General features: G+C 36.8%; 2 protein-coding genes across 9 annotated transcripts; one reads left to right on the top strand and one right to left on the bottom strand.

Moving 5' to 3' along the window:
- The first annotated feature begins 19,059 nt into the window (after positions 1-19,059).
- On the top strand, positions 19,060-78,132 carry SAMD3 (sterile alpha motif domain containing 3). Of its 2 annotated transcripts, none has more exons than XM_020987040.2 (10): positions 19,060-19,456; positions 20,194-20,386; positions 24,066-24,179; positions 42,069-42,254; positions 42,810-42,894; positions 49,763-49,930; positions 67,724-67,924; positions 73,250-73,421; positions 73,674-73,756; positions 74,823-78,132. In XM_020987040.2, exons 1-10 carry the CDS (start codon positions 19,378-19,380, stop codon positions 75,105-75,107), a joined length of 1,566 nt encoding a protein of 521 aa, XP_020842699.1. In that variant the 5' UTR covers positions 19,060-19,377; the 3' UTR covers positions 75,108-78,132. The 2 variants fall into 2 exon arrangements, with proteins under 2 accessions (XP_020842699.1, XP_020842701.1); XM_020987042.2 differs by having other exon boundaries at positions 24,069-24,179.
- Positions 78,133-79,175: 1,043 nt separating this feature from the next.
- On the bottom strand, positions 79,176-242,004 carry L3MBTL3 (L3MBTL histone methyl-lysine binding protein 3). 7 transcript variants are annotated; one of them, XM_020987037.2, is made up of 24 exons: positions 241,901-242,004; positions 220,795-220,865; positions 219,701-219,812; positions 210,704-210,815; positions 209,114-209,273; positions 207,077-207,209; positions 200,622-200,672; positions 193,857-193,941; positions 192,363-192,454; positions 187,628-187,732; positions 185,776-185,911; positions 177,518-177,609; positions 172,413-172,564; positions 162,057-162,133; positions 150,199-150,284; positions 146,732-146,842; positions 139,808-139,922; positions 136,322-136,424; positions 127,049-127,198; positions 125,745-125,903; positions 100,714-100,799; positions 89,688-89,857; positions 89,378-89,440; positions 79,176-81,095 (listed from the first exon to the last, which is right to left on the bottom strand). In XM_020987037.2, the coding sequence occupies exons 3-24, from the start codon at positions 219,800-219,802 to the stop codon at positions 80,952-80,954; spliced, it is 2,484 nt and encodes an 827-aa protein (XP_020842696.1). In that variant the 5' UTR covers positions 219,803-219,812; positions 220,795-220,865; positions 241,901-242,004; the 3' UTR covers positions 79,176-80,951. The 7 variants fall into 7 exon arrangements, with proteins under 7 accessions (XP_020842696.1, XP_020842691.1, XP_020842692.1 ...); XM_020987032.2 differs by having other exon boundaries at positions 207,077-207,212; positions 241,901-242,003; XM_020987033.2 differs by lacking the exon at positions 241,901-242,004 and adding an exon at positions 239,965-240,065 and having other exon boundaries at positions 207,077-207,212.
- Between the last annotated feature and the right edge of the window lie 46,354 nt (positions 242,005-288,358).

Below are 288,358 nucleotides of genomic sequence, written 5' to 3' on the forward strand. Positions count from 1 at the left end.
GAAACAATTCAAGTATGGTGGAAACACAATCAGGATAACACAAGATTTAGCAGCTTCTACATTAAGGGACTGGAGGGCATGGAATATAATATTCCAGAGGTCAAAGGAGATAGGCTTACAACCAAGAATCACCTACCCAGCAAAACTGAGTATAATCCTTGAGGGGGGAAAATGGTCATTCAGTGAAATAGGGGACTTTCAAGCATTCTTGATGAAAAGACCAGAGCTGAATAAAAAATTTGACTTTCAAGTACAAGACTCAAGTGGAACATGAAGAGGTAAACAGGAAAGAGAAATCATAAGAGACTTATTAAGATTGAACTGTTTATATTCCTGCATGGAAAGATGATATTTATAACTCATGAGACCTTTGTCAGTATTAGGGTAGTGGGAGGGGAAAAATTATATGTATGTATGTATGGATAGATAGATAGATAGATAGATAGATAGATAGATAGATAGATAGATAGATAGATAGGGGGCACAGGGTGAGTTGAAGATAAAGGGGTGATATCTGGAGAAAAAAATTAAGGGGTGTGAGAGAGGATTATACTAGGAGAAGGAGAAATGGAGAGGTAGAATGGTTACATTATCTTGCACAAAACAGACAAGAAAAGGCTCTTACAGTGGTGGGGAAACAGGGGAAGGTGAGAGGAAATGAGGGAATCTTATTCTCATAGGGTTTGGCCTAAGGAGGGAATAACATACACACTCCATTGGGTATGGAAATCTGTCTTACCCTACAGGAAAATAAGGGAGGAAGGGGACAAGAGAGCAGGGGGATGATAGAGAGAAGGGCAGATTGCAAAAGGGTTAATCAGAAGGAAGTACTTCTGAGGAGGGACAGGGTCAAAAGAAAGAATAGAATAAATGGGGGGGCAGGATAGGATTAAGTGAAATAGAGTTAGTTTTTCACAACATGTCTACTGTGGAAGTGTTTTGTGTAACTGCACATGTATGGCCTGTATTGACTTGCTTGCCTTTTCAATGAGGGTGGGTGGGGTGGGAGGAAGGGAGAAAATTTGGAACCCAAAGTTTTAAAAACACATGTTTTAAAAAAATGTTTCCACATGCGACTGGGAAATAAGAAATACAGGAAATGAGGTACAGAAATCTATCCTGCCCTACAGGAAAATAGAAGGGGAAGGGGATACGAGAAGGGCGGGGAGAGAGAGAAGGGAGGGCAGATTAGGGGAAGGAGTATTCAGAATGCATGCCATCTTGGGGTGGGGGAAGGGCAAGATGGGGTGAAAATATGGAATTCAAATCTTGTGGTAAAAATAAATAAATTTATATACCAAAAAACCCCCAAAACAAAACAAAAGAACATCATTCTAAGAAGGGATCCATGGGCTTCACTAGACTGACAAAGGGATCTTGGACAGAAATTGTCCAAGGATTCATCAATAGATACTGCTGCCAAACATACTTATCAATACTTATGATGTATCATATACTCCAAGCATAGACCCTCAGTATCCAATAACTAGTGGGCCCTTAGCAACATTTTCGGCAACCTTACGTGGGTCTTTGTAACATAGGCAGGATGGGCACAGTGGAATTTTACAGAAGGCAAAAAGGAAAGGAAAAGATTTACACATGAAGGAACAGAGACCAGAAGGGGAAGCTCTAGATCGGATTAAATAATAAACTAGTCAATAAACACCACGTTTACAGCTGGAATTTGCAAACTAACCAGTTAATCACCTGAGCTAAAGTTTGATGTCTCTGCTTAATTCTGCAGTCTTTAACTAGTTATGGCTTGTTCATCTTAACTTGGTAGTGATAAGAAAGTTAAGTAAAAAATTCTCTTGTCATTGGGTCATGATGCACACAGACAGAAAGGTTACAAATGCTGCTCAAGAGCATGCGTAAAGCACTATTGTGCAATGAGCTTGGAAAGGGAGGTGAGAGTCAAGTTGTCAAGGAGTTTAAATGGCAGAGGAATTTGTATTTGATCCTAAAGATAGCCACTGGAGGTCATGGATCAAGGAAGTTACATTTATCAGTCAGACAAGTACTTTAGCAATATCATAGACCCACATAACCAGGGCTAGAAAAGACTTTAAGGGTCATCTAGCATCTACTCCAACTCCTTCATTTATAGTTGAGGAAAATAAAGCCTAGAGATGTTAATTGACTTGCCCTAGATCACGAAAGTAGTAAAAAGCAGAATCAGGATTAGAGCTGAGGCCCCTGACTCTAGATTCAATGTTCTTTACTTGTAGGTTTTGTTTTGGGTTTTGTTTTTTTTTTTTAAACTTTGGTGACTTGTCCAGAGTCACACAGGTAGTGAGTGTTATGTGTCTGAGGCTGGATTTGAACTGAGGTCCTCCTGACTCCAGGGCTGGTGTTCTATCCACTATACCACCTAGCTACCCCTATAATGTTCTTTATATTTTACCCTATGGGACTGGTTCCAACTTTCTAGCTTCAGTTCTAGTGGTATCTTCTTATTTAAAGAATAAAATATAATAAATATAAAATTATACAAAATATACAAAATATAAATTTCATTGTTTGGCTTTTAAAGTATTTCACAGTCTGACCCATTTCCAGCCTCATTATATATGACTACTCTTCCCATACAGCCATACTGACCTTCTTCCTGTTTCTATCACACAGCTCTATCTCCTGTGGACTGGCTGTCTCTGGCCCCTGATACAAACTCCCTCCACCTCTCCTCCTTGTCCAGTCTTCTGTGTCCTTCAAGAATTAGTTCAAGGTGGCACAGTGGATGGAGCACCTACCCTGGAGTCAGGAGGACCTGAGTTTAAATCTAGTCTCAGACACATGATACTTACTGTGTGACCCTAGGCAAGTCACTTAATAGAAAATAGTCTGTGCTTACTCAGCATTTTTGAGGCCCATAGGATCACAATTTTAGAGCTATAAGGGACTTTGGAGGCCATCTAATCCAACCCCCTCATTTTAAAGATGAGAAAAATGAGGTCCAGGGAGGTTGTACCTTGTCCAAGGCCATAAGAAATGCCATTTGAAGCAGAGCCAAGGATCTTTTGCCTCCCTTATCTCCTCCCTTCTCAAAATTCCCTGAAACAATTTGCCTGAATCAAAGTTCTGTTAGTCCTTATTACATTCTACCTTCTAGCACTCTTATTGGTTCATCCATCCAGTTAGTCAATAGGCATTAATTAAGTGACTACGATGTGCCAGGAACTATCCAAAGTGCTGGAGGTTCTAAGACAAAAGGTAGTCCCTGCTTTCAAGGGGATCAGAGTCTAATAAGGGAGACCACGTGTAAACAAATGTGTATAAATAACTGGAGATAATAAACAGAGGAAAGGCCTCTTGTAGAAGGTGGGATTTTAGCTGGGACTTAAAAGAATGTAGGGAAGCCATGAAGGGGAGTTGGAGTATCTTATTTGAGAAATTGCAAAGATGCCAATGTCACTGAATCTCAGAGTACATGGGAAGGGAGTGAGGAAGAAATGGATTGGAGGGGTGGAGGTAGTTCTCATTCCCAAAAAGAAGATAAAGGCACTTATCATCTGCTTGGGGCGTCAAATAAAATAATTTTTTTCTGATAAGCAGCAAGAACCAACACCTTAGAAAATGAAAGAAAAGAGCGAGACAGTACCATAGTACAGTGACAAATATGCCAGATTTGGAGTAGGAGGGCTTCAGCCCAATACCAGCTCCAGCACTTATAACCATTATGAATTTGAACAATCTCTGGGGCTCAGTTTCCTCATCCACAAAAAAGATATTTAGATTAGATGACAAAGAAGTCCTTTTGCACCTCTAGATTTATGGTCCCATTATAATCAGGCCACCTATTATAGGTAAAAATATTTGGGAGGTGGAGAATAGGGGAGATTTGAGAGAGGATTGGAATGATTTGTTTCCTTTCAGGGCTTTAGCTCTGAAAGTAGGTAATCTGAGGCAGCATGCTTTCATATATAGTGTGGTAGACTTGGAATCAGGAAGGCTCAAATCCTGTCTTGGGTACTTAATAGCTGTGTGCCCGGGTAAATCATTTAATTCCCTGAATTTCAGTTTACTTACCTATAAATTAGGAATAATTTGCACTTACCTCATAGGATTGTTGAGCAGATCAAATAAAATTATGTTTGTAAATCTTTTCAAACCTTAAAATACTGTATAAATGTAAACTATCATTATAGAGAAATTTACAGTACCAATTAAGAGCTCATCAAACTTATTTCATGAGGACTGTGTCTAATGAGGGGATGGGACTACTGGGAAGCTCTTTTCTCCATCTGCAGTCTCCCTGCTCTTGTAGGGGGTGTTTGGTTCCAAAGAAAAGATCTGAAGATGGCAGGAGCCCCTTGTCCAAAGATGTTAGCTGCAAAGCTGGCCCTACCCATGAATGCCCACAGATACTTATTGTGCTTAATTTTTTAACATCCCCCCTCCAGTTTCCCCCTACTTCTTTCTCCTATCTCCTACTTTAGATTCTTACCACTCCTTTCCTTGGATTCAGGGATCCAAGGCACAAGTAATAGAAATGAAATGAGGCTAAAGGTATAGGTAGGATTTTATTTTGCATTAATATAGTGACTATTCTTTGCTAATTTTAATGTTTGTATATACAAAGTTTATACCTTTAATAGTCATTTTCTTAGGCATTCTCCAGGGAACCCATTCAGTGGAAACAAATCTGTTTCCCCCCTACCCAAGAATTTAATTAGTTACCATTTAAGAATGGTATACTTTAAGATACATTACAGGCAGGTCATTTCTTCTCTTAAACTTTATGACTGCCTCACAAATCAATGAAGTGTATTAATAGTGGATTTATCAAGACGGTTGTCTTTATTAAACAAAAGAAAAGTGATTAAGATATTGCAGAATTTTTCCCTAAGAGGAATTTCTAATGTCTCTGTTAGGCAGCAACGTGGCACAGTAGATGGAGCCCTGGGCCTGTGGTCAGGAAGACCTGAGTTCGAATTTGACCTCAGACAACTAATACTTGACTAACTTTAGTCAAGTCCTCAACTTCTATCTGTGTGTTTACTCACCTGTAAGGTGGTCATAATAATAATAGCATCTACCTCTCTGGGTTGTGAGGATAACATAAGACTATATTTTTATAGATTGTATTAGATGTTGAACCCCTTGGGAGCAGAGAGTGTCTTTTGCATTTCTTTATATCCCCAGCATTTAGCATAGTACCTGGCACAAAGTAGGCATTTAATAAATGCTTAATGACTGCCAATTATAAAGCATTATGCAAACCTTAAAGTACTTATATACTTAAAATACTATATAAATGCTGGCTATTGTTATTATATCTATCATTTCACTCTGTTCTCCTCCCACTATTCTTTATGTACTTTACCTTTTAAATCAGTGGTGTCAATTTCAAAAAAAAAGAAAGAAAGAAAGAAGAAAGAAAGAAAGAAAGAAAGAAAGAAAGAAAGAAAGAAAGAAAGAAAGAAAGAAGCAGGGCCACAGAACTATATATAAGGATCCCTGTGGGTACACGTTAATTTATAAAACCATGCATTAACATAATCTATGTTTAATGGTGTTTTTTATTTATTTTGTTAAATATTTCCCCATTCTGTTTTCATCTGGTTCTGGCCCCATAAGGGAGTGTTCTAGGCTACCTGCAGCCCAGCCTGCCAGCCCACTGGCACTTCTGTTTTCAACGATTCTCCTTGAATCCTTTTTTTTTTCAAATTTACCAATTCCAACATTTGAAAACTGAGTGTGGTAGAGAAGCCTCTGCCAGGCAACCAGGTTTCATTCCCCTGCATTCATGACCTTGCCAGCTGCTCTTCGTTATCACCTTCTCTAAGCTAACCTTCCTTGGAATTCACTCAGAAAAACTGGGATTCCCTGCTGAAATGAGGACACCAAGCAGCCGAAGTTCCTAGGCCTTTCCCTGGTTACCACAGCCCCATTTTTTTTTGGCCTACCTTGTCCCATTTTCTTGGTTTCTAGCAAGCTCTTGGTCACTGGCCCTTTGGTTCTCTGCCTCCATTGCTCTTTACCCCTATTATCTTTTTTGCTACAATAAAAGCAGACAACCCTGCCACATTTTTTAAAGTGACCAAAGACACAGAACAATTTTTTTTTTAGCTAGGCAATGGGATTAAGTGACTTGCCCAGAGTCACACGGGTAGTAAATGCCAAGTGTCTGGTCTGAGGCTGGATTTGAACTCAGGTCCTCCTGAATCCAGGGCCAGTACTCTATCTACTGCGCCACCTAGCTGCCCCTGATTGAGCAATATTTTTTAAAAATTATTTAAACCATAATCTACACCCCCTACTTCATGTTCAAATATGCAAATATTAGACTAAGTAAATATGAAGGTGGTCAAAAAACAGTTTAGAAATTTTATTATTTTTTATTACTGAAAGGTAGTATTGAATAGCAGATAGAAGGCAAGTCTCAGAGTCAGAAGAAGACCTGGATTCGTGGACACATACTACCTGGGTGACCTTGGGCAAATCACGTAACATCTGTGAGCCTCAGTTTCCACATCTCTATCATAAGAAGGTTGGACTAGATTACCTGTGAGGACTTGTCTAGCTCTAAATCTGTGATATTGATCCTTTTATCCATTATTCTTTTCTTCCATCCTGGTATTTTTATTCAAACTTGGTGACAAATTTATTCCAACTTAGTAACAGTCTGAGGAAAAAGCTAAGACTGGGATGATGAGCTGGGGGTTGCACTAAAAGGCAAAAAAAAAGTGTCACGGTCTTCTAACAGATTAACTTAAGGATCTAACTTTAAAGAAACAGCATAATTATAAGATTTTGAAGGCTCGGGCTCTTATTACCATTCAGAGCTAAAAAATTAGTCATACTCTCTGGAACCCATCACAAAATAAACTCAGAATTTGAGGTACGTTTTGGGAATGATATTAAGCAGATTTCCATGCTGAAATAAATTATGTGAAAAGCTTGTGTTTTCAGTTTCAAGATACATAGTCAGGAAAATGAAATGTCAGTTTCCTCATCTGTAAAATGGGGATGATAATAATAGACTTAGTCCATAAAGTTGTGATATTCAAAACCTTAAAAGCACTCTATACTCCTTTGTCACCTTTCCACCTGCCTTGCTGGACTCTACCCTGCCCCTCTTCCCCTCCCCCCCCCATACACCATGCCCTAGCAAACTTAACCATTTCATGCCTGGAACTTCTAACTTGGAGCCCTGGTGAGTGCTTTATATGGTCTTCTACATCTAAGCAGCCTCCAGACATGCTTGACTCTGCTCCTTCTTGCCTGCTATCTTGAATATCCCTTTTGCTCTCTGTTTCTATGACCTCCAGTTATGGAACCAAAATCTAATGCAATCAATATTGTCATTGCTGTTTGAAAGGATGGTTCCACTCCCACTAGAGTTTTGCCCACCTGCGTGCTTCCCAAGGGCCTTGAGTTTGACACCTGTAAATTTTAGTCCAATCTCATAATTTTTTGAAAATTGAGGGACATAATTGTGCATATTTTGTGCATACAGAAAGAGCCAGGTTTTATAAGAAGAAGCAGGCATCCAATTTTTTGATTCTATGATTTCAATGGAAGAGAATTCATTTTGGGAGAAAAAGTAAAAAGAACATTGCTGGAGGCTCATTAAATCATAAATAGTTTAGTATGAAATAAAATTGTACACCTGGACCGAGTCACCTAGCAATGAAACTCTGCCTCTCAGGGGTCCATATAGTTTTCCTGACTAATGGTACCAGGTTGGGTATATCCTCCTCAAGAGGAAAGCACTTGGGGGTCAGTAGTAAAATCTTCGCATGGACCTACATAGTTCATATGACCCACCAGACTATTATGGGCAAGACATTAACTGGCTGCTTGATGTTCTTCCTCACTTACAATTCCTACTTTGAACTAGGAATTTCTCCACTGGGTGCTATTCACTTGGTATAAGTTATTTGATCAGGCAGTTTCCAGAGGGCCTCATGGATGCACAAGCCTCCTTCCAGAGAATTAATTTTGACTGCGTATTCCCTCTCTTCTCTACCCATGGTACCCGGGGTATCTGGGTAACTGGGGCTTTCCAAAGTTGAACTCTCTCTGTGCCTCTTTTAAAGTTCAAGTATAATTCAAGTGTGTGAATTGCCTTTAAATCAATCATCAGTAATAATTAACATAGTTTCAAGGCAGCAAGTATCCAGGGAAAAAAAAAAGGCAAAGAATTCACACCGTATCCAGGAGATAAAACCAATACCAGAGCAAAGTCCTCAACAGTGAGAGCAAGAAGACTTTACACCTCATCATGGAGTTGGTTTTATCAATGGAATTTCACACTTTATCAAGCAGATGATTGTCAAGGCCAAAATAAAGTCCTAATCAGTGAAGTAATAAGTACTTTACATCTCAATGAGAGAGACTTCTGCAATACTAGAACAAAGGGTCAAATCAGTAGGAGGAGGAAGACCTAGGTCAATGACTAGATATGCCCACTCCCAGTAAACATTAATAATAAATATTATAGGAGAAAGGATAGAGCCCTGTGGACCACAGTTCTTCATAGACAGGAGTAACCAGGGCAGGTTTCCTGGAACCTATGGGATTTGATTTCAGTTACTGTGTAAAATTTGAAGGAGGAGAAAACATGCTGGAGGGAATGATGCACACAGTGAATCACCACCAATGTGGAGAACTGAAAGTATGTTAATTAATGCCTGATTTTTGGGGAGGAGAAGAAGGGAGACATAAGGAAGTCTATGATCAATAGGAAAAGGTAGTCACTGGGGAGCAAAAAAGAGAAGACAAGATTTGAGAAGGAAGGTAAGTGCCAATTCAGATATTTGGTAGATGTTGATGAAAAGATGAAAAAAGTATGTTTCCTTATAGTACTGTAATGGAAAGGAAGTGTAGTATGGTGGAAAGTTCATGGGCTCTGGAGTTGGTGAGTCAGGATTCAAAACCTGTCTGATATTTACTAAAACCTGTGTGAACTTGGCCAAATAATTTTACCTTTCTGGAGCTCAATTTCATCTGCAAAATTAGACAGTTGAACTATATGGCTTCTGAAGTTCCTCCCAGTTCTAGAACTTTAATCCTAGAATGCATGTCTAGACATTTGGTAAAAGGAAAAAATAGATTATAAGACTTAGCACTGGAAGAGACCTTAATGAATATCCAGTTTTATACCCTCATTTTAAAGATGAGGAAACAGACCTTGGGTAAGTAGTAAGAGGTAGAATTGAGAGTAGAACCAAAGTCTTTTGACTGAAAATTCTGTGTTCTTTTACCTACATTGAAGCTTAACTGTATTTCCCATTTCATTTGATCTTCTAGAATAAGGTGTCAAAACTTGTTCTGAATTATATTGGCAAATCAATCAGACTTCACAGTGTCATAGATGCAGAGATGGAAGGAATCTCAGAGATATAGAAGGGGAAATTGAAACCCAAGAAGGTTAAGTGACTTACCCTGGGTCATATAGGTGGCAAACATCTGAGATGGCATTTGAATTTGGGTCCTCTGGCTCCAAAATCAGTGTTCTTTCAGTGGAAAAATTATGCCAGAGGGAATGACGTACACAATTAATCACCAACAACATGGAGAACTTGAAGTATATTAATTAATGCCTGATTTTGAGGAGAGGAGAAAAAGGTAGACATAGTAGGGAGATCTATGGTCAATAAAGGAAAAGATAATAACTGGGGATAACTAGTAATAACTCAATCCACTCATCCAGGCTTTATCACTACCCAATTAACTCTACAGTTATCTGAGGAGATACATTTAATATTAAATTATACTCTCAAAGCTATGCAGTTTGATGCATCACAAAGACTCAAGTTCCAGTTCAATTTCAGACACTTACTAACTGTATACCCCTAGGCAAGTCACTTAATTTCTTTCTGCCTTAATTTCATCATCTATAAAATGGGGACTATAAGAATACCTACCTCCCAGGGTTGTTGTGAAGACTAAATGAGGTAACATTTGTAAAGAGCTTTGAAATCCTTAAAGTGCTATAATTTATATAGCCATAAGAATAATATATATACGTACATATACACACGTAAATAATAGAAATTAGCTGTTATTATTGTTGTTGTTATTATTAATTTCTACCACAGTAACCCTGTTAGGGTTACATACCATATTTTACCCAGACAATACATTTTTCTAATAGCATTTTTTCACTGGAACCAATCACTTGAGTAAGCAATGTTTTTTCCCCCAAGGCATAATGGAATACTAATCCAGTTGAGGGATAGGGCTGTCCCTAAGAATCTTTTGGGGATGCTTTTTTTTGCCACTGTAAATTGCAATAACGAATGATGTTAACAAAAGTAGCATCATTAAAAATAAAATTAAAATTAGTTATTTCACAGAATCATAGAATTTTGAAAGTTAAAATGAGCTTCAGGGGTTACCTAGTCCAATCCAGACCTATTTCTAGAATCACGAGATGTAGTCAGAAATACTTAAAGACTCAAGTCTTTTTTCTTCAATTTTTAAACATTTTTATTTAAAGTTTTGTGGTGGATTTTTTGTTTGTTTTTTTTTGGTTAGGCAATGGGGTTAAGTGACTCATTTGTCTGAGACTGGATTTGAGCTCAGGTCCTCCTGAACCCAGGGCTGGTGCCCTATCCACTGTGCCACCTAGCTGCCCCTATTTAAAGTTTTAAGTTCCAAATTCTATCCCTTCCTCAACCACAACTTGTCCAGCCATTTCCCAACTGATGGGCATCCCCTCAGTTTCTAATTCTTCACCAGCACAAGAAGAGCTTCTGTAAATATTTTTATATAAATAGGTCCTCCCCCCTCCTTTTTTATCTCTTTGGATACAGAGCTAATAGTGGTATTGCTGAGTCAAAGGGTATGCACAGTTTTATAGCCCTTTGGGCATGGTTCCAAATTGCTCTCTACAATGGTTGGATCAGTTCTCCACCTCCCTTCCAACACTTATCATTTTCCTTTACTGTCATAATAGCTACTCTGATAGGTATGAGGTAGTACTTCAGAGATGTTTTAATTTGCATTTATCTGATCAATAGTGATTTAGAACATTTCTTCTTATGACTATAGATAGCTTTGATTTCTTTGTCTGAAAACTGCCTTTTCATATCCTTTGATCATTTATCAATTGGGGAATCACTTGCATTTTTATAAATTTGACTCTGTTTTCTATGTATTTGAGAAATGAGGCCTTTATCAGAGATACCCATTGCAAAATTTTCCCCCAGTTTTTTGTTTTCCTTATCATTTTGGTTGCAGTGGTTTTGTTTATGCAAAACTTTTTAATTTTATATAATTGAAATTATCTATTTTACATTTTGTGATAGTCTCTATCTCTTGTTTCATCCTAAATTCTACCCTTACCTATGTATCTGACAGATAAACTATTCCATGCTCTTTTAATTTGCTTATGGTATCACCCTTTATGTATAAATCATGTACCCATTTTGACCTTATCTTGAGAAACAGTGTGAGATGTTGGTCTATACCTAGATTCTGCCATATTGTTTTCCAGTTTTCCCAGAAGTTTTTGTCAAATGATGAGTTTTTGTTTGAAAAGCTTGGATCTTTGCATTTGTCCTATACTACTATAATATAATTTGTACCTAATCTATTCCACTGATCCACCACCATATAGTTTATAATATAGTATAGTTTATAATATAGTTTACTTTATAACATAATTTGAGATCTGGTATGGCTAAACCACCTTCTTTCAAATTTTTTTTTCAGTAATTCCTTTGATTTCCTTGAGCTTTTGTTCTTCCAGATGAATTCTATTATTTTGTGTAGCTCTACAAAATAGTTTTTATTAGTTTGATTGGTATGGCACTAAATAAATAGATTAATTTAGGTAGAATTGTCATTTTTATTATATTGGCTTGGCCTACTCATGAGCAATTAATATTTTTTCCAATTGTTTAGATCTTAACTTTATTTGTGTGAATAGTGATTTACAGTTGTGTTTATATAGTTCCTGGGTTTGTCTTGGCAGGTAGACTTCCAAATATTTTACATTGTCTAAAGTTATTTTAAATGGAATTTCTCTTTCCATCTCTTGTTGCTGGACTTTGCTGATAACATATAGAAACACTAATGATTTATATGGGTTTATTTTGTATCTTGCAACTGCTAAAGCTGTTAATTATTTCAAGTAATTTTTTAGTTGACTCTTTAGGATTTTCTAAGAATAATATCATATCATCTGCAAAGAATGATAGTTCTGTATCCTCATTGCCTATTCTAATTCCCTTAATTTCTTTTTCTTCTTTGATTGCTATAGCTAACTTTTCTAATACAATATTAAATAATAGAGGTGAAAATGGGCATCCTTGTTTCACCACTGATTATATTGGGAAGACTTCTAGCTTACCCCCATGGTTTTAAATAAATGGTTTTAAATAGATGCTACTTATCATTTTAAGGAAGACTCCATTTATTCCTATGCTCTCTAGTGTTCTTAATACTAAAGGGTGCTAAATTTTGCCAAAGACTTTTTCTACATCTATTGAGATAATCACATTATTTCTGTTAGTTTTGTTACTGATATGGCCAATTATGCTGATAGTTTTCCTAATATTGAACCAGCCCTGCGTTCCTGGTATAAATCCCACCTGGTCATAGTGTATGATCCTTGTGATTTATTGCTATAGTCTCTTTTCTAGCATTTTGTTTAAAATTTTTGCATCAGTATTTATTAGGAAAATTCATCTACTATTTTCTTTCTCTGTTTTGGCTCTTCCTGTTTTGGGTATTAGCACCATATCTTTGTTGTAAAGGAAACTTGATAAGATTCCTTCTTCATTTATTTTTCTAAATAGTTTCTATAGTATTGGGATCAATTGCTTTTTTAAAGTTTGGTAGAATTCGCTTATGAACCCATCTGGTCCTGGGGATTTTTTCTTAGGAAGTTCATTGATGGCTTGTTCAATTTATTTTTCTAAGACTGGGTTATTTAAATATTTTGTTTCTCTGCTAATCTGAGTAATTTATATTTTTTGCAGATATTCACCTATGCCATTTAGATTATCAAATTTATTGGTATATAATTGGGGAAAATAGCTCCTAAAAATTGTCTTAATTTCCTCCTCATTGTCGGTGAATTCTTCCCTTTCATTTTTGATACTCATAATTTGGTTTTCTTCTTTCCTTTGTTTTAAAATAAAATGAAACAATGGTTTATTTATTTTATTCATTTTTCGTAAAACCAGTTTCTAGATTTATTAATTAGTTCAATGGTTTTCTTACTTTCAATTTTATTAATCTGTCCTTTGTTTTTCAGGATTTCCCAACTGTATTTGATTGGGGGTTTTTAATTTGTTCTTTTCCTTGTTTTTTTTTTAATTCCATGCTCAATTCATTGATCTGCTTTTTCTCTATTTTATTGATATAAACAATTAGAGATATAAAAATTCCCCTAAGTATTGCTTTGACTGCATCCCATAAATTTGGTATGTTGTCGCATTTTTGTCATTTTCTTTAATGAGATTATAGATTATTTCTATGATTTCTTCTTTGACCCACTTTTTTTTTTAGGATTAGCTTATTTAATTTTCAATTAATTGTTCATCTCTCTTTCCATTGTCTATTATTGAATGTAATTTTTATTACGTTATGATCTGAAAAGGATGCATTTACTGTTTCTGCTTTTTGGCATTTGGTTGTGAGGTTTTCATATCCTAATACATGGTCAACTTTTTACATAGGTGTCATGTACCACTGAGAAAAAAAGATGATATATTATTTTCTATTCCCATTCAATTTTCTCTAAAGATCTATCATATCTAACTTTTCTAGAATTTTATTCACCTCCTTAACTTCTTTTTTTTTTTGTTAGATTTATCTAGTTCTGAAAGGGGAAAGTTAAAGTCATCCACTAGTATAGTTTTATTATCTCTTTCCACCTGCAACTTATTGAACTTCTTCAAAAATTTAAATGCTATACATATATTTGGTGCATATATTTTTAGTGTTGATATGACTACATTGTCTATGGCATCTTTCAGCAAGATACAGTTTCCTTCTTTATCTCTTTTAATTAGGTCTGTCTTTGCTTTCGCTTTGTCCGAGATGATGATTGCTACCCCTGCTTTCTTTGCTTCAGCTAAAGCATAATTGATTCTGCTCCAGCCCTTTACCTTTACCCTGTGTGTATCTCTCTGCTTTAAATGTGTTTTTTGTAAACAAAATATTGTAGGATTCTGCTTTTCAGTCCATTCTGCTATCTGCTTCCATTTTATGGGTTAGTTCATTCCATTCACATTTATAATTATGATGACTGTGTATTTCCCTGCATGGTATTTTTCACTTGTTTATTCCCCTCTCTCTCTTACCACAACCTTTGCCTTCCTTACTAGTGTTTTACTTCTGATCGCCACCTTCCTCAATATACCCTCCCTTTTATCAGTGCCCCTCCACCTTTTATCATCACCTTTTTACTTCCTTATAGAATAAGACAGATTTCTATACCCAACTGAGTGTGTATGTTACTCTCTCTTTGAGCCAATTTTGATGACAGTAAAGTTTAAGCTTTGCCTTCCAACCCCCATCTTCTCCTCTTTTATCATAGTTCTTTCATGCCTCCTTTAAGTAGGATAATTTTACCCCATTCAATCTCCCCCACCTCCTTCTTCCAGTGCAATTTTCTTTCTCATCCATTTATTTTGCTTTTTGGGGTATCATCTCATCAAAGTTAACTTATGTCCATACTCTCTATCTACATATACCTTTTCTAATTGCTCTTATAGTAATAAAGTTAAGAGTTACAAATATTACTTTGCCATATAGCAATGTAAGCAGTTTGACCTTATTGAATTTATTATGATTTTTTTTCTTTCTTGTTTCTTTTTCACCTTTTTATGGCTCCCTTGAGTCTTGTATTTGGAGGTCAAAATTTTTATTCAGCTCTGGTCTTTTAACTAGAAATGCTTGAAACTTATCTATTTCATTAAATGCCCATTTTTTCCTTGAAAAAATATATTCAGTTTTGCTGGGTAGGTGATTCTTGATTGTAATCCTAACTCCTTTGCCTTCTGATATATCATATTCCAAGCCCTGTGGTTCTTTAATGTGGAAGCTGCCAAATCCTCTGTAATCCTGACTGTAGCTCCATGATATTTGAATTCTTTCTTTTTGGCTGCTTGCAATACTTTCTTCTTGATCTGTGAACTCTGGAATTTGACTGTGACAGTCCTGGGAGTTTTCATTTGGGGATCTCTTTCAGGCAGAGATTGGTGGATTCTTTTGATTTCTATTTTGCCTTCTTGTTCTAATATGTCTGGGCAGTTTTGTTTGAAAATTTCTTGAAAGATGTTGTCCAGACTTTTTTTTTTTTATCATGGCTTTCAGGTAGTCCAATAATTCTTATATTATCTTTCCTGGATTTATTTTCTAGGTTAGTTGTTTTTCCAAAGAGAAATTTCACATTTTCTTCTCTTTTTTAATTTTATTTTTTAAATTTTATTTTATTGTATCTTGATGTCTTACAGAGTAATTAGTTTCCACTTGCCCAACTCTAATTTTTAAGGATTTTTTTTCTTTAGTGAACTTTTATACTTCCTTTTTCATTTGACCATTTCTATTTTTTAGGGAGTTATTTCCCTGGATAAATTTTTTAATATATTTCCTCATGCTATTGACCCTCTTTTTTCTTGATTCTTTTGCATTGTTCTCATTTATTTTCCCAATTTTTCTTCTATTTCTCTAATTTGCTTTTTAAATCCTTTTTTAAGGTCTTTTAGGAATTCTTTTTGGGCCTGGGACCACATCACATTTTTCTTTGAGGCTTCACATGTAGCCATTTTGACACTACTGTCCTCTTCTAAATTTATGCCTTGATCCTCCATATCACCAAGTAAACTTTCTATAGTCAAGCTCTTTTTTTGTTTTTTGCTCATTTTTTCCTGCTTTTTTTTTTGGTGACTTGGTGTTTTTGTGTGAGAGCTGGGCTCTGGTCCTGCATTGTCCCAAGCTTTTTGTTCTGGGGCTGTGTGGGTCTTCAGCTATATTTGTAGCCTGTATGGTTTTAACTGGGGTGAGGTTGTTCTAATATTTGGTATAGGTTTCCTATATCAAACTATAAGTTAGCCAATTAGCACTTGCAACCAGCTATGGTTACTCCCAGTGGCCAGAAAATTTACTATGTAGTCGTTTTGTTTGCCTTATTTCACTTTAAAGCCTTCAGAAATGAAATTGCTTTTTTTTTCTTACAATCTTCAAACCTTAGCTAAATATCTTTAGAACTCCTGAGAATTGTTGAGCACTTTCATTCCTACTTGTGAAGTTACCTAGTACAGTTAACTTCTAACATTTTCTAGGGGTATGGCTGGTTGGTTGGTTACTTTTGTTATAGTTTTTCTTAAAATCTGGGATTTAGTAAAGGGAGTTTTGTTCTGTATTTGTAAGACTAATTCTATGATCTTATCCATTTATTTATTGTTTTGCTAGGCCCTTGTAATTTCTCCCCAAAACAACTGACTACATTTTCCTAAAGATTTTAGACAAGAAAGTGGCTATTGACAGCTATGTGACAAAGCTATAGATAAAGGATTTTCAAATGTTCATTTTATTTACTTTTATATTCAACTTTCCAACCTTCCCTTTAAATCTTAAAAACTTTAAGCAGGATTGTAAGGAAAGTATCTTCTGCTTTGCATACCTTTTTATCTTAGGGGTTTGGAGGATTTTTTTTTTAGTTCTACTCTTCACAAGGAAGCAAGAAGTGTGACAGGAAGGTGTGATTTTTAATTTACACCAGAGCTCTCAGCAAATAATGACTTTTCACACCCTGTTATTGCTGCTTAGCCTAGGGGAGGAGTTGGGGGCTACTGTTGTCATATCAAATTAAATCCACTGTTGTCATGCAGAAGGACATTCTTTTTCATTTAACCCTTATGTTAAAAATTTTCAAACTTCATGTAGGTGAATACTTTATGAGGATGAGGCTTATTATTACTTTGAAATGTACATGATTTCTAGGAAATGGTTTTTGGAGACCTGGCTTTTCATTTTGTCAAGCATGAAAAACATGTTTCCCCCCCTTCTTATCCTCACAATGACCAGACAAGTAGGAAATAGTAGCATATTTAGACAATAGCAGAAAACATGTTTGTATTTATTTTTCAGAACTTCTGGGCAAAAGGAGTTTGAGAAAATTAAATTAAAGAATGTGTTTGCTGTTCCCTAATGTTTCCCCTGCTGGTTAGCCAGAAGGCAATTTCTTCCAAGTTTCCAGGAAGGAGTTACTTGAAGATTGGACTGTCAAAACTTGGTGACTTAGAATGCCAGTTGAAATTTTCTAATTAAAAAAATACTCAAGGAATATGCTAAAGACTGAAGCTTGGAATATTTTCATTATTTCCCCATTGCATTTTTAAAAAACTTGATCTGTAATTTATCTGCTTCCTAGGGCAAAGATTACCTTCACAAATACAGATCAACAACTCATCTCTGATTTCTTAGTCTTAGAAGGCTGTGCTATTAGGTTAAGGGACCTAACCGTAATCGTATAGCTAGCAAGTGTCCACGATAGTACTTGAACCCAGGTCTTCTTGACTCTGGAAGTCAACATGTGAAGTGACTTGCCAATGGTCATACAGCAGGCCTTTTTGTATATGTCAACAGCAGGACTTCCTGATCCCAAGATTGGCCTATTCAATAGATTCAGCTGTGTCTCCTCTCTTCTATTAAATGCTTGATTCCATGGCATATTAAGGTCAGTTGAAGGAAATGGTGATATTTAGCCTGGGGAAGAGAGTACTGTGGAATAGATGGCTATTTTCAAACAGTTGAAACATTGCTGTGAGGAAAAGGGATTAAGTTTATTGTGATTGGTCCAAGAGAAGAGAACCAGGAGCAAGTTACAAAGAGTCAGTTTAGGCTTGATGTCAGAAAAAATCTCCTAACAGAGGTTTCCAGAGCAGATGGAGTTGTAGGGATGGAGTTAGGGAGGAGGGTAGTGGGGTTTTCCTCACTGGATATCTTTGAGCAGAGACTGAATGATCATTTGTTAGGTAAGTTGTGATGAGGATATATGGGGGATTAGAAGTTGAACTATATTACCCTAAAATCCCTTCAAACTTAAAATTCTGTGACTTTGAAATCAATCATAAAACTATAGTCTGAACTGCCTTTGGGAAATGAGAACTAGAATTAAAACTAAAGCTAATGGATTCACATAACAATTTTAAAGCAGATGCAAGAGAATTGTGGCAAGTAGAAAAGCTTTCTAAGTAAACATCTTAGAACTCTTTCTACCCATTTTTTTTCATGGAAGTATCTCATATTGAAAAAAATCAGACATGGGTGATGTGTTGATTTGCTCTGTTTAAATATATGTGTGTTGTATCTCTCTATGTGTATATACATACATGTGTGTATGTGTAGTGCTTTGGAAGCACTTTAGTTTGTTTGATTTAGTGGTTAGTAATAGCTATTCAAAAAAAAGCATCAATAAAACATCTAATTCCCAGAATAAATATTTTAAAGAACAGAAGGGGACATAAAATTTTGTTACCACTTTAATAAATTTATGAATCTTTTTTCTTTTCAAAAAACAAACTATACAGGTCTACATTTCTGTATATTATCATCTCTCTTGTTCTACTTTGTATATTGAAATGTTTGTATTTATTGATATTGTTAAGGTCACAATCAAAAGAATTAAAAAATAAAAAACTGCAACCCAGGTAATTTTGCCTGGAATGATATTGCTTGTCCCTGCTGGTTTTGTGTCTGAGAATATGCGTTAAATTCTGACGGGGCAGGAGTAATAGAAGAAAGCAAAAATATTCCAAGATCTCCCCCTGTAAACTTTCTATGGGTTTGCATTGTCACAGTCACTCTTCTCCTTCCGTCTCACTGAGTAATCAGGAGCAGGGACTAAATCTCCACGCTAGCTGTAAGACAGCAAAGGGTTAACTATTCTTGGTTTACAATAAACATCTCTGGCAGACTTTTATCTTATCCTTTCTAAGTTCTCCCCCCTCCCCAACTCCCCCCCTCTGTAAATGTCAACCACTTCCTGATGAGCCTGGTAGTGGTGAATTTCACACCTTTCTTTTCTTTGTGAAGAAACCTGGGTGTTAATGGTAAGGAATTGGGTACCATTGTATGTCTGAGGCTGTCTGTTAGAAGAGCTGAGGGATGCCAGTGGGGGGAAAAGTAAGAAGAGGTGAAGAAGATACTGAAGAAATTAGAACTGGAGAGAGGTTAAGAAATTAGCGATTTGTTTTCTATGAGCCTATCTTTTTATTATCTTATTAGTCTATGAGTATGTCTTTTAATACAGTTTTCTAAAATATAAATCTAAAAGGAGCTTAATATTTAGAGGGGCAGGACCAGCTAAACATAAGAGGAATTTGAGTTTGGAGACCTGGGCGTTTGAAAAAAATCAACCAAGCCAAGAACCTCCTTCCTGTGTTCTACAGGTGCACTTCTAATACAGCCATGGAAACTTGGTCAGTTGATCAGGTCTGCAGTTGGTTGGTGCAGAAAAATTTAGGAGAACTAGTTCACAGGTTTCGAGGTGAGTTGTGTATATGTATGCTTGCATGTCTATACTGACTAATTTAGACTTTCTGCTCTCCAGGCTATTTTCATTTTGACTTAATTGTCTTACTTTTTTGAATGTAACTGCAAGAAAAGTTCAATTTCTCTGATGAATAGAACTTAGTTTGAATCTGACACATTAATACCAGTGAGATATGGGGTATTTCAGAAAAATCCAAATCAAAAATTAGATTTCTAACCATTCTTAAAGATTGATATCTGCTTGGGGGGAATTTTGTGTCACTTAAATTTTTTTTTTTTTTAAGAATGCAGGACCAATGATTTCAGCGTTATAGTGTTGAGGGTGTGGGAGTACCACTTGCCAGTTTGGGAGCTAGCAGATTGCCTCGGTAATTTGCCAGGAGTGGGCTTTTTTTCTCCACTCACAAATGTCTATTAGTGGAGAAATTCAGGCATCTGCAGTTTTTAAAATGGGGAAGTAACAATTCTTACAGTGACCCTCTGGTCTGACATTCTTCTGGGGGAAGGAAATAGGTTTGGGATTAGACAAGGTTAAAGTTTCCCAAATGAAATTAAAAATGCAATTTTCATATAATTGTCCATCAAGGACATTTCAGATGATCTCATGATTGCTTTGTCTCTTGGAATCGCACAGGCAATGGCTTTGCCTTTTGAGTATGCTTCGGTTCTATATGCTTGATTTTGTATTGTACTGTCATGTAAAAGAGCGAAGTGATTTTCTCTTTTCCCCAGAGGAAGAAGTGAGTGGGGCTGCTCTGCTCGCACTGAATGATCGGATGGTTCAGCAGCTGGTAAAGAAGATTGGACATCAGGCAGTTCTGATGGACCTAATTAAAAAATATAAGCAAAAAAATGAAGAACTGACACAACCTTCTGAAAATTCCAGAGTGATAATCCCATCAAAGCAAGCAGAAGCAGTCCATCAGTAAGTGTGATGCCGAAAAGATTCTTGTTTGGGATGCAGGATATTCTGCAATGGCCCTTGAACAGCCACAGGAAAGCTTTCTAGTGGGCTTCCTTCAGTTAGCAGACCACAAACATCTTCAGTCATACTGGGAGTATTTTTGTAACATACTTTGCAGACGGTAATTTCTCAAAGATTATTTAAGAATAGTGAAGATACTCTATATTACTTGCCTAGTGTTCACTACCAGCTTCCATTGAAACACTGAAACTAATGGTTGCAAGAGTGATAAATACAGGTAAATTCCTGCTAAGAGTAATTTCTCCCTAACAATTGAAGCATGTGCAACAGGAGTTGTAGTACCCTCAGAGAGCTCATGATTTAAAAGTGGTTGTTTATGAGGGGCAGCTAGCTGGCGCAGTGGATAGAGCACTGGCCCTGAAGTCAGGAGTGTACCTGAGTTCAAATACAGCCTCAGACCAAATACTTCACACTTACTTAGCTGTGTGACCCTGGGCAAGTCACTTAACCCCAATTGCCTTAAAAAAAAAAGGTGGTTGTTTACGTCAGGCTCTTTATTGGTCTTCTTTACTCAGGGTACCCAAACTTTTTGCCTGGGACTCCATCTCCTATCTAACTCAGGTTCTCCCCTAGAGGTCTCCACTTTGTAATTTGTGAAAGCACAGCTGTAACTGAGGGGTTTTAAAAACTGTTTTCTTTAGAACCCTAAGATACCATGGCAGCATTCCAGGGAAATTCTAGGGAGAACTACATGGTGGCAGCTCAATGATTTTGGTCTTTTGTTTATTTGCTTCTATGTATGTTTGGAGTATAAAATTGTACAGTGAAATAAGAGTTTTTGCCTGCAAGATTCACCTTAAAAAAGATATTCCCTGATGATAGGTTCAGGCGTATAAGTTTGCTTGGAGTCTTACATAACTGTGACATTCAGAAAATGTTTGCTCATTTGGAAAGGGTGAAAAAAAATACTTCTGGTATACTTCTAGTTTCCTTTTTTTAGAGCTCCTACAGGCTTAATGGAATCTATTTTATACTGGGTGCTCTGATTTTCAGTGTGTTTATACTTCTGCCTTTGCTTTTCCCCCCACAATGCAATCTAGGTTGGTACCTGCTTGAGTTTGGGCTAATCAATTAAATGTGAACTGTGGAGAGTGATTCCTTTCCAGATCGTTGATAGATAATCCTATGTTTCCAACCTCTATCCCTTTCTAAAAATTTGCTTCTAGAGAAGAGGTTTTTAACTTGGGGTCATGGATAGATAGATTTCAAGGGGTCTAGAAACTTCTGAAGAAAAAATTACATCTTTGTTGTTTGCTAACCTTTGGTTTCCTTTGTAATCTTATATATTTTATTTTATCCATTTTTCAATGCATAATTTTAGGAAGGGATTCATAGGCTTTACAAGAGAGACACACGTTAAAAAATGTTAAGAACTATTCTAGAGTATTCAAAATGTCCTCTTGAAGAAAAAGTGAATAAGCAAAGAGACCTGGGTTTAAATCCTGTCTCTGAAACCTACTAACTGTGTGACATTGGGAAAGCCATGTAACCTCTAAATATTCTAGGCAACTCCTAAGACTATAAGTTGCCAAGAAGTTACTGACGAAACTTGAAAATGGCTCCTCATCTGAAAGTTCCCTATACTTACCAAATCACATCTATCCCCAAATCTATCCCGGTCAGTCTGTAGCTCAGAAAGTTGTAAATGAAGCATGTTGACACTGAGCATGGATAGGAGTAGTGGAGGTAGACCACTATCAGTCTCTCATTGCACTTCTGCCCCCTCCCTGTTGCACCCTACTTTTCCTGCCCCCCCATTCCCTGCTCAGTGCTGGCATTCTCCATTTGTGTGAGATTTTTTTCCCTTAGGCACAATGTAGGTGACAGTGAGGCAGCTTTGTTCTTACTGCAAGTCACTTAAGAATGCTCCACAGTTGGTGAGTTGGGCTCCATTTAGGCTGAGCTACTTAATATCTTTGTGTCTTTGGGCAAGTTACTTCCACTTTCTAAGCCTTGTTTTCATTCTGATAAATGAGGGGAGTTAAACTAGATGAGTTCTAAGGTCCCTTCAAGCTCTAAATCCTGTAACTCCAGTGACTTGATCACTTAATCTCAGTGACCTAGTTTCTGCATCCATGAATGTCAAAAACACAAAGGACTTCCATTTATTTCACATATACATTGTAACTTCATAGGAATATCAGTCAATGAGCATTTATTTAATACCTGTGGTTTGTTTGGTCATTTCAATCATGTTCCACTCTTCATGAGAGGAATAACCCCATTTTGGGATTTTCTTGGCAAAGATTCAGGAGTGGTTTGCCATTTCCTTCTCCAGCTCATTTTACAGATAAGAAACTGAGGCAGACTTATTTGGGGTCACACAACTAGTAAGTGTGAGGTGAGATTTAAAGTCAGGCAGATTGTCTTCCTGATTCCAAGCCCAGTACTCTGTCCACTGAGTCACCTAGCTGCCCCCTATTCAGTGCCTACCATGACAGATGTACTTGTTCCACTATTTTAAAAGATGTCGGATTGACTACCCCCTCCAGTGATACAGAGTATCCCTCCAAGTCTTAGTGGAACATTTTATGAATTAAAAAAAATTCCAACTGGTAGCCAATTAGGGACACAAACACAAAGAATCTCAGGGAAGTCCATATAATTCTTTAAGAACCCCATTCCTGAGATATTTCCTCGTTAAATATGAGTCTATGTTATGGTGTGGACTGGATTTGTAACTGTAGGGGAACTATCACAGCAAGGAAATTCCATTCACCAATACAGAGCTAGTTGCAAATTATAGTCTTGTTTCAAGCAATGGGAGGTTAAGTGTGGTGCCTAAGGTCACTCAACTAGTATGTGTCACAGGGAAGACTTGTACCCAGATTTTGCTCTCTCTAAACCCAATTCTCTAGTCTTTGAAAAACCTAGTTAAATTAGTCAATCCCATGCCTACCCAAGAATTCAAATACAATCAACTGGTAAAGGAGTTAAATGTTCCATGAATCAGTAATGACGCATAGGAAGGAACTATAAACAACCTAGAGATGAGAGCTTAACAGGCAAACACCCCTATTAGGTAAACAGATAGGGTAAATGTTGAGTCATACTAAACAATATTTCTCCTTTCTATGCAGATGACAAATGCACAGCTTTATAAGGAGCATAGATTGCTTTTTGTAAAGCAGCCATTTATAATTATAAGATTGCTCTTTGTTAAAAGAGTGTTAGGGGCATACTGAATACTCTGCCTGGGATTAGAATTTTAAAGAGCTAACCAAAGCCACCATTTTCTTTTTAAGGGAAGTCCCTAAACTTTGTACCGGCGCTTATACAGTGCCTGTTACATATTAGGCACTTCATAGATATTAATTGATTGATTGATTGTTCATCTATTGAATATGAAGAACTTGTTGGGTTCTAGTTGCATATATATTATAGAAACAGCTGTGGTAACTTTTTTTTTTTAAATTCTGTTGGGTAAGATAGAGCATGGTATAGGATAAAGACAATCATGGCCATCTCTGGGTAGACAGCCAAGCCACAATAATAAGAAGTCAGCAGATAAAGTCCCACTTCAGTGGTCTGGGATGAAACTGGTTCTTCAATAGATATTTGCTAATCTGTTAAAGGAATTATTTATGTTATTCTATCCATGAATATATCTCTTTCTTAGCAGCATTGATAAGGACTTCTATAATTCCATCAGCAACGCCCAGCTGGAGACATCTTTTCATCCAAATGAAAACTTTGATGTTGGACTAATTGACCAAAGGGTTCTGAAACAAAGGTGGGTCAGTAGGATATTTTCTGAATTTGCTAATTGGATTTAAAAATGAGTAATTGCTATTTCATTCAAAGATTTTCCATGTTTGAAAAATGGGGGAATCCCATAAATGTTTAGCATTTTAGTAAACCTCCCTTGAATTCTTTCTCCGGAAAAGGAGTTACAATCAAATGTATTTGAAACTAGTATTTGACTGAGAGAATATTTGGTTGGAGGATTTCATTGCCCAACTTTATTCTTCTGCATGTCAGCTGTGGTTTCCCAAGCCAAGTGAAGTGGGGAGTAAAGGCAATTGTCAAGGCCATTAAGAAACAAATTATCCACTCATGAGAATGATCTGTATTGTGAGGATTAACTGAGTACACAGATTCTGTACTCTTTACCTGTGGAGCAGACAAGTGTTATTGAGACTTTTCGACTTTCTGGATATGAGAGAGGTACTTGTTCCAGTATTTCAAAAGATCTTTGATTGACTACTCCCTCCAGTGATGCAGAGCATCTCTCAAATTTTAGTAGACAGTTTTTGTGAATTACCAAAAAAATTCCAACTGGCAGCCAATATTTAATGATCAGCCTCTGAATTTAGCTAGCCTGAGCCCTGGATAACAGACATATAATACAGTGCTGGGCCTATATGCAAAGCTTCTCCAGTATGGCAGCACCTACCTGAGAGCATGTTCCACTGATATAGTCATCAAGAGCCCACAGGTGCTCCAATGACCAGCGAGTCGTTGGAAGAGGGCTAAAATGGAGGAAAAACTTGGTATATTTTATTCTTTTTTTTTGTTTTGTGCTTTGATATATATGTTGTACCATTTCAACCCTCAAGACAGGTTGAGAGAGAAAATCAATAGGACCACCAATCCAAGCACTAGTAACACTGAGAAAAACTAAGATACTAAAGATGACAATTATATATCAGTTAAGGGTGTAGGCCTTGGAATGGTACTCAGAGCTGCGCTCTCTTAGGTCACTGACATTTAAGATCTATACTAGCTACATCACTATTGGCCTCAAGTGTCCCAAGGACATGAATACAGCCTTTCAGTTTGAAATTTATAATACAATAATTTCCCCATGGAAACAGGCTCTAGAGGAGGCAGACCAGCATAAAATGGAGTCATGCAAGGTAGGTTGACCAGTTGATAGATAGTGCCATTTGAGTTATTGTATCCAGGAAGACTAGGTAGAGCTCTAGATCAGCAGCCAGGCTAGTAGGCATGCAGGAAAGGCTACTTATGATACCCAGAGTCTCTGGGAAAGCACTTACTTAGAGAAGTATCCTTTGCATCCTGACTTACGCCTTTTGTTCAGTGGATCCTGCCTCCTGGCAGAATTATATGTTTTAAGGGACCTGGGTCAGGGAACAGATAGAGTATATCTAAGGAGGAAGAATCCTTCTTGTCTAGTTAGAAGGTTTTGTGCTATCATTATTTTAGGAGAGGGCTGTGTCCCCTGTGTAGATTTGGGGTTTGGTCAAAGTGTCTATTTTCCTTAGAGATATGATGGAATTGTCCCCCAGATGAAAATAGTAGTGAGTTTATTAGATCAGCCCCACAGAATCGCAGGCTGTAATTCAACTTGTACATGAAAGGATTCTCCACTATAATATATGTGGGGTTGTCCATTCCATGCTTAAAGTCTTCCTAGGAAGTGGAGGTCACTACCACTCAATAAACTTTAAACTCTTTTTGGTAGAAGGTTGTTTTTTTCCCCTGATATCAAGCCTAAATTTTTTTCTTTTTTTTTTTTTGGCCACTTCCATCTATTATTTCTGATTCCACCCTCTGGGACCAAACAGAATCTGTCCAAAAGAAAGACTTTCAAATACTTGAAGACATTTATCATGTTTCCCCTGAGTCTTCTTCTCCAGGCTAAACATGCCCAGTTCCTTAAAGGGATACTCATGTAACCAGGACTCAGAACCCTTCACATCCTGCCTGCTCTCCTTTGGACATTATCAGTGTCCTTAAATCATGGCACCCAGAATTGAACACGGTATTCCAGGTGAGGTCCAATAAGGGCAAAGTCAAATGGAACTGTTTCCTGATGGCTCAAGATTATATTAGGGTTTTATTTTGTTGTTGTTGTTGTTCTTTTTTGTTTTTGTTTTGTTGGGGGGTTTTTTGTTTGTTTTTTGGCAGCCACTTCATATTGATGATTCATTGAATTTGTAGGCCACTACTTATGGTTAACCTTACCTTTCCCATCTTATATTTTATACCCAATCCCAATTGGAGTTTGTTAGATTCAGCCCAGTGCATTAGTCTGTCAGCATCCATTTGGATCTTAACTGTCATCCAATGTATTAAGCACCTCCTCTCAGCTTTATGTCATCCACAAATCTGATAAGTAAGTATTTATCCAAGTCAGTGATTAAAATGTTAAACAGCACAGGGCCAAAAGCAGATCCCTATTGTTTTTTCACTGGAGACTTCCTGCCATGTTGAAATTGGATTATTAGCAATGACTCTTTGAGTCTAGTCACACAATCTTAGATAATTTAGTTCTGAATCTAAGTTTATTATCATTCATACCAGTAGTGTCAAACTCAAATAGGAATAGGGACCACTAAATTAACATTAGGATCCTAGCAATCTGCATATTGACTTAGAAAACCATATATTAATGTTATCTATATTTCATTATATTTTTTGTTAAATACTTCCCAAATACATTTTAATCTGGTTTGGGCTGCACTTAGGCATATTATGGGCCATATGTTTGATATCTCTGATTTAGACCATATTTATCATCTCTACAAGAATAGTATATGATACTTTATCAACAATGTTGCTAATATATAGTCAAATTATATCCATAGCATTCCCCCCTCAGTTACTAGTTCAGTTATTCAGTTTAAAAAAAAAAAAGGAAATAAGGTTAGTATGGAATGACCTGTTTTTGATGAAGCTGTGCTGGCTCTTTGAAATCACCACTTACCAGACTTCCAGGTCATATTACCAACAAATTACACACACACACACACACACACACACACACACACACACACACACACACACACATTGGTCAGTCATTTTTCAGTCGTGTCTGACTTTTTCTTGACAAGATACTGGAGTGGTTTCCCAGGTTTGTACTGTGGAATCCACTCATCAATTTTTTTTTCTGTTATTGCAGCCTCTGTCAGCACAACCTGATCCTGTGCTAACCCCACTATTCTGTGGCAGCAAACAGCAGAATTCAATTCTGATCACCCTCCCAAACTCACCCATACTCCTGTGCAAAAGAGGCATGGATAGAGGAAAGCAGAAGCTTTCTCTGACTGGGGCAATAGCATGCCCAGAGAATTAGAATACCAGAGAACTAGAGCAGAGATAACTGGGGAAGGGACAAGTAAGTGTGTGTGGATCAGAGCTGCACCAGACTTGAAAGAAAAGGGACTGGAATCCAGCTGTGCACAGTTCTTTCTCTCCCTTCAGTGTCTTTTGGGGCAGAGAGTGAGATCAGCGAAAATGGAAGGGTGCTGAGATAACTTTGAAGTCTAGCTCTGGGAGATGAACTCTGTCATCAAAGGGGGGAGAAGTCAGAAAGTGAGCAATAAGGGAATATAAGAGGGAAAAAAGACTGAAATTAGCAAAGATCTCATGATGGAAAAAAAAACAGTAAAAAGCATTGAGTATAGACAAATTGAAAACAGAAGTGAAGTGGCCACTAGTACAGCTAAACAAGATCAAACAAGTCCAATCTCCAAATAAATATTTCAAGATAAAATAAATTAAATCAACATCTGAACAGACAAAACACCTTGTAGATTTCCAGAGATGATTCCCAATGATTCAAAAGAAAAATAAGAATTGTGAAAGTAGAATATATGACCTGCACAGCAGAAATAGTTGGCAAAATAGAAAAACTTGAATCCACAACAGAAAATCTCTCCAAAGAATTGAAAGAGAGAAAAAATTGATTGAGAATAAAAATACACAGAAGTGAAATAGTCCTGGTGAAAGTGAAGCAAATATCCCTATATACACCAAAATATTTATAGCAGCACTTTTGTGATAGCAAAGAAATGGAAACAAAGTAGATTGGAAAATGGCTAAGCATAGTATGGTACATAAATGTAATGGGATATTACTGTGCTGTAAGAAATGATGCATGTGGGGAAAACATAAACATGGAAGGAACTGATGCAGAGTAAATTAGGTGAATCTAAGAAACAACATAAAAGATAGGTACAACAATGTAAATGAAAAGAACAACTACGTACAAAGGAAATCAAAAGTGAATGTAACAAAATTATGAAGATTATGCATGAGTCTAATGAAGAGATATGAGAAGACAGCCCCAAACTACCTCTTTGTGGAGGTGGGAGGCCCAGAGATGTTACACATTGCACATGTTATTAGACTTTTTCCCAATGTATTCATTAGTTGTGGATTCCACCACCTTTTTCTTTTTTTATGTTTTTAGAAAATACTATTTGTTATATTGAGATGGCTTTCTGGGATGCAAAGAGGTATGGATACTGAAGATAATGATAATATAAAAAATAAGAGATCAATAAAGAATTTATTTTTTTTTAAAAAGGAAGAGAGGCAAACAGCAATAATATTAAAAAAGAACATCTCTTCATAAGCAAAAAACATATTGATCTTGAAAACAAAATGTATAGAGAAACTTAAGAATCATTGGTCTCCCAGAAGAACACTAAAAGTCAAAGAAGTTGAACATGATAATTAAGAGAATAATACGAGAAATGGCCCAGAACTTCTGAACACAGAAAATAGAGTGCTGTTGTAAGGATCCACAGATTGCAAGGCAAACTCCAAGACCAACCAAATTTAACAAAATTTAGTAATTCCAATGACAAAACACAAATTTTGCAAGTGACCAGGAAGAAGATCTTCAAGTAAAAAGGAAAGGAAATTTGAATAACACAAAACTATTTTGCACTCACCAGAAATTGCCACTTCCCTTTCCCTTTCACCAAAAATCTTTTAATGATCTTTTCTAGAATTTCCCCAAGAATTGAAGTCAAGATCACTGGCCTATCATTTACAGATTCTATTCTTACCTTTTTTTCCTTGAAAATTTGCCCTTCTTCCATCTTGAGGGATCTCTCCCCTTTTCCATGACCTTTTAAATAGCACTGACAGTAGCTCAAATTACACACAGCCAGTTCTTTCAGGACCCTAGGATGTAGCTTATCTGAGCCAGGTGATTTGAATTATGATATAAAATTTCCTCAAAGGCAACTAGGTTCTCTCTTAAAATCTCCTTATGTGTCTTGGGTATTCAGTTCCTTGATCTAGTTTCCTCACAGAGGCCATATAGATTTGGAAGCATACAAGGATATTTGGGGAGGGTTTTTTTTGGCAGGAGATGAAAAAAAGGTTTAAGGACTTTAGGTGATTAAAAAGAGGAAGGGAACCATATGAAACTGTGTTACTTCTTTCCACTTCTAGTACAGACTTGGGTACGACCCTAGCCAGTCCTATTCTAAAAAAAATAATGCTGGTACTAATTCACATGGGATGAATTTCCCCAATAATGTGGATTGGTTTTTTTTGCATGTTAGTGTTACGGCACATTACTGATATTAAAAGTGCTAAGAACAGTAATCAATGAATAGCTTCAGAGGCCAAAAATAGCCATTCCTATAGATCTCTATAGATGTATAGTGAGCTTCCATTAAAGCTGTAGAATTAGTGAAAGGACGATTTCAAAATAGAAATGAGAAATGAGAGCTCTCTGGGAATGGCTTGACATTCATCAGTAATTCAATTTAATTCAATAGGTTTAATTCAATTATTAATTGATTAGATGCCTACTGTGTGCCAGAAACTATACCAGGCACTGGGGATACAGAGATAAAAATAAAACAGGACCTGACCTCTAGGAGCTTAGATTCTAGTTCTTTACAACTTTGAGGATCAGTTTTCCTTTTCATCCTTACCCAATGAAAGCTTTTAAATTCTCCTTCACTCTGATCTCAGGGAGTAGGAATAGTGGGGGAGGGAATAAGTATATTCTTCTCCCCCGAGGGCAACACATAACTGTTCTGGAAGATAAGTAGCCTCGTCACCCTTTGCTTACTAACTAGTAGATATTAAAACTTAAAATATTCAGTACGACATATGATTTCCTCAGTGTGGTCACTGCCTCTGCCAATTTAGATTACAAAACCCCTGTGGCTTCCCATTCTGTGCAACTCTTAGCTAGATATTGCCATAAATCCTTCCTCCAGTATCTACCAGTCTATTTCTTCGTGTTCTTTGTATATATTAGAGATAACAGTGTAGCACTGGTGCATCATTGACATTGGCCTCCTTGTTGTTCCGTGCACAAGATAATCTATCTCTGGAGTCCAGACGTAGTCAGTCACTGCCTGGAATGCTCTCCCCTTTGATCTCTGTCTCTTGGCTTCTCTGCATTCCTTCTAGTGCCATCTAACATCCTATCTCCTATGAGAGAAGCCTTTCCTGAGCCTCTTTAATTCTTGTGCCTTGCCTCTAATGATTATCTCTAGTTATTCGGTACATATTTTGTTTGCACATGATGGTTTTCATGTTAGTTCTCCCATTATACTGTAAATGTCTCGAGGGCAGGGACCATCTTTTGCCTTTCTTTGTATCCCCATAAATGCTTGTTGCATGCTGAGGGTCATGAGAGAGCATCTTGAGTTGGAATCCTAATCTAACAAGTAAGTTTTATCTTCAAGGGCAACTCAAGTGAGAGATATCAAGGAGCAAGCAGAGGTAGAACACTACCAAGTCCAAATCAGCATCGTTTGTCTATGGCACAGGATAAGGAATTTGGGGACAACATGCTGGGAAGATCTGAGCAGGAACATTAACCAATTTTCCAGGCTAGTTAGTATCAAACAACCATGAGAGGTCTAACAGAGTTTGTAAAGTGGAAACAGCATAAGAAAGACTTGCTTACCAAAAGGCTGTTTGAAGCCATGTATTTTTCAAGTCTTTCTCACCTAAATAGGACTGATTAGACCCAGCTAGCACTGACACTATGTCGCTGGGTGATACCTTGAATTTGTATTTAATGGGGACATGTTGCATTTGTTTAAGTTGATGACTAACTGGGCCCTTTCCATTAGGAAGCAGTTGATCTTCTATGTCAGTAGTTTTCTGGAAATTACTTGGGAAAAGTAGATTGTAATTAGTGCTAGCCATAGCATCTGTTCCAGACAAAGCTCATTCCTTTATATGATATTCAATTATGGCTCCTTTCTGTTTTTTTGGTGCCCAGTTAGAGGGCATGAATTTAAATAAACTTGTAGATGCTTCTTTTTTCTTAAAAAAAGAAGACTCATTATAAACTTTTTTTTGGGGGGGGGTTAGGCAATGGGGTTAAGTGACTTGCCCAGGGTCTCACACAGCTAGTGTTATGTGTCTGAGGCAGGATTTGAACTCAGGTTCTCCTGAATCCAGGGCCAATGCTATATCCGCTGTGCCATCTAGCTGCCGCCCCATATAAACTTTATTAAATGACAAAAAAAAAACCCAATTGAACTTTTATCATAACTTTACATTAGAATGAACTTTAACACATCATTACTTGTCAGGCAGTCCTTTTGCCTCAACTTCTATTATTTGTCCATTTGTTCCCTTTCTTTTTGCCTTTTATATAATTACAATTAGTATATATTTAGTTCATCTGGTGCTGATTCCCCCCTCCCCCCAACACATTCGATCTGTCTAGATTTCTTTATATTCCTCATGCTTATCCATCTTAATTGTATTATACTATTTCATTACTTGGGTAGAGGCTCCTTAAAGAATAGAGAGAAGATTATGTATTAGGAAAGTCTTTTAAAAGAAACTAGTGAAGATGACTTCAACCCCAACTTCACCGTATTTTTAAATGAATACACGTATTTTCTTTCCACAGTGAGGCATAACTGCATATTAGCTTTGACTCAGCAAATGCTTACTATAATATTTTATGGTAAATGATGGGGTAGTGAGGGGTGACTCGAGAGTCAGGAAATCCTAGCTCTGATACATACTAGTTGTATGATATTAGTGCATGTTTTCTCCTCTATTTGATTAGGAGTAGCTACATGGCACAGTGGACATAGTGCTGGGTGGGGAGTCAGCAAGACCTGAGTTCAAATCCAGCCTCAGACACTTACTAGCTCTGTGACTCTGAATAAGTCACTTAACTTCGTTGCCTCTGTTTCCTCACCTGTAAAATGAGCTGGAGAAGAAAATGGCAAACCACTCCAGTATCTTTGTCAAGAAAACCCCAAATGGGGTCACAAAGTCAGATACAACTGAAAAAGTGATGGAACAACAACAAACAGCAACATTATGAGCTACTTGAGATTAGAGATTCTTTTTGCCCTTTTTTGTAAAAGCAGTGCTTAATACAATGCCTGTAATACAGAAAGTGCTTTAAAAAAGGAGCTTGTTGACTTGACTGGAGTGGAAATGAGGAAAACCATTTATTTTTTGCTTGAATTTCACTTTTAGACATATTAGCTGTCTAGAAGACACTTACAAAAGTCACCATGGACTAGCCCATCCAAGTCCTGAGTGGTGGTGGAAAAGAAGGGAGCTACATCTGGTCTTACTGTAAGATCACGTCTCAGGAAAGACCATCTGCCTCCCAGCAAAGGCCAAATCTCAGCAATATTAAACTGAGAACATATCCAATAAAAACAGTTGGAAATATGAGGGATGGGGAGGAGAATACAGGAAAATGTAGCTTGGGCACTGCATTCCTTTAAAGAGCTATGAGAAGTCTAGGCATTTTCATTCTTTCTCTTGGTTCCCAGGAGATTAGAGACCTTCCCTACAGAACTAGGGGTATATCCAAACAAACATCATGGGGGCATTAAAGGGCCTAGGTTCTCAGTAAGTGTGTCGAAGTACAAACAATCTCCCCCTGAAAGGCCCCTTAACCAATCCTTGGGCTTCTTTTCTGTTGAGGATCTGATATTTATTCATTTTCAAATGCCAGGACAGTCATCAATGGTCTGTTTCCCTCAGCTCTGGTTGAACTAGCTCTTCAGAGACTCTTTCAACTCTTCTAAATTTTTCTTTTGCAACTATATATAATAAACAGAGTATGAGCTTACCCCATTATCTGTGCTTAATCAAAGTAACAACTCTCAGGTTGTTTTTCTCCATAATACTCTTGACTTATTTGGGCACACATGTTATAATATACATAGAATATAGATGGATTGACATGATCACATTTGCATCATTTCCTGGCATATGCCAAAGGCAAGAATTATTAAAGTATTTGGGTAAGGAACAGTGTGTCATAATGGAAAGAGTAGTAGGCTGGGAATAAGGAGACATTGTTCTACCACTAAGAAGCCATGACCCTAACCAAGTGATTTAACCTCTCTGGACCAGAATTCTCTAATCTGCCTAATCTTCTAAAGTAAGGAGGCAGCAAAAGATTTACTTCTATCTCTAACAATCTATGGGTTTTTAAAGATTTAGTGGTAGCTCGGTGGTACAGTGGATACAGTAATGGACCTGATGTCAGGGAGACTTCAGTTTGAATCTGCCTTAGATACTAGCTGTGGGCAAGTCACATAACCTGTTTGACTTAGTTTCTTCATGTATAAAATGGTGATGCCAATAATAGCACCTACCTCCCAGGATTGTTGCAAGGATAAAATGAGATAATATTTGTAAAGTATTTTGCAAACCTTAAAGTGCTGTATAAATGCAAGCTATTATTATTTTTACAGAGGTTGAGTTAATACAACTTCTGGTAAAAAGCTTGTTCACGTAAATTGATGGGTGGTTAAGTATAGTCTATCCTTGGAATTCTATACGTATCATTAAATGTTAATTGAATTGAACACACAATGAACAGAATGGGAAATAAAAGAGTCCTGTGGGACTTTTCAGGGTGAACCATCCTTTGATTGCTATCTATTTCTGTTAATTATCATACCTCAGTAGCATCAAGGTTCATAGTATGCTGATGGATTTAATAGTAACACTGAGGCATACCCCAAATTTTTCAATTTCTATCCTGAAAGCGTGGCCACATGGGGCAAAAGGAAATTAAAGAAGTCCAGATGCAAGTAAAATTGCTCTGTAATTTCCCGTATCAATTGAAATTTCTAAAAAGAGAATATCCAATTGGGATCAGTCTAGATAACAGAGTTAATCAATACAACATTAAAAGTAGATGGCCTAATGCTAAGCCTAAGCAAGAACACATCCACTTTACAGCATCTCTAACAAGTTGTCATCTAATCTCCACTTGACTTCTAGAGAGGGAGAAACTCCCACCTCCCAAGGTAATCCATTCCGTTTTGGTAAAGCTCTAATTGTTAAGAAATGTTTCTTTACATCAAGTAAAAATTTGGACAACTTGGCTGTGCGTGGCCCCTAATTCTGAAGCCTTGGACATTAGCTCAAAATGGTAGTCTTAGCTATTCTGAGAGGTGGCATGGCCTACAGCATGGGTCTTAGGGTCTATAAACTTGTTTTTTAAAACATTTTGATAATTGCATTTCAATATAATTGGTTTCATTTGTAATCCTATGTATTTTATTGTATTGGCTTAAAATCATTACTCTGAGGAGTCCATAGACTCCACCAGACTATGAAAGGGCCCTATGAAAACTCACAAAAAGGTTAAGAACCCTGGTCTAGTACAGAGTGCTGACCTCCAAGTCAGGAAGAATTGACATAGATAGGGTCTAATCCTGGGTGACCTTGAGGAAGATGCTTAACCTCTCACTGACCCAGATAACTTCCTGAGACTATAAGTTGCAGAACACTGCTGATTTGCATTTATCAAAGTAGTTTTCTCATTAGGAGTTTTCTAAACCAACAAAATTACAGATTGATCTCCCTTCAAAAATACAGTTTTATGAGTTCTTTTTTATTTTAAAGAAGAGGTACCACCTAGCCACATAGATGACTGTTTTGGGCTGCATTCCTTTGGGCAAGTGTAACCTAAATAAATACTTATTTTCAGCTGAGATTGTCATTAAAGTTTTGACTGAAGCTTCAGTATTATGTATTATTTAGACATACTGAATTCACTCAATCCCTGAACAAATGACTAGTCAATGACGAGTCAGGTCACTTGAATTCTTCATACTGAGAGATCATTTGGTTGGGGACCAATAATGGTATATAATCAACACTTTCTTTCTCCATTCCCCATCCCCCCTCTTAGATTTTCTCACTTATTAGATGTAAGACTGATCCATTTATAGAATCTGAATCCTGAGAAGAAAGGTGTTCAAAAGTGAATGTCCATTGCCTATTCACAATATGGAGAAAGGAGGTCGTATAGCACCAGCTTGACCTGATCTTATAGGATCAATCCATATATAAACACATTATCTTATGGCTGTAAGGAAAAGTTATCATATAGTCAGGGTACCCCTACTTAAAAGATGATAAAATCACTGAAATCTACATATAATAAAGCACTTGAAGCACAAGATGTATTTTGGACCCCAGTATGACCTACAAGGAAAGTGACAATATAGTTAGAAAACAGCCTATTGTCCATCACAGGCTTTTGAAACTTGCCATTAGAGAGGCAGATAAAAACAAAAACCAAACTGAATTTTCTTAGCTCAAGCTTACCCAAACTATGAAAGAATAGCATTTTACCCCTTTTCAATGTTAGGACAGACAATTTATTACCATTTAATTTCCTATATAAGGAGGTGGGAAAGAGGGAAATAGAGGAACTCTGTGTATGTGTGTGTGTGTGTGTGTGTGTGTGTGTGTGTGTGTGTGTGTGTGTAATTGTTACCTTTGTAATCTCAGGGTTCCAAATCCTAAAACTAAAGACCAAGATTCTAGTTGGATATCTAGATTTATGCCCAGGCTAAGGATGATGGGTAGTTAGGGAAATTATTATTGATGTTTTGTTTTCTATATTGCATTGAGCTCTAGAGAAAGTTCATCAGCGCTTATCCTACTGTGTATTTACATCTCCTACTTGCAAAGGCATCAGGGGATTTAAATGAGTTCTATTTGTAATCATTCAGTACTTTACCTATTTGCTGTCCACATGTCCCTCCTTTCTCTTCTTCTCTTGAACAGAGTCATATGTGCCCCTACACATGCATTTCATTGACTTAAGCCTCTGTGAGTCTTATAAAGTGACAGATATGGGGGCCAAAGTAGTAAATAGCACCAAAAAAGCCTGAGATCTCAAAGCATTTGTATTATGCGTCAAAGTGAAATGTACCAACAGCTGGATAAAAAAAAAAGAGCATCTTCCCTAAACACCATTCAAGTCATGCAAGACATAGCTATGTATCTTATTTGAAGACTGTCACTTACCTGGTCCACAACTAGCCTGTCCCTTCAATCTGAACTATCTGAGAATCTCCTGAATTGTACATCTTCTCTTTTCTGGTCACTCAAGTACAAAAATATTGGCACAGGAAGACAAAGACAGTCTTTCCTGAATAATATACATGGCTATATGCTAAACATTCTTGCCCAGCTTGTAATTCTGAAGAATTAGTTCATATCTCAGGAGCCTCTATTTTTCTGCCTCAGGGTTAGATAATGACCAGAAATTATAACCATGTTCCAAGCAACCCAGGCAGCCTTTTGATCTCACTCACTAGATGTAAAACTAATCCATTGGTAGCTGTTTTTAAATACATTTCTTCATGTTCTTGTACCTTCCTCCATGCCTTCCTTTTTTCTTGATCTCTTAAACCTCTAGATATTTCCATACTATTTGTTTTTATGGTTATTCAAGTGGTACATGGTATTCCATTCTCAATGGTTCTAAATACCTGATCCCTGAGTTCTAGGAGTATAAAGGAGTATGTAATTAAGAGTACAATTATGAAGTGGAAGGGCCAAGCCTGGTGAAGTTGTGAGTTTCTTTAATGTGGCTATTCTTTTTTTTAAAGGATTCTTTTTTTTGTTTTGTTTTGTTTTTCATCTTTTTTTAATTAATTAATTTATTTTTAGTTTTCAACATTCACTTCCATAAGATTTTGAGTTCTAAATTTTCTCCCCATCTCTCCCCTCATCCCACCCCAAGAAGGCATGTAAATTGATATAGGTTCAACACATACATTCATATTTATTCTGTTTTCACAATAGTCATGTTGTAGAGAAGAATTAGAACCAATGGGAGAAACCACAAGAAAGAAGAAACATACACACACACACACACACACACACACACACACACACACACACAGAGAATAAATAATATGCTTTGATCTGCATTTAGACTCCACAGTTCTTTTTGTGGATGTGGACAGCATTTTCCATCATGAGTCTTTTGAGGTTGTCTTAGATCCTTGCATCGCTAAGAAGAGATAAGTCTATCAAAGTTAGTCATCACATAACGTGGTTGTTACTGTATATAATGTTCTACAGGTCCTACTCACTTCACTCAGCATCAGTTCATTTAAGTCTTTCCAAGTTTTTCTGGTCTACCTGCTCATCATTTCTTATAGCATAATGTGGCTATTCTGCGTGGCAGGTCATGAACATTTTACTCAGTCCCTGTGTAGTGCCTGTCACTTTTCACTGGCCTCTTTTTAGCTCTGGACCTAGTCTGAGCACTGCTTTCAAAGTGAAGAGCAGACATGGAAATAAGAACAGCAAAGGGAACTCCACCCTGGTCCCCCATTCTCTTTTCTAGAGAACCACTTTGTCATACAAAAGTGAGGACAGTAATACAAGCCCCTTCCCCTTTGTAGAAAACTGTCCATAGCAAGGACACTCTTGGAAAATGTGTTTACATGATGCAGAAAGTCAGGGCAAGAGAGAAGAGTTATGAGCTGATTTGTTCTTTCAAACAGTGCTTATTAAGTACCTACATATGAGAACACTGTTCTAGGTGCTGGGGAAGGTATAAAGCTTTTTTTGAGACACAGTACCTGCCCTCATGTAACTCACAGTCCAGAAGAGACAAACAGGTAATTGGAAAACAATATGTAGTATAATGTAACATTAATATTAGTATAATATAACATAACAAAGCATAGCATAACGCAACATAACAAAGATAACTGCACTAAGGAGATAACAGAGCAATGTGCTATGTGAAACTCCAAAAGTTTGGATGTGTTCACTTTGGCAGTATTTGAAACCTGTCTGTAACATTGTAAAGTCACAGCATGGTGACATTGTAACTAGCTGAAATGCTAAAGTTATATCTGTTGGCTGATGGTACTCATTGTTGAGTAACATCAAGAACCTCAACGCCTCTGTTCAGTTATTACCCTATTTTTATATGCTCATTACACAAATTACAATACCCAATGTCTGAAGTTGCTTCAGTTGGGGATGTCTTGATCTGATTTAGGCCACAAATACAAGGTCCAATTAAAAAGTGAACTTTCCTTTAAAGAAACTCTTAGATTGGATACGTAGCCTATCGTCCACATTGGCCATTGAATCTTGTACTGTGGTTTATGTATACTTTCATGCATTTTCTCTCGTTTTAAAGATGGTATTGCTTTGGTTATGGCTTTCTGGAAATAAAGACAGTATTAATATAGTACAGATCATTTCTTTATTTTTCTTCATGCTTGAATGTTACTTAAATGTCTCCACATCATCTTAAGTTTTCATCATATTAAGCACGGATGTAAAAATAGTCAAAATGGATTTAGTCAATACATGAGTATTTAGTGAATGTGTTTTGAGTATTCACCACTGTTCTAAGCCTTAGAGATCATCTCATTCACCTCCCTAATTTCACAGATGGAGAAACATAGTCTTTTTTAAAAAATCACATTATCTATATTGGAGGCATGAAATGGAGGAATAGGGCCTGGGGAGGATCCATGTGGGGATGGAACGGACCATTTTAGTAAAAGAGGTCAACCAGAATAATAACAGCATGACACCTTGGCAGGAGGTGGAGGTGGTCAATGATGACGTTCAGGCAAATGCTCTTCACCTATGGACATGGCCACAGAAAACTTTGCAAGCGTAAACAACAGCAGATGTTTTGTAGTCGTCTATGTCCTGCTGAATAGATGCCACAAATTGTTTTAGCAGGATAGCTGTAATTGTGTTTTACTTGGCCCTGAGAGATACTTTTAATGCCACATTTTGTTCTATTGCACTGACTGTTCTTTGTAACCAACAGATCTTATATTCTCTGTGCCTTTCAGTTAGTTTTGCGTCACTGGCTATAGAATATTGGTTGCAAAGACTTGTCTTTTCCTTTTTTCATCAAGAATACCCTTTGCTGGGGGTGGGAGGAGAGAAGGGAAGGGCAGCCAGGTGATGCAGTGGATAGAGTATAGAGTCTTGGGCCTGGAGTCAGGAAGGCATCTCATTGAATTCAAATCTGGCCTCAGACACTTACTAGCTGGGTGACCCTGGGCAAGTCACTTAACTCTGTTGGCCTCAAGAAATAGTTAACCACTCTGGTATCTTTGCCAAAAAAAAAACACAAAAAAAACCCTCAAATGGGGTTACACAAAGTCAGAAAACACTGGAAATGACTGAACAACAACAACCCCTTTTTTGCATGTAGATAAGTCCCATACTTTACAGAGATTAGAGTAGGTATGGTAGTTTTTTATGTCTTTGATTGTCTTTTTAGCATCTCTCCCTTTTTTAATATCTTGAGAATCAATGACTTAGTGCCTTCAAAACTGTGTCACCTCTAGCAAGTATATCATCTATGTGCTATTTGAGCTCTCTCTCTCTCTCTTTCTCTCTCTCCTTCCCTCCCTCCCTCCTTCCCCTACCTCCCTCCTATGTTTTCTTCATTCCTTCCTCTTCTAGAGCAATAGGAAAACATAACCTAGCACCCATTCCCAAAGAGCATAAACTTTCAGTTAGTACCATGGTACCAGAGTAGCTGAAGAAAACCAGATCATCTAAGACTCATACCTCAAAAAATAAGGGATGAGGGGAACATTTTAGCCACTGGGCATCTGGACCCACAGCTAAACCAAGACTGCTGAGCTTCTCCAGCATAGAATCTGGGTCTCCGCTCAGATCTTTCCCAACCCTTTCACATTCCATAACCTGGAGATCTCCTATTTATGTATTATGGCATCTCATGACCAAGCTGGGATTCTTGAGTTCTTAGACAACACCACCAAAGCCTTGAACTCCCCTCACTTGGACGCTATGTGCTGGCTTCCTTTTATTCTTTTTTAATATTTTATTCATGCTTTTTTTACATTGTTGTCACTTCACAATACTTCCTCCTCCAATAGATCCTTCCTTATCCTTAAAGTACAGTTAAGCAAAACAAACAGAAATATTGACCATGTCTGTTGTTATATGCCTCATTCCTCACCTGTAGTATAATACCTCTCTATGACAGAAGGAATGTATGTTTCATCATCTGGAGTCAAGATTAATCATTAAATTGATCTGAGTTTGCCACCATTAGTGTTGTTTTTATTTACATTAGTGTGGTTATTAAGTACATTTTTATTTTGGTTCTGCTTCCCCCTTTCTATATCAGCTTATATGTCTTCACAAGTTTCTCTGAATTCCTTATTTTTGTCTTTTTATAGTACAGTAATATTCCATTACATTATGTACCATAATTTGTTCAGATATGTCCCAATTGATGGCAACTTGCTTTATTTCTAGTTTTTGTTACCACAAAAAATGCTGCTATAAATATTTCTGTGTATATGGGAACTTTTCTGGTATCTATAACTTCCTTCGGCAATATGCTGGATAGCAATATTATTGGAACACACTGTATGTACAAGTTCCTTTAAAATGTGGGTCATGCCTCTTTGAATGATGCAGGGCAGAGAGGTGGAGATGACCTCAAAATAGATGTGTTTTCATTTTGCCCATTGGCAAACTCAATAATGGATATGACTAGTCCTATTATTTAGTCTGACTATAAACCTTTATTTATTATTAATCTTTTTTTTAATTTATTTTTACGTTAGGCAGTAAAAATACCATCTGCATGTTGTATATGAGTGTTTAAAGTTATGGCTGCCAGCATCTGCTGCCAAAGTAGGATTTATTTTTAATTCTTGATGAGTCACTTGTCTTGTGTAACATTAGATTGAATTTGTGTTAGTTGGCATAGCCTGGAATCTACTCTGCCCCCAGAACATCATTAAGTCATTTTTGCTGCCTTTCAAAGCTTTGTAATTGTACACAAAGGGAAAATGCAATTCCTCCGATCTGCACAGTGGGGCTACTATTTGAATAATATTTATGGACAGTTCACATATCCGCAGTGTAGTTCTAGGTGTTGGACAGAAATGCTGGTACTACCCTTCGTAATCCCTCCCTTGGCATCATTGATATGGGAAATGAGATAAGGACATCTTGTTGAAAGTGGGGAAGAGAGAGCAAATGAGCAGTCATCATGCAAGATCCTGGGGTGGGGGAAGGGAGGGGATTATGTTGCTTGTTGTTATTGTCTTGCTTTTATTTGAGTTATTTTTCGTCTCCAAGCGACTCTCAGCAGCTTCCTGTTCACCTGGTTCTCCTTTCCCCTTAAGTGACCCAAAAAATGCTCTCTAAATCCCAGGCCCAATTCCTATTATTCATCTGCTCCCTCCCTAGTTAGAGTCCTCCCCTCTGTTTGGAGAACTCTGTCTCATTGGGAACCCTTGGCCCGTGGTCTCTGTTCCTCCAGAATTTTGCTCCAGATGAGGGCCTAACAAAGATCTACATCATATTGGTGTCCCTTGACAGAGAGATTTGGGGAAAAGGATGAGAATGAAAGACATAGGATGAATAGAAGAACCCAGAAACAGGAAAGAATTGTGCCAGCATAGCCAGCCCTGTTATGTATGCAAAGATGAATAGAATATCACACCCACCCAAGTGACTTCCTAATCAGAAAACTCCAGAAAGCAATTGACATCATTGTTGCTTAGAGCAAAGATAAGGAATGAATGAGATTTATAATGAGAAATGAAAATACCTATTGTAGCTTATCAATTTTTGTTTTGTTTTTATTTGGTTTGGTTGACAGAAAAAATGTGAAACATCTTCTAGCAAGGAACAAGGCACTACAGTGGACAAAATCTTATATTTTACCGGACTTCCCATATGATGTCAAATGCATGTTAACTGAGCAAAAATGTCCAGATCACAGCATGAGGATAAGGATCATTGAGTTTTTACAAGCAGACATGACAAAGTATCTCGAAGGATCATTGTAAGTATGAATTTTCTGCATATATTGCTTTAGGGGAGCATCTGTTCACAATATAGGCTCTAAATCATACAGACTTGGCTCTTTTCAGTATTTAAATGATGAATTGCTGAAGTATTCAACAATGCCTATTATTCAAATGTCTATTCCCATTTGTTCCTAATAGGACTATAAGTAGAGAGATTTGAGGAAACATAATCACAATCCATCTGCTATTATGCAAATCCCAATTTTGCTAAAAGGAGAGAATACAAGCTTATTTTTGTTAAAGACCTCTGCAGAAAAGGTTCTTACTCAGGTTGGCCTAGATCAAAAGTGTCAAAATTGGGGAACACCCAGGCAGAACCAGATTAAAATGTAATTGGGAATTCTTTAACAAAATAAATAAAAATACAATATAACATAGGTAATGTTAATTTGTGTTGTTCTAAGTCAATATGTGGCTATAGGTGTCCGGTTCTATTTGAGTTTGACACTACTGGTTTAGCTGACCTTCGAGTTCCTTTCTAACTCAGAGATTCTTTGAAATCATTTCTCTTTGTCTTCTTGTTTGAACAGGTACCCAACTACCCAACAGTACAATGATGTTGTCAATGCCCTGCTTCAGGCATACCCATTCCTTGATGAAGATGGCAGTGGTTTTGTAAGTATCCTCAGTGATATAAATCTTCTTAACCTAACTTGTTGTTATTCTTCAGTCATTTTTCAGTTGTATCGGACTCTTTGTGGCCCCATTTGGAGTTTTCATGGCAAAGATACTGGAGTGGTTTGCCACTTCCTTCTCCAGCTCATTTTATAGATGAAGGAACTGAGGCAAACAGCATTAAGTGATTTGTCCAAGGTCACACACCTAGTAAATGTCTCAGGTCACATTTGAACACAAGTCCTCCTGACTCCAGGCCTGGCACTCTATCCATTGCACCACCTAGCTACACCTAACCTTACTTAACTTTAAGTAATTCTGTGCTTATGCATAAGATATGCATAACAGTCCTGCCTCAGATACTGGCTGGGCGATGCTAGACAAGTCATTTGACTTCCCAGTTGCTTTAAGCAGCTCTCTAAGAGAAGGTGCCAACCTACATTGACAGAAGGAGTTTCCTCCTCCAGAATTTCCTATACCAATGAAATTACAGATCTGGTTCTCTCTACCTATGTTCTAGAATAGTGGGGATTAGTAGAGAAATAGTAGAGAAATTGGGAGATAAATGTAGAAAAAGAAAGCTCTCCTCCCTACTTAAAAAAATACTACTATTTTGCATCATTTTCATCATTGTCTTTATCAGGTTTTCTGGTCTCTTTATCTTTTTCCTTGCCTTCTAATTGGCCCCTAGTGAAAATGTTTCCCTTAGATAGATAGGTGGCATAGAATGGAGTGCTATACTTGGAGTGAAGAAGAACTGCATTCAAATCCAGCCTCAGACAATCACAAACTATGTGACCATGGCTAAGTCACTTACCCTCTCCCAGCCTCAGTTTCCTCATCGGTACAATGGGGATAATAATAGCATCTATCACAGGGGGTCGTTGTGAAGGCCAAATGAAGTAACAAATCTTAGAGTGCTATATAAATACTAGCTATTGTAATTCCCTTTCTTCCCACACCTCTGAGCTCTGAAGATTGGTTTGTATACTCCTTTAAAAAAAAAAAGAGGCAGGAAGCCTGAGGACCTAGAAAGTTCTACACTAATCATTGTTTATGGCCTAGTTCAGATTCCTAGATCCAGAAGCCTAGTGTCCCAATGATCATTGTTTGTAAGCGTGACCAAAATGGCCTGTGATGAGGAAAGAACAAGGAACTTGGAATCAACCGATCTGGCCCCGTTTCTTAGTCCAGTGACATTTAAAAAAATTTTTTTCGATTAACACTAGAAGAAGCAATGGCATCGACTGACATAACAGTGTTATTAAATTTTTTGCTTAAAAATCAAAATTTTCCTTCTATTTCTATTTTCTTTGTCTTATGTATTTCAAAAAAAAAAACCATTGCATCACTTGACACAGGTTTTTCCCTCAAGATATTCTTAAATTCTGGTCCTTCTTTAACAAGCATGTGTTTTCTCTCACTCTCATCTCCTTAAAACAAATGTAGTAAAGCAAAACAAATTACCTCATTAGCCATGTCCAAAACTACGTGTTTCATTTTACATTTGAAGTCCATCGCTGCTCCATTAGAAGGTGACAATGTACTTCATCATTGGTCTTCCAGAATCGTGGCTGGTCATGGCACTGAGCAAAATTATCAAGTCTTTCAAAGTCATTTGTCTTCACAATGTTGCTGTTATTGCATAAATTGATCTCCTCGCTTCACTCGACATAAGTTCACACAAGTCCTCCCTCATTTCTTCTGAAACTGTCTCATCATTTCTTATGGCCCAATAAATAGGTCATTGATTTTAAGCAAATCACTTTCCTGGGCCTCAATTAAATATGCATAAAGTGGGAATAATGAGACTTAGGATCATAGGATCAGATTTGAAAGGGACCATCAAGGCCATCTCACCCAAACCCCTTTATTTTATGGATGAGGAAACTAAGGCCAGAGAGTTTGAATGATTTGCCTAAGGTCACACCAGTAGGAAGTGGCAGAGATGAGATTTAAACCCTGGCCTCTGACCCGAAATCCATTGTACCCTCTCAGTTATTCCTTCCACCTTGGGGATGCAGAGTTCTTTCCATCTCAGGAACCTAAACATCCTTGTTCTGAAGTGACAGATATTATTTGCATAGCTCTTTAAGGCTCAACTTTTGCTTGGTTTAATGAATATCAAAGTTAGACTTCATCTAAAAACAATGTTATTGTTCAGTTGTATCTGACTTTTCATGATCCCAATGTGGGTTTTCTTGGCAAAGATACACGAGTGGTTTGCCATTTGCATCTCTAACTCATTTTACAGATGAGGAAACTGAGCAAAAAGGGGTTTAGTGACTTGCCCACAGTCACATAGCTAGAAGGTGTCTGAGCCTGGATTTGAACACAGGTCTTCCTGACTCCAGCCCTTGTGCTCTACCCACTGCACTGCCTAGCTGCCAGTTAAAAAGCATAACTGATGGCTATTTATCGTGGAACACCTTTCGCCCATTTGTGCCTTCAAAAAGCTTTGCTGGTGAAGAGATGAACAAAATTGTTTAATAAACGGTAGTTCAAATGTGGGCATGAATGTTGCAAGTTGAAACATGAACAAGTAGATAGTTGCCAAAAATCGCTCTGTAAATGAGTCCAAATTTCTATCATTTTTCTTATGCTGAGAATGGAGTCAGTGGAAATGTTCTGAGAATAGGAAGAATGTGAAAACTTTTCTGAATGTTTAGTGGCATGGATCGTTTCGATGCGCTTAGAAAACACATGGAAAAGTTCCATGGGAGATCTTCATATACCTTTTCTAGTAGAATGGTATAGAGATGAAGAAGTCATGAATCACTAGCAGTATAGCTCCTAGTTAGTCATTTGCCCACCAGTGGCATCATCTTTTCACTAGCTGTGTCCTAGATCTGGAATGCTTTTTCCCTCATCTCTGCCTCCTGGTTTCCCTCAAGACTCAGTTCAGATTCTATTTTCTGCAAGAGGCCTTTCCCCATCTGTACCCAATACCCTGTTCCCAATACATGCCCTTTTGCAAGTGCCTTCTTTCCCTCTAGGATTACCTTTCATCCACTCTCAGCATATCTCATATAAACTATTTACTATGAGTTGTTAGAGTGTGAGCTCCTTGAGGAAAAAGACTGTGTTTTTTGTGTTCTTTTTCAGCACTTAGCACAATGCTTGGCACATAGAAAGTGTGCTCATTAGTGCTTGTTGACTCTCTGGGCATGTGGCACTTCTTTAGGATTTCAGAAGATCTCTAATCTAATCAGTGGAGAGCTAGGACAAATCACAACTTCCTTTATACCTTAGTGGACAGTGTTTGTGAATTGCTGCAGTCAGAAACAGCTATCACCCTGTTGATTTTCCTTTTACTGATGGACTTCTTTGTCCTTGCTTAGGGATACAAGCATGTGGTTGGTCTCCAGGCCCATACTCAAAGATTTTCCAGCTTGATAGGAATTGCTGGAGCTTGTGATTGGCTGAACCTAGAACCACCTCTATGATAAAGAATCATAGGATCATAGATTTAGAGCAAGAGAGCACCTTAAAAGGTAACACAATGGATAGACCACTGGTTCTAGAGTCAGGAAGACCTAATATTAAATTCAGCCTCAGACATTTACTAGCAGTGTGACTATAGGCAAGTCACTTAACCTCTGTTTGCCTTAGTTTCCTCACCTGTAAAATGGGGATAATAATAGTACTTACCTTGTAGGGTTGTTGTAAGGATCAAATTACAAAATTGTATGGCATTTAGCACAGTGTCTGGCACATAGTGTCATAGAAATGTTAGCTATTTTGTTATTTTCATTACTATTATGTCATCTAGACCTGTAATTTTACAGATGAGGAAAAGGAGACATAGAAGTTAAATGAGCTAGCCAAGGTCACACAGCTAATAAGGGTCTGAAGCAGAATTTGAACGTGGTTTCTTCCTGGCTTCATGTCTAGCACCCTATCTGCTATATCATACTGCATTTAATGAAGGTAGGCATCCAGTCAACAAGTATTTATTAAGCAATTAATTAATTAAGCAATTACTTTGTATCCCTGAGTGCTGTGCTGGAGATATAAAGATAAAAAACAGTCCCTGACCTTAAAGAGTTTACATTATAAGGGGCATTTAGCAAATACCTGTTGACAAATTCTTTATGCCAATCAATCAATAAACATTTATTAAGTGCTTACTATAAGCTAGGTATTGTGTTAAGCATTGGGGATATAGAGAAAGGCAAAAGACAGTTCCAGCTCTTAAGGAGCACACAGTCCAACAGGGGAAAAATGAGCAAACAACTATATACAAACAAGCTATTTACAAGATAAATTGAAAATAATCAAGGGAGGGAAAGCACTATCATTAAGGGGTATTGACCACTCCTTTTCTGTCTCCTCTGCTGGATCGTTCTCCAGATCATGCTCTCTAACTATAGGGTTCTGTCCTGGGTCCTTTTCTCTTCTCCCCCTGTGCTACTTCACTTGATGATCTCATCAGCTACCATGGATTTAATTACTGTCTCTGTGCTAGTGATTCTCAAATCTATCCCTCCTGGCCCAATCTCTCTATTGACCTCTGATCTCTCATCTCCAACTGCTTTTCAGCCATCTTGAATTGGAGGTCCAATAGACATCTTAACCTCAAATGTCCAAACCAGAACTCATTATCATTACCCCTAAATCCTCCCCTCCCCTACTTTCCCTATTACTACAGAGGGCAATGCCATGCTCCCAGTGCCTCAGGCTCACAACTTAGCAGTCATCCTATATTTCTCACTATCTCTCCCCCCTCCACCTCATATCTAAGCTCACCCATCCACATCCAATGTATTGCCAAGGCCTGTTGATTTCACTTTTGCAACATCTCTTGAATCCACCCCATTTTGTCTTCTGATACTGCCACCATTACAGTTGGACTATCACAATAATCTGTGGTGACTCATACCAATTTTGTCCTTTTTCTGCTCTGACTAAAAAATTAACATATTGAAAAAGGCAGGTTGAGAAACATAAGTAATTCCGAAGTGTTCTTTAGAGTTAATTTCCTCTACAGTTGCTTGATAGGATACTTCCCATTAAACTTAAACTGTTTGGAAATATTTCAATGTTCTAACATAAGGCTAAAGACTTCATTAAAAAATACTATATATAATATTTTATATTACATATGTATATATAATATTTTATGTTATAAGAGCAAACATCTTATAATAATTTAGTATGGAGAGTTTTTTTAGGGGGGAGCACTGAAATTGGACCTCTTTAATCCAGTGCTTCCATATTGGAGATTGAATTAGATGACTTCTTAGATCCCTTCTGGTTTAAAATCTTTGATATGTAATATAGCTATGAAGGGAGCTATTTCACAAGCATGAAGGAAGTGCTCAGACATCTCTACTATAATAGCCAGGAATCAACAACTTAATTAGACCTAAAGGTAAATTCATCTAGATCTGTTCATAAGATATCATGGTAATATTTTGTTTCTAAAGGGAAACAGAATTGGTAGCAAAAACTGTGTTAATTGGACTTAAGCAATGTGACCAGGAGCAGCTTGTTCTATTCTAAACCAGGGGTGGGGAAACCTGCAACCTCAAGGCCACAGTTGTCCTTCTAAGTCCTTGGGTGTGGCGTTTTGACTTAATCCAAGTTTTACAGAACAAATCCTTTTATTAAGGGGGTTTGTTCTTTGAAATTTGTATTCAGCGGAAGGGCTGAACTTGAGGACCTAGAGGGCTACATGTAGCTTTGAGGCCTCAGGTTCCCTACCCCTGTCTAAACCATAATCAGTGTAGCTTGTCTATACCCTACACCCCACACCTTGCAATAAGAGAAATACAAAATCTCAGTTGGAAAAGATTTCAGGGGACATCTAGTTCAACATATATCTGAACAGGAATCTCTTCTACAATATCCCCAGCTGGTTAGCTTTTTCTTGAAGACATCTAGAGAAAGGAAATCCACCATTTTTCAATTAGACTCATTTTGCTCTTCTAAAAGGGGATCTCCTCCACATATTTTTGTAACCTGATCCTATCTGCATCTTTCACTTAGATATCCTAGTTCTTCCCTCTGGCCCTTTGGACAACCAAATCTAATCAATTTTTTTTAATGACAGCCCTTTATATAGTTGGGTGTGTGTGTGTGTGTATGTGTGTGTGTGTGTCTGTGTATGTGTGTAAAATGCTCCCCATTCCTCACCCACATACATACACATATAGACTTAGAGCAGTTATTCCCAATTCTTTCAGCTGATCCTTATGTAGCATAGTCTCTAATATTGTTATCATCTTTGTGGTTCTCTGAAATTCTCCAGAGTGTCAGTGTCCTTCCAAAAATGTGATGCCTGGAATTATATACTCAACATCCCACATGTGGCTTAATCAATCTACAGTATAGCAGGATTCTCCTGTGGAAGGTAGGACATTAGGAGGAAGCTGGAAGATTGGAATTCATAATGAAATCATATGCCTATGTTAGCACAGTTACCAAAACAAAACAAAGAAATTATAACCTGAGTTCCAGACCTTTGGTTTAGTTCACTGGACCACATATACTTCCTCTTCTTCTTTAAGAGGATAGCAGACTGAAATCTCCAGTGTGATCAGAAACCATTGGAATCCATTGCAGGTCTGCTCACCCATTTCCCCAGACATGAAGTCTCACCATCACCATGCTGATAACTGTATTAGCCAAAAAGATTTCCAAATGATGACAGAAAAATGTTTTTTGAGAATTGTTCAGTCCCCCATCTAGAGGACTTGTAGCCAAAGACCAGTATCACTTCTTTCCTAAAACTCAGCAAATGAATGTAGTGTGAAAATGTCTCCAAAGCCAGAACTGACAGTGGAGTGAGATCTCCTGGTTTATGGAGGGTTATCTAAAGCCTCATGGTGAGTGATCAAAGTCTATCTGTTGTTACTTTTTGCAGTTTCTGTGGAAACGAGCACTCAAAGACCGCTTCAAATATGTTCGGAGACCCATAGAAGATGATGAGCAGGTGATGAGGAATAAGTGTAAATTTGGCCACAGAAAAGGACAGACAAGGAAATCTCTCACAGAAATCAGGCATGAAGAAATTCAGATTGTCCAGATCAAAGTAAGTTTGACCATCCTGGCATTTTGCTCAAGGTGAAACAGCTGGCATTAATTTGTTTCCAATGTATTTGAAAGTTGTATGACCCCCCTGAAAATACAAGGAGTGGCTAAAAAATTAATGTACCTAATCTTTGTAAGTAACTTGTCAGTTGGTCTTGAAGGTAATCTCAAACATTACAAAATTACTTTGAGCCAAGGCAGCATTGTTTGAATATATGTATGGCCTCTGAAGGTGCAGGCATTAAAGGATGACTTTTGACATAGGCCTGGTGAGGCAGCATGGCCCCATGTTAAAAAAAAGTATTGGACTATCAATCCAGAGACACGGGTTCTAGTCCTAGATCATAGATAGACAGAAAGACAGACAGACAGATAGATAGATAGATAGATAGATAGATAGATAGATAGATAGATAGATAGATAGATAGATAATAAATCATTTATGAAGCACTTAAGGTGCTGCCAGACACTATGCTATACCGGGAATACAAACAAGAAAGATAGTTTCTGCCCTTAAGGAGTTTATATTCTAATGGAGGAAGACAATACATAAAAGGAGTGCTGGAAAGAGGCAGCAGATAGAGTACTGGTCTAGAGTCAGGAAAACTTGAATTCAAATCCAGCCTTAGACACTTATTAGTTGTGTAACCTTAACAAGTAACTTAACCTCTGTCTCCCTCAGTTTTCTCAAATATAAAATGGCAACGGTAATCATAGCACATATCTCCCAGAGTTGCTATGAGGATCAAATGAGACAATATTTATGAAACATTTATCATAGTTCCTGGCAGATAGTAGGCACTTAATAAATATTTGTTTCCCTTCCTTCCTCCTTTCTTTCTTTTCTTTTCTTTCTTTCTTTTTTTCTTTCTTTCTTTCTTTCTTCTTTCTTTCTTTCTTTCTTTCTTTCTTTCTTTCTTTCTTTCTTTCTTTCTTTCTTTCTTTCTTTCTCTCTCTCTCTCTCTCTCTCTCTCTCTCTCTCTCTCTCTCTCTCTCTCTTTCTTCTTTCTTTTTTCTTCCTTCCTTCCTTCCTTCCGTCTTTCTTGGAAAGTGAGAGGAGGTATGGGGGAAGGAGGGAACACAAGTAAGGTCATGGTGAAGAAACTGCTAGGAAAAATCAGTTTCTCTGCCTGTGAAAGGGAAATAGTAATACCTGTACTACCTGTCTCACAGGAGTGTTGGGAAAGGGAAAAACAAACCTATTTGCAAACCTTTAAGTTTTATACACATGTCAGTTACTGTCACACCCCCACAAATTTCATCCCAATCTTAATACAGCATCAAACTTCAAATCCCAGCTTAGCCTCAAAATTGCTTGTCCTTAAAGAAAACTTGTTTGATTTGTAAATTCTTTCAATAATGGAACAGAAATCTGCTGTTACTCCTAGACTGAATGTTCCTAAGAGGTAGATATTACATCTACATGTTCTATACAGGGCTCAATCCAGTGTCATGACTAACACAGCATTTTGGTAAAAAATGTATATTTAATGCATATTTAAATTCAAATAGCACATTTGATATTTAAGATGAGTTGGAGTTGCATTTGTCTTTGACCAAAGATATGTAATCAATGGAAAGTGCTCTGGATTTAAAGATGGAAAATTTCCAGGCATTTTTAAACCAACTGGGGAAAAATGGAAATTCTGGGGGAAAGAATTAAATATGTGCAGCTGAGCTTTATAAACACCTGTTATTTTGTTAGTTTGGGAACATAAGGGTATTATAGGCAATTTGGTTCAACCATAAAATCATAATGTGTTCTATATTAAATTTAGAAGTGAAGTTTATCTAGGCAAAAAGCACAAATTTATGATATGAATTTACTTTTAAACAGCTTAAACTTTTGTTGAAGATGCTGAAAAGAAATCTAGCATCTTAATGCTTGCTAGTTTATGAGAAACAGATGAACACAAGTCAGTCAAGCAATAAATGTTTACTAAGTGCCTACTATGTGTCAGCCAGAATTTATCTGCATTATAGTAAAACAAAGACAATTGTTTTCTGGACTTCATACCTTCCATATTTATATTGCAGGACCTTGAGTCCAGACAAACAAATTTAAATCTTGGCTTCAATATTTCCTGGCTGTGTGAGCCTCCCCACCCCCACTTTAAAATGATTCAGGATGGTGACATTTTGGAAAAGAAGCTAGAGAGAAGAAAAGGAGAAAGAAATTTATTCCAACTACTACTCATAATAATAATGATAGTCGCTAGCATACAGTTTATATATTATTATGATGATGATGATAGAATAGCTAATATTTATATAGCACTTTAAATTTTGCAAAGCACTTTACAAATATTATCTCATTTTATTCCGACAATAATCTTGGAAAGTAGGTGCTTTTATTATCCTCATTTTACAGAAGAGGGAAATGAGGCAGAGATTAAATGACTTGCCCAGGTTCACAATGTTAGGAAGTAACTGAGACCAGGTACAAGCTCAGATTTGGCTCTTAAGTATTCTATGGTTCTTTTAATTCTGTCTTTTCAGCTAGATTGCAAGCTCCTTGAGGTCAGGGACTAGGATTTTAACTCCTATGCTCTCCACGGTTCCTGGGATCTAAGAGGCATACTGCCATAAACTCATGCCTTTGTAAGTCTCAGCAGAACCTGTGCTAACTTTAATTATGTGCTTAGCCTATCAGAGTCTACAAGAATTTCAGCTCGATCCTTTTACAACTACACACATTAGAAACAGAAAAATGAAGAGTGGCTCAAGAATACTCCTCTTTGGAGTAATAGAGTCATGGAACCTTAGAGCTAAAAGAGACCTTAAAAATCACCTTTTCATTTTATGCATAGAGCAGCTAGGTGGCGCAATGGATAGAGCACCAGAGAAGAATCAGAAGTCCTGAGTGCAGGCCTCAGACACTTACTAGCTGTGTGACTCTTGGCAAGTCATTTAACCCTGTTTGCCTCAGTTTTCTCATCTGTAAAATAAGCTGGAGAAGGAAACGGCAAACCACTCTAGTATCTTTGCCAAGAAAACCCCAAATGAAGTCACAGAATCGGACACAACTGAAAAAGGACTGGACAAAGTTTTATAGATAAGGAAGTTGAGACCCAAAGATGCAAATAACTTCGTGAAGATCACACATCTTGGGGCAGCTAGGTGGCGCAGTGGCGAGAGCACCGGCCCTGAAGTCAGGAGGACCTGAGTTCAAATCTGGCCTCAGACCAAACACTTGACACTTACTAGCTATGTGACCCTGGGCAAGTCACTTAACCCCAATTGCCTTAAAAAAACCACACACACAGCTTGTAAAGAAGCCCTTCAGTTCAGGTACTGATATAAATATCACATTAACTTGAAGATTGCTTTTCAAAATAACTTGAAAAAATGCAAGGGTGAACCTTTCAGTGCCTTGATTCTGCTTCCAAGACTCATTCTGGCAGGAAAAAAAAATGCTAGACATGGAGGGAGAGAAAGAAAACAGTCCTACAACAGTAGGCATGAGGAGTGAAAGGTGAAGAAAAATTAAAAAGAAACAGATGGTAAAGAAATAGCTTTTAAAATACACACATGGTGTTTATGTTAGCAGGTCTCAATGACAGCTTTGATTGACATGGGTGGGAATGATGAAATAATGGAAATAGAAAAGGTAGGTATTAAAGAAGGCATGAAAGGAGGGATTTTCATGGAGTAACATATGGAAAATAGGCCACTGGATGTTCACATTACAAGTGAATTATTCATCTTTTTTTGTGAAACTTTATCATTCCTTCATCAAGTACCCACTGAGATGGTTGAGTATTTTTCCAGGAAATTATCTTTTTAATCTCCATGTTTATATGTATGTTGACTACTTTGGCTATATAACAAATTATTTTATTGCTACATCAAAGTGTGAGCAACATTTTTAAAGGAATCATGAAATAATCCTGTTGTTTTGGGGAAATGTAGTGGCAGATTGTTGCTATTAGATAGGTAAGTACAGTTAAAACTTCCTATTGATTTAGAGTGATACATATAAACACAGCAGAGACCTTTAAAAGCAGAGGAATCAATCTGTGTAGATTTTTAAAGTATTGGTCATGATGAGATCATATGATTAAAGAATAGGCAATAAGTAAGCTTCCTATTCCACCTGATGCAGTGGATAGAACGCCGGCCCTGGAGTCAGGAGGACCTGAGTTCAAATCTGGCCTTAGACCAAACACTTGACACTTACTGGCTCGGCAAGTCACTTAATTCCAATTGCCTTAAAAAAAAAAGAAAAGAAAAGAAAAGAAAAGAGAAGAAAAGAGAAGAAAAGAGAAGAACATCAGGACCAGATTGATTTTCAAGTGAATTCCACCAAACATTTAAAGATCACCTAATTCCAGTTTCAAATTCTAATATTAAATAGATTATTTGGAATAATAAAACTGATTTTATGAAACAAATGTGGTGCTGATACCTAAACTAGGAAGAGCAAAAACAGAGAAAGAAAATTATAGACTCATTTCATTAAGGAATATGGATGCAAAAATTCTAAATAAAATACTAACTAGGAGACTACAACAATATATCACAAAGATTATACATGGTAATCAAGTGGGATTTATACCAGGAATTCAGGGATGGTTTAACATAAAGAAAACGACTAACATAATTGATTATATCAATAACAAAAATAATAAAAATCATATGATTGTATCAATAGATGCAGAAAAAGTTTTTGACCAAATCCAACACTCATTCCTATTAGAAACACTTGAAATCATAGGTCTAAATGGATTTTTCTTTAAAACAAGAAGCATCTACCTAAAACCATCAACCAGCATCATTTGTAATGGAGATACGCTAGAAGATCAGGAGTGAAACAAAGATGCCAATTATCACAAATATTATTCAATATTGTATTAGAAATGCTAGCAATAGCCATAAGATATTATGATGATACACCTGGAAAATCCTAGAGATTCAACTAAAAAGTTAGTTGAAATAATAATTTTAGCAAAGTAGAAGGATATAAAATAAACCTACATAAATCCTTGGCATTTTTATATATCACCAACAAAATCATCTAAGATATAGTTAAAGATACCCCATTTAAAATAGCTGTAGACTGTATAAAACACCTGGGAGAATATCTACCAAGACAAACCCAGGCTCTAGAGGAAAGAGTGAGGCTGATGATTTTACACAGTTCTCCTTCACTTTAATCCAATTCACTTGCAAGTTATAGCATCACCTTCCTGATGCCACAGTCCTCTTTGAGAATGAAGGACAAACAACAACTAATTGACAAAAGCATTTTTAAGATTAGGATTTTTTCCCAATATCCAAGGATGATATAATATTTGTTATAGTAATAAAACTAGTTGTGAGATAGCACAACTGAAGGAAAGTCTCTGAGTCAGCTTCCCCATCTGACATAACAAAGACTTAAATGGAATGGGGCTGGGAGAGAAAAGGTAAGACCATTATCCGCTTTAAAGTAAGATTATTAAACAGAAGGGAAATCAAAACATTAAAAACTTTGAATATTGATCCTCGATCACTAGTATTGGGAATAAATGTCCTTAATTTTGGACAAGTAGGTATTAAGTGCTTACTTTGTGCAAGGCACTGAACACCCATCACTGACCCTAGGACAAATACCGGAAGAAGCATGGTGCAATTCTTTTGAGCTGAAACTCTGGATTCTAAAGACCTGATTTCAAATTCTACCTCTACTTCTATTACTATTACTATCATTGTGACCTTGGGCTAATCAACTAATTTCCATAGACTTAAGCATCCACATCTATAAATTGAGGGGTCAGGACTAAGTAGTTGTTGAGAGCACTTCCTGCTCTATGTCTATGATCTTAAGACCTTAAGTATCTTAGAGATTCAGCTGTACCTTAAACATAGTTTACCGTATAATAAAACATTTTTTAAATTCCTGTTGTATACAGTATACTGTGCTAGGGAGGTATAAAATTCAGATAAGAATATTCTGTGATCTCTGGAAGTTTAAAACACTTTTAAACAAAGGCAGTTGTAATAGTATACTTTGTTTTGTGTTTTGATGTCTAAAAGGGAAGGTAATATTGGACCAGCAAATCATGAATGGCGTCACAGAGGTGGTAGCTTTTGAGGTGTGTTTTAAAAGATAGGTTGGAATTCAAAAGACAAAGGGTAGGGGGAAGGTATTCCAGGCATTAGGTATTTTGTACACAAAATCCTGGAAGGTATGTAAGAGTTAAGGGCCTATGGTAGCTCAGTTTGACTGGAGTACAGAATGCATGAAAGGAGTAATATAAGGTTAAGTCTGGAAAGGTAGAGTGATGTCATTTTTATTCCCTTGTAACCATAGCAAAAGCTAATAAAAACTCTTGCAAATTTTTTAAAGGCATAAGGAATCAAAATACAAAATGAGTCTCACATTTAGGATGGGTATTCCACATGGCAAATTTTACTTTGGATGGGGTATGAAGTAGATATAATAGGAAGTAATGTAAGTTCCTTCAGGGCACCATTTACTGTATTGGCAAATGTTTAATAAGTGGTTCTTTGAAAAAAAAATAGATATGACACACTTTTAAGCTTAATCTACATTATCAACATTTTCTCCATCACTTTCTTTAGTCTAGAAATCAACAAAACAATAAATCAAATCCCAATTTATAGTTTGTTCATTTTTGCTCACACTGTAAATGCTCACATTGAAAATTTACCCATGTCTTGATACAGCTGAGCTGGCTTCAGCATAATCCACAACAATATTTTATGCTTCCTTTTTACTAGCCCTTGCAACTAGCACCGAACACAATGTTAGGAAAATAGACCATCATTAAAATGCTTTCTGCTAGATTTGTTACCTCAACTAGCTAACCACCAAAGCTGCCCATCATTGATCTTGCAATTCAGGTGCCCCAGAATCTTTTTTGCTCTCCTACAGGTTTATATTTTGACCCCACTAACTCTGAAAACCAAGAAAACAATTGTGCCAGACTAATTTGTTTGGATTTGAAAAGGAAATAAAATTTTGATTCTCTGCAAGCAGCTGGTTTCAACACAGCCAAATGCTAAGAACGTTACTAGGTTCCCCTGGATTTCTGTTACAGTGTGTATTGCTTGTTTCTTATAGCACCCAAAGTGTAATGATTTATTTTGCAAATACCAATCATTTTTATGGCCTTTCACGCAGAAATATTTCCTGTGGTGTAAAATTGAGCAAGGCAGCAAGAGAAGAAAAAAAATCTTGACAGTTAATTGCATTCTGTGTGTAAAGCAATTACTCCCATCAGCAGGTGGTGAATTTACTAATACTGAAAAGCGTTAAAAGTCAGCTGTGGGTTTGGAAATAGCAGTGTAATTTGAATGGGGTACCCCACCTTGTGAAAGCATATATACTTTTTTTTTTCTGAAGAGGGGCTAAAACACCTGGCTTAACACTTTGCTCAGAAATTGTTAAAGGTTACAGAGGGAAAAAAAATCATTTCTGATCTCCATTTAGTGGAGGATGAAATGAGTATTGGAGTGAGAGAGGAAGTCCTGAATAATACTGTCTAACAAATTATTGGAGGACAAGTGAGAGGATAAATGGATATTACAACAGTTGGTAGCAATTGCCTTGGACATTATAAACCAGAAGTCCCAAAATGAACATGTCCAAAACTGAACTCGCTATCTTCCTCCCCCCTTCCAAATCTCCTCTTTTCCAAACTTCTTTTCTGTCAAAGACACCATCATCTTTCCAGTCTCCCAGATTCATAATCTCGGTACCATCCTTGACTCATCAGTCTCCATCACTCCACATATGTAATCAGTTGCCAGCTACCTTTATGGCATCTCTCATATATGACCCCTTTTCCCCAATTACCCAGATAACACCTGGTTCACTCACTCATCACCTTTTGCCTAGATTGCAACAACCTTCTAATGGATTTCCATACCTCACCTATCTCACCACTCAGGTAAACTTCATACGTAAACTCATTCAGATCATGAGATAGATAAAAATATCTGTAAAGTATATAGGAAGAGGAACAATTTTATATTTTAAATAATGTTATATTGAGCCATGTAATCTAGTGGGAAGAATTTTTGGATTTGGAGTTAGAAGTCTTGGATTTGAATCCTGGTTCTGCCACTTCCTGCATGACCTTGGATAAATCATTTCATTCCTCTGAGCCTTAGTTTCCTCATTTTTGAGGGTTTGGTCCAGATTATCTCTAATGACTTTCTCTTTGCTTTTATGCTTAGCAGTTTCCATTTTCTGTCACAATCCAGATTAGAAAGTATAGAAGAGAAGAAATGCCCACAGCCTCATAACTGTCCAAGCTATCATTTGAATGGCTCTGATCTACTTAAATCTAGTATTCTAGGAGCTCATCTCTTGGTTTTGGAGATGATAGGCAAATGATTGGCTTCTGACTCTGCCTTGCTCACGATTAATGTGGGAGCCAGGAGGTTCAATTATAAGCAGGAAGATGACATTTTCACATAAAAGTACAGAATCAGCATGGTGCTTATCTAGACTTTATTTCACAGGATTTCTTGGCTGTTTGGGACTCATTCCTTTTAATGTATGAGTATTTTTTAATTTTCCCCATGCCTACTCTGTATTTCATTTTTTTGCCTTCAATACCTTTTGTTGCTTTGGGTAGAAACAGCCTCTTACCTAGGTCATGTTTTTTTCCCTCTACTTTCAATTGTTTCTTTGTTATTTTTTCTTTCACTCTCTTCACTTGTTTAAGGTCTCAGCAAAAGGAATATTTTCCTGTTTCTGTACAGTTAAAACTCAGTCTGTCTTCATCCCTCACACTGGATTTATAGTCAGAGAACTTGGTTTGAATTCTGGCTTAGCCACTTACTAGCCATGGAATAAGTCTCTTCACCTCTCTTGGGCCTCAGTTTCCTCACATGTAAAATGAAGAGATTGGACTAGACAACTTTGAAGGTTCCAAATTTCAGTTCCAAATCTATTATCCTCTAGTTCTCCTCTCTCAACATGAGAATAAGATTTTTTTCCCTCATCTTAGCCTTTCTATAGCCATTTTTTGATAACTCTTCTTTAACTGCTCATCTTCCATCTCTAGCAACTCAGAGAAAAAAATCTTCTCTCTCATATTCAGCCACTCACATTCAGCTGAAAAATGTTTTCTTCCACTTTTTTTTCATAAAATCTCTGTCCATCTGATCAATTGATATGTCCTTAATAAAAAGACTTCTATATTCTAAGACAACTGAGACTATAATTTGAAGAGAAGGTATATTGCATTGGTAGAAAACATGATTTGGAAGCACAGTCCTGCTTTTCTTTGTCACACTAGTAAGAATTTTACTTTATTTATATTCTTCTCTCTGCACTTAAAAGCACACCCTCTTCACCCCCATCCCTGCCTCACTCATATTGTACATATAATAACCTCTTTTGGTAGTAATTTGTTCACTTAATCATTAAATATTTATGACGCTCGTACTCTGTCAAATACTGCTCCAAGAGCCAGAGATACAAAGACAAAAATGAAATAATCCAGATTAAAATATAATTGAGAAATATTAACAAAATAAATAAAAATACAGTAGAATATGGATAATGTTACAATCTATGTTGTCTTTAAAGTCGGTATTCATCCCACAGGGATCCTTATGTATGGTTTAGTGGTCCCTGTTTCCATTTGAGCTTGACACCACTGTCGTAGAGGGAATCTGTGTTCATGTAGATGGCCCTTGAAGTCCCTTCCAAGTCTGAAATTCTATGATAGCTACTTTAAGCTACTTTGGATAACACGAAATCATAAAGCTTACATTCTATCAGTGGTTATTTAAACTACAAATGATCTGCAAATCAAGAAAACAGCCAGGAAATGAGAAGTATCATACTGGAGAATGAGAATACTCATACTCACAGAATTCCATGAATCTCATTTTGCTACCTCTCCTCCCTTTAATAGCTAAACTCCTTGAGAAGGCCATCTACAATCAGTGCCTCCCTTTCCTTTCCTTTCACTCTCTTTTTAACTCTATATAAGCTGGCTTCTGACTTAAGTAAACTGAAACTGTTCTCTCCAAAGTTTCTAATGATCTCTTAATTTACTAATTCTAATGACCCTTTCTCCATCCTCATCCTTCTTTACCTCTTTGCAAACTTACAAACATATCACCACTTGACTTGAACTCTTAGTCTTTGCTCTTACAATTTCCCAATGCCTGGACTGCTCTCCCTTTCTATCTCTGCCTACTGAAATCCTGCTGTCTTTTAAGGCTCATTTCTCCATGTAGCTTCCCTGGTACTTCAGGTCAGAAATGATCTTTCTTTTTTGTGAATTCTCATAACCCATTGTTTATATATCCATTATGCATTTATCATGATCTAATTTGTAAGCTAGAGAGGTTAGGAATTTTCATCCTTTTTAATCTTTATAGAGTAGTGGTTGAATGGGGGATAATAATCAGGATCGTTCAGCCACTCCTAGTCATACCTCATATTTCAACACTCTACAACTGATTCATTACCTATATGAGTTTTTCAGTATAAATAGTCTTTTTCTGCTTTGGGAAGTTGTAACAAAACAATCTTTTAAAAATAAAAAAAAACTCTGGGCCCCCAGCCATAGAAAGTACTCTAACAAAACACCTGTATTAAACTCTCCCTCAATTGCCTCTTTCCAACTGAATTCTTGATAAGTATGCCCAGACTAGGAAATGCCTATGATTAACACTATTTATAAAGACAAAGTAAGCATTTAAAACAAAAAATGTTAAGTAGATTTTCCTTAAAACAAAGAAAGATACACAAGGAACTTTGGGGAGAAAGGTAATTATGGATTTATTACCCTGTCTTTTGTAGTCTGACAGAGTCCCAATGACATGGTGTCTGTCATAATATTTCTCATGCCTGATTGGCCTATACAGGCTCCATCCTGGTGTCTCATTGCTTTTGTCTGCACTTCCACTCTGCTAGCTCCACAGGGTTTCTTGTGATCTCCCATTTTCTAATTCTATGCATTGTTCCCTTTCTGCAGCTCTTTAGTATAGGCATGAGGATCCATGAGCCTACATTGATGAACTATCAGTGACTCCAAGGTGTAAAGTGTCAGCTATTTAAAGGCCACCAGGGGCATAGTTAGTTTTTTTTCCAATGGCTTCCTCTTCCTTGAGGAGACAGGCTGAGAGGGTACAGTAAGGGATACTAAATCAGTTGGCTAGGAACCAACTCTCTCACTTATATTTGTATCACCAAAAGCCCCTAGAACAGGATACACAGTAGGCCCTTAATCAAGTTTTATATAGGGAGGGAATGAAATAAGACATATTTGAGAGAGAAATTGGGAGGAAGTAGACTCTGTCTCACTAGAAGTCTTCCAGTAAAGGCCAGATAACCATATCCTGGGTATGTGGTAGAGAAGAGGTGTCAAACTCACAGTGCTACTGAGTGTAGCCTAAACCAGATTAAAATATAATTGAGAAATATTAACAAAATAAATAAAAATACAGTAGAATATGGATAATGTTACAATCTATGTTATCTTTAAAGTCGGTATTCATCCCACAGGGATCCTTATGTATGGTTTAGTGGTCCCTGTTTCTATTTGAGCTTGACACTACTGTCGTAGAGGGAATCTGTGTTCATGTAGATGGCACTTGAAGTCCCTTCCAAGTCTGAAATTCTGTAATAACTAGTTTAAGCTACTTTGGATAACATTTATTTGTCCCTGGACTAACCTCTGTCTTTAAGACCAAACATGGATACTGACTATTGTCTTCTACCTTGAGAGCTTTCCTGATTCCCCTATCTAGAAACAATCAGATGGATATGGTTTAATCTCAAGATGTTCCTTTTAATGATCATCTGCATGGGTCATACTGCCACTTGAAGCTTCTCCTGAGAACCTGGATATCTGAATTTGGTTCATGTCTAGCCAAAGGGCTCTCCATTCCTATGTAAGCATTAGGCTTCCATAGCATGGAATATGGAACTGTTTCATACAACACAGAATAACAAAAAAGATTGTTTTACCTGAGACTTACAGCATCAGCCTAATGTTGAAGAACACCAAAGAGAGGAAAGAACGTAAGAGGTCTAGGGAATTGATTTCTCCTGGCCTCCCCTTGATTCATATGGTCTATATGACTCATAGTACCAGTAAAGAGAATGGTCCAGATTTATGCCACTATATTGTGGCTCTGTGCCTTAGTGCTGGGGCAGCTAGCTGGTACAGTGGATAGAATGCAGGGCCTGGAGTCAGGAAGACTCATCTTCCTGAGTTCAAATCAGATCTCAGAAACTTATTAGCTGTGTGACCCAAGGCAAGTCACTTAACCCCATTTGCCTTAGTTTCCTCATTTGTAAAATGAGTTAGAGAAGGAAATGTCAAATCCCCCTAGGATATTTGCCAAGAAAACCCCAAGTGGGGTCACAAAGAGTTGGACATGACTGAAAACAACTGACCAACAATAACAACAAGCCTTGTTGCTTCTTGGCTCCATTGTCTCTTCTGATACGTGAGTAGTATTTCCCTGCCTCTCCAATATCTCTTCAACTTTCTGTGATCTGTCTCTTGGCTTTCTTTCTCCAGGTCTTTGTGGTTCATTATGTTTTGGGGGCCCACATGTGATTCAGTATTGCCTTAGGCTCTCAGTTTCATTGAAGCTTCTAAGTTCTATCTCTAACATGCTTTGTCATGGCCATTAGGTCCATCGTTATTCCTGCTACCATCTGCTTTCTTTTCCCTATGAAAGTGCTTACTGCTTTTCCAAGGAGATAGCAACGTCCAACATGTCTGCTGGCTTAATTAACACACTCTTGGCTCTTTTGTTTTAGGTCTATCCCACATCTTCACCTGGCAAGATTACAAAGGACCTTCTCAGGTGTCTTCTCAGGTTTCCTTGTATCACCTGGAAGTCATCATGCATTTATTATTTTTTTTTTTGGAGGCAGTGGGGGTTAAATCACTTTCCCAGCATCACACAGCTAGCTATTAAGTGTCTTGGACCAGATTTGAACTCAGGTCCTCCTGACTCCGGGGCTGGTGCTCTATCCACTGTGCCACCTAGCTGCCCCCCATGCATTTATTATTTATTATCACTTACCAAGAAGCATTTACTATGTGCAGGTAAATATGGGTAATGCAAAGAATAAGAAACACTGTCTCTACCCTCAAGATGCTGGCATTCTCCTGTGGGGAGGGAAAAATATGCAAGCAACTATGTACATAACAGATAGAAAGTGTCGATGGTGGGTAATCTCAAAGTCAAGGTACTAGATGAGGGGTTGTTAAAGGTCCCTTTCCATAGGTGAGATTTAAGTTGAATCTTGAATGAAGCTATGGGAACCAGGAGGCAGAGGTGAGGAGGGAGAGCATCTCAGGCATTGGGGGAAAATAATGAAGACGTCCAAAACTGGGAGATGGCGTGTCTTGTGTGAGGAACATCAGGGAGGCTAGACTGGAGACCACATGGACGGGAGCCAAGTAGAAGAAGCCTGAAAAGGTAGGAAGGAGGCAGGGCCTTTGAAAGCCAAGCAGAGGGTTTTATATTTGCTCCTGGAGGTCACAGGGAAGCATTGGAGTTTATTGTGTGGAGGATGAGAGGCGATGCGGTCAGACCTCATTTGGGCAGCTAAGTGAAGCGTGAACTGGACTGAAGAGACATTTGGAGTGAAAGAAACCAACCAGAAAGCTATGACAATCGCTCAGGCGTGACGCGATGAGAGTCTACAGCAAGGTGTTGGCTGTGTAAGTCAAGAGAGCATAGACAAGGACATACACAAGAGGTGTCGGGAAGGTAGGAGTGGCAAGTGCTTTGTCACAGATTGGATATGTAGAGTGAGCAGGAATGAGTAGTCAAGCATGAGGCCAAGGTTGGGAGCTTGAGTGACTGAGAGGATGGGGGTGCCCTGTAAGACGGCTTCTTGAACTTTTTCCACTCGTGACCCCTTTCCCTTTCTGCATTAGTTGATGTTGTGTGCAGCCTGAGGGCAGGCACGGTGCAAAATGCACATGATGTGTGTTCAGAACCAAAGCTGCAATGAAGTTTCACAATGCAACACAGGCAAATGCTGTCAGAAACACTTAAGATTCATTATGCTTTTGATTTTTAATTAATTTTTGGTCATTATGCATTCAGAAGCCTTTTACTGTTGCCAAAATTTTTGGGACCCCATATGGGGTCATGACCCATGGTTTAAGCCAGCAGTGTCAAACTCAAATAGAAACCAGGGCCACCAAACTGTACATGAGGATCCCTGTGGGTTCATGGTTACCTAGAATATTAACTATGTTTGGAAAACAATTAACTATTATCTATGTTTTGTTGTATTTTATTTTATTAAACATTTTCTAAATATATTTTAATCTGGTATGAGCTGCATGTAGCCCTGCAGGTGTTTGATGCCTCTGCCAAAGGGAAGACAGGAAGATAATGACTTCACTTTTGGACATGTTAAGTTTAAGATGTCTACAGGACATCTAATTAAAATGTCCAATAGCAGTCGGTGATGTGAAACTGAAGGTTAGGTGAGAGGTTAAGTCTGGATAAGGACAACTGAGAATCATCAGCATAAAGATAAGAGATGTGGGAGCTGATGAAATCACCAAGCAAGATCCTATAGTGGGTGTAAAGGGTCCAGGACAACAGAACTTTAAGACTAGTGGGCTCGACCTAGAGCAAGCCAACAAAGGACATTGACAATAGTCAGATGTGTAGAAGAAGAGAACCAGGAAAGAACAGTGTCACAAAAACCTAGAGAGGAGAGAGCATACAGCAGGGAATGTAAAAAAAAAAGTAATAATAATGTCAGAGATAACAGAGATCTCAAGAGGGATGGAGACCAAGAAAAGGCCATTAGATTTGGAAATGAAGAAATCATTGGTAACATTGGAAAAAGCAGTGTCTGTTGGATGATGGAGTCACAAGTAAGGCTGCAGAGGGCTTGGAAGAGTGAGAAGAAAGGAACTATTTATTGGACTTTAAAGGGTGAGCGGAAGGTAGAACTGCTTTAAAAGGAAAGAGATGGAATAAATAGCTAGTCTGCGTTTGAATCAAATTAGAGTTTTGTTTTGTTTTTTTCTTTAAGGACAAGGAAGACATGGACACGTTTGTACGTGATAGGAAGGCAGCCAGTACATAGGGAGAGCCTCAAAATCTGAGTGGGGGTGACAGAAGAAGCACTCTGTTAGAGTATATGGGATGGAAAGAAATCAATAGAGAAGACTTCGCCTTGACAAGAAGGGCCACTTTTTTGTGTGAGACAAGTGAAGAAGATGACATTGGAGAAGACCTATAAGTAATACAAAATAAGGAAGAGGGGAAAAAAGAGAACCTTTGCTAAATGGCCCAAATGTTCTGGTGAAATATGAAGCTAAGTCCTCAGTGCACATGACAGGAGGAGAGGTGCCATGGAAGGATGAAGGAGGGATGAAAAGGCTTAGAAGAGCCAATGTGGTGCCCGGGATAATGAATTGATTAGGGAGGTATGAAAGGATTGCCTTGCTGTGAGATATAAAAAGGGATTTGGAAGATATAAAAAGATTGCAATGAAGGCCCTGCTTCAACTGACATTGTCTAGCCCTAGCTCCTAGCAGAGATGGGGCACTGAATACCAATGACCTCTTCCCTGCCCTAAGGTGCTTTGTTACACGATCAACACCTCCCATTGAGTCTCTTGGGGCTAGAAGAAAAATGCCTACTTCTTATCATTTGCCTGACTCCCCTCATTCATTCAAGTGACTAGAAACTGCCATTACCCTGAAACTAATACACACTTTAAAAAAAAAAAAAAGCACTAAAAACACTGGAGTGTGAGGAACAAAGTTTGGGAGGCAAAACTTAGGTACCCATTACATTTGTAGGCCTAGTGTTTAGCATAGTTTCCTCTATGCATAATAAATCTTTGTTGAATAAGTTAATTATGTGAGAGAATGAATTGCACACATGATAGGGCAGGTCAATCAGTATATCTGGGTTTTCTTGTGTACCTAGCAAAAGCTATATTGCCAAACATCTACCAATATTTTTTAAATTCTTGCAGTAGGAACTTGCCATCATATTTAGACAGACATTTTAACCTGCTCTGTAGCTAACCAGAAGAGCCTGCTGATAACTTTATTAGGTAGATTGACTCCTTTTCTTCTCAATGTTAATCCAAAACTTGGTATATGAAACCTTCATTTTACACAGATAGAGAATAGGGGATTCCAGTTAATTTTTCAGTTTAACTGCTTGCTAACTAGAATGCTATTATTCTGTCTTCTGCAACCTTCCCCCAATTTATAATGAACATGATTGAATCTTTCTTTGATTCAGCATCTCAGAATGATAAGAGTAGTAATAATGTAAATTAATTCATCCAATATAACCATAAGTGGCTTTCCTCTGGATGAATGGATTGAACCTATGGAATAACTAAAATCTAAGACAAATCAGAAGAAACCTCTGTAGGTGACACGCACATGAACTCAGCCAACAGTATCTCAACAAAAGAAATGTTGAACAAAATTGCTAAATCACAAAGCTTTGTTTCTGGAAATGCTGCAGTATATGATGATGGCAATTCAGGGCACTGCCAACAGAAACTACAGAAGAATTTTTCTTAGGGTGCCATGATCCAGTAATCATCTTAAGTTATGCAAGGAAACATTAAAGACTATGTAAGACAGGTTATAAAAGCTTAGCATCTGTCATATACCAGGTCACTATCTTTCATAGTTTGACAGACAAAAACTCCTGGACAGCTAAACCTGTAAGTGGAATTAGAATCAGATCATTTAAAAGAATAACTGTTGTTGCCCATAATAGACTGGATATGACATTGACTTATAAAAACATGAGACCATATTTTTTAATAGATGCTGCCATCCCAAAGACTTATTATCTCCCAGCTATTTGGAAAGCTTCCAAAGTTCAGAAATCTGGCTGAGACAAAAATCATATGGGAACAAGTTACATAACATCCCTCTCATCTTGTCTACTGCTGGAGTTGTAGAGAGGATGCTTGCAGTGAGTCTATAGAAAATGAGCTTACATCCTAATATTTTATTCAACTATGTAAAATCAGGCATTTTATATATCAGTACAGTAGTCCATAGAACAGAATACAAAGGGATAAGATCAGGATAATGACATTCTAGGACAGTTTCTATTGAAACCCCGACAAAAAAAGATGAAAAGAGTGAAATAACAATAACTCACACTTATATGGGATATTTAGATTTGTTTCTGATAATAGCTCTGAGGTAGGTTGTATGAGTATCAATATCCCCATTTTCCAGATGAGGAAACTGAGGCTCAGGAAGTTAACTGAGGCAGAATTCAAACCCAGCTCTTGCTGATTCCAAGTCCAGAATTATTCACTATGCTTTAAATTCATCATTCTGAACATTCATTCTTATTGTATATTATGATATTATGAATGTAGAATGTATGCAATACAAAGTTGAACCTATCTACTCAGGAATTATTTTGAAAGGGAAAAACCATTGTGAAGTGTTTCCTTTTCTTTTCTCTTCTCACCTCTGTTTCTTTTGTCTTCTCTTTTTATCCTAATAGTTAAATGAAGAAGGGAAAAATTATGGGCTTTGGGAATATCTGGTTTAACTGCTAGTGAAGTGGTTTGGGAGATGCAATAACTCTTTGTGCTTGTACAATACAGATTAGCACAGTCATGGGGCCTAATTAGCCAGGTTGTTTGCAGTCTAATAGATTCTGTTTATTAGCACCCTACCTCAAAAGCCAAAGTAAAACTGTTAACAGTAATGCTTAACTAATTATTGCATTATTAAGTGTATGCAGGAACAGATTGTAAATGCTATTTTTTAAAGTCTCAAACTGCCTTTGGAAACTCAGATGATTTGTAAATATTTTGCAGGAAGAAGATGTTTATTTAGATTCTGAGGCAGATGAACATATTAACTGGTTCCATCAAGAATATGTCAAAGCCGAAAAGAACTGGGTAGAAATTGACAACAGGATGAGCCAGACTTTGGAAATTCGAAGAAAGATGATTAACAACAAGACACCTTTGAAGGAAATTCTCAAAATGTTTCCTTTCTTGAAGTGTCCTTATCAGGTAGATTTTCTCACTCAAAATACTTTGTTATTATATTCTTAATAACGTTTCCTCGCCTCCACTCTGGGACCCTCCCGTTAGCCACTGGCTTGTTGTACAAAAACAGCGATGTCTGATTTACAAAACAGGTCATTCACTGGGACTATTTCAGAGGTCATGTTTTAGCATGGTCTGCAATAGTATAGAGCCTCCTAAAGCTGACTGTTGATCATCTAAAGCCATGATAGGGAAGCTGTGGCCTGATGTCCACATTTTACTGCCTGCTCAGTTTCATGGCTGATTCCCACGCCTGTAATTGGGGAGGTCAACAGACGCTTTATCTTAGAAACTCAAGAAGCAGAAGAGGTCTCAGAAGCCAACTACACCACTTCCCACCTAAATAACGAATCTTTTCAGCAACATCCCAAACAAATGGTCACCAAACCTTCACTTGAAGACCTCTAGTGACGAGAGGCTCACCGTGCTCCCAAGACAGCTCTAAGAGCTGCCGAAATCTCCCTATAAATTACCCCTTTATTCTTAGTCCTGTCCTTTGGGTCAAGCAGAATAATCCCAGTTACTTCTTGTATATGGCAATCCTTCAAATGGATTTCTCTTCAACCTCTTCTCATAGGAGGATTTGAATCTCCTCTTCACCCCAGTTAATTTCCTCTGGATATGCTCCAACTTTGTCAGTGTCACCTTCTAAACTGTGGTGCCCAGAACTGAACTAAAACATAATCTGACTAGGGTACAGTTAGTGAGACTTCACTCATTCTGGACCCTCTACTTTAGCTAGTTGAAGCCCACGAGTGAATAAACTCTTTTGACTGCCCCGCTGATCTTGCAATTATCAACCCCCTGGATCTTGTTCAGATTAACGATGTTATAGTTTCTCCTCCAAAGCCTCATTTTCCTCAATTATGATTTGATGAGATGGTTCCATTATACTTCCCCTAAACATTTTTTAAAATTAGTGGTCTCAGAGTATGCCAGGGTAATGAATACCACAGATGTCTGTTACAGATCTCTATTACGTGTATGAACATAAATTAAAAAGTCCAAGCATATGTCAGATATTCCTCCCAATGAATTTGCTGAGACATCCTTTAAATACATTATTTTCACTCAGTGTGATTTTAATAGTAAGAGATATTAAAAGAAATCATTAGTGTTGTGATAATAATCTGGTAATAAATTTGATTGACAAAGTTGTTAAGCAGCAGTAGGTGAAACCTCCCAAATTTCCAGTGGGTAGATTGGCATTATTTTCTGAAAATATCTTAAGACATGACTTACATGGAAGTATGTTTTACATGACTGCACATGGATAACCTATGTCAAATTGCTTGCCTTCTTAATGGGTGAGGATGGTAGGAAAGAAGGTAGAGAAATTGGAACTGAAAATTTGAAAAAAGAATATTAAAAATGTTTTACATGTAATTGGGAGAAAATAAAATATTAAATATGAAAAAAGAAAATATTTTAAGAGGCAAAAATACATTACTTTTTTGTCTTGTTTTTTAATATGAACTTTATGATTATTGCTGTTTTCCTCTAGATCTCTGTTTTTTGTCAAAATCTAGGAACCCTAAGCAATTAGGCTTAGGGTTAGGAATAAATGGCGGGCATTTAGAAAGAAATCATGTGCATTTAGGGTTAGGGTTAGAGTTAGAGTTAATTGATTGTTAAGACAGCAGGAAGAAGTTTCTACATAGTCTTCTCTGTTAAATCACTAAAGTAATCTTGCATGTAAGGGAAACATCTTAATGGAGGAGACCCTTAAAAGTGTATTTTGTTCTACTTAGTCAACTTTCTTTTTTTTTTAATTAACAAACCAATAATCTTGTATATTATACTCCTCAGTCAGTTATGTGACTGAAGATGTGGCCTGCCATAGAATATTTGGCTGCAGAAGCTTACTTCCCTTCTTATGTTTTCATCAATGATACATGCACATTGCTACAAAAATTTTACTGAGATAAGTAGACTTGTAGTTTGTCTTTCAGGTCACCTTTTTCAGTAGTAATTCTACCCATGATGTTTTCCCTATCCCCAAATATCTCCCTGTCTCTCAGTTATCTTAAGAAATAGCTTCTCAATTCACTCTCCCCACCCCCTCCCCATCCACTTTCACCATATGGGTTTCCTCTGGTCCAGATGCTTTTTTCATCTTTGTATTCATTAGTGCCATTTCTAATTCTTCATTTAGCACATTGGGGCTTGAGATTTTAAAGTTCAAATATGATGGTTCCACTGTCCTTGAATGAAGAAAATAGGCTGTTACAGAAATTCTGGCAGATATTTTATTTTTATTTGTTGTTATCTGGCTTCCAATTCCAGCTTTCATTTTTTTCTTATCTGGACCAGAATTACAGTGACTAAAGGCCCATTTTGGCGAATATTACCTCCTTTTCCAAATGGTCTATTGTGTCAGATATCAAAGGTTATGGATACCAGTTCCTGCTAGTAGTGGAACTCATGTATCCATAGTCATGGCAGAATTGAAATTCCCTATGTTTTCTCCCAACAAACAGCAATGAGGCTCCTGTGGGAAGTTGGAGAATCAGGAAAACCAAAAATGGTCCTCCCAGAGCTAGGCTGATCATACAACTGTATGGTCTCTGCCTGGCAATTTCTTTGCTCTTGCTGTGCTAAAAGTATTGCCACAGTACCATTCCTGGGGTAAGAGCTAGTGCTCAGAGTTTGACCCTAGGCTATGGCCAAATGCAGCATATATCTTTCTAGGTAACATTCAGTAGGGTTACGTAGCTCCTTCATGTCTCATATATGCCTAGGTAAGACAAAACCAGTCTCCTGATTTCCCAGCATTACTGAGAACAAGAAGGAGTATGTTATATTCAGACTGAGTACTTTGCACATTTTTCCGAAGAGACCTACTGGGGCAAGTTCCCGAGGCCATTGATCCATAGGTTTCCCAAAGTATGGGGTGCTGAAATGATCCAGGGGGCAGGATCTTTTTAAAATGATGCATATTTCAAAAAAAAAACCATTAAGGATTAAAGAAAGTAGATTGGGGGGGGTGGAGCTGAGTAATTTTTTTTAAAAAAGAGGGCAGTAGGCCAAGTAAGTTTGGGGACCTCTGATAGACTAACTTGGGTATTTAATGTTTTGACTATAACTCAAGTAGCTTGGAATATGGGGTACTTCCTTTCTCTGGACCAGAGCTGAGATGACAAACATTTATAAATGACCTCCAAGTCCATTGTAGCTGGGACCTACACTAAGGAGGAGGAATAAGAAAATAAGCATTTATTAAGCACCTACTATGTGCCCGGCACTATGCTAAGTGTTTTATAAATTTTATCTCATTTGAGCCTCATACCAACCCTGAGAGATAGGTGCCATTGTTGTCCCCATTTTATAGTTGAAGAAACTAAGGCAGACAGAAGTGACTTGCCCTAAGCCACACAGCTAGTGTCTGAAGCCACATTTGAACTTGACCTGACTTCAGCCACTTATTTGTCACTAGGGAGGAACCTAGCTGTTTGATCTTGAGGGTGAGGATTTATCCGTCTAGAGATGGGTAGGAGAAATTACATTTGCAGGACTACTGGCTATGGTGGCAAGCAGGCCTATATGTGGGTTTACTAAGTTCTGGCCTTGCAAAGAATGGGTCAGATTGCGGGAAGTAAACTAAAAAAATCCCTTTCTTTTGGCTTGTTATGCCCCTATCCAGATTTACTCTGGGAAAGCCTCTGAATATACTTTACATCTAATTTTTGACATACATGAGTTAAAGGAAACCCACATCCTGTACAAGTTTTCAAGTATCAAACACAAATATAAGGTACAAGGCAGCCTTTTTTTCTTCCCACCAAAAAGCGCAGGAGATGCGAAGGACTTACATAAACATTTGCAGAGACAATGCAGAAAATAAAAAATGCAGAAAATATAATGGAGCCATTGTTTTTTTATTTTTCTTGGGTGCCCATCCCCTGGCACAAAGTTAATGCTTAATAAAAACTTGTTTACTAACAGTAGTCCATAAAAAAAATCATTTCAATTTTCCTTCCAATCAAATAGGACTGACATTTTTTTCCTCCGCAAGGTCCTAAAGTCCACCAAACTCAGATTGCCCTTGAAAGGGGCCTGAACTTGAAGCTGCTAACTGGTCAACACCTCAACATTTCAATGAATCTCTTTTAAACCCCATAGAGATCTATAAATATACATCCAACATTATGGTACTGCCCTGAGAGTTGGAACTTCCCTTGAAGGTAAATACACTCGGGAGCAGACTCCTAGACAGGCAAGCCCTGTTCCTATTGAACCCACACTATCCAGATAACTCACTATATTAATGGGTTGCAGAGTCCAAATCCCTTGCACCTCATATCGTGCTCTTAAGCCCTTGTCATGCTCCTCTGAGCACTGAGAATCCTATGTTCAATCTTTTTCTCTTGACCAGAGGTGTTCTGCTGACATTTCCATTACCTTGAGAGGAAGCTAGTTCCCAGAACTCTTGAACTCAGGGTTATTTACAGTGTGAGGTTTGCACATCCCACAAAATCCCTCTTCTTTGGCTAAAATGTTAGATTCCAGGATTGAATTAACCAGGAAACCCCAGGCTTCTAACTAGGAGGCTAAGGATCACAAACAACATTGTTCAAGAACTCACCTCTTGGATTAAATAAGTGAAGAACTCTGTTCATATTCCTCTCCAGGAAATCTTAATACTCATCCACTTTCCCTATTTGAGTTGAGCTCAGTCTCCAGGTGACAGAAGTGGACTCAATATTTCCTAGGCTGCTATAGCTTCTAACCTCAATGGGTTTCTGACATATGGGTTGGGAGAATAACTGGAAAGTCTGCCACAAATTTGGCTACAATTGAAGGTAGGATTCAATATGAACATGTTGCCAAATGAACATGGGAAGGTTAGTAGGTGTCCATCCAAACAGGATGATATCATGTTTGAGTAGAGACAATCCTTTCAGAAATTTATCCATTAAAACAATTCCATGTTATATTCTGACTTAGGGTCTTGAAAGAGCTAGCATATTCCTTGGTCCATTGCCCCTCTCATGCCAGTGGATCTTGGATTTAAAAAGGGGTTAATTTAACTAGCCTGGCTCTTAGACAACATACAGTTTATCACCAGGTCCCCTGCTTGGTAAGATCTACCAGGGTTTGTGCCTTGCAGAAAAAGCTTTTGAGAACTCTGCATATTATGAAGTTATGGAGGAAGACTTTAGTGGAAACTGCTGAGATTTCAAATCAGTAGCTGAAAATTAATAAGATTCCAAAAATCAGCTTCTCAGTTTTGTATATTAGACCGGCTTTCCTTGTTATTAATATTACCTTGTCTTTCCCTTTTGTCAGCTATTCAGAGAATTCCAGCTGCTCACCAGAACTGACATTTATAAGAAAACACGACAGATTTTGGAGACCTATTCAGAAAACATACTGACCTCTTTTTCAGTGGTGGAAAATCCAATCACAGCTATGTTGCATGAGAGAATGAAGCAGTTTACAGATGAAGACATCCTAAAATGTTAGTAAAAACAGCCTGGGAGAGTATTAGTGACACAGCGTGCAGTACCAATCAGGCACAATTTAACCAATCAGGTTAAGTGGATTATGATGCATTTCATGAAAGAACTGAGTAGATGAAACTTTAAAGAATTGTTGCCTCTTTGCCCTCCCCCCCAAAAAAAAGACTTCAAGAAAATAAAACCCTAGAAATTTGAATGCAGAATGTCTATTTTGTTTTCATTTGGATTACAAATATGTTTGCTTTTGACAGATATGAAGATGACAGCCACATGTTTACTTCTACCAGATGTTTTTGGTGATGATCCCACCCTATTTGCTGTTGTGAATGAAGAGGTATGCAAATATGTCAACAAACATCAGTTATGCTAAAATAATGGCATATTTTCAGAGTAAAGTTTACTGACTGACTCTATTGTTATTTTAAAGACAAAACTTTATTTCACTCCATTTTGCAAAATCAGTTTCTTAGATGGAAATTGGACATTGAGAATGAGAGGATCTTAGATTTGGTTCTCAGCTGAAGCCTTGCTTAGGTCATTGTTTCAACAGATTCAAAGGCTCTTCAATTTAGAATTGGAAGAAACCTTAAGAGGCCACGGAATTCAACTCTTATTTTATAGATGAATAGAGAGATTAAGTGACTTGTCTCTGGTTTTGCAGCTAGTGTAAGGGGTGGGATTTGAACCCAGTCTAACTCAAAATGCAATGCCTTATCCACTACAGAATACTGCCTCTCCTTCCATATGCATGATCCTTAAAGACATTATTTGTCTATTACAATACTCCTCCTTTTTCCAACTAAAGGTCTGTGTGAGGCTGGATTTTCTTCATATGCTTCAACCAAAACAACATATTGCAGCAGATTTAATGCAGAAGCAAATAAGAGAATCCAGCTGTCTTCTAAGCCTGACATTAAAGACATTTGGAAAAAAACATGTAAAACAATGCCCCTCTTTTCACTATTTTTTTTGCTTTTAGAAAATAGTTATTTTTCATAAAGATATTTGTGTTAACATATAGTGAACCTACTATGTATGTTATTACACGTTACATAAGTGTTAATTTTTAATGAATTAATATTTTAAAATTTTACTAGTTTTAATTTCTAAGACACATATAATAGATAGATATAACCCATATAAACTAAGCCCTCTGGGATCCTCAAGGTTTTTTAAGAGTTTAAAAATTAATTTAAGGGTTCTGAAAACTAAAAAACTAAAAAAAGCTTGAGAATCATTGCTTGAAAGTGAAACAAGTAATTAAAACCACCTCTCATTCTAGGGAATTTATTTTGCCAAATTTAATAATGCTAAACTTGTTTCCTATAATAATCCAGTTCAGATTGCAATATGGCTTACTACCTTCACACAGTGATACTCACTTACTTTTTTTATTCTAGGTGCAAGTGTCAACACCAGTCTTAAAAGTTAAAAACCCTTTCAACATCAATGCTTGTGAATTTACTCTGTACCTTGAAAAAGAAAAACTGACCCAAGTGGATGACTGCACCATGGCCCTGGCTGTTCTCATAGCTGCATTTCATGTGTTTGGTGTGCAGTACCCAAGAAGGTTGTATCACACACTGAACTTTTTAGACACGCTGATCTTTGATATGAGCAGTCCACATTTTCCTTCTATTAGAGAAATGGGAAATAATGAAGAACTTCAACAGCCACTCATTTAATAACACCCAAAGTACTGTCTTAGGAATGCCTGTGAAACTTTCTTTTCAAAGTAGATCGATTTGTTGTGCAGGGGGCAGATACTAGAGTATTGTTGACTATGTATATTTATATTAGAGAAGTGTTCATGGTATCTGAGTTTTACGCCTCATTCATTTTTTCTTACAATTTAAAAGATTAAGGTAATTTTTTAATGACATTCCATACTTTAATGACTCTGGGATCTCATCTACAGACTGCAAACCACCTAATGCCTTCTCATTCTGTGCAGTTCTTGTCTGTATCATTCCACAGGGAACTGATCCAATGTGCTGGAGATTTCCCTTTAGGTTTTCCTTGCAGTGTATATTAGCACATCACTTAGACTGTCCCATCTTATCACTCCCTCTTGCTACATGACAAGCCTACCTCAGCATGACACAGTGGAAAGGGAGCTGGATTTAGAGGCAGAGGACCTGAGTTTGAATCCTGGTTTTTCTGCTTATTATCTGTGTGACCTTGGACAGCACTTGTCTGGGCCTCATTTCCCTGATCTCAAAGAAATATTATTATATTCAGGCTGAATTTTAACCAAGCTTGTTGTTAAAAGTTTGAATTATAAAAGAAAACTCCGATGTAAATGTGACTCACTGAGGTGGGTATTCTATCCAAAGATGCAGATTGCCACCCTCCACCTCTCACCTACATGACTGGTCATGCTGTATCACCCTCGCTTATCCATGCCTTCCTTCAGGTTCAATGCAGAGGGTTCAGGCATTGGCCTTTCTCTAAGTTCTCATATCATGAAGATGCTGATAGAACATGAAGACTACCTAAATATTATATCCCTCACCACGTGGCCATCGACAGTAGCAGGGAGTGGATCAGTGACTTCATCAATGGGAGCTCCCAGGCTCTCTACCAAAGCCAGCCAGCACTTCCTTTGTAACTTATAATCTTAGAGTTGCCTAAAGCCCTGAGATGCTTAATGTTCAGATTCACAAAGACACTATGTGTAAGAGATGGGACTTAGTCCTCCTGGTTCCAAGGCCAGCTCTCTTCTCTGACCAGTTGAGTCCCTGAAGACATTTCTACCTTAAATATCTTTTGTGTCAAGGTTTGCTGCCCTCTCTATTCTTTCACTCTGCGGCCATGCAAACTTATTTCACTCTCCTTACCATGGAATTTGATGCCTGTCTTAACAGGAAACACATAAGAGATCCTTGCCTGAGCTGTCGCTGTTAGCAAGATTACCACATTGTCTTGTATAAGCTATATGTCTACATTATACGTGTCATATCCCCATTACTATATTGTTAGCTCTCTGAGTGCAAGCACTATGTTGTTTCGTCTTAGTATCTCTATACCTTGCACGCATTAGGCGCTTAATAAATGTTTGTTGAACTGAGTTGCATTGAGGTCTCCTTGTTGGCATGTCTGTTGTTCACGTGGTATACTTGGATTCTGAATTGTTTCCTGGAAGCGTAACTCCTCTGCCTTGTGGTACTTTTTAGTTCTTGTGAAATTGAGAGCTCCTGTTTATCTGCCCGTTTCCTGACCCAGCATCCTGTCGTTCTACTGGACTTTTGATATTTATGTATGTCCTTAATTCTGCTCTGCCTAACTGGTTTCAACCTACTCTCTTGTCTTGATATACCTTAACTATGTGTCCCTACCTTATAGACTTTCTTCTCTCCCAATCCCACTTCCACATCGGCTACCAGTTTGATTTTTTCCTATGCCTATCCCTCCTCTCCTGCCCTGACTTCATCTGCTGTTCCTATACCCACAGCCTGATGTTGTCCATAGTCTAATGCATTTGTTTGGAATAATGGTTTCCTTCCTTTCTCCTCCATTTTGTTACTGCTTATAAGGAATTCTGAGATTATATTTGTTGGAGATGGGTGATGAGTGGGAGGTTATATACCAGGACTAATGTATTTTCACTGTTTTAAAAAAATGATATTTCACCAAGGAAAACAATTTCTGACATTTCCTCTTTATTACAAAAATGGTATTGTTAGTTACTACCTTGTAACTAACAAGAAGATGCAAAACTGTTTTGAAATGTGATTTACACATTTGAATGTGTCATAAACATCGTTTCCTGGATCACAGATCCCCTTTGGTAGTCTGGTGAAACCCATGGGTCCTTTCTTAATGTTCTTAAATGCATAAAATAAAATACAAAGGATACAAGAGAAACCAATTGCATTGAAATAATTATCAAATATTGAAAACAAGTTAACAGTCCCTTTAGATTAGATTTACAAACCCTTGAATTAGATTTTATTTACTAATTTAAAAAAATTCTTAGGCTGAAAAGATGAAATAAAATGTATGAAATTTGGAGGAAATAACAGATATTCAGGACTTCTTTCACTGGATTGTAGTGACAAATCTTGTATCATTATGATTGCTTTTAAACTCAAGGGACCCTGAGTTCTCAAAGGTTAAGCCAGCAGAGCACAAGCCCAGTCAGTGATGGACCATTCTGAGTCTGGAGATACCTATCACTAGGTTGATGAGTGATCACTGGTCAACTCTCAGTAGGAGTAATGAATTATTCAGCCATACCAACTCTCAAAAATCATCTACCAAGTCAAAGGAAGGCTGTAGCATACATCAATGTTGGGAGAGCCCATGGTAACAAAAATCACAGGTCCTTGCAATATAAGTATAAAACTGCTTTAAGCAATTAAGAGAATCATCAATTCTTTCTAAAAAAGGTCTTTGCCTAATAACTTAATCATGAGATATTTCAGATGAAAGTATCAGTCACTGATTCTTGTTGAGAAGATACATCTACTACAAATCACCCCTTAATTCAAGGGTTCTTAATAACTTTTCTTGTGTCAAAGCCCCTTTTAACAGGCTGGTGAATCCTACAGGTCCCTTCTCAGAATGATGTTTGCAAATGCATAAAATAAAATGCAGAGGATCATAAAGAAAACTGTCATGTTGAAATGAAGATGCAATCTTTTTTTTTTCATCCAAGATCACTGACCCTTTGTAATCTATTCATGGACCCCCACCCTGCACACCATCCCCAAGTTAAATCTTATTTGGTTATTCCAAGACAGAATATATACACTGTCTGCAATATATTATCATGACAGGCTACCCTTTGCTCCTAATACACTTTTTTATTGTCCCTCCATGACAATATCTTCACTTTCTCTTGTTTCACTCTCATCAGGACCCTACTATTCCAGATTTTATGTGTCCGCAGATCTATAAAAGCAGTTATTTGAGTATACAAATCTGAACATGTAAAAAACAAAAAAAACCTCACTGACATCTGTGCAGTGAAATGAATTGGATGCTGCAAACTCTTTCCACTGACCTTGTTTTACCTTTCCTGTCAAAGACATCCATGTATCTCAATCCTCTTCCCCCAGTTTACCTTGTTAACCAGTATGTAGACTTCCAGAGCAGGGGATTCTTCATGTTTGAGGCCAGGGCTCTAGGTAGCCCTTCATTCTTATGAGCTGGGGCCTAATGTCCCTATCCAAAGAGATGAAGGTGGAAACAGAGGGATGCTGAGTATATAACAACTGAAGGCCACAGCAAAGGAATGGAAATGCCAGCCAGCTTTTGTGGCTGAACTTGACTCATCTGGTTTCTCTCTGGTGCTTGGTGCTTCCTGTTAACGTTTCCTCTCTGAAAAAATGTGTCAAAGTAGATCCTGAAGGAAGTGAAGTCTCTCTGTTTCCTCTCCCCGTATTCCCCTTTCTTCAGACATCCCAAATCCTGCAGCACTGCTAAGGAGATGTATGGACTTAAAGTGCATGTGCTACCTTGATGAGTCAGATGAGTCACAAAACACCGATTAGAATAAATGAAACTTTGGAATAAGAAGCCGTTTCTGAAATGTCTTTAAGCCACAGAGAAAGCCCGCCAGGTGGATCAATTTCACTGCCTATGATTAGAGTAGAAGAGCACATCACTTAAGTATAGGCAGTGTGACAGACAACTGGGAGTGGTTTTAGATTTGTGACCCAGCCATCAGTCTTCCATCTCCACAGCATGTTCCTGCTCTTCTGCTGTGACAACCTCTCTTAAAAAGCATACAAATGTGAAAAGGCGTCTCCAATTCAGATTTTATTTCATGTCAGAAGATATAACAAGTGTAATTTGAATGTACAAATTCTGAACAAAATGTTTTAAAAAAAAGTCATTGATGCAAATTCATGCAAGGAAATGAATGGGGTACTGCAGGCTATTTCACTGACCCTGTTTTACCTTGTACTATAGCAGATGAAAAGGGCTGCTAAGAGACCCCCTCAGAAGTCTTCAAAGGAAGTACTATATTAGCAGCGCTGGAGATATCAAAGAAAATTTTATACTAGAAGATATGAGACCAACTAAAGAGAGAGGTAGAAGTTCCCCAGAGTTAAGACAGCATGCTACAAAGCTACTTGATATCTCAAACAAAAATGTACTTTGAACAATTTTTCATTCCAAGGAATTAGAAACTGCAGTGAAAAGCTGATGAAGCTGTTCATCCTCTTCCTGCGAAGTGCATCCTCATAAAATAAAACATTACACCAGCTCTCAGTTTATAGGTAGTTGAGTATTCTCACTTAAAGTGCATCTGTTCTGTACCATTATATATTGAGTGCAATGTCTTAACACCTGGCAAAGAGTTTTGTAGAAAAAAAACCAGTCCTTCCAAAAAGAAGGGCATTTTATACGTGTACCCAAATAACCGCTTTGGAAATTCATCTTCTTGATTCCTGAACACATCCAATGACTCCATGAGTATTTCTCCCATACCTTCCCTTTCTAGCAAAATCTCTTAGTACTCTCTCTCTCTCTCTCTCCTCAGCTGACCCTGAAGGAATCCTCCTGGGGCGGAGGACTGTTGAAAGAAGGGAGATATAGGTCTTTTTCAAAGGATAGCATATTTCTCCTAAGCACTAGGACCTTCATCTCCTTTAAGCACCACGGTTATATCAATGACTCAGAGAAGAGCTTAAGTCTCATGAAAATATTACAGATCCTTTTAAAAACTGTCCCAATACTACAACTTCATTTACTCTTTGATAACAGTTGACTCCTACAAACCCCTGGGGTACTAGAGTGGAGTATTAGATTGATGCCATTCAAATACATTAGGTAAAGTTTTATTTTTTTTTCAATTTCAGTCTTTTATATACTGGTCTTTTGGTAAATACAGTAAAGACGCTGGTGAAAAAGCAATTTGCTTAACATTTCATAAGTCGTGCAAAAGTAAAAACACTGATTTACTTAAAAAATTAATTTTTACAACTGTTCAGCCCCAATGAATTATTACAAGCAAGTAGGCAATTTAATGACTTGCAAAGTTATACTCAGCATAAATGTTGCAATTCAAAATATGGCACAAAATTAACAATAGTTATAACAGTCCCAACTGGCTAAACTCATAGCCAGATTTTGGCTAACTGGGTTTAAAGTTCATTTTATTTTGATTGTATAAAAAGAGGTTTCTGCAAATATTGAAAAAGAAACAGTGTACGTGAAAGATAATTCAACGATGTTTACAAAATGCAGAAAGTTCATAATTCCCCGTCCCTCCCAATCTTACTATACCATAAATAATCAACAATGGTGTTTTTTTCTGAAGCCTCAAAAAGGTTTACAAAGGTAAATTTAGCTCAATGAATAGAACTAAAAGATGATATCTGTTACAGTACCTTAATAAAAACCCAAGCACTTCTATAATAATTCATGTATATTGTCTCTCAATGAATATAAATAATCCGGCAGCACTGATTTTTGACTTTGAAGAATTCTTACTTAACAGCTACAACAGTCCTTGTGCTTTGAATAAGACATGAGCTTTAAAGCAGAAAAAGGATGAAATGTGGCTTTCACTGTCCTCAAAGTTCATTATGTGAGTTCTTCTCTGCAGCTTTGAACATCAGGATGGAGTTGAAGATTTTTAGAGCTGGTCCCAGCTTAATGCTCATAATTTTAACAATGTCTGTTTGAGTCATAAGCAGAAATGCTTCTCCATCAATTTGCTAAAAGAAAGTAAGAAAAAAATACCATCAACATGAATTAATCTAATACTGCCAGGTGGGAAATGTTAAGGAAGACACAGAATGAGAATATTTTAGACACAAAGGGACAACTCAGTGACCATCCAGTCTAACCTACACCCAAAAAAGATTCCCACTACAGTATACCAGATAATTAGTCAGCTTTTTCTTAAAGACTTTTATGAAGGGGAATCTACTATCTCCTGTGACAGTCTATTATATTTTAGGGAAGCTCTAGATGCTTTAAAAAAATAAAGTTTTTTCTTATATGGCACCAAAATTTGTCTCTTTGCAACCTCCAATCATTGCCTTTGGCTGTTACCTCTAGAACCAAACTGAACAAGTCTCACTCTCCTTCCTGTGACAGCCCTTCAAATACCTAAAGATAGCTATCATACTCCTTAGATTGTTCTCCAGAATCTAAAGATTCCTTGCTTTCAAACTTCCATCAGTCTTCCTCTAGAGCCAGGGTTCTCAACTTAGAGAACCCTGTTTGTTTTTAAGGGGGATGGGTGAGTTTGGTAGCTGCATTTTAATAAACGAATTTCCTTTGCAATCCTATGTATTTTATTCATTTAACAATAGTATTCTGAGGAGATTAATTGGTTTTGTCAAGTGATTTTCAAAGCAATCCACAAAGAGAAAAAAGCTAAAGAACCCTTGTTTAGACTAACAACTTATTTCTGATAAATGGACATTTTAGGTCCAAAACCAAATGCACAGGGTCCTATTTTGACAAGAGAATAAGAAGCACTCAAAGTAAAATCAAGAGGTCTAGATGCTTTGAGCATAATCCTAGTGAGAGATTGAGTCTGTTGTCTGAAGAACAACACAGCTACATATGCAGAAGGTCATTACCACTTAGGGATGAATTTTTTTGCCATGGCAACCCATGAAAGAAAGAAAAACAAAGAAATCAAAAAAGACATTGCTACAGACTACTGTGATTTCCTACAGAAGTTAAAATTATATAAAGGAATTGCCACAACAAGGAAGGTCATAGAGGCCAGGACCCACTTCAGTGAGAAAAAAAAAAGTGCTTTCCTTGCCAAGCAGAAAGACACTGCAGCCAAGGGCGACACAGGTTTAAAATATAAACTTATTTGCAAAAATTTTTACACAGGCATTTGGTTGGAAGATTACAAGGTGTACTATGCTACAAAATAAGAAGTTTGGAGGTAAAAGCAGGTCTAAAAAATACTTGGTGATCTGGAGTTAGAAGACTTTGGTTTCAATTTTGCTTCTTTTGCTTACCACCTACAGGTAAACTAAGTGGTACAGTGGATGGAGTCAGGAAAACCTAAGTTCAAATCCAGCCTCATATTTGACCTCAGACAAGTCACTTAACCTGTGTTTGCCTCAATTTCCTCAACTGTAAAATGGGGATGATAGTAATAGTACCAACTTTCTGGGACTTTTGTGAGATAATATTTTATAAAGTGCTTAGTACCATGTCTGGCACACAGAAAGTACTTAATAATATAATTAGATACTTATTAAATACCTAATTATTAAATTGTTAATTCAATAATATTTGTTAAATTGTTAAGTAGGCCTTAGTTTCCTCAACTGTAAAATGATAGGGCTGGATGATTTCTAAGGTCCCTCCTACCTCTAATCCCTATGAAACAGCCAATTTCAGATTTCTGAAAACAAAATATATTTCTTCACTGATTCATGATATAATAACAACACAGGTATATCCCATCTCATGTCACTGATTCTTAAAACACATGTCAGGAAAAACAACATTACAAGGAGAAAGTTGCAGTGTTAGATCACCTAATTAACATCCCTTGATGATGATATGGCTTGGGAGTTTAAACATTAAAGTGAGGTTTAGTTATAATGTGTCAATAACGTTATTGAAAAATGAAGTAATATTATTTTGTGCATACTCTAATTGAAAAGCAGTGAAACGTTCCATACCCTTTAGAAAGAAGTGAATTCCAGGCTACTTTTATTTAGTCTTTTTCAAAAACAGGGATGGTTGCACTGCCTCTGGAACAACAGTATGACTTAGGTTCAGATTTTACTTCTACCCACGGTGCATTGGGCAAATCACTTAACCTCCCTGGGGCTCAGTTTCTTCATCTGTAAAAAGAGGGGGCTGTACAAGATGGCCTTTGAGGTTCCTTCAAGCTCTAGATCTGTAACTTAATCTTGCTGGCATGCAACACTTTATCTATGCTTATCTTAACAAAGCTCCAAGCAACAAATCTGTGCATGGGCTGTGTCTGAAAAAGGGAACTCTTAAGACCTCTTTGCTAATAAGAAAGCATGCTGCCATCACACCCTAAAAGGGCTGATGGTCTTTTAGAGTTACACAGGCTTAGGAAATGAACTGATCTTAACTAAGGAAGATATTTGCTCTAGTTTCAGTTTTGAGTGCTTGATCAAATTATCTCATGAAATATCAGTCAGAAATCTAAGTTTATTAACACATTAACTGAACCAGGCCCAGAGTTCTCAGCTTAAATGCTCTGATAGAATTCCATAACAGCATTAAAGAAAGAATTCCATAACAGCATTAAAGAAACTGTCAACGTATATACAGGAATGAGCCTAAGAAATGATCAGCAACGACTAATTTGAGTCACTGTAATCCCTACCCCCTTGCAGTACTGCCAACAAGATAATGTTTACCTACGGAGACAAAAGTCCCAGAGACACTTAAACGGAAAATTATAAAAAGCCGCCTTCCAGGGAAGGAAATGCATTGAGAGGGTGGAAGTTAAAAGTGGGAAAGGCACGATGGCAAATATTTTCAGTAGGCTGCTACTTAGATGCATACACTAGAAGAACAAAAATAAAATCTGATGATCATGTACTGCTATGCATATTGAATTCAGACATAAAAAAATAAAAATTTTAAGTCTGAGAGCGCCAAAGCAGGGTTCTACTCTCATTTCTGTCACTAGCCAGCTGAGCTATTCTGTGTATGTCATTTCTCTGGGACTTGGTTACTTATCTATAAAATAAAAATCTAAACTAACTAACTATCTCTCTCTCTCTCTCTCTCTCTCTCTCTCTCTCTCTCTGTGTCTTCTATCTAACTATATAAAACTATATCCCTTGCATTGATAAGATTCCATGAAAGATTTAAAATAATAATTGCCATAAGGTTTATTTTTTTTATTTTAATGTATCATGGTTTATATCACCACAACCTACTAAAAACATTAAATTTGACTAGTGTTTCTTTGTCTTGAAATTCTCTTTGCAAAACTGCAGACCTAGAAGAAAAAGGAGGTAAGAGTCTTTTGAGAACTGGATTAAAAAAAAACAACCCTGAAAATTGCCTTTTCCCTTTTATGGTATGACCATTTTCTCTCTAGTAAAGGTTCTACATTTGCAACTCTGAAGGGATATTTTTATAGGTTTGAGGGATTCCTGGTGACATCTCTGGATTCATAAATTCAGAGACTGTTCTGTAATCTCCTTCTCTTAAAGTCAATAATAACATTGCTACCACAAGTCCTAAGTCTTCTAATAAGAGGTGGGTTGCCCTTTGGATAGAGCCATGAGTTCTTTTAAAACCACTCAGGTCCTACTGAGTGATACTTTACTGAATAATAAGGCTGGAAGAGACCAGAGTGCCAGCTAATAACCCTTCACTGCACTGGAAGTGGCTGTACACAAACAATTTCAGAGGGATAGATGACTTTTTTCCTTTTTTTCATCTTCAGGAGGTGCTTTCCTAGCCTCCACTGATAACACTCCAGTTCCATATCTTTTAGAAACAAAATTCATACAGTAGCTATTTACACCTGAAAACTATTAAGTTTTCTTTATAAGGCCAACTTACAAAGCATTTTCTAGGTTTTGCTAATACTTTCCTTCTAAATTTAGGACTTTGAATTGAACACATTATTCTTATACTGTTCATAGTAAACATTATAAATGTTTTTGAATTAAATTGAAATATTCATACGCTGCTAGGTGCTGAGATAGAAAAATAAGTCACAACCTGAAGAGCTCCCAAGATACTAAACAGATAAAACACGCATACAAGTAACCATAATATAAACTAGATTATACTTGATCAACAGGAGAGACAAAACAGAATTCTAGGAATCATAGTAGAATGAGATACAAGGAGAGAATGATCGCTTCTAGAAGTGTGTAGGGGGGCAGTTGAAGAGCTAAAGGGAAAGGTGGAAAAAAGAGGATTAGAGAAAGCTTAATGGGGGAGGTAAAAACTGACTTGGACCTAAGAGGAGGAAAATAATAATTTTAAAAAGCAGAGAAATGTGAGTAGCCACTTTTAGGCATAGGAAATGGTATGAGCAAATACAGAAAGACATGAAAGGTCAAGATGAGCCCTAGAAAGAGATAAAAGTTGAGTCTTACAGAAGTTTATGATGCATAATAGAGAGTAGTATAAAATGTCTGGAAGCGTAGTACAGTAGCTTGTTTGTGGAGGACCTTTAATGTCAGACTAAGGAATTTGTATTTTATTAAATGGAAAAGAGAAACTAGTGAAGGCTTTTGAGTAGGGAAATGGTATGATCAGAGCTATGCACTGAGAAGAATATTGGGCATCATTATGAAAGACAGACCGGAAAGGAAAGAAACTGGAAACATGGAGTCTAGGTCATTTAAATGGTATTGGAAAGGGAGGCACACAAACAAGGTATTTTTGGGGAAGAACCAAAAGGACTTGTCATTGCTTGGCTGTGGGGTTTGGTGAGGAACGAGTTAAAAATGAGTCCAAGGTTTTGAACCAGAGTGATATAAATAATGGCAGTGACATCAACAGAACGAATACTGTTAGGATGAGGGCAGGTGTTAAGTTCTATTTAAGGCATGCTAAAGTTGAGGTGTCACTGGGGCACTCCAGTGGTGATGTCCAGTAGGCATTAAAAACAAGAAATGAACTCGGAGAAGAGGTCAAAGAAGGAAATACAGATTTGGGAGTGATCTACATAGAGGTGATAAATGAATCCATGGGAATAGATGAAATTGACAAGAAAGAAAAAACACGGAGAGAAGAACAAGGACAGTGTTTTGTCCTTTGAGGAGAAAGAAGAAAGAAATAATTTAAGGAGATAATCACAAATGTTTATAGAGACAGAAGGAGAATTAGGAGAAAATCAATATTACAATATTATAATATACAATATTACAAAAGCCAAGGAAGATGAGAGTAAACAAGGAAGGGATGATTTACAGCAGTGGTATCAAACAGAAATGGGGGTCACTTTACTGTACTTAAGGATCCTTGCGGGCCACATACTGGGTTATAAAACCACAAATTAGCATTTTCTATGTTTATTGCATGTTTATTTATTTTGGTAACTATTTCCCAATTACATTTTAATCTGGTCCAAGTTCCACTCTGGAATGTTGTAGGCCCCATCTGCTACATGTTTGATACTTTTGGTCTACAGCATCAAATGCTGAAGAAAAACCAAGGAGAATGAAGATGGAGAAGAGATCATTGAATTTAGCAATCAGGAAAACATTAGTGACTTTGGGAGAGTTTTAGGGGAACATGAACCAAATTGTGAGGGTTTGAGGAATGAATGGATAGTGAAGGAGAAACAGTAAGTGAAGACTACTATTCCTAGAGCTTTGGCATGAATGGAAGTAGAAAGATATGATGACAAGCTAAAGGGATAGTTGAGTAAATAAAAATGTTTTGTATGTGTTTGTGCATCTGTATGCTTTATTTAAAGGCCTGGAACAGCCTTAGTAAGTTTGTTGTCATCAAGAGCCTAGAATCACAGAATTAGCCATAAAAGGGAACCTTAGAGACCACTGAGTTCACCTTATTTTACAAATAAAGAAACTGAGACACAGAGAAGTTTTTAAATGTCTTGTCCAGGGTCACACAACTAGTAAACATCAGAAGGAGGATTCCAACTCATTTCAACCTAACACAAGTCTAGCACTTTATCCAATATACCACCCAGCTCCCTAAGGGAAGGAACCAATAAAGAGTTAGAGACTACAAGATGCAAGGGAAGAAAGGGAGGAGGGAGTCAAGTGTACAGGTAGAAGAATTTGCTTTGACAAAGCAGGGAGCCACTTCCTCTACTGGGACTGGATAGGCGGAGAGAATATACAATGGCTAACCTAAATCTTCAGGAAAGTAGAAGGTGGTCTGCTGAGAATAGAGACTTAAAAAGAACATCCTAAGAAACCAATGAGAAATAAGTGAACAGACTGCCAAATGAGAACAGAGTTTAAAAGAGAGCAGAGATTAGAAAATAGATATATTTTTGTTATATGTCACAGAATAACAGGTAAAATTTACACAAGTTATAAACTAATTTGAGAGTGACCATTCATATAGTTAGATGTTTCTTCCTTTTACAAAACAATTCAGCCAAAAATTCTTTTAAAGAGGGGCTACCTCAGTGCACTTAATGATTTGTCTTAGAGATCATTTATTTATGTGACCAAGTCTGGAATGTGGAACATAAGCTCAAAGTGGTAGGAGCCATTTGCCATGAAATAAGCAGCGGAATATGAAGATAAACACATTTCTGAAATTAAAATGTAAGTCAGTAAGGAATTGTTTCAATTCACACACACACACACACACACACACACACATGTATATTTAGTACATAAAATAAATACACTGCCAAGAATTCTTAGCAGAACTATCCTCATTATCAAACCCCATTACACTGGGTTGGCTTATATGTGTATTCCTGCCCATGACTGAAGAAACCAAGGGCTTGGAAAGCCCTCCAAGGATTATCTTGTCAATTTCCTAGCCCTTATTTAAGACCTGATCTGTTTCTCATGGGTAATCTACTATTCAATTCCAAAAGGATGACAATCTAGTAACTTGCTCTAAAAGGTCTGAAGTGAAACTTAGGCTTTATCTTCCTCTGCCCATCTACTCCACTGTTTAGCAAAAATCCCTCATGCCTCAATCTAATAATATTTCCCCTAATGGAGATGGGGAACAACTCTGTTTATCATTATAATCTTCAATATACTTGCTGACCATTATGAAATCACTCTTAACAGGGATGAATTCAATATGTGGCTATATAAGGTTTTTTTGGACAAGATCTGTGATTTTACTGGCAGAGGGAAATTCCAATGGGGGAACTCCTTCAGTAAATAGATGGGAACCTGCTCAGAAACTTATAGATTAAAGAGCTGTAGGGCACTGAGAGGTTGAATGACTTGTTCCAGCAAGTATGTATCAGAAGTCGCACTTGAACCCAAGCCTTCCTAACTCCAAAGCCATTTCCTTCATCCTCTATGCTGTGTGGCCCTTCTGGGAGTGAGAATAACGTATATAAAACATCTTTCAAAAAGCACTGTGGTATCAAATGTTACTAAGAAACATAAGACTACTTCTCAGAAGACAATGAATTCTGAATAAATGTTATGATGACAGTGAATTTGATTTTAGTCATAATTTTAAAATACTATGAACAGAAAAGGGAGTTCTAAGAAAATTTATGAAAACAGGTTTTAGTTACAGTGAAAGGTATCAAATAGATTACCCTAGTATCACAATAACCTTAGAAGTTTTCTAATGTGGACGGAAGCAAATAGAATTACAATTATGAACTGACTAGAGTTAGGTATGATTAAGATGATCTGGGAGAAGGAAAAGAATGAAGAACTATAGTGTCCCGATCTATCTAAATATACAATTATGGGTAGTTCTGCTCAAAGGTTTCCTCTTTCCCCTTCTTTTACTTTTTTGGAAGTGACAGTTACTGTGTAGGGAAGGCCTGGGAGCCAGGAAGGGAATATATTCAGAAAAAAAAAGATGTAAAAAAAAAACCCCTCTCTCTCTCTCTCTGCATCTCTGCCTCTCTCTCCCTCTCTCTCTCTCTCTCCCCCTCCCTCCCTCCACACACACACACACACACACACACACACAATATATGCACCCATATATGTTTTATGTATATATAAATTTTAAACCACATATATACGTAGATATATACATTTTTAAACACATACACAAACAATACAACAACCCCTCAAACTTAAATTAACTCTTATATTTTGCCATATACTATACAAAGCCATTAAGGTTTTTATCATATACTTATTACTACACCACTAAGCTAATATAATAGGATTTAACAATCCTAATTTACTCTAAGAAATTTATGTAAGTTCATTAACTCCTACTCATTTAGGGAATTAAAATTAACTTAGCAATTTACAATCCTATTACCTAGATTACCATCCTCCTCTGTCCCCAACCACTTACCATAGCATTTCAGGATTCTAAATCCATTAAACCACCTGTTAGAATTGAGTAGAATACTTACCTCATCCTTAAACACCTTGCCATGTTCTTCACACCCAGGTAAGCTCTGTATAAATTCTGACACCTGCCCCCAAAAAAAAATCGCATCAAAATTTCAAGTTCACAACTAAGAATTTAAATGTTACTGACTCAAAATGTTTAATATGATGGTTCTTGTTACCTATTCCCAGGTCTCATTACTCCCCACTGAGGAAAAGTGATGGGCAAACTATGTTCTTCTTAGAGAAAAAACACAGAGCACCCATTCATTTCTCCTCTTTTCTCCCCTTTCTTTCCCTCCCCTCACAATCTCTAAAGAAATAAAAGTGTACCTCATCTGTGCTCCATTTGGAAACTTTACTGGCAGGAATACCAGCCACAGTTGGAAGAAGTTTGCTTTGTTGTTCCCAACGCAGGGGCAGACAAGGAATTGGTGACTTAAAGGAGAGAAAGACAGCTGACCGGCGCTGAGCCTGCTGTGAACTTGGCTCTGCACCTATACCTGGCCGGTAGACAAACACAAGATAAATTACTCAACTGAAATCAAGACAGACCCAGCAAGACATAAACAAGACAGACAGACAGACTCACTGACACACTCTCTCTTTCTCTCTTCTCCAGGACCAGATTGGAATTTAATGATTTCACTAGAATTCGATTCCAATTTGTTTCTGAAACACTTGGAGTATCTTATGTATAATACAGTCACTTTACTTCAATATAACTGAAATCAAATATCCCCAAATATTATTTTGCGATTATTTCTCATCCAGAATTTAATAAGAATTTTATTTGAAGCAAGCATTGTTGTGTTGCTCTTATTTCCTACCTTGTTGCTAGAAAAGTACATGTGAAAAAACTGAATGTATAGCCCTTTATTTTCAAAAATAAAGCTCCCAGAAGAAAGCTCTCACTTACTGTAATATAAAGAACACTAGCTTGGAGGTTCTTTCTAGTCCCAGCTCTTTCAGTTGTGTTACCTTGAGCAAATGATCTAACATTTATGGTTCTCAGTTTCCTCATCTGTACAATATGTCAGCTGTACTAAATGAACTCTGAGATCTTTTTCAGTTCTAGAACTCCTAAGATCTTTGATTTAAAGTAAAATGAACAGTGGGAAGAAAATGCACTTCAAAGGATGAAAAAAAGCCAAATGTCAATGTCAGCATATTTTCTATCTCCTCTAAATGATTCAGAGATCAAACACAGATAGACAAAGAACAATTTGGAAAATATTCCCAATATTCCTCTCAAGTTTTGCTAAGAGATGAGCATTTATTTGAAATGCAGCTTTTTTTTTAAAATGGGTTCACAAGTAGCACCAGGCATCTACAGACAAATATCCTAGGAACTCACCAGAATATGACAGTGCTCAACTCCTCTAAAAATGGGCATTCTGTTCTGCCTGCAACACAATAAACTTTTGACATTTCCTCTTTTCTGAAATATTTTCTGTCCACACTTGTACTGTTTGCTCCATCATTGCAGCTCAACTCCATTTTTACCTTTTCCTGTTAAGCGTTGTATTGGTCACACTTTGCCTGTATTCCTCCTACAGTAGTCCTTGGAACCAGAGCCACAAACAAAGACAGGACTAGCTCAAAGTTTTCAGAGTATGCCCTACATCTGTCTAATTGAGTATATCTTTCATTCACGCTACGGAAAGGAGAACTTATATACAACAAAATGCTCATCTTTAATTTACATAAACCAAATGATATCTTCTGACCATCCCCCCCGCCCTCGCCATTTTCATGCCTCTTTTCATTTTAAGAATATTTGGCCCTCTTGATAATTCATGGATGACACAAGACAACAGGCTACTTTTTTTGACTGATAATGATAGAGCAGAATTAATCTGATTGATAAGTCAGATTCAACACCTTTCCCATAAAAATGCACCCTAGAAACAAAAGCCAAGTGTTAAGTAAATTTCCATGGAACAGACAAAAAAAAACTGGCATCTGATTGTGGGAAACTTCATCTTGGATTATACAGGGAAAAAAATTACTCCATGTTTTGGTTTTAATATGTGGCAGAGACTACAGGATAAATTCAAATGGATTTTGGATTAAAGTATTAATGTAATGACAAGCATAAAGAAAAATCTGTGTATTTATCTGTAGAATAACATTGTCATTTATGCATGCTTGCAGCTCTGGGCACACCAGGCTTATATGCTCCTCCCCTCCCAAACTGCCTATTTGCATAGTATAATTTAATGAACTTTTCTGAGAGTCTGGGGGTTAAATTTCAGCAAAGGAAATAGGTTCAAATTGTTTTCATGCCTCAAACAGGACAATGTAAGTAAAGTGCTATATAAGTGAAAAAAAATACATATAAAAATAAATTGTTATTCTTACTCCCACTTGGCTTCATACTTCTTTACACACTTTTTCAGTATAGCAAGGGATATAGGAGAGCAAAGGCATGAATTCCAAGTGGATAACTCTGCAGAGCTGTCATTAGTGCTTAAAAATGTGTCAAATTGTATCTGTGGGGGACGAGGTTGGGTGGTAGGATCTAAAAGCCCTTTGTATGTTCTAGAAGTGTGTCAGGAAAACACATTTTCCATACAGCCCAGGAGAAGTTATTTTTAAAGCTCATTAAAAATGAGTGCTACCCTGAGGTGATTATTTAGTCAGGCAGCTATGACTATAGTTTTAAAAATTTTAAAAAAAATAACCCATTAGAGTCTTAACCCAGCCCCTAATTTGTTTTTCCCCTCATTTTTTTTTCTTATTTGATGTAAAAATACAGAAGAACAATTTTGTAGGCAAATGTCGATTAAAATATTCTATCTAAGCCCATGGGGAAAAACTGCAGTTGCTCTATAGTATAAATTTATCCTACTTTTTTGTAAACACAATTTGACAAACATTTTATTCATGGAACTTACTCAAACTGATTAACATAAAATACCAAGAGAACCCTCATAATGTATTTTAAAGCAAAAAAAAAATTCTATTTCCTGTTAGGAAAGGAAAAAAAAAAGGAAAACTGGAAAGAAAAATGAATGTCCTTTCTTATTTTTACGTATAAATTTATCTATTCAGATTAGGGTAAAACAATCAATCTTTTGGCCCCATTTCAAATATATTTATTTGTTAATATGGTGTTATTGGAGTATTTTGTATGTGATTTCTAATGTCCTCAAAAATCTCCTCCTTCTTCCCCCAATGTTTCTATGCATCAAACAAGGAAATGGTATGGGAGCCCCATGAGTCAAATACAATACACAGGAGATTGAACCTAGGTGTCAAATCTAGCCTATCTCTTAGGTATATATTCTAAAATAGTGCATTGCTGACTTCCTGTAGACCCCTGAGCATCCCAAATGCCACCTTGTGTACACAGGATAAGGATAAAGAACCCTATTTTTGGCAGCTCTGCTTCTGGGTTCCAAATTGCTCTATTTTACTATAAAACAGAATAGAAAGCAGAAAGGATAATGATATAGGATCAAATGAGGTAAATTTAGGTAGAACAAACTTAGAGAAGGACAGTGAGATAGTGGTTAGGTAAGTCCACAGATTAGTTTGACAACTGTTCTATGACCAACTCCAAAAAATCCCCTCTTTGAGCTGAGTCCTCAACTCCACAGTTCATAGATCTTGAATTGTGAGCAACCTTAGCAGTCATTTAATCCGCCTCCTTCATTTTACAGGTAAGGAAACTGAGGCCCTGAGAAGTAAAATGACTTGTCCAATATCAGTTTTACTAAGCATTGGGAACTGGGACTGAATCAATAATTTCACTGGTACAGAAAACTCTCAGTGAGGAAACTCCATCTAACAACGTAGGTTGGTGTATTTTGAAATTAAGTGACTTGCCTAGGGTTAATATGGCCACTACCAGTGGCTATCAGAGGCAGGACTTGAACCCAAGTCTTCCTGGCTTTTGAGCCCAACTCTCTATGCACTTCACCATGCTGCCTCTCTACTTATATACATTTGAAATTGCAAATTCTATCTGTTTCTTTAACTTTATTCATTTCAACTAATAAATATTTAAAGCTCCAACTCTGTACAAAGACCTCCCAAATGGAACTCTGATGCTATATCACAGTATGGAAGTGACCCTAGGTTCCTAAAAACTATCACAAGAGAAGAAGACAAGGTCTGGCATATAAATTCGACTAGGATCTAAAAAAGGAGAAATTCTTAAAGGACATATGATGCAATGCTTACAATCTGTACTACATCCCTGAGAGATGGATATTATATAAATACAAAGTTTTAGTAAAAGATAGTTTACTACTGGCCAGCTAGACTCCGACTTGGAATATCACAAGCATGGCTCATTGCTAAGTCAGTAGATCTTCAATCTATCCCTAAATACTGGCTGCTTCCCTGCTGCTTGCAAAATGTTCATGTCTTGCCTGTCCTTAAAAACTCTCGTGTGACCTAATTATCCCTGCTAGCTGTCATCCCATGTCTCTTCTCCCTTTTGTGACTTGTAGAAAGCCACCTACAATCAGCATTCCACTTCCTTTCTTCTTACTCTCTTCTAAAACTTCTTCAGTCTGGCTTTTAATTTCATCATTCAATTGAAACTGCTCTCCTGAAAGTTACCAAAGGCATCTTAATTACTGAGTCTAGTGGCCTTTCTTCAATCCTTATCCTTCATGACCTCTCTCTATAGCCTTTGACACCATCCCCATCACTTCTCCTGGTTATTTTCTCATCCAGGTTTTCATTGTGAGTCAGTCAACTAGCATTTATTAAGCGCTTACTATGTGCCAGTCACTGTGCTCAGCACTGGGAGATACAATGAAAAGCAATTGACAAAAATAGCACTCTCTTTGTTCTCTTCCTCCTCCCTTCCCTTTTGCCATGGAAGGCAACATCATCCTCCAGTCCCTCAGTTCACTAGGGAGTCCCAAGTTCCTCACAATCTAGCAATCATGCTGGACTCCTTCCTCACTATCACTCCTAATCCATACCCACTCTGTTGCCAAAGTCTAGTGCAAGCCCTCATCACCTCACACCCGGATTACTACAATAGCCTGCTGGTGGAATGGCTTGCCTTCAGTCTCTCCTCCACTCCAATCCATCCTTGATTCAGCCACTAAGGTGATTTTCCTAAAGTAGAGATGCAAATATGGCACTCCCTATTCAATAAACCCCAGTGGTTCCCTATTGCCTCTTGCAATACATACAAAATGCTCCATTTGATTTTCAAAGCCCTTCATAACCTAGCATCTCCAACCTTTCCAGTCTTCTCACACCACACTCCCCAAAATGTACTCTTCAATTCAGTAATATTAGTCTCCTGACTGTTTGATGAATAAAACACTCCACATCTTGGCTCTGGGCATTTCTTCTGGTTGTCCTATTTACTCCGTATGTAGTTCATTACTTCCTATTTATCCTGTATATAGCTTATTCTGTATAGATGTGTTTTCATGTTGTCTTCCTCATTAGATTATAAGCTCCTTTAAGACAGGAACTGTTTTATGTATCCTCAGTGCTTAGCACAGTACCTGGCACATAGTAGGAACTTAATAAATGTTTACTGATTGACTGATTCCTATCTGTCAAACTCTTTTTTTTTTGACAATGTATATGATATTTCATTATGTTATTCCCTATTTTCCATTTTTTTTAAATTGTCATCTTTTATTAAAAATTTTCATTAATTTATTTTGATTTATCAATAATCACTTACATATGCTTTTGAGTTTAAAATTTTTCTCCCCCTTCCTCCCCAAGGTGGCACACAATCTGATATAGGCTATACATTTACATTCCTATTGAACATATTTTCACATTAGTGAAAAGTAAAAATTAAAATCAATAGGAGGAACCATCAGAAAGAGGAAACAAAACTCAACAGAAGAGAAAAAAAATAGCGATTCAACTTTCACAGTTATGATTACTATCTGTGTCTTTTTCTCCATCCTTTTTTACCCCCGCTTATGCTTTTCTTTCTTCTTTCTACTTTCCCCCCCCACTAGTGTTTTGCTTTTGACCACCACCCCCTTCAGTCTCTACTCCCTTCTATTATCTTTTTCCCTTTTCTTCCCCTTTGCCCTTACTGCTTCTTCCCTTCCTTCTATCCCCCCTCCCTTTTCTTTCCCCTTTTCCCTCCTACTGCCTATAGGGCAAGTTAGATTTCTATACCTAACTATGTTATTCCCTTTTTGAGCCAAATCTAATGAGATTAAGGTTCAAACAATGTTCACCCCCCTCCTTCTTTCCTCTGCTGTAATAGGATTTTCTGTCTTTTCCTGTAATGTAATTTACCCTTGTCTGCCTCCTCCTTTCTCAGTACATTTCCTAACATCAGACTAATCTACTTACTTGGATCCATTTAACCCACTTGATTAGATTTTTTTTTATCATTACATCAAAGTCAACTAATATCCACCCCTTTATGTATACCCCTTTAACATGGTGTTACAGCAATACAGTTCTCAAGAGTTGCAAGTGTCATCTTCCCTTATAGGGATGTAGACAGTCTGCCCTTATTAACAACATATTGTATCTTTCTGTCCCATTTACCTTTTTATCTTTCTTGAATCTTGTACTTGAAGATCAAATTTTTTTTGAGCTCTGGTCTTTTTATGAGGAAGGTTTGGAAGTCCCCTATTTCATTGAATATCCATCTCTCCCTTGAAAAATCATGCTCATTTTTGCAGGGTAGTTGATCCTTGGCTGCAATCCAAGCTCCTTTGTCTTTTGGAATATCATATTCCATGCCCTGCGTCTTTTAATGCAGAAGCTGCAAGGTCCTGTGTAATCCTGACTGTGGTTCCATGATATTTAAATTGTTTCTTTCTGGCTGCTTGCAGCACCTTCTCTTTCATCTGGTAATTTTGGAATTTTGCTATTATATTCCTTGGCGTTGTCAATTTGGGATCTCTTTCAGGTGGTGAGCAGTGTATTCTTTCTATGGTTATTTTACCTTCTGGTTCTAGGACTTCTGGGCAGTTTTCCTTTATGATTTCCTGAAAGATACTGTCCAGGCTCTTTTTTTCATCATGATTTTCAGGTAGTCCAATGATTTTTAAATTGTCTCTCCTGGATCAATTTTCCAGGTCAGTTGTTTTACCAATGAGGTATTTTTGTTTTCATCTATTTTTTCATTTTTTTGTTTCTGTTTGACTGATTCTTGCTCTCTCATAGAGTCATTAGTTTCCATTTGTCCAATTCTAGTTTTTAACAGATTGTTTTCTTCTGTTAGTTTTTGTACTTCCTTCTTCAATTGGCCAATTGTATTTTTAAGGGATTTGTTTTCTTCAGTGTACTTTTTTTCCAGTTTGCCAATTGTGTTTTTTAGGGACTTGTTTTCTTCAGTGTACTTTTTTTCCAATTGGCCAATTGTATTTTTTAAGGACTCTTCTACCTCTCTCATTAGACTTTTAAAATCCTTCTTGAGCTCTTCTAAGAAGGCTTTTTGGGCTTCAGACCAGTTCATATTCCCTTTTGATGTTGCAGATGTGGGTTTGTTGACAATGTTGTCCTCTTCAGAATTTCTGTCTTGATCTTCACTCTTCTCATAATATGAATCTATGGTATGTTTCTTTTTACTCATGGTTTCTTTATTCCCTGGCCTTTAAAGAGATTGAGCTCTCCTGCTGGGAACAGAGGGCACTGACCCAAGCTTCTTGTGTTGGGAGCCTAGGTCTTGGTCACTGGCTTTGTGTGCTGGGGCCTCTTATGTTGGCAATTGGAGGCTGTAGGGTTTTGGCAGCTTACCTTTGTTGGGCTGGAATCAGCAAGGCTGGAACTTTCAGGCAATTCTAGGTTGCCTGCTTTTCCTTTCCTTTAGCTTTCTTCAGCTCCTTTTAGATGGGTGCTGCAGGGTGTTTATCTGCCTGGGGCCCCTTGCAATGCTGCCTCCCTCGTTTCTGCTAATGCACTGGGAGATTCCTTTGAGGTAGAGTGCTGAGGCACCTGGTGGTTTTCTGAGCTGGTTTCCACCAGTTCCCCCACCCTCACTGAGGCACTCAGAGGTCCAGGTGTTGGTGTTTGCCTGCTCTACCACCTGGGCTTCAGGATCTCCTCCTGGTTGACAGTTGGAGGCTGTCAGGTTCTGACAGCTTACTTGGTGTTGGTTTGGAATCAGCAAGGCTGGGACTTTAGGAAGACTCTAGGTCGCTTTCTTCAGCTCCTTTCAGGGTGCTTATCTGCCTGGGGTCCTTTGTAGTGCTGTTTCCCTTATTTTTGCTGAGGCACTGGAAGACTTGTTTGCTGGGCTGCTGCACTGCTGTTCCCTGTCTTTCTTCTAGTTCAGCTGATCCAGGGTTTTGTTTTTTTTCTGGGGTGATATTTTCTGGGTTTTCAGAGGTTGACAGGGGAGGGTGAGAGCGACTACCTTTTTCTCCGCTATCCTGGCTCCCCTGTCAAACTCTTTCTCATTTTTTTCTGATGGATCTTCCTCTCGATAATGTCCACTAACTAAGGGTGACTTCCAAAGTTCTCCCAGGCCCTCTTCTTTCCTTCCTTTATACTTTATCACTTGGTAATCTCATTGGTTCCCATGGGTTCAATGATTACATCTATGCTGATGACTTTTAGATCTATTTATCAATCCCTAACATTTCTCCTGACTTCACTCTCATATCACCATCTTAAACTGGATGTCCCATAGACATTCTATATGTTCAAAATACAACTCATCTTTCCTCTCAAACTCTCCCTTCTTCTGAATGTCTCTATTTCCTTCAGGGTCACCATCACCTTCTATCCTTCTATGGACACAACATCACCCAAGGTCATACTCGCAGTGTCATACTCAACTACTCACTTGCATTCTCTCCATATATTCAATCTGTTGCCAGTCCTTTCAGTTCAATATTAATTAGATCTAAGTTGCCTAGGGATCCATCTACCACAGATTTCAAAGAGTCCACGAATTTGGATAGGGAAAAAAATAAATCTTTATTTTCAGTAACCACTAGCTTACAGGTAATATTTTCTTTAATTATGAAAATAGGCAACAAACATTATTCTAAGAAGAGGTCCCCATAGGCTTCACCAGACTGCCAAAGGTGTCTAAAACACAAAAAAGGTTAAGAACTACTAGCCCAATAAATGATTCACAGTTGAACAGTAGAGATTTTGCTGATTTCAAAAGCAGTATTGTATAAGGATTGGAGGCAGAATGCTAACTATGGAGTCAAAAGGCCTGGGTTCAAAAACCATCTTTGATACTACCTCTGGGCAAACCATTTAATAATCATTACAGTCACCTGTAAAATGAGGGGGCTGGACAAAATGGCCCCTGAGGTCCCTTTCAGCTTTCTATGTATTCTCTGAGCTGGGCATTAAAAAGGGAGAAGCAAACTGAATTTTGAACAGGCAAGTAAAATTTATTTAGTGTAGTGGCAAGTGAAAAAGTTGGGCCTACTACAATTGGTTAAGAGTTAAGTTAATAAGAGTGAAGAGTTCTTAAACCTGAAAGCACAGGCTTCAAAACTTTCCATAAGATTTTCATAGCTCCATCCCAGTAAGCTAGGGGACATACAGGAACCACCAGACTTTTAAGGCATTGATTTACACCTTTGAAACTCAATTTACTCTAGGAGTAGTTTTAAGTCAGAGGCATCTCCTCTGATCTTTGGACTTCCAAAGTTGAAATCCTATGAGCATAAACCCTTAGGCTGAATCTTGACCCTTAGCATTGTTAACCAAAAACAGTATCACAAATCCATGAGACACTGCGTTGCAACTAGATTTATTACAAGGGAATGCACGTGGAACCCTAAGCCAGGGCAAAGAGTTCACAATTCAAACAGAAGCTTACATATTTATGAAAGTGTGACAAAGAGGGAAGGAGAAATAGAAATCTCCACCTAACTGGGACTGGCAAGGGAGGAGAAATCATGAATAATGAAGATCGCACAATCAGCCTTCTTTTCCTTTGGGAACTACCAGACTATGAAGATAAGATGGTTAGCTTAGCTACAAGGGTCCTAGATTCACAAGCAGTTTCCAGTCTGTGCAGACTCACTGGTGTGTCTTGACTCGCAAGGACACACAGGGAGTCCAGGTTAGGGTACAAACAACAAAAAAAGTTTGCTGAGGGGCAAACTTTGTCCTTGATATGGTCAGGGCCCCCTGCATACTTTGGGCCCAATGTTTCTGGAAAATAGGGCAACTCAAAAGAACAAATTCAAGAGACCCTTAATAAGATGACTGAAAAAAGTAAAAAACCGAGGCTCATATTGATGAACAAATGGCTGTAAACTCATGTAAATTTCTGGAAGGCTGATTAAAAAACAGGATATTCCAGTAAATTAGGAAATTCCATTATATGTGAATGGGTTACATTTTTATGTTATTTCATATACAGTAAAAAATTTTTTTTCTAGCTCTTTACATGCACTGAATAGTAACTTATTGATCTGGAAGAATGAACAAGCCTTCAGAATTGAGCAATTTTCTGCCCACTTAAATGATCAGACACAATGAGTACCACAAGATGCTGGTAACTACATAGGAGATGACTGTTAAATTAATTTTTAAAATTGCTTAACTAAAATCAGATGAAAAAAGCACAAAAGCATCACTTATAGAACATGTCAATTTTACATGACAGCAGGGATATTAAAGCCATTCTTGCTTCTTGTGTGATTAAGAAATAGAAATGCACATGCAAAGTCAAAGTACCAAGAAGCACTCTGGCAAATGTTAACTATATCATCAGGCAGATGCATTACAAAAAACAATGTTCAACAATTATATAGTCAGATACATATTATATACTGAATGCATAATTCTTAACATTTTCCAATTTGATTAAAAATTGAGCAATTTCAAAGTCCTTTGACTTTTTCAGTCTTAAAACTGAATCTAGCACAATTTAAAGTATAGAATCCTCACACTGTTATAGCACCAATCACTCAAGAGATTTATTTTAGTGAAGTGGAAATGATATGAAGTTTGAACTGAGATGCTGCCTTTGTTTCAAAAAATATTCTATATTTAATGTAATAAATATTTGAAATATAAGTTTGTATAATATTTTAAATATAATAAATATTTAAGAGATAAGTTTTTAAAATATAGAGGAAGATACAACAAGGAGATCACCTTATAACACTGGCCGTGATGGGGGAAAGGACTAATGATAGTTTATAACTCTCTGAAGTTATACCACGCTTATCATATGAGTGTAACGATTACAAGTCAGTGGATATGATCTGACCCACAGTAAAATTAAATCTATATAATGAAGTATCACCAAATATACTTAATATGTAACTAATTATTGACTAACTGCTATAACCAAACTGATTTTATATTTAATTATGGAAATAATCTTGGAAATTCAGTTTTACTATTTAGGATGATCAATACAAAATCGACGTCATAAAAAAGGTCAGGAATATAATAATGTCATAATTACCTTTGGTTTGATTTGGAGTTCTCACTTCACTTTTTATCCCTTCTTCACATTCTTCCTTGACAAGCTTATCTTCAATTTGCTGTTCTCTGATAAAAACAGGTATTTTCAGTGATTTAATACAATGAATAAAATCTTCTGAACGTTTGTTAGCAGCACTTTCTTTTGTCAATATTGAAAAAAATCAAAGAGAAAATAGTACTCAGTGTATTCTATATACTGAAAATGATAACAGCAAGAAAGAGATTAGACATTTCTCTTTGTCCTCAAGACAATCATTTACTTTTCAAAAGAAAGAGTTGTCATTTTTCTTTGTATTGTTTCTAAGAGTATTAACTGTCCTAGAAAATTCAGCTTTTCATTCCACCTACAAACAGAGTTATTTTGTACATGTACAGTTTCATTCACATTGTACTGCTAGGATACTCTTGTGTTTTGAGAAGGTAAAATAATTTAATTTATTTTGTATAATTTATTATCGTATTAAGAGAAAGGTTTATGCTCATGACAATTACTTAGGTCTGGAGGTTTAGTCATACACTGGTATTGGCCTAATGGGTATGCAACAATTTAGGCCCAGACCAGGGTCACTTCATCTTTAATCTACTGGATTCCAGGAGATACTGTTTAAAAAAAAAAAGGCTAGAGCCTTTAACCTACAGGATCTCTCTCCTGTTCAGGGATGACCCAGGGCTAAATTCCAGGGACATTCCAAAATGGAGTAGAATTCCCAAGTCTTGTGTCACATCAGAGACCTTCACACTCAAGTCAGAGACAAAAGTCAGCCTCATTATTTTGGGATGAAGGAACCAAAGGGTAAACTCATACAATTATTTCGAATGTCAACTTGATGGAACTATAATCTTTTTTACCAAATCCTACTGACCCATCTAGACTCAGATCAAGTTCTATGATGACTTTAAATCTCTCTCATCTGAATTTCTCTAATGTGAAACACAATTACACAAATCTATACAATTTGGTAGTCTATCATATTCTACATTCCATTGTTAGTTGTTTGCTATGTTACCATGCCAGGCACTTTGCTAAGCACTGGTCTATACATACAAAAGTGAAGACAGTCCCTGTCCATTAGGAATTTATGCCTAATAGGGGGAGACAACAAATATAGGGAAGTGGTGGCCAGGAAACGGCATTTTGGTCTGGGGTGTCACAGGGATTGTGAATAAAGCCATAGGAAAGCATATTGTAGTTCCTTTTCCAGTAGCAATGGTAAGAAATAGTTTGATTACTGTTCTCAAAGCAAGATCTTTGTGGATACAGATCATACTTCTACTATGTACTTTCAAATGTGACTAAAAACTTCACAAATAAGTTGTATCATAAACAATTTTAAAAGGGTTCTGTAGTTCTGTTGATAAAGCCATTTATTTTGTTCTGGACTTTTGAATGTAGTGGCAAGACAAAGCACTTACAACATAATGCTGAGCACACAATAAATATTTATGAAAATCTTACTCATTTCCTACAAGGGCTCTTTGTAGTAAGAGCTTCAATCATCTCAGCTTAAGCTTTCATCTGAGGTCCAACTACCAGAATTTAAAAAAAAATACCCATCTGGAATTGGACTCATTTAATTACCATCTTAAGTCACTAAAATGACATTCAGAAGAAATTAATTTGATCATAAGGGATTAGAGGTGAAAAACTACTTTCTGATTAACTATTAAACCACTTGATGATTAAAAACTATTTTCTGATTAACCTAAAATTCTTCACTCTACCTTAGTTACCCACAGGTGTAGTCACACCTTAGCCCTCAGCAGCACTACTTCCATGATCTTGAACCCTGAAATTCTTGATCATAACCTCTCATCCTTTTCTCTCTCTTTGCCTCACTCTTCCTAAACTTCCACTTTATCCTCACTGAGACCTCTAATCCTTCTAACACTTTTTGCTTTCACAGTCTATAATGCCTGGTCTGGCCTCCCTTTCCAATCTAGCTCCTATAGTTAACCTATGCTCCCTGCACCCTAACCCTGACCTTAAATCCTTTGTTCCCTTGTTCCACACTTTATGCACTGCCCATCCTTAATTCTGGGGCATGCACCTCCAACTTTTGACTACTCTACTCATACTCCTGGGCTGCTGAACCTTTCCAAAGGAACTCATGCACTGGGGTGACTGAGTCCACTAAAAAAACATGTTACCTAAACTCTGTGAGGCTGTGATTGCTTCATTGCTTTATAATTATCCTGACTGGTTATTACCTTCCCCATAGTGGCTGCTGCCAACCTTCTCTTTATTCAAGATCTCATTGCAACACCAACCTCTTTCTCAGCCAATGACACTCTCCTACTTTACTGAGAAAAACTAAGACTATGTATCATCATGTCCTTCACCTGAAATCCCTCAAAAAACCCCCCTAGCACCTACCCTCTACTGTCCCACTAATTGGGGAAGATGTAGCTCTTCTCCTGGACTCTGCTTGTGCACGTTCTCTCCTGTCTCCTCCAAGAACTTTGCCCCATTGGTCATTTCCTCTTTTTCTCTATTTACTAGCTTCTAATTCACTATCTACAAATAAGTCTGGGTTCTTTTACCCTTTAAAACAAAACAAAACACATAAACCCTTAATTGATCCTGCCACCCTCACACCCTACCATCCTATATCTTGCCTCCATTTCAGTGCTAAACTCCTACAAAGAGTTATCTGAAAATGCTTTTCCCACTTCCTTACCACTTATTCATTTCTCAAACCACAGCAATCTGGCTTGGATCCTGCCATTAAGCCGAAATTTATCTCTCAAAAATATCAGATGATCTCTAAACTGTTAAATATAATAATAGCCTATTCTTAGTCTTCATTCTGACCAATGCCCCTCTTGGATTCTCTCTTCTCCTTTGGTTGCTGTGATATAATTATCTTCTTTGCCTCCTACCCATATGAATGATCCTTCTCAGTCTCTGTTGCTGATTTTTCGGTCACCTCTTGTCACCTAATTGTGAGGGCCCCCCAAATGTCTTGACCCTGTTTTTCTTTCCTCTCTAGTTTTGAGATCTCATTTTCCCCAGCACTTTAATGATCATGTCTATGTAGATGACTTCTGAACCCATATATCCAGTCTTTCCTCCTGAATTCCAGTTCTGCTTTACCAAATGCCTACTAATTATCTATACCTGGATGTCCCTCTGGCATCTCAAATTAAACACATCCAAAATAGCACAGCTCATCTTCATTCCTGAACCCACTTGTCTTCCAAACTTCCTTATGTGTGGAAAGGCTCACGAGCCTCTCAGTCTACTATACCTGTAACCTCTGAGCCATTCTTGATCATTCCCTCTTCCTCACCTCCCATGTCCTATCCGTGGCCAAGTGCTGGGGATTCTAACTCTACAACTCCTTTCAGATTTGTTTTCTTCTTCCCAGTCATATGAGCACCACCCTAATCCAGGCAGTTTTCATCTCTTGCCTGGACAATTCTAATGGCCTCTAAGTTGGTCTTTTTGCTTCCAGTCCTTCCCTTCTCCCATCTATCCCCCACGCAGTTGTCAAAATAATCTTAATCTGAATTTAACTTCCCTGTACAAAATACTCCAGTAGGTCCCTACTGTCTCTAGGATAAAGTATATACTATTCTGATTAATATTTTAAGGCTCTTCTGGATCTAGCCTACCTTTCCAGATTCATTTTATATTATTGCCTTTCATTCACTCTATTTTCCAGCCACACTGAAATATTGCTTGTCCTCTGAACTTGCCATTTCATCCCCCAATATTGAGCATTATCTATCCTCAGTGCTTAAAACAAATTTGCTCTTCATATCTCCCTTTTAAAATTTTTACTTTTCTTCAGGTACAAAGTCTTCCCTGATCCCTAAGATCTTCTGTGCTCTGTCTCTAAAATACATTGTATTTATTTACCTATGTATGTGTAAGGTCCTTAGGGTTAAATGGAATATTTATTATTTGCCCTCCTACCTCCAGTACCTAGCATATTGCCTTCCACACAATTTATTGTTGTTCAGTCACTTTTCAATCATGTCTTATTATTCGTGACCCCATTTGGGGTTTTCTTGGCAAAGATACTAGAGTGGTTTGCCATTTCCTTCTCCAGCTCATTTGTCAGATGAGGAAATTGAAGTAAGCAGGGTTAAATGACTTGTCTAAGGTCACATAGCTAGTAAGCAGCTGAGGGCAGATTTGAATTCAGGAAAATGAGTCTTCCTGACTCCCAGGGACAGTGCTCTAACCACTGAACCATCTAGCTGCTCCTTGTACATAATATAGGTTTATTAAGTATTAACTGAATTCTAAAAAAATAAAAACAAAAATTAGTAATTCTGCTGGTTGTCACTATAGACACTAAAATCTAATCAGAGACAACAAGAAGCAATATACTAAAAACAATGTAAGATAGTCACTGACATTTTAGGAGAAATTAGGGATATTAAACATAAGACAATTTCCTTGAAAAGGGTCCTGGGATTGAGGAAGAAGATGACATACACTGAGCTCTGGATTTACTTCTTAACTTGTTGTTAGATGTTGGGACATCATTTAATCTCTCTGAGCCCATTTCTACATCTATAAAATTGGGATGATAACACAATATTAATTCACAGGGTTGTTATGAGGATCAAATAAAATGCATACGTGTAAAATGGTTTGTAATTATTAAGCACTATATTATATTAATGTCAGATATCATTATTATTTTTATTTTAAAAGGAAATGTATCGTTAGTGTGGGTACTACCATTTTCCAGGCAGGGATAAGCCCTCTCTGCCTTAATAGACCACTTATGTGAGTTTATGTGGCTAAAAAAATTCTATCACCTTCTGGCCAAATTTCAGATGTAAACTTTAGTTTACAGACTTCAGTAAACTTTAGTTGACTTTAGTAAATGGACAAAATTTGTTTCTAGGTCCATACTCTGAGCTTTTGGAAGGACTTTCCACAGCTTCAGCTTTACTGGCATAGCACTTAGAAACCAAAGATCACTTCCACAACATGAAGAAGTATTAACACTAACAGCAACAATTCAGGGTATTTTATTGACAATAATAACAACAATGAGAAACAGTGTGTCCCAATGGATATAAAGTCAGCCTTGGAGTCAGGAAATCTTAGGATTCTAATCCTGCCCTTCCACATAATATCTGTGTGACTTCTGGAAAATCAATGAACCTTTCAGTGTTCCAGGAAGCTAACTCTCTAGGACTAGACTGCTGAAACTATACATATACATACATACATATACACACACACATACACACACATACATACACACACATATATATACACACACACACATATACATATATATATATATATATATATATATATATATATATATATATATATATGTTCCTCAAGTAATATCAAGTCAAGAAATATTTATTAATCACATGCCAGGCACCATGCTAATCTCAAGGGACAAAAGGAAAGACAAGACAGTCTGTGCTCTCAAGGAGCTCACAGTCCAACAGGGGAGACAATGATAAGACCGTGCACAACCAAGACATAGACAGGAGAAATTAGAGATAATCAAGTGAAGGAAGGCACTAGAATTAAAGAAGATGGGGAAAGGCTTCTTGCAGAAGGTGAGATTTTAGAGGGGAACTGCAGAAAACCATGGATGCAGGAGCACAGATGAGGAAGGAGAGCATTCCAGGCATGGGGAACAGCCACAGAAAATGCATAGATTTGGGGGGTAGAGTGTCTCATTTAAGAAACAGTAAATAGGCCAGGGTCACCGATCACTAAGTATGTGGGGTTAATAAGGTGTTAAGTAGAACAACAGGTTATAAATGGCTTTGAATGTCAAAAGAGGATTTTATATTTGGTCCTGGAGGTAACAGGGAGTCACTGGAGTTTATTAAAGATGGGACTGACACTGTCAGACCCGAACTACAGAGAGCTGAGTGGAGGATAGACCAGAATGGGGAGATTCCTGAGGCTATCGCAATAGTCCAGGCATAAGGTGATCAGGACCCATATCAGTTGGCAGCAGTGTCAGAGCACAGAAAGGATGTATATCAGAGATGTTATAAAGCTCCTCACGAAGCACTCCTTAGACAAAGGCAACAGCAACGGTAACAATAGAAAAAGGACAAGATCATGTTCAGTGACTTTAAAAGGCTGCTATTAACAGTAACATTATACTAAAGGGACCAGTTGGAACGTAAATAACTTCTCCTAAGTCCTTCAAGCCATCTAAATTCAATTTATCTTAAACTAGATATTCTTTCACATCATAAATTCTAGGCTGATAAATGTTTTACTAATGAGGGAAAGTTCTTTGTTTAGCTATTGAACAGGTATAATGATTATTCAGCACACACACACATTTATAGTATAATTTAAAACTGGGGATCAGCACCTCATGCAGTTTTAAAAAACACCTCACCTTTTTAGCTACTGATTTCTTATAATGAAAGCTATCCCCCCTGTAATCCCCCATTCATTTGTTTTTTTAAATATTACATATTTTTAAAAACTGAACATATCATCTATCATATGCTCTTACTATTTATTTCAGAGATCCAGAACTGAAGATGACTATATTTTCTATTCTAATAACTTGAAAACTTTGTTTCTTTAAGACTAATTCAGCTTTTTGAAGAGTTAAGTTTTAAAAAAATAGATAACAAACTCCTGGCTCTCTTTACCTTTGGCAAGTGGTTAGAGACAAGCAGCTAATTTTATTAATTATTCAGGTCCAATTAGTGAAAGCATGGACTATTCAGGCCCTTTTTGCTTCTTCTAGCCACTTTGTTGCTCTAACTAGTTTTTCCCAGAAAAAAAAGAGAAAACTTGCAATGTCATTTTTACTTTTTAGTAGATCTAATGATTAATTTTGGAGTTTTAGGCTTTCTATAGATCTTAGTGATTTACCATAAAGGATTCCGGCACCCTCTGCTCCTGGGGCCCCTCCTTCCCTCCGGTTGGAGAGGGTGGGGAGTAAATCTGTGGAAGCTCCTCCTAGACCTCAATTTGAGGTCACCCAGGGAATTCAACTCACCATTTCCCATCTGGGTGAGCACCTAGATTTCATCATCTCCAGAACCTTTTCATTCTGTATGATGAATTCACTCTGTAATTCGCAACTCCTCATGTCATTTCCCATGTCAGGGACCCACCAATCCCTAACTTCCCCACTTATCAGCTTCTTTTTACGTACTGTCTTCTCCCATTAGATCACGAACTCCTTGAAAGGAAAGACTGTCTTATGTCTTTCTTTGTATCCCCAGCACTTAGGACAGCACCTGGTACACAGTAGGAGCTTAAAAATGTTCACTAACTCTAACTTTCTGATTTCCTAACCCCTGTCACAGTCAAGTGCCTTTCCATCCATTCTTCAATCAATTAATCAATTCATATTTATTAAGTGTGTACTATTGACTGTTGTAGCATTAGGAATACCAAAATAAAAAATGACAGTCCCTCCTCCCCTCAAGAAACTTACATTTTAATGATAACAATGATACATACATGTCCAAGTATTTATAAAATATATACAAGGCAACATGTGGCCGGGGGGGGAGGGGAGGTACAAAAAACTAGAGGGAAAGGAACTAGGACAGGCTCAAGTAGAAGATGGCTTTGAGAATTCTGAAGGAAACCTGAGATTCTATGACATACAAGTAAGAAGGAATAACATTGCAGGTCAGTGCAAACCCAGTGCAAATGCATTGAGATGTAACCATTTGGCATGGTCACTGAAAGTGTGAAGAATAATATGTGATAGAATGAGAAATGTAGGCTGGGGCCAGTCTGTGAAGGGCTTTAACCAACAAAGAAATATATTTGTATTTAATTCTAGAGGTAATAGGCAATCATTCCAAACAAGCAGATAAAATGTTTAACATGATTAGCACTGTGCTTCAGGAAGATCCCTTTAGTAGTTATGTGAAAGACAGACTGGAGAAGAAAGAGGGAGACAAGAGGCAGAGAGATCAATTAAAGAGGCTATTTTTAATATCCAGGCAAGAGATGAGGATGACAATTAGATGGCATCAGGGTACACAGAGAGGGAAAAGGGAGAGATATTGTGAAAGCGGAATGCACAATACTTAACAACCAATTAGATACTTCATTTGGGGGGAGTTGGGAATACAACTCCAAGGCTGTAAACTGTACAAGGATGGTTGTGCTCTTGACAGAAATAAGGAAGTTTGGAAGTAGGGGAGTAATGACAATGAATTTCATTTTTAACATGTGAAGTTGTTCCTAGGGGAGAAGTGTATCATCAAGGATGAATCTTATCAAATGTCTTATCCAGGATGGAGCCTCCATGACCTCCACAGGTATTCATCAAACCAAATCCTACTGTGTAAATGTACCCATTCCCATGTGGTGAATGAACATAACCAGAGACAAACACATGCCCAAGGAACTCAGAGCCCACACACTCCAGTTAACATATCTGGAAGAGGTTTGGAGATGAACATAACTGTAGAGCAAACACACACGCTGCTCCCACTTTCACTCTGTCCTTCCAAACAGTCTCCAAATATAGATCTGTATTGGCCAACGTTCTCAAAATACACAAGCTATACATTCTTTCCTTGAGCACTGCAGCCCACCATTGGAAGAAACTGTATTTCCTTGGCACCTGCTGAATTGTCCTTTTCTACCTACACAATCCCCTTATGCATTTTTCTCCCATTATGATAACACTGAAGTTTATCCTTTTCAGTAGAAAATGTAAGGAAGACCGAAGTGCTCTTCCTAAGTACCAACACAGTCTACTTTAAATGTGGTAATGTCTGTTCAAAATCCAAATGGCAGGACAAATGCATAAATCTCTCCTAATGCTTTAGATAGCATCCAAGGACTCTACTATATAGTAACTGAAAGTTATTTATAAGAAAAACTTAAGGGCAAGGAAGAAAAAGAAGGAAGTATCTCTCAAACTTTCTGCATGCTTATTCTAGTCCAAAAGAGAAGGAAAATGATTGCTGCTATTTTTATAATACTTTATGCTTTTTCATCATGGAGTATTTAAATTTTTACTATATTTTAACTCAAGTTTATTTCAAATTATTTTGGGTTGTACCGTAAGACCATTTGGATAAAATGCTTGATTTTGAATAAACAGACAGACAGACATCTATCTAAATATACAAGTATACACACACACACACATATACATATATGTATGTGTGTATGTATATGTATTATGTATACATATATATTTACACATATATGGGTATGTGCATATGCATATAGAAATACATATATGTATGCATATGTATGTAATTTATTTACCTTTCAAACTTTGAAAGAACTATAATTTTATCAGCAAAGATGCTCTCCACTGGCACAGATGGTAACCTCTCCATGGCTTCATATACTGTGCTTCTTTTTCAAGTTTTTCTAGAAATACTTCATTGAGATTCTACACTCAATACGTTAAAAGTCTTTCTCTTAGTTTTTTTTTTTTAAATTAGTAACATGAGCAGAAATGCAGCATATCATAATGAATGGAGGGATGGCCTTGGAGTCAGAAAGACTTGGGTTCAAATCCTATTCTGACACTTACTAGTAGGTCTATGGTCATGAGCTAATCAATTAACCCAGGAAGTCTCTTAACCTTCCTACCTCCCTAAATCCCTTCACACATCTAAATAAGTTAATATATATGAAAGTACTGTGTAAACCATAAACCACTATATATAAATTTTTATTGGTTATATACACTTGCAATTATAAAAAAGATATGTAGTTGTAAAACACTTTCCCAAAACTGTCATAATATATTTTTCTCTAGGTCAAAATATGGATAACCAGAGGGTTTTTTCCTTTCTGCTATATTTCATTGGTAGGATTCTGCTTTAAATCAAAATCTAATATACTCAGGCTGATAGCACATTTGTTATTGTGAAGAACTGTACTTAAGAATGTGAAAGTACTTACATATTCATGGCAACACTGACACTGCCATTGATTGTGTTAACAATGAAAACTACCATCTCTATCTTAGGAGAGAATCTGCTCCTATTTCCACAAATAAGGAGCCCTGCTTTCTACATGCACTAAGAATCAGTTTCCCTCTTGGGATTTCAGCACTTTTAAATAACTTCCCCTCTAAAGGACCAATTTTTTCAACATTTCCTCAGCAGGAATTTTTACAGAATTTTAGTTAAATAAAACTCTTCTTACTAAAGAATATTAGTTAGCCTCTAATTAAAGCATACTGAAATCCAAACAAGGGATAAGAAACCTTCTTTACTGAGTTACATTGCTTCACTGACCTATAATTCTCTTTTTCTGCTGTAATTATGCATCACATTCTGTATGTCTCACTATCATGTTCTAATTATCCATCTGGGTAAATATTAGTGAGGCAAACATTGCAGCAGTAAATATAAGTACTTTGGGTTTTTGCTACATAAAATGTAATATCTGGCCTCATTTATTGTTCACTTGAAAGCAAAACTCAGTGAGCTACGTGGTCAGGTCATAAATTCCTGTTACAAAGGAAAAAAAAAAGCAGGGAAGGGAAGTTTTCTTGATAATCAGGAATGTGTTGACAATTATAGGTTTACAGATTTAGAGCTGGAAGAGAGCCTCAAAATCTTCTGGTCAAAATCTCTCTTGGTTCTCTCATTTTTACAGGTGAGGAAATGGAGGCCCAGAGAAGTTAAGTAATCTGTTCAAGGTTACACAGCCAGTAACAATCATCTGGCATAAGAATGAGACACTAATACCTTGTATAACCTTAGTGTTTGAAGTGACCTTGGACCACCTCGTCCAAGCTCTCATTATATGGAACATTCCTTCCAGTTTCTACTCAAACATATCTAGGGATGGGGAACTCATCAAAAAAGCCATCAAAAAGGAGTCCATTCTATTATTGGATGGCTGTAACTAGTGGAACATTCTTATACTGTGCTCAAATCTGCTGTTATAAATTCTAACCAACAACACAGAAAGAGTCTACATTCTTCTCCACATGATACTTCAAGTATTTAAAAGCAACTATCATACCCCACTTCCAAGTATTCTCCTCTCCAGAAAAAACAGCTCCAGCTCCATCGACTGTCCCTCATATGACAAGGCTTCCAGAGCCCTCCCCATGCTAGTGGTTCTTCTTTAGAGAAGTTACAATTCAAATTGAACATAAAATGTCATCTGTAGTCTTCCTGACCATCACAGAGAATAGTGAGACTAATGCTAGTGACCTTCCTTTAGACTGAGATGGATCCATGTATTGTCAGTTTTTTTATTATGTCTATTCAACTGCATACAAACACACTTAACTATTTCCTCATCTAACCCACATCTTTCCCTCTTATCCACTAGGATGTCATGAGAGACATGGTCAAGTAGTTTACTGTAATAAACATATACTATGTCTATGGCATTCCTCTGATCTATCAAATTGCTCTTGTCTTGGGCCTTCTTTTCACTTTGATTTTTCTCTTAATGACCTCATCAGCTGCCATGGATTTAATTATCACTTCTCTGAAGATAACTTTCAACCTATAAAACCAACACTGTTTTATCTCCTGATCTATAGTCCTGAATCATCAACTGCCTATTAGACATTACAAATCTGATATTCTGTAGGTATATTAATCAACATTTATTAAGCAACTACTATAAGCCAGGCACAAACATAACATGTCCAAAACAGAATTCATTATCTTTCCCCAAAACTTCCTAAGGTTGGCCAACTTTTAACTCTTTACTTTCTCCTTTTCCCCACAACGGCCCATCAGTCACCAGGTCTCACTGACTGTACCTGCAGAACATCTCTCCACACACACAGCCAACACCACTCCAAACTTTCTATCAGCTCTCCACTGGACCACCTGAAAAAGCTTCCTAATTGGTCTCCTGCTTCAAAATCCCCATTTCAAAGATGAGGAAACTAAGGCTGAGAGTCAGTGTAGCATAGTTCAAAGAACACCAGTTCTAGGGTCAGTTCAACTTCTACTCACAGCACTTCCTACCTAGGTAGTCTTAGGTAAGGCTTTTAAGTTACTTGGCCTCATAGTTTACTGGACTCACTAATTCCAAACTTTTTCTCAATACTCACTGACAGTGATACTGTAAGCACATCTGCAAGTTCTTATATTACCTTTGGCCTGGAGTTTTAAACTCATTTAGAGTTCTTTCTTACTACTCCCTTACCTTGCATTTCAACTTTCTCTTAACAAACTATATTCCACTTGAAGGTGAAATTTCCCATGTTAGAAACGGCAGAAGCAAATAGTAGTTTTGGTTTTTCTCATCTGTCAACATTATTCAATTTGTTCCCAAGCAGTGGGGACTTGTTTCTTACTTGATTTTCTAATTGTTTGAAATACACATTTACTAACAACAATAAAAGCATAACAACAAGAACAACAAAACACAATAACAATAGCATCTACAGTTCTGCCTGGTTTCAATTCCCTGGAACAAGATATCCCCTCCCTGGTGTCTTCTGAATCCTCCCCCCCCAAAAAAAATTCACCTCCTCCTTTCTAGCTACATTTTGTATGTTGTCTTCCCCTATTAGACTGCAAGCTTCTTGAGGACAGGGACTGCTTTTTCTTAGTTATATCCCCAGCGCTTAGTACACTGCCTTGTACATACTAGGCACTTAACAAAAGTTTACTGAATTTTAATTGAATATTGAATTTTAATTATATCAACAACAATAATAATAACCTGCATTTATAGTGCTTTAAGGTCTTCAATTTTGTTGTTGAGTAGTTGTTTCAGTAATATCTGACTCTTCATGACCCCATTTGGGATGTTCTTGGCAAAGATGCTGGAGCAGTTTGCCATTTCATTCTCTAGCTCATTTTACAGATGAGGAAACTGACACCAACAGAGTTAAGTGATTTGCCCAGGGTCACAAAGCTAGTAGTGTCTGAGGCCAGATTTGAACTCATGAAGATGAGTCTTTCCGACTCCAGGTACTATTATTACCACTATTATAGACGAGGAACTTAGAGATAAGCGACAGTTCTCTACACATATTTTTATTATACTTAACATGTTTAAGAAGCTTCAACTGAAGCTTTTAACATCCCCAATGCTAGAACAAGTGCCGATCAACTGAGGAATGGCTGAATTGTGGTATAATATGATAAAAAAGAGAGGTAGCTAAGTGGCACAGTGGAAAAAGTACAGACATAGAGAGTCAGAAAGACTCATCTTCCTGAGTTCATATCCAGCCTTAGACACTAGCTGTGTCACCCTGGGCAAGTCACTTGACCCTGCTGACTTCAATTTCCCCACCTGTAAAATGAGACGGAGAATGAAATGGCAAGCCACTCCAGTATCTTTGCCAAGAAAACTCCAAATGGGGTCATAAAGGGTCAGATGTAACTGAAAAACAGTTGAATGACAAAATGTAATAAGAGTGTGACTATGCCATGAGAAAAAATAAATATGAAGAATTCAGAGGAACAAGCGACTAGTATCTTGAAGAGAAGCATTGTGAAGAAAGAACAAAAATAGCAATACACACACATTTTAGGTTACTACAGTAACTGAAACAATAATAAAGGCACTGTGAAGGATAATCTCAGTCCTGGAAAACTGACAATGAAACACAACTCCCTCCTCTCAGTATTGTTCCCTCTTCTGTAAAAGCAGAGGGCTGCACTAGATTGCCTTTGATCAAGGTCCCTTTCAGCTCTGGAACTTTGACCCTATGACTATAGATGAGGAATGGACTATACTCTGTAATATGTGGTTGCTCTGTACACTGGCTTTGCTTAGGTATTGGTGTCACTGTTTCAGTGACAAGGAAGGATTCATCAGGGGAAGTGAGTTGTAGGGTAGTAATAGTGGCATAAAGGCAAAAGGCCAAAAGAAAAAAAGAAAGCAAGATTTTAGATTAAAGCACACACACACATACACACACACACACACACACACACACACCACGCACCTTCAAACATTCCTGATACTAGGTTTACACGTCTATGCCATTCACTTCTCTGCTTATAAAGGAAGTAAAAATAGCACTAAGGAGAGTTAAGATAGGAAAAGCATCTGTTCTAGAAGAACAAGACTACAGAGAGGATATCTGGGCTAGAGGTGATATGATTGTGAAAGTACTGAGGAACTGATTTATCAGGTATCAAAAAGAGAAATATATTAAATTTGTTGGGAAAAACATTCAAAAAAGGTGATTTAGGGAACACTGACAACTAATGACCTGTACAACAACAGCCACTATTTATATATGGCTCACTACGGCACTAAACTAAGTGCTTTACAATTACTATCTCATCTGATCCTCACAACAATCCTGAGACGTAGGTCTTATTATTATCCTCCTTTCACAAATGAGGAAACCGAGGCAAGGAGAGGTTAAGTGATTTGCCCAGGGTCGCACAACTGCTAAATGTCAAAAGCCCCATCTGAATTCAGGTCTTCCTGACTCAAATGTCCACTAGTCCGCCAATCCAAAATCTTTATGAGTCAATCATACACACAATGAGGGCATCCTCAATGTGGGAATTAGGGAAAAGTAGGCTTTCAACAATGGACCACATCTTTATCATCTCACAATTGACCCAAAGATGAAGAGAAAATTTGCTCCCATTGCGCTGTTTGTTGATTATGAAAAAGCATTTCAACTTGATAATATAACATGGTGCTTTATAGGTCATTCAGAAAATATAACAGAAGCAACCCCATTCACTGGCCCTCTAATAGTGTGCTTACCACACATCTCGGCACTATGATGTAGGAGACCTGGAGTGGAGTCCAGGATGAGAAGAGATTCCCTAGGGATGGAAGGCACTCTGAAAGTCTCTGTTTGGGGATGACACTGATCCATTTGAGAGTCTTTGATTTATGTTCACCCTTGGCTATGTGCCTTTCTTTCTACCTTTGGTGCGTGACTTTTAAAAAAAATAGTAGTCTTTAAAATAAAACAGTAATCTTTAAAAAATAATAGTCTCTTTAAAAAAAATAGCAGTCTTTAAAAAAATAATCACTTTTTTACATGTCTCCCTATTTTCTTCCTTGTCAAGATTATTATTTTTTGGCTATATTGTCTTCTTTTTTAATTTCTGAAGTCCTCTCAACCTCCCTGGGCCATTCTCTCTTTTTAAAACCCAAGTAGCAGGTGCCAATAAGTGTCACCAAATTGGATAGGTGACAAAGTTCAGAGGCATCTAAGCTAAAAAAAATAACAGTGTGTTGAAGTTGCAGAGGCAGCCCCTGGACTCAGGGGCATGTCACTCTAACCGCCAGCACTTCCTTTCATATCTCAGGTACACGAGGTTAACTCAGGAGTTGTTTTCTTAAATTTTATTTTGGCTGGGGATGTGGTTGAAAATTATCTTTCCCTTCTCTGCCACAACAACTTGGTTTGGATTTGCTGAAGCCACTTCTAGAACTGAAACACAGCGAGATGAGAAATTAACGGAAAGGCACATTGCCTGTGAATGAGAGCTAGAATAACAGTACTAGTTTGAGGAACAGGGGGTTACAAGGAATCCTTGCTCTGTCTATAAGCAATTTGGTTATTCTGATTTTTAAATCCCTCCGACTTGAGGACAAAAGTAATTTATAGGAAAGAAATGGGAGAAAGGGATAGGAAGGAAGTGGGAACTGTGGCCAATGAGGTTTGAATTTTATTTCCATGGTTACCATTCAAAGAACGTTTTAAAAATGAACTTCCTTTCAGATGAAGTTGAAGAACAGTTTTATTTAATGCTAAATGTTTATGGTTTTAAAACCATTAGAATCACAAGATAACAGAATTTCAGACCTTAAAAGATCACCAAATTATGAAAAATTTTCATTACTATATCATCTAGTCAAAAATTGCTTTATGATGTTGACAATTACAAAATTATTAAGTTTGCTTGTTAATAGCTAGTTTGTTAGTAAAGTGTAAAATAGGCAAAATGTTAACCATTTTGATATCATCAAGATACCAAAGAGAATCTTCAGGGTGCACTAATAATTAACCCTGTGAACTAATTACAAAAACTTACAAGAAATGAGATTTCGGTTATGGATGTATCTTTCATAAGAAGGCCAGCGCACTGAGCACAAAAACAGTTGTTTTAGAGAGACAGATGTTACTGCTTTTCTAGTATTTAAGAGTCCTTTGGGTATGAAATTAATGGTGGTCAGAGACATAAAATAAGATCTCTGTTCCAATATTGTTCCAACAACGTTACAGACACATAACAATAATCCAGGCCTTTTTCCTCTTCACTTTGAATGGTTGCCTTGGTATCACAGCAGGTGGCACTAGAGCTGGGAGTATTTTAACCCAAATCGATACTGTAGCTGCTACACACAAAATGTACCAATGTGATTCAGAATTTCAACAGATGAAATATTTAAGGATTTTACACATGACAGTCTGATAATAAATCAACAGAAATTAGGATATAGTTTAAAAGTAACAAATTAATTCCTATTTGCTATAGACAATTCCTTCAGCCAACCTCTTACAGTGACCTTATATGGCCAACAATAAGACAATGCCCTTAAAATTAAAATGTGTTTTAATTAATTTCAATTGAATTCTAAAATTCAGATTTAGAGCCTAAAGAGACTAGAAGTTTTCTAGTCCAACTCTCTTATTTTACAGATGAGGAAACTGAGATTCAGTGATGAAAAAGCACTTGCTGAAATAGGTGTCAGAACCATCCAAAAGTAATCATAAAAATATCTAACATTTCTTTAAAGTTTTCAAAGTGGAAGTGACTTACCCCAAGTTACAAAGGTATTAAATGGTGCTTCTGTTTTAAGTCCTTTTGCACCAAAGTCAGCCTTCTTCCTACTATAGTTTTAAGTAAGCATTTACATACTCCTATAATTAATATATGTTTACTTCATTTTTATGCATTTCAACAAAGAGAGGCTTAAAAATTTACTATGTGCAAGGACTTTTAAAAAAAGACCATTATGGTACCCAATGCAGAACAAAAATGACCGAGCTCCTAAAGAACACAAACCCTTAGGCAGACTGGCTTTAGAGTACTGTCCTGGTAGCAGACTATCTGCTGGAAGAGGGCCATCTTAACTAAATGTGGAGAGTGCTCATCATCAGAAGGCTGGCCTCTAGGTGATTAATTTTTTGGCTATGATAACCTATGAAATAATAAAAATGACAAATGGTGTGTGCACCTTATAATTCTGCAGTGATAGTGGTCGGAAAACAGAAGATACTAAGGATAACAGGCTTCATAAAAATTCATTTTCATAAAGATTAATTTAGCTGTTAGTCTTCTAATTATGAAATCTTTGTCCAGTAATAAATACTGGATACTGAAGGAATAAAACCACGTGAATACTGACATTTTCACTAAAAATGAAACAAGAAGATATTAAGATGTTTCAGTTGAATGGAAAAACAGCTCAGAGAAAAAAAATTGTTACCTCCTTGTTAAATTTAATACATGCTTTAAAAAAATCCACTTTACATTAGTTTACGGTTTCTTATACGATCTTTTCTTGTTCTTCTTTGCAGCTTGGTATAGTGGGTAGTGTTGGAACTGAAGTCAGGAAGACCTGAATTAAAATCTAGACTTGGACAGTTACTAGCTATCTGACCCTGGAGAAGTCACTCAATCCCTATCTCAGTTTCCTTATCTGCAAAATTGGGATAATACCCTCTACTTCGAAGGGTTATTGTGAGGATAAAAAGAGATAACAAGTACTTCACAAATCTTGAATCACACTAAAAATATCAGTGATTATAATTATCTTGATTAAAATAGTTGTTTGTTGACAATTAAGTTGAAAATTTAAAAAGAAAATTTAATGTGGAAAAAAATAAGCACTCCTAGATTTCCTCAAAAAGACAAATAATCAAGAAGTTGGCACTGATTCTTTTTTTCACATATCTACAGGCAAAAAATGGAAATGCCATTTCATCTGGCACTTGTCATGGTAATTTGTAATTCTCACGAGGATCACAAGCAAAAAGACCACGAAGGTAATAGCAATTTATGCTCTAACTATCATGGAAAATACTCAGTTCAAGACCCAAAATGATTACGGATCCCTAGATGGGAGAGCCTCTGCAGGCACATACTGGTTGGTGACAATATACTTAGAACCGGCCAGAGCCTCCTCAATGAGTTCTAGCTCCACTCAAAGAGATGAAGAATACCTACTTCTCAGGGTGGAGGTTTAAGTTCTAGCTCTGCCACAGTCACCTTGGACAGATTAAGTTTTGAACCTTAGATTCTTTACCTGCCATATGACTGAAACAGATAATAAGATAGGCCAGCTAAGATAGGCCAGCTAAGCTAAACCAAAAAACTAAGTAAAACAGGGAACAGTGCAGAATAAGGTTGAAAATATAAGCTGGAAACAGCGCGTGGATAGTCTTAAATGCTAGGATCAGGCACCTGTTCGTTATTTGGAAAACAACAGGGAGATACTGAAGGTTTCTGAGTAGTAGAGTGATAGAGAGTGATGCACTGGGGAGATGACCCAGGGAATATGAAGATATAGACAGTAGGCACGTAAACATATAGTCAACTATTGCAATAGTCCAAGCGGGAAGAAATAAGAGCTGGAAGAGGATGCTTGTGCTGGGAATGAAGTTACTGGTTTATGTCTGTGACTAGCAGAATGGACAAGATTTAAAACTGATAGCAGACTGTTGCAAAGCAATTCTATATAGTGTCAGTCTGCTGAGCACTGACATGGCAAGACAGTAGCAACTAATGATTATAGCTGGTTAACTAGATAAATGAAAGGCTATGGAGTAGCTGTGGGGATTTTACTTGCTATCCCAGACCCACCCGCACACCAAGTCTGAGTAGTTGACTGGGTTCCATCCTCCCGGCCTTTTCTACTGAGCCCTAGATCACACAGGTGGCACATAATTGCACAACTGAGAGGGTTTACTTCTTGCTAAATATATCAGTTGATCCAGATAACTTGGATCTGGTTATCAATAGCCCTCAAGAAAGCCTGACATTTTTTAAATTAAATTTTATTTTATCCTCACAAAGATCTGTCTTCTCTCCCTCTTCTCACCTCCACTGTGAAGGCAAACAAACAAACCAAAACCAAAAAAAAAAAATCCCCCATTTCAAAATTGTACAGTCAAGCCAAACAAATTCCTGAATTGGCCATGACAAAACACATGTTTTAAAAAAAGTTTTTACATGCAACTGGGAAATAAGAAATACAAGAAATGTGGTACAGAAATCTATCCTGCCCTACCAAAAGTAGAAGGGGAAGGGGATAAAAAAGGGGGGGGGAAGATAAAAGAGAGGGCAGACTAGGGGAAGAGATATTCAGAATGCATGCCATCTTGGGGTAGGGGGAGTGGCAAGATAGGGTGAAAATTTGGAACTCAAAATCTTGTGGAAGGAAATGCTGAAAACTAAAAATAAATTTTTAAAAGAAAAAAATATTAAAAAATAATTTTAAAAAAGCACTGTCTTTGGTTATTGTGCTGATCAGAGTTCCTAAGTCTTTCAAAATCGTTTGCTTTTACAGTATTGTTGTTATTGTGTAATTTCATTCTGCATCACTTCATACAAGTCTTCCCAGGTTTTTCTGAAACCACTTCCTTCATCATTTCTTACAGAACAATAGTATTTTATCACATTCATATATTACAACTTGTTTAGCCATTCCCTACTTCATGGATACTTCCCCTCAGTTTCCAATTCTTTGCCACCATGAAAATAGTTGCTAATAAATATTGTGGTACATATATGTCCTGTTCCTCTTTCTTTTGATAATTGTGGAATATAGATGTAGTGGTAATGCTGTATCAAAGGTAGCTGGGTAACTACACTTTCTGTTTTGTTCTGTTTTCAAATTATTTGTAGAAACATGAATTAGTTACCAATTAGTTCTCATTTTTCTATCAAGTATTCTAGATACTTTAATGAATTAAATTGCTGGCGATCTCTAAATTCCACAGGATTTAATTGCTTTTTAATTAAGTAGAAAGCTTCAATAATCATCATATTACATGAAATTTTTATACTGTTTATATTCTTCAACAGAAAACTCAATCTCAAAGGGTGTGTGATATTATTAGGGCTTGGTTATGTTTGGGAGAAGGAGAAGAAATGTAGAATTTTTTTGAGTCTGGTAAGGTCAAAAGTAAAATCAACTGTAGGTGTAGCAGTGCCCCTTTTTTACTAAAGTCCCTGGAGAATGAAGAGCTGGGTAAGGTTAATAGGAAAGGGTGAGAACTGGAAAGCTACTAGGAGAGGACCAGTTCTGGAGTTAGAAGGACCTGAGTTCAAATCTGACCTCAGACACTTACTAGCTGTGTGACCCTGGGCAAGTTACCTAACCCAACTACCTTCCCCACCCACCAAAAAAAGAAAATTACGATGAGGGAGGGAAACATAGAATCACATAGTACCTCCTTCCTCTGGAACAGAGCCAGAGGTCTTCTGTGAGAAATGATGCTATGCTGGAAATCCTCCTCTTCTTGGCTAGCTATGTGACCTTAAGCAAATCATTCTACTTCTTTCAGTATTCAATTTTCTCATCTGTAAAAATGGAGATATATGCCATGCCTTCCTCAAATGAAGATCAAAAAAATAACATATGAGAATACTATGATGATTATAAAATGCTATGCAAATATAAGGTATTAGTATTTTACCCCAATAGGATATGTAGGTTCTTCCCAGTAAAAAAAAAGCCTATAAAGAAATTAAATAATTTGAGGAGATAAACTTTTTCTTAGGGAGTATATATTTCTGATATAAACCCAATATGTGAATGAATAAACAAAGGTAATATTCCCTCCAAAAAAAGAACAGGGCCAGGAATGGGGAAAAGGAAGTTAAAGGAAGAAATTGTCCCTGTCTCCACCCACGAAAGCAGTGGTACCTTGCATCCTAGTAATCACATCACAAAGGTGCATAGGACAACAGAAGAACAATCAGGAGAAGGAATCACTATCATCAATCAGTTAATTCATCACCTAATTAAAAAATCATTAAGTCCTGTGAAATTTGGAGATCATCAGCAATTTAATTCATTTAAGTATCTAGAATGCTTGACAGACAAATGAGAACTACTGGCAAATAATTCATGTTTCTACCAGTAATTTGAAAAAAAAGTATAGTCACACAACTATCTTCAAAAAAAATCAGGTTATATTAATGCTGCATACCCTTTGACAAGGCATAACCACTAGTACACCTGTATTCAAAATGCATCAAAGAAAGAGGAATAGGACACACATGTACAAATATATTTATAGTACCTCATTTCCTGCCTAGATTCCTAGATAACGGTAAAGGCAAAGGGAGATGAGTAGCCTAGGATACACATACTATAAGCTTACAAGTTAAAGGGCTATTTTGCATTATCATTCACAAGAGAGACAGTGTAACATATTTATAATTAACATTATGTATTTTAGTTACCTTTTACCTCAGGGTTGCACTGATTCACTGGTGTCCAATTTAGAGACAGTGATAAAAAAAAGTTATGACCATTATATTGTCCTAAAGTAAGGATATACTCATTCAAATTTACTCATACAGATTCAATTAGGGAATGACCCAGAGGTCTGCCGATGATAGAAATAAAGATAGGAACAAAATGGCAAGAACTGACTTCACTGACTCAAGGCAGTATTTCGCCTAGCAAACAGTAAAAGCTATTAACTCAATTCAAATATTTATTAAGTACCAAGTACATGCAGGGTACTATAGTAGGAAAGCAGGGAAAAATATGCATAGAACCTGATGTGTGATCAAGCTAAAAGATTTTTTCCTTAGAGCCTCTGAAGCAGCTAAGTGGTACAGTATATAGAGTGCTGGGCTTGAAGTTAGGAAGACCCACATTTAAATTCAGTCTCAGACACTTAACCACCTGTGTGATTCTGGGCAAGTCACTTAATCTCTGTCTTCTTCAGTTTCCTCAATTGCAAAATGAAGATAATAATATCACCTACTTTCTAGGGTTGTTGTGAGGATTAAATTATACAATATCTGTAAAGCACTTAGCATAATGCCTGTTACGGAGTGGGCATAACATAAATTCTATCTATTATTATTATGATATTAAACCAAAAAGACAACAAAATGGGTTTTAGAAGAACAGGTCTGCTGGTACTTTTACAGTTATCTATTCTCAACAATTATCATATTTATAACCTACTAACCGTAAATCTGAGGCATGATGTGAAGTAGTAATAGCATTTAGGAAGATAAAGTCAGTAGATCTGACTTTGTACGTACAGAAGAAATCTATGCTTGGGGCAATATAATATTAAAAGCTGGGTTTAAATGACATTTCCAAAAGGGAGAGTTCTCTAAAAGAATAAAAAAATTACATATAATCTTCTAAATGCTAGCCAAGAATACATTAACAAATAATGACCTCTATAACATCTCTATAAAAATCTTTATGAGAACTAATAGAATCTTGCCTCATTTTTATGTATAAATGAGAGGCCTCAAGGTTGTATTTTGCTATTAAGATGTCAAATATGTCAATAAAATCAATAAGCATAGCAGGAACTTATATTTGCTATGCTTCACCAATGGATGAAGACTGTCATATGTACTCTAATTAGACTCAAGTGCTACAAATGGATAATTATCTGGATATAGGATTGAGATTGGGCTGGACTGTATCAGGGAAATTGCTCAATACTACAAATTGGTCAATCATTATGCATTTATTAAGTGCCTACTATGTGCCAGGCACTATGTTAAGCACTAGGGATACAAAGTAGTCTAATGGGGAGACAACATTAAAAAAAGTAAATGGACAAACAAGATAAATGCAGAATAAACTGGAGATAATTAATAGAAGGAAGGCACTAGCATTAGTTCTTTAATATCAGTGCTTCTTAGTGTGTCCATCTTTGTAGCAATGGTTGTTACGGAAATTAATGACGGCAGCAGGGACAAGTAAAAATCCCCAGCTAAAAGAAAGCTAGAGCACAGGACCCAGCTTCATACAGTTAGACATTCCAAGTGGTAAAGTGATAATCCCCAAACTATCAAAAGAGCTAGAATAAACCTGCTATCATATCTGGTTGATCCTCTCAAGAGTATTTTTGGGAAAACATGACAAAAATTGTATAGGATGTAGAGGCAGGAAGCAGTATAATCTGCATAGGTGGCTGTAAGCCTCACATAAAGAAAGCCTCAGAAGAATCTGGTGACAACATTTAATTTCAGTTACTAAATCTCAGGAAAGATATAATGGAACTGAGGATGATCCAGAGGTACAAATTAAAAGGATTAAGATTCTTGAATGTGTTAAGATAAAGGCTGAGAATCATGTGATTGAAGTCTACAAAAATAATATTTGTAGAATTTAAATTATGATCAGTATGTAAAAAAAGAAGAGATATTTATTATTTACCAAATCCCATTACTCTAGAATAAGAGTTTATTCCCTGAAGAAAAACATTTGTTGTTGTTTATTATTCAGCTGTGTCCAACTTTTTGTGACCCAATTTGGGTTCTTGGCAAAGATACCGGAGTATGTTTCATATCAATTCAAGAAGGTATTACTTTATAGAATAAGTAATAAACTTATGTCATTTTCTCAAGAGTTGATACAAGAAGAAACTAGACAACAAGCATTTATTAAGTGCTTACTAAGATTTATCCATAAAAACAAGATAAGAAAATTTGGGGGTCAGTCAACCTTTTAAGTTAATAAAAAGAAAGATTACCATGTCCTTCTACGACACAACTTTGTGAAGCTCTGTCAGAAGCAGAATACTAGGATGGATAGAAAACAGTTCTGAAAAAAGAACTCTGAATCTAGCTACTTTCAACTGCTACCTACTCAATAAAATGCAAACTTCTTCACCTAGCTTTCAAGGTCCTCCCTAATCTGGGCACCTTATTGCACACTACCTTCATACCCAAACCAGGTTCCACATTCCAGACAAACAAGATGACTCCAGTGTCTGTATACATTCCACACTTTCCTACCTCCACACCTCTGTTTATTCCATTCCCTTTGTCTGTAATCTTCCTACCCCCAATTTCGGCCTATTGAAATACTCCAGATCTTTCAAGATTTACCTCAAAAGACACCTCAACCATGGAGTCCTCCTTGATTCTATGCAACCTACCCAATCAGAAATTTTTCTTTTTTTCATTTCTCTTGCATCCAGTACAGCACCTCTGTTAGTATTTGTTGTGTGTGTGTGTGTGTGTGTGTGTGTGTGTGTGTGTGTGCGTGCGCATGCGTGCACGCACGCTGTGCTCCTCTACTAGATTGTAAGTTCCATTAGGACAGGGGCCATATCTTATTGATTGTTTGCATCTTAACCAACAACTAAAACACCGTTCTACATGTAATAGGCACTGCATATGTGTGCATAAAATTTAATGGAACTAATGTGAATTATTCCTTATAAGAATACAAACAAATCTAAGGGAGGTAAGTATAGTGGAGTTTCCCTCTGATGGTCTATTTGGTGTCCGTGTTTTGAAACCTTTTGGATAAGATTTCCTAATAGCAAAGTCCTTTTAGTACTTTAATAAATAAATTTCTTTGCATAAGGACAAAGATGGACCTGCCATTGACTATAATGTTATTTAGTGACTTCTGAATCATATTATGTAGAAGGAATATCTAGTGAAGAAATTTCGGTATTATTAGCTTCGACGTTACCTGAATTTTAGCTTCATAAATGTATCTGAAATCATGAACTCCATAAAAAAATCTTTACTCTCCCATTCCCACCCCCCACCTGCCTCACAAAGCCAAACCAAACCCAAAACCTGTACTGGTTTAGACTCTAAAACTTTTTAAAAGCAATTTCCAAAAATCTGGCCCATTAAAAAAGCAATGTTATAGTGAGATTCTCATGTCTAAGTCTTAATAGAAAAGTCTGATTTATCATAAGTATGAAAGTATCCTAAGTACATAAATACATTCAAATACTTGCAGTTTGGATGAATGATATTTACCAAAACAAAAAAAACTGAAAAGTACATAATGGGAGAGTTCCTCTATTTTTATGAATTTCACAAATACCATATACATGAGATCTATTTGTGAAATCTTAGATTCTTTAAATGTAAGCATGATTTACATATGCTGCCAACAGTAAAAGGATTAAGCTCATTCCCAATTATTTTTAAAGTGATTGAAAAGAAAATTACCTAGATGACTTCCTTTCGCTGTCATCACACAGCAGTGGCTTCTTGTAAGGAGGTTTACCTTCCATATCCTCCTGTATGTTTTTCTCTGGCACGGATTTTCCTGATGATCGATTCTGAATCAACGATTTGGAGTCGGTGTGCTCAGGACTAGGACATTTTCTATTGTTATTTTAAACAAATGGAAAGACTTTTGAAATCCAAACCCTAAGTCTTCTTAATTTAAATGTCTAATTGCTAATACCTGAAGTTGTATGCCGCTGGACTTATTTCCTGATCTGAAGGGCAAAATTTTTTCCACGAGAATGAAGCCATTTATAAAACACTACTTAGGCCAAAAAATGTTAGAGAGAATTCTGGGTGATATTTTATGGATGTTTAGTTGGCAAAGAAATTTTAGCAGTATCAGTTCAGATGTTCAACTTTACAACAGCATGGAGGTTATAAAAAATACAAATATTTCGCCATCAGAAAACCTCTGCACTAGTCCAAGTTTTAAACATTTTTAAAAATACTTCCAAATTTTTCACATCCAGAATTATTTTTCTACCAAATCCACTTTTATCTTAGCCCTTCCAACTAATAAAGACTTTGGCTACTTTATTTAAAGACATTCCTCAGTAGCCTATTATTCTTAAATAGCACTGGTTAAAAAACAATCTCTCTTTCCTTCATACTATTTCTCAAAATGAATCCAAATACTAGATGATAACTGATGAAGCTTCTAGGGCAGCAGTTAACTGGTTTCACAATTACAAGGAACACAAAAAAGCCATTGTTCATACAAACTACAGTTGATCTGCTCAATTTATCCAGGGCCATTTTATTGATGCCCAAATCATTTTCAGATTTTTGTCATCCAGTATATAAACATATGGGTAAGAAAGATGGCACCAAAAAGGAGAAAAAACAAAAGATTTGAAATTTAGAAACATATGGTCAAGTCCCAATACTGCTTCTTTCTACTTGTTAAAACTTTGAGCAAATGTTATCCTTGAACCATAGTTTTCTTATCTATATAATACATAGTTAGACTCAAGGATCTCTAAGCTTCCTTCTCGTGCTAAAGTTTATGACTCATTATTTCAATCCTGACTTAGTTATGCTAATAGAGACAAAACCTAAAGTTTTTCTTAAGAAGGTTAATCACTACTCAAATAAATTATTTTATATACTCATTTTTGACTATGTTATTATTTTAGACTTAAACAATATAGTGGGTAATGCATTTGAAAACATAAAATACCATTTAATAACAGCCTTGTGCTAATTATCACCATTATTACTATTATAATTATTTTAATTACTTGATTTCAGGAGATGAGGAGCGTTCATTTATTTCCGTCTTTTTATTCCTTGTTAATGATGGGCTAGCTGGAGACATCTCACCACTTAAACGATCTGGGAGGATACGGTCTTTGTTCAAATTGATTTCTGAATAAGGACAATTGATAGCACTGAAAGATGAAAAGAACAGAAAAACCATTTTTATTAAAATACTCACTTTTCTCAGTTAAAGGGAATAGCTTTAAAGATCACAAATATTCAATAAATACACTGAAAGACTACAAGGATTAAAGAAATACAAGGTACAGAAGTATTTTATATTTAAAATATTATGGCAGTTATTGAATTAGAAAATCTCTATTTGCTCTAGATTCTGAGAAATATGTTGATATGGGTATTTCTGGCTTCATGGATGGATATAATGTCTGTGGATATCCCCAAGAGTTATGCCTTCAAAAAAGGGAGTAGAGACAGAAAGCAGGCAGGGTTTCTGCAGTTACTGCTCTCCCCTCCTCCTTCTCCCTGGCCCAGAGTCATCAAGATTCCCAAAATTCTTCTAGGGTTGCTAATGAAACTGCTCTGCAGACTCTCCAGAAGAACTATTCTTCTATCTTGAGAAGTGCCAACAGAGTATCAGAGTTGATGGAACCATCAAGTCATACAGATTTCTCCTTGAAAAGGGGGTCTTAATAAGGGGACTGTTCTTTTCAGGAGGTGAGGAGTATCAATGGACCTTATGACACCTGGTCCAGAGCACTAGCAACCTCAATCATTAAGCCAGTCAAAATTCTGTAGAGTTTCCAGATAACAACCAGGAAGAGGCACTGTCATGAAGTTGATCAAGGTGGAAAGTCCACCATCCCCAAAATACTGCCACCAGAGAAAGTTTGAAAAGAAAAGAGGGCCCCTGAGGTCAAGACCTAAGATGATGGAGTAGGCAGCAACTCAGCTGAACTTTCCCAACATTCCCTTCCAAATGATTTTAAAATAACACCTCAAATTGAATTTTGGAGTGGTAGAACCCACAGAAAGTTGGGATGAGACATTTTTCCAGCCCAAAAAAGAGTCTGGCAGGAAAGGTCTGTGACACCAGGGGTGGAAGTGCATGCTAAGAAGGCAGCACCAGCAGCAAGCTCTGGAGGTGGCTGTAACAACAGCGGCAGCAGCTTTGGGAGCTGTCAATCCAGAAATAGTAAGAGGGTAGACAACTGGTCAGAAAGAGATTACAGAGGACCCTTTGCTGGCACTGGTTGTTGGACCCTGTTGCACTGCCTATACTGAGTTACAGTTACTAGAGCAAAGAAGACCACTAGTGTTTGTAGTTATAGTGGGGCAGAGGCCCTGGTCACAGTTCCAAGGCTGGGAAGAGGGCTTGTGGTTGCTCACAAGGGAGTAGGGACCCTGGTTTCATTTCTAAGGCAGAAAGGAGCACTAGGGCACTGCAGGAGAGTAGAAAACCTGGTCACAGTCCCTGGGTCAAGAGGAGCATTAGAACTTGTGACTGCAAGGAGGCAAGATCCCTTCCTATATAGGCCAGGAAAACAGGAAACTACTCTTTGGATCATACCACCTTGGAAGTACCCAAAACTTACAGACTCCCAGAACTAGCTCTGAAAATAGAAGCATTAAAAACCTGAAGGCTGGGACTGTGTCTCCTTCACTCCAGATGCAGAGCCCAACTTTTACTGTCTATATTCTCCTGTAATTCCTTAAACTTTTCCTTTAAGAATTTAAATACTATGCTATTTGGTGCATAGACAGTAAAGCTGTAGTAGTGGGGGCCCCTCAAGTTTTCCCTCTCAGACCTTCAAAATCTAATCACAAATTACATGAGAAAGAAGTTAAGGAGATGAATAGAATTTTAGAAAAGTTAGATATGATAGACCTCTGGAGAAAACTGTATGGGAATAGTAAGGAGTATATCTTTTTCTCATTTGTATATAGCATCTTCATAAAACCTGACCACGTATTAAGGCATAGAAACTTTACAAGCAAATACAGAAAAGTAGAAATATTAAATGCAAACTTTTCAGACAACAATGCAATAAAAATTACATTCAATAAAAGACTGGAAATACATATTAAAATTAACTGGAAACTAAATAAGTAAATCCTAAAATACGAGTGGGTTAAAGAACAAATAGAAACAATCAATTATTTCATTAAAGAGAATGACAGCAAAGAGACAACATACTAAATTTTGAGGAATGTAGCCAAAGCAGTACTTTATGGAAAATTTATCTCTAAACACTTACATCAATAAAAAGAGAAAGAACAATCAATGAATTGGGCATGTAACCAAAAAATAATTGAAAAAGAACAAATTAAAAATTTCCAATTAAAGACCAAATTGTGAATACTGAAAATCAAAGAGATTAGTAAAATTGAAAGTAAGAAAAACAATGAACTAATAATAAATAAAACTAAGAGCTGATTATATGAAAAAAAAATGAATAAAATAAACCATTGGTTAATTTGATTTTTTAAATAGGAAGAAAACCAAATTACTGGGATAAAAAATGAAAAGGGTGAATGCACCACCAATGAAGATGAAATGAAAGCAATTACTAGGAGCTACTTTGCTCAATTAAATGCCAATAAATCTAACAATCTAAGTGAAATAGATGAATATTCACAAAAATATAAATTGCTCAGATTAAAAGAAGAAGAAATAGAATACTTAAATAACCTTATCTAGAAAAAGAAATTGAAGAAGCCATCGATGAGCTCCCTAAGAAAAAAATCCCTAGAAGCAGTTGAACTCACAAGTAAATTATTCCAAACATTTAAAGAACAATTAATTTCAATACTTAATGAACTATTTGGAAAAACAGGTAAAGAAGGAGTCCTACCAAATTCCTTTGTAACACAAATATGATACTGATACCTAAACTAGGAAGAGTTAAAACAGAAAGAAAACTATGGACCAATTTCCCTCATGAATAATGATGCAAAATTTTTAAATAAAACACTAGCAAGGAGATTACAGCAATATATTGCAAGTTCATACACCATGACCAGACAGAATTTAAAGCAGGAATGCAGGGCTGGTTTGATACAAGGAAAACTGACCATATCAATAACAACAAAAATCATATTATTATCTCAATAGATGCAAAAAAAGATTTTGACAAAATACAACACCCATTCCTATTCAAAACACCAGAAAGCTTAGGAATAAATGGAGTTTTTCTTAAAATGATAAGTAGTATCTTCTGAAAAACATCAGCAAGCATTACCTGTAATGGAGATAAGCTAGAAGCTTTTTTCAATGAAATAAGAGTAAAAATTCCAAAGATATCCACTATTGTTCAATATTGCATTAGAAATGCTAGCTGCAGCAATAAGACAAAAAGAAACTGAAAGTATAAGACTAGGCAATGAGGAAATTAAACTATCACTCTTTGTAGATACAATATGACGGTATACTTAGGGAATCCAACAGAATCAACCAAAAAGCTAACTGAAACAACAATTTCATTAAAGTTGTAGGATATAAAATAAACCCACATTAAATCATCAGCATTTCTATATATATTATCCAAAAAATCCAGCAGCAAGAGATGGAAAGAGAAATTCCATTTAAAATAATTACAGACAATATAAAATACTTGGGAGTCTACCTCCCAAGTCAAACTCAGGAACTATATGGACACAATTACAACACACTTTCCATACAAATAAAGACAGATCTAAACAACTGAGAATTATTAACTGCTCATGGGTTGGCCAAGCCAATATAATAAAAATGACAATTCCACCTAAATTTACTTATTCAGTGCCATACCAAACTGCCAAAAAACTATTTTATAGAGATGGAAAAAATAATAACAACAAAATTCATTTAGATGAACAAAAGGTCAAACATATCAAGGGAATCAATGGGGAAAAAATGAAGGTGGGCTAGCAGTACCAGATCTCAAGTTATATTCTAAAGTGGTAATTATCAAAACAATCTGGTACTGGCTAAGAAACAGAGGGGGGGTGGATCAGTGGAATAGATTAGGTGAACTGATGCAAAGTGAAGTAAGGAGAATCAGTAGAATATTGTACATGGTAACAGCTATGTTGTATGATTAACTGTGAATGACTTATCTGTTCTCAGCAATACAATAATCAAAGACAATTCTGAAGGACTTACAATGAAACATGCTATCTACCTCCAGAGAAAGAACTGATGGAGTCTGAACGCAGACTGAAGCACAATTTTTTCATCTTCTTTATTTTTTTGGCTTTTTTTGGTAATATGGCTAATATGGAAATATGCTTTGCATAATGTCACATGTATAACTGAGATCACACATTTTTTGCTTTTTCAGTGGGTAGAGGAGGGGCAGGAAGGAGGGAGAGAATTTAGAACTAAAAAATTTTTTAAAATGAATTTTAAAAATAAATTTAAAAATTTAAAAAGAAAAAAAGAAAAGAAGGCCCTAATAGCAGACTCTGTGGTCCTCCAGCCTGAAAGCTTTCTTTTGTGTCAATCTGATAAAGCTTGTATGAAGATTTGTTATCCTTTGATCTCACGATAGCACTCATCAAATCATCAGTTGTTTGATTTACTAGGCTTGCTGACACTGTATTAACGATGCATATTAATACTATCCCTGTACCTTCCACAAACTCACAACAGTATTAAATACTCAAAACTTCTTAATACTATGTACCATGCTGTGAAGGACAATACAAATTACATTTGAGAAAAATAATTTCTATTATAAACTCAAAACTCCTGGGTATCTGAAATCACTTCTTTAGTTCTGCTGTCTAGGTCAATGGCAATTATAAGTAATAATCAAAAACATATATACTATCATATGTTATTGCTATCTAGGTCAATGGCAGTTAAATGTAACAACCAAATATACATATACTGTCACACATATTGAAGGAACAAGACCAAAACTCACACAAGACCAAGAACTATTTCTTATACTTCATATTATTTACACTACTTATCAGCCTAAAGAGTGCAACCTTGGAAAAGATGTAGTCAATAGTCAGTAAGTATTTATTAAGCACCTATTATGTGTCAGGCACCATGCTAGCTTCTAGGTATATAAAAAGGTACAAAGGGCAATCTCTGCCCTCAAGGAGTTCACAGTCTAACTAGTGGGACAACAAGCAAACAAATTACATACAAGAGAAACAGGTGCTAATTAAAAGAAGGAAACCCAATAGAATTAAAAAGGGTTGGCAAAAGTTTTTCTTCTTTTCATAGGGGTTAAGGGGTGAGGGGTAGGGAAAGAGGTGAGAGGATGGAGGAAGACATAGGAGAGAGAAGGAGACTGAGGATATGTTTTGCAAAAAACAGATAACAGAAGGAAGACCAGAAAGAAACACAGACAAGTAGACAGCAGCTTGGAAGATTCCATGATGAATTTATTATATTCTTTAAAAAAACCCAAGCTCTACATAATAAAAGATTTGCAGTTTCATGTATAGCTCTATTCTGTTCTACTATGTGTATGGAAATGCTAATTTTATTTGGTTTCTAAGTTTAGTTTAAAAAAATTAAATGATTTAAAAAAAAAAACTCTGATCATTACAATGACCAATCACAATTCCAGAAGGAACATGGTATCCCCTGACAGAGAGCCAAAAGACTCAAGGTAAAATGTAATATCGTTTTCGTTGTGAAAACAGCCAATTTTGGAAACTTTTTCTTGATGAAATATTTGTAATAAGAGCTTTGGTTTTGTTTCTCAATTGGGAAAGTGGAGGAGAAACAGGGAACGACAGAATTGGGTTGCTGCAAAGAAGAAAACAAGATACAAAAGAGGGTCACTGGAGCATTTTTTAAATCACAGAAAAGAAGAGAAGGAAGGGCAGACAGAATCACAGACAAGCAGGGCAGATATGAAAGTTACATGCTGAATTTATTATATGCTTAAAAGGAAAAGAAGGATGTACACAATAGGGATTCACAGTTTCATGTAAAATTCTGTACATGGAAGACTCCATTTTACTTGGTGTTTGTTAAGTTCATAATTTTTTTTAAAGAAATAGATTAGTCAAGAGAAATAGCTAACATTAGGGAGAAGATTAAAAGGTTCAGTTTTAGACTTGACAAGTTTGAAATGACACTGGGACATGCAAGTCAGCCAGCAAACATTTATTAAGTGCCTATTATGTGCCAGGCAATGTGCTAAGCTCTGGGGATATACCAAAAGCAAAACATATTCCCTGCTCTCAAGAAGCTCTCAGTCTACTGAGAGAGATAAGATACATACAACTATGTACATTTAAGATATATATAGAATTAACTGGAGATAATCAATAGAGGCAAGGCATTGAGAGGGAGCAAGAAAGGCTTCCTATAGAAAGTGGGATTTTAGCTGGGACTTGAAGGAAGCCAGAAGATAGAGATGAGGAGGAAGAACATTCCAGGCAAGAGTGAAAGACAGTAAAAATGCCCAAAGTTTGGTAATGCAGAATCTCTTTGGAGGGAGTAGAAGTTTTTATCTGAAAGGTAAAACAATTAGAGTTCAGGCAAAAGATATGAGATGTAGATTTTTGTTTAAGAGTTGTCTGTATGCAAGTGATAAATGAAGTTGTGTCATCTCCAAGGAAAAGCCACTTAAGAGTTAAGTCAGAGAGAAAGAGAAGACATTATTTGGAAATTGTCCTAATTCAGGCAATAGAAGAAGGAAGAAGAAACAGCAAAGAAAATGGAGGAGCCATCAGAAAGGTGGAAGATTTAATAAACACAGTCAGTCAAAAAGCAGCAGAGAAGTAAACGCTTACTATGTTACAGCCAGCACTTACTACCTGTGCTAAAGCATTAAGGATACAAAGAAAGGCAAAAACAAGTCCCTGACCTAAAGAAGTTAGGTCACTTTCTAACAGAAGAGACAATAGTCACATAACAAAGTACGCAGAGAAAACAAACAGAGCAGAGGGAGGATAATCTCAAAGGGAGGAGAGTTTCAAGAAGGAAAAACTGGCTGATAGTATCAAGTGTTTCAAAGAGATCAAGGAGCATGAGGACTGGAAAAAAGACATTTGTATTTGGCAACTACGAGACCACTGATTACATTCAAATGAAAAGAATCAGGACAGTGATGGAAACAGAAAATTAGAATATAAAGACTTCAGAAATGAAGGGATGGATGCTTAGGAAGCAGAAGCTAAAACATATAAATTAAATTTCAGTAAATTTGCAAATAAAAGGAAGTTACGATTAAATGAGCTTCATCTCCAACCTGGTCCTTCAGTGGAATCAGATGTTTCTCATATTCTATCACCTAGTTGGAGCAAAGGGAACTGTTCTCTTCCCAGTAGCCTGCCACTAAAACCAGTTCAAAAGACAGCTCTTTGCTCAGGTTTTCACAAAACTGATTTTATTGTCACTGAAGAATTTCTTTAAAATTTATTGAGACATGTCATTATGATACCCATTTCATTCATGCATTTTAAATCCAACAAAAATTGTTCCCAAGTTACTTTCCTATAACATAATAATTTTTCAAAAAAAGCCAAAAGCAAATTCTTATGAAATGAACATAGCAAATGCCATTCATGGCACTGCTGTCATTACAAATATCTACCAAAGAGTTTTCCTTCCAAAAATAAGTATCTAGCCCTCATAAACAGCTTTAGAAATATGGCAATAGAGTCGATGCTACTGGAACAGGATCACTCAGAAGAGTCAGGAAACCTCCTGCTCCAGAGATCTCTTCCCCATCAGGGGCATCCAAGCCAGTGAACTGACAGTAAATAGAAAATACAACTTCCCAAATAGTAACTCTTCCTCTGAAACAAAGCAGTTTTTAGTAAGGCCATTAAATGACAGTCTGCTACAGAGAAGAATCCAACTAATTCCTTTCTCAATGAATGATGTCCTTTCTAAATGAAGTTACGAAGTCTAGTTCTGTTTATCTTATTCTATGAAATAAATTATCTGAGTAGACAGCACCCCATCCAATTTAAAAATTACATTTTTTAGTGGTAGTTTAGCATGATTAATGAAGTATTTGTGTCCACTAGATTTCCCCAAAGTAGAAAGATTACTACATTTACTGTTCAGCACCTAATAACTTGCAGAGTACCATATTTTCTTTGCAATTCTAACCATGCCTTATCCTTTGAAAGTGATGACTTCAGCATGTACTTATTCACATGATTATAACTAGTACCATATAAAATAATCTGTGTAATCTTTATTTTCAAACATGCATTTTCCACAAAGTTATAGTTATCTGATGACTTCAGTCTTTTATCTGTTGCCAACTGACCAATTAAAATTATTTTAAAACTTTCCATTGAAAAGGCTCTTCTCTCCTTATCAGTCAGTCAACAAGCACTAAACGCTTATTATGTGCCAGCAACACTCCTTGTAATTTTTTTTTAAAAATGTGTAGAGGTATAAAAAGGCTTCCCTTCTTAAATCAAGGTTGAAGAGATGACAGAATGAAGAAAACTGCAGCTTGATGAGGATAATTATATCAATTTTGTACCATCTGTTAATTCATGAGGAAGAAGGTTGTATAATCTTAAGATTTTCAGAATGACCTGGTTTCTTCAATCTGTACATATCAGATAAAGAAGAAATCTCATTTTTTTCTTACAATCATTCAGAAATTTAATTGCATGGAGCAAACTAATTAATGAAATAGGTTATTTCCTGCCAAGTTTGACATGAGCAAATAAAGTTAAGGCTTTTAGGATTAAAAACCTAAACACGATTAACTTTTTCCCTTAAAACTCCCAATTAAACTAAAACCATTTCTAGCATGTTATTAATATTTCATACTTTATAGAGTCTAATGTACAAAAACTTAAATTATGCCAATCAGATTTCAGTTCTACATACAGGAGAGAAAAATCAATGCAAACATGTATTTCTGAATATTATTTTTAGTGTTTACTTTTGCAATCCTTGCAGGTTCACAGAAATTTCAACTCATATTACTAAAATATTCAGGTCACTTGGGGAATACACAAGAAAATTTCTTGGCAGTACCTACCCTTATCACTACAGGTGGTCCAAGATCAAAATGACTGTCTTCTAATCACAACTCCCTCCAATGCAGGCATATTGCCAATAAAAATCCAAATAGCCAAGTTGAATCTATTCCTGGTAACAAGTTAACTGACTGTAAATGCATTTCCCCCCCACAACTCTACAGCTACCCTTTAATTTTACATACATACCATGGCAACCACATTTAGTAAGGATCTGATTGTAAAACCTGATTGTCACTTCTTTTAGAACAGACAAACTACCTTATACACATAGACGAAGCACTCTTTTATATAAACAATGTAAGACAAGGGACAATGAGCATATCTACCTATGGTAGCCTGGGTGTCTAGCTCTCTTTATGTGGCCAATTCCTTTGCATCCCGCAGTTGGGCAGCCTCCTTGCTCAGAAGCTTCCACCAAATCCAGGGGACCTATGGAAGTAAAGTAAGGAATAAAGTTATTCAGAAGATCAGAGTTGAAGAAGGAATGAGAACAGAGATCAAAGTAGAGAAATAAATTGCCTGAAATCTATCTTCAGCTGATACATTGCCTTAAATTTGCAAAGACTAATGAAAATGCTCGATTTTTAAAGATGCTTTGAAACAGTCTGTCCTTTCATACAACTCAAGGATGCCTCAAGTAATCCGGTTTTAACGTTTCTATTAAACCTTTCTTCATATATGCTATTAATCAATAAACTAATCAATAAGCATTTGTTTAGTGATGATGATGCGCGAGGTACTCTGCTAAGCTCCAAGAAGCAAAGAAAAAGCAAAAACAGCCCCTGAGATCAAGGAGCTTACAGCCTAAAGGGATACAAAGCACATAAACACTGGCACATGCAAGGTCAATACAGAAAGCAGAAGACAGTCTTCATTTTGACTTAGTCCTTGTCCAGATAATCTCAAATTCCAGTTGAATTTTGTACTGATAAGTTCCTATAACAATTGCTTTAACCTATACTTTTACACCAAAACAATACTACAGTCTGCTCAGATTTAGTAGGTGTATCTCTCTCCTTCTCTCTCTGTCTCTCTTCTTCCCTCTCTCTTCTCTGCCCCACCACGTTCTATCTCTCCCTTTCCCTCTAGCTATCTCTTTAGACCATCACTCCCATATTGCCTGTAACAAATGACATTCTTGCAAAGTGCTCTTCCTCTTGGGGCAGAAGGAAGAATAAGGGGGCAGTACTTGACCAATGATTTCATTGATATTAGAAACTCACTATACAGTGGCAGATGAGCACCTACTTTGCAACACGGTCTTACAGAGTAGAATGAGGCACTGAAAGATTCACTGTCTTGCCCAGAACCACAGAACCAGTGTGTGTCAGAAGTAGTATTTGAACCCAGGTCTTCCTAACTCAACAGGCCAGCTCTCTAGTTACCTCTCCTGTCTTTTTTCTGTTGATAGAGTAAATTAAATTAATTTAGTTAGTAAACATTTTTTAGGGACTATGAAAATCTAGTCATATACTCCAATTCAACAATTTAATTACCTTAAAAATGTCCAGTTACAATCATACTCTAATCTAAGAGGAAGTATGGCATTGTGAATAGAAAATTGGTCTCAATATGTCAAGGGCCTGGGTTCAAGCTTCATTTTTGATACATCTTTGCTATGTGACTCTGGGAGGTTTACTTAACCTTTAGGTGTCCTAGAAAACTCTCTACGATTATAAACTGCAGAAGAGTAACCCATCTGCATTTCCTATACCAAAAAAAGGACTATATTTTCCTTATCTTATACCAGACTCACAAATCAAGCAAAGTTAAGATTCCTGCCAAATCCCTGCCCCTACCCTAATTTAAAGCTTTCTTTAAAAAACAAAAACCAAGATAAATCCCATACATCTTGCAAAATATTATCACGGAATCTATTTCACACCTGATGAAAATTGTTACATGTGTTTATTAGTGCACTGGCTGAACAACCTTTCATTAAAGCTTTTCAAATCCCTTTAATATAAAAAGCTTATATTAAATCTATTTTTACTCCAAATACATATCAATGTAATAGACAAAGCAAAAGGTCATACACAATAAAATATTCTCTCCTAAAGAAACTGTGTTCATTGTTAACTTTTCTATCACTCAAATCAAGAAACATTTAAGTACTTAAAAGAGTCCAAAATACTGTGCTAGATGGTCAGAATATAAAAATTTAAAACAATATGGTCCTTGTCCTCAAGAAGCTTGAGATCTTCTATATGTGAAACACAAATAAATATTAGTCAGAACATGATTAAGTGAGTAAGAGACATAAAAACAATCCCAAACATTTACTAAGCCATTATGTGCCAGGCACAGGTGTTAGTAATACAAGTACAAAGAGTGAAACAATCCCTACTCCTGAGGAATTTATATTCCAATGGATGAAAAAAGTAGATAGATATGCACATATATATGTAAATGTGTGTGTATATATATATATACACATATATATATAAATATATAACATATATATATGCATATATATATATAAATATATAACATATATATAATATATATATACACATACACATATGTACACACACATACAGGAATCCATTTCTTTATGGGTAATGAAAGAGAAAACTGGCAATTTAGGTTTGAAAGAATGTGGAGCTGAATGAAATAGAGATCAGGTACACTGGTCTAGTCCAATCCCCCTTCCTCTGCCTTTAGAAATTTCTCCTTCAGACTTATGATGAAAAATGCTACCTACTGCAAGAGAAAGAACTGATGGAGTCTGAATGCAGACTGAAGCATGTTTTTTTTTACTTTTTTTTATTATTCTAGGGGTTTTTGTTTTGGTCTGCGTTTTCTTTTGCAACATTGTTAATATGGAAATGTTTTACATGACTACACATATATAATCTAGATCAAATTGCTTGCCTTCCCAAAAAAAGAGTCAGGAGGGAAGGGAGGGTGAGAATTTGGAACTCAAAATTTTTAAAAACAAATGTTAAAAATTTTTGTTTACATGTCATTTGAGAATTTTTTTTAATAAAAGAAATTTCCCCTTCAGCTGATAGGAGGAGGTGTATCTTGACCCTATTTTCTTTCTTAGCATCAGTTTTATTTTATGTTATCATTTCAACTTATTAAATTATCCTCCTGGTTATAAAATGTCAATAAGTACAAATATTCTCCATTTCTCACTGCTTGAGAAATAGTACTGTTAAAATCAATAGATCCCTAAAAAGCCTCTCAACTCCTCAGCTGGCCCAAACAGCTCCATGTATAGGAACAATTTTATCCCCGTGGATAACGTCTCTGGCACAAACATTTCTGGCCCACAAATTTCTGATATCCTAGACCCTTGGGGTTGTGGGGAGGATATAGCAATAGAGAATAAATAAGAAGGCCAGCTATTTTGCCTCTTTACATCTCAGTTTTCCAATAAAATGGGGGTGATATCTTCTTCTCCTAGCTAATTTCAATATCTCAAGGCAAAATAATTTGTAAAACTAAGAGAAAAATTTACAATGCATAAAATAAGGGCTAGGTTGGCAAGGGATAATCCAACAGTCAAGACGCCTAGTTGTTTCTTTAATCCATAATAATTTTTAAGGCAGCTAGGTGGCCCAATGGATAGAGGCTTGGAACTGGAGTCAGGAAGACCCAATTTCAAATCTTGACTCAAACACTTCCTAGCTGTGTGACCTTGGTCAAATCACTCGACATCACTCATCCTCACTTTCCTCATGTAAAATAACGATAACAATGGCATTTATCTCACAGGGTTGTTTTGAGGATTTCAAACTTTAAAGTGCTATATAAATGCTAGCTCTTATTAATGTTGTCATTATTATTGTTCTAAGTTCTCTTACTAAGAGGAGGCTGAAGAGGATGTCCTGTTTTTGCACACCAGCCAACTGGATGGATGTCAGGAGAATCTGCTTCAATCCAGTAATCATAGCTATTACTCCAGCCATCAAAGTGCACCTAGAGACATAAGAAAAGATAAACAATATATTTCAGAGAATAGGAATAAGGATAATAAAAATAGGAAAAATGTCTACATTAATAACTTATTATATTTTGATTTGTCAAGTAGATGCTAATGTCTGTTATGCTACTTAAACGAATCTAAAATTATTTTCCTCTATTATGTAGCCTCAAACAAAATATTAAAATGGTAAGAAACATCATATGGTCAAGTCTGAAGCAGAGAGATCTTGAAGCAATTATAGTAAAAAAATAATTTAAATTAAACTTTAACTATGCTATTCACTTGGCTTTGGTTGCAAAGACAATGGGTATTTTAAAATTTTAAGTAAAAATTAAGTCTGTAGGATAACAATCACTGATGCAGTCAACATTTCATTGTTTGATAATGATATCTAAAAAGCATGCATGACTGGTTGGAGAATGAGGGTTGGCCCAAGTACCAAAAGGAAGAATCCCTCATGATGATGAATTAATAGCTACATGGTCACCAGCTGTAAAGACAGGAGATAACTGTGGGTGGTGGTGAAACCTAATCTGCTCAGCAGCTGGTTGAAAGCTCTTCCCCTTTGCTGGATTTTTGTTTTATTGATCTATTTAGTTATTAAGGGTGACTCTGTTCGTCTTCCTTTACCTTCTTTTCTTTGCCTCCTTCACCACCAGGAGATACAATGAAAGGAATTACTTGGCTTATCCTTTAGCTAAATAGTTAGAAAGATATATGCAGTTTCTAACTTAAAACAGGTTGTGTTCCAAAAATTCCTTTACAACTCAGCTGTCTGGAACACAAAAGGCATTTTCCTATAAAAATACCACAAGTCTCAATGCATATATAGGAAAATGAATTCAGATGTCAAGATCAGATCTTACACCACTACAGAGAAAACGAAACCTCCTACTTGGAATGAAATGGGGGAGGGATAGCAAAAATGTTAGCAGATAGAGGCACAAAAGAAGGACCATGAGTTTATTTTTTACATACACAGAAGAAAAAAAGAAATTCAGAAAGGGACACTGACAAACATGGCAATTTTATTTCTTCTTTCTTAAATGTAATACTTTAAAAAAACTATAAAAGAACTCCACAATTTCATAAAGCACTTAGCACAGTATCTAGAACATAGCAAGCCTATATAAATATTAGCTATTATTATAAAATACAATCTTTTTGTTCCTCTTTATATACTGAAATGTTTTGTTGATGATTAAGTTCAAACAAAAAAAATTTAAAAGAAAAAGTGGGGTGTCCTCATCTCCTAAGTCATCAGTAGTGGTGTTGCAGTAAAAAAGTGAGTGCCCATAAGAATGAAAACTGTCAACAGCGAAATTTTTTTGCATCAAATCTCTGATATCCAAGATATAGAGGAACCTAATACAAACATGAATGAATGTATGAATGAATAAATAAATGCAAAAAACATTTATTAAGGGCCTATTACGTGCAAAGCATTGTGCTAAAAGGAAGTATAAAGAGGAAAGACAACACATATAGAAGGTTTCAGGTTTAAGTCAGATGGAAAGGTCCCATGGTCCTTAGGGAATAGCAGCAAAACAGATGGCAATATTTCTTCTTTAATGTTATTCCTACTGACTAAATCTTATCAGTTTATGATGTTAAACTATATTTGAATGATAAGAACTTTATTTTCTAGGTCTTCCCTAGCTGAGGCTGCATATAGCATCTGAAAAAGCACTTGCAAGGCTGCATCTTCACCGGGGTTCATTTCCAAGATGGATGGCTGAGGGCATTCGCTAGAAGCATTGTTATTCCCAAAGTTCTTGGATTCTGAGACCATGACTATCTCCACTGAGGTCTGAGGGTAGACAATGGTCAAGGTGGTGATGAGTGACTTGCCTGGAATATCTTGCCCCCTCTCTCTTTCTGGAGGTCTTGTAGCTAGGCTGCCTTGTCTGCCATATAGATAGTATGGCCCTTTCTCCACCAGAATTGCTTCCCCAGATAATGGCTGTGATGGCTAAATTGAAAGCACTACCAGCCTACTATGTTACAGTCAACCGTGCTAAGTTACGAAGAAAGGCAAAAAAAAAAAAAAAGCCTCTGCCCTTGAGAAGCTCAGAATCTAATGGGGAAACAACAGGCAAACAACTGTGTACACACAAGTCATTGATAAGGTAGATAAGATAGGACGGAGATAATGAAGGGAAAGGACTAGCATTAAGGGAGATTCAGAAATGTTTCCTATGGAAGAGGATGTTTGTTAGCTGCAACTTAAAGGAAGCCAGGAGGCAGAGATGAAGAAGAGAATTCCAAGCATGAGGGACAACCAATGGAAATTCCTGGAGTTGGGAGATGGAGTCTTGTGCAAGGAAGAGCAAAAAAGCCTGTGTCACCAGATTTCAAAATACTGGGGCATGAGGGTGAAATTGAAAGATAAGGTATAAACCATAAGGGCAAAGAATGTCTGCAACAATGAGTAGAGCAAGAATTTTAAAAACTGAATAGGGCTAGACTTCCTTTGGGAAACTGCAGTTTCATAACCACAAACTTCTCCATAAAACAAGGACTCATCTCTTAAACAGCTTTTTTAAATGTCAGTATTCATCATGCCAAGCTCCTGCACTCCAGTTTCCATTTCCAACCTGTCATGCCAGGCTCCAGCTTGGCTTCTGAATGGTGAATTTTCACCATACTCAGCCAGGCCTGGGGCCTATCATGGTGCTACTCCCAGGCCATGGTCATGTTTTACCTACCCGACCTGTACACCTTTCCACATCTAACTCTGGGAACAATAATCAAATCAAACTACCATTTCTAGAAAGGATATGGTAGTCAGGTACCCTATAACTCCAGCTAGGTGACTTCTCTGATCAAAACACTCCTTCATAGCTACCACTTTCCTATGTTTTAAAAGCTCTTTGACTTTTCTTGACTTGACTGACTTTTCTCTTTGTTTCCCCAATGCTAGGCATATCAGTGCCTAATAAAGGCTTCTCATTCCTTCATCCATTCTGGTGCTATAGTCATGAACAGATGGAACAGCCCCTGAAGAAACAAGACTGAAAATCACCCAAAAGACAACAGAAAGATGCGAGGTGGACATAGGTAGTCTATAATCTGTTACTGCCAAAAATTAAAAAGAAGAAACAAAGTAAAAGATGTTACTAAAGAAATATATGAGCAAAAAAGGTGGCTGAGGTACATGGAACAGTGAAGGATGACCACTGGACAAACTGTGGGCTCCACTGCTACCTTAGTGATGTCAAGAGGATAAGCAGAAAACTCTGAGCACTTGGGAGAACTAATGAAGGATACTGATAAGAGTTGCAAGTGAAGGGCAGCCAAGAACTGGATGCAATACATAACATGTAAATCAATAAAATCAAAGATTCATTTGACCATCGAGTATTGAGCTGTACTTCAAACTGAATAACAGTTGAAAATACCATTTAAAAGAGCTGAAAATAGCATTTAAAATATTGAAATTAACCTACTGTGATCAGGACAAATAAATTATTCAATGCTACTGTTTCCCATTTTTTTGACTACAGAACATCTGCATTTGGAATGGTTATGTTTTAAAATCAAATAAATGAGAAAAATACATAACTGTTGGGAAATTTAATTATTCTAAAGTGTCATGGATTAAAATATTTAATTCTGCTTTTAAAAAGCAGTTAGTGCTTGGAACAGGGGAAATGCAATCCTAATGATGATATTACTGTCTCTAATAGGAATTCATTCTTATTTTCTTAGGATTGAAATAATTATTTCCAACCTAAAGTATAAGCTTATAAACCATTACTCTAGGAATCACAAACCTTAATATCTTAATAAATTATCCTTGGAAGTTTCTTATTTCCCTCCTCCAACACCTGGCAAACATAAACTATATTAAAAACAGATACTATTTAAGGTGGGGTGATTTTTTTCAATGATACCATACCACACCATACTGTTTCTCAGCATGTGTTTTAAATCTTCTCAATTTGCCTACTTAAAAGTAACTATTTACTGTTAACTGTACCTTGCTTGCTACAGACAAATACTGCATCTTATATACTTGGCTGGTAGCTGTTCTGGAAATGTGGGATGCTCTAGGGGTTAAAGATCTTCATGTTATAAACTAAATTCTTGATCTTTGAAAATCAGAAAATGTATCTTAAGATACACCACCTGAAATTAATGTTATAAATTAACCTTAACTCCCAAACAATATCTGTGCCTTGGAAGCCAATACCATATTGATTATTTTACCAGAATTTCTATGGTCTCATCTGACTATTTAAAGAGGGTTCATTTTAACTGACCTCATGTCTCAGAATGTCAAGAGGTCTGAATGAACAACAGAAAAGTTCTGGAAATGTAAAATGAAATGGCTCTTCCTATCATGTAATACCTTGTACAAAAATGGAATGCTTGTCAGGAAACTACAATAATGATACTAGATACATGGTATAAATACACACCACAGAAAAATGAAACAATGATTTCCTTTTCCTCAAAGAGAAATAAAGAAAGCTGGGGGACATAGGACCTAAATAAACTGCACCCCCATACACATAGCCCTGACCACTATTTTAATTAACAACATTAAGAGGAAACTGCCTGTGGGATACAACCAATGTGAATCACAGCCAAGAAAACTTGACTGCATCATTTTCCCCCTAAAAAATATATATTTTTGTTCATAAGATCACTGATTTAGAGCTATGAAGGGCCTTATGTATCCCTTAGTCCAACCCAGTCACCTGAGGCCCAGAGTACATAACTTGACCAAGGCCACAAGACTGGTAATAGCAGAGTTAGGTGGCACAGTGGATGGAGTTCTGGGACTAGAGTCAGGAAGACTCATCTTCCTGAGTTTAAATCTGGCTTCAGACACTTACTAGCTATGTGACCCTGGGCAAATCACTTAACCCTCAGTGTTTGCCTCAGTTTCCTAATCTGTAAAATGAGCTGGAGAAGAAAATGGCAAACCACTCCAGTATCTTTGCCAACTCACAAGGTCACAAAAAATCAGACTCAACTGAAAAATGACTGAACAATAACAATCTCTGACTCTAAATCCAGCACTCTTTCCAAGAACTAGGAGCTATTAAATGCTCTGTTACCACTCTAGTCATCTCTGCTTAATCCAGTTGCTCAAGTCACTTTTATCAGTCCTCTGACCTTTCTTTAAAATCTTATGAACAAAAGTATATTTATAAAATCAGTCACCATTAGCCATGACAATTACCATCCCTATTATGAAGACGACTGCTGAATGCCTGTCATTTCTTTAGACACTAAGGACTAACCAGGGGAAAAAGCACTGGACTAAGAATCAGGAGACCCACAGGCTAGCCTTGGCTTTGCTACTCTCTGGGCCTCAGTTTCCTCATTTATAAAATGAGATTTTTTTTATAATTTATTTTTATTTTTTTAAAATTTATTATTATTTTTTGGGGTGAGGCAATTGCCCAGAGTCACACAGCTAATGAGTGTTATATGTCTCAGGGTGCATTTGAACTCAGGTTCTCCTGATTCCAGGGCTGGCATGCTATCCACTGCACCACTAAGCTGCCCCCTAAAATGAGATAGTTTAATGACTCCTCAGACTATGTACATGACAGTAAATACCTTACTTCTCCCTTATTGTACAGACTATTTTCTTACTAAAAATAAGCTAAGATATCTACACACCACTTAGAATTTCTTGTGTCCAATATAATGTAATTAAAAGTTACAATCCCTATTCTGCAATGATAAAATAATGCCTTATACTTTTATATAATTCTTTACAATTTACAAAATGATAGAAATTATATTTCATCATATCCTCAGATCAACTTCATGAGGTCAGTAGGGTTAGCTATTATTACTTTGATTTTGCAAATGAGGAAACTGAGACACAGAGAGTTAAATGTGTGTGTGTGTGTGTGTGTAAGTGTGTAGATAATTAATTAATGGTGACATCAGAACCAAAACTCAAGCCTTCTGATTCCTAGGCCAATATTGTTGATTATACTGTACTGTACTTCAGCACACCGTGCATGAGAAGCAACAAGACATAGCGGAAAGATTATGAGATTTAGAGTCACAGGAAAGTAATTTGAATGTTGACCCTGTCTGTTACTACCTACTCACAGAATATAAGCTTGTGGAAGGCAGAGGGGATTTAAATTGCCTGTTTCTATATCTCCACTGACTAGCTTCTTGCCTTATATATAGAAAGAGTTTAACTGATTGATATTTCTTCTCTGTATGCCTCAATGTCCTCATCTGTAAAATGAGGAGGTTGGACAAGAGGACCAACTCTCAATCTATGATCTTCTCTTAACCCAAGAAAAGCACCTTCTTTACACATATTTGCTTGTTTCTTTTTTTAAAAAGCATTTTAAAACAATGCAAAGGTAAATAAAAATCCAAATTTAAAATAAAATAAAGGCATTTATTTTCATATATTTTGGCTCAAAGTATATATCTTGGAAAGATTTCATAATTATCAGAATGATAAATATAAAGTATTTTGCAAACTTTAAAATGCTACATAAGCATCAGCTATTATCTTACTTTTGTAAACTGAATATCACTCATATAAACACAAAACCACTTTCCTACCACCACCACCATCACCATCACATACTCAACACTTGTTATCACACCAGATGTAAAGACAGAAAATCTTAAGTTTTATTATACAAACCAAAGAGGAGGGAAGAGTAGTGGGTGAACTTTAGACAACCCCCAAATGCCCCCGGTTTTAAAATGTATGGTATCATCACAAGGTAACATACCACTTGTTAATGTTTTTACTCAGAAATGCTTGCTACTAAAAACCAAACTCATTCCAAGAAAAACTTACTTTTATTCTGTGCTCATCAGTATCTGCAACAGTTGCTACTCTAATAAACACAGGATTTCTTTTATCTACAATCTCAAATTTCATTTTTTTCTGGAATCCATGTGGTGGTTTCTGAAATAATAGAAGACCATTTTTAATAAAATGCTTAAAAAGCAATTAAATCAGGTACACATTTTACGCTAGAAATCTAATCGAAGAAAAAAATCCTTTAAAGTCTAATTAGCATACATGTGTTAGCAATAGGATGGGTCCAGATGAGAGAATTAATCAGAATAGGGGAAAGTCATATTCAGTTCAGGAAGTAAAAGGCCTATTTTGCAGAAAAGTCCACAGGAACTCCAAATTAACTGTGAACAATACATTTTTGGCACAAAAACTGGGCATAACCATGAAAACTAGGTCTCCATGAAAACTGTCTTTTCATTTCTTCAATGCTCTTAGTATCCAAATTAATCCATTAGCAGCCAATAAATAAAAATCTCATTACCAGAAGCAAGACATACAGCATAAAGGATTTCAGTTCTCTTGGTTGGGGGCTATCTTATTATGGCATTCAAGTTCCACTGGAAAAAGCTATCCCTACCTGAAAGAAGTTGAGAGTTCCTGTAGACCAAAGCACACAGAGGATCTTTTGTATGTATGTAGGAGCTAGAAGCAAAACTGGAGAAACTGCTACTTGTGGCATGCCTTATTAGTCCTTGCAAGCATCAGTGTGCCACACTAAACGAAGGGGAGAGTCTCCACAATAGCCTTATTGCTCACTCCATACTCCATGAATAAGGAATACAGAAATGACAGAATGATGGATGGTGAGCTGAAGCTCACTCTGATCCATCCAGTGGGCTAATGATAAGGTAAACACAGATGTTTTAAATGGTGCTGACAAGTCAAACGACACTGGGGAAAAAAGTAAAGAAAATACTTTTCCGGAAATCAAGAAAACCACTAAGAAGAAAGCTGCTTTAACATTTGATTTGTTAACTAGCTTTGCAAAAATAGCAGTCCAACTAATACTCAACTAAGGAAGTCAGGCAGCTGATCATCTCATTCCACTTTTGTCAGCAAAAGGTGAATGGTCCAAAAGGAAGATGGTATGTGGGGATTTTTTCCAAAGAAAGCAAGTTGCAAAATATGTCAAGTCAGGATCCATTCAACCCTATGTCACACCCCACCTCCATGTATTTGCACCCTTATCACAAATATATCATGACAGTGGATACTCATAATATCAACCATCCGTCAGTCATCAATATAAATGATAAGTTTTTCAGCAATCTTTTGCTGTTCAATACGTTATGTTTAAAAATGTTCTAGTGCCTAATGAACTAATCTGTCAGCTATCTAGAAAACTCTGCTAAATACAGCAATTCATTCCCTGAGGGTTCTAAACTGCCAGACTGTCACAACAAACTGCTTTGGTTCTATATGCCACTTAAGTAGAGATCAGGACTTTAAAGTTCAAACTTCTCACAAACACAATTAGACTCTCATACTTTCTTCAAAGGCAGGAAAAAAGAAATTAGTAAAAAAAAGGATTTTAAACTCTTAAAATATCTGTCATAAAGTCAAGACTATATAACTTTTACACTTCAATCCACAGGATTTATTGTAAACTGAATTTCATAAATAATTCTAATTTAAGTCATCTGATTTCTCAGACCTTTGTAGATAAGAACCAAATTAAAAGCTGGCACATGGATAATAAAAATCACAATTGAAATTAACACTGAGGCAAGAAACAGAAAAACTATTGCTATAGTATAAAATTAATGGTAATGATTATAAATCTGAGTTATTAATAAGTTTAAATTATGTTCAGTATATTTTAATCTGTTCAAGAAAGCTAAGATATACAACACACATTTGGAAATTTTTCATCATTTTTTAAAAAATTAAAATTTCTAAGGATAAGCATCAATTTTTTGGAAAATGTATTCCTGTGGAACACTTGATTCACTGACAATGCCAAATTAGTGGTGGGTTATTCTACAAATTATTCTTTCTCTGGAACTCATAACTGACAAAACAAGTTTCATCTTATATTGTACAGGATCACACATATATTGAAATAAGACATTTCTTTGGAAACTTTTATTTTTTACAAAATAAGGTATCTTTCCCCTTTATTTCTCTCTCTCTCAGTTTGATATAATTAATTACCACAGAGTAATTTTTTTTACACTTAATATCCTAGCAACTATAAAATGATGCCAAAGAAAAATCTTCCCCATTTCCTGTAGAGTAATAGCCATGTTAAAAAAAAAAAGACAAATACAAATGCTTTTAACAGATCTTTCTCCTCCTTTTTCCTTTGAACTCTTAGAAAAATCAGGACTTTGTTCTTCTAACTGTCAAAGTAAATGTTTGTGGCAAGGGGAAAAAGCAATGCTACAGCATTTCTGTATCTTTCTTCTCACAGTAAACTTGGTCGCTTCCAGTACTAACAGGAGAGAGGCATGCATGCCATGCCTTAGTCATCCCTCGTATCATCAAGACAGACGCTAGAAATATACTGTAATAAATAGATTCTGTTGCATTTACTGAATAAATACATCAGACCAAAAGCATCAAAACAATCAAGTATAGCTTAACTTGCCATATGGCATTTCCACTGAAACTACAGAAAAATAGTTTTGATCAAACAAAAGCCTCTCATACTACACTGAAAAGGTTCCCAGGAAGTCTAGTTAGAAAAATACACAGCTAATGATAGTACCATTTACTCTAAGCTGCTTCTAATGACTTTATGGAAAACAACAGAATTAAAAAGTCAAATATGCTATCTTTTGGACTTCGTATACAAGCTAGGCATGTAGCAGATCAAATTCAGTGAGGCCTTTCACTGAAAAAAATCATTTGCTGGCTATCGATGACAAATCAAAATTGCACTTAATTTTTTTCTTATATTTTAAAAAATAATCCTGAACTACTCTGTTTGGAAGATATGGATTCTTTAGTTTAACTTTCAAATGTACAATTTTTTTAAGCCTATGATTATTTTTTTGCTTCTGTTCCCCACCTGCTTCTATTCTGGTTTCTCTGGCATGATCTAATTTGTTTTTTGTTTCCACTGGATGAATCTCTCATCTGGAACTAAAATATAATATTAAAAATGGCTTGGGAAATTTGTTTTACATAACTATACACACACATGGATTTTGCTTTTCTTATCTTCTTAACAGGTAAGGGAGGAAGAAAACTTGGAACTGAAAATAAAATAAAACTGAATTTTTCAAAAAGTGGACTAAATTTATTCAGATGAATAACTCAGTAAAAGTACCATACAAGGTTGTTTTGATTAATAAAAGAAACAGTTTGTTCCTAAAAGTGTTTACCTGGATTGAAAAGCAAAAAGTTGCTAAGAAAGTAACCATTTGTAATTTTCTAGAATTCACTTAAAAAAATTTTTAAAAAACTTGTATTCACTAACAAAAATTAATAGGACACCACAAAACATAGTCACTTACCACTTTAAAGGCCCTTGCAGGAGCAGGCAAAGAATTAGTTTCTTCCAAGTATTTGTCCCAGGAAAAATGCTTCACATTTGGGTAATCTACAAGGAGATTTAAAACAAAGAAAAACATATAGACACAAGCTAAATTCTAATATACAAAATAATATACAAAATTATTGTTATAAGAAGAAAATATCAACATTATGGTTTCTGAGCCCATTTTCACATAATAACCCCAAACAACTTTTCAGATAGGTCACACACTGATGCTATTCCAGGTCATCTATATAAATTAAGTAGTTCCTTTTCATTCTGACCACTTGATTTTCACCTTCAGAAATTTTAAGTTAAAAAGATACGGTTAAATAAATAGTTTAAAATTTTTTTAAAAAAAGAAAAAAACTCTTTTCTCCTCAACTTGATTTGAACATCTGTGGGGCAGAGACCGTTATTCATATCCCATACAAGACCTGGCTTATAGCACTCAGTCATATGGTTAAATAATTAAACCAGCCAAAGCAGACTCCCGCCCACAGTCAAAAAATCTACAGGACCAGAGTATTCCTTAAAAACAACACAAAGTAAAACAACTCTGAGGTACCACTTTGTGCATATCAGACTGACTAACATAACAGAAAAGGGAAATGATAAATGCTGGAGGGGATTTGGAAAAACAGGGACACCAATGTACGGCTGCTGGAGTTGTGAAACAGTCCAACCACTCTGGAGAATAATTTGGAATAATTTATAGCAAAGGGCTATACGACTGTGCATGCATACCCTTTGACTTGGCAAACCCACCACTAGGTCTGTACTACAAAGAGAACAAAGACAAGGGATAAGGACATATATGTATAAAAATATTTATAACAGCTCTTTTTGGGGTGGTAAAGAACTAGAAATTGAGGAGAAGTCTATCAATTGGGAATTAGCTGAACAAGTTGTGGTATATGATTGTGATGGAATACTGTTGTGCTATAAGAAATGATGAGCAGGATGCTCTCAGAAAAACTTGGAAAGATTTATATGAACTGATGCAAAGTGAAGTAAGTAGGACCAGGAAAACATTGTACACAGTAACAGCAATATTTTAACAACGATCTACTGTGAAAGACTAAGCTACTCTGATCAAGGCAATGATCCAAGATAATTCCAAAGTACCCTTGATGAAAAATGCTATCTACCTCCAGAGAGAGAGCTGATGGACTGATGATAATCTCATGAATGAAGAAGACTGAAGCATATTTTTCACTTATTTATGTTTTTGCATTTTATTCATTTTTAGCAACATGGCTAATATGGAAATATTTTTGTATGACTTCACATATATAATCAATATCATAGTGTTTGCCTTCTCAATGCGTGGGGAAGAGGCTTGAGGGATAGAATTTGTAATTGAAAAAAATGTTTAAAGGATGTTAAAAATAAACGAATGAATAATAAAATTTAGGAGGATCTTTCCATAAATATAAAGAATAGCATGTAGGAATCAATCATTCAATCTATCATCAAGTTATTTTTTGAGCTCCTCTCAAATGACAGATACTGACCGACAAAAGCAAAAACATCCCTTGACCTCACAGAGCCCACATTCTAAGGAGCAAGAAGTTTTATGTGTATATGTAGATATAGATACAGTTAGACAGACTCACCTATTTATACACAACTATATACAAAATACATAGGGAACAACTAGAGTTTACTAAGTAGAGAGTGATATGGTCAAATCTTTGCTTTAGGAAAATCAATTTAGCAATTGTGTGGAGGGCAGATTGGAGTGGAAAGAGACTTGATACAGAGAGAACATTTAGGATAATACTGAAATTATCTAGGTGAGGTCTGACCTACAGTGGTGGCTGTCTGAATGGTGAGAAAAAGATATTTCTGAGAGATGCTATGGACACAGAAATGCCTACATTTGGCAACTGGCTTGACACATGGGTAAATAAGAATGAGGAGTTAAGGATGACACCAAGGTTGAAAAGCTGGATGACTATAATGATGGTAGCAACTTCAACAGAAATAGGGAAGTTCAGATGAAGGGTGGATTTAGGAGAAAAGATGAGTCTTAGATATAGAATCATAGAATTAGAGCTGTTGGGGCCTCAGAAGTTGAGTCCAACCTCACCATTTTACACATGAGAAAACTAGGGTACAGGGAAGTTAAGAGATAAGTCCAGGGTCCCATAAGCATATTAAGCATCTGAAATGGGACTTGAACTTAGGACTTCCTGACTCCAAGTCCAGCACTCTTTTCACTATGCTATCTGGCTACTTCGAACACATTGAGTTTGAGATTCCTATGGGATCTCTAGTTTGACGGGCATGTAATAACACAAGATGGTAGGTTAAGTGAGAAAGTAGGATTGGACACACAGATCTAGACATCATATACATTAGCAATGACAATTAAAGCCTCGGGGTTGATGAGATCACCAAGTGAGAGAGGAAAGAGGAAAGATAAACAGAGGGATTTACTTCTAAGAAAAGCCAGGGTAAGCCAGGGTGGTGGGTAGAGGAAGGCAGTGGAAAGGACAGTTTATGTGGGCTTATAAACACATGTTCTCTACTGTCAAGTGAGTCACAGGACACACCTAAGTCCAGCTCACAGAATTTTCTGGGCACTTTGCCCTCCTTAATATATGTGTCACCAATTCTGATTGCATGCTAGCTTGTTAGATATGTGGTTGTTATAAATAAATTTTATGAGAAATGGTTCCCTGGGTAACTAAGTGCCCAGGGATTCTAAATGAACTAGTAAAGCAGCCAAAATTGAAACCCCAAGAAAACAACCACTTAGTATGACAGTACTGAAAATGAATATAACTGCCAAACCAGAGTAAAAGACTTGGGTCCTAAGTCTGATAAACACTGCTGCTAACATTTTGCTGCATGGCCATGGATGACTTCATGTAGATGAACCTTCGAGAAAGCATTAAATCTAAGAGAAGTTGCTCCGACAAAACTGCAGTCACCATCACACAATCAACAAAAAGTAATAATAATAATAATAATAATAATAATAATAATAATAATAATAATAGCTATCATTTCTACAGCACTTTAAAGGTTCACAAAATGCTTTATATGTTATCCCATATGACCCTCACAACAACCCAGTGAGGTAGATACTATTATTATCCCCATTTCAGAGATTTAAGACCACAGGTCATCTTAATGACATGTGAATACAATGCCAGTAAAAGATGGTGGGCCATATGACAGACCAATAGAACTAGAAGGGGTCTTAGATGTTATTTAAGCCAACTTCCACCTCCAATTTTACAAGTGAGGAAATCAAGAACCTAGCTTCCAAAACCATGGAACCTTAAGCTTTACCCTAAAACTTTTTAAGGTCTTTACCTAAACCTGCTATTTCTTTCATGGAGCAGTACAACAGTCTTTAAAGTAAACACATAAAATAAATGTTTGCTGAATGGATGAATAACTAACGAGATATGACTTGCCCAAGTTTGCCTGATTAGAAGGCTAATACCCTTCCCATGATACTGAACTATTCTTATCTCCTTAGTTTCTAAAACTAACTTAATATGAATTTTATTGTACTGATTTAAAAAAAAAGTATTGAAATCTTTTTATTCACTTCTATTTCTGAGTACATCCCTTCCCCAAAGAGTTATCCCCTATAATAAAGAATAAAATAAAAAAGTAGTGAAGCAGTTCAACAAAACTAATCAAGATATCAATGGAGTCTGATAGAGTATGGTATGTTCCACATCCAGAATTCCCTACCTCTAGAAAGAAGGAAGTAAGGTGTATTTTCTGGGTGATTACAATGATCCAGTGCTCAATTTCATCTTTAAATTTTATCCACTTATATTGCTGCAGTCACTGCATATATTGTTCATGACACTGTTTTTATATATGTGTGTGTGTGTGTGTGTGTGTGTGTATGTATACATCTTCCCATGCCTCTCTGAATTCTTTGTATTAATCATTTCTTATGGTAAAGTAATATTCCATTATATTCACAGACAAGCTTTGATCATCCATTTCCCAATTATAGGCATCTACTTGGTTTTCAGTTCTTTGTTACTACAAGATGTTGCTATAAAAAGTTTATGCATTTTTGACCTTTCTTTCTGTCTCTGTCCTTTAACCTGTCTAGGACCTCTGAGTCAAAGGGGTGAACATTTGAGTCTCTTTTTAAAAAAAACTATTCTTTAAAATTACAAAATACAAACTATGAATAGCAATATAAAAAAATTCTCCAATTACTAAAAATTAGAGAAATATAAATTAAAAAACTCTGAGGGTCTATCTCACATCCATCAGATAGACAAAGTTGAACCCCTCCTTAACAAAAGGAAAATGACAAATATTGGAGATGCTTTGGGAAAACAAGAACATGAATGTACCCTTGATGGAACAGTGAAATGATTCAGACCTTCTGTAAAGCAATTTGGAACTATGCCCCCAAATTAATGAACTATGAATATCCTTCAATTCAGCAATACCACTACTAAATCCATACCCCAAAGAATTCAAAGAAAGAGGAAAAGGATCCACTTGTACAAAAACACTTATAGCATCTTTTTGTAATTACAAATTAGGGGGATATTAGAAATTAGGGGGAAACTCATCAATTGAATGATGGCTGAACAAATTATGGTATACAAATGCACCATAATGCTATTATGTTGAAAAAGATAATGAAGTGATTTGTTTCAGAGAGTCCTGGGAAGAGTCATATAAATTGATGCAGAACGATGTGAGCAGAACCAGAATAATGTGTACATTAATAATATTGTAAAAAGATAAAAAAAAAACCTCTGAAAAACTTAAGAACTCTGATCAGTGCAGTGACCACCCATAATTCCAGAGGACTAATGATGAATCATACTAAATATCTTCTGACAGAAGCGAAGGTTTATGGTTGATAAAGTATGGGTCAGAGGCAAGATAGAATCCAAGTCTTTCTGGCTTTAAGTCCAGTTCTTTATACATTATACCACACCGTTTCAGATATTTATATTAGTTATCTATTTATCTTAGATATTACATCCTTATCAGAAAAATTATGATACAAATATTTTCCCCAATAATCAGTTTCTCTTCTTACTCCAGCTGCATTGATTTTACTTGTGCAAAAGCTTGTCCAACTCATGTCATCAAAATTTTTTATTTAACCTTTTAGGTTCTTTTCTATCTTTTTCATGGCAATTTCTAAAGCATGTATATACTGTGCTTAAGACAGCACAAACCAATGATGTAAGAAATATTGTTTTGGATGTTTCCCACTATCAGAAAAAAAAGTGCAGACCAGAGATTCATACAGTGGCAAGAACACTGGACCTGATAAAGGCAGAATGGGAAGCAAAAGATACAGTTCTAATCTCATCTGAAACACTACAGCTATAAGACCTTTAGTTCTTTACTTAAGACTTTCTAAGCCTAAGTTTCCTCATTTACAAAATAAGGGGATCCTGGATTTGGAGTCAGGAGACCTGGATACCTAGGTTCAAATCCTTGCTCTGCTTATTATTACCTTAGATAAGTGACCTGAGGTAAGTGACTTAACTTCCGGCTCTAAATCTACAGTCCTATGATCCCAAGGGTTATAGCTACTTAATATTTTTATCAATGCCTTGAATGAAAGCATGGAAGGCACATAGATCAAAACCTGTAGAGATGACACAAAGCTGGGAAAGGATAGCTAATGTGTCAGAATGAAAATTGTTCTTGAGAGGGCATAATGATGACCTACCACATTTTTGGAAGGGCACTGACAAAATCCAAAGGATATAAGGGAGACTGACCAGCATGGTGAGGGCTAGACTGACTAGGGATATTTAGTTTGGGAGGAAAAATAATCAATAGGGAGATGACAGCTATATTTAAAGATTCTAAAGGGTTATCATGTGGAAGAGACATTGGACTTGTTCTGCCTGGCCCAAGAAGGCAGAACCAGGAAACAAGGGGGTATTGCTGTTCAGGTATGAGTTGGAAGAAATAATTTCTGCACTCTGTTTCAACTTCTTGACTCTCAAAGGATAAGAAAGAAAGTTTAGTCATTTGGATACAATGGCCATTAGGATGAGCATTTATTGAATATTCAAAGATGGCTGAGTACTCTACAAGGTCAGAAGGGACACAAAAGATTTACTTAGTAAACCACTGATTACATAGGGTAAAGCAACATTGCTAGCTTAGTACATCACTGCTGTTACAGCCAAAGTACCCTTAACTAAGCAGTTACACTCAATGGAGGGCACAGAGAAGATATGAACCTTTTTTCTTTTGCTCCTCTGACTTCACAGCAATATTTTCCATCTTTCTGATCACAGTTCCCTCCAAAATGGATGGTGATTAAAGAGGTCAAGACAATAAGTATATCACTTCATTAACTTCCACCAGATATTACAAAGGACAGAGTGCACAAGGAAATAACTTCTGTCACCTTGAGTCCTGTTCTTTCTACCGCAGTTCTACTATTGTAAAGATAAGCAGCTGGGAGCTTTAGGCTTATAATTCAGGCCTCAGCACAGCTCTGCAATTATGACTTTCTTGATTTTTTTGAAATTAGTACTACATATTAAGATAAAACCACAGTGGCCATTTAAAAGTTTAACTAATCCAGGCTGGTTCTCTGAGATCAGCATCTTTATAGTCCTGATGATGAAGAAATTCTAATTAAGTAGCGAATTGTCCTTTCTACATTTAAAATACCATGTGGAAGAGGATTAGACTTATTCTCTTTGGCCCCAGAGAGCAAAACTAAGAGCAATGGGTGGAAGTGGCAGAAGCAAATTTAGGCCTGCTATCAGGAAGAATTTCCTAACAATCACGGCTGTCCAATAGTGGAGAGGACTATCTTATGAAGTGCTAGGTTCTTTTTTCACTTAATAAAATAAATCAGAGGGGCAGCTAGGTGGTACAGTGCATAGAGCACTGGCCCTGAAGTCAGGAGGACCTGAGTTCACTTCTGGCCTTAGACCAAAAATCTGACACTAGCTGTGTGACCCTGGGCAAGTCACTTAACCCCAATTACCTAACAAATGAATAAATAAATAAATAAACAGATAAGTTAGAAAGCATGACATTTAAGAACATAAAGAAGGGCATGAAAATAAACAAGAGGAAATACATAATTCTAAAAAGGTTAATGCTGCAAGATTTAGCAGCTACCTCATCAAAAAAGCAGAGCACATGAAATATGACATTCTGAAAGGCAAAAGGGCTGGGATTACAACCTAGAATAACCTACCCAGAAAAACTGAATATAATCCTTCAAGAGAAAAAAAATACACATTTAATGAAATAGAAGACTTTAAAGCATTCCTGATGAAAAGCACAGAGCTGAACAGAAAATCTGACTTTCAAATACAAGACTCAAAAGAATCATGAAAAAGAAATAATAAGGAATTCAAGGTTAAATATTTTATCTTCCTGTATGGGAAGATGATTCATCATGTAACTTCTAAGAACTTTATCATTATTAGGCAGTTAGAAAGATTCTACATAGATGCAGAAATGAATCAATTATTTTGGAATAATGTTAAAAAAAAATGAACAGGCGAGAAAAAGGGATGCCTGAAGGAAGGGGTAAGGGAGATGAAGAATGAGGAAAATTATGTCACATAAAAGACACTTACAAAAGAGGTTTTACAGTGGAGGGAAAAATGGGGGGGAATGCTTGAATGTTGTTCACATCTAAATTGGTTCAAAGGTGGGGGGGAAGACACATACACACACAAATATATCTTACTCAACATGGAAGTGGGGGAAGGAAAGAAATAAGACAAAAAGTGTGGGGGCGATAAAAGGGAAGGCATATAAAAAAAGGCAATGGTCAGAAGCACAACAAAACTTTAGAGGAAGGAAAAGATAAAAAGAGATAAAGAAAGATAAACACAAGAAAATAAGATAGAGGGAAATGCACAGTTAGCAACCATAACTGTGAATGTGAATAGAATGAACTCACTCATAAAACTAAATCAGACAGATTAGAAACCAGAATCCAACAAGAAACACACTTGAAACAGACATATACAGAATTCAAATAAAGAGCTAGAGCAGAATCTATTATGCTTCAGCTGATGTAAAAAAGGCAGGTGTAGCAATCATGATCTCAGACAAAGCAAAAGCAAAAATAGACCTAATTAAAAGGGATAAGCAGAGAAACTACATCTTGCTATAAGGCACCATAGACAATGAAGTAATATCAATATTAAATATATATGTACCAAGTGGTATAACATCCAAATTATTAAAGGAAAAATTAAATGAATTAGAGAAAGAAATAGACAGTAGACCTATACTTTCCCCTCTCAGAGCTAGATAAATCTAACCATAAAGGAGTTAAGGAAATGAATAGAATCATAAGAAAAATTAGATATGACAGACCTCTGGAAAAAATAAATGGGAATAGAAAGGAATCCACTTTTTCTCAGCTGTATATAACACCTTCACAAAAACTGCTCTTATTAGGTGATAAAAACCTCACAACCAAATGCAGAAAAGCAGAAATATTAAATGTATCCTTTCCAGAACATAAAGCAATAAAAATTGTATTAATAGAAAACTAAATAATCAAATGTTAAAAATGAGTGGGTCAAAGAACAAATCATAGAAACAATCAATAACTTCATTAAAAAGAATGACAACAATGAGAAAATATTCCCAAAATTGTGGGATGTAGTCCCACATTGTTTTCTATTTTTGTACTCTTTTGGATTTGTTTTACAGTGTCTTGATTTCTCATAAAGTCACTAGCTTCCAATTGCTCCATTCTAATTTTTAAGGAAGTATTTTCTTCAGTGAGCTTTTGGACTTCCTTTGCCATTTGGCCAATTTTGCTTTTTAGGGCATTCTTCTCCTCACTGGCTTTCTGGACCTCTTTTGTCATTTGGGTTAGGTCATTTTTAAAGGTGTTATTTTCTTCAGTAGTTTTTGCATCACTCTCAGTTTTCCTTCTACTTCTCTTACTCGCTTCTCAAAATCCTTTTTGAGCTCTTCCATGGCCTGGGACCAATTTACGTTTTTCCTAGAGGCTTTGGATGTAGGAACTTTGACTTTGTTATCTTCTTCTGGTTGTATGTTTTGATCTTTGTCATCAAAGTAACATTCTATGGTCTGACTCTTTTTGCACTGCTTGCTCATGATCTCAGCCAATTACTTGAGTTATAAACTCTTTGTTAAGGTAGGAATCTGCTTCCAGTGTGGAGAATATACTGTCCCAAGCTTTGGGGGTTTTGTGTAGCTGTTTTCAGAGATACTTCTAGGGACCTGTAAATTTTCAGTTCTTCCAAGGTGCTATGATCAAGGGCAAGGTGTTTACTCCTTTCCCGTCCTGTGCTCTGCTTTATGAGTGACCACAAGGACTCTTATCTGTCTTGGAACTGTGAGGAGGATTTCCTCTATACCACCATACAAGCTGCAGCAAGCCAGCACTCCTCCTTGACCCAGGATCGCCACCCAGAACTGTGACCCATACCTAAGCAGCACCGGTCAAAGCAAAAGAATACTGAACCCACAGAGAGATCCCTGCAATCCTCCTCTGATCAGCAACTCTATTCTCCCTCAGTCTGTGGGCTGGAAGCAGCCGCCACCCCGGGGCCAGGCTCTGAAACTGGGGCTGACACCACCATGCTTCTCTCTCTCATGGCAGACACAGACTTTTCCCACTGACCTTCTAAGTTATCTTTGACATTTGTGGGTTGAGAGGTCTGGAAACCAGTAGAGCTGACTGTGATTCAGTCCTTTGAGGCCTGCTCGCCCATGCCAAACTGCATTCCTCTCCTCGCCCGGCGCGACATACCTTTCTGATCAACCATCCAGCCTGTCTTGGGCTGTAAACTTATTTCACTCTGTCTTTTTTGGGGTTCTGCTGCTTTAGAATTTTTTTAGAGCCATTTTTTATAGGTATTTGGAGGGGTCTGGGGGAGAGCTCAAGCAAGTCACTGCTTTTACTCTGCCTTGGCTCCGCCCCTCATGCATTTCTTTAAGGATATTTTTACTCCTCTTTTTTTATTTTCTTCCCGCTTATAATTTCATTAGTTTACAGAAATCCACAGTATGGAATTTCCCTCTACCAATGAAGATCAGAAACTTTTCTGCAACCTGTAGTTTTAGAGCTACCAGGGGCACTGAAAAGTTAAGCGAAATGAAAAGCTAAATAAATAAGTTAAAAGTTAAGGTAGCAAAGTCAGTGTGTCAGAGGCAGAATTTAAATCCAGACTGTCCTAGGTTCAAGGCTAACAGTCTTTGTTCACTATGCTATGACGTTTTTCCTATCCTGTTTACTTTTCATAATTCTTTGTCTACAATGTTTTGCAACCTGGCAGTCCGATTATACATAGAGAGTTAATTCAAGAATGACTCTCATATCTATGAGTCATTTTCTTTCTGCAAAAATATTATAAATTCAATTTTTATGATATTATTTGATACTTGTCACACTCAGCAACTCCTAATTTTTTCTTATGCATAGGAATGAAGTAATAAATCTTTAGTCTCTCTTATTCTTTATTCCTGAAACATATTTTCCAACATATTTTTTTGCCATCTTCCCCCACTGTCCACCTCTGCACCAAAATGAGCAAGTATTTAATTTGCACAGAATTTCATAAAAATTCTGTATTTCATGATCCAACAACAGATGTCACTGCATAAGCTGCAAATATCTTATGGTGGTCTTTTTGCAAAAAAAAAAAATGTGGGGGGTGTGTGTGTGTGTGTGTGTGTGTGTGTGTGTGTATCTCATGAGCCCTGTGATGTGAGATGCTTACAGACATCTAAGAATTGGGTACTTAGCACCTTCTACTCTCCTTTATATCATTCTTACACTCATTGATACAGAAGACAAACAGCTACACATGATTGTGGGCCTTTTGGTATTTGTCTTTGTTTAACAGGTCTCCATGACCAAAGAATTCATCACTCAGTGGTCAACATACTGCTGGTAAGTCTCTATGTCCTTTACTAAGCTAATCCTTGGGAAGCAGACATAGACATAATCTGCTGATGGGACTCAAGGCCTTTCCAGAATGCTACAGTCCATAAGACCTTGTACTTTACTGGAGCAGCCTTCAAGAACTCAAGGTCAAGAAGAAGCTAGGTGGCACAGTGGATGAAGCACCAGTCCTGATGTCAGGAAGACCTGAGTTCAAATCCGACTTCAGACCAAACACTTGACACTTACTAGCTGTGTGACCCTGGGCAAGTCACTTAATCCCAATTGCCTAAAAATAAAAAAAAATTTTTAAAGAAATTTAAAAAAAGAAGAACTCAGGGTCAGATCCATGCTATGATGAGGCATTGGAGTAGAACTGTGAAGAGGACATTATGATGATGATGATGATGATGATAATGATGATGATGATGATGATGATGACGATGATAAAGATGACAGTTTATATAGGATTTTAAAGTTTGCAAATCACTTTCCTCAAAATAACCCTGCATTGGTAGCACTGGTATTATCCCCATTTTTACAAACAAGCAAATATAGCTGTGGAAAGTAGTGATTTGCTCCATGATCACACGGCTGGCCCAAAATGGGTCTCCTGACTCCATGTCAAGTCCTATATACACTATGACAGGGAATATTCCCAGCACTCAGTAAAATCTGGGACATAGTAAAGACATTTAATAAATGTTTTGTGCCTTACCTTAAATCCTATATCTAATTTACCAGTCTTAGATAATTCAATTCTATGGTGATAAAACATATCAAATATGAATACAGAATCTAAAGAACAGATCTGAGCTGTATAAATGAAAAAAAATTATACATATAATTTTAAATTCTTTTAAAGATTATGTAGTGATTTCTATCATGGACAAAATCTAATATTATTTTTAGTTGAGGATATTTGAAAAGTCATAAATATACAATATAGCACAAACCTGGTGGAGTGATAAGGGTCCTTCTATGCTCTTTACACCAACCCACTGGATGAATGTGTGGACTTGCTGCTTCACACCTGAGGAGAAGGTAAATAATGAAATTCCACTGTTAAGAATGACATGTTAAGAATAACACACTGATTTAACTACCTTAGAAGACCATTTTAAAAGAATGGTTCTTATTTATCACAGCCAACCTAATTTTTAAAAGTTTTAATGAAACACTGCATAAGATTTCATCAAGATCCTATCTAGAGCAGCAGGTTGGGCCATCCCTTAGCACCTCTCCAGAACACTCCATTTCCTCTACTCTAACCCAGGCCAGAACCCATAGAGGAGGCCTTCCCATGTGTTCTGCTTCTATGGCCTCCAGACCATGGGGCACTATTAGCTACTCTGCTGGTATACCCTATGGAACCCTGGACCTTGCCAAATGCCCTACTACTGAACCCCTAAGAATTCTAGGCTTTTCAATCTGCCCTGTAGCTGAACTGAAGTTGTTATTTCCAAACAGAAAGTGAGCTCCTTGAGGGCTGGGACTGTCTTGTTTTTTCTATTCATTTCCCTGTATTTAGCACACAATAAGTGCTTAATAAAAGTTGTTTTTTAAAAATTTATATAATGGATCTTACAGTCTTCCAGAGGAGAACTTATAGAAGCTAAATAATATTTTTTAAACTACAACTGCAAAATAACAAGCATACATTTTTAAATGAATAATTCATAAACTTTATACTAACAAACACAAGCCAATCTCTAGGGGAAAAAAACATGATTAAGTGCCTCCTATCTGAAAGGCACTGTGCTAACACTGGGGATAAGAAAGGCCAAAGATAATCAAACCCTGCCCACAAGGAGCCCACAATCTAATGGAAGAAGACAACATATAAAAAGAAGCCGAAAAGTGAAAGCATAATGAAGTCCCATAGTCTGGTAGGAAACTGGTAGGTGTCTGTCCTGTTCCCCCTTCTTAAATAGGGAATTTAGGAAAAGCTCCCTAATGCCTATCCTCAACTTTCTCCCATCAGAGGGAAGAAGGTGTGTATATAGCTACAGACTAGTATAACACCTAAAGTCCATTCCTTCACCATTTCCCCACCTACGACACTCATTTTTTTCTGCCCTCCCACCCCAGCATTCATGAATACAGCACATCAATGAAAATTTAGGTTCATAGTTACATATGAGTTAAACAGTGAAAAAATTAGCTCAGAAGACACAAATGGACCAGCTCTGTTTCATGAGCTTCTATTAAATTTTCTATTAAGCTCATCATCAAAGGGCAGGACACCTCAATTTTCAATGTAGCAGTGTGGAAATTAGAAGACGCATGTGTAAGACTTCAAACAACTTAAATGACTGAAGAATATTCAGTGTTCATGCCTGGGCCATGCAAGTATAATAAAAATGTCAATACTACCAAAGTTCATTTTCACTCTTGCTCCTATATCAATCAAAGGGATACTTTACAGAGCTAGTAAAATAGTAACAAAATTCATTTACAGAAACAAAAGATCTAGAATATCAAGAGAAATAATGAAAAAAGGTAGGAATGAAGGGAAAAGAGCACTTTCGGACCTCAAGCTATATTATAAATGAGAAACCATCTAAATCATTTGATTCTGGCTAAAAAATTAGACAAAGATTAGAAACGATTAGACAAAGAAAAATTTTAAATAATGGAATTTAATACACTAGTGTTCAATAAACACAAAATATCAATTACCTAGGAATGAACTCCCTATGTCATAAGAACTGTCAGTCAGCCAGTCAGCAAGCACTTATTAAATGCTTACCATCTGCCAGAAATTGTGATAAGTACTAGACATAATAAAGAAAGGCAAAAGGAATCCATATTCTAATGGGGAACACAACATGCTAATAATTGTTTATATATGAGATACACAGTGTAAATGAAAGGGAATCACAAAAAGAAGGTCTTAGCAGTGGAAGGAATTGCTGAGAAAACTGCTGGATATGCAAGCTGGTAAAAATTAGGTTTAGACTAACATTCTACAATAAATTCAAAATGGATATGTTACCTGAATATTAAAGATCAAACTATAAAAAAAATCAGAAGAGAAGAACATCATATACTTTTCACAGACATAGGTAGATGAAATCTCAGTCAAACAAGGGGAAATAGACAATAACAGAAGACAAAATAGATCATTTTGATTACATGAAACTGAAGTTCTTAAACAAAAAAAATTAGTGCATCTAGGATGAGAAGGGAAGCAACTGACTGGGAAAATTTTTTGTATCAAATATTGATCTATTTTGATAACATGTGCATTATATATACATATATGTGTATATATATATATTATATATATGTATGTGTATGTGTATATATATATATATGTATGTGTATATATATATATATATAAAATTGACAAGAACATATAGTACCAAAAGTCATTCCTCAATATGAGTGGTCAGAGGATAGGAAAAAACAGTTCTCAAGAAAAAAGTTGCAAAGTATTAACAACCATAAGAAAGAATGTTCCATAGTCCTCTTCCGGGAGCCAAGATGGCAGAGTAAAAAGGTAGTCACTCTCATCCTCCCCTATCAATCTCTGAAAACCCAGAAAATATCACCCCAGAAGAAAAAAAAAACCCTAGAACACCTGAACTAGAAGAAAGACGGGGAACAGCAGTGCAGCAGCCCAGCAAACAAGTCTTCAGTGCCTCAGAAAAATTAAGGGAAGCAGCACTACAAAGGGCCCCAGGCAGATAAGCACCCTGCAGCATTCATCTGAAAGGAGCTGAAGAAAGCAACCTAGAGTCTTCCTAAAGTCCCAGCCTTGCTGATTCCAAGCCAATACCAGGTAAGCTGTCAGAACCTGACAGCCTCCAACTGTCAATCAGGAGGAGATCCTGAAGCCAGGTGGTAGAGCAGGCAAACACCAACAGGCCTCAGTGAAGGTAGGGGAACCTGTGGAAACCAGCTCAGAAAACCACCAGGTGCCTCAGCACTCTACTGCAAAGGAATCTCCCAGTGCATTAGCAGAAACGAGGGAGGCAGCACTGCAAGGGGCCCCAGGCAGATAAACACCCTGCAGCACCCATCTAAAAGGAGCTGAAGAAAGCTAAAGGAAAGGAAAAGCAGGCAACCTAGAATTGCCTGAAAGTTCCAGCCTTGCTGATTCCAGCCCAACACGAGGTAAGCTGCCAAAACCCTACAGCCTCCAATTGCCAACATAAGAGGCCCCAGCACACAAAGCCAGTGACCAAGACCTAGGCTCCCAACACAAGAAGCTTGGGTCAGTGCCCTCTGTTCCCAGCAGGAGAGCTCAATCTCTTTAAAGGCCAGGGAATAAAGAAACCATGAGTAAAAAGAAACATACCATAGATTCATATTATGAGAAGAGTGAAGATCAAGACAGAAATTCTGAAGAGGACAACATTGTCAACAAACCCACATCTGCAACATCAAAAGGGAATATGAACTGGTCTGAAGCCCAAAAAGCCTTCTTAGAAGAGCTCAAGAAGGATTTTAAAAGTCTAATGAGAGAGGTAGAAGAGTCCTTAAAAAATACAATTGGCCAATTGGAAAAAAAGTACACTGAAGAAAACAAGTCCCTAAAAAAACAATTGGCAAACTGGAAAAAAAGTACACTGAAGAAAACAAATCCCTTAAAAATACAATTGGCCAATTGAAGAAGGAAGTACAAAAACTAACAGAAGAAAACAATCTGTTAAAAACTAGAATTGGACAAATGGAAACTAATGACTCTATGAGAGAGCAAGAATCAGTCAAACAGAAACAAAAAATGAAAAAATAGATGAAAACATAAAATACCTCATGGTAAAACAACTGACCTGGAAAATCAATCCAGGAGAGACAATTTAAAAATCATTGGACTACCTGAAAATCATGATGAAAAAAAGAGCCTGGACAGTATCTTTCAGGAAATCATAAAGGAAAACTGCCCAGAAGTCCTAGAACCAGAAGGTAAAATAACCATAGAAAGAATACCACTCCACCTGAAAGAGATCCCAAATTGACAACGCCAAGGAATATAATAGCAAAATTCCAAAATTACCAGATGAAAGAGAAGGTGCTGCAAGCAGCCAGAAAGAAACAATTTAAATATCATGGAACCACAGTCAGGATTACACAGGACCTTGCAGCTTCTACATTAAAAGACCGCAGGGCATGGAACATGATATTCCATAAGGCAAAGGAGCTTGGATTGCAGCCAAGGATCAACTACCCTGCAAAAATGAGCATGATTTTTCAAGGGAGGAGATGGATATTCAATGAAATAGGGACTTCCAAACCTTCCTCATAAAAAGACCAGAGCTCAACAAAAAATTTGATCTTCAAGTACAAGATTCAAGAAAGACATAAAAAGGTAAATGGGACAGAAAGATACAAAATGTTGTTAATAAGGGGGACTGTTTACATCCCTACAAGGGAAGATGACACTTGCAACTCTTGAGAACTGTATTGTTATTACACCATGTTAAAGGAGTATACATAAAGGGGTGGATATTAGTTGACTTTGATGTAATGATAAAAAAAATCTAATCAAGTGGGTTAAATGGATCCAAGTAAGTGGATTAGTCTGATCTTAGAAAATGTACTGAGAAAGGAGGAGGCAGACAAGGGTAAATTACATTACAGGAAAAGACAGAAAATCCTATTACAGCAGAAGGAAAGAAGGAGGGGGGTGAACATTGTTTGAACCTTAATCTCATTAAATTTGGCTCAAAAAGGGGAATAACATAGTTAGGTATAGAAATCTAACTTGCCCTATAGGCAGTAGGAGGGAAAAGGGGAAAGAAAAGGGAGGGGGATAGAAGAAGGGAGAAAGCAGTAAGGGCAAAGGGAAGAAAAGGGAAAGGGATAAAAGAAGAGAGGAGGACTGAAGGAGGCGGTGGTCAAAAGCAAAACACTAGTGAGGAAGGGAAAGTAGAAAGGAGAAAGAAAAGCATAAACGGGAAAAAAGGATGTAGAAAAAAACACAGATAGTAATCATAACTGTGAAAGTTGAATCGCTATTTTTTTTCTCTTCTGTTGAGTTTTGTTTCCTCTTTCTGATGGTTCCTCCTACTGGTTTTAATTTTTACTTACAACTTCACTAATGTGAAAATATGTTTAATAGAAATGTAAATGTATAGCCTATATCAGATTGTGCACCATCTTGGGGAGGGTGGTGGGGAGGAAGGGGGAGAAAAATTTTAAACTCAAAAGCATATGGAAGTGATGGTAGATAAATCAAAATAAATTAAAATACATTAAAAAAGAAAGAAAGAATGTTCCAGTGTCTAATGACATAAGAAATGCAAATCAAAACAACCCTGACGTTTTACCTCACACCCCACAAATTGGTAAAAAGGATTAAAGATGAAAAATTATAAAAGTCATTGTTAAAGAGGTTATGGAAAGACAGGCATACTAATAAACAATTGGTGAACTATGAATTAATACAACCACTCTGGAAAGCAATTTGGAATTCTGCAAATAAAGTGACTAATAGTCCATATTCAGAGATTCTACTGCTAGGCACATATGCTGAGGAGATCACGGGGGAAAAAAAAAGAAGGGCTCCATATGAGCCAATATATTTACAGCAACCCTAGTTTTGGTAGCAATAACATGGAAACAAAGTAGATGCTTATCCACTGGGGAATCACTAAACAACTTGTAATACATGAATATAATGCAATATTATTGTATTGTAAGAAGGGATGAGCATTATGAACACAGAACTATGGAAAGACTTACATGAACTGATTCAAAGTGAAATATGCAATCAGGAAATCAATACACAAAATGATTACAACAACGTAAATGGAAAGGACAACAACCACAAAACAATCCAACTGAATGTTGTGAAACTGTAAAAATCAAAATTATAATAATTATAAAAATAATAAAAATCAAAAAAAGAGAAATGAGAATGACCCAAAAAACAGAAATGAGAAGCCACCTCTTTCTGCTCCTAAGTAGACATCAGGGTCTAAAGGCATGAGACACTGCATATAACATTAGATTTTCTTGATGTGTTTATGAGTTTTAATCAATTTTTCCTCCTATTTAAAAAAAATTGTTATTAATGAATGATTCTCTGGGAGGGGCAGGAGGAAAGATATAGGAGGAAATCTAGACGAAGTAAAAACAAAAGATATCAATAAAAGTCTATTTTCCAAACAAAGGATTTCTCTCTAAGCCTATGTAATAAAACATATTCATCCTGGCACATTCTGGCCTATTCCTACAGTAGTTTAATTACGTGCAAGATTGTCAGAGTCCTCAGAATTTGACCACAGTCCCTATTCAACCAATGAAGCCATTTCAATATAGCAATAAAAATAGAAGGGGGAAAACAGAACCAAAAACCTATCAGCAAATGGCAATTTATTTCACAGTTGGCAGGTTACAAAATCCATCTTGCAGGACTAAAAAGAATCATCTGTTTAGCCCCATCTAGTGATCATAAAAGGAAATATTACCAAAAAGACTTTTGTATTACACATTAATGTAAATAAGGCTGGAGCCTCTAACTTTATTGCTTTTGTATTCTTATTTTGTATTATTCATACAATTATTTTGTATTATTCATATAATAAATTTATACCTTAAATTGTCTGAATAATCTTCAAGAAGACTTGGAAAGTCTTCTTGAAGCACAAACATAGATAATGAAATGGTCTGTAGTGGTTTTAAACTATGGCTAGAAACCAAAGTAAAGAGCACTATTTGGAAAAGGAAGAAATATATTATTGGGTCTGAAGGCAGGACAGGACTGCACAGAAAACTATCTACTTTTAAATACTCTAAAACTGACTGTGCCAATCCAGATTTAAACTCCCTTGTGCAGTGGAAGATATCTGAGAAGTTACAAGGAGGTAGAAAATAAGCCCTATACATTTATTATGTATCCTATCTCTAAACTACTGGTAACAGATAATTTGCTCAAGAAACTCAGGCCTTTCATAATAGTTAACTATTATTTTAAGAGTGATTTTCTCTGAAGAGTTCTGAGCATCAGAGCATATCACAAATACTCAACAACTTGTAAGGTAGGTTAGGGGCAATTATTACTGTTTATATTTACAGTATGTGAAATCAGAGATACAAATAAGTTGGATACCTAACCACATTCACACAATAGGTTAGAAGCAATGGAAATCAGAGGTACTAATAAGTTGGATACCTACCAAATTCACACAGTAGATTGGAAGCAATATGTAATATGGGCAACATCACTATTTACTATAGCTTCCTTTTTCATAAATCCATTCACGTCCCTCATCTTGACTCACTCAAATATGTGCTCCAATCTAATCTGACTACATTAGCATATCGAATACCCAGCTGCTTTTAAACCTCATGCTCCTTAAAGAAAAGGTCAAGTGAGGAAGTCATTGCTCTAATAATTCTTTTTAAGAAGAAGTAGCCAAAAGAATAAATAAATGTCTGAAGTGGAGTTTTGATTGGATAGGGATTAAATGTTTAATCAATGTGATATTCTCCATTTTTATTCTAGCTCCTCATTCCTCTACATCTGAAAACACAAAATTATTTCTTTGCTAAATTATAATGCTCAATACAAAACCAAAAGGCAAACAATGATGGGTAGTAATCATAGATTAGTATCAGACTCAAATGTCATTCTGCCAAGTGTGATGAGTACCAAAGGGGCAAAATTTAACAGTTACCAAAAATAAGCGTTACTGATATACAAGAAACTAAATTTCAAATTAACCCTATTAGCAGATAATAACCACACTTCCATTTCATGAAGGAATATTATTTCGATCTTAGGTACACTTTCCTAGTTCAAGATATACTTCTGCTGACATAAAGGGGCAGATGAAATAGGTTTCAAGCTTTCACAACTCTTTTATTTCCAGGCATTTAGAAACTGTCTATTGAACCTTAGAATTCACCTCACCTTATAAGAAAATTTTGGCTTTTTAATATAACAAAAGATAGTATGCTGAGTCTTAGGAATCTAACCTCTTGTGTTCACTGGCTTCTTATCATGGCATGCAAATATCACCTCGATTCAGAATGACTATTTTCCAATACAGAAATGAACTTGACTTTAATACTAAATAAAGTGGTGTGATCTATTTACAGAGACAAAAACATTTCTAACTAAGAAAAGTAAGCTTCTGCTTTAGGTGGTTACTTTACTGAGGCTTCAAAAAACACACACACATTCTCACTGAAAAGATCACTGACTAAATTCTGAGAACAATCTCCTAGTTTACAAAACTACTTTAGATCAGAGAAAGCAATCCAATTTGTAACCTCAATTACACACCTGGTGAGCAAGTTTATACTACTAAAAATAAGTGCTATCTTTCCACAATTCAAAGATCAAAGGGTGAAATATCAAATAACAATGCAGATATCTCAGAGCACTTAAACTGTTTTCAAAATGTTCCTTAATTGCAGGTTGGGGGCGGGGGGAGACAAAGTGAAAAATGTGGTAGACATTTATTCTCTGTGGGGAAAAAACCCAATGATACCTTAATATCCATAGTTATATATTTACACAAACACTTAAGAATATGTTATCACAGTCTGAACATGTATTAAAGCTGGTTATTTCAGGCTATAAAAGCAGAACTAAAGGAATTCCATTTTTTACCCCAGAAGAAAATGAAGGTGAATGACTTATGAACATCTGTGAATCCTACAAGTTCAACCATTTTTTAAAAATACTTTTAATGGAAATATACATCTTATAATCAAATAAACAGATGAAAATTCGCTTTCAATAATTTTTCTTGTTCAGTTTCACTCTACCTTCATACTGGGCATTAAAATCAAATTTTATAATACCCTTCCATCAATTTTTGAAAACGAGGATAAACTGGGAAAGCTAAAATACTATTCTTTTTAACACTGCAGCCTTGTGGGTAAAAGTCTGATGATCATTTTCAAAGTATTTACTATTTAATTATTGTTGTTACATTATATAATCATTAAATAAAATATTTAATTATTGAATATTATTTATTAAATTAATATTTTAATGTGATGATTTATTCTGCCATTCAAATAAACAAACAACAAGCATTTATTAAGTGCTTATTATGTGCACATTTCAGCATCTAAGTAGCATATAGTAGGCACTTAATAAGGTACCTCATAATATGTCTCAAAAAGGCACCTGGATGGAGAAATAGGAGGTAACAGGTACCAGGCATGCCAAAAGAATACAATCTCCTTGACCACTTCTTCCTACTGGACACTGATCCTGCCCCAGACGCTTGAGAACAGGAATAACGGTGTCCTCAGCCATCATCTCAGGAAGCATCTCCTGTAGAGAAGTGGCCTGGCAGGTGTACCTGTAGGTGCTACAACCACAGCTAATAAAGACCCCCCCCAAAAAAAATAAAGTATTTGTCACAAAGTCCTTGGCACTGTCAAATGGTTCAAAGTCTGAAACTGATATAATTATATCAGCAGAGACTTTTCCACCTGACTTACAGCTAAAACCATTAGAATATGAGTTCCTTGAGAGCAGGCACCATGTTACTTTTCCATCTGTATTCCTAGAGCTTAGTTAGAACCATGCTTTGATTGTAGTAAGCGCTTAGTAAATCTTTTACTCATTTGTTCATTAATAAATACTTGTTGATTGATTGATCCCTTCTTCAATTCAAAAAGAAAGCACAGGAGTATATACAAATGACTGAAGTAAAGTTCACCAATATTTCAGAAGAAAACCATTACCAAATTATTCAGAGCACTTCCTTTCAGGAGAGCGGACAGAGATTCTGAAGTAAAAGCCTCTGGATGAAGTCTGAGAAGGTAACTGACACGGTTGTTTCCTTGGCATCTGCCAAAGACACTAGCGATGGTACTTGGAATACAAATAGATAAAAACTGTCTCCCCTGCTAGACTGTCAGCTCCTGGAGAGCAGGGAGTGTCTTTTCTCTTTCTCTGTATTCCCAGCGTTTAGCACAATGTCTGGCACACAGTACGTTCTTAATAAACGAGAAGAAGCCAGCACCAGCAGCCAAGGAGGAAAAAAGGGGAAGCAACAGAAGATTATCCCCACACCTGTCTTCACTAGTCCTGCTCCTGCAAAGTAGCTCTAGAGTTATGTAAGGAGTAAGGCCTCGGGAGAAAGGAAAAACAGTCATGGTAGAGAGTGGCTATGATAGGGAATGAAAAAGAAAAGGAAAATAGTACCCAAAAGGGTCTGGGTGAGGAGAGTCCCTTTGACTTCAGGCCATTCCCAGGTTTTCCAAATGTCAAGTGAATATAAAAAGGGAGCAGTGGCATTCAGCTATAATGGACTGATAAATAAGCTATGCACAAAAGCAAAATTAAGGTAACAAAATTATAGAAATGGGAAAGGAGGAAAAAAAAATCTTACCAATAGTCATAGCTCTCATCCCAGTTGTCAAAATGCACCAAAAACCGATTGTCCACCATATCTGTTACTGTAGCAACACAGATAAACGCAGGGTTCTTTTTGTCTACAGCTTCAAGTTTCATTCCGACACGAAAACCTGATGGGATCACTGTCTACTCAGAAACACAGATTTGATTAGCGATAAACATAGTTTGAATGTCCAGACTACCCCTAACATCAACTATCAATGCAATCAAAGCATTTGTAGCTTGGTTTGATAATGTGCTCATCTTATAGCATGGCTGCTCCTCAAAAAGTATCATTGGGAGTCAAGTAGGTCTCTTTGTTACTGAACCAAAGCTTTCAGATGCACCAGGCATTAAGATATATTTATTTTTACCATCCATGGCTTGTAAGTTCAGTTGGTGAGGAAGGGGTGCTAGAATGGCTAAAGATGTAGACTTGCCCCATAAGGTTTAGCTAACCATCCTGCTTCATGACTATAGAATTTAACCAGTAGTCTCTGTACACAAGAGAAAAAGCATCAGTCCAAATCCATTATCATTGCCAAAAAGAAAAATCCTAAAAAAACAGTCTCACCTGCCAGTGGCTTATTTTTATACAAGAAGGACAGCAAATGACTACAGAGATATCTCATTTAATGCAATTAAAAATATTTACAAAACATCTACTATGTGCAAGGGACTGTGTCTTGCTATAATATTTCCACTTTAGCAGAAAATGGCTATTGAGAGAGGAAATCATTCAAAATAGGTGTATTTTAAGCAAACCAGCTGACTATGCCAAGCATTTGGAACATGAAGAAACCAATACACTGAAATCAAAATGTAGTTGAAAGGGAGAATGAGAGAGAGAGAGAGAGAGAGAGAGAGAGAGAGAGAGAGAGAGAGAGAGAGAGAGAGAGAGAGAGAGAGAGAGAGAGAGAGAGAGAGAGAGAGAGAGAGAGAGGAGAGAGAGAGAGAGAGAAGAGAGAGAGAGAGAGAGAGAAGAGACAGAGAGAGAGAGAGGAGAGAGAGAGAGAGACAGAGAGAGAGAGAGAGAGAGAGAGAGAGAGAGAGAGAGAGAGAGAGAGAGAGAGAGACAGAGAGAGAGAGAGAGAGAGAGAGAGAGAGACAGAGAGAGAGAGAGAGAGAGAGAGAGAGAGAGAGAGAGAGAGAGAGAGAGAGAGAGAGAAGAAAGAGAGGGAGAGGGAGAAACAGTGAGAAGGAGAGAGAAGGAGAGGGAGAGAGAGTAAAAATGAAAATTTTTATTCCTATCTTTTATGAAGGCTAAAATAGGACTTCTTTCCTAAAAGCAGCATTGATACATGGATAACAATTACATAATTCTTCAATCCTTTCTCACTTTCTAGCTTACTACTTCTCCTTTGCCTTAGGGGGAAAAATGCTCAGGTATTATAGAAATGACAAAGTTAGGCATCAGGTTCTAACCTCATTATGCAAAAATAAATATTGATTCCCACAATGAGTTGGACAAGCTGATCTTTAGGGCCTCCTCCAGCTATAAATCTCATGATCCTTTTTACTATAACTATAATGAAGAATTAGGGAGGCTTCAATGTACAAAGCAATTTTTAATGATATTTCTGCGAGCACGTAAAATGAATGCTCCCTGAATTGATGAACTGGGCACTAAAGCTGGATGTACTTCTACTGCTATCCTGGCAACATTTCTACCTAAGTTTTTATTAGAGGAATTATGTCATAAAATTATTTGTTGCCCATTTCTGTCCATAAATATTTGAGTGTAGCAACACAAAGTAATCTTAGCAAAGAGAGTGAGTTATCATTTATATGAAAAACATACATTAAGTTGTAGGACAACAGTGAAAAGAATTTAGTGAGACAATGAATAAAATCCCTGCTGAAACTCACAGGCAAGGGACCAAAAAGGGGATCAGGAAGCATGGCATACATCTTCCCACATAGCTGTTTTCTACTTAAGTGGATTTCAGTGGTTTAAAAAAAAAGAGTGTCTGCTGTCTATGCCAGATTTACATTTCAACAATTAGGCTGTGATCTTGGTGAAAGTCTTCACTTACAATAGCCTGGCTTCTCTCCAGCTCCACTGAGCTGAGAAATGCCTCTCTTCTTTCTTCTCTAGGACTCTACTTGAACCAGGCTATCATCAGTTGGATCAGATAATTTGTTCCACTGTTGGCAAAGTGTTAAAAGTTTCCCTGGTGCCTCTTAAAAATCCTTAAGGAATCCTTAAAGTGGACCACGCACTAGCTGGGGAAACAGCTAATGGTGGTGGGTGTAAGGACACTAAAGACTGGCAAGATCACTGGAACCATGTTTTTTTGATCACATACCCTGATTTCAATGAAAGCACTGAATTGCTTCAGGTTTGTTATTTATATGTAAAGTGCTAGTTAGTCATAAAGTGGCAACAGAAGCAAGACCTAAATAAGAACAAGATGGGAAAAAAAAACTAGTCATTGACACAATCCATTTAATATATGACTCTATAAGTGACAAGTTTATATCATGGCAAAGACACAAAGCTCTTCTTAAATAGGACCCTACAGGGTAAACTGTCTAAGAATTATTATTCTTTTTTTCTTATAGATAAGGAAACAGGCTCATAGATCTTGAGTTGCTGTTTGCCACCTACGTAGTAATTATTAGCGCTAAAATGAAAGCCCAGGCCTGAATTCAGTCATCTTCTCATTATACTATACTTCCAACTAGTGCTAAAGGAGATTCTTATTCTTTCCTACATGTGCATCTAAAGACAGTATCCTCTAGTCGAGACAAGAATTCCATGACCGTGGGGCAGCCAGGTGGTGCAGTGGATAGAGCACCAGCCCTGGAGTCAGGAGGACCTGAGTTCAAATCTGGCCTCAGACACTTGACACTTATTAGCTATGTGACCTGCACAAGTCACTTAACCCCACTGCCTAGCAAAAAAAAAAAAAGAAAAGAAAAGAATTCCATGACTTACACTATCATTCTACCTCACCCCACCACAGGGATGGTAATAAATGAACTCTCATTCATGATAACTACATTATACTTATGATAGTCATAACTGCATTGTATCTATGATCTTGAACTCTCAAATTTCTCTTCCTGATCACAAACTCTTATACTTTCATATCTACCTTCTTTTTTCTCCTAAACTTCTTTATTTTCACTGCAACCTCCAAGTCCACCTCATCTCCCTATTTGCCTGGTCCATCATTCCTGCAGTGACCTCAGTGCTTCTTACTCACTCATCTTCAACATTTCCATATATACCAGCTCCTTTCCCTCTCATGTTGCCTATGAAAGTGCCAATGTTGCCACGATCCTTAAAAAACTTTCACCTGACCCTCAAACTATAATCTTATATCTCTTTTTCCCCTTCACAGTCAAACCCCATCTACACTAACTGCCTCTATTACCTCCTCTTGCAATCACTTCTCAACACATCACAATCTGGCTTCCAACCACATCACTTGACAGAAACTGCTCTCTTGAAGGTTCTTAGTGACTTCAGTCTTAATTCTACTTGACCTATGTGCAACTACTGATATTACAAGTGATTCTACAACAGCTCTCTCTCCTGGATCTCTTCCTACCTGTCCCATCACTCCTTTGTTGTTCATCTCCCTTTCCCTAAGCATGGGTGTTCTCTCAGAATCTGTCCTAAACCCTATTCTCTTTTCTCTCTATATTCATTTTTGGTGATTTCTTCTGCTCTTATTGGTTCAACTAATTATCTCTATGCAGAGGATATTCAAACCCACATGGGACTAGAACTGTGATTTTAATGGTGCAGGGAATCCTCAATGTGGGAAATACCTCTAACAATGCCAAGCAACACCTGCAATTTATAGTTTTAGAGAGTCACCTTCATCTCTCTCCTGTACACTATTCCCACCTAACCACCTGCTGGACAGCTCCACCTACTTGTCTTTTTCAACACAGCCAACACATCTACAACAGAGTCACTATCTTCTCCTGCCTCCCCTCCATACTTTCAATCACCATTAAGAGAACAAACCACCAAGCCCTAGCCACTCATGTTCACAATTTCAAAGTCTTCTTCGACTCTTCCCTTTCCCTCAATCCCTCCGTCTAATCTGTTGCCAAGTCTTATCAGGGCTACTTCCACAACACCTCTTGTGTCTATCTGTCCCCTTCTCACACTCAGATTCAACTCTAAATCTTCATCTCCTCTCCACTGGACTAGTGTAGCAGCTTTCAAACTAGCATACTTCCTTTTTTCAACACTTTCTCCTCTCCAAATCACACTCCACACAGCTGTCAAAATTGTCAAAATTCTGACTATGTCACTCCCCTGAACAGAATCTTCCCTAGCTCCCTATTATCTCTAGGATAAATCACAAATGCCTAAAACCGGCATTTAAAGCTCCCTACAGTCTGATTCCAGACCACATTCCTATGCAATCATTCTTCATGTAATCTGTTCAAGCCAACCTGGCCACCAATTTTCTTGTCTCTATGCCTTTATGAAGACTCTCCCCTAGGCGTACAACACTCTTCCTTCTTACCTTCCTCTCAGAATCCTTAGCTTCTTTCTAGCTGGATCAAGTGCTGTCTCTTCTTCAATGCCTTTCCTGGCTCCATGATTAGAGCTCTTTTCCTCCTCAAATTAACTTGTATTGACTGATCTCTTAATACCTGCATCACCATAAGAATACAGACTTCTGCAGGGTAGAGACCATTTTGTTTGTCTTTGTATTCCCGGCACCAAGCCTTGCCTACACTGGTGAATTGAACTGACTTACTCTAGATTCACCATGTATATAATCAAGACTCAACTAACAGATATCAGAGTTTAATATGCATATAATAGCTATAAGAAAAAGAATATCCTAGTAAACTTAAGTTGTTCATATAGGAGCCTATTAATTAACTGACATTTTACAAATAGAAAAGGCACCAGGACTTGTACTATATTGCCTTCAAATACATCTTTCAATATAAAATTGTAACTGTATAACTTTTATTCAGGAAGAAAATTACTGTGGCTGTCATATCAACTAAACATCAAGCAAAAAAAGTTGCCACAGTTCCTTGCTATGATTTCTAAGCATCTTATCCTAGAAAACACATTCTTGATCTCCATCAGAAGGTACACTGACAAATACTTACAGTATTTTGATTTTCAAATAAGGACTTTGGAGCAGCTTGTGCTTTGCATGTCTTAAGGTATGTCTGCCAATTGAATTCTTCTTCTTTATACCCTAAAAATATGTGTTAAGACAAATTTACTTCACTTTACAGAATCTGATTCAAAATTTTCTTCAATTGACCTGCCAGTAATAATAAGAATTATGGCTTTAAAGTTAGCCAAGTGTTTTTCATGTATATTATCTGACTTGACCAAGTAATACTATAGGTTTTATTAACCCCACTATACAGATTAGGAAAGTGAAGCTAGAAAGATTAAGCAAATTGCCTATATTACTTTGGTAGTAATGACCTATACCTCTTCAGACTTCAAGTCTAACATTCTTTGCATTATGATTCCCCCAACACACACACACACACACACACACACACACACACACACACACACACACACCCTCTCTAAAAACAAAACAAAAACAAAACTTCACTTATTTTCAATATTATCCTCTACTTTAACATACCTCAAACCACACATGTACCTGGAATTTTAAAAATCAAAATATTAAACAATACACAATAATTTCATTTCAACCATGGGTTTTCCTACACAAAGCAAGCAGAACCAAATAAACAGTTTAATATTTGCTCCAAAGGTGTTTTTTTCCCCATTCTAAATAGCTACAAAGAAAAGTAGTAAGGTGATAAAGGTATAACTGTCATTTTTTACAAGCTTTTCATTAGTTTTGTGAGTAATGCCCCAGCAAAATCTTATTGAAGAGGAAGAATTAAGACCTATGGCTTGCTGAGGGGGAGGCAGGGGAAGGGAGTTTGGTCTATGGGTTAACAAGTTTTTATTAAACTCCTATTATATCTAAGGGGCTGTGCCAATTTTTTTTTCTGTGTTTAGAAAGTAATTTGCTCAATATAGAAACTAATGAAATGCGAAAAAAAAAAAAGTAAAAAATGTATCATAATAATAGCTAGCATTACATAGCACTTTAAGGATTGCAAAGCACTTTACAAGTATTATCTCATTTTTATACTCACAGTGACCCTGGAAGATCAATGCTATTATAATCCCCATTTTATGGTGGAGGAAACTGAGGCAGACAGAGGTTATGTCACTTGTACATTATAAGCCAGATGTGAACTCAGGTCTTCCCGACTCCAGGCTCAGAACTTTATTCATTGAGCCACTAATGTTCATAGTTTACCACTGCAAGAGTGGCCACCTCAACAAACCTAATAAAATGCATCCACTATATGTGTTTCTTAAGTGCCATGGGTAAAGGTTCTTGGCTTGATGTTCTAATACCACTGAAGTGAGCACTTCCTAAAAGCGGAAATTGGCTATTTCACTTTATTATTCCTGCCAGTATAGGTACTTCTACTTCTATTAATGTTCAGAAAGCAGTGTTACAAAAAAAAAACACACACACACACACACAAAAAAACCTAATAACAAAACTCCAATGTTTTTTCTATTTTAATGCTCCCAGTACAAATATTAATTTTATCTAAAAGTTCACACATTTCTTCCTTTTAATTTTTTTTCTTTTCCATGTTTTAGTTTAGCTTTGTGTAATTATCATTCTTCCCTTTTTTTTCTGAATAAGGGTCTGTTAACTAATTATCAACAGTCTTCAGACAGACTTCATCCTAACAAAAACAGAGATTTAGTAACCTGGCCTTTTGGCTTTAAGTAATAAAAGAATATATACTCTTTGAATTTAAAAATAGAAAACCCTGTTGGCACTCCACTGGGAATGCAGAATCCATTAGAAAAACTGTATGAAATAGCTGGATAAAAGGAAGCACAATGTTGTTCTAAAACGTTTTCATTCAAACATGCTCACTTTTTAAGACCTAAAAGGGAACAGATAAATCAAAGGTGATTAATTTGTTTTGCAAAAGAATTGTCTCACAAAAAAATATTGACAAGCTTCATTAAGCAATAAGTTTCCTGCATAAATTTTAACTTATTTAAAATTTGATTAATGTACAAATTTTTAAGGCAGCTAGGTGGGATAGCGTATAGAGCAATGAGCCAGGAGTCAAAAAGTCCTGAGTTCAGATCTGGCCTCAGACACTTACAGGGTGTGTGATCCTTGGCAAATCACTGAACCTCTCTGTGCCTTAGTTTCCTCATCTATAAAATTGGTATAATAACAGCACCTATCTCCCAGGGTTGCTGTGAAGATCAAATGAGTAATAATAATAATAATGATAATAACAATAATAATAAAACATTTTGGAGACTTAAAAGTGCTACATAAATGCTTGCTATTTTCTGAAACTATCTTTTGGATAAAGGCAAAGAGAGCCACTAATCACTTCTAAGGAGAAGAATGACTTCACTGCACCAAAAAATAAGGAAGTAGGATGACAGATTATGAAATATGAGATGGTGTGGAGATGGGGTGCAAGTGGGAGTACCTGCTATTTGGAGTGGTTGGCTAAGAGAGCCTCTACTAGGGTGGTAGCCTTGGGAACAGAGAGCAGAGAACTGTTTTCTGACAACAGCATTTGGAATCTCTCAGTGTTTCCTTTTTATTTTCAAGAAAATTTTGCTCCACAACAAATGCTAAACTGCAATTTAATTTAGTAACTTTTTCCTGCCTTTGAAGAATCACCACACTAAGCAAGCCACTTTCATCTTACCTTTTCAGATACTGAAATGAAATTCTAAAATGATTTTGAAATGATGTTATGTATCAATCAATCAATCATTTAATCAACAAGCATTTATTATGGGCCAGTCACTGTGCTAAGTATTGGTAATAACAAAGATAAAAATAAAGCTGTCTTGGGGCCTCAAGAAGCTTAGAATAATTCAAGGAAATCTGTAGTTACAGATGTAAGTAAATATAAATAAAAGCAAAATAAATACAAAGCAATTTGGGGGAGGGAAGAAGCTGCAGCAATGAAAAGAAGAGCCTTATAGAGGAGGTGGCATTTGATCTCAACTTTGAACGAAACTAAAGAGTCAAAAAATCAGTAGGAAAGAAACATAGTATTCCAGGCACATTTTTTCCCTTGGGCAAAGTCATGAAGACAGATAAGGAAATGTCATGTGAGTGATAGCAAGTAGGCTGGTTTAGATAGACTATAAAATAAAGTGTGTGAAAGGGAATAACAAATCTGAAAAGGAAGCCAGATTTAAAACCAGAATGGCTTTGGATGCCAAAAAGAATAGGTTGTCTTTGATCTTAGAAACAATACCAAACCACTGGAACAAGAAAGTGACATGGTAGACATGTGCTTTAGGAATGAAGTGTGAAGTATGGAGTTTGGTTTGGACAGAAAAGAGACAAGAGGCATGAAGGCAAATTAGGAGGCTACTGCAACAGTCCAGGCCAGAGATGAGGAAGGTCTGAATTAATGTGGTGGATGGGAGAAAGACCATATGCAAGAGATGCTGCAAGGGCAGAATTGCTAAGTCTTGGCAACCATTTGGATATGGGGAATGAGGAAGAGAGAAATATCAAGGATGATTCTGAGACTTTGAACCTGAATGACTAGAATGAGAGTGGTACTCTCAACAGTAATAGGGAAGTTTTGAAAAAGAGTGAGTTGGGGGAGGGAAAGAAGGGAAGAAGATAATTAGATCTGTTTTGGACGTGTTGAGTGGAGAAGCCTATAGGACATACAGTTCAGCCTCCTTAGTTGGTGATGCAAAACTGAAGTTCAGGAGAAACACTAGGGCTAAATATACAGATCTAAGAATCATTTATATGGAAGTGTTAATTCATCCTATAAAAGCTAATAAAGGGAAGAGTTCAGGGCAGAGCCAAGATGGCAGATTAAAAGCAGTGACTTGCTCGAGCTCTCCCCCAAACCCCTCCAAATACCTATAAAAAATGGCTCTAAACAAATTCTAAAGCAGCAGAACCCACAAAAAGACAAAGTGAAACCAATTTTCAGCCCAAGACAGCCTCGACAGTTGATTGGAAAGGTATATCGTGCTGGGCTGGGAGAAGAACACAGTTCAGAGTGGGCACACAGGCTGCAGTGAACCTGGAGCAGGCCTCAAAGGACTGAATCACAGGCAACTGTGGTGGTTTCCAGACTTCTCACCCCACGAATGCCAAAGACAACTTAGGAGGTCAGTGAGAAAAATCTGTTTCTACACAGAGAGAGAGAAGCACGGTGGTCTCAGCTCCAGTCCCTGAGCTTGGCCCTGGGGCAGTGGCTGCCTCTGGAGCTTCTGGCCCACAGACTGAGGGAGAATCAAGTGGCTGATCAGAGGAGGACTGCAAGGATCTCTCTGCTGGTGCAGGAATCTCTTGCTTTGTCCGTGCTTAGATCTGGGTCATAGTTCTGGATGGCAGTCCTGGGGCGAGAAACAGTGCTGGCTTCGTGAAGCTTATAGTGGCTGTGGAGAGGAAATCCTCCTCACAGCTCCAAGACAGATAAGAGTCCTTGTGGTCACTCATAGAGTGACAGGACAGGACAGCACAGCACAGGACAGGAGTAAACACCTTGCCCTTGATCATAGCACCTTGGAAGAACTGAAAATTTACAGGTCCCTAGAAGTATCTCTGAAAATAGCTGCACAAAACCCCTGAAGCTTGAGACAGTAAATTCTCCACATTGGAAATAGACCCTACCTTAACAAAGAGTTTATAACTCAAGTAATTGGCCAGGATCATGAGCAAGTAGCACAAAAACAGTCAGACTATATTATCTTAATTTGGTGACAAAGCAGAGCAAAACATACAACCAGAAGAAGACAATGAAGCCAAAGCTCCTACATCCAAAGCCTCTAAGAAAAACATGAATTGGTCCCAGGTCTTGGAAGAGCTCAAAAAGGATTTTAAGAAGCAAGTAAGAGAAGTAGAGGAAAAACTGAGAGTGATGCTAAAGGAGAACCCAAAAAATACTGAAGAAAATAACACCTTAAAAAATAGCCTAACCCAAATGGCAAAAGAGGTCCAAAAAACCAATGAGGAGAAGAATGCCCTAAAAAGAAAAACTGGACAAATGGAAAAGGAAGTCCAAAAGATTACTGAAGAAAATACTTCCTTAAAAATTAGAATGGAGCAACTGGAAGCTAGTGACTATTTGAGAAATCAAGGCACTGTAAAACTAATCCAAAAGAATGAAAAAATACAAGAGAATGTGAAATATCTCATTGGAAAAACAACTGACCTGGAAAATAGATCCAGGAGAGAGAACTTAAAAGTTATTGCACTATCTGAAAGCCATGATCAAAAAAAGAGCCTAAACATCATCTTTCAAGAAATTATCAAGTAAAACTGCCCTGAGATTTCAGAACCAGAGAGAAAAATAGAAATGGAAAGAATCCACCAATCACCTCCTGAAAGAGATCCCCAAAGGAAAACTCCTAGGAATATTGTAGCCAAATTCCAGAATTCCCAGGTCAAGGAAAAAATATTGCAGGCAGCTAGAAAGAAACAATTCAAGTATTATGGAAACACAATCAGGATAACACAAGATTTATCAGCTTCTATTTTAAGGGATCGAAGCGCTTAGAATAAAATATTTTGGAGGTCAAAGGAGCTAGGATTAAAACCAAGGATCATCTACCCAGCAAAACTGAGTATAATCCTTCAGGGGAAAAAATGGTCATTCAATGAAATAGGGACTTTCAAGCATTCCTGAGGAAAAGACAAGAGCTGAATATAAAATTTGACTTTCAAATACAAGACTCAAGTGAAACATGGAAGAAGTAAACAGGAAAGAGAAATCATAAAAGACTTACTAAGGTTGAACTGTTTATATTCCTGCATGGAAAGATGATATTTGTAACTCAGGAGTCCTTTGTCAGTATCAGGGTAGTGGGAGGGAAAAAAAATCTATAGATAGATAGACAAATAGACAGATAGATAGATAGATAGATAGATAGATAGATAGATAGATAGATAGATAGATAGAGGGCACAGGGTAAGTTGAAGATGAAGGGGTGATATCTGGAAAATAAAATTAAGGGGTGAGAGAGGATTATGCTGGGAGAAGGAGAAAAGGAGAAGCAGAATGGGGTAAATTATCTCACATGAAGCAGACAAGAAAAGGCTTTTACAATGGAGAGGAAATGGGGGAAGGTGAGAGGGAATGAGGGGATCTTATTCTCATAGGATTTGGCTTAAGGAGGGAATAACATACACAATGGGGTATGGAAATCTATCTTACCCTACAGGAAAATAAGGGGGGAAAGGGACAAGAGAGCAGGGGACTGACAGAGGGGAATGGAGATTAAGGGAGGGGATAATCAGAAGCAAACATTTCTGAGGAGGGACAGGGTCAAAAGAGAGAACAGAATAAATGGGGGTAGGATAAGATGAAGGGAAATATACTTAGTTTTTCACAACATGATTATATGGAAGTATTCTGCATGACTACACATCTATAACCTGTATCAAGATGCTTGCCTTTTCAATGAGGGTAGGTGGGGAAGGGAGAAAATTTGTAACACATGTTAAAAAAACAAAAAAAAATAAATTTAAAAACAAACAAATAAATAAATCATAAAAATTAAAAGTTAATAAGGTCACCAAGAACAAGAATGTAGGGAGAAAAGAAAGTCTAGGCAAGAGCCTTCATGAACACATACAGTTAGGGACTGGGGTGTATATGCGGATCCAGGAAAGGAGACAAAGAAGTCTCCACACAAGTAGGAGGAGAACCAAGAGACAAGCAGTGTCTTGAATCTATAGAGAGGAAAGAGTATATAGGAGGAGGCCAAAAGTGTCAAATGCTACAAAGAAGTCAAGAAAGATGAAGACTGAGAAGAAGGTTCTATGGATTTTGCAATTAAGAGATCATTGGTAATTTTAAAGAAATCAGTTTCTGATGAGCAATGAGGTCAGATATAAGACGGTTTGACCAAAACTACAAATGGGCAGTCCTTATACAGTTCTTTCCTTAACCACCTAGCACTATTTCAGATAACTTATCATGAATTTACAAACATGTCAAGTTAATAAAACTATTTGAGGCTGGTATCTTTGTAAATTCCTTAAAGACCTATCTTCAAACACACACACACACACACACACACACACACACACACACATACACACACACACATTATTTTGAGAAAATAAACAACAAGCACAACTACTTTGTGCACTGTTGTGCTAGGCACCATGGACAGTACAGGAGTTTTCAATCCAGCTGAACAAATTAAAATTTAATTATTTATATATGAGATGAAACGATTTTTAAAAATTATCCAGAACATCCAGAGATCTCTCTGAGCTATGTCCATATCATAATCCAGGCATGATCCCTATATGTTCCCCACAGGAACCTTGGATTCCACTCCTGGAACACCCTGAGCTTTGACAGTTTTCACGTTACCTTGCCCAGATTCAAGTCTTCAACATCATTTCCCAGATAACGCACCATGTTGCCTCTATGCTCACCATCATTCCCACCTCTTCTCCACAAGAATTTTAGGGATTTTCTTGCTTAGTTGTTTATGTCTTACCCTCAGCACTTATCACAATGCCTAACATATAGCAAATTTTAATAAAAATAAATTTTTAATAAAATTTAATAAATATAATAAATTTTTAATAAATTTAATTAATAAATTAAATAATATTTAATAAATAAATAAATATTTATCTAGCTAACAAATCAGCTGGCTATTTTTTGGCTCAGTTTGCTGACATTTTAGGCCATGTTTTGTTTAATATTTTGTTTAATGACTTTCATGAAGGCATAGATGACATGCTCATTAAATTTTCAGATGGCAGAAAACTGAAGACAGTTAAACGCTGGAAAATAGAATCAGATTTCCAAAAGATATCAACAGGCTAAAACAATGGACTCAAACAAATAACAAAAGTTAAATGAGTATTTTAAAACATTTTATTTACATCATAACTTACTTAATAAACTTTTCACATATTAAAAATATAAATCTAAGCTTACACCATCTGAATTATTATGTTTTATTGTTATTAATTCCAAACTAGTATTATCTAAATAGGTGGGGTCACACTCAATTTAAAATCTTAAGGAAATGTTTCCTTCACCCCCAATGAGAAAATGCCTCACCCTTACTTCCTGGCAGAAGGAGGGGGATTTAGGCATGCGATTAGGCATCAGACTTAGTTGATATTGTGATTAGTTTTGTTGAATTTTTTCTTTCTTTTCTTTTTTATTCTTCGTGACAGGGGAATATTCAACAGGTAGGAGGGTGAAGGGATATATTTAGAAATTAAGAGAATATAAAAACAAGCCATATCAACAAAATTAATATGAATAATAACTAATAATAATAATAGTAAACAAAAGTGTAATAATACCTTTTGGTGGATGAAGCTTGTGGCCAGTTTTTTCACACCATCCAACTGGATGAATGTCTAAAGCATCAGCATTTACCCAGAAGTCATAACAATCAGGATAGCCATCAAAGTGAAGCCTTATCCTATAGCCACAAACCTGAAACATGGAAAAGAATATTAATAATTTTTCAATTCAAAATGTTTATGCCCATAATATAGTCAAATTAAACTATAACATTTATGCCACATATGAATATGCAGTCTATGCTAATAAAACCACTTTGATTAAAGAAAAATAAATGACATAATAAAAACCTTGGGCCAAGGCTGTACTGAAAGGAGCTAGACTGTAGTGTATATGCATTGGTAATAATTATATACACTCATGCAGGGTGAAAAAAGATTTAGGAATTCTCCCATGAGAAAATAAAGATATAGACTCTATGTCTATCTCTATTTCTTGCAAGTTACCAGTATAAATGGCCAGGTTGTCAGGGCAGACTGTATCTCCTCCAGGAGATGTTCAGAGACACTCTCCATGAACTGTCTAGATAATGGGAGTTTTTGCATTTTTTTAAATTTAATTTTTAATTTTGACTGTTTTTTTTTTTTTTTAGGCAATTGGGGTTAAGTGACTTGCCCAGGGTCACACAGCTAGTAAATGTCAAGTGTTTGGTCTGAGGCCAGATTTCAACTCAGGTTCTCCTGACTTCAGGGCAAGTGCTCTATCCACTGCCACCCCCAGTTTTTGCATTTTTTAAAAGAAAGCCAATTGCTGAGGGTTATGTGGCCTAGATGTATCTACCTGAAGAAACTAATCAATTCTCCTTTTCACTTTGTAGAGGAGTAGAAAGGGTTTTTATCTATTGTAAACCTAGAAAACATGGATTTCCTGAAATGAAGAACTAGTTCTACCTAGCAAATAAAGAATGTTAAACCCTACATATAAGGTAAAGGAAAAGTCAGGTTCAAATCCTGAGTCTGACACTTACTACTCATATGTATTAGCAAGCCACTTAATCTCCTTGACTCTCGGGTTTTTGTGTTTTTTTTTTAATCTGTAAAATGAAGAGACTGAATTAGATGGGTTCTGAGGTCCTTTCCAACTTTAAACATATGAACCTATGAACCTTCACAGAAAAAGGAAAAAAGGCAAGCTTGAGAAAAGGGTGGGCAACTTGAAGATATGTAATAAAATTATCTGATTCAAAAGGAGACAGTAATTACGGTGTTAAGACTTGAGTCTCTCTTTCTAGTACAAGAGGGGGATATATCCACAGACAAATCATCCACTGACTGAATCTACAAGTAATAGCAATATTATCTCATCTTGTAGAAGCCTAGGTCTTCTACCTATAGTTCAGAGAATCTAGAAATATGTCTTTACTGAACCATAATTACCTGACTTTGCTTCTAACAAGTGTCCTAGGACACTGTACTAACTATTTTCCTAGAAGAGCCAAGCCTTTACCAAATAATTAACTGAAAGAATAGTTTGGTCTTTAGAAACCAAAGTAAATACACTTACATGAGATGAACTTGACTGATTGGGGGGACACAATTCCAATATAGCTTGAATATAATTACATAAAAGAGAAGATTTTTAAAAGATAGACCTATTTAAAGGAGAAAGAAGGAAGAATCCAGGAAAGCAGTATTACTCAATTGTAAATACTGATACTCTGGGTAATGAAGTATATTTTTTAGGGCTGAAATCTTTTACTGACGAATCCTATAATGTCTACTCTGAAAAACTAAAAAATAGATAAAGAGTTCATCTAGCATTCACTTGAATTTGCTATTTTAGAATCCTTTCCAATTTCACAGTTATAAGCTCTTTAAAAAAAAAATTAGAGAATTAGGTTGTTTTTACCTCCGCAACAGTGAGAACACAGTACATTGACTGGTGTTCAGGGTCCACACCTTCTAACTTCATTCCAACTTTGAATCCATTTTTGTTATAGGGAAAGGACTGGTACTAGAAAATAAAATGACAACAGTTTTAGTATTTCAAAATTACTCCTGTGCTTTAGGATAAAAAAGTGAAAGGATCCAAGAGTCACTTCCATAAAACACCATCCGGAAAAAAAACCATTTGGGAATTTAATATTTATACTAAATGTTTTTAAGCAATAAACTGGTAAGACAGACAGATAACGATACATACACACACTTGGTAGAGTGTTAACTATTTAACGTTAAAATCTAATAACATGAAATACTGGAAGAAATTTTTATGAAGGACAGAAAAATCACAGTAGAAATGCTTATAAAGGAAGAAGTCTTCTGGCAAAATGTGCTAGTTAATTATGAAGTCAAAGTCTACAAAACTTTATATGATTTGCTATTATTTTTAAGTAAATTATATTGCTATGGACGTACTTCCCCTAATGTTTGCTAATCATCGCTATGTAGAATTCCACATGCCACAACCCAGACTTACTATTTGGCAAATGTAATTTATACCAGGGGCACGAGCTCCTACACAAAAACAAACTTTACATATTTATTTTCAGTTTATTGTTTTCAAATAATTTCATAATGTGTATCTTGAATAATAGTGCCCTTACAAATCACATTTAGCAACGGCCCATCATAACAATAAAAAAGCCTGTTATGTAGTTTATATAGCTGTTTGGGTGAAGACTATCTTATAAAGTAACAGATTTTTAAAATTTACTATGCACCTTTTACAAAAAGGTATGAAATCAGTTTTTTATCTCCTGGTAAATATTTTTTTCATTCTGAACCTGAGCAATACCACAAAGGGGTGAAATACATATCCCATCAAAGAAAGTGATGGGGATTTCCAATATAAGTTTCCTCCAATCCACCAAGGGCCATAGCCAGCCATCCTCAATGCCCTCTCCTTCCCTATTCTTAGGTGACATTGTTACCTCTCACCTGCTATCCCTGCTTCCACATCCCAGGACTTACAAAGCCTTTGCCACAATTCCTCCAGTCTCTTTGTCTAGGGAGTAAGACTTATTTCCCTGCCAAATCAAAGAAGTTGTGGGAACCCACAACTAAAACCCCTCCCCAAAATACAACCTCTTCTTTTTCATGGCTTTAACTCCTCTTCCACAGATGACAATAGTTAAGTTCTGTGCCTGCCACTTTCTCTCCTTCTGCTCTAATCCTAAATTAAGTAGCCTAGCCCAGGCCAAGCTGAGCCTCATCTACCTCCATTCAGCTCAGTCCTACAGCCTCAAAACCCTATTATAATCTACTTTTCTACAAAAATCAACTCGAAACTTTTACCACCTGAATTTGGCTACCCAGGAACATTTTTCTCATCAACAAGTGGAATTAGCTATCCTGTATACTGCTATTTCTCCCCTCCTGAATCACTGCCTTGCCATAGCATAGAGGCTTGCATAGCTCAATAAAACTACAAGCTATGCCTTACATGGTTATCCAAGGCAGACAGGTCATAGTGAAAGTTCTGATAAAAGGTGATCTACTAGAGAAAGAAATGGCAAACCACTCCAGTATCTGAAAACCCCATGGACAGTATTAAAGTGATAAAAGATATGACACTGGAAGATGAGCCCCTCACATTGGAAGGTGTCTGACATGTTACTGGGGATGAGCAGAGGACAGCTACAAGTAGCTCCAGTACTAATGAAGTAGCTGGCCAACCTTTAAAGGAAGTTCAATGGCAGATGTTTCTGGTGATAAAAGGAAAGTCTGATGCTGTTAAGATCAATATTGCATAGGAACCTGGAATATAAGATCTATGAACCAAGCTAAGCTAGATTTGGATAAACAGGAGATGGAAAGGTTAAACTTTGACATCTTGGGTGTCAGTGTACTCAAATGGAAAGAAATGGGTGAAATTTAATTCAGCTGATCATTACATATACTTCTTTGGGCAATAATCCTTTAGAGGAAATGGAGTAGCCCTCATAGTAACAGTAATAAATACAGTAATAGTAATAAAAAGGAGGGAACTGAAGGCAAAAAAAAAGGGGGACAGCAAAAGATGAGATGAATATATACTGTCATGGAAGCAATGAACATTAACTTGGACAGACTTTGAGAGGTAGTAGAGGACAGAAGGGCCTGGCATACTATAGCCCATGGGGTCAGGAAGAGTCAGACATGACTTAATGACTGAACAACAACAATACTGTTGTTTTGCCTAGCTCTATTTCTGCAGAACCAATTAACAATATTAGGCAGAGTATGTCTGAAAAATAAAACAGTTAAGACTTTCTTGTAGACAGATGTGCACCGCATTGTTGAAGCTGTTAAAACAGCTGTCTAGAAGCAGGTAGGCGATGCAATGTATAGAGTACCGGGCCTGGACTTGAATATAGCCTCAGACACATACTAGCTGTGTAACCCTGGGCATGTCACTTAACCTCTGTCTGTCTCAGCTTCCTTATCTGTAAAATAAGGATAATAGCACCTGCCTCCCAGGGCTGTTGTGAGGATCAAATAAGGTAATATTTGTAAATCACTTAGCACAGTGAATATTGAACAAATGCTTATTTCCTTTTATTCTCCCCAAACTATAAAACTGACACGAAATCCCATGCCAATTCTCCTTAACTGTCATAGTCTTTATGTAATAAAAAGACTATTCACACAATTCAAACAGGAAATCCCAGGGAAAACAACAAATAAGGGAAAAGGAAAGAAGGAAAAGGAATCTCTAGAATGCTTTATAAGCTCTTGATTATCTGTGATCACACGTGTTCCTATGTCTATTTATAACCCAGTAAAAGCTAAAAGGAAACTGAAGTCCCCAAATGTTCCCTCACTCATTCAAATCACAACACTTAATTATTATCATTCAAAGGTCACTTCCGGCACAAACTATCTAAATAAATCTTTCAATTCTCTCTAAGCCATGTTAGAAAAAAAAAAAAAGACTTTCATATCTTAGATACCAGGATGTGTCCAGTAATGCACAGTAGAAAATTGAGGTTAAAAACTATTTTCCCTCAATTTTTTGGGTGTTTGAGTTGCAAATCTATTTTTATTCTGAATTATACAGTTGCCTCAACTCTCTGATCCAAAATTTATGCATCAGAATACCCTAAAATGAATGGGAATGCAACATGGAAGAACCAGTAAGCAGAATTTGACATGGCCTGAAGCAAAATGTTTCAGTGGCTTCCTATTGCCTTCAGAATAAAATACAAATTCCTGTTTGACATTTAAAGCCCTTAAGAATCTGGCAAGAGCTCATCTTTGGCTCATTACACATAATCTTCCCTATGATACACTCTACATTCCAGTCTAACTGCTCTACTTCCATTTCCACATCCTTAACCCATCCATGTGCTGTCTCCCTACCTTTCCCCGACTCGTCTGGAAATGCCTTTCCTCCTCACCCCTGGCCTCCTTCAAGGCTCAGATGAAGTAGTACTTCCTTCAAGGGACCTTTCCCGACTTCCCTAGTTCTTAGTGTCTCCCCACTCAAAATCATTTTGCATGCATTTTGAATAACTCTTGTATTTATTTATCTGCAAGTATATTGTATCCCTGCCAGTAGAAAGCAAGTTCCTTGAGGGCAGGGACCATCTCACTTTTGTCTTTATATTGTGCCTGGCACAATGCCTGGCACACAGTAATTTAAATGCTTGCTGACTGTCTGCTAAGTCTATATACATTACCGTTCAAGTAAGTTCTTACACAATTTCCTGCACTGTTACCAGATCAATGAAGTGCTGATCTCTTTAACCGACAGTCTCATTGCTCTTGAGACCTCCATTTCACCACTCCTATCTTACCTTGTAGACATATTAACACTGATCAAGGTTGTGGCTCTCATTCCACAGGCATGTCAGCTAGATAGCACTGTGGAGTTGGATCTGAAGTCAGGAAGGCCTGAGTTCAAATCCTGCTCAGGAACTTACTATTATTTAATTTCTCCCTGCCCTGGTTTCCTCCTATGCAAAATGGAGATGATAACAGTTCCTCCCTAACAAGGTTGTTATGACAATAAAATAAGATATTTGTAAATTACTTTGCAAATATCACAGTGCTATATAAATGCGAGCTGGAGCATGTGCTGTAGGTGAGGTATTACTTGCCCTTGACTGGTCAGTATACATTAGCACTATCAGCATGAAATGAGGACTGGATAGCATCAATTCTATAGCTATTTGGATTAATTATTAGGATGCTGCTCAGAATTAAAATTAATTTTCTGCTATTAAAATAAATTATCCAGTTAGAACATAGTTTATTCATTTAGGAAATGGGAGGGGGAAAGACTGAATCATGTAACTGAAGTAGGAAACTTGGAAAGGAAATGATTCCAAGTCAAACTTCCTAAACCAACCATGGAAATTGATGATAACTATTACTTTTAAGTACTTTTATCTCTTTTCCTGTAAAGACATCTTTTTAAGCAGTCTGGTACAATGAAAAAAGCATAGAACTTTGTATCAGGACCCCAATTTTAATCCTTACTCTCTACTACTTTTTTATGTGACTTTGGACAAACTGCTTAACTTCTGTTGGCCTCAGTTTCCCCATCTGTAAAAGGAAGGGGTCAGATTCAGTGGCTTCTGAGGCTTCATCCACCTCTCAATATTATTCTCTTTTATCCTTCAAATTCTAATATTCCATGACTTGAAGGAGCACCATACCTCTTTAAAAAGCTTAGTTGGCACTGCAATAGCTTTTTCTTCTTCCAAATAGGAAGCCCAACACCATGCTTTCTTTCCTTTAGGAGGTAAACCTAAGATAGAAAGTAAAAGTTAACTATTACTTTTCAAAAATATGAATAAACTTTACCAACCCACTGTCTTTCAACAAATACTTATTAAACACCTATTTATGGACAAAGCACTGTTAGTGACTGTGAGGGTTAAAATGCTAAAGACATGGTTCTGGACCTCAAACAGTTTACAGTCTGGTAGATATATATACCTGCTGATAAGACAGAACGTTTTTAAGTGCCATAAGAGACATATAAGCAAATAACAGTAAGAATGTAGAAGAATGGCTAAGATATCATAAAAGGCTTCATTGAGAAGACAGAATTTGCAGATGGGTAGGATTCTGACAAGCACAAGGCAAGATGCCAGGAGAGAAAAATCCAGCGTTCCAGAGAGAGGCAATAGCATAAGCAAAGGTGCAGAAGTGGAAAACTGTAGTGAGTTTGCCTGGAATGTCCAGTATTACATGCAGGTGGGAAATGAAAGTTTGAAGGGTAGGGAAGGGCTACATCATGACAGGCAATCAAAGGCACTGTTAAAATTGCTCAATGTGAGGTCCAGGTAAAGAAGCAAATGAAGTTAGAAAGCTAGAGCTGAAGATGGGGAAAGCAGGGAGGGATCAAGAATCAGAAGGTAAATATGAGAATGATGGAGATGAAAAGCAGGAGCAACAGGAGTGAATGCGCCCAGCTGGAAGGTAAGAAGGTGGGTAAGAAGAGAAGGAAGGTTCTGGGTTTCAGGCACTAGAGGTACAGGTGGAGTAGCTCAAAAGTGATAATGAGGTTCATGGTGGAGCTATGTTGGTGGGTGGTTAAAGCAGATCAGAGTTGAGGATTACAAGGGAATTTCAAGGAAAAGAAAATGTTAGAAGGGTCATCCAAGTAGATGTTGAAGTCAGCAAGAATGTGACAGAGAACAGGACAGAAAGGAATACAATGAAACAGGTACTACAGAAATCACTGAGGCTGAGAAAGTGTTCTGGTGGTCCTCAGATGAGGGCCTCAGAGGAGGGGCATGAAGTTAAAAGGTGTTGAGTGATCTAGATATGGCAGTAGAAAGCAAGAAATACATAAATTCCCCCTTTTTCTCTCAGTAGGTAAGTGAGATGAGGGAAATGTGTTACCAAAAGATAGCCATGTTTCCAACATAGTAAGGAGTTAGAAGCTATATTTGTGAGAAAAAATGGAGGATATTATACTTTTTTTCAAGATCACTAGAAAGTTAACTCTTTAGCTTTCATTCTTTATCTAAAAATCTTCCAAGCACAATTTTAGGAGATAATAATTTAGTAGATAATATCAAGGAAGAGCTAATAGTAATACTTCATTGATAAGACAGAAAACTGCAGTGAAATAAAGTGGCTGAAATTCTTTCCTTTTAATAAAAATACCAAGCAGTAAATTGTATCTGCCATCAACTTACTCTGTTTTAAAACGGTGGAATCATTTCGTCTTTTTCTTCGGGCTCTCTGAGAGCCCCTCAGGATTCTGCCATCATGCTTGTTTTCCTAGATTAACAAATTAAATCAATGACTTGCAGGTTTTATTAATTCTGCACCAAGGAAAGGTTAAGATACAAAAATAAAACTTTCTGATAAATTCTCTAGCTGATATTTCTCTTTATTTTATAGTAATTATTCTTGCAGTTGAATACACTGCTAGTAAATGTTCAAAGAACATGGAGCTTGTCACACAATTTTGTTGCTTTAGGCCAAAGGCTCTTTAAGATAATACCATAAAACTTAGTATACTTAAAACTCACAACTCAGCCAAACCAATATTTTGTTTCTGGAAATGCACCAAGTTGACATATTATAGGACAGGCACTATTATCCTCAACCTCAAAGATCAGGTCTAAATTCCCAAGTGAAGCCTCAGTCCATTAGTTTATCCCTTTTTGACAGCATTTACATTTTAGTCCAAATAATTTGAATTATTTTTCCAAAAATGCAATTACTTTGTACTTGCTCACACTGCAAATTAGCTGCCATCCTGTAGCCTATTCCCACAGCCTCACATGATCTCCAAGCAATTTATCTCTACTGGTGGATATTTTATTTCTTAGGAAAATTAATATCTGGAGATGTTTCTTCTTATAACCCTCCCCCTTCTGTATCATTCACATGCGCACACACATATGTGTACACACACACACACACACACACACACACACACACATACATAAAATAGGACTTATTCCAGCAATGTTCTTCAGGAAATTCCATGGTTACAGTTGAAAGCAGTAACCAAGTATCTTTAACCTTTGTTTCCTGTCTCTAAGTCATGAAAAAAACTGTCCAATCACAACCCCAAGGCACCTCAATAGCCTTACTATGGACCTTGTCAAGTCCATTAAATTAAGCTCAACAAACCTTTATTAAGCACTTACAAAGCACTGTGTAATAGGCACTGGGGATACAATGACAGAAATAACACAGTCCCGAAACTCAAGGAGTTTACATTCTACTGGAGGATATAACATCTATAAATAAAGGGAAGGTAATTTCAGGAGACAAGAAGAAAGCAACAATTGATGAGAAATTAGTGAAGGCTTAACAGAGGATGTGGTATCTAAAATGAGCACTGAAGGGAGATAAAGATTCTGAAACATGGAGATAGGAAAGGAGTATATTCCAGGCACAGCAGCTAGCATGGGGAATACATGGAGAAATGTGATGTCAAGTCTGTGAAAAAGCTAACAGGCCAGTCTGACTAGACCAAATGAAGTGGAACAATATGAAATAAGGCTAGAAAGGCAAGTTGTACTCATACTGTAGGGGGTCTTACAGAGCCACTGATAATTTGTGAGCAGACATGATAAGCCCTGTGTTTTAGAAAGATTGTTTTGGCAGCCACACAGAGGATGGATAAGAGATCACAGAGGAGAAAAGCAGAAGTAAGGAGGCCAATTAGAAAGCTATCACAGTACAGGAAGGTAAAGTGACTCTACTAGAGTAGTAGCTATGTGATTAGAGAGAAGGGAACGGTTAAAAGAGATGTTAAAAAGGTAGAAATGACAAGACTTGGAAACTAAGTAGCCATAGGGGTAAAATAAGAACAAAGTTGAAAAGGAGGAGTAAAGTTCAGAATCTGGGTGACTAGAAGGATGATGGTGCTCTGTAAACAAAACTATGGAATATATGGGGAGGGATGGGCTTAGGGCAGAAGATAATCATTTCCGTTTTGAACTTGTTGAATTTGAGACAGCAAGGAGATACCCAGGCAGAGCTACTGAGCCGGCACTGTAGGAAGAGTAAAACCAAACATACAAATGGTATGATCACTGGCACATAGATGATGATTCAACTCGTGGAAGCAATCACAACAGTGATTTTACGATATAATGATATGATACAATAACATCAAGCGAGAGAGCATAAAGACAGAAGAAGAGAGTGTGGGAAAAAGTCTTACGGGACTACCAAACTGAGGCGAACAAGAGATGGAAAATGATCTACCTTTCTCATGGAAGGCATGGGAAGAGACAGCATTCAGAAGGGAGTAGTCAAAAGTTGTGGAGGAATCAGAGAGGACCAGAAGAGAAAATGTAATAGAATTTAACTATCATGAAATTTATTCAACTTTGTAAAAATCTTTTTAAAAATGTAAATGATTATATCCAATAGCTCCTTCATCTATGTAAATATTTACTCCCATTAAAAATCTGAGATTAATCAGGCATGATGTCCCACTATAGAATCTTGCTATATTTCTTCAAATAGGTTATGATGGCTGACTTGATGGCATTATTTTAAATTATATTCATCAACATTATCAGTGTAAAAGTATTTGGCTTTAAGAACAGCCCAAAAACCTTTCTTATTCACCAGGCTCACATTGGCAATTCACCAGTCAGCTGGTAAAGTGACCAAAAGTTCCAAAGTTTTTGATGATATCCACGTACCTCTCCTTAACTAAGTTCTAGAATATCTTGCACATGTGGTACTATTTGATCTAACACCTTTAATGACCCTGTCTTAAATGATAATTGAGACTGTCTTCCTTAGTAGTAAAGATGCCAAACAACTAATTCTGCCTTTTGCTCTCTGCTTTTTCATGTTGCTATATACATCAATGTAATACTCTCATTAATTCAACAGACGGCTTCTTTTCTGTAATCTATTTACATAACTTCTTAGAAAGTACTCCTTGAATTATTTTTTGGACCATTTAATTCTAGTTTGCAAATAGCCCTACATACTTTGTGGATTTTTCTGTTCTCTTCATTTAGATGATTTTCCACTAAAAAAAAACTGTCCCCTCTTACTACCAGTTGAGGGGTAACAAGGTATTTGTCTTTGTGGATCTTTAACAAAGATCACAACTTTCCAAGATTTGTCAAAACTAATGCTTACTACTACCTTCTTGTGATTCACACAGCTACAAAAAATACTGCCAAAAGGAAGCAAGAAAGTACTACTAAAGGTATCATGTGACCAGCAAAATAGAACATGGAGTCCTTGAGAGTAGGGATTGTTTCACTCATTGTCTGTGTCACAGTGCCCAAAACATAGCTAGTGCTTAATAAATAACTGGAGTTCTGTGTCTATATAAAAATAACTAAAGGTAATCTATCATATCATTACACAGAAATACCATACAAGATAAAAACCTCATGAAATGACATCACAGGACTTAACTATCTATCGAGTTTCCAATTAGTGATTAGTGACCCCACCCTCCAAATAAATCCATATATGGGACACAGTGAACATGAGAGAACTAGTAGGCTTATGCTTCAATGTCTAACTGTAGGGTTCCTGTCCACTCCCACCCATGAGAATGACTCAGCCCGAACTCAACCCTCATCCCATAAGAGGTGGCAGACATAGATTTTGTTCAACCACAATAAAGGAAAATGAAAGCAAGCAGACTGGGTTGGAGGAATGGAGGCAGGATATAAAACACTGGCAGCAAAGACCACTTTGCAGACTATATATCAGAGGGGAAAGAGTTCCCACTTAAGAGAAATGCAGGCCAGCACTGTCTCTGCCAGAGTTAGCTTTCAGCAACAATCTAGACCTAGCCCTTAGAGTCTCCAACAAGGCTGAGTCTAAGGATGCCCATCCTAAGGATGATCTGTACAGCAAAGAAATGGGGAGGAGACAATGAGTAAGTAGGGAAACCAAAGACAAGTCACTGGGAACACAAAAGGATGAATGATCAAAATGACAGGGGAGAAAGCCAACAAAGACACTCACAAAACCAGAAGACAGAATGAGTGAAAACCCAAAGGGAGGACAGAAGTGTATGGCCAAAAGTTAAATGAACTAAAATTCCCTGATCCAAAAAAGAACTCTTGCAACTTCTCCAGAGATCATGAAACAACTACAAGAAAATCTAGAATGGTTCAAAAAAGAAATAAAATTGTTAAAAGATATCAGGAATCATATTTAAGTTATTGGAAATCAGAGCTCTCAGAAAAGAACTGATAAACATAAGAGATAAGAAAAATGATGAGCATTCTTTCCAAAAATATAGATTCTGAAAGAAAGAATAACAAATTGGATTATAAAAATATTGATGTAGAAGAAAAGCTGGAAAAAGAGGTAGCAATGCTAAAGAACATTCTAGAAAATTCTAGAAAAGTTGAAGCAACTGACCTTCAAGATAGGATGTAGAGAGGCAACTTAAGCATCATGCCTCTTCCGGAAAAAACACGACAAATTAAAAATTGTGAACATTCTACTGTAGGGAATGACACACACAAAAAAAACTGTTCTGAATGTTTAATCAATTCCACAAAATGGCATAGAGGAAAAAAACCCACACATAAAATTCTATATTTGTAGTAGTTAGATGTGACAATGTCAATAACAAACAAAATAATTCAAAATTTGTTTGCTAAACAAACAAATTTTGTAAGCAGTGAGGAAAAAGATCTTCAGCTATGAGGGAACACATTTGAATAACTCTGGATTACTCTACAACTACAAGAAATTGGAGGATGGAAGAGAAGATAATATTCAAAAAAAAAGGCCTCTTTTTGGGAAAGGGCCCAGCAAAAGAATGTACTTAAAAGGGGGGAGGGAAGGTAGGGAAGAGAAGATTTACTGAGCAAGGAAAAAGAGTCAAAAGAGAAAGAGAACTAGATAAATAGAAAGAGGAAAGAATTTAAATAAATTTAAGCCACTTGAAATAGAGCAGGCAAACAAGGAAAAGAAAAAACAAGGAAAGCAGTCAAAAGACAAAAATGACCTGAAGGACTAAAGACCTAAGGAGAATTTAAAGAATCAGAAGAATGGTAGGAGAAAGAACTGATCAATATTCTATGGACTAAATCTCATGACTCTCTATAACTGAACCAATATATTTTGTAGGAAGGTGAATACAACGGGAAGTTACATAAATGGAAAGAGGAAAGATAAAAAACAAATGTATCCCCACCAAATCTGTAGGTGAACAGGGAAAGGACAATGTCTTTATTCTTTCAACAAGAGTTGGTGTGAGAGAACGGGATAAAAGCAATGTAGAATAAGAACTGGGATGGAGGGAAAAGTGGGCTCATCCTAGAAAAGTAAGTAAGAGCTGTATATCTATGATAAGAGACAAAATATTAAAATGGGCTTTGTCTGAAGGAAATCTCCACATTAGAAGAAACTTTCCAGGTAAACAGCTGTATCTTCCAAGGTTGCATCTTACCCCAGGAAAGGGGAGGTATGAACAAACTCCCAAAAGCAACCAAAACTCACTTGTAGAGAATACATCAAATGAGAGATGGGATAACCTGGCCTTAGGAGTGGAGACTGAGCATGTTTTAAGACTAGAGAAAAGGAGAAGGCATTATGCCTTGAGAGAGTTATTCCCACTGTATGCTACTGCTTCCATCCAACACTACTTCCTCCATGAACTGATACTTTTAAGAGAAAAGCACAATAGAAAACAGAGTAATTTGTTAACATCTATAAACACTGTTATACAGAAACAACATAAAAGAGGGAGTTCATATCTGAATCTTCAAAAGCTCTACCCTTATGTAAGAGACACAGAGAATAAAAATTCCCTAATCATGAGAATTCAGAATTTACTAAAAGGAAATAGAAAAAAAAAAGAAAATGATGCAAAGAAAAACACTGTTGGGAAAGAATATACTAAAAGAAAGGGGGTGGAGAAATAAAGAAGGGAAAATTTAGAATCATACATTTTACTGAGCTAGGAAAAAGAAGAGCCAAAAGAGAAAGAGAAAGAAATAAGAAGAGGAAAGAGTTTAAGTAAATTTAAGGAATCTGGAATAGAGTAGGCAAATAGAAGCAAAAGGACAGGAAGAGAGTTGCAGGAATAGATTAGCATCAAAACAGTGTACATAAAACTAATGTCAGGAAGAGTATACTGATGTAAAAGTGTAGGGCCACAAAAATAATCGATACAAAAGAAATAGATAAAAACACAATTTTGACAATTACAACTTTAAACATCAATACATTAAACAATCCTCCTAATATACCAACAAGATAAAGAAAAAACCAAAACCCAATCTGCTAAATAAATGAAATAAATCTCAATAAAAAATAAAGCTTCATACTAAATGAAAATGAGAAACTAACAAAATTTTCTATATATCAGGCATTTTAACAGCAAGAATTTCAATCGTGCTATCAGTCAAAACAAAAAAAAAATCCACAATATTAAAAGTGATAAAAAGAAAAATTTCATTAAAAGGAAAAATTTCATTAGGCTTAAAGGAAAAAAACACAAAAAATAAATAATATAAATAATTAATATAAACATATATGCATCAAATGGCAACATCTAAGTTCATAAAGTAAAAGTTAACAACTGCAAAGTCATGACTTTAATATTCCTTCTTTAGAGCTGGAAAAATCTAGCAAAAAGAAACAAAAAAGAAAATGTAGAACTGAACAAACTGTTGAATAAATTAGTTCTGAAAGATTTATAACATATTCTAAAGAGGAACATTAAAGAATATACATATTTCTTCACACCCCCTTTATAAAAACAAGCCATGCACTATGGAACAGAAAAATTATAAATAAAAAATGCAAAAATACTAAATACATCTTTTGCCCACCAGAACGTAAAAAAACTAGAAATACACTGAATTTAAAAAATAAAATAAAATAAATGAGACCTAAACAAAAACTTACAAATGGCTTCCTAAACAACGAATAATAAAAGAACAAATCACAGAAACAATCAAAAAGAGAATGATAAAAATAAGACAACCTACCAAAATTTCTGGGATGCGGCTAAAGCAGTCCTCAGAGGAAAAACTATATCTCTGAAAACACACGTTAACAAAACAAAAAAAGAAAGGATTAATTGACTGATGATACAATTTTTAAAATTAGAAAATCAACAAGAAAACAATGTAAATACAAAAAGGGAAATCTTTAAGTAAAAAAAATATGAAAAATAACAAGACAACAGATAAGACAAAACAGAAAACTTTTTTTAAAAAATTAATAAAATCAATAAACCTTTAGCTAACCTAGTAAAAGGGAGAAAAAACAAACAAAATAAAAAGCAAACAAGGTGCAATTACAACAGAGAATAAATAAAAGTAATGATCATAACCTATTATATCCCAATTAAGAATTTTTTTAAAAAGGAGACCTGCCTACAAAAATGAAAATTCCCAAATTAACAAAATGCTAGATAAATGTCAAACAACTTAATCACAGAAAATAAACTCTGAATCTTGATCTAGATGAATTTAGAGGTAACTTTTTTCAAACATTTAAATAACAATACTTATACTAAATAATTTCATAAAGTGAGAAAAAATAATCCTAATATTTAAATCAGAGATTTAAATCATGAATAGATACATTTTTAAAACACATGATTATGTTAATAGATGAAGAAGTTTTTAACCAAATATAGTATTCACTTAATGCCAAAAATCTACAAAGTATAGACAGAGAAGAGTCTTTTTAATATGCTAAAAAGTATAATACATACATATGTGTGTTTGTATATTCTCAAATGCTAGCATTATTTGCAATAGGGAAACACCAGAAGCTTTCATGATAAATATTGAAGAAAAGTAATGATCTCACTTCCCTTTCTATTCAACATCGTTTTAGAAATGCTAAGTGATCTCAATAGGACAACAAGAAGAAATTAAAGGCATAAACATTGTCAAAGAATAAACAAAATTAGTGCTATTTTCAAGTGATAAAATATTTAACTTAGAAAACCCCAGAGAATTAATCCTTTAGCCTAGGGGACATCAACATTCACAATGAGGCTCCCTCCTGTACCCTATTCCCGCAGCAACTCAATCTCTTCAACTCCTAGGATCAACTTATGCTTCTACCACATCAGCCACATACAGAGGCAGAAGCAGTCACATCCTGGATTTCACTATTTTCCACAAATATTCTATTTTCTTAATTAAAACTCTAATTGACTATAACCTTCTATCATTATCTTTCTATGCTTCACCTCTACAGTAAACCTTCACTGTGATCTACTATCCTCCTATCCCCTCAACAGTCATAATAATCACACACACACACACACACACACACACACACACACACACACACACACAAACACAACAATGTAACCAGTACGGGAAAAAAACCCTAAATGCTGTCCAATTAAGCTTGGCAACAGAGGAGAGCTGAGAAAATGCACCTCCCTTCACTGCAGAAGTAGGGGACTTTGGGTATGGAATACCGTATATTCTGCTCTCTCACTCTTTCTCTGGTTTTTTGATAAAAAGGAAAAGCTACACAGGTAGAAAAAGGGAAAAGGGATGCATTAAGAATTGAAGATAAATAAAACAAAAAGACAACCATAAAGGTAAGAGTTTTTTTTAAAAAAAAAAAGGACTGCTAAGGTCTTGACCAAGAAACTGAAGATTTTTTTAGGAGTACAGGTGGCATTTTCATCACTGTTACTGATCACGGCAAAAGAAAGTGATAGCTGAGAAATGAATAGTTGGTTAAGAAGATAATATATCAGAACGTTTTTTTGGATTTATAGACCATAGCTCATAAAACAGAAATGTTGGATGTTTGGCCAGAGATAGAGTATACCTAACAAAGGACTGCTAAAACAAAGGGGGGGGGGGGAAGCACTTGCTTAAAGTCCTGCAAATTTAATCAAAAAGGCTTTATCATTAAAAGAAAAGGGGATAGAGAAAACTGTCTACACAAAGCTAGCACACCAGATAAGATAACAGAATCAATCAACAAGCACTTAAAGTACCTAATATTTACCTCGGAGTTCCCTCTTCCAATGAAATCACAGGTCCAGTCTCTCTATTCTGTATCTCTGTTAGTTGCCAGGCACTGTGGCTAAAATAGAGTTAATGCATGCCTTCGAACAGCTTACATCGTACTACAGGGATAAGTGTTTACAGATGAAAAAATACGGGATATATCCAAAATATATACACAATGACAGAAGTAGGGGACAGTAATAACAGGTAGGGGAATTAAGAAAGACCTCTTTAAAAAAGTATCACTTCACCTAAGCATTAAAGAGAGTTGGTGGTTCCAAATGACAAAGATGAGTAAGGAGAGAATTCTAGAAATGGGGGACACCCTATGCAAAGACAGAGGCAAGAGGTAGAATAAAATATATAAGGAGCAGCATGTAAAACAATTTAAGCTACAGTTTCGATAAATTGTAATCAGCCTGGAACCATAGACTAGAACCATATTGTGAAGGGCTTTAAAGGGCAAATGGGAACCTCTATTTTATTCTAAAGGCAATAGAGAGCCACAGAATCTACTTGAATAGGAATAACATGGTAAAATCTGAACTTCAGAATTATGAATTTGGTAGCAGTGCGGAGAATGGATTGGAGAAACAACTAGATACAGAAAGACCAATTAAAAGCCTACTGTAATAAACAGTACAGGTCAGAGGGGATAAGGGCCTATACTAGGGTGGCTATCAAGTAGAGAAAAGGAACAGCTGCTGTGGAGAATTCCACAGAGTCGTCTAAGGAAGAATAAAAGGATGGGTATGCAGCATCTCAGGCTCAGTTAACGTATGATAACAAATTTATCACAGGGGCAGCTAGGTGGTGCAGTGGACAGAGCACTGGCCCTGAAGTCAGGATGACCTGAGTTCAAATTTGACCTCAGACCAAACACTTGACACTTAGTAGCTGTGTGACCCTGGGCAAGTCACTTAACCCCAGTTGCCTTAAAAAAAAACCAAAACATAACTCCCATCATAGGCCCATCAAGTATGATAATGTGACTTTCTCTAGCAGCATTCTGCAACAACCAAAGTAATACAGCATTAAAGTTTGAAGAGGAATAAGTGGTGACAGAACAATGGAGCAAAATACTGAAAAGTCATGGACAGCATAAAGTTGAACTGAGTAAAACAAGAGTTGAGATTTCAAAGGAAGGAAAGTAAGGTCAGAGGGCAGTGGACAGGAAAAACAGAAAGGGGTAGAACTGGAGGTTGCAAGGAACACAGAGGATACTGTTTATGAGGAATAATACAACGTATTGGAGTAAAAAAAAAAGCCCAAAAATTCACAGGCTATACCTAACCCAAGGAAAGAGTAATCAACAAAACCCAGTTTTAGATATCTATATACAAATACCCAAAATAAGAGTTAACAAGCAAATTAACCACAGATCCCAATGCAAGGAGACTAGTTAAAGCTCATAGTTTTCACTGAGTTTGGTGGGATGGGATCATCACTGGAATTAGGCTCTAGAAAAGAATATCTACTTTAATAAAGACAGGATAGCTAAAAGGGAATAGCATGGAACATGAAGAAGATATACCAAATGATGAAGTCCAGTAAATAGAAGGGAAAAGCATGATGATGATACAGAGACAGAAACAGATGTGATACATCAGAGCACAGCATAGAACACCTCATCTAAAAGAAGAAATAAGTTAGTGGTTCAGGAAACATATCACAAGCCTGGCACAGAGGTCTGATAGGGTTGAGATGATGATTTCAATTATCTGGTAGAGCGCTCTCTCTTTCTCTCTCTCTCTCCCCCCAAGAGTAGATGATTAGCAAATAACTTTTTGATTTGCCTTAACAATTAACAATTCCATCCTTCAAAAAGAGCAATTTTGGAACTGTTTCTCAATCACAAAATAGGAATTGGTTGTTAACTTAGAAATAATGGGAACACCTTTTTGCAAAGGGATCACTCAATCTTAGAATTTGTGATAAAGAAGAAAGCCAGACATGGTCTGAAATGCATTCCAGATTTTGGGAGAAAAGATTTCAAAGGGTTCAGAGATGGGCATGTAGAATTTCACGACCTAAAATTCTACAGAAGTCAGGCCATGAGAGTTGGAGACTCTCAAGAATAAAATTCTGAAGACACAAACAAAAACAACTGCAAATGGGATGAAAAGAGGGAGTTATTTAAAGAGACTGGTGTAAATGCATGGGAACTCACCAATTTATATCAACCAATTTACATCTTTTTTAAAGAAAATAAAGATACAAGGGCAAGTGATAGGGAATACAGGGGTATACGATGGTCCTATAAGAAGTACTACAGCTCAAAATCACCTATAATTGGTTAGAAATTCTCAAGATCACAAAGAAAGTAATTTTTAGCTATATTAGAAGGAAAGAAAGGACAAGACCACTACTTAGGGTTGGTTGGGAAAATGTAAAATGATGAAGAAAAATCAAAAAATAGTCAGCTCTCATTTTATTTATTGTCTGTGTCAAGTTTTCTGTGTCAAAATTTTATTTGTTTTCTGTATCTTCAGACAAATCTTTAGACAACTGAGGGCAGAACAAAATTGGCTCATTGGGAGATGAAAGCAAACAAGAACAGAAACACATGGAGAGAGCTTTAACTATCCTTGATGGGTTCAGTTCACCACACCCAGCTGAACTGCATCCCAAGGTACAGAAAGAAGTGGTGAATATGATTGCTAAGCCAAGGTCAATGACCTCTGAATGATCTTGCAAAAAGGGAAAACTTATCATAGAACTAAAAAAGGGCAAATGTCCTAATTTTCAAAAAGGAGGAAAAGAATCAAGTTTATAAACTATAAAGCAGCTTTGCTGTCATTCAGTCGTTTCAGTCTGTGTCAAACTGCTTGTGATCCTATTTGGGGTTTTCTTGGCAAAGATACTAGAGTGGTTTACCATTTTCTTCTCCAACTCAGATGAGGAAGTGAGGCAAAAAGGGTTAAGTGACTTGTCCAGGATCACATGGCTAGTAAGTGTCTGAGGCCAGATGTGAACTCAGGAAGATAAGTCCTCCTGACTTCAGGCCCTCAGACCCAGCACTCTATCCACTGTGCCAAGCTAGCTGCCCATAAAGCAGCTAGCTTGGTAAAAGTCTACAACGGGGGCAGCTAGATGGAGCAGTGAATAGAGCACCAGACCTGGATTCAGGAAGACCTGAGTTCAAATCTGGCATCAGACACTTGACACTTAATAGCTGTGTGACCCTGGGCAAGCCACTTCACCCCACTGCCTTGCCAAAAAAAAAGAGTCTACAAAGGATTATTAAGGAGATAGTAAACATTGAGGAAAGAAGTAGTATCACAGATCAAGAACAGAAGAGGAACCTTGGAGGCCCATGTCATCTAATTTCTTCATTTTACAAGGGAGTATATAAATACAGCTTCATCAAGGATGAGTCAGGTCAAACTAACCTCATTTCTTTTTCTATAGGGGTAATAGATTGGTAGATCATGGGAATAACACAGTTAGGATTTACCTAAAATCTAGCAGTGCATTTGACAAAATCTCTTATCCTCTTCTTTGGGAAAAGATGTGACAATTTGGGTGAAACATCAGTAGTTAGGTAGATTCCGAAATGGCTGAATGGCTAGACTGGAGGATTTGTTTATAATTTTATAAAGAGGTCTCTAGTAGATTGCACAGGGATCTGTGCTTGACCCTGTAGTGTTTAACAATGACTTATATAAGGCAAGGATAGCATATTTACCAAATCTGCAAATAATACAAAGGAATCAGAAAAAGCAAAGCTACCACTTGGGCTTCATTAGTAAAATGCTCCTGTCCCCAGAGTTAAGAGGTACTTCCTATTGCCTTTATTTTAAGATGATAATTATCTAAATGTTCTTGGTTCCTATTCACTCTGCCAAGATTTGATTTTACATCTTCAGAACAGGAGGTAGGTTCTCCCATACTCATCTCCATTGGTTCATGCAAAGATACCAAGAACCACTTCAAGAAAATGAAGAAACACCATTAATTTGCTTTCCACCTTAAAACAGAAACTCTCTCTACTGAGTACTGAGTCCTATGAAAAGTAGAAGTACCAATAAAATAGCAGAAGGAGCATTCCAGCATAACTAATTTTATTGCTCTACTTGTACTCAGGTAGAAAGTCCAATATGGTAGACTAATAAGGATTCTATTATTATCTTTAAGTTCTTCGTCAATGAAGCAATTGCAGAGGCCTAAACATGGTATCCTTGGACACAGTATCCTATCTCAACCTTTTATTTCACCCAGTAGAATGGTATGAACATGATTCAATACTTTGGGCTTTGTTGAATTGCCCTATGGGTATGAAAGCAGCAATACTAAAGGAAGGTACTAAAGCAACCATACACCCAAAGTAAAAGTAGTTATATTTTATAATTACTAAATATATCAGTGATAATATGACAAAACAACTAACCACTTCTATTGAGTAAGTGTAACTATTGTCCATAACTTAATTACACAAAAGCGATACTAACATTTTCATCTTCTCTTTCCTCTCCATCTTCCTTAGGCTCTACTCGGAGGGGTAATTTTGCTTTCCTCTTCCGACTACACTTAGAGTCATCTTCTTCATTGTCTTCACCTAGATCTTTTTCTTCCTTCTGTTCTCTGCTGTGAAAATAAACTAAATATTACTAAAAGAGACCATATGTCAAACATATGCATAATTATCAATGACAAATTCATTAAAATGTTTAATTTCTCTAACAGAAACATTTTTAATCAAAGGGAAGAACTGGAACACAACTGGACAGCATATATAAAGCACACTTAAAACCACTAATACACATGCCAGCTGTCAGGGTACAGAAAATGGAAATTATGTTATGTTGACTGCAAAAGAGACACCAGCAGCATATGTTGAACGAGTTTTTACAAGTTAAAAATTATTTGCCTTTCACATCTGTCATCGAAACTAATAAAGAATCTGATTTTTTTTTCAAAAAAAAGAGTTAAGTGTTCAGGTCTATTTTAAAGCAAGGATTCATCTAGCTATTATTCAGACAGACAAAACCAAATTGCAAAAGGCTAATTTTGTAAAATATTACTCAGTGAAAAGAAACAATTTAAAAAATGATGTGCCCATAAAATGACATCAGAAAACCCCACTAAATGAGTCAAATAACTGTAGCATAAAATACACAATTATTTGCAATAAACATATGTATTCTAAAATTTATTTTGAGGTTAAGACTGATTTTGTTAAGGTCTCTAAAATGGAAGCAGTTCAAACACCACCATGTCAGGGTGCGCCACACTTCTCTTCTAAACTTCAGTCTAGTACTGAGCTGGCTGACTAATCACACACACTACTACAAAAATAATGGTCAGTTTCCTTGGAATGAATCTCAAATACTTTGTTACAAATGAAAGGTCTAACCAAAATTACTTTTACCAGTCAACAAAAATGTAGTAAGTACTTTCTAGGTGATAGGGACTGTGCTAAATAGCTGGGATACAGATAAAGTTTAAAAAAACAATGCTCTCTGCCCGTAAAGAGCTCATATTCTAATAGTATTTTTTATTAAAAAACCAATTTGTTTCTACAAGCTTAATTAATAAACTCAAAGATCTAGAACTGGAAGGGACCTCAGAGACTTGACTGTTTCAAAGATGAGGAAATTGAGGTCTCAGGAAGTTAAGCTACTTGCCTAACATCCCATGAGTGTAAACAGGTATTTGAACCTGTTTTCTGACTCCAGAGCCAATGTTCTTTCCACTTCAACCATGCTACCCATGATTGTCAATATTCATGTTACTAACAATCTAATTAACACAATGAAAAAGAGGCAATTACTGTAGTAACACTCAAGGAGCTTATGAAGTACAAAGAAAGCTAACAACATAATAGAAGTCAGAATCAAATAAGCTTATCAAAAAGTTTAAGTATACTTAAACATTAAAAAGAAAGTCTTGGTGAAAAGAAATAGAGGGAAGAAAATAAGTAGGAACAGATGAGATACAAGAAAAAAAAGAAACAAGTATCAACAAAGCAAAAATTACAGGGACAAAAAAAAGAGAAATATAGAAGGGAACACAAATGGCAACTTTATTATTACTTTGCCATATTTAATTGTAGCCAACTCTACCCTCCCAAGGAACTATCTCATTAGTCCCTGAAAGTCTGCAGGAGGGGATATAAAATATACATCTTCTAAACAAACTTTATGTCACAAAAATTCAGAAGGTTTACGTAAACTCCTTTTTTTTGCTTGTTCTACGTATACTAGAATATCTATGATTGTCGAAAATTGGGAATTTCCGTCACTGGAAAGGAGTACTTTGAGAGCAGAGACTGCCTTACTTATTTCTAAGTATATTTCTAGCACTTAGCATAGTGCCTAGCATATTGCAAGTGCTCAATAAATGTCTCTCAAAACCATCATTAGCTTCAAAAAACTGTTTTTTAAAAAAATAAGAAACTGACATAAACTAGAAAAAGCTCATGGTCTCATTCTCCATTATCTTTATATTTGCAAACCCATTTCACACATGATAAAAACAAAATTTACTTGTCTTTGTTCTGACGTGCACATTTCTGACTGCAAAATTTTCCTCCAGAAAGAAACTCATCTATAGTGCCATACTGATAACAGTTTTCACAGAATTGAAGTCCTTCTACTTTCATTGTTTCCTTCAACCGGAAAGGCACCCCTGTCTTCTCTGAAAAAACTAGAAGGTAAAAGAAGGGCATCACTAAATTAGTATCATTTCAATTTTTTTTTTCCAAAATACATCATCACCAGCATGATAATGTCAATCATAGCCATATGGTGTTCTATAGTCATGAAGGAATTTATATAACATTCTCTTATCTGATTCTTATAACCACTCTGTGGAATAAGTAGAAAAGGTAAAAGATCCATTTTACAAATAAAGAAACTCACAATCAGGGAGTCTATGTAACTTACCCCAAGTGGTAGATAAAGTGAGGATTTGAACCCATCTTCTGAATCTAGGTGAAGTGCTCTTTCCTTTATATAATGTAATACTTTTGCAATACTTTGATTAATACTACAAGAATATACTTTAAATGATTTGGAGATAGAGAGGCAGACAGTGAGCAGAAAACTGAGGTAGAGTTTACAAATAGGAAAAAATCTGTAATAAAATCAAACAATAATCTATCTAAGCACTATCCTACAGAAAACTTTGGAGGGAAAGAGAAATGTTAATTTGCCAATAAATTAGGACTACTCTGGTAGCTAATTTGGAGTTCTGAATTTCAGAAAGTGGTTCTTTTTTGACATGACCAAAAAAAGTATTTCCTACAGTACCCAAACAGTGGTCCATGTAAATGGACTTTTGATTAATATAATCTTTTTTTTTACCTGAATTAGAGGTGCAAACATAAATAAAATTCAAAACATTAACATCTCTCCATTTCCCTTTTTGTGTCTAAGACCAAATACATGCAATTACAATTATCCAGATATAGGCTGGACCTCAAAATGCATTTTTGCTCAAAATATTTGGTAAATTAAAGTGGTGGCACTTTTGCTAACATACCTGATAGAATGTCATTTTATGTTAGCTAGAGAGCTACCAATCCTCCAATTCATTCTGTGCTAATCCAATATAGAATTAGAAGACTAGCCTGCAGCTTTTTAAAATGTTAGAGTTTATCCTATTTCTTTATCTTGTTAAAATTTATATAAGAATATGTTCCATGGACACCTTCCAGTGCTATCTTAGATTTAAAATCTTTATTTTATTATGAATTTAAACATGAGCAAATACAGATATTTTCATATAAAAAAAGAACAAAAAAGAACACTGCATAAGCCCCAAATTCTTATAAGACAGGAGTTTTTAACTTTTTTTTTTTTGGTCATGGAACCCTTTGGCAGTCCACGGTCCCCTTCCCAGAATAAAGTCTTTAAACACATAAAATAAAATACATAGAATTACAATACATAGAAATACAAGAATTACAAGAATTAAAAATGTTTTCCCATCCCAGTTCACAAACCCCTTGAAATCAAAGACGCTCTGTTTTAAGACTTTAGATGTTTACATACATATATGTTTACATTACAACACTTAAAAATGTTCAAAACAGAAAAAAAACAAAAGAAAAATGGAAGCCACTTCTTTCTGACCTTCTTGGGCAGTAGGCACCATCCAGGTTGTGGTGGCAGTAGCCTTTTTAACACTTTCTATTTCAGTCTCATCTGTGATCACTTCCAAAGCTCCAAACTCATTTACCCGAAACTATGCAAGAGAATACAAAAGAAATGAGGCAAAATTTACTACGGTCTTTATGTCCAGTATCTATTTAATGGGAAACAAATATTAGTTGTAAAGCACATTATTTAGATGTTTTAAACAATTGTGTCTACATAGGTGGTTAAAAATATATATTTTTTTAAATAAGGAAAAAACAGCATTGCTTCTAATATGGGAAACAGCAATCTACAACTTACTCTTAAGATATAACATATTACTCTGTATAGCCATATGGTAAATGAGAAGAGTTCACAACTAAGTTCCATTTGTCTAAGTTATCTACTCTCTGAGGCCTCTGTTTTCTTCTCTATAAAGTGAGGGGATTGGGATCTATGACATATAAAGTAATTTCTGGCTCTAAATTCCATGACCCTAGAAATTCAGCATCTTGTCTCTATTCTTAAAAAAGAAACAAGACACCTGAGATGGGAAGGGCAAAAATGAAGATAACAGAGCCATCATGGAGATGGGCACGCGACACACATAGGAGGCTATTTTCTTGTAAATACCTCTTTCTGCTGCCCACTGAATTCCTCTCTCTGTTCTTGCAGGAGAGTGAAACTATCTGTGAGAGTAAGGCATATCTAAAGCCACAGGCCAATTTAGCTTTCAAGAAGCAGCCTGAAAGGGCAATTCCCTCTTAGGTACATTTCAATCCCTGCAAGAGAATAACCAAAGAAAGCAGCAAAGGTATTGGCTGGAAATCTTCTGTCATTGCAATGACATCTAACAACATATTTTCCTGAAATAGTATGGTTGGATTCAGTTACTAATTTTTTATAAACTTAAAAATAAAACACTATCTTCTATTTGCCCTAATCTTTACCTCTCTGAAACAGTGAGATCATTAACTAATTAAAATTCATTTTTGTCCGAATTTTTTTTATTTTATAGAAACAAATAGCATTAATCAGAAATCATGATCATGTTACATGCAATGAAGACTACTTCAAAAAGAAGAATTCAAAGGCTCCTCCTTTTAGCACCTAGCTGCTTCAGACAAGACAATTATTGTCTAAATAAACTTTATTCTACCTACCAAGCTAAAAATTTACCATTTACTGTACACAAAAATGAAATCATTTTATTTATCCAGAGTGTCTTTATAAGATTGAAAAACCTCAAGAAAAAGATTCTATCAAATTAGCAAAGCATTTATTTGCTATACTGAACTCACTACTTTCTTCTTTTAGCAAAAGAGTTGATACATATTAGCAGGCCAGAAGAGCAGTTGAGGACAAGTAAAAATGTTTTCTCTCATTTACGCACAGCAGGGATGCTCTGAAAGCCAGGCAAGTGCGCTGCTCCCAATGAGCAGGGCCTAAAGAGAGGTAGGTAGGAAAAAACAGAGCAAAAGAGCATCTTTTCCAGGCAAGGACCCAGTTCTACCCATGCAGGAATCTCCTCTTTTCCCTCTGGGACTTTCTCTCTCCTCACATATAAAATGTGAACACATCTAGATTTGTTTTGAATGTTTCAGAAAGACAGGACTCAATCCTACAGCTATGGAACAGAGGATAAAGCACTGCTTGCTGTGCCTAAGAAAAGTATTTCCTGACAAAGAAAGAAATGAGCAAATTATCATTTAGCTAAGTAAAAAAAAAAGGATAGGGAGGGAAGATTTGATTTTTCTAAACCAATAAAAAATAGAAAGTTAAAGTGAAAAGTTCAATATCAGGACCCAAAAGCATGAAAGCTGTAAGTTTCAAAACAAGACTAACAGTACCATCTACTGGGCAAGGTTGGACAAAACAAGATGTCACAATAATTGCTGTTAATTAATAAATCTAATAGCATCAGTAATCATTTTGGGGGAAAAAATATCCAAAGACTACTTATCAAAGAAAAATTTAAAAACTCCTATTAAGAAAGTAATATTTCATTTTTATAGTTCATTCTTCATCTCACTGTTGGTGCAAGTGAGCATTGATATAGATGATTCTGTCATTAAGAAACATAAGAAGCATATATGAAAAAATTAGATAACACATCAAATCAAGTGGGGTTTAAATTTCTAAACTGCTGCTAAATCTATCAAACCATCCTAGGCTTCTTTCCACAAATGGATGAAATACCTCCAGTGAAAATAAAATTCAACGACTATTTATTAAACACCTACTATCTATGCAAATTGCCACTGATATCACTTGAAATAAAGATCTGTAACACAAAGACTATAAATTCTGATGGCTTCAGCACTAAAACAATAAAACTATGATCAAGACATATCTTAATATTTTGATCCCAAATCACTTATTCTCTGAGAAGACAGCCAATATCTTTCTAACTCTGAGGTTCAGGCTGACCACTATAGGTGTAATAATCTTTTTACTGACTGACTAAAGTTTTTACTAAGTTTTAGCATAGTTATTTCTGAGAAAAGTTGTTATATCTCAAAAATCAAAATACTTCACATAAGTGAGTTTCACTGGCAATTTATTATGTTATTTTTCCCATCCTCTATTTTATAAAATTAAAGGGGATCGAGCGCTTTGTTTTTTCACCTAGCTCCTGTGTGTTATCCTTGTTTTCAGGGTAATTACAATATATCCTCAGGAGCATTTCTCATAGTTATCCCCTTCTCTGCACTCACACAGAGGTGACCCTGGTTCATACCCTCATCACCTCTCTCCTGCATAATTATAACCTCCTAACTGGTGTCACTCCCTCACATCTCCTTTTTCTCCAAATCTGCCTGCACACAACTTCCAAAGTGATCTTCCTAAAACTCAGGTCCAAGTAAGTCATCCTCATCCTCAATAAACACCAGTGGCTCCCTATTGTTTCTAGGATCAAATATGAACTCTGTTTGGCATTCAAAGCCCTTTTATACCCTAGCTTCAACCTTCCTTGCCAGCCTGTTTATCCATTTCTCTTTTCTGCATTCCACAATCCAATCAAATGAGTCTTCTTAATGTAACACACATACTCTCACTCTCTCTCTCTCCATCTCTAAAAACTGTGCCTTTGCCCTGATTCACCCCATTCCTACAGTATAAAATTTCTTCCCTTCTCAGCCTGGAACATTCCCTTGCTCTCTTCAAACTTAGTTCAAAACCACCTTCTATCTGCAGTTTTTCATGACCTCTCCTTCCCTTACTTCTAGGGCCTTCCTCCTACAAGTTACCTTATATGTTTCAATGTAACTATAAACGTGGACATTATCTTCCCCCCAAAAAAAAATGTAAACCCTTTAAAGGCAGGAAATGTTCCATTTTTATCTTTTCATCCTCAGCACCTAGCACATTATCTGGAATATAAGCATTTAATAAATGCTTGCTGATTAATATAGATGAAAATGTTAGATTTAAGTTGATTATGTTGTCTATATATTGTGACTCAAGTTTCAGGCATAGAGTTCCATATAGACTAACACTAATACTAATACTAACTTTCATTCAGAAAAAAAAAAACCCAAACACTCAAATTCTGAGGCTGATTAAGATGCTGTGAATGTATTTAGAGTAAGTCTAGAAATCCATATTTCTACCTGCACTCCGCCTTGAAGTCATCAATTTGGGTGACCTGCACCGTTTAAAGCAATATGAAACAAGTGCTTCAGTTCTACAAAAGTTCTCTGCACTACCAATGATAAAAATGTTAAATTTATCAAACGATACTGTGTTATCTATTCATACCTTAAAAATTAGTTTGTACTACAGCTATAGCTGCATAAACCAAATACAGACAATTATATCAATAAAATTTTCTTAAATTCCTGAAATACAGTGATGCATAGAGACCTACTGATCCCCTTTATGTACCTCTCCTTTGCCTCAAGAATGAGCTTTAATTTTAATTCTCTGTACACTGTGGTATTCCATCATTCCCAGCCAAAGAACATCACTAGAAGCACATTGTTACTAAAAAACACAGGTTTTTAGTCTCAGGAGTAAGTTAAGGATCACTGAAATCACTGCACAATTTCCCAGTCAGACTATTCCCCTTCTGTTCAATTCTAGGCCCAGCACACTGTCCATTTGAGTGTTTTTTCAAAGTCTGTCCAAGCTCTACAGATTGTTTACCCAACTGAAGCTTTGACAATAGGCAGCCTTCATCTTATATGGGGTTTTTTTGGTTTTTTTTTTTTTCCCCTGTGTGGCCTGTCAGACCAAACTCTTTTGAGAGATTATGGATCTCATTTAGGAGGCCCTGCCACGTTCCAGGGATTGATGCAATCACAGCACAATGTTATCCATGAATAAGAGCATCTGGAGGACCTTGCCATCTATGGTGAGTGCCAATATGCTACAAACAGCTCTGTTCTGTTTTGAAACATGTGGAAAACAAGATAAAAAAGACCATCTCAAAAATATAAGGTAACCACATTAGCGATGTTTTTTAAAAAATACACCAAGAAAGAATGTTAAGTTTGTGGTATTAAGACCTGATTAGTAGGTGTGACTCCTGGCTCCAACAATTATAATAATCTTGAACAAGACAATGAATCTCCCCCAAATTTCTCATCAGGAAACCAGGGATTATAATATTTCCACTACCTACATCAAGGACTTGTAACGACAAATGTGCTTTGAGAACCTTAAAGTAAGTACTACATAAATGTGATTATCTGTAGTAAAAGCAATATATTCACATTCTTAATACTTGTAATAATTACCAATGGGCAAATTTCTTCATGGAATGGTTTTAGTTAATTATTTCATGTAGATGCTAAATCCTGACTTTATATCTAATCTGTTGAAAACCTTGACTGTGCGCCTTACCTTTGTGACCTTGAGTCACAAGCTGATTAACTTCTTGGAGCTCAGTTTGCTCATCTGTAACAGAAGAGGATCAAACCAGACGATCCTCATGTTCCCTTCCAAATCTTGATCCTAGGTCACAATCCTCCATGGGATCATAGGCTTAGATCTGGAAGGGATCTTAGAGGTCACTTGACAAGTGTTTTTCCAACAATTCTGCATTATTCAGTCTCAAGTTTCCCCTAGTTGTCATCCATAAACTGTTATGGTTAAGTTGGATATGTAAAGCTTCCTGACTTGAAGCTGACTAGAAGACCCTACAGGCAAAACTCTTCAAAATAGCAACACATCCCACTGTAAAGAAACATTTTATAGGGCTAACAAACTACCCCTTGCATTAACTGATTTATTTCTGAAACCTAAGCTTGCTGTTTTGCTGAGCTTGATGTTCTGAGGCTAACATCATAACCTACATACTACAGAAACCCATTATAAGAACCTTATATTTATATAATGCTTTATGGTTATCAAATAGCTTTAACATCCACTATTTTATTTGCCCAGCCCTGGGATATAGGAATGACATGAATTATTATCTCCATTAGTTAGATGAGGAAAAATCAAGGCTCAGAAAAATATTAAGTGATTTGTGCCAAGGTCACGATGTTGATTAGAAATAGGGCTTCTGCCCCCCAAGCCAGTATTCTTTTCACTAAACCAAACAGCCTCCCTAAGTACTATGCTATCACCCTATATTACTTACATTTATATTATATCAAAAACAGAAATCCAGACAATGGAGACTGTGGATAAGAGATATGGAAGATTCCATGATTTATCCAGTTTCCTCTACAACCTTAAGTTTGTGTAAGAGCAAATTCCCTTCAGATTTCTTATGTAACTCAGATTTTTATACAAAAACAGAATTTGGTTTAGAGAATCCAAGCTACATAATCGACTTGGTAATGTCTGGACTGCCTCAAGGGAAAAGAGTGATACAAGCCTAAAACAACAATAAAAGATAATAATGAAAACTATAATGACCATAAAAGATAATGAAACTATATCTGGCTACATCTATACAATACAAAATGAGGTGAATATATCGTAACTAAACTAGGTGATCTGATTAGCCTTAACAGTTGAATTAGATCATTCAAACTAAAAAGAGTGTTATTACTTTTCTAGACTGACCAAATTAATGGAGAAACTGTTACAATTCCATTGTTTGGCCAACCTTGAAGCAATCCAAATTATTCCACAAGAAGGGACTTCACTCCATGGAACCGTGTCTGAAACTCACTAAACTAATGACAGCACAGAAGATGAAAATCTCCTATAAGTTATTATAGAAAATGAATCACTGGGGAAAAAAAGACAGCAGAGAAAAAACGTAGTAGCGGTAGGTGATTAAAATAAAACTTAATTTAAACAATATAAACCCAGACCAAATAATAATAAATGGCAACAGAAAAAGACATGAGCATCATAGAACTTATGTATATAGCATATATAGTATAGCAATTTGAAAGGCTACTAGGCACAGTAGCTGGAAAGCAGGTCTTGGAGTGAGAAAGACCTGAGTTAAAGACCTGTCTCGTACTAGCTGTATAAGTACCTCATCTCTCAGTGCTGCCAGGAAACTCTGCTAAGTTTCTAAATTGCCAATGAGGTGCTCACCTGCATTGGGAAAGGTAGCTTCCTCAACCAGAATTTCCTATATCAATGAAATCACAAAAGCTTATTAAACAATGTATTAGAGTATTCCTTTCGTGACATAAAGTAAAAAGCCTCTGTAATCAAACTTATAAGGACATATTTTGAAACTGAATTAATGTGAGGACAAGTTCCAGATCAATCATTTCATCAAACCCTGATACAGGAGCATAGAATGTTACAGCTGGATAGGACTCCTAACATCTGGATAGCCAACCTCACTAATTTTACAAATGAGAAAACTCAGGGAAAGAGAGGTGGAATAACTCAAGGTCAGACAAACTAGAAGAACCAAGACTATAACTCAAATCTCTTGATTCTTCATCCAATGTTCCTTCACATATAGCATTTCATGGATCCATCATTTATTTGGTACAGATGTTCCCTCTATTAATGAATATTGGCCACCCTTCTTCAACTAAGTCCATCCTATCTAAGAGTTGCCATAAATGAAAAATCAATTTTGTGGCATCCAACCTGGTGATAAGCCTTAATCTGGCTACTTCTTTAGATGACAGATATAAAGTCCACATTTCGAACATTCTCAAAAGCATTCCAGTTTTGTGAAACCTGCCAGAGCTAGAATTCCAATGAATCTCATTGACTTCTAGAGTCCAGAACCACCTCCACACAATGAAGAAGTGGAATAGGACTTCAGTATTTTTCTGTGATCTAATTTAGAGAGGCATATAGGTAGAAACAGGGGTGTTGTGAGGCTCAATGAAAAAATGAGAGTTATGTAAATGTCAGATATTATTATGATGATTCTAGAGTCATAACGGCTCTTGTCTGGTGATGATGTTATTCCCTGAGCCTTCTACCGCACTCCTGCTAAGCTCAAGCGATGTTTACAGAACAATATAAGGGTGTGCTAGTAAATATTTAACAACTGAGGGGCCAAGGGATATGTGCACAACACATTTTTAAATTTAATCTGTATTATTAACATTTTCTCCATTATTTTCTTAATTCTACACAATAGTAAAACAATAAATCAAGCCCTAAGTTGCAGGATTGATGATTTCTGAGATGTAAACGCCCACACTGAAAATTTAACAGTCAGCTTCACCCTGGCTGGAAATGTACTTCAACATAACACAAAAAGTATGTAACTTTAGTTTGGCCACTGACAAGCATGAGCAAAGGAAGGAAACAAAAAGCCTGAGGATACCCTTCTATGAAGACTTATTCTTATCCTTACCAAGAGGGTCTGATTTATAGGTATGGCGTCCCCGAAAAAAAAAACCCAGTATATAGCAATCTCTATTTAAGCAGATAATTTAAAGAATAACTGATCTATTTACAAAAAAGATATTTGTTTAACAAAAGAAGCACAGTGCTTGGCACATAGTAGGTGCCAAAAATTTTTGCTCAATAGACTGTTTTAAAATACAAGTACTCTAGTACATTTAAAGTGATTCTATTTGAAAAAAAGAAAAAAATCAATTCATATGACAATTACTTGGCTCTGATCTACATAAGAGATCTATATGTACACATTATATATTGTAAATCTATATGTTTAGTCACTTTTGTATGAATACAGAGTAGAAGCTTATCAAATGATGGTACACTCATACTCTCATATAGCATCTTCATTCAATTCACACATTTAAGCAAATATGTGCAATTATTCTACTCCAAAATAATATATAATACAGACCTTGAACTTCAGACAAATTTATTCATTCTAATATTCAGACAGGTATAAGTTTAGAACTAATAACAAGACAGACTTTTGATAAACATTACAATGGGAGGAATTAAGAAGCTTTAAAGAAGTTTATTAACTCTATCATAATACTATAATACCAATTAGTAAGTTATTCTCCAGCAAAGTGACAGCAAAAAGAATGGGACAACTAGAGCTTGATTTACTTAGAAAGCACTTTACACACTAGAAGAATAACAAAGCACAAAACATTCACATATTTAAGTTTTTTTGCCCTGAAAAGCAAAGCTGCTTCACAAATTTAACTATATTTATTCTTATTACAAGAAGATATTCTTTTTATGTAGGGAACCTGAAACAGAGAGGTTAAGTAATTTGTTTAAAATAACATAGCCAATAGAATAAGAAGACAAGTCTTATATATTTCTTTCCATGGTTAAAATACACTTGAAAAGTTAAACAATGAAGTTGTTACTTAAAATCTGCACAATAAACAGAAATATGAAGTTCCCTCATCCTCTGCCTTTGCGCTTCATAACTTTTGGCAATGAAAGTCTCTTGATATTTTTAATTTTTGGAAATAATAGAATGGCTTCATAGCTATCTTAGGGGCCCATAATTCATAAGATAAATAGCAGATTTCAGATTTGTGCTAAGAACTCACTCGATGCGTGCTTAATTACTTACTAGTTTTGTATGTGTGTTTGACAGAATGAATATACGTACACATATTTATTAAAAACGAACTGGCAATAAAAATCTACCTGAAGACAACTTACCTTTAAATCACTTCCTGGCAGAGTACCTACTCCATCTTTCCAGTCCATGACACTGAATACATCAAACTCTTGGCCACTTGTGCTAGAAGCAGGTTCATTCATGATGCATGTACTGAAAATATCAACAATGTCATATAACTAACAACTTAACTCCAAGCTCAGATTTACTTTTGAGATTCAATTTTTATATTCATTTCCTCAAACCCACTTAATTCTATATCTTTCACAATCCAACATGATTTTTAAATGACTACTTCATAAAAGATTAACAATTTGAATTTTTTAGTTGAAGCAAATATTAAGTTATGGTGAAGGATAAGAAAAGTCTTATTTCAATTTCCAGCTAAACAAGAAAAAAAGTAGCATGGAATAATTCTGCTCTTCTGCAAAAGGTCTGATTTAATTATTGCTTGGTTTAATGTTACTTAAATTTTAAATGATAAACAACATGTATAATGACAGAATATCAAAAATTCTTGCCATGAATTTAATGATCCCAGATTTCTCAGTTTTGTTTTTATAAGACCAGCAAGTAAACAGGACAGGGAATATGGTTATTATAGAAGTCTGACACTGACATGAATTATGGTGGCTGTGTGGACACTGAAAAGCAAAAACTCTCTCAGCACATTTTTTCACTGAACTAAACTAACAATCAATTGATTATTTTGAATTTCAGGGAGGAGGTCTGAGAAGATCCAAATGACAATAGCAGTTAAAGTCAGCCCAGCAACCTCTGATGCTGCTTTCAATTCTCAAGAAAATGACGGTAACAGGACCACCATTACATTGTATCCATGCATACATACATACACATACACATTTTGTTCAGTCATGTCTGACTCTTCATCACCTCTTTTAGGGTTTTCCTTTTCCAGCTCATTTAGCAATTGAGAAAACTGAGGCAAACATGGCTAACTGACTTGCCTAGGGTCACACAGCTAGTAAATGTCTGAGGCTAGATTTGAATTCAGGTCTTCTTGACTCCAGGCCCAGCATTCTATCCACTACACCACTTAGCTGCCCATAATATGCATACATACACACACATAATACTTAAATATTGTTTTAATTCAACAAGGAATAGCCTATACCTGTGTGCTGATTTCAGTTCTGCTGTTAGGACTGACTGACGTCTTCAATATTCTTTCTTCTTTTTTTCTTTCTTTAGAGGAAGAAAATGTCACATGTTAGATTTGTATTTTCAAGTCCATTTCTTACCGTACAGATTTAAAACATGGAATTTGAGAAAATACTAGAATTCCCTTTTTGATGGATGTGCCCTCACTGTTTCAGGCAAGGATCAAGCTTAAAAAGGAAGTGGGCCAAGCATGATGAGCATTTTTATAATCCCTGCTGCCAAAGAGTATGAGACAGTGGGCCACTTGAGTATGGTCCTTCTCAGACGCAATATGGCTCAAGCTGACCAGGTATCCATACTAAGACTGATACCAATATGGTGAACTCCAGACCCAGAGTCATTAGGCTGCCTAAGAAGAGGAGAATCAGCTCAGGTCAGAAAAATGGAACAGGTTAAAGCTTCTGTTTCCAAAAATAGTGGGATCAGCCTAAGACTGGTCACTATTACTCCCAGCCTAGGCAAGATAGAGTCAATCTCCAAAAAACAAAATGTGGGGACTGGGGGGGGGGAGAAGAAATTGGCCCATGGAAATCATAAAATACCCAATGAACAAAAAATCCACTATAAAGCACTGTTTTTCAACTATGCAGTGGGTTTTGTCTTAACTCAAATATGTATTATCTAGCAAAATGCACTGATTTCCCCACTAGCTGATGGCAAAGTGACTTCCTTCTAACAGCTGGTACAGTAACAGTAATTACACAATTTCTTCCAGTATAGGGGCTGAGTATAACCTAAATAGCCCTTTAGAGAAAAGTTTCAATGGGATATTTGTTTGGGTTTTTTTTCTTTTGGTCATTCAGTAAACAGCATGTTTAGTCCCACTATTTTCTTTTGCAACTGAATTATAAAAGTTTTTTTGAGAAAGAAAAATAATGTCAAGACATTATGTGCAATATAAATATTTTTGCTTATTATATGTCAGATGTCACCCTGATGAATGTCATCATATACCTGCCTTGCTTTGTGTGAGTTGCTGCTTCGAACAGAATATAGCCAATTCTCACTGGCAGCGGGGAGGGACATTGAAGTTCAGGAATTTCACATATTACAATATATAAACATAAACACACACACACACACACACACGCGCGCGCACACATGAGTCAATACACCTAGTTGCTGCACAGTATTCATTACACTAAGTAAAATGCTTGGGACTTGATAAGTAGTCATTTAGAATACTTGGGAGAATTAATAATCTACATACCTAAAATTCATAAACAACCATAAAAAAATTCCCACTAGTCAAATTCCAATACCCTTTTCCCAAGTCTTGAATTGTTCTAAAATATCGTATGTATTTTGGAAGACTATAAAAAAGAGAAAGCTGAAGACAAATGCTACACAATACTTATTAATAATGTCTATTACTTATTTTGCATCATATTAAGCTTAAGATGCAACACAGATTAGTGAATACAGAACAGGCCAACCAGTCATGATGATCTGGGTTCAAGTCCCATTTCTGCCATCCTCTGGTTCTATAACTCTGGACAGATTATTTAACTTCTCAGTGCTCCAGACCAACCTTTAAAACTGAATTGAAGAACTCTATGACATCTGTAATGATATGTAGTAAGCTCCCCACTCAAAGCTCTCTATCCACAACAATGAAATTAAAGTTATAGATGGTAACTAGTAACCTATATATTTAAGATAGTGCTTCAGATTCAAAATTTACACATTGCTTTACCCTAAAAATCATGACTTCCTAAATTTTCTATAAAAATGGTAGCATGAAGAGTATTTTTACCATGTTTTCATCCCAGCAACACAATTTTAAAGCCAGTGGCTACTTTGCACCTTGGTCAAATATCATTGCTAAGTCCTGGAGCCACTGGCACAGATTATGCCTTTTTTTCCATCTACTAATCAGGTACCAATGCCAACAGTCAATATTATTTTGGCAGGAGCTGTCTCTTCCGTGACATTACAAGTCCTTCCTCCTCAGTTTTCAGTTTTCCTCTTCCATAGGAAAAAAAAAAGGAAAAAAAAAGCACTTTATAATTCAACAAATAAGAGTTCTGAAAGGTAATATTTTAAATACTGTGGAGAATATTTTTTCTCTTCAATTCAACTGGTAAATGCATAATCAACACTGGTAATGATGAAACTAGTTTAATCTGTTCAAAAACTTTGTTGCACAGTTATGTTTCATTCTGTGTAAGGGACTCTCTTCCTCTAACTGAGGTAATTTGTAATTGATGCCACTATACTAAGTCACTACTAGGAAGTTGCTAAGATGAATCAACAACCTAAAACTGATATTTAACTCAACTACTACATGCAAAATTATCATCCTGGAGTGCCTAAAAAGAAAGACAATTCTTAAAGACTTGAGAACTCTAACCAACTAAATACTCAACAAGGATTCCAGATTTCTGCTAAAAAAAGAATGCATCCCACCTTATGACAAAGAGATTGTGGACTAAAATAAAGAAAAAATGCATTATTGGATGTGTCCAATGCAGGAATTTATTTTGTATGACTATATTTATGTGATGAAGGGGTTCTGTATTTCCTTCTTTCTTTCTTTTTTCCCCTCAGTGGGTGGGGGAGGTGGAAGGAAGGAGAAAAAAGAATGCTTGAAAATTAAGAAAAAAATAAACTGTATAAAATGGAAAGAAAAGAGCCCTTTAATGCCTCTACTCAGAGCATAGAAGAAATTCTCCTTTTAAATGGACAAAACAGAGTAAAGACTGTGCCCTCCCAATACATGACTCCTATCTTGGTGTTTTTTTTTTTTTAAAATGATCTCTAAGTACAAGATTCAAAAAGTAAGCTAAGGCCTTCTCAATGTCTACCCCAGCTGGCAGGTAGAACAGAAAAAAAGCAAAAATCACTTATGGCTGGGTCTATAACCAGACCTTGTGCATATGTCAGTCACTACGATGCCAAAATAGTCAAATGGGAGAAAAGGTCAATCATTCGTCACATCTATACGTTGCCAGTTCTGACTGAAATGATAAACTAAGATTAGGTCTTCATGTTGCATGTCTACTCCCATGACATACACATTAAAATATAGGACCATCTCAAATACCTCTTCTTGAAAATTATGAGAAGAAACAGCTCTCCTCAAAGCTTGGCTTCCCCTGTTGCTATAAACCAAGGGAAGATGCACAGAGTACATTTCTAGTGGATACCACTTGCCAGGCAGCTAGTCTAACAAGCACTTACTGAGAAAACTACATTAGGTATCTCTTCATCACTGCAGTAGCTACAATTTTCTGCAGAAAATGGGTAGAACATAATGCCCACTCATTAGTGACCACATTCCTTCCCAAAATCATCTTATCAATCTGAACCTTCCATAAAAACAGAGGAGAAAGACAACAGAAGGGTCAGACAAGGGAAGAGGTCACAGTTAACCCACTTGCTTGATCCCACACAATCTTCATTCAACAAATTCAACAAAAATTTAAGTAGTATGCTAGTGATGACAGCGGTGAAACAAAGTTAAGGTAATGAAAGGTCACTGCCCTCACAGAGCTTGCAGTCAAGTAAGGGAATAAGACAAGTTAATTCAGTACTTTTGTTGAATTTTTAATTGTTCAATACGATCAAGTAGAGAGGTGACAAACATAAATAACAGAAATGCACAATATGTGTATAATAAGACAGAAACTGTAATTGTGATTTGATTGGTATACAAAACTTCCTCTACCAATGCAGATCTGCACCTGCTCTGTAATTTACAGTCTTAAGAGGACTGCCCAGAGCACTGTGAGAAACAGTGACTTTTTGCCCCATACCATGTATTTCAATAGCTTTAGGTCTTTCTATTTCCTCTTTCTTCCCTCCTCCAACTTGTTCTTCATGCCATTATCAAAGAGTCAGAATACATAAGACACAGGACTTGAACCTAGGTCCTTCTGGTTCTTAGGATTATTCTCTATCCACTACCACCATGCTGCCTCTCTCCAAGTGAATCACAAGGTATAAAAAAGAGGCATGTGAAGTCTGAAGGGAAAGGTCATCAGAAGGAGGGAACATTTGAGTTGAGCATTCTAACACAGAGGTGGAAGAGTTCACGGTGTGGTCAAAGGACAGAAAGAGGCCTACTCAGAAGTACAGAGAGCATGGAGATGACTTTTATGAGGTTACACAGAAATGATAAGATGGTGTCAAAATGTAGAGGGGCTCTGTTGATAAACAAGAATTTAAACTTTACTTACTGGCAATAGAAGCCACAAGACTTCTGAACAGGTGAACAATATGACTGGATCAAGATATCTAAAGATTATTTTGATAATGGTATAAAGAACATACTGGAGGAGGAAAGAAAAAAAACAACCAGAAGCTATTGAAATTTAAGGCATATGGCAACAAGTGCCTGTAATCAAGTAAGGACATCAGGGATAAGGAGAGAAAGAAGAGATGTCAAAGACAGACTCTAAAAGGATATAAAAATTGTCTGAAGAATTCTCTCATGACAGTTACTAATTCACTTTGATAGGTGGAATCAATAAGATCTGGAAAATGATTAGATATGAGAAGTGAGGAAGAAGGAATATTTCAAACATGGCAGACAACTAGGTGAACAGCAGAGCTATTCAAAGAAATGGTGAAGTCAGAAAGAGGAGCAAATTTAGGGGCAAGTTTGGTTTGGGGTATGAATTTGAGGCTCTGAGGAACATAAAGGTGGAGCCCTGAAGGCAGCAGAAGATTCAGGTACAAAGTTAGGAAGAGAAACTAGGGCTGGGGATTTAGAACTGGAAGTCACCTGCACAGAGATAGTAATCAAACTATGGAAATGAATGAGATAAGACAGAAGATGTTCAAGGATATAATTTGGGGAACACTCACCTTAAGGAATGAAGAAGAGGATAAGGCCTTAACAAAGACATATAAAAGAAATGGCAGTAAAAGTAGAAGACATGGTATCTTTGAGCCATGGGAGAAGGGTATGCTCCTGTATTTCTTTGTAGGAAGAGCTAGCAGTGAGATAAAATAGACATGAGCTTCTTGGGTCAAACCCTGCATCTAACTCTCTTTCACTCGCATGAAAATCTCAGCAGATAACAGAAGTATAATAAATATATCTCATGCCTTGCTCAGTCATGTTTTCAGCCATGCCCCACTTTGTGACCCCACTGGGGGTTTTCTGGGTAAAGATACTGGAGAGGGTTGCCATTTTCCTTCTCCAGTTCATTTTACAGATGAGGCAACTGAGGCAAACAGAGTTAAGTGATTTATATTGGGTCACATAGCTAATAAGTATCTAAGGCTGAATTTGAACCCAGGTCTTCCTAACTCCAGGCCTTGTGCCCTATCCACACATAGCTATCCTAGCACATCCTGTGCCTAACATAATTCAAGCCAATTTAACAAGCATTTATTAAGCAGGTACCATGTGTAAGAAACTGAGCTACAATCTTAGCACATAAAGCTTTTTTAAAATGCTTTTGATCTCAAGGAGATTAAATTTGACCAAAACATACCTAGATAAACAAATAATAAATGCAAAGTAATTTAAGGAGTGAAGGGCGAAGGTGAACACTAACAATCTGGAGAACCAAGAAAAGCTTCCCATTGATGTTAACAATTGAGCTGGTCTTTAAAGGTATTTGGGGGTTCCAAGCAGAGGAAAGGGGTTAAATAGAGCTTTCCAAGCATAGGGGACAGCCTATGAAGAGACATGGAGAGAGGAAGTGGAATATTGTTTAAGAGGTAGAGCAAGTAGGTCATTTTGGCCAGAACATAGAGTATATGAGGGGGCAGTAATGTATAATCAGCCCAGAAAGCTAAGATGGAGCCAGGTTGTGAAGGGCTTTAAATGCTAAGCAGAACACTGTCCTCGCCCTTGATACAGCACCTTGCACACAGTAGCCACTTTAAAAAATCTTCAGTGAACTGAACTAGATCCTCCTGTAAGGTACATGCACCTCCAAAGGAAGTGGTAGAACACTAACGAGAATGTTTCTAAGCATGATCATAGTAGTGTTTCCACTGCTTAAAACTCTGAGAAGAAACAAGAAACAAAGGGGGAAGGGGAAGAAGAATATAAGGAAATAATAATCGCTATCATTTGTACAGCGCTTTAAGATTTACAAAGCACTTTACATTATCTCATTTTATCCTCACAACAGCGCTGTGAAGTAGGTGCTATTATTATCCCCGTTTTACAGAGGAGGAAACTGAGGCAGACCGAGGGTAGGTGACGGGTCCAGGGTCACACAGCTAGTAAGTGCCTGAAAATGAACTTGCAGTCAGGTCTTCTTGAATCTAAGTATGGCATTCTATCCATTGGACCACCTAACTGCTTCCAGAAAAGACAATTCCCATTTGGAATAATAGCAGAGTGTATAATCTCAACCTGATTAAGAAAAACTAAAGAACATCTATTAGTCAAAATTCTATACAAAAACTGGTCTCTAAGTTATTTACTTCTCTGTATAGCAAAAGTAGAGCAATCACTGCTCCCAGGAAACCCTCCTTACTGCCTAGCATCAATGGGGAAGAATAAATAAGAAAAATTAAAACCCAGACCTTTAGAACAAACTTATTCAATAAAGACTTGTGCCTTGGTCTGTGTGAACTCAAAAGCATCTTTCAACAAACAGATATTGCTACAAAGTAAAAACTTCCTTCCAAATCAGCCATGACAGATGCCCGCTTTGATAATGTGCTCACCCTGCCTGATAAGAACTCTGAGTTGCACACATACTAGAACAGCAAACAGTTGTATAGAGACCTGAGATTTTGTTCTTGGGGCCCATCTCATACATACTAGTGAAGTCAGCAAAATCTAGAAGACTGCCAAGTAAGTTCTGATGCCAAAATAGTACCTTACTGTAGCATTTGGTCATCTGTGTACTGTCCAGTGCTTATTTTGAGAAAAAGCCCTTTAAAAAAATATAATCTTCTTATTTATTTTTGATTATTTACATGACCTTTAAATTGCTTCCTTCCACCTCTTTCATAGTACCATGACAAGACTCTTCTGTTTATAATGCAGTAATGGTGCATTTGGCCTTTTTACTGTTGTTGCCATGATGATTATATGCAAAGGATTAGCTACCAGAGGCACAAGTTCTTCATAAATCTCGACTTCCTGCCCTTCTGTGTGTTACCATAAGAAGGATAAAATTATTTGAGGCTGAAACCTAACCTACTTCCTCTCTAAAGGAGGGAGGTAGGGGGAGGTAAAATAGGGGAAGATTTAGAAAAATAAAAAAAGAAGCTAACCCCCTCCCCCAAAAAATTCTAGATTAGAGAACTCATGGGAACTGGAGTCAGAAAAGTATTATCTACAATGTAAAAAGACACACTATGTTTGATATACTCTGCTCTCACTGTTTATTTGGTTTTAAGTCAAATATACACTCTGCAAGATAAGAAGCAAAAACACCCTTAAAATACCTAGTACAACAAAAACTTTTATACTAGAAAAGATCGGTACTCAAACACGAACATTTTTGGAACTGAAAAACAATGTGAAAGTGCCTACTTTGAAGGAAGATATGTATTTATGTTAAGAACATAATTTTTTTAAAAGTCATATACCATAAGACTAAAAATAAGGCTGCTCACTCTCCATTAATTTATCTTAACGTTTTCATAAGTACACAAATAACAAGATTTCAATTAAAAAATCACTACTATACAGGATTCCATTTGAGTATGGTTCTGTTTTGATTTTTTTTTTCTCCACAGAAAAGTCATGTCTTCATACTTAACTCGGTCAATCATTTTCAGGTCAATAGGAAAAGGATGCCATTTATATTAATCATTTAGTCAAGAAAACCAAAACAAGACCACAAACATGGGGTCTGATCATGCTGGCCATCTCAATGCCTAAATTTTATTGACCACTTAGGGTTTCAATTCACTTCTCACAGCTCAATCATTTTAACATGGGGGGGGGGGGGAGGCACAACACTAATCAAGCAGATTTCTTACAACACTCATAGTATCCTGGTATAATGTATTTAAGTAACTACTGGTTTATTCCAGCAACTACATTGAACATAAAGCTGGAGTCTCTTTAGTTGCTAAGATGTTCCAGTTAGTGGAAATCCAATTCCTTGTTACAGTCACCAGTCTTCCGGGCAGGCAGGTATTGAGATATTTAACAGAACTGCATATGAACTTATCTCTTTAGTTCTGGATTATTCTAAGTCCATTACTGTTCTATAGGGTACTCCAGTAACATAAACTGATTCTTTAAGATCCCCTCCAGCTCTAAAGAGCAGAGGATTCTAAGTTATTAGTGGCGTTACAATGTTTACTGTATCTTGAAACCACTTCAAAGGGGTCAAATGAATTTCTTCATTTGTAACACTGAATGACTATCCAGGATACAAAGTTTTAACGACTTAATTGTTGCCTCTTGCTGCTTCTAGGAAGTTAGAAAGTTCTCTTTAGTTATCCAGATGAGTTTTTAACCATATTTCCAGAAATGCTGTCTTTCAATTGATTTCTGATTTTTTCCTCCCAAATATCTCCTTTTTTTCTGTTCCCCCCTCCCTTTCTGTCTTACTGGTTTTTACAGACCTAGGCCACTAACTTCGACTTTACCTTCCTTTTTATTGAGAGTTAACGCCACTGTCTCATCAGGTTTCCTCTATACGTAGCAACTGAAATCCCTGCCATAGAGTTGCAACCATACTCAAATCTAGACCTGCAGATAGCACTTCTAGGTCTATATCCCAAAGACATCCAAAAGAAAAGGAACCTATTTTTACAAAAATATTTGTAACAGCTTTTTGTGGTGGCTAAGAATTGGAAATTAAAGGGATGCTCATCAACCGGGGAATGGCTAAACAAGCTGTGGTACATGCTGTTAATGGAATATTATTGTGCTGTAAGAAATGATAAACAGGATGATTTCAGAAAAACCCAGAAAAACTCACATGAACTGATGCACAGTGGACAGAACCAGGAGAACATTGTACACAGTAACAGCAATGTTGTTCAATGAAGAACTGTGAATGACTTCACTATTCTCAGCAATACAATTATCCAAGATAATCCCAAAGGACTGATGATGATGAAGCATACTCTCTACCTCCAGAGGAAGAATTGATATTGATGGAATATAAACTGAAACACACTATTTTTCACTTTCTTTCTTTCATTTTATTTCTTATTCGAGTCTTCTTGTACAAAATGACTAATATGGAAATGTTTTACATAACTGCACATGTATAATCTATATCTGATTGCTTGCTGTCTCAGGGAGGGGGGAGGGAAGGGAGAGAGATAGAGAATTTGGAACTCAGAACTTTAATAATGTTAAAATTTTAAAAGAAGAAAAAAAGGAATTAGAGGAGAAAAAATCTATACCTGCAGAATGCTTTCTTCTGATTACAGCTAATGCTCAACAAGCCAGTATTTGTTCTGTGTGATGGGTGGTCTGATGTTCACTGTAAAGCAGAACACCTGTCACCTGCACCACTCACTTTATACTTCACACTCTGGCTTGTATGGTTATCTCTTAAAGTACATGCCTTTTTTTCCCTCTCTCTTTGAAGGCAGGGGACTTAAGAGGTTCCATATTCCAACTGCCCACTAGCCAAGGACATCAACTTGCATATAATAGGAACTCAAATAAAAATGTGTTGAGCAAACACCGACTTAAGTTTTAAATGCACCTGAGATTCAGTAAATGTCTTTCCTGACCCATCTTGTAAATTAAAATGGTCATGCCTTAAGGAGATGTTTTTCTCCAGTTTTGGTTTTTTCCTCAACAACACTCCTCACTCCCTCAGACTGATGTCACTCACTGACTTCATGCTGAATATTGGCTAGAATAGATATAATCCACTTCCTCATCTGTCACCATCTATCCAGCCCTGTTTGCATTATCAGTAGAACAAGAGTAGCCTCAATACAATAAAGAGCCATTCTTAAAACATTACCTGAAGGTAAGAAAGCTCTTTATAAAATACATCTTTCTCCTTCATTCAACTCCCCAAGACTTGCAGTTCATTCTTATTTATCATATTTATGTCTGCGAAAAAAGAATCATGTTTTTCTCTTAACTCTACAAAAGAATTCTTTACCTATAACAGAATGATCCAGATTCTTTCCAAAGCAGGTCCCTCCTTAGGAACAGAACAGGTCAGCAAAGTCAGAACCATACCCTATCCAGACTGTCATCTTCTGAACATGTCATTGGTCACAAAGTACACTGGAAATGAGACTGTGGGTAGATCAGCCCAAATCAATAACCATCACTGGAAAAATTAAATGGGCATACTCCATTAGATCAGCATCATAATATTCTTGTCATAGAGCAAAACATGAAAGAAGGTGATTATGCATTCAAATGTACCCCACAGGACTTCAAAAAAGTGAATATACCGGATTCTGTGGAAAGAACTGATTTGGGGATCAAGTTTTGAATCTGGCTTTGCAACTTACTACAAGTCACTTTAGCTCTTTAGGTCTCAGTTCCTCATTTGTAAGAACAGAAAGTTGGACTAGATCAGTGGTGTCAAACTCAAATAGAAATAGATCCCTATGACTTAGAAGACCATAAATTAATATTATCTTCATTGTATTGTTATTTTATTTCTTAAGCAGTTCCCAATTACATTCTAATCTGGTTCAGGTCACATTCAGGAGTTTTGTGGGCTAATTTGACACCTAAAGACCAGGTGAAATCTAAGGGTACCTTCTAGCTCTAACAGTCTTTGATCCATGATTTTTCTAGGAGTCTGGCTCACTGGCTGCCAACAAAGATTCAGGCCTTATCTCTTTTCTTTCATGTTTTGAAACTGTTACACTGTCATCACCATTGTAATAGGGTATTAAAAGACTCTAATAACCTACTTGAAAGGCAGTGTGGCTTAGCAGATAAAGGGATAGCCTTCCTTACATTCAAAAAGACTAGGGTTCAAGACCATCCTCTGAGATATATAAACTGTTTGACCTTGGGCAAGTCACTTAATCACCTCAGCGTCTCCAGGATATTTCTTAATATTTACATTGCTATATATGGGTGTCTGTAAACATACAAACACACACATACACACACATACATATATTTGTTCTTTTTGACAGAGATAGGTAGAATTATTAGCCTCATTTTACAGATGAAGAAGTTAAGGTTTAGAAAGTTAAATGATTGGCCTTAAGGTCTAATTCTGCACTGATATTTAAACCCAGATCTTCTTGATTCCCTAAGATTATCAAGCTGAAAATTTGTACACCAAGACTTCCTATACCAACCAGAAAGAAACAGCACTTGGACCAAAGGGGAAAAAAAAGTAAACTCCTTTAAGGAAAAACTTCTACACAGAGTATGTACTACATAAAAGCTGGTTAACTAACCTGCAAAAATATAGCCCTTATTCACAGAGCAAATTTTTTGGCATGGAGGGTTCAAAAAGGTACCTGCCCTACCCCACATAAAATTTAACTACTTAGGAACAAGCTATCTTAACTATCTGTTGGATGATAAATTTTTGTTTGGAAAAGAAATTTCCATGCTTCTCCTTCCTCAACAATTTGGATTTTGACTGTGTAACAACTTCATCAGAGGATATAAAAATAATCCAAGAAAAAGTAAAACTCAAAAGTGTCAATATTTAACTTTATAAAGTTGGGTACAGACAAGGGTTGAAAATTATGAATAATAGAGAGTATATCATAATAGAAAGAATACTAGATTTACATATAGCCTGAGGACCCCAATCAGAATCCAGGCCTTACACAGCTAAAGTTCTAGCAGACTGGGTAGTTCAAGGTGGGGGGACAAAACAATGAATCAAGAGGCAGGACACTCAAGTTCTATTTCCAGCCCTACCACCAGGATTCTGTGTTACCATAGCAAGTCCATCTGAGCCTCATTTTCCTTGCCTATAAATGAGGGGGTTAAATCTTCTCTCAAGGTATCTTACAAATATAGCACTCCTTTGTTCTAGTCACTTAATTTTTATACTGACTGTCCTTAACAAATTCCTATAACTCCCATATTAATTACAGTACGTAATTACAGTATGTAAGTTATCCTATGGACCATCAGCCTATCACTTTTATAACTAAAATTAACACTGTTCCAAATTTGGAGCATTTGTTTATGTTATTTACTACTATCACTTAAGTATCTAATTATTGCTCCCTAACTCAGTTTGCGCTTGCGCGTGCATATATACATACACACACACACACACACACTCACACAAAAAAACTCTAGACATTAGAATTATATATAAATGTGATCTCTGCCCTATGTAAAAGACAAAGGGAGGTCTATATAACAAAGGCCTATCTAAAAATCAGAAGCCACATTTTCTTTTACACAAAAGCAATCCTGTTCTAGTACTTTGAAAAGTCAATATGTAACACCCCTTAAAACAATATAATTTAAGAATTAAATCTCTATACTTTGTCCTTAAAATCTCCTTTCACAAAGATGATCATTTCAACAAACCACCATGTGTTAATATGCAACATACTGTACTCCTTATGCATAAAGAAAATATAGTGTTTGTCTGCAGTGTTTCCATATATTTATTTTCCTCATGCTGTCTGTGCTGAACTGCAGACAAGGTTAGTATCTGTAAGAGGGGGGAACAAATCTCTTTAATATATTGAATACAGTGTTGAAAACTGCTCCACAAGTTGATGGATATAGTAACTACTTTGTTAATGTTACTTTCTTGGTTATTTATAACTTACGGTTTTTAGACCTTATGTACATGTGTTATAATGTTGCCACTCAATCTGAACTAATCCTGATCTTTAAGGCAGAGAAATGAAAACAAAAAGATGAAGTGGAAGAAAATAAGAAAGGTAAGACATAAAAAAAAATTTACAAACACTGCAAATTCCACAGAAGCAGAAGTAATCTTGTTGTCAATTATCTAAAATTCATTTCCTCTGTCCCCCACAATGTGAGGTGCACAGACATATGTTAGTGTCCTGAACACAGTAGGCACTTAATATTTCTTGACAATGAAAGAAACAGTAGAATATCATCCGGTTGATACACTATACCCATGTCACCAATTACCTCCCAGTGACCTCACATGTCCTTTACCCAGAATAAAAAAAAAAAACCCTAGCGAAGAGATGGGTTACAACAAAAACCTTATGGGACTCCAGCTGAAAACTCTGAATTGTCTCTGCCATAGAAAAGTTGGCACAGAATGCACTGGAAAGTCACTATAACTCTATTTCGCTATGGAGTAGTTTGAGGCAGATTATCTTGGACCTTAAACAAGGGGGGTTTAGTTACCCAAAGGACCTCATTATAAACTTCCCTCTGTTCCCAAAGAGCTGTTATAGTGAGGATGCAGTGTAAGATCTTTCAGAGTACTGCTATTATGCAAATTTTAAATATTTCATTCCAGTTCCCAGTACTTAAGAATAAAACAATCTAACTCCAGTAATGAATATGTGCAATTGAAGTGCTAGTTAAGAACCTGCCATCCAGAAAAGAATCAAGGATAAACTTAAGGGCTGTTTAAAACTGTCAATTCAAGCCCTCCTTAGACAAATGGGAGTGCAGGTGAGGAGAAGAGACACCTGCAAACCTCCACCTAAAAATCCCCAGGACATTCTCTCTTCCTCCATACGCCAGATCCTTGTCTTCATCCAATGTTTCTGTTTGTGTCCAGGTACAGGAAAGCCTTGTACCTTATATATCTCATAACACTGATGTTACAGCAAGAAAGCAAACAAACAAATTACAAAAGGTGCTATTCCATAAAGCCCTAATCTATCATCTCATTGGGATTTGTAAATTACCCTGGGTTCTTCAAAAGCTATTCCAGAGGAACACAAGCTCTAAGTCAGTTTTCCAAAGGCCAACCTAGCTAAATACAGAGACTCATCACTAGTAGGCAGGCCATGTGCTGACAAATTCTTTTGGCTACGGTAAATGATGCAACAAAGAAAAATACAAGATGGACTTCAGTCACATGTGGCCCTGTTCTTTTGTAGTGACAGTGCCAAATTGGCAGAAAAGGGGACAGAGGATGCTAAGAATCAAATAGTTTTTAGACCCTTCATAATCTTTAACACTACCTTTGGCATTCTAACTGTGAGATCACTGTCCAATGACCAATGGTCCAGTAATGTACCCACTACTGGGAGAACTGAACCATACTAATCATGACACTTTTGCTACAAATGAAATCAGTAGGGGAAAAAATAGTACAACAGCTAAATGGAAAGATGGCTTACAATTTTTTTCTTGGAAGCAAATTAAAGAGTTGTGGGTGTTGGTTTTGTTATGCCCCTAAAGACAACAAGAAACATAATTGCATGGAATATTTAGTCAGCCCCAAATGCATTGCTTCTTATAAATATGTGCAAAAAGACCACCTGAAGATAGCGCTGATTTAAGTCTGTGTATGTGTTGCAGAGGACTGAAGAGGTAGGGAAATTCTTCAAAGAACTTGGTAACATCCTCCAAATGAAATAAACATACACTTTGGTACCTAGTGACTTCAATGCAAAGCTAGAAATAGTTGAGAATAGTGAAAACGTTAGAAAATATGAATCAGTTGTAAAGATGCAAGAGGCCAAAGACTTCTAGATAACGCAAAAGCCTCATTGCTATACATATGAATACTTTATTTAATAAAAATAACAAAGTACTAGATAGGTATGATGAGCACCAAATTACATAACAAAAGATGAAATTGATTATATTTCAACAAACAGGAAATGCCTCATTACTGATGCAGGATTCATTTTTTAATTACCTGTATACCAATTAGAACACTGACTTACTAAAGTGAAGATTAAAATGAGTACAAAACTTAAAAAAATAAGAAAAAGATATAGCATGAAATTATAACAACTCTATCCTGACCTATTTAAACCAGTAACTTATGATGAAAATAGGATATAGATGGAAGAAAGATCATGGACTCAGACTATAACAATAGCATACAGAACTTCAATCCATGTGAATAAACTGCAATAAGAGAGAGGCTAAAAAGGACCTTAATTAGAAAACATTTAATGTATTTGCATATATATATATATATATATATATATATATATATACACACACGTACATATATATATATATATATATATATATATATATATATATATATATATATATATATATGTATATATGGTAGTCAAGATCAACACCAGAATGGAATATAAATGTCTTCGTTAAATCTTTTAAAGGATATGGGCAGCTTATGAGTGATATCACCTTGGAGAAACAGAAGAGGAAAAAAAAACAGTTTAAGAAATGTTGTTGAGAAACCTAACTAAAGTCACCCCAAAAGTATTTAAGGTCAAAAATGGAAGAACCACAATCAGAGAAAAATGGAAACAATCTGGAAATATTTTTATAACCAACATATATGTGTGTATGTACATCTGTGGATACCTATATGTATAAACATATATGTATATTTTTAAACCACCAAGGACTACAGAGTCCTTACATTTGGACTCTAACATCACAGTACTAATTGAACTTAAAGAAGAGGTAGAAATAGCATAAAAAAAGATGGGAAAAGCAGCTAGATTAGACAATATAAAAGATCCATTCTAGAAGTGACACAATTGTGGGAGTGCTAAGAGATCTATTCAAAAGATATCTGAAGAAAAGGAAGATACGTAAGGTTTGAGGGAAAATTTTTTTCCAGATTTATTAATATCAAAATAAGGCAACGAAGAACATCAGCAAATACCAAACTATACTCCTACTTCCCAATCAACATAATTTTTTTAATGAAAATCATCTACACAGAGAGAAAGAACACACATTTTCAGCGAAGGCATTAGTAAAGAATAGGCAGGCCTTTGCAAACAAAATTCCAGAGGTCCCATCTTTACCAAACAACAACTAACTGAAAGAAGTATCAAATCCAAGTTCCCACTTTTTATTGTTTCTTGCTTATAAAGAAGCATTTGATTCCATATAGCAAAATACAGCTCTCTTCCAAAAGGTATCATCCATCCAAATACCAGAATTACACAAGGTCCCTTGAAAGATTTAGCAACATAGATAGCCTTCTTTGACAATCATCTGATCACAAATAAAACAGGAAGATGTATGCTAGCCAGAAGTATTCACTAATGTCACAGAAAAGATTCAGTCCAAGGTCCCAGCTGAAGAGGATTCCCTACAGTTAATGAGCTCCTGAAAGTACTCCTATTGACAGCTCATATCATGATAGCTGCCTCAAGCCCCAGAATATTTGCAGTCTGCTGGAAGAAATTCACAACCACCCAAAAGAGTTTGGACCATCTACACAGGAAAAACCAAGTGGATAAAAAATTACTGTTGTCAGTTCAAATACATCCTTATACACTGGACACTTACTAGCTGTGTGATCATGGGCAAGTCATTTAACCCCAATTGCCTCACCAGAAGCCAAAAAAAATTACTATTGTCCAGAATATATTACAAGTAGTTAGATGGACAACCTATAGAATTTGTCCATTTGTGTATATATATATCTTGATCAGATAGCACAAAAGGACAAGTTGGATCCAGAACTGAATGGCAGGAGAAACTGCAAAGTAACTTTCACGACCCCAAATTTCTGCGAGAAACAAAGGTCCATCCTTTTTAATACCAATATTCTATCAGTGCTACTTCATGTCTGTGGAGTCATGGAACACGCACAATCACTAAAAAATTAAAAATGAGCATCACTCAAGAAGGCAATATAGAGGCAACATAAAGCAGCCCCCATGGTGTCTCTCTCCCGCCTACCCATCCCCACCTTGGCTGCACACTTACTCACACTCACACACCCCGGTTGTGAGCAAGGCACAACCTAAAACAAATGAGTAACCTAAAAGAAGTGAAGGATGTCCCTAGAGATGTATGATCAAAAAATTGTCTGCTGATACAGCCAGAACAAGAATATGAGTAAATAACTTTCATATTCTTCTGTTATCTTCCACATTTCAAGAGAAAGCAAAAAAGATCTCCAGCACATCCCATAAACTCCCAGTACTGAACTCAGAGGAGGCCATGAACAAGAGTCACATGAGATGGGCAAGCATAGAAAGTATCTATATCTACAGAGGAAACATTCATGCTGATGGAATCACAGGTCTACAGGAACCCGAGGCTTCCTTCGACAATTTCTGCATTGGAAACCTAAGTTCTGAAGCAATGACAGCTGAATACAAAATGGATCTGTGAATTAATTCCCTCCAACAACACAAATTACAACTCATTTGTGTCTGCACATCCCCTGCAACTCTTGTTAACATTCTCCCAAAAGTTAGGGGCTAGGGAGAGGTCCACCAAATTTGCTAGAGGCTTTCCTTGATTTCTCTTGACATTTTGAGGGTACCAATAAAGTACTCTGGTTGTCCACCTGTCATTCCTTGCCACGTGACTACCCCTCTCTTCCTGTAATGCAATTCCTTTGGTGAGATACTTTATAACTTGTTTAAAACTAAAGTGTAGTTTGGGACTTAAGCTTTAAATTGCCCCAAACTGTAGCCACACACAAAAACTGCCTTTTAAAAACTGTAAAAAGTCTTCTAAGTCATAGATTGGCCACCTAAAGAAAAAGATGAAAACCATTTGCTACACTAAGTCTCTATATCTGTCAGGTTTTAAACCTAACAAGTCTCAAAAAAAAAATCCATTCAGCACATGAAGAGGGGAGGGGGGAGTAGAGGGAACTGCTATAATTACTCTTACCATATATTTCAATATTTTTTAATTATGAAAAGCTTTTAAAAATAAATTTGATTTTTTCAAACTGATGATTTCTAAGAAACATAAAAAATTATAAACAGCAGGAACTTTAGAAATCAATCCCTCTCATTTTTCAGAGAAGGTAACTGAGATCACTCTAAGTGACTCAGGGACATTAGGGACTAAAACAAACATCAAAGGCAATTTTAAGTCAAACTTCTGTTCCATTTTTTAATGTTTTAAAAATGCCTTTGTATCTTGACGAAATTTACTTGCAAGTAAGCCTATTTTGCCATAAAACTCAAAAATAGTACTATCTGTGTTGGAGTCTGTGACTCAAAACACAGCCTCGTTCACAATAACTATAAATACTTGTTGCTTATCCAGTGACCTTTGGATCTCAAAAAAAGGCACGGACCTCTGGGTTCTAATCGCACCTTCACTCCTCTATGATTTAGCAAATTCACTGTTGTTAGGTACCCAGCATTCCGCATCCACTCTTGGACACTGGTTGAGGGCTCCTAATTACTTCCAGGTCTAAATAGATACTTTCCTCCAAGTAAAGGCCAGACTTTGTATTTTGCCTTCCGAACTTGAAGACGCGACTTTAACCACTAGAGGTCTCCCCTTGGCCAGTTTTGCACGTACGCTATTTTTGCTGCACTTGAAACTTTCCGGAGAAAGGCTCTCTCTCCTCCACTCAGCCACTGTTTTTTTTCCCTGAAAAACTTGCGCAAAAATCCACGCGACCGAGGTTCATCAATAACCAGGTCCCTGGCTTTACGGGATCCAAAAAGAGGGCATCACTAACGATGCTCCAAGTGTATTCTTTTTTAAAAAACTAACCAACCTGCAAACTCGAAGCGGGTTATAACATTCCCCCCCCACCCCAAGTTCTTTCTTCAAGTGAATTTCACATCTGTAATCTGACTTTTCTTGTGAACTTGGGGAACAATTAGAAATCTATTTCCGCCTTGGTTGCGGCGCACTTTCCTTTCTCTCCTAATCAATTTTTCTGTCGGTTTTTTTTGGGGGGGTGTTAAAGGCGGAAAAAGCAAGGCGGTAAAGGGAGGGATGGATCCTGAGCTGGGGGAAGGGAAGGGAAGGGCCGGGGTGTTCAATGCGCCTGAGGAAGTTGCATAAGGAAAGAGGCTCCGTTTTTTTCGGGTGCTCTTGTCCTCCAACAAAGTCGGTGGCGTGTCCGGGGAGCGGGAAGGGAGGAGGGAGAAGCCGGCATATTTTACCTCTATCTCCCGGGGACCGAGGCTCGCCTGGGTCATACCCACCCCGCAGAGAGAAAACGCAGACGGACTCCCAGACACCCCCACCCCTCCAAGGGGAAGGCGGAAAGGAAACCGCCCTCTTTTTAAACTTTCTCTCACGGTCTAACCGTGGGTCGGGCTCCGGCCAAAAAGGAAAAAAAAATCATAGGGACTTTCTTTTAAAATCTGTACGGATAATGAAAGTTTTGCAAACGCTCGAAGTTCGTGCCCCCCCCACCCCGCACCCTCCCTCTTCCCTCACCTCGGGGGATTGGGGGTGCGCGCCGGACAGCCTGGGCTTCTGAGCTTCCCAATCCACATCGCCCCCCTACACCTCCGCATCCCTGGGCTGGCCTCGACTTCCCCGCCCCCCAACCGTGGTCTCCCGCCTGCCGCTGGGCGGGTGGCGGGCCCAGCACCCCTCAGCCCCGGGCGCCTGGGCGGCTGCACCCGCACGCGCGGCAGGCGCCGGGGGCGCAGGCTGGACTTTGCCTCTACCTCCCCCCCATACACACACACACACACACACACACACATATACATCCACACCAGCCCCCTTTTCCCTTCCCCCAAATCGGGGCGTAAACAAGTTGGGGAGAAGCAGCCGCCACCGCGTCTCACCCCCCTTCTCCCCGCCGCGGCTGCACACTCACTCACTCACACTCACACACCCGCGCCCGCACCCGGCCGAGTGCAGTGAGCCGGCGGCGGCGGCAACCCAGACTCCGGCGGTCCTCCAGCAGCCCCCTCCACCTTCCCCTTCCTCCCTAACCCCCCCTCCCCGAAACGGGACCCGAAGGCCCCCGGCGCCTTCTGCCCGCGAGCACTTTCCTGCCTCCGGCAGAAATAAACCAGGGTGTGTGTGTGTGTGTGTGTGTATGTATGTGTATGAGGGAGGAAGGGGGGGTATTTTTGTGCAACTTTCCCAAAATGGCGGAAATTGGAGCTGATCTATATTAAATTCTCACACACTCCGTAGGAAAGGAGGAGGAGGAGGAGAGAAGAAAATGCAAACTCCCCCCCCTTCCTTTTCCTTTTCCTCCTCCTCCTCTTCCCTTCTCTTCTCTCCCTCCTCCGTGTGTGTGTGTGCGCGAGCGAGTGTGTGTATGAGTGCGTGTGCGCGCCGTGGGTCGGAGAGGCCTTTCCACCGCGCACACACCGAGCACACCCTGGGGGAGACGCGCTTGCACATTCAACCAGTCTATTCTCCGCAGCCCGAGTCGGGAGAAAGTCCCCCGGCCTCTTTTTCCCACTGCCTCGAGCTCCCGGACTTGTCCTGCTCCCTCGCCCGCTCGCTCTCCCCTCCCGTGCGCTCGCTCGGCACAAAGGCCACCCCGGGGGGAGCGGAGAGGAGAGGAAGGGGGCCGAGTACCGAGAGTCGGGGCCAGGGGGTGAGAAGCGGGGGAGATCGGCACAGGAAGACCTGCCTCCCCTCCCGTGCTCCCCCCTCTCCTCGTCACCCTTCCCCACCCTCGGCCACCACCTAACCCCCCCTCCCCTTTCGTCCCCTCCCCGCCCGCTCGCCGCCTCCCCCCTCCCCGGGCTGCGGCTCCGCTGCACCCACACATGCACGCACCCGGGGCCGGCGACACCGCGCTCCCCACCCTCCCCTCCCCCTTCCCGCACCAACCCCGCGCTCAGTGTCAGCAAAGAGACCAAAGTGACCATCTCGCGGGGGGGGCGCGCGGGGGAGGGGGCACCCCCACGCATCCCAGAGCCTGTGCGCCTGGCGAGAGCCTTCAGGCGGCCAAGCTGAGCCCCGGCTCCCCTCCTCGCAGCCCCCCACACCCTCCTCCGTGTGCACGCCAAAGGAAAAAAAAATACAAGTCTCTCCTCCTTCTCCCCCCCCATTTTTTTCCTTTCTCTTTTCTCTCTCTTTTGTTCCTCTTTCACACTCTCACACACTCTACTTCGGAGGGTGATGCCCAGGGACGCCCCTCTCCAGCCATTTCCGAGTCACTTGCCCACTTTTTCCCCGGGATTAAGTTTGCTCCTCTTTCCCAGAGGCGGAGAGAAGTGGGGGAAAAGCCCCTTCTGTCCTTTTCCCCTCCCCTGATCTTTTCACAAGAGGAGGGTGCGCTTCCTTCCTTCTATAGGTCTCTGAACTTTCATCTTCACCCAGAAAAATAAATGAATGGCTTTGGCACGTACAAATCTTCGGATTAATTAGAGATTAGATCAGATCAACCGCTTCTTACCCCCAAATTTTCTCTTTTTTTTTTCTCCGTCTCACGAGTAGTCCTGACAAATGGTCCAGGGCTGTGGGCGCAGTGCGCATGTGCGCGTAGAGTCAGGGCTGGGGAGAGGGGAAACTGCGCTGCTGCTGCTAAGGCTGCTGCTGCTGCCGCCGCCGCCGCCGCCGCCGCCGCTGTTGCTGCCGCCGCCGCCGCCGCCGCTGCCGCCGTCGCCGCCGCCGCCGCTGCTGGGGTGTCTCATTCTTGCTTCCTTGTTACTGCTGCTTCGCCTTCGAGGCTGGAAAGCAGCATTTAAAGCCTGTTAGCAAATGCAGCGACCAGCAGATACTATTTCAGGTGCATCTTTTCTATAGCCTTGTCAAACGACTCGGAGCCGTTAAGGCACAGTAAAAACACATATACACACACACACAACACACACATACACACACACACACGCCATGCACACACACACAAACAAAATGGGAATGTGTGGCCAGGTTTTAGGTTTCTTTGTTTATTTTTTTTTAATTTTACTTTTCTTAAAACAGTGTTCATGGCCGCTAATCTTCTCTGTGCTTATTTAGACGTATGCATTCGGCCATTAAAGATTTTTTTTTTTACAAAGGCATCTCTCACACAAAGCCTAGAGAAGTAGCGGTCCGTGCCACAGGTAGAGAAAAATAAGAAATAAAGTTTCACTTCTTGAAGTGATAAAGGTTTGGCTTCTTTGGGACTTAAACTATGTATAAAAAATGTGACTACGAAACTCGTGGGTTCTTCAGGTTTTGTGATCTTTTATTGAAAATGTGAAACGTTTAGGTCTAGGTCACAACTTAGAAACCAGTGATTTAAGTATATGACAATGAAACACACAGAAATTACTACATTACTGAAAGCTTTAATTACTTCACTCAATTATAAAGTGGCCATAAAGTCCTAGGACTGAGAACTGTACACCTTTGTCAACACATCAAAACTGGAGGGGATCATTATTGCGTTTAAGATATTGACAATTTTCCACTATTGGCAACATACCTCCATTTAGACCTCTCTTAGTCATTCTCTTTCTCTATTAGCTTAAAAAAAATTAAAACAAAATAACAAAGCACACCCTCACAAATTTCAAATAATTGGGGTCCTACTAAATATTTGTATGTCAATAACATAACAGTTGACAATCTGAAGAAAAGATTAGCAAGTGTGATTTCAGGAATCAGAAATAAAAGGTGTAAAAGCAGTCCTTGAGAACTGGATAGGGGAGGGGCCCCCTCTCTGCTGGAGAGAGGCCTATTTATTTTGCATCTTAACAAAGGGAAGGAGAGCCTTTTCTGAAAATTTTCAGTAAGGCCTACCTAGAATTTAAATTTATCTCTGTGTTGAGTATGCCATATTTTTTAAACTCCAAAATTAAGATTATTCTTGATGTTTATCTTTCAGTGAAGAAATGTTTTCCTGAACCAAACTGAGAAAATATAACTATTTAAATTCCTTTCTTTGAATTGTAAAATTAATTATAAAAGAACCCACTTGAATATCTGTGCCATTGGGTTCAAGGGTATGTGAAGGAGGCTGGGTTTAAGCAGAGTGTGTGAATAAATGAAAACCATGGATAATCCCAAACTTTGAGTTGGCTATTGATTTCAAAACCTTCTCTGTGTCCAGCCTTTCTAAGAGCTGTTACCAAACACCCTAATGAACTGATTTGAATTTCAGCTCCTCTCCCTTTCTCCACTGGCCTTGTTAAGAATGAGCTGTGAAATGACCAAAGATAGCATAGCAAGAGGAAAGAAGGGAAGAGAAATATGGTCTGTGTTAATCTACCCCATGATAAACTCAAAGCAATTTTAAGTTATCATTCCAAAAATCTCTTCTAAGTACTTTTTTTGGATAATTTCTGTACCAAATTTACATCATGCCCCCAATCTTGGATTTTTTTTGAGGTACCCTGTTTAAAACATGTGTATTCCCAAATCTCCTACAGACATTTCCAGTTTTAATAAAATTTCATTTTCCTTTCATCTTCAGAGAGCATCAAGAAGATTTCTAAGATTCTGACCCAACTCTTCCCAAAATTCCCAAAAAAGATTGTTTTTCATAGTTCAATATAATGAGTTGTGGAAAAAAACTTGGGAATGTTGAGGGATATATCTCTAACCTTTCAGGGTAATGACATTCTTTCACAAAAATGCTCCTTGGTGACACTCAGAGAGTGACTGACAGACACACAGAGGTTAAGAATATAGACTATTACTCTGGCCTAGTACTTTTTTTTAATGTTCTTGGACTCTTCACAAAAACAATGCCATTTTCCAACCTGTCCCCTAAACCCAAAACCTTAGGGCAATTTTAGATGCCTCTTTGGGTTTTGATCCCTACATACAGTTAGTGGTTAATGGTAACTGCTTCCACAACGTAGACAGAATCCAACCCTTCTTTCCTTTCCTGGCTGCCAAATCCTTTCTCCAGGTCTAGGTCATTTTCTCGCACATGAACTACACCAACCTCATTGCTGGCCTCTCTACTAGAGTTTTATTCCACACCTCAGAACATTCTGAAAACTTCTGATAAAAAAAACCAAAACACTTTTCTATGCCAAACACAGCAATCAAGCCTTTTTGTGGCTTCTTATCACCATCGAGATCTAGTTCTAAATTCTGACTATGGACTTCAAAATTTTCAACCACCTCTAATACTTCTTCAAGTCTGCATATAGGAATTCTCTACCAGTGGAGCCCCAAATATAACTATGGGCACATAAAGGTGTAAATAATAAGGATAAAAATAGAGGGTAAAGCATGTTGGGTGGGGCCTAGACACACTCAAAAAGGGAAATGTCTTCAAGTGCCCCAGTGTGGTTCTGGCCTAGCTCTTCTTCCAGCATGCACCCACTAGTAACCTATACTTCACCAAGGAATCAATTTCTTGCAGCCAACCAGAGCGAAGGCATCCCTCTCCCATCTCTAATAGTGTCATGTTCCTGAAACAATCCTTTCTCTTATCTGTCTTACCGTGCTATCCCCTTCCTTTCACAGCTGGAAGACAGCCTCCTCCTAGAACCTTCTACAGATTAGACCCACCAATTAATTCATGCTTTCCCTTCAATTTTATTTCTTCATTTATTGTTTTCATTGTACAAACATAACAATGATTAGACAGTCAGCCTCAGTAGAGGATTGACCTTGGAGTCCAGGAGACTTAGGTTCAAATCCTGACTCTAACACAATCAGTTGTGTGACACAAGTAAATAATTTAACCTCTCATTGCCCAGACAACCATCTATGACTATGACAGATAATCTAAGAGTTGCCTATCTGCATTAATGAGGGAATTTCCACAGTGGGAATTCTCATACACATAAAATCACAGGTCTGACCCCAAAACAATTTAAAAATGTTGACCAAGGGGTATAATGAGAAGAATAAAAATCAATACCCGGGTACACAGAATACTGGAATAAAAATCAGAAGACCCAGATTCTAATCCCAGTTCTACTGCTGACTAGCTTTACAACCTAAGTGGCAACTTTTCTGAGCCATAGTTTCATAATCTGCCAAATATGTGTAATGATATCTAATCTCCCAATCATGTAAGTTTGTTGTGAGAATCGACTAAGATAATGTATATTAAAATATTTTAGACTCATTCACCAAGCAAATATAAGATGCAGTTATCATTTTCAAATGAAATAATGCATGCAACATTAAAATATGTATACATTATTATTATTGTTTTTATATCATATCTCCTCCATTGTATTAGAAGCTTCTTAAAGGTAGTGCTCTGGCCAAACACGGACAGGTACGGTGACATAAAGAATAGTGAACTGAATTGGAGGCAAGAAGTCATGGATTCAAGTACTACCTCTGACACATACTGACTGTGTCAGTATAGACATGTCACTCAACCTCTCAGTGTCCTTAGCAACTCTCGAAGAATATAAGTTACAGAGGAATTGTACATCTTCAGTAGTTGGCCCGGCTTTTCCCCTACAAAGGCAAAGTGTATCAGAGAATTGAGTGCAGATGAAATTCGTAGGCCTGCACAAAAAAAAAATCCTACGTAGTTCTCTTCGCTCTCTGGGAACTTGATAAATGCCTACTGATGTGGATAGTATGACTGTTTTCTCATCATATTTTTATATTTTTACCCATAAACAAAGAAGGAAATATTGAATTTAAAGTAAAAGCCTAGCAAAACATTTTTGCCTGATATCACATTTTATCTGTGGTATTTTTGCTTTTTTGGAGTAGAGCATGGTACAAAAGAGGCCAAGATCTTCTGGCTAGTTTTGATTAGTTATTTTGCTCTATACAGCATCACAGACTGCAGTCAGCCATCTTGCAAATGTATGTTATTGATGATTACAATAAACTAACATGAGATTCTAGTAAGATGTTTTCTAAATCGACCAATATTTCAAATTGAATCATCAACATTGCATTTTGCTTTTTAAAATATTTTTCAAATTATAATTTTTAAACACCATAATCCTTGTTCTTATGCTATAATAATGGATGAAAAAAAATTGCATTAAGTTGGCTTGGCCAGAATTCCAATTATTGATATTTGTAACATCTGCACTTGGTTTTTCTGTTAGTATGCAAGCTATGACAAAAATAAATGTTCATACAGTCTAATTTGAATACTGATTATCTGTTCCAAAGAGAAATGTGTATAAATTCTTAACTACAGAGTTTGTGATAATAAAATATAATATAAATGGTGAAGTGAAGGGAAAAGGACATTACTTATCAAATAAGAGCTTCATATTTACATAAAAGTCAAAATCATCATAAGAATAGTGTGCTTTTACATTCATTAGGACCTTCATGAATTATATATGTTTAATAAATGATATTATCATTTACATTTTAAGATGGGGAAATAAGGTACAAAGCAGTTATGCTTGCTAGTGAAATATGTATCACAAGACAACATCTTCATACAAATGTGAGTTCTAGTTCCTGTTAAGAAAGAGGAAAAAATGGGACATTGGGCTCTTTTTTAAGTAAAGTTAAAAGATAATTTGGATTGTTTTTCATCTTTTTTTTTCACCTATACCCCAAACCTATAAGTATCATAACTAAACAGACCTAAGCCCTCTACTGGTGGTTTTCTGGGGTTTTTTCATCATTTAAAAATAATAAATGTTGGAGAAGCTGTGGGGAAATGGACACATTTACTCTTAGTGAACCTGTGAATAGGTGTAACCATTCTGGAAAAAATATATAGAATTATACACAAAAAGTTACTAAACTGTATGTGCTCTTTGACACATAACTTTGATACCAGTTATATCCAAAAGGAAACAAAGAAAGAGGGAAAGGTCCTTTATGTACAAAAATATTTCTAGAAATTCTTATTAAGGTGGCAAAAAACTGTACACTACTGGGATGGCCATCAAGTGGGGAAGGGCTGAATAAGTTGTAGTATATGAATGTGATGGAGTAATACTGTGTTGTAAGAAATGAGGAAAGAGATGATTTTAGAGATATGGAATGCCTTATATGAACTGATGCTGAGTGAAGTAAGCAGAATCAGAAGAATAATTTATACTGTGACATCGTATTATAAAAATGAACTATTTTGAGGATATTTGTAAACTAATAAAGAATGAAATGAGAACTGGAATAATAATTTAGACAATAACAATAGCCATGAAAGCTAAAAGACCTATCATCAATACAATAGCCAGTCATGATTCCAGAGCACTGATGATGAAATAAATATACTATCCACTATAGGGAGGTGATAGATTTAGTGTGCAAAATTAAACATGTATAATATATATTTTTATTATTTTTTTTCAAATAGAAGGGGGGAAGTGCTACAGATGTGAAATATTGCATGTACTTTCTGTTTTACTGTGTTACAAGACACCTCTCACGAAGTAGGAGCAATCTATAAATAAATAAAACATTAATAAAGCTTTTAAAAAGAGAGACAGATTTGAATTGTACCACCTAGGACACTCTGCTTTCCCCCCCCCCATCGCAGGATAGTACCCACAGAGATGGCTACCTCAGATTCGAGGTATTCTTTGGGTCTGTTTTCCCTAAAACTATAATTCATGAGCCCCTACTGATAGGTTTACCTTAAGCAGTCAATCAGGAGAAAAGTACATAAGCATTTAATGAAGTGTCATAGTAAGAAAAGTAACAATAAAATACTCCTCCAAAAACTCTGGGGCTCACTCTCCCACAAATATACACCACCTATGAGAAGAGTAGATAAGTGGAGAAGAGAAGCATGGAAAGGCAAGCACACGGAACACGTGTGGAGGGGTGACTAATGCTTCCATCACTACAGGGCCACTGATGTCTAACAGCGGTATCGTCCTATTACTCCCTACCAAGCCTGCTTTCCCATTGGTCTCCACCAGACAGATAGTCTACATTAGATGCTGCTCTACTGGAAGATCTTCTCTGCCAACCATTGCCAGGCATGGTCCCACTGGACAAGTAACTGTGAAGCTTCTTTCTACTTCTAGCATCTGGCTTCCAATGAAATCCTTGGCTCTAGAGCTATCTCTCATGGGAAAAGTAGGCTCTTCCATGCTCTTTTGCTTCAAAGCCCAAAACTTTGTTAATAGTTCTTTTAGAAAATCAGCTACTTTGCTTTTTTTTTTTCCTTTCTGATTGTTCTTGTTCCCTTCAAAGACTACAAGGCCTGTCATCTTCAGCAGATCTTTGGCCTTGGGTAAGAAGCTCTTTAGAACAAAGAACAGAAACCAAACTCCTAGCTGAGTAGCTAGTGCCCTCAAGCTACAGTCTGTCTTTTAGAACTCAACTTTCTGGTTGTTGGGCTGGTGTATCCTTGGACAGCTTCTCTATACCTTATGGTGAGCATTATTTGTTCCTCCTGATTTTACTCTCTGAAGGTTAGACTTCACTTGGTCATCATCCAAAGGAAGAACTGTTTGCCCAACGTCTACCAAACATTCTCGTGTCTGGATTTTTCCAGTTTCTCAACCCCAAGTCCCTCCTGCTCTCCATTGCAGATGAGCAGGGAGGAAGGCGCAGGGACAAAGCTAACTCTACAGGTCTCTCCTATGTGCCTCCCCATATGTCTGGCCTTTCATCTAGAGACATAGCCAGCCAAAACCCTTAGAGGTTTTGAGCTCATCCTTACAGAATGCTATTCCAATGACTGCGACCAATTTAGATAGTCAACTTGTGTAATTTCTGACTCCAAAAGAGCTGGTTTCTTGGCCAAAAATATGTGGTTAATTATGTCACCTTTGTATTTTGCTTTGCCTTCTCCTCTAGCTTTGGTCGCATTTAGTCCTGTGCTCACTGGTGTCTCCTCACAGATAGACAACATCCTGCTGAAAGTTCCCCAAAGCCTGTAAACATATCATGCTAATGGAATTCGTAAGTTTTATTTCATATAAATCTGCTATTCAGAATGTATTATTTTTATTTGGCATTTATATTACACTTTTACATTTTCAAAAGTCCTTTCCCATTTTTTAACCAAATATTTATCACAATATCGCTGTTATCTCTTTCATAAAGTAGGTAACTGAGGCAAGGTGCCAATAACTAACAGCTATATCTAGAATAGAATTTGCCATATATATATATATATATATATATATATATATATATATATATATATATATATATATATATATATATATATATATATATATATAATATATATATATATATATATATATATATGGGAAATGTAACTCTGCAAAAAAAAAAGTCTGGAACATTACTATGTTTATATAGAATGCTGAGTAGAGTGTCAGTGTATGTGAAGAAGACAATCTGTTACATTAAATTATACTAACGATATGCTTCACATGTTTCTATTTCAGAAACTAGAATCAATAAGAAAAATCTTTAACCAAGGTTTCCCCAACCAATTTGGACCCTTTAAAAAAATTAACATTTTAGAATTTAATGTTGGAAACTTAAGGTCAATATAATAGAAAATATCCTAAAACTTAGAGCTACCCAAAAACTAACTGTTCTTCCTTGGTAAATAGTGAGTATTCCGTATCCAGAAGTCTTCAAGTAAAGGCTGGAAGTCCAGTTGGCAAGAACATTATAGAGGGAAATTCTGGTTCAGATATGAGTTGTACTATGTGACTTTGGAAGGCCCTTCTTTCCTTAAATTCCATGAAATTCTAATGGTCCCTAGTCTCTCTTGGACTATTTCAGTTTATACTTCAAATTATTTTCTGTCCTCATGCTCATCTACCCTCAAAATTCTCTTGGGAAATTTAAGAAGAATGTATTTTCCTCTGGACTTGGAGACTTGGTAAAGACCAAAAAAAAAAAATGAGCACTGTGATATGTAAAAACTGTAAATTGAGACTAGCCTTCTCACTCAAGTCTTCTAATATAAAGCAAAGGCCTTTTCTTATTATGCAAACATTAAATTCCTTTTCGGTCAAGGGAAAAGATTATGGGACAACCCTGGTGGAAACACATAGGACACAAACACCTCTCTCAGCATGATTTGCTTAAGAAAAAAATGTTGAAACACTTTATCTTAATAACCATGTTCACAATACCTCCACCTTGCACCACATCTCCCTGTTTACTCTCTCTCTTCATCGTTATTTAGACCAATCATTAGGGAAAGGCAGCATTTTGTGTTTGTTTACAATAGCAATTATGTCCTTGTCTGTACTAGCAATATCCTTAAAGCCCACAAGATGGGAATGTTCTCCTACCAAAATACATTTAAGTCATAGTTCGGATGGCAGGTAGGTGGCGCAGTGGATAGAGTGCCAAGCTTAGAGTCAAGAGAGCTCAGCTTTCTCAGTTCAAATCCATCCTCAGACACTTACTAGATGTGTGATCCTGGGCAAGTCATTTAACCCTGTTTGCCTCAGTTTCCTCACCTGCAAAAAGAGTTGGAGAAGCAAATGACAAACTACTCTAGTATCTTTGCCAAGAAAAGCCCCAGTGGGGGTCACAAAGAGTTGAACATTACTGAAAAACAACTGAACAGCGTAGTCTAGAAATCTAAATCACATTCACAGATATCAATGAGATTTCACGTTTTCCAATTTTCAGAGCTAGAATTCAGAATTTTTTTATTTATTGAAAATTAAGAAAAGATAAGATTTTACCTATGCCTATATGTATAAGACTTAAATGATGTGATACACCAAATTATAAAAATATTTTAATCCATTTTCCTTTTATTAGAGCTGAGGTTCTCAACCTTTTTTTGTGTCATTGGCTCCTTTGGCAGTCTGGCGAGGACTATAGAACTCTTCTTAGAATAACATTTTTAAATAAATGAAGTAAGTGCTAAATTTTAGTTAGAAGTTAGTGAAAATAAAGATGTAATTTTTCCCCCCATCCCCGTTCATGAACCTCCTGAAATCTGTAAACTCCAGGTTAAGAATCATTCATTTAGAGGCCTTTGTCTTTTAAAAACTACAGAGCCAGTAAATATTTTTGATCGGCCTAAATTCATATAAATGAAGCAACACTGGAAAAGTGGTGGCTACGTGGTACAGTGGATAGAGCACTGGGGCCTGGACTCAGGAAGATCTGAGTTCAAATATGGCCTCATATACTTACTAGCATTGTGACCCTATGCAAGTCACTTCACCTTGTTTGCCTCAGTTTCCTCATCTTTAAATGAACTGGAGAAGGAAAGGGCAAACCACTCCAGTGTCTTTGCCAATAAAACCCCAAATGGGGTCACAGATATGACTGAAACGACTCAACAACAAAGCAACACTGATCTTCAAAGCTCTTAGAGATAGTCATTTTGAATTTACTAATCAATTGTTATATGGCCAATATTGTGATATGTTGTTGGGGGAAGGGTGGGGGAAGGGGAGGAGGGGTTGGGAACTGAGAATGTCCTCAAGAAGCTTACAATGTGATTGGGTAAATAGGATTTATGATCAACAATTAGAGACCATAAAGACATTGTGATACAGCACTGAATTTTGTGTCATAGGAACTAGGTGTAAATTCTACTACCTTTGTGACCTTGGACAAGTCACAACTTCTCTTGAATTCAGTTTTTTCAATTGTCAAAATGGATTTTGAATAGATACTTTTCAAGATATCTTCCTGTATCTAAATCCTATAATTCTGTGAAAGGCCTTTATAAAGCAGTATACAGATATGAGGTGGTATTGTAGAAGATGGTATTTATGTAGCACTTACTCTAGACAGCTCTCCCAAATTGCTCTCCAATTTGTAAATTGGATTACCAGAAAGGGCTGATACCTTGGGTTATCAGGGTAATCCTATAAGTGACTGCTTTTTAACATGTAACTCACAAGCCCCCATTGGTGTGCTTCTTATTAATATCAGTGAGTAGATTTAATTAACTCAGCCAAAGCATCTACTAAGATGGATATTAGGAACAGTAGGTATAAAACATTACCCACAAAAACCTGTGGCATACTCTCCCTCAAATATACGTAGAATGAGAGGGTTAGAGTCAGCAAAAACTTTTAAGAAGTACAGAAGTAGGGAGGCACACATGTAGAGAACATGTGTAATCAATGCAACTCAACTCTGGTACTTCGAAGCCTCTCTCTGAGCGTGGTCTATGTTGGTTGTGTCTCTGCTTCTAAGGCGGGTTTGATCTGAACATGCAACAGTGTCTCTACTGGATGGGTCAACCTGATGGATTCCTGAGGGTTGCTCCTCAAAATCTATAGTGGCCACTGTCTTCAGAATTCATCTTAGTTTTAAGTCTCAGCTAGAGTGCTTCACTGCTCTTTCAAAAACAGCAGAGATCTTTCGCCTAGATTTGGCAGAGATCTCTCAAATTTTTCTCCCTCAGACCTTGGCACTGATACTTTTCATCTCCCAAGTAGGAGGTCAGGGAAAAAAGTGCAATCTTTTTCTTTAGAGGAAACTAGGTGGACAGAGGGCTGAGCTTAGAGTCAAGAAAACTTGAGTTCAAATCTGCCTCAGATACTTACCAACTGTGTGACTGACAAGTAACTTAACCTCTTTCTGACTCAGTTTCTTCAATTATAAAAAGGGGACTATAATAGCACCTACCTCTCAGGATTGTTGTGAAGATAAAATGAGATAATATTTGTAAAGCACTTAGCACAGTGCTTGACGCATAGAAATAGGTGCTTAATAAATGTTTGTTTTCTTCCTTTCTCTTTGACAACTCTTGGTTCAGGGCTAGATCTTCTCAGTTAGAGATCTCTTCCTAACTTTGTGATTACCATAAAATACATTTCACATATCCTTATTTCTTTAGGCTAGGCCATAAGCGGATAATGCTGATTTGACCACTAAATAGGTCTAGGCTCCACAGTTACTCAGCATTTTTTTCTTAAAGCTCCATTTCTCCTGTTGGTCTATGCAAATGAGTGCCTGGGTGAGAGTTTTTGGGCCTGAGATTGGCTTTATAATAAGTCAACAAGATAAACAGGTATAGTGACCATATTTTCAGTACCCAAAATTAGGATAAATAATTAAACCAAAAATTATTCCTTCTACAAAGCCTTGTTAAAAGTCTACTTTGTTTTCTTAAAATAAGAACTTTCCTAGAAAATTGGAGATCTTTGTGGGGCCATTATTACCTTAAGTTCATAAACTGAGCCCTTTCAATCAGATAACAAAGTATTAATCATCAAGTCCTGCATAGGTTGGAGTATGTCTCCACCCCTTGTCCAGAGATCTTAAGGAACTGGTACCCTTTGTGCTCTTTCTGTGGACTGCTCCCAGGTGTGGGTAATGCAACTTCCTTCTCTTTCTACATACTGGCTTCAGGAATTAGTTGTGCCTACAAGGTGAAATCAGGGCCCTTGCCTCCACCTCCCTATACCTCCTTAGATAATTGGATTTTGTCCTTCTGTCCTTGTATCTTAAATGTTTCTGGCTGCTACCTAAATTGAATCAATTCTCCAAGTGAAGGAACAGGACCTAGAATCTAGAGAAGTAGGGAGAATTATATGAAGATTATTGGAATGGTGTAATGAGGCAGGAAGATCACATTAGATAATTGAATTGTGTTTTGTGTCCTTGAGTCTTGTATCTTTGTGTTTTCTCTAATCACACTCAGACCAGACAACCACATCTGGTCTGAGTGTGATTTGTCTTCTAAATAAATTGTCTTGTCCTGCTGCCTATAAGCAGGAACAGAGAACCTAGCATCCAGGGAAGTAGAGGGAGTTAGCTAATGATCAAGGGCCAAGGTTAAAAAAATATGTCGATCTCATTGGTAAGCAACATGGCACAGTGGAAAGAGCGTTGAATTTCAGAGTCAGAGGAACTGGGATCCAGGATCTGCCATATACTACCTGAGACACCTCGGGCAAATGCACTGAACTCCAGTGGTTCCCTATTGCTTCCCAGAATGAATATGAAATCATCGTTTGATTTTCAAAGCCCTTCCCATACTTGCTCCTTCTTCCCTTTCTAGCATTCATATGGGTTTAGAGAGAGAGAAATACCTTAGAAATGCTCTATTCCAAATCCATTACACAAAAGAAAAAACAGAATGTAAGAGAAGTTATGTGACTTACTTAAGACCACATAGGTACTCAGTGATAGGATTTAAAACTAGATCATGTGACACAAAATCCATTGCTTCACCATGCTGTATACATGACTTCTAATTGTTGACCATAAATCCTGTTTATTCAACCACATTGTAAGCTTCTTGAAGAGCAAAATGATATCTCTAATTTTTCTGTATTGGCATCATTCTTGGTCTCTTCCTCCTCCCCAAAGAACCACTACCACTACTACCACCATTACCACCATTACCACTACCACCACCACCATCACTACCACCACCACAAACAATTTGCTCCTGGGATGCCAGGGTGTCTATTTAAAGAACCAAAGAGTGTCAAAAAGGGGAGCTAGTCCTTTTCTCATTAGAAGCCAAGCTCTACTGGGACTGAATAGGTTCTAGATCATATCCCTAGGTCCAGAGCAGATGGGTCCTTTAGGGAGAAAGAGAAAGTACAGTTCCATAGTCCAATGGGTCTGGCAGCAGTATCCTAATGTTAAATAAATACGAGGAAGCTTAATCCCAAAGAGGTTAACTATGTCAGTCAACAAGTATTTATTATTATTATTTCACCCTGAAAATCTCTCCACTCTTTAGTCCTCTCCTCCCATTGGTGAGTTCTACCCAGAATCTCCTTTTTGAGGAAGTGCCCAGGCCAACCATCTTTTATTCCTCTCCCAGCTCCCCTCCTGACTCTTCACATACTCTCCATTTCTTCTAGGAAAAGGGACTAAGTTGGGCCAGTTCTTTTGTTGGTGGGCTACCCACGTACTTTAGATGTGATGTGCTCATGGCTACATGAGAATTGAAATTCCCTTCTTAGGAATTAGGTTGCAAAAACTCTAGCATGATTCACACATGGTCCACTGAGTTAATAGCTTTTTCCTGCTCAAAGACCAGTGAGGGGTATCCTCAGCATCTCAAAATACAAACTCTTCAGCCATGATTGAGTTACATATGGCTGGAAGCAGGTCCCAAAGCTCCCACATGGGGTTGTCCAATTTGGCTTGTCTATCTAGTATGTAAACTAAGTCTCTCTCCTAGATTAGCAATAGAAAAGTCTGACATCTAGGGAAAAAAGAGGCAATGTCTGGAGATTAGTGTCATGGTGAAACAAGGTAGATGGATGTCATTAGATAACTAGATGTTATCTTGTGTCCTTGTACATTATGTGTTTATATATCACATATACTTGTCTATAGTCTGCTACTGCTTGTTAAATAAAGTTTCTCCTCTTATACTGTCTACAGAGGGGGAAGAGTACCTAATGTCCAAGGACACAGAGGGAGACATTTGAAGATCAGCATCTAAATGAAACAACTTATCTCATAAATCACATCTTGTATCTTGTACTTTGAAAATAAGCAATTTGCTACAGCCACTAAAGGGCAGCTAGGTGGCAGAGTAAATAGAGTGCCCAGACCTGGAATCAGGAAGACTCATCTTTCTGAGTTCAAATGTGGCCTCAGACAGTAGCTGTGGGACCCTGGGCAAGTCATTTAACCCATTTGCCTCAGTTTCCTCATTTTTTAAATGATCTGGAGAAGGAAATGGGAAACCACTCCAATATTTTTGCCAAGAAAATCCCAAATGGACTCATGAAGAGTCTGACTTGACTGAAAACAACTGAGCAACAACAGCACAGCCGCTAAATACAAGAATTAACCCCAAGAATGACCAAAAAGAAGACAAAGATCTATTAAACTATAGAACATTATTCTTTTTTAAATCCAAAGACTCTGGGCCTCCTCCCCAGTCACCAATATGCTGATACCAACCCTGGGCTCCATCCAAGGCAGGTCCTTTGTGGCAACGATGAGCAAGAGGAAATTTGAGACTAACTTCAACCAAGAACTTTTTCAACTCCTTCATCATCTATTGCAGTCACCCTTACGATTTTACATTTCCTACCCTAATTCTGGCCCCTAGCAGAAGACTGCAAAAGGAAGCAACTACAGCAATTGCTGAAACAAAGTCTAAAGCTAGCATCAGGTGGTATAGATAAACACCAAAGGCTCTTGACACTTCTTCCAAGGCTATAGCAGGTATTGTTTCCATGCTCCAGCTTTGTACCAGCACCTCAGAGTTAATTTGAGGTACCAGCACCACACTGCATCCATCCTCTACTCCAACACTTCACTTCACCTCATGTCTTAGAACTCTGAGGAACAATGGTTATAGCACTTGAAGAGCTAAGGGCAGTATAAAGTTAGCCACTAGTGGGGTGGATGATCACCAAAGACAATGATACCTTCTCTAGTATCCACTCTACCTTCTGTCTGACTACCCCCTCCCAGAAACCTATATCTGGATTTTTGTGGTAGTAACTATCATAGATAATAAACAAAAATTTGAAAAAATTTGTAGTCATAGTGGAAAACTACCAAAGGCTTCCATAAGCTACCCTAATAGATGTCTTCTTTTGGAAGATTTTCAAAAAGAATCAGCATCAGCTCAAGATTTAAGACCCAAGACATAGGGGAAGGGAGAGGAACACAGTGAAGAGGTTCAGAAAATTACAAAGCAAAGAACAACTACTAACATAGCAATGGTATAAATAAATATAGTATGGAGTGAGAGAATTCTGAGATAAAACTCCTCCCAAAAAAGTGGATAATTTTGTTGTAATCACACATATAACTCTAGAAAAGCATATGGAATGCCCATAAAGACTTTTAGAGTGACTAGAAGACCTAGTGAAAGAGCTGAAGGAAAAAAATATATATAGTAGAACAGAAATATAGTAGAATAGACTCTGGAAAACATTATCAGACCAGTGGGAATGCAAGTCTTGGGTGGAGGGAGAATAGAGAAAGAAGAATTCAAAATTCAATAATCCCACAAGAACTATGAATGAAGTAAAAAAAAAAGTAGCAAAATTGTAAGAGCACATGATATATCTATCATTGGGAAAGAGCACTGATTCTAGAGCCAGAAGACCTGGGCTTATATCCTGTCTCTGATACTACCTAAGTGAACTTGGGCAAGTTACTTAATCTGTATGTACCACCATTTCCTCACATGTAAAATAAGAAAGTTGTACATACTTAGATATATGACTCTATGATATGAAAATACTGACTTGGTAAATAGGGAAGAGAGAAAAAAAATCTAAGAACCACTGGACTCCTAGAAAAGCATGATGAACATACAGATAGACACACACACACACACACACACACACACACACACACACACACAAAGAGGCTATATTTTAATATTATGTTTTAATGAACCATAAAAGAAACTTATATAAAAGTATTGGAACAAGAAGGGAAAGTGTAGCTTGCCAAAACCCATAGGATACCATTGAAGAGAAACCCAAAATATATCACCCTGAGAAATGTGATTACCAAACACAAAGCTACACGAAATGTGATTACCAAACACAAAGCTACACAAGTCAAAGAAAAAATACTGAAAGTGCCTAAGAAGAGGCAGATCACATGTAAAGGAGCCATCATCAGAGTTGTATAGGACTATACATCAACTACCCAAAAAAGGAAAGAAATGTTATAATATGAGATACATTAACAGAAAAAGGCTTGTAGGAAGAATTCAGTTAAATTAAAACAAGAACTTATTAAGCACTTAGTATGTTCAAAAGACTGAATTAAGCATCAGAAATACAAAACCAAAAAGGAAACAACCTCTGCCCTCAAAGTCTTTATATTCTACTAGTTAGATACAACATATACATTTATACATAAGTAAAAGAAAGACAAAAGGGCCCAGAAGACAGCCCTGATATATGTCCACTCAACAGGGGTTGAATAGGTATGATTATCCTGTGCAGGAAACTGAGGAGTGGTCAGACTGATAAGACCGATAAGAGGAGACCCAAGAAACAGCTGTCAAAGAGAATACCTGGGAAGAGAGTGGTGAGCAGTGCCAAATATCACAGACAGCTCAAAAAAAGAATAAGGGCTAAGAAAAGGCTATTCTACTTATTTCTGATAACCTTGGAAAGAGTAGTTTAATCAATTAGCATCACCAGAAGCCAGTTATCAAGGGGTTGAGAAAGAAAGAAAGAGAAGAAGGAGGAGGAGGAGGAGGAGGAGGAAAGGAAGGAAGAGAGGAAGTAAGGGAGGGAGGAAGGGAAGAAGAAAAGAAGGGAAGAGATAAAAGGAAGGGAGAAAAGAAAAAAGGAAGGACAGAAGAAAGGAAAGAAAGAAAGAAGGGAGGAGTGAAGGAAAGGAAGGAAAAAAGAAGGAAGGAATGGAGGGAGGAGGAGGGGGGAGACATGGGAAGAGAGAGATGGAGAGAGGTGAGTAGAGACAGAGAGAGACAAAGACAGAAAGAACCCTTGGGGGGGGTAGGTCTTGGAAGATAAGAAAGGAACTTATTCTTTCTTGTGCTGAAAGTACTACAAGGCAAAATTATTCAAATACTGATGCAGACTAATGATCTTATGAACCTTGCTCTTATCTTATCTGGGAATGGGAAGATTCAAAAGAAAAACATAAACCAAAAATAATATAGAGGTAGAAATACAGTAGGCCAAACAAGGAAAGAGGAGTATGTTATAAGAGACAAGAATAGCCTCAAACAAAATAAACTATAAAGATTTTAAGTATGAAAATCATATTTTTAAAGATAGAGAAGAAAAATAGTTAAGACTTACTGATTTGAGTCTGGGTTGAGAAAAGAATGCAGAAGACTAGAATTTTATTGTTCTAAGGAATATTCAATAAATGCCTAATAGTGACTTGTCTCTTTTTTGCTTTCTTTTTTCTTCAAAGAGGTAGAGATATAAGGGAAGAATTATTTCAACAGGATTCAATAGGGGAAAACAGCAATCATAATGATGAATATGAATGGTATGAACTCACCCATAAAACAAAGGAGGATAACAGAATTGAATAGAAAGCAAATCTCAACAATGTGTTGTTAATTACATTTGTACATAAATATTAACACAGCGTTAAAATTAGGGATTAGAATAGAATGATGGTAGAATGAGTTCTCATATAAGTGCAAATAGATGCCCTTTCTGAAATTTAAGAGTCTTTACAAAAAATTTATAAAACCTTTATAGAAATTGACCATGTGTTAGGTCATAAGTGGCAGGTAGGTGGTGCAGGGAATAAAGTGTTGGGCCAGGAATCAGGAAGACTCATCTCCCTGAGTTCAAATCTGGCCTGAGACACTTACTAGCTGTGTGATCCAGGACAAGTCAGCCTGTTTGCCTGTTTCTTCATCTACAAAATGAGCTGGAGAATTAAATGACAAAGCACTCCAGTATTTTTGCCAAGAAAACCCCAAATGGGGTCACAAAGAGTCAGACATGACTGAAAATGACTGAACAATAACAACAACAACAAGCTAGGTCATAAAGAATTTGTGAATAAATGTAGAAAGGGAAAAAAATCAAATATACCCTTTACAGATTATAATTTAGTGAAATTGTTATCAGTAAAAGAATTATGAACAAAAGACTTAGGTAGAGACTAAATAATGTATCTGAAATAATAGGTTGAATCATTGAAACAATAAATAAATACATTAAATAAAATCATAGCAATATGACAGCATAACTAAAATTTATGGTATATTCATAAAGTAATACTTGAGGGAAAATCATCAACAAGAGAGAGAAAGAAAAGAACAATGAATTAAACATATATTAAAAAGCATTAAGTAATGCATTAATGAATGCATTGTATTTTAATGCATTAAAATTTTATTAAACAATTATTTTTTAAAGTAGAAAATCAATAAGTGAATGATCCCAAAGCACACAAAAATATAAAACCCAAAATCGAAGAAATAAAATTGAAACAATTACTAGTTGAAAAGTCAACAAAACTAAGAGCTGATTTATAAAAATTTCAATAAAATAGGCAAAATAATAGCTAACTTAATAATGAGACAGAGACAGAAGTCAAAGTGGTACCAAAATGATAAATAAAAAGTGAGAATTCACAAGAAATAGAGAAAAAATGTTCAAATTTGATGTTAACAAACCTAAAAATTCAAATTAAATGAACAAATATTTACAAAAATGTAAGATATTCAGATTAACACAACAGAAGAGAGCCTACCTGAACAACCTGATCCTAGAAAGAGAAGCTAAGCAAGCCATCAATGAAATAATTTGCAAAGGAAAAAAAAAGCCAGGGGTCCCAGAAGAATTAATGACACTAATGATAATAATAGGGCCAGCTAGGTGGCATAGTAGATAGAATGCTAGGTTTGAAGTCAAGAGGACTCATCTTCCTGAGTTCAAATTTGGCCTCTGACACTTGCCATTCTGTGTAACCCTGGACAAGTCACTTAACTCTGTTTGCCTCAGTTTCCTCATCTGTAAAATGATCTAGAGAAGAAAACGGGAAACTGCTCCAGTATCTTTGCCAAGAAAACCCCAAAAGGGGTCATGAAAAGTTGGACAAGATTGGAAATGTGACTGAACAATAACAACAATGATGATAATAGCTAAAATGTAAATGTAGCCTATATAGATCCAAGGATTCTTAACCTGACTCCTACTCCCCCTGACGAATCAGGTCCTCAGAGTTTGGGACACCTATCTATCAGGATTCTAGGAGTACCCTGTCAGGGAGTGAGTCTCTAATGCTGTAAGTCTGCGCTCCTAATTGAGTGTTTCCCCAAAAAATTATCAGTTAAAAATCAATTTAGTCAGCCATCCTTAAAAAGCTTTTAGAAGTATTTATGAAGAGGTATTTACCAAGGTAGTACAATACGTACAGTTGGTATAAAACAACCTCTCCCCTTGAAGTCTGTGACATATTCTCCTGGTTGGTGGTTATTATCCTCTGTCCTTGAAGAGGAACAAAGTGACATCACTATGTTGGAGTCAAGGTACAGTGTGTCCGACTGTGGCTGATCAAACCAATACAAGCCTGGAAGGCTCTACCACAGGTTGGGCACAAATAGTCCATATGAGCATTTGAAATGGAGATGGCTCTAAATTTGCACATCTGACTTTTTTTTTGAGCTAGTAATTCTGCTTTGCTCATAGAGCACAGAGCCTTCTTTGATAGGGGTATGCCATGCTGGATGGTCCTGTGCCAGTGTCTCCCATATTTCACATTTGAATCCAAAGTTCTTCAGAGAGGCCTCAATAGTGTACTTGTATCACTTCTTCTGACCTCCATGTGAGCCCTAATCTTGTATGAGTTCTTCTTAAAATGGTCTTTTGTGTAAACATATGTTTGGCATTCAAACAACATGACCAGTCCATCAGAGTTGCATTCTCTGCAACAGATTTTGTTAGCTGCCAAGTGTCCAACACCTTATTTTGCAAAGTGATCATCAGAATCTTCCTAAGACAATTCAGATGCAAGAGATTCAGTTTCTTGGCGTGGCGCTGGTATACCGTCCAGGTTTCACAGGCATACAGCAATGAGGTTGGCACAACCACTCTGTAGTTTGGTAGGCAGTCTAATACCTCTTCTCTCCTACACTTTCCTTTGGAGACTCCCAAACACTGAGCTAGTTCTGGGCAATCAGTGCATCAACCTCCTCATCTATGTGGACATACCTGGAAAGTATACTACTAAGATAAGTGAATTTATCCACAGCATTCAAAATTTCTTTATTTGATGTAACTGATGGCTCCACATATGGATGGTGTGGTGCTGGCTGGTGTGTTTTCTTGGTGTTAATCATTAGGCCAAAATTAGCACAAGCAGCAGAGAATCAATCCATACTTTATTGCATCTCAGCCTCAGAGGCTGCATTGAGTGCCTAACATCGGCAAACAAAAAATCATTCACCAACTCCCCCTCCAGTTTAGTCTTGTCTTGTAGCCTTTTCAAGTTGAAGAATTTGCCATCAGTGTAGTAGCTGACCTTGATGCTGTATTCATCCTCACTGAAGGCGTTTGACAATGTGGCTGAAGACATCATGCTAAAAAGCGTAGGAGCAAGTGCACAGCTTGGCTTCACTCCATTGGTGACTGGGAAAGCTTGAGAGCATCATCCATTATCCAGAATACGTGCAAGCATGCCATCATGAAACTGACATACAGTACTGATGATCTCTGGGCAACCAAATTTTGCCATGATTTTCCACAAGCCCTCACAACTGATAGTATCAAAGGACAGGTAAATGAGTGCTGTGTACAGACACCTGTTCTGTTCCTGGCATTTCTCCTGGAGTTGTTAGGCAGCAAATACCATATCAACCATTCCTCAGCCTTTTCTGAAACCACACTGGCTCTCAGTTAGAGATGACCATCTTCCAGGTGATGGATTAGTCTATTTAGAGGACTCTGGCAAGAATCTTGCCAGCAATGACTAAGAAAGAAACCCTCCTATCTCCTACAAGTTCACACAGAATTCAGGGTAAAGTGGGCTCAAGCTTTTCTCCCATTTGTGAGGTACTCAAGATTTTCCCTTTAAATATGTTGAATCTGCATCTATCTGTCCTTGTCTCCTAATTACAGACACTGCTACCAGATATTGCTATCCTCAGGGAATAATGGTAGAATGATGATGAGAAATCCAAAATCTTTTGGGCCCTTTAAAGTTTTCAAAGTCTTCCTCCTACCAAAGTGAGGGAGAAGAGGTAGGTGGAGAAGAGACCTGACCAAGGCTAAAAGCAAGGACTCTTCTCCCTCTTCAGAGATATGCTAGAAACCTATGCTTACTCCACTTTCTGGAACTCTATGATTCCAGCAAACTTAAAGCTTTTATATAGTACTTACAGGGCACGATAAAAATCTCACAGCCAATTAGAACATACATCCCAATATCACTTGACTTCACCAAATAACTTTAAAAGATTTTTCACATTTGGTCCAAGGGCTATGACTGAAATTGATTGATTGGGCATCGTTTTTACTTCAGGTGGGGTGGGGTGGGGTGGGGTGACTTAATTGACTTAACAATCAATCAACTCTACCCTTACATTAATAATGTTTTAAGATTTGCAAAGCATGTTACATGTATTATCTCATTTGATCCTCACAACAACTCTGTGAGTTAAGTTCATTCAGTTCATTCAATCAATAACTATTTATTAAACACTTGCTATGTGCTAGGCACTGTGGATAAGCGTATAAAGAATGAAATAATCCACACTCACAATGAGCTTCCATTCTAATCAGTTACACAGCAAGTTAATATAAAAATATATAGTATAGATATAAAGTCAATCAGAAGCCAGAAGATTGGGACCAGGTTGTCTAAGGCTTTAAAAGCTAAACAGACAGATTTATATTTTGTTTTAGAGGTAACATAAAGTCACTGGAGTTGTTTGGGTAGGGGAATCACACGGTTAGATGACATGTTATTATTCTCCCTTGTTTTTTAGGATGAAGAAACTAAGGTTGAGAGAGATTAGGTGACTTGCCCAGGGTCTCACAGCTAGTAAATGTTTGAGGTGGGATTTTAACTCAGGTCTTCCTAACTCCAGGTCTAATATTTTGTCCACTATGTTACTAGCTTTTTCTAAAATTAATAAGTGAATTTTATCAAGCATGTAAAGAATAATTAGCTCTTGTGCTACATAAAGTATTTACAAAAATAAAGAAGAAAACTTACCAAATTCCTTCAATGAGACAAATGTCATCAGGAAAACCAGTCAAGACAGAGATAAAGGTGAGAAAGAGAACTATAGACCAATAAAAAAAAAAGGAATATTGAAGCAAAAATAAAGAACAAATTAAATGTTAGAGAAAGGTCAATAGCAATATATTCAAAAATTATTTAATATTATCACATTGCATTTCTATTAAAATACAGGGATGGTTTTACATTGGTATACCTATAAAAATAATAAATCATATTAACAAAATTAACAAAAATAACATTTATATGAATAGATGACAAAAAAATGACTTTGAAGAAGACAGTACACATTTATATTAAAAACACAACACAGAAATTAAAGGATCTTTCCTTAATATGGTAAACAGTATCTTTATACCAAGAGTTATCATTATTTTTAAGGAAGGAACCCAATAAACTCTCAGTTTAATGAAATCTGGAGAAAGAGCAAAATGTTCATTGCCTGTACTTTCATAGTGTAGCACCCAAATGCTAGCTATTCCAATAATGCAAGAAAAATGAATTAGATAGCCAAACAAAATGCAAAAATATCTCTATTTTTTAAAATGATATTATGGTTTACTTTGAAAAATTGAAAAAATTATTAGCTTCAGTTAAGCAGTAGAACATAAATCCATGAAATCATTAGACTAACAAAACTTATCAGGAGGAGATAGAATGAGAAAACCCATTTAAAATAACTATGAAATCTCTAAAATATCTGAGAATCAACCCAGTACATACTCAGGATACATACACACACACACACACACACACACACACACACACACACACACACACACGCGCACTTACACACATATATAATATACACAGAGATATAAATATAAAATGTTCTTTATAGAAATAAAAGAAGATAATTGAACCAAGCCATATTTATTGTTTATGTTTATACCATACCAATGTAATAAAAAAGTATAATACTTAAATTAGCATACAAATTTTGTGATCTACCAAATACTTTAATCAAGAGGCTATTTTATTAATTTACACATAGTGTTCCACTAATCAAGAGATTATGATCAAAGGGTTACTTTATAAAATTAGGAAAAAATCAATTAACTGAAGAGAAAAAAGATCTATAATCTCAAGGAAAATATCGGAAAAAATAGGTATTAAGGGAACTTAGCATTACCAGACCTATTAGGAAGCAATGATTATCAAAATTATTTGGCTGGAAATGGAAAAGTGTAATCGGGAAGCAGACTAGATAACCAAGACTCAGAATCAATCAAACATAGTAGCTGGTGGTACAGTGGATAAAGCAGTGGGCCTAGAGTCAGGAAGTCCTAAGTTCAAATCTGTCCTCAGATATTTATTGGCTGTGTGACCCTGTGAAAATCACTTAACCTTGTTTGTCTCAGTTTCCTCAACTGTAAAATGGGATATTAATAATATCTAGCTCAAAGGGTTGTTGTGAGGATCAAATGAGATGATATTTAAAAAAAAGCATTTAGCATAGCGCCTGGTGCATAAGCACTAACTAATGTTTATTTCCTTCCTTCCCCTAATAAAACCAAGAATAATTCTGCACAATTTACTATGGTAAAAATTCCGTAATTGATTCAAGCTATCTGGAAAACTGAAAGCATTTTAGCAGAAATTAGGCTTCCATAACCTTCTTGTTACTATGTACTAATATGTCACAAGTGGATAAATGGCCTTTATATAAAAGGTTAGAGCATTAAAACAACAGTTGGAAGATGACAACCAGAAGAGAATAGGAGGAGTTACCTTTTAATTCCATGGTTTGGGGGAGAAATTCATAATCAAATAATGTATAGGAAAGGTCACAAAAAAAGAGATTGTTTTGATCATATAAAAATTAAAAGTTTGTATGCAAACAAAATCTGTGTAACTAGAAAAAGAAGAGAAATTATGAATTGAGGGGGAAATATTTGTATCAATTATCTCTAGTAAAGATCTGGTGTACACAATACTTAGGTAATTGATAAATATATAAGACTGAGAGCCATTCCCCAACAGATAAGTACTCAAAGAATACGAACAAAGTTTTTTTTAATAAGAAATGTAAACTATCAATATCATGTGAAATTATGCTCCAAATCACCAATAAGAAAATTGTAATTTAAAACAATTCTTTAGTTTCATCTTGCACCCAGCAAATTATTAAAGATGATATAAGATGGAAATCATCATTGTTGGAAGGGATGTGGAAAGCATCAATGCACTTTTAAGGGAATTGTAAATTGGTTCAACTGTACTGAAAAAGAGTTTGGAATTATTCTTGGAAAGTGACGAAATTTTTCTGACTCTTTAAACTACAATCAATGTTGCAACTGCATATATTTCTCGAGGAGGTCAAAGATACGAAAAAGGTTCCATATACACCAAAATGTTCCTAGCAGCACTTTTTATGGCAGCTAAAAACTCAATACCAAGTAGGTGTTAATTAATGGAAAAATATCTGAACAAATTGTGGCATATGAATGTAATGGAATATAACTGTGCTATAGTAAATTATGACTAATCAGGAATTCAGAAACATGGGAAGACTTGTTTGAAATGATGTAAAATAAAATAATAAAAACTAAGGGAAATAATATAGAGAATGGCCACAGTAATGTGAAAGAAGACAAGACTATAAACTACATGAGAATTCAGATTGATAGAATGATCAGTTTTGACTCCAGAGGACTAATGGCAAAATCTAACTGAACTGATGCAGAATTGGGTATATTCTGTCAGATCTGGTCAATGTACCCATTTGTTTTATTTTACTGCAAAGGAGAATCCTAGCATAGGAGATCACTTAGAAATGACAGATTTATAGAAAAAAACATATCAAAACACTTATTTTAAAGGTAGAAAAAAGGCTGGATGAATGGTGATTTTTTTTTTTGTATATCCTCAGGAGTGTTTTCTTTCCCTTAGAGAATATAGTAATATTCATCCATCAGTAAGTGTCTTAGTAACATGTTTTGGTAAGTACAATGGCTTATGTTGCCTCTATTAGCTGTAATCCTGTTTTGTTTTGTCCACAGAAGAAGAGAACAAACAAGTAGTAGTCTTGTTTATTCTTTTTAGAGGGGTACCAAGACAGTGACTTTTTAATCTGGCAAGAAACAAAAGAGGTCTGCTGTTTATGGAATTTGACATGGAGCCTTTCAAGACTGATCAAACTTAACCACTACAACTCACTTCTGTCAATTCGTGTATGGGCAAATGATACCAGAAGGAACTTAGAAAACATTACTTAGGACTATGAAATCCTAGGAAAAACTTTAGGGGCACAGGTGGTGTTTTCATCACTACTGCCAATTGAAGGTAGAAAATGCAGAAAAGGAAATCAGATTTGTGGAATGAACAGTTGGCTTCAAAAATTCTATAAGAAAATATAGTTTAGATTTCTGGACATTGGTTTCAAATATAGGATGGGCTCTTGGCCAGGGATGAATAGGGGCCAATAAAAACATATTGGTCTATAATCTTGCAAATCTATTCAACAGGGCTTTAAACTGAGATGGAAGGGGGAGGGAAAAAAACTTCCCACAGATCTGCCAATTCTGGTACCACAGAGAGCAGTAGGTATAGCATAGAAGTAAAATAGCCAAATTCTCAGGAAAGAGAAGCCAAAAAGAGAGCAGCATAATGGTCTTAAATATCTATTTTCAAGTCCACAGTGTATGACCAATAAACAGGGTGAGCTAGAGATCCTAAAACAAATGGGAAGGGGAGTAGAATCTGATCATATCCTGGTAGGATATGATCCATGAGTGGAATATGGTTTGAGATCATTATATTTATGAAAAACCAACAGGACTGGTAAAGGATATGATAGATGAATTTAATGACAATTTCATTTATCAAAAAAAAGTAGAGAAAGTAACAAGGAGAGCTGCTTTTCTGGAACTCCTGACAAGAGCTGGTTGCTAAAGGTAAAACAGCAGGTTACTTGGGGGTAAATGACCACTCCAGCATAGAGTTCTGATAGAATAGGAGAAAATATGAGGCAAAGTCTGACATGTATTCTACATGTGGGGAGAATGGATTCCAAAGCATTCAGAGAAAGGATATGTAGGTTTCAACAGACTAATATCTTGAGAAAACAAGCAAATTATTACAATGGAAAGGGAAAGGGTCAAACTTCCTAAAGAAACCAATGTGGCTGCATAAGGAACTTATCAACTGACTCAGATTTTTTAAAAAGCATTTAAAAAAATACACAAAGATGGAAGGAAGGTCAAATAACTGACTGATGCTACGATTAATACAAAAGAATACCACAGTCATATAAAAATGTCAGGGGCACAAAATCCCTGAGGCTGATAAGGAATGTTCACCATCATTTTAGCTATGTTGTGGTCAAGAGGAAGGCAGAAAAGGGAGACCCAACTCCAGTGGATTCCTATTGCTTCTAGGTTTAAACAGAAACTTCTCTGTTCAGCGGTCAAAAGCCCCTCACCATCTGGCTCCAACCTTTCTTTCCAGCCTCGTTGTGCTCTGCTATAAGCCTATACTCTGCAATCCATCCAAATTATCCTTTTCTCTATTCCTTAAACATGAAATTCCATTTCCCAACTTTGTACTGTTGTGCTTACTATTCCTCATGCCTGGAACATGCCCCCTCCTCACCCTACTTTTACAAGAAGCCTTTCCTTAGCCCCCCAAATGCAAGCTCCTCTCTTCCAAATCACCCTGAATTTAACTACTTTGCATTTAGCCTATTTATATGTATTCTATGTATACTAATACAGCCCCTCATTCAAATAACTCCAAACTCTCCAGGGACACTTTCTCTGTCAATCTGTCTCTGTCTCTCTCTGACTCTCTGTGTGTGTGTGTGTGTGTGTGTGTGTGTCTCTCTCTCTCTCTGTGTCTCTTTGTCTTTTGGTCTCTGTCTGTCTGTCTGTCTGTCTCTCTTTTCGTTTCTTCAGACAAGTATCTTCTGTCTTCTATTCTCTCTCTAATTCTTTTTAGCAGTTAATGACAGTAGAGAGAAAACATCAATCTCTCTTTGGCCAAAAGAGAGTCTCTGGTCTCTGAATGACAAAAAGTGACAATGCAGCTAGAGAGTTAGGTCCTGTTTATTTTACATAACTCAGAAGCCTATTATTTTACCTCTGTATCTTTCTGCTTCATTAGCTTGGTTTATTCTTTGAAAGGTTTCATCTTATCATATGATTAGTAACCAAATTCTCATATTCTGTCACTGAACCATTATCAGGTAAAATATATTTATCCAATAATCATAAAACAATTCTGATCATCATATTTCATCAGTTATTAACATTAATGTTTTCCACTTTTTCACATTTCACCTTTGAGCACAGAAACCTGAAGTAGACTTTATCTTTTAATCCCATAGTTCCACAGCCTGTCAGATGTAAATAAGCAACTGCTGTCTCAGAACATTGAGGTAGATTTAACTCAGCAAGTACAAACTTCTAAAGCAGTCTTATTCTCCATACAATTAAACTGTCAAGGATAGCTCCCCTTTCACTTATGTGTGTACTATCTCCCTAATTAGAATGCAAACTGCTTGAGAGCAAGGAACGAGATAGCAAAGTGGATGGAGCACTCACTACAATCAGGAAGGATTAAGTTCAAATCAGACCTCAGGCACTTACTAGGTGTGTGACCCTGGGCAAGTCACTTAACCTTTATTTGCCTCAGTTTCCTCAATTGTAAAATGGAGGTAGTAAAAGCACCTACCAACTAGGGTTTTTGTGAGGATCAACTGAGATAATATTGATAAATAACTCTGCAAATCTTAAAGCACTAGATAAATGTTAGCTTTATAGTTATTGTTTCATTCTTTGTTTTGCATCTTCAGTGCTGAATGAGTGGAAATCATAGTTGCCTATAGTAGACTACTTTGCTGCAACAGACTGTCATCACCCAAATCACCTTTCAGATGAAGAAACTAAGGCTCAGAGTAGACAAATGACCCATTTAATTCCACACATGTAGAAATGGTAGAGCAGGGACTAAAATTTAGGATATCTTACTCCAACCCTTGTAGGGCAGCTAGGTGACACAGTGAATAGAGCATTGGCCTGGGAGTCAGGAGGACATGAGTTCAAATCTGGCCTCAGACATTTACTAGCAAGTCACTTCACCCAGTTTGCTTCAGTTTCTCATCTTTAAATGAGCTGGAGAAGGAAATGGCAAATGACTCTAGTACCTTCGCCAAGAAAACCTCAAATGGGATCACAGAGTCTGAAATGACTGAACACACACACACACACACACACACACACACACACACACCAACCCTTATGCTAGGAAAGCTTAACATCTCTCACTATCTCATGCTGTTACATAGATTGATACAGTTAGATGAAAAGAACTATTATCTTTCATTCATTCAATAAAGATTTATTAAGTGCCTACTGTAGAGAACACAATGCTTTGTGTTTGAAGGAAATATATAATAATGAACATAGAATCATAAATTTAGACCTAAAAGAGACAGAGAGACTTCTGAAGTTATCTCGTCCACCTTCCTCATTTTATAGGTGAGGAAATTAAGGCCCAGAGAGGTGAAGAAACTTGTCTGAGGTCACAGGCAAAATAAATGAGTGGCAGAATCAGGATAAGCTATAGCTCCTGCCATCAGGGAGCTTGCTGTTTAGTAGAGGGCTTAGGCAGAAACACAGATAATTAATAATTTCAACATTACATGATAAGTGCATTAGAGAGTTGTAATAGAAATTACTATGTGAAGACTTGAGGTAAGGTTGTTACAGATCAGGCAAATCAAGGAAGGTTTCACAGAAAAGATGTCAAGTGAGTTTAGCTTTAAAGGCTATGTTGTACATAACTTATATCAAATTGCTTGCTGTCTCAGGGAGGCAGGAAGGGAATTTGGGACTTAAAATTTTAAAAATGAATATTAAAAATTTCCTTTATATGTAATTGGGAAAAATAAAATATCATTTAAAAGATAAAGGTAGTTGGTAGAAAAGGTTATGTAAGAATTTAACACGCAAACTGGGGGTCAATAAGAAATTCTTGGCATATTATGAGCAAAGGTCCATAAACTGAAGAATTCATTGTATGGTAGAAGTGAAGGTGGGGGTAGCAAGTAATATATACTAGCTGGTTTGTAGAACATGAGAGGAAATGGTTTGAGATAAGGCTGCAAAGGTAGTATAGTGTCAGACTATGGAAAAGGTTGAGTGCCTCTTTGTATCCCCAGCGCTTTGCCCAACACCTGGCACATCGTAAGTGTATAATAAATATTGATGGATCGATTGATTGCCAGGCAAAGAAATTTGAACTTTACTCAATGGGGAATGGAAGGGAATAAGCATTTGTTAAATGTGTTAGGCATTTACAATTATTATCTCCTTTAATTCTAACAACAGCTCTGAGAAGTAGGTGCTATTATTATCTCTGTTTTACAGTTGAGGAAACTGAAACATATAGAGGGTAAGTGAATTGCCCAGAGTCATACAGCTAGTAAGTTTCTGAGACTGAATTTCAACTTAAGTCTTCCTGACTCCAGGTCTAATGTTCTATTTACCGTGACACCTAGCTACCTCTCTGGATGATAAAAAGTCACAGAGAACTTTTGAGCAGAAGATTATATGAACACATCTATGCATAAAACAGATTAGTCTGGCAGTGGTATGATGAATAGACTGGAGTCAGTGAGATCAGGTAGGCTGGAAGACCTGCTAAGAGGCTATTGCTTGTAAGTGTATATAAGTATATAAGTAAGTTTTTATAGAGGGCTTGTCCTAGGATTGTGGCAGTGAGAGTACAAAGGAAGGGGATAGATACAAAAAAATGCCGCACAGATAGAATTGAAAGGACCACTTTGTAACACATAGGATATAAGAAATGAAAAAAAAAGACAAAACTATGACATCTAGAAGAATGGGTGAATGGTGATGCCACAGACTTCTCTGCATTATTAACATTTTCTCTATCATTTTCTGAAGTCTGGCCAATCAACAAAACAATAAATCAAACTCTGATTTGTAGCTTTGCAAATTTGTGATGTGTAAATGTAAATTTTTATGCTGAAAATTTAATAATGGTCTCTCAGGAGCTAATAGGAACCAGCTCCAGCATACTCTGATCCTCTTGGAGTTAAAAGGGAAGATGAGAGAAGAAAATATTTAGTTAATATTTGTTTTTTATTTTTAATGTTAGTTATTAACTATATAACTAAATATTAGTTAATAGGAAGATGAGAAAAGAACATATTTCAAATGGGAGCTTAGGGAATTAGATAGGAAGCTTGGATAAAAGCATAGATGATATGCTTATCCAATTTACATATAAGAAAGATAACAGTGGACAACATAGAGAGGCTCCTGAAAGATCTTGATGGGCTAGTCACCGGGCTGACTCTAACAAGATGAAATTCAATCAAGATAAATATAAAGTTTTACACCAGAATTCGAAAATCATTTCCCAAGTACAAGATGGGTGAGGTAACAGTTAATCGAAAGAAAATCTAGGGGTCTTAGTAGACTTCAAGCTTGATATGAATAAACGGTGTGGCATGGGCAGCCAGCAAAATTAATACAACCTTGGGCTGAATTAAGAACAGCCATGACAAAAGGGTAAGTTCTACCTTACTCTGGCCTGGTCAGATATCTCTGGAGAATTTTGTTTAGCTATGGCTCTTTCATTTTAGGAATGACATTTCTAAGCTAGAGAGCATTCAGAGAAGGGCAATCAGGATGGTGAAAGACCTCAAGGTCATGTCACAAGCAGTCTGGTTTAAGGAACTAGTGATAGTTAACCTAGAGATGAGAAGACTTGGAGAGACATGATACCTGTTCTCAGTTATTTGAAGGATTGTCATGTGAGGCAGGAATTAATTAGACTGGTCCTTCTTGCCTTCTTCCTGGCAGAGCTAGGAACAATAAGTGAAAGCCACAAAGAGGCCAGTTTAGGCCTTGATATAAGGAAGAACGACAATTTGTTATATAACAGTAAAATGGGCTGCCTGGCAAAGTACTGGGTTACTCCATTCTGGAGGTCTCCAAACAACAGTCTGGTGACCCCTTGTTGGACACATTGTAGAGGCTACTTTTGTTCAGGTATGGATGGTTGGTCTGGAGCCTGAGTGGGGAACCTGCAGCCTCAAGGCCATGTGTGGCTTTCTAGGTCCTTGGGTAAGGCCTTTTGACTAAGTCCAAGTTTTATAAAACAAATCCTTGTGAAGTTTGGATTCAGTCAAAGGGCTGTACTTGAGGACCTAGAAGGCCACATGGGGCCTTAAGGTTCCCCACCCCTGGTCCAGATGATTTATATGGTCTTGATTCTATGTATGAATAAGGGTGGATGTCTATATGAAACATATGGTTCTATAGAACATTATCAATGTATCTTAGAATGCCATTTTTTATTATAATTTTAAAATGTATTATGGTATACATTAGGGCTATATTACCAGCATGTCACTCGTTCAGTTGTTATTAATATAATTAGCTATTGCAGCTAGCAGTATTTTTTGGTTGAAACAACCATTTAGGAGCCACTGGTTAAATGACAAGTGATTAATCATGTATGTAGTCTTTGGGAGGGGCAAACCTAACATGGAGTCAACCATTGTAAAAATGAGAAAGGGATCCTAGATATTCCTGAATACAGTGCAATTTCGAAGGTAGAATTTCATCATACTTTCTCGTTACATTTGCTACATTTCCCCCACTCACACTCAGGAACACATTCGAAGAGAAATCATCAAAGTCCCACCCAAACTCTCTTTTCTAGACAAGAAATGAAGTGCTAAGTAATGCTTTCCAAGTTCTGTTACTTAGGTAAGATATTTCACATTTTCTTCTGAACTATTTAATCTTTCTAATTCTTTCCTCCAGAACTTAAACTCCTATCTCTTGTTTCATTTCTTCCAAGCACTTGTGCATCCTTGTGGAAATTTTAGTTGTTTTTTTTTTGTGTGTGTGAGAATGTCCCTCTGCTTCGTGTTTTTACAGAGTTATTCTCTTCTATGTACCTCCCGATCCATAATGATTCTTTGTAGTGGTCATTGCCTTCTGTTCACTTCTTCAGCCTCAGTTCCTGAATTGGGGATTTGTTCCAGGGCCAGGATTCAACTTCCCTAAGCTTTTGGGTCAGGTGGACAGCCCTGCTTAATCTTGACCTGCAACCTAGGTTCCTTTGCTGACCATCTTTGTGTGTGTGTGTGTGTGTGTGTGTGTGTGTGTGTGTGTGTGTGTGTGTGTGTTTAAGCTCCTCTGGATTTTTAAGGTTCTAGGTGCCACATATTCAGGACCATCTATGGAAACTCAGGCCAGAACATGAGGAATCTCAGAGCCCCTGGACCTGCCTTCCAAGCTCTGTGCTATGATTTTCTGATCATCTGGGCCTTCCTTATGAGGGCTTTCCCCCTCTTGTTGCCTCCAGACACAGAGTCTTGCAGTACAGAGGTGACTCTGGTACATTTTTTTCTTGTGCCGGAAAGCTTCTCTCTCTCTTGCATGCTTTTCCTGGCAAGTCCCTTTTCTATTGCCCGTATGCTTCTAGTTTACTTTTTGTGCAGTTCTGAAGTGGATGAAATCACTTATTATGAATTCTAATTGGATTTCTTGATGATTATTTGGTCTGGTGCTATTTTTAGATTTTTGCTGGAATAGGTGGGTGGGAGTTGGGCTGTCTGCCTCCATTCAAGCAATCATCTTGGCCAGAAGTTGAAAAAATCTTTTCTTATTGAAAAAGTTTTACAGATTTTGGAAGGCATCAAAATTTGCAAGTCATTTTTAGTAATTTAAGTGTGAATAAAAAAATATTTATTAACTGTTATACAGGGAGAATTTAGTGACCTTTTAAAAAAATCAACTCAATTTCATCCTTCCCCTTCAGGAAAATGGAGGGAGAAAGAGCTTTCCTTCATTCATACCTTATTCAACTGCTCTTTGTAGCCATACACTGGTTGGAAAAGAGGCCCCAGAAGGTTAGAGTGTACTCATCAGCTTGAATCTGCTCCCTCTTTGGCCCAGATCACACCCCTTCTTAGGTTACTCTCCTGAGGCTACGGATATCCACATGGTTGCTATGGATATCCACAGAACCACAAAACCTATCAAAGAGCTCCCATAGCTATGAGCTGAGGATTTGAGCTTTTTAGTTAGAAAAGACAGGCACTTTTGACTATATTAACCCCCTTCTAGGGGGTAGCATAGAGGCTATCACCAGTTACAAGAGGCCAAATATAGACCTAGATGAAATGCAAACTCAAATAAAAACTTTTTCCTCTGGAAGAGGGATGTTTAGCCACAGTGCACATATGGTTTAAACACTGGCATTTATGCATTGCACTAGAAGAAAATACCTGTAGGCAGTCCCCAACTTAGAACGGGTTGCGTTCCAAAAGTTTGTATTTAAGTTGATGGTTGAGGAGGCTGAATGTATTTTCCCATAGAAACATTGATTCTATAAATGTTGATTCTCTTTTCAGGCCAGTCCACAAATGGGTATTTAACCCATGAAGTACTGAAGTACTTTACGTAAGACCAAGCAGCTTTAGGGATCCAAGAAGTAGGAGATTATGTCATGTAGAAGTGAAAAGAGGGAAGACAATTGGGAGAAGGAGGAAGGAGGAGGGAAGAAAGGAGAAAAAAGAAGAGGGCAAAGGAGGGGAGAAAGAGAGATATACAGAGGAGCAGATGAAGAAGAGTAAAGGAAAAAAAAGATAATTTCTTCCCCCTTTTCTAGATACTGTTTGTTGTATAGTTGGCCTCAAATATAAGCTCAAGTTATGCCTTTGACACATACTTGACCAGGTGTAATCCTGGGCAAGTAACTAAACCTGTCAGTATCCTAAGTAATTCTCTAAGATTATAAATTAAAGAGAAAGTGCCAACCTGCAATAGTACTATAGGGAATTTCCTATAACAACAAAAAGCACAGACCCAGTCCCTTTCCCTATCCTTCCTAGATGCAGAAGCAGCATTATGGCAGTGTGGTTAGGGTGTTGGCTGTAGAGTCAAAAAGATGTGTGTGCAAATCAGTCTCTGACACTGACTAGCCCTAGGACTCTGGGGCAAGTCATTGAACTTTCTTGGAACTGTATACTTATTTGTACAATGAGGAGGCTGGACTAATTGCCTTCTTCTAATTCTAGATCTTAAGCCTATAACTTCTATGTACCTCAGATAACTCTCAAGGACTTAACTCTCAAACTTCTTTGATGGAAGGAGGTAGACATACTGACCAAAGAACAGACCCTTTCTTTTAAGAGATTCTTGGATAGAAGGATAGCCTTAGGGAGGAAAGTGTGATTAGTGGTGTAACTTTGGTAACTTCCCATCTCCTTCTCTATCCTCTTCTCCTATGTCCCACTACCTCTGTGGCCAGTTCTTCAGCCATCCCAGCAAGCCTATCTGTCATATCCTCAAAGTGCTTCATGTTACCAAATTATCAACATCCAAAACTGCTTCAAACCAAAACTACCATTTTTAAGAAATCAAAAATGCCAACCTTTCTAATTTGATGTTAGGTGGACAATAAAGTGATTGAATTAATTTACACTGATATGTGATTGATAGCCCTTTAAACACCCAGAGATATTTGCATTTTTAAAAAGAGACAGCTTGTTACTTTAATTTATGAGATTTCAACGCAGTCTGACAGAGTGAATTTTTAAAGTTCAAGCAGTGTTAGGGAAAAGATATTTTTGATCAGGAAGGTCACTACATAAGCAGATCAGTCTTGTGTGAGAGTCTGTTCTACATTAACTCTCCTAAGATATTCTTAATTTCTTCCCCTTTCTTCCACTTCTGAATTCATTGACTCTCTAAAAGTTGTGGATTTTCCACCTCCCAATGATGAATAGGGACTCCTGGAAGTTTGGGGAATGAGGCAACTTTGAAAGGATATTAGACCCACATAATGAAGGCCTTATCATCAATGAATCTAGTTGGTGTGAAGTACGTACAATTATTTGTTCTATTATGTCAGGCAAGAAGGAAAGGCAGTTAAGCTAACTGGGTAGGAAGGCAGCATTTATTTAGTCTAGTACCCTCATGAGATCACCAGTCTCTCTCTTACATTGGGGGCAGCATAGAGTGAGCATTTAAAATAATAACTTACATTCATAGAGTATTTCAACATTTACAAAACATTTTCTTCGCAGTAGCCTTGTGAGGTATTATAGTATACGTATAAACGTCCACATTTTAGACAAGAGTAAAATGAGGCTCAGAGACATTAAATAGTCGCAAGGTCATATTTCAGATCCAAGTCTCTTTGCTTCAAACCCAGCATGTGTTCCACTATGGTGTATTATCTTTCTAAAAGAAGTAAGGCTTTCTCTCTTTCTTTTTTTGTTTCTTTCTTGCTAGCTTTCTTTTGTGTGGGGAATGGGGGTAAGGAGTATTGTAAAAATTAGCCCTTTTATTACACTATTGAAAAAGACTGTTGCAAGAGAACTGTCTTTGAAGAGAGAACCCAGCGGTATTTCTTCATGGTAGAGGAGCAGAGCTGTGGGTTGCTGGTGTTCCTGGGTGGCTCCCTACATATTCATTTGGGTTATCTTGTTTCATATGTGTTCAAAGCAATAATCAGGAATTCTTTAACCTGGAGACTTTTGATGGGATGATGGTTCAGAGGATAGTGCAAACACAAGTGAAATTGAGCTAAGGAAGGGGGTAGGCCATCTCTTTTGGTCCCTACTCATGCTTGGGTTGTGGTGGAAAGAAGCTTTAGAAAAGAAATGACGTGGCAACAGCAGCTGAAGGGCAGGGGGAGGTGGTGGGAGAGTAGGAAGTGATACTGTGTGTGTTGTAGGCCAGAAGACGACCCTGAGATGAGGTACAGGGATAAAATAACCACTAAATGTAGTCCCACCCTCCTCCTCCCCATATTGAAACCTGGAACAAGGCTTTGTTCGGTCTAGAACAGTTATAGCTATAAGGTGCCCTAAGTCTTGGACACAAAGAACACCATAGGATTTTATGGTGCTAAATCCATATTGTGAGGTTAATGATGGATGGATCCTTGGCAATACTTTTGGTCAGGGATGGGGGAAGGGAATAAGCATTTATATAGCACCTGCTATATGCCAGGTGTTGTGCAAAATGCTTTTAGAAATATTATTACATTTGATCCTCACAACAGGTGTATATATGAATGTGAGAGATGATAGGATCATGGTAGCCCTGATTATTGCCTTGGGGAACCACTGAGAAATTTGGGATGGTATGATGGATGCAGTAATAGAACACATCAATTCTGAGTATTTATTAATATGAAAGTCAGATGGGGCAGTACTATCTATAGCCACTAGGGAGCAGCCAAGAGTCAGGAACAGGTTGAGAGCATCTTAGAGGCAGTCTGGTACAGGAGATAAAACGCTGGGCCTGGAGACGGAAATACCTGAGCTCATATCTGGCCTCAGACACTTACTAGCTGGGTGACTTTGGGGAAGTCATATAACTTCCATCTGTCTCAGTTTCTTCATCTGTAAAATGGGTATAATAATAGTACTAACCTCATAGGGTCATTGTGAGCATCAAACTAGATATTTATAAAGCACTTAGTACATTGCTTGGCACATGGTAAGCACTTAATCAATGCTTATTTCCTCCCCTCCCTCCTTCTCAGAGCAGCTAATGAACTATGTGCGCTAATTGTGGGAGCGGAAACATTTTGTTTTGTTTTGTTGAGGCAATTGGGGGTTAAGTGACTTGCCCAGGGTCACACAGCTAGTAAGTGTCAAGTGTCTGAGGTCACATTTGAACTCAGGTCCTCCTGACTCCGAGGCCAGAGCTCTTTCCACTGTGCCACCTAGCTGCCCCCAGAGGGGAGACATTTTGAACAGAGCCCTGTGGGGCTTCACTCAAGATTTCCCTACATACACACACACACACACACACACACACACACACACACACACACACACATACACACACACGAATTAAGAGGGGTTCTAGGAAAAAAAAGTTCCCAAATTTATTTGGCCTCCCACCCCCTTTTCAAAAAAAATTACTCAGCGCCCCTCTGAAAATCTACTTTCTTTAACTCTTTAAAGGTTTTTTGAAATTTGTGTCATTTAAAAAAATGATGCATCTTAAATTTAATAATTTATTGTAAATTTTTGGGTTTTTTCCTGCATTGAAATTTTGATGATGCAATATTGTGTCATGTAACTGTACAATATTATGTTGTAAATGAGTCATTATATGCATATATTCCTGCTGATGCATGCTGGACTTCCCAACAAGAGTGCTTGACAGACTCACTTGTTAACACTTGCTTGTTAAGACCTGTCAGCGGATTTGACCACTGATTGTTTATAATTTGCATTTTGTGTGCTTATTTGGAAAATGATATAATCACTACAACTTTAACTCTGTTAAACAACAGATGAAACATGTATGAACAGTTTTTAAAAATTTTCTTCTCTTCTTTCATTATGCTTCCACCACCCCTTATTTTTAATTCAATGCCCCACAATTGCACCCCAAGATATTACTTCCCCCCTGGATCATTCCAGTACCCCCCCAGGGGGTGGTATCACCCACTTTGGGAACGTCTGTTAAAACATTGGGTTTTAATTGAGGCTTAAAAAATCCAGAGAGGCCAAGAAGGTTTGATGAGGAGGGAGAACCTTCCTGGCCCAGGAGACAGTCAGAGAAAATACCCATAGCAGAGAGATGGAGTGTCTTGTTCATTAAAGTGCATGGAAAACAGTGTCACTGGGCCAAAGAGTACCTAAATGGGAGCAAGGTGTAAGACTGGGAAGGTAGAAGAGGGCTAGGTTATGAAGGATTTTGAATGTGAAACAGAGGATTTTGTATTTAAACCTGGAGGTGATAGGTAGCCACAGGAATTTATTGAGTAGGGGATAGAGTGGGTTGGACCCATGCTTTTAGGAAAATCAGTTTGGTAGCTGAATGGCAGACGGAGTGGAGTAGAGGGAGACTTGAGGCAGGCTGACCCACCAGCAGACTATTGCAATAGCACAGATATGAGGTGATAAGGGCTTGTACCAGAGTGTTGACAGTGTGAGAAGGGAGAAGGGGACATATTTGAGAGATGTTGCAAAGGTGAAATCAACAAGCTTTGACAGCAAAGAAAATAGGAAGGGTGAGAGATAGTGAGGAATGGAGGATGATACCTAGGTTGTAAACCTGAGAGACTGAGAGCATGGTGTTGCCCTCTACAGTAACAGGAAAGGTAGCAAGGAGAAGGCATAGGGGGAAAGATATTGGATGTATTTTTTAATATTTTGTTTTTTTAATTACATATAAAAAATTTTAAACTTTTTTTTGACATTTTGAGTTTTAAATTCTCTCCCTTCCTTTCTTCCTCCCTCCCCACCCAATGGGAAGTCAAGCATTTTGATAGTTATAAATATAGAGTCAGGGAAAACAGATTTCCCTATTAGCCATGTTATGAAAGAAAACATTGACCAAAACAAAACAAAACAAAATAAAACCCCAACAACAAGAAAAATATACTAAAAAAAAGTATTTTTTGATCTGCATTCAGACTCCATCAATTCTTTCTCTGGAGGTAGATAGCATTTTTCATCAGAGTTCCTTCATAATTGTCCTGGATCTCAGCTATTGCTGAGAATAGCTCAATCATTCACAGTTGATCATTGTAAAATACTGCTATTAGTCTAAACATAAAATAGAAATCACAAGGATTAAACCAATTACATTCTTATAAGGGAATATAATACATATAACTCCTATACTTTGCAGTGTTTTTAATGAGAATGGGCATTGCATTTAGTCAAAAGAATTTTCTGCATCTATTGATATAATCATGTGGTTTTTTTGTTGTTTTTGTTATTGATATGGTCAGTTATGCTTATAGTTTTTCTAATGTTGAATCAGACTTGGATTTCTTATATAAATATCACCTGATCATAACGTGTGATCTTTGCAATACATTGCTTTAATCTCCTTGCTATTATTTTATTTAAAATATTTGCATCAATATTTATTACGGAAATTGGTCTATAACATTTTTTCTCTGTTTCAGTTCTCCCTGGTTTTAGTATTAAATTCATATTTGTGTCATACCTATTTTTTCCAAATAGTTTACATAGTATTGAAATTAATTGCTGCTTAAATATTTAGCAGAATTAAATTATAAATCCATCTGGTCCTGTGGATTTTTCTTAGGGTGCTAATTTATGACTTATTCTATTTATTTTTCTAAGATAAGGTTATTTAAGTATTCTTTCCCCCCTTTTGTTAACCTGGGGAATTTATAACTTTTATAAATATTCATTCATTTCACTTAGATTGTCAGTTTTATTGGCATACATTTGGGAAAGATAACTCCTAATAATTTCTTTAATTTCATCTTCATTGGTGGTGTGCATTTTCCCTTCTCATTTTTGTTACTGATAATTCGGTTTCCTTCTTTCTTTTTTTTAAAATCAAAGTAACCAATATTTTATCTATTTTTTTCCATAAAACCAGGTCCTAGATTTTTATTAATTTAATTGGTTTTTAAATTTTCAATTTTATCAATCTCTCCTTTGATATTCGATATTTTCATTTTAGTGTTTACTTGGAGATTTTTCATTTGTTCTTTTTCTAGTTTTTTTTTAAAGGTGCGTGCCCAGTTCATTGATCTGATCTTTCTCTCTTTTATTGATGCATGTGTTTAGAGATAGAAATTTTTCCCTAAGTGCTGCTTTGGCTGCATCCTCATGATGGTATGTTGTCTCATTGTTGTCATTCTTTTTAATGAAATTATCAATTATTTCTATGATTTGTTCTTTGACCCACTCATTTTTTAGGAATAGGATATTTAGTTTCCAGTTAATTTTTAATTAATACTTCCATAGCTTTTCATTGAGTATATTTTTATTTCAGGGTGAATTTCTGCATTTGTTTTTGAGCTTTTTATGCCTTAATACATGGTCAAATTTCTTTTTTTTTGTGAAAGTGTCATGTACAGCTGATTAAAATGGTATATTCCTTTCTATTCCTATTCAATTTTCTCCAGAGGCCTATCATATAGCTTTTCTAAAATTCTATTCATCTCCTTAACCTCTTTCTTATTTATTTTATGGTTAGACTTATCTAGTTCCGAGAAGTGAAAGTTAAGGTACCCCACTAATAAAGTTTTAATAAAGTTTTCACTTAACTTTTCCTTTGTGAATTTACATGTTGTGCCATTTGGTACATATATATATTTAGTATTGATATTACTTCATTGTCTATGGTATCTTTTTTAATATGATGGAGTTTCCCCATTTATCTCTTTTAATTAAGTCTATTTTTGCTTTTGCTTTGCCTGAGATCATGAGTGTTACCCTTGCCTTTTTTTTTACTTCAGCTGAAGCATAATAGATTCTGTTCCAACCCTTTATTTTAACTCTGTACATGTCCTTCTATTTCATCTGTGTTTCTTTTAAACAACATATTGTTGGATTCTAATTTCTCATCCATTCTGCTATCTACTTCAGTTTCATGGGTAAATTCATCCCATTCAGTTATGATTACTAACTGCATTTCCCTCCATCTTATTTTCTCCTCCTCTTCCATCTCTCCCTGTCTCTGTCTCTCCTTTCTGTCCCTCTCTCTCTGTCTCTCTGTCTTTGTCTCTCTCTTTCTTTCTCTCTGTCTCTCTCTCTGTCTCTCTGTCTCTCTCTTTCTTCTCTTAGCCTCTCACTGCTCAGAAGTCTGTGGTGCTTCTGACCATTGCCCTCCCTTATCTGCCTTCCCCCCACTTTCTCTTATCCCTTTCTTCTCCTGCTCTCTGTTGGGTAAAATAGATTTCTATGCATGATTGAGTGTATGTATATGTAGTTTTCCTGTTTGAACCAATTCAGATGTGAGTAAGGTTCAAATATTGCCTACCCCCCATTTTCCTCTCTATTGTAAAACCTCTTCTTTGAACATCTCTTTTATGTGAGATAATTTCCCCCATTTTCTTCTCCCTTTTCCCTTCTCCCAGTGCCTCGCTCATTCTTGCCAATCCATTTTTTTCTGAAATTATCCCATTATCTGTCTCTGTGGAGTTTTTCTAACTGCGTTAATAATAACAATGTTCTTAGGAGTTATATGTATTATATTCCCTTATAGGAATGTAATTGGTTTAATCCTTGTGATTTCTATTTTATGTTTAGATTTCTCTTCTATGTTCTCTTCTATGCTTCTCTTGAGTCTTCAGTTTGAAAGTCAAATTTTCTATTCAACTCTGGTCTTTTCATCAGAAATACTTGAAAGTCCTCTATTTCATTACATATCCATTTTCCCCTTGAAGTATGATACTTAGTTTGCTGAATAGGTAATTCTTGGTTGTAATATTACCTCCTTTGCCTTCCAGAATGTCATGTTCCAATCCCTTCACTCTTTTTACACAGTAGCTGCTAAATCTTGTGTGATCCTGACTATAACTCCGCTGTATTTGAATGGTTTCTTTCTGACTGCTTGAAGTATTTTTCTCTTTCATCTGGGAGCTCTGGAATTTGGCTATAATATCCTTCAGATTTTTTCATTTGAGGATCTCTTTCAGGAGGTGATCAGTGGACTCTTTCCATTTCTATTTATTTTTTTCTATTTCTAGGATATCAGAGTAGTTTTCCTTTATAACTTCTTGATATGTGGGGTGGAGCAAAGATGGTGGAGTAAAGGCTCTCCTGAGCTCTCCAAATTCCCCTCCAAATAATTTTTTTTAAAAAAATGCTTCAAAATGAATTCTGAAACAGCAGAACCAACAAAAGGACAGGATGAAACAATTTTCCAGGCCAAGATAGCTTAGAGCATTGACAAGAAAGATCTGTCTAATTGGGATGAGTGGAGCACAGTCTAGCACAGGTTGGGCCCTGGCAAACCCATAGCAGGCCTTAGGGGTAGCTGAATCATCAGGGTCGCTGTGGCTTCCAAAGCTCTCAACCCACCAATGGTAAAGGGGTCAGACAGCTGGTCAGAAGGAGATTACAGGGGAACTTTTGCTGGCAGTGGGAGCAGGATTCTATTACATTGCCCATACACAGTTCCAGGTCATAGTCTCAGGGTGAGGAGGGACTCTGGTCTCAGTTTTTGGGCAGAAAAGAGTGCTTGTGGTCACTCACAGAACAAGAACACAGATAGGAAGAGCAGTGACCACACTTTTTTCCTTAGATCATATCACCTTGGAAGATCTGAAAACTTACAGACTACCAGAATGAGCTCTTAAAACAGCAACACAACAAACCTGAAGCTTGAAACAGTATCCCCTCCACCCTGGGAGCACACCCCAACTTTAACATAAAATTAAAAGTCAAGAAGTAGTCTAGAAAAGGGGCAAGCAACAAAAAGAACCTGACCGTAGAAAGTTACTATGGTGACAGGGAATATCAAAACATAAACTCGGAAGAAGATTACAAAGTCAAAACAACTACATGTAAACTGCCCCCCCCCAAGAATTCCTGAAAAAGCTCAAAAAGAATTTTAAAAATTCAAATAAAAGAGGCAGAGGAAAAGTTAGGAAAAGAAATGAGAGTGATACAAGAAAATCATGAAAAAAAGAGTAAACAGCTTGGTAAACGATGCACAAAAAATAATTTCTTGAAATATAATGTCTAGGCTCTTTATCATAGCTTTCAGGCAGTTCAATGATTCTTTTTTTTAATTTGTTTTTATTTTTTGTTACGTTTTAATTTCCAAACTGTCTTCTTTCCTTCCTACTCATCCCACACTAGAGAAGGCCATCATTATTGTATGCAAGTCTTTCCATGTTTTTCTAAAATCAACCTGCTCATCATTTCTTACACAATAGTAGTATTACATCACAATCATATATCACATTTCAGCCATTCCCCTACTGATTGGCATTCCCTCAATTTCCAATTCTTTGACACCACAAAGAAAACTGCTATAAATATTTTAGAACATATAGATTTTTTTTCCTTTTTTCCCTGATCACCTTGGGAAACAGACATAATAATGATATTTCTGGGTCAAAGGGTATATATAGTTTTAAAACTCTGACCATAATTCCAGATTGTTCTCCAAAATGTTTAGATCAGTTCACAGTTCCACCAACAGTGTCCTTGTGTCTCAATTTTTCCACATCCCCTCCCACATTTGTCATTTCTGCCCTCTATCATATTAGCCAATCTGATAGGCGTGAAATGATATCTCAAAGTTGTTTTAATTTGCATTCTCTAATAAATAATGATTTAGAGCATTTTTTCATATGACTATACATAGCTTTGATTCCTTCATCCAAAAACTGCCTTTTTATATCTTTTGACCATGTATCAATTGGGGAATGACTCATATTCTTATAAACTTGACAAAGTTCTCTATATATTTGAGATACGATACCTTTATCTGAGAAATTGTATATAAAATATTTCCTCCCAATTTTCTGTTTTCCTTCTAATCTTGGCTACATTAGTTTTATTTGTATAAAACCTTTTTAATTTAATGTAATCAAAATCATCCATTTCACAATACTTTTAATCTCTTGTTTATTCATAAATTCTTCTATCCTTAAGTCTGATAGGCAATATGTTCTATGTTCTTCTAATTTCCTTATGATGTTTTCCTTTATTTTTAGGTTATGTATCCATTTTGACTCATCTTAGTAAATGATGTGAGATATTGGTGTATACCTAATTTATGCCAGACTACCTTCCAATTTTCCCAACAAATTTTACCAAATAATGAATTCTTATCCCAAAAGCTTAAATCTTTATATTTGTCAAACACAATGACCATACATTTACTACTGTGTATTGTATGTCTACCCTGTTCCACTGATCCGCCTTTCTATTTCTTAGTCAGTACCAGATAGTTTTGATAATTACTGCTTTATAATATAGTTTAAGATCTGGTACTGTTAAACCTCTTTCCTTTGCATTTTTAAAAAAATTCCTTTGATATTCTTGAGCTTTTGTTCTTTCAAATGAATTTTGTTATTATTTTTTCTAGCTCAATAAAATAATTTTTGGTAATTTAATTGGGATGGCATTGAATATATAGATTAGTTTAGGCAGAATCATCATTTTTATTACTTTGGTTCTGCCCACCCATGAACAATTAGAATTTTTCCAATTATTTAAATCTGACTTTATTTACATAAAAAAGTGTTTCCCAATTATGTTCATGTAGTTCCTGGATTTGTCTTGGCAGATATACTCCCAGGTATTTTATGTTGTCTATAGATATTTTAAATGAGGTATCATTAATCTCTCTTGCAAGATTTTGTTGGTGATATATAGAAATGCTAATGATTTATGTGGCTTTATTTTATATCGTGCTATTTTGCTAAAATTATTAATTGTTTCAACTAACATTTTAGTTGAATCTCTAGGTTTTTCTATATTATTCATCTGCAAAAAGTGATAGTTTTATTACCTCATTGCCCATTCTGATTCCTTTTATTTCTTTTTCTTCTCTTACTGCTATTGCTAGCATTTCTAATACAATATTAAATAATATTGGTGATAACGGGCATCCTTGTTACACTCTTGATATTACTGGGAAGGTTTTTAACTTAGCACTGTTACAAATAGTACTTGGTGGTGGTTTTAGGTGGATGCTTCTTATAATTTTAAGGAAAAATCTATTTATATCTATGCTTTCAAGTGTTTTTTTTTTTTTAAACAGGAATAAGTGTTGTATTTTGTCAAAAGCTTTTTCTGTATCTCAATACAACCATATGATTTTTCTTACTTTTGTTATTTATATAATCAATTATGTTAATAGCAGTCAAATAATTTTTAAATTTTTCTCTCCTTGATCTATTTTCTATGTCAGTTATTTTTCCAATGAGATATTTCACATTTCTTTTATTTTTTCATTCTTTTGACTTTGTTTTTTTGTTTCTTGATGTCTCATAGAATTATTAGCTACTACTTGCCCAATTCTAATTTTTAAGGAATCGTCCCCTTCAGTGAGCTTTTATAGATCTTTTTCCATTTGGCCAGTTCTGCTTGTTAAGGAGTTATTTTCATTGGTGAAGTGTTTTATCCCTTTTATCACTTGACCAATTTTTTTAAGGTATTGTTTTCTTCAGTATTTTTTACGCCTCTCTTTACCACGCTGTTGTTTTTTCTATAATATTCTTGCTCTCATTTGTTTCTCCATTTTTTCCTCTACCACTCTTATTTGATTTTGAAACTTTTTTTTAATCTCTTCCAGGATTTGTTTTTGGGCTTGGGTCCAATTCACTTTTTTTTTTTGAGGCTTTGTTTTATTGCTGATTTGATATCATTGTCTTCTTCTGAGTTTGTGTCTTGATCTTCCTTGTCACCAAAGTAGCTTTTTATGATCAAGTTCTTTTTTGTTGTTGTTGTTTGCTCATTTTTCTTACCTATTTCTTGCCTGTGAATTTGTGTTAAAGTTGGGCTCTGTTTCCAGCATGGCAGTGTGGTGGGGCATTGTCCCAAGCTTTAGGCTTTTTACACTACTATCTTCAGAGCTAGTTCTGTTCGTCCAAGGTGGTGTGATCTGGAAGGGGTATAGTCACTAGGCTCCTGATCCCTTGGGACCTGAAGTGATACTGTTCTTCATGGTCTCTGCTCCCTTGGGACTAGAAGTGGTACTGCTCCTCAGGACCTCTACACCCTTGAGACAGGAAGTGACACTACTCTCAGGGTCCTTGCTCCCTTGTGATCAAGAGTTCTTCTCTTTTCCCTTGAACTGTGACCTATAAGTGGGTATAGGCAGTGAAGTACTAAACAATCTGGTCCTGTACCCAGTTCTAGCCCATGAGGCCCCTGTAATGTCTTCCTGATCAGTCACCACATCCCCTTACCATCTATGGGTTGAGAACTCCCAAAAGCTGCTGCTGCTGCTGTCACTACAACCAAGTCCCACCAGTGGTGTTGCATCTATGTGGGTTCCAGATTAGTCCCCATTCCTGAGTCATAGACTTCTCTTTCCTACCTCTTAAGTTGTTTTAGGTTTGAAGAATGTCTCAGCCTAACTTTTTGTTGGCTCTGCTCCTCCAGTATTTGATTTGAAGCATTATTTTACAGATTTTAGAGTGGAATATTAAGGAGCACTTGGCTGTTGTGTTTTTTCTACTCCACCATTTGTCTCCACCTCATAGAAGGTCTTTTCTCTTCATATATCTTTTGAAACTAAGTTCATTGGAACATTCATTTACGTTGAAAACACTAGTGAGCGTAGAGATGGAAAGGCCCTTCTCACAGAAATGCATAGAGCATAGACTGGTCAAGTAATCCATGTTCCTAAACTTTCCATTTATATGATTGAAAGCATACATCAAAAACTGAGAACTAGAATTACTTTAAATGGATAAAGACTATAAGTTTTCCTGGTATAAAAGGGGAGTGAAACAAGAATGCACCACTATTATTTGATATATTTCTAAAAATGCTACCTATAGCAAATAGAAAAGAAAGCAAAATTGAAGGCAAAAACATTGGCAATGAGGAGATAAATTATTCCCACTTGTAGACAGCATTATAGTTTGCTTACAAAACCTAAGAACCAGAAAAAATATAATTGAAATAACAGCTTCAGTGAGAAACAGGACCTAGGTTTCAAGTAGAGTTTCTTAGGCTCAGAAGAACAGAGCCATAGAACTA

This window comes from Phascolarctos cinereus, unplaced genomic scaffold, assembly GCF_003287225.1.
Source record: "Phascolarctos cinereus isolate Bilbo 61053 unplaced genomic scaffold, phaCin_HiC Scaffold_5;HRSCAF=322, whole genome shotgun sequence".
Lineage (NCBI taxonomy): Eukaryota > Metazoa > Chordata > Mammalia > Diprotodontia > Phascolarctidae > Phascolarctos > Phascolarctos cinereus.

Bases quoted from the DNA above. Each gene is read 5' to 3' on its own strand.
- SAMD3 (XM_020987040.2), top strand. From the start codon at position 19,378: ATGGAAACTTGGTCAGTTGATCAGGTCTGCAGTTGGTTGGTGCAGAAA. The intron at 19,457-20,193 runs GTGAGTTGTGTA...TCTTTTCCCCAG, and splicing joins ACTAGTTCACAGGTTTCGAG to AGGAAGAAGTGAGTGGGGCT. The intron at 42,255-42,809 runs GTAAGTATGAAT...TTGTTTGAACAG, and splicing joins AAGTATCTCGAAGGATCATT to GTACCCAACTACCCAACAGT.
- L3MBTL3 (XM_020987032.2), bottom strand. From the start codon at position 219,802: ATGAATGAACCTGCTTCTAGCACAAGTGGCCAAGAGTTTGATGTATTC. The intron at 193,942-200,621 runs GTAGGTTGTCTT...TTGTTAATCTAG, and splicing joins GCCGCATCCCAGAAATTTTG to GAAAACAAGCATGATGGCAG. The intron at 172,565-177,517 runs GTAAGTATTTGT...GTTTCTGAGTAG, and splicing joins TATTTGAAAATCAAAATACT to ACAGTGATCCCATCAGGTTT.